The sequence below is a fragment of the Lissotriton vulgaris genome, chromosome 6 (assembly GCF_964263255.1).
Source record: "Lissotriton vulgaris chromosome 6, aLisVul1.2, whole genome shotgun sequence".
NCBI lineage: Eukaryota > Metazoa > Chordata > Amphibia > Caudata > Salamandridae > Lissotriton > Lissotriton vulgaris.
In genome coordinates, this window is record NC_141694.1 from 321065277 (window position 1) to 321353634 (window position 288358).

A 288358-nucleotide genomic window follows, 5' to 3' on the forward strand; every position below is an offset into this window, starting at 1 on the left:
GAGCACTTTTGGTTTCGTCTCTAGCCATGCATTTCTTACTCCAAGCTAGATGCTCCAGATTTCCCAATCTGTAGCATGTCAATGTACCTTGAGTTCCATCCTTACTCATATTCCTTGCATAAGAATCAACTAATTAGGATTCTTTCCCCCCTCACCTCTCTTACCCTCAGAATACTTTTAAACTGTTTTTCCTCTTCTCTTCTCATTCACTACACAAACTTCTTTACTCGCTTTAGTATCCTCCAGAGCTGCTTTAGCACATCTATTAGATATCTCTGTTCTCCTCACCACCGCCAACACATGCTTCAAGGTAGCATCCCCACTAGCCATGCCTCCTTACAACTATGTCAGTGTTAGTATGCATGATGATTTGGCCCCTTAGGAACTCCTCCTGTATATGACCAAATCTGAAAGGAATCAACAGCTTCTGAAGTGCTGATACATAATCATCTATTATTTCCCTTTGCTCCTGCTTAAAATGAAAAAACGAATAAGTATCAATTTCTATGAAATTGTAGGTGAATTATACTTTTCTAAATAATCCAATACATTTACATATACATCATCCTCATCAGCACTTCTCTGCTTCTTCTCTCTCCAGTTATACTGCCTGATGCCTACTGGACCCAAAGAGTTCAACAAAATATCTTTTTTAGTTCCAGGTGTTAGCGTTTCATTATATATATTGGAGATATACAGCCAGATTCATCATTGTAAAATCGGCTTGCAAAGGGCCAGATTCTGAGAATCTGGCCCTTTGCGAGCGCAATTTTTGCATTTGGGATTCATCACCCCAAATGCAAAAATCGTAAATTGCGAAATCGCTAAATTGCGAGGAATTGCATTTAAGGAATCTCTATTTGAGATTCCTTAAATGCAATTCATGAACCATTTTTGAATTGCGAAATTGCTATTTTTGGCCGCTATTTACCACGAAGTCTGACTTCGTGGTAAATAGCGAAAACTTAGAAAAATGCACTTTAGTGCATTTTTCTAAGTTGTATGTTACACACACACATGTCCTTTGGACATGTGTGTGCGCAACATCACCCTGACACTCTTGAAATCGCATCCTTATTTTCGATTAGCAAATTGCAAATCGCAAATAAGGAAGCTGTAGAAATTGCAAATAATATTGCGATTTCTACATGAATCCCGTTTTGCGAGTCATTAATAGCGATTCCTTAATAATCGCTATTAAGGACTCGCAAATCCGGACATTGATGAATCTGACTGATAATCCTTCCACTCCATTTTCATGCAGGATTCACCTGGTCCTGGCAAAAATGGTATTGGTGGGGTCAACTGAAGACACCATCCGCCTAATGAACTCAATCCACTCGCCAACCGACCCCTGCCCCCACCACATCTTCAACAAAGCTGACTCCATCATCGCACCCCATTTCCGTGATGTCATCAACTGCTCGTTCAACTCTGCCACCTTCCCAGAAAGATGGAAACACGCCGAACTCAACGCCCTCTTGAACAAACCCACAGCAGACCCCTCTGAACTTAAAAACTACCGACCCATATCCCTCCTCCCTTTCGGCCGCCAAAGTCATTGAGAAAGCCGTCAACAGCCAGCTCGCCGCCTTCCTTGAATCCAACAACTCCCTCGATCCATCTCAATCCGGATTTCGAGCCAAACACCGCACCGAAAGCGCCCTCATTGCAGCGACAGACGACATCCGAACACTACTGGACAACGGAGAAACAGCGGCCCTCATTCTACTCGACCTCTCCGCCGCATTCGACACAGTCTGCCACAGCACCCTTATACAACGCCTCAGCAACATCGGCATACAAGGAAAAGCCTTGGGCTGGATCATCTCGTTCCTCGCCGGAAGAACTCAAAGAGTCCGACTATCCCCATTCAACTCAGAGGCCACTGAAGTCATCTGTGGAGTACCACAAGGATCATCACTCAGTCCCACCCTCTTCAACGTTTACATGAGCCCACTCGCATCCATCGCGCGCCAACACAACCTCAACATCATCTCTTATGCCGATGACACCCAATTAATCCTTTCCCTCACCAAAGACCCTAACACCGCCAAAACCAATCTTCACGAAGGCATGAAAGAAGTAGCCGAATGGATGAAACATAGCCGCCTAAAACTCAACTCAGACAAAACGGAGGTGCTCATCCTAGGATCTTCCCCCTCTGCCTGGGACGACTCTTGGTGGCCTTCCACTCTGGGCACTGCACCCACACCCACAGACCACGCACGTAACCTTGGCTTCATCCTAGACTCCTCTCTCTCGATGTCCAGACAAGTCAACGCAGTCTCATCCTCCTGCTTCAACGTACTTTGCATTCTCAAAAAGATCTTCCGCTGGATCCCCCTCGAGACAAGAAAGACTGTCACCCACACACTGGTCACGAGTCGACTGGATTATGGTAACACACTATACGCCGGAATCACAGCAAAATTACAGAAAAAACTCCAACGCATCCAAAACGCATCAGCGAGACTCATATTGGACATCCCTCGCCAAGATCACATCATCGGACACCTAAAAGACCTCCACTGGCTTCCCGTCAACAAAAGAATTACGTTCCGTCTTCTCACCCACACACACAAGGCCCTCTACAATCTAGGACCCGAATGCCTCAACACTCGACTGTCCTTCTACAAACCCACCCGCCAACTAAGATCGTCCAATCAAGCCCTCGCCGCAGTCCCGCGCATCCGAAAATCCACCATGGGTGGCAGATCCTTCTCCTTCCTGGCTGCCAAGACCTGGAACTCACTCCCCACTCACCTCCGCCTCACTCAAAACCACATCTCCTTCAGAAAAGAACTTAAAACCTGGCTATTCGACAAATAATGAAACCCTTCCCCAAGCGCCTTGAGACCCTCTGGGTGAGTAGTGCGCTATATAAATGCCCGAACTTGAACTTGAACTTGTCAAAGTGAATGTTTGCTCTGCACACATGGCTGAAACTACAACTAACTCTTTACTTTAATAACTCCCCAAAAACATCAGCAATTTCAACAATTATGCCCAACCTAATCTCAAATCCTACTGTGGTCACTATATAATACAGAAGAAACAATACATCCATGACTATGCTGGTGGTTATAAACTCAAACAATAGAGGGGGATATTCTCAAGAAAGTGTGATAATTACCGCAAATTGAGCTTAACGGAACTCTTCACATCACAGTCTATCACGGGAAAATATTGCAATGTTAGCTACGCATTCACAACACGGAGGCACCATGCGATTGGCCCACGACAATGCATCAAATGCCCACAATAAAGTCAACGCTACCCCGCAAAAATGTGAAACACTAACACAAAATAAGTTGCGATGAGGCCAATCGTGATACAAAAAGAGCGCCAGGCATGCAAATCCCACGTGTCATGTGGGAAAATGCACTATAAAAGCAAAGAAAAACACCAAAACCAAGCCAAAGTGCTTAGCAACATGGATGCACCCGGACCGAGTGCAGAGGTTAACACGAACCCCACAAGCCCCTCAGACCACCAGCAAGGAACTTCGGGCCGGGGAAGGGCAAAGAGTAGAGGAAGAGGAAGACAGGGTGCAGTCCGCAGCAAAATCAGATCAGCGTCACGTAGGTGACAGAACACTACCATCAACTGACCCACAATTAGACTAAAGTGAATGCAGTTGGAGTGTCGAGGAGGACAATGGAGGAGGCCAAGAGGCTCTGGCACAATGTGAAAATCTAAGGCAGGAAGGCAGCAACGGCGACAGGAGTCCGGACACAGCTCGATAGAACCTGGCACAACATCAACAGGGTGAGTAATGATCAGGGACTGTGTGGAAGAGGGGATATGGGCACAATGGCACACATGCACCACGATGTGTAGCACACTGCACACCCACAATGACCGAGGATCATGTCCCTGAGCCCCGTGGCACACTGCAGCACACACACATTTCAAAAACAGCACATCCACATTGACGACAATGTGGTACAATGTGCAACCCCGACACTGCAGAACAAAGGACACAACTGTCTCCACCCATGCGCAGAAACAGGCCAACTACATCTAACAGAGTAGGAAACTGTGAGATGGAAATGTATGCGTACATCCTCACAATGTCAACATGCATCTCCACTTCACATTGCAGAGGGAGCAATAACACCTCCAGCAGAGCAGACCAGACAACTCATCAGTGATGCTGGAGAGTACCACCACACCTCTGACACCGACGCCCTACAACAGCTCATGGACATCCCATGCAATCCACCACTAGGGCCAGAGCAGCCAAGCTACATTGAGTAGAACCCATCCCCTGCACAGACCACACAGCAGGAAGCCCCCCGCCAGCACGGCTGGCCACCAAAACTTCACCCAGCCACACATCGAATTCCAATGCCAGGTGGGGTCCGAACACATGGAAGATGAACTAGATCACATATGTGGGTGCCCAATTCCCTTCAGGGACCACCTACACCCCACAAAGGAGACCCACACTGTGACAGAGACACATGCATTTGCACATTTCCAGTACAGAACCACGCCAAGAGGCACGCAATTATCATTCACACAACCACGCTGGACAGGCGTAAAACAGCCCTGTCCAATCCTCTTAAGTATTAAGTGGTTGACGACAAAGCTACATGTCCAAGGTCTAACCCGCTGCCTGCAGTGACATGTTTGCATCCGATGTATACAGCACAATGTAGCGTTGTAGGGCCCGGGACTCTCATGCATACATGATGACCACAGACACATGCAGATAGTTTGGTGAACTGGCTATGGGCATGTGCGCCCGGTCCCTTTATTGGCAGGGACACATGTACAGTAATGCCTGTGCTGGATGTGTGTGGGGTGAGTGTAAGACAGCCCTCACGGAGTGGATGGTGCTGGAAACAACTAGAACTCTGAACACTATTAGAACAGAAACAGAAATCATCAGCATTACAGAAACAACTGCAGAGCACATTGGAGGTAGCCGGAGCAAGTACAGAGGTCCCCCAATATGCAAACAGAAGTGTCCGTGAGTTGAAGTGCACTGAGTTTGGGGCACTACAGCTGAGCTCACTCATGTGAAGACAATGTCTAGGATTGTGTTCTTCTGGATATACCTGATGCAGCTGCGGTGGGGTGTGTTACACCTGCATCATCTCCCTCTTCATTGTCCCAGGTCTCCCACGCTGCCTGAGGTGGCATTGCTGCGTAACCTCTCCACAGCACAAAACTCAGTCAGCAACGGGTTGCAGTGCACTGAGTTAGTGGCCTCTGGAGTGCTGAGCAGGGTATCAGGCAGATGATGGCATCCACGACAGGTGTGAGCATATCCGTTAGTCTGCCAGTACCACTGTTCGACACTGGCTTTTGGCGGTTGGAGGTGATCCTGGTGGTGGTGGTGGCGTGTGCCTCCTGTGGTGATGCGACATCCGGGCTGGTCAGGACTTGATTTGATGTGTGAGCCATGGTGTACCTCAGTGGAGGCTGGAGGCAGCGGATAGCACAGGAACACAGACACATGGCATTGACGAGCCCAAGGCCATCGTCTCAGAGGCCATCCAATATTCAATTAGACAGGGCCCCTGACATGAGCTGCACTGTTAGTGGCCCTGGATGCACAGCAGCCGGCAGAGAAACACCACCACGGGACGGTGACTTGTGGTGCACTGAGGCAGGGCCAGGCTGACTGAGTGGGTCCTCATTGATGTCCAAGGAGCATGTGGCAGAGGGTTGCAGGGGTCAGTGGAAGTTGTCCTCCAGGGCATGATTCAGAGGGCAGAAGCCGTTCGGAAGCAACAAATGGAGGAGTAGAATGCTTCAGCCTCTTTATCACCACCAATTCGGTATCAGCCACATGAGGATGAAGACAACCCCCGCTCCATGGACTCAAACGCCACCAAAGTTCAACCAGAGAGTATCCATGAATGTCGGGGAACAGACTTAGTGGCAACGGGGCTGAGAAGGGATGCAGTCTGCAATGATGCAGGTACAATGATATATACTCGGCCATTGCCAAATCAATACTTAGTCCCAAATGTGTTGCCTACTGGACTGCAGTGTAGGCCGGAGGCAGTGGTCAGCAGTGGGCCATAGGCACGTGGCATTGGCTCGCAATGCACATAGTTAGTGACACCAGGGCAGTTGTCGGTAGTGTTCGATCACCTCCATAACAATGATCCTTTTTCCTCCTGACTGAAACGCGTCATTCTCTTACACCACTCTTTGTGTGCAATGATATGAACTCTGCCATAGACAAATCAATACTCAGTTCCAAATGTGTGACCTACTCGAGCGCAGTGTGGCCCGAGGGCAGTAGTCCGCGTGTGCCTACAAACACGTGTGGTTGGAATGCTTTGCACAGACTTGGTGGCACCGCGTTGCAGGGAGTATAGTGACATAAAATCTGCCATAAATAATGTACACTGCCATAGTGTAATCAAGACTCAGATCCAAATGTGTGACCTACTAGTCCGCTGTGTATGCCGGTGGAGTGGGTCAACGAGAAAGGAGTACTGCGACCTGTGTCGCGGAGGCCAGCGATGGTCTGAGGAGGCTGCCAGGGTCGTGGCTCTGGGGCTTTGAGCTTGCACCGACACGTGGTAGGCCCTCTTTGACACACAACGGTGTTGGCAGGTGAGCAGTGAGGCCTGGGTGCACAGGGGCGAACAAGACTGGTTCGGGGACCACCGGCCTGGGGCGCAGCAGGCGCACAGGATCGCAGTCAACACCGCTCATGGCGATGGCATCAGCCTTGTGGCGGGGTGAGAGGTGCCACCCTGGAAGAGACGTTGGGCATTCCGGAAGAAGACCATGCCCAGAGTTACGTGCCTTTTATTCACACCCCAACATTGGCCTGGCGTATGCCGGGCCAGCCCTCTCTGCTCACGCTTACAAGGGGATGTAACAAGGTACATTTCCCCGAGCTTCCTCACTGGCTGGAGTGACATGGTTGCGTCCATTGTCCACTACACTCCAAACACCAGCAGTGTATGTTGACACGGATATGTGTGTGGTCTGCACACTGCAGTCTGGCCACCACATCCATGCCACACTTGGCATTGTATACATTCTCATTCATGGGTCAGTTGCCTCCTTCATACATGCCTGGTCCCAACCTCTCCCCACCATCTGCTATTGTGTAGCTGAGGTGCCATGACATTGATGACTTATGTATGTATATGAGGGAACTCGCACAGCTAGTATAATTCAAATGGTGATGGTTTTTAAAGAGTTGTAGTGTGCAGCTGGGGAAACACTGTCTGGCCGGCCAGTGTGGTAAGTGCACACTAAGAAATAGCTCTCCCGCCTAGGGAGAGAACACCCCTGCGCACAACTCTGGGGAGACCAAGAGGTCTGATTCAATAAATCCAATGATCAACAATGGTATATGTCACACAAGTGTTATCTTCTTTCCAGATTTATTAGAATATCTTTATCTTGATATCTTCTTAAGAATAATACATCTCAGGCTTTATATCCAAAACAACGTGCATGATTGTAGGTGTGTTCATTATCACACAACCCAATGCATTTCGGGCGGAGCCCATCGTCAGGGGGATACTCTACAACGAAAACAGAATGACTGTATGTAATCAATAAGTCAAAACGGAGGTAACAAAAAGAAATGACTGCATGCAGCAGAATGATGAAGTAACAGGCTGAAAAATGCCGAAAATCGGGCGTGACCAAAAACCAAAGTAAATGTGTATGACTACAAATAGGGTAACGGTGGAAAAACGAGAAGAAAGAAGTATGGTGGATGCAAACATACAAACGCCTCCACCACGAGACACGGAAGTGAAAAATAAGGATGCACCGGGTGAAAGCCAGGCGTGTGGCTCCATGCTCGCCAAAGTATGAAAGACAATTGCCAATTACACCGCGAGTGAGCGCGAAGATAACAATCCCAATAACATGTACTTACTAGTGTGATAGATGCGTGCGGACTCCGAGGAGTTCCGAGAAAGTTAGCAACTCGGCGGGAGAAAGGGAGGTGGTCTAATAGCGGGTCATGAAAAGTGACAAGGGACTAAAAAAAGGAAATAGAGAGTCCGGAGGGACAGAGTGTAAAAAAGTGTGAGCGCCATATTGTAGCGTGCATAGGGTGTAAACCACGGATAGAACCATGGTAGATGCAAAGAGTGCAAGTGTAAACGAAAAAAGCAGACAATGTAAAGTAGAAGCAAATATGGCAACAACAAGTGTGAAAACAACAACAATGATTATAGATAACACAAAAATTCAATACGGTCATTGAGCCCCAAGGGCGCCATCGTTGACAAGAAACGGATCCAGAAGTTCTCCCTTTTGAGTAAAAGGGTCTTATTGTTCAATGTAATAGGTACTTGTTCCAATATCTGATATTTGAGTTGGGCCACTGAATGTCTGTTTTCCAAGAAATGGGTAGCTACGGTGGATTTAAGATTACCAGTGCGAATGTTACTTTTGTGCTCTAAGATCCTAGTGCGGATCTTTCTCTCTGTGTGCCCCACGTAGCATTTGCCACATGGGCATTTCAGGACATATATAACATTTTTGCTATTGCATGTAGCGTTGACTCTCAATTTTATGGCGTGGCCTTTCATGGGGTGGTTGATTTGACTCCCTTGGATGCAATTGCTGCAATTGCTGCAGTTGTGACAGGGTTTGAGTCCAGAATACGTGACCTTGGTTTTTGGTCCGCTGGGATCGCTCAGAATCTCTTTGATGTTTTTGCCCCTGGTGAATGCAAAGATAGGGGGTTCTGAGAATAATCCTTTAAAATCTGTTTCCATTGTCAAGATTGGCCAATGTTTACGGATAATTTTTTGGAATTGAGTGGATGCTTTAGAGTACTTGGAAACCACCACTATGCGTTCCGAGGGTGTCTTCTGTTTAGGTAGGAGCAAAGTGGCTCTGGTGCATTTGTCACTCCTCTGAATGGCCAAATCAAGTATAGGTGTGGGATATCCTCGAGCTCTCAAACGCTCCAAAACAGTGTGAATTTGGGCTTTGCTTTCATCCGGTTTGGAGACTATTCTTTTTACTCGTAAGATCTGGGCATAAGGTAGGTTGTTTTTTAATCCCATGCGGTGGAAGCTCTGGTAGTGTAGGGTTGAGTTTCTGTCGGTCGGTTTTCTGAAGATGGTCGTGGACCAATCTCCGGGTTCTCTCAATATTTTGACGTCCAGGTAGTGGACGCAGGTTGTGCTGTAGTCCCATGTGAATTGAATCCGTTGTGTCACTTGGTTCCAGGTGTTGAGAAAGGTGACAAGGGTTTCGGATGAGCCTCCCCATAAAAGGAAAATGTCATCTATATACCTGAGGTATAGGCGGCCGTGTTCAAGCCACTTCTCTTTGCTCAGTATGTGTGTTTCTTCAAATATTCGCATGAAAATATTGGCGTAGCAAGGAGCCGCCGAATTTCCCATGGCCGTCCCGTTGAGTTGTAAGAACCATTTGTCAAAGATGGTAAAATAACTGTGATATAATGTGAAAATAGTAAGTTCCATCAGGAATATTTTCAGATCATGGTCAATGTCTGATTGAGCCAGTGTTTTTTCGATGGCTTCAATCCCTTGATCGTGAGGGATTGAAGTGTAAAGGGAGCTAACGTCCACAGTACACATAATGAGGTTGGAGTCCTTGAGTTGATTCATGATCGGTTCCAATTTGAGTAAAAAATCGGTGGTATCTTTTACAAAGGAATCTGAGGTTGAAACAAAAGGTTGAAAGTATTTGTCCAAGAATTTCCCTACGTTTTCATGCATGCTGGTTCTTGTCGACACTATGGGTCGAAAGGGAGGATTCGTTGGATGTTTATGTAGTTTGGGTAACATGTACAATGTGGGAGGTTTCGGATTGATGGGTGTAAGATACCTCTTCGTTCTCTCATTGATTGTACCATTTTCAAAAGCTCTGTTGATGATGGTGATCAAATCTTTCGTGTACTCCCTGGTAGGATCGCACGGGAGAATGTCATAAGTATTGGTGTCTCCGATATGTTCTGTGACCTTTTGTTCATAAAAAGAGGTGTCCATGATGACCAGCCATGACTTATGTACATGGCTGGCTCAGGCTCCCACAGTAAGTTGTGCTGTTGTGTCTGGTGGGTGGACAGGTTGTTTGGCATGTTGTATGTGAGTTTGTAACTGGTGCATTCCCAGTGATGTGCGTTGCATTATTGTGGAGTTTAGGTGTGTGATGTGTTCATTTGGTACTTGCCAGCGAACAGTGCTTTTCCGTAGGTGCCATCCTGGTAACACTGGTTGATGATGAGCTGTTGGAAGATGTAGGAATCCTGCACACTGCTTGGGTGGTTGGCGTCGACGTTGTTGGAGATTCCCCGGTGGACCACTATTGCCTGCACATGGATGGAATATGTGTGCTTTCTGTTGCGGTTATTGTGTGTTGGGTCGGCAGGGGGCACAAGTAGGACTTCTGAACCCTCCCAATTCAACTTCGCACTTTACCCTTAATCACCTCTTGCCATTCTATCTTTTCATTGCCCTCATCTCTAACAGTCTCTTGCATTTATCTCATGGCCTCTCTGGCCCCGTCACCTCCCGTGCCCATCTGCACTTCTCATTCACCTCAAGTCTCTCCATTCAAATTGTTGTCTATTTGTATCTTACACCTCTCCAGTCCCCCATTCATCTTTCACATCTCTCCTTTGTTCTTCCACACCTTCTTGAACCAATGTCCCTCTCCCCTACTTCCTTAGCACCAGTGCTTAATTTTAGCAGGTGGTTTACGGTGGTCTGCACTGGCACCTAATTGTGCACACTGGCACTATGTTCGTCTGCCATATGGTGACTCTGTCTGTGTAATTTATAGATGAGCAGAACAGCAGTTCATTAATTCAATATACATTAAAAACGATAAACTCCCGACATCCATGCCATTCTTATAGCTTTGGGGACTTGAAATAGTCACACTTGTACAAGTGTTATGATTGGTAGTTGCATTGGTATTATCATTGGCCGCACAGGTAAGGCAATGGGTGGGTGGTTAAAGTTGCAGTGGCCTACTGGTGAGGTCCCTGGTACAAGTTTTCTTACAAATTAATCACTGCTCAGCACCCGTTCCAGTACTCCCACTCTTCTCCTATCGCTGCTGTCTCTCACCCATGGCGCATCAAATTACTTTTTAGGTCACAGATCATCTCTCAGTCAGCTTCTCTCACAGTTTAACAGTAGCCCACCTCTGTGCCCTCAATTTTCTTTCACACTCACGTCTTGTGTGTCTACACTTCCCTTCGGCACTTCACATTTCTACTCATCCCTTACCTCTTCAATCGAATTCTCTCACTCCCTCGCTGTACATTCTTATCCTCTCATCTCTCCTCACCAACGTGGGGACTGCCTATACTGCCGGGAAAAAAAAGTCCCTAGTGTATCACGCCACCAGTAAAGCATCCAATCCCCGCGTGCACATCTTCTGTCTTGATTGTCTCCCCGCGTGCACGCTGGAACCGTATCGATTCCAAAAATCCTCTGCATGGCAAAGCAGCACATGCACTGCTTTTGCCAGGCCGAAACCTAAAAATAAAACATGGCAGCTGTGAATTTGTCTGAAGGTGTGTTGTGAAGTAGGGCACATTCCTTGATTGGATAAAGGAGATCTACATGTGCGCAAAATATAGCTGCTAATCAGGGAAACATAGTAAAGTCACAGAATGTAAAACATTGACCACACAATGTAGAAAGTAAGGCGAGCAGCTCCCAGTTCTTGTGCTTAGCCGATTTAGAGGGGTTTGGGGGTGGGGTGATATTGACACTCACGTTTGTCTCAGGTGCCCAGCCAGAAAGGCAGTCAACCTGCTTTTAAAGCACAGGAGTGCCACGCCGTGCAGAGAAAAACAAATGGGTGCATCCCAAAGCACAGGAACAAACTACAGGAGGTTACCCGTAAACCCAGTTGAGACCTCCGTAATAAATGTGTATAACCAATAACAATGTCTCAACAGGTAATATTTGAAGTTAATTATTTAAGATCATGCATAACAGTTGCAAGACAAAAGAGGAAACAGGGAGGCAATGATGATTTATGCAATAATTGCTAAGAGTAGTTTATATTCAACAATGAATTAGGAAAGTAGCACTGTAGTACATTAAATGGGCATGCAACCTGTACAACTTGTGCACAATTGTGCTTGTGAAAAAGGTGAATAGTGCAAAGTGACAGGTGAAACCAGCGAGAAATGGCTCAAGAGAACAGTGATATCAATATTTACAAAAGAAAATTGATGATGGTCCAATTTCATTTGATAACAACTAAAAATGAGTAAATTGATTAATAAACTTAACAAAAATAGTTGCAAACAATTGTGCTAGGAAGACGACAGCATTTCGACCTGATATTATATATGGAGTGCTAGGGAGAGGCTTTCTTCAGAACCACAAGTAATTTGAGGTCAAAGGGCATCGTGAAGATCAATGATGTCACATTTTAACTGGAATGTACTGAAGTTAGATTGCAGAATTTGCATTGCATGCCTATTAGGGATTGATTAATAGGTATGCCTGCGGGAAATTCACTGGTACGGTGTATTTCACCACACACTGCACTCACTTAAGCCAAAGTCACGATAATGATGAGTAATGATGTAATTTTATGTTACAGATACAGCGTACGTGGTGAAAACAGTAAGTTACAGGTTCATCCCCTCATGGAAAGTACATCTTAGCATGTGTACTCAAATTTCACGAGGCCTTTTGATCTCAATTCACTTGTGGTCCTGAAGAAAGCTTGTCAAATTACATTCCATGAGCTGAAACATGTAGACCATCACTAGGATATCCAAGACCAATTCTGTCTTCAAAATATTGATCTTTTTCTTTTTACTCTTGTCCCAGGACCCCAGCATTAAAAGATCATTCTCCAGACTTGGAGGGGATCTTTGTGACAATTTTAATCTTTACACTTATTTCACTTCTGCCACTAAAACACCTGCTCCGTTGTAATCAGGTGTTGAAGCACAATTAGAATGCACTCAGTACCTTAGGTGGGAACCTGATGATGAAGCATTCCACCAACAAGGTTGGTGGGTGAGGGTTCTTCTAAAAACCCAATGGGTTTTCCATATACAATGGCCTGTTGATGCAGTGAAACTGAATTTCCTTCCAATGCCCGTCCTTACTGTTGCTATGTCTCTCCTGAATTAGTCAAATTAAAACTCATTGGCAAGCAGAGAGACAGTATAGAAAAACCTTTGTGGATTGGTATTATAAGTGCATACCTTTTGAAGTCCTGTGAATATAAACAAAAGATAAAAATAACCAAATTTCTATATTTTCAGCCTTTCACTTGGTCAAGGACTTTGGGCTCATTATCCCTGCTTCACGGAGCCTGCTACTTGGGAGGAACTGCTAACCCTCGGATTTACAGCCGCACGCTGCAAGGGGCCGGGACTGCGAGACCCAGGGATCACCGTGCATTACCAACGCAGCGCACCTGGTGTCTCTTCCTGCCCCCTGCTATCTTCCGGCTACTTACGGCTCGCGGCGCCCGCTTCGAGGGTGCCGCTCGCAGCCTTTCACTTGGTCAAGGACTTTGGGCTCATTATCACTGCTTCACGGAGCCTGCTACTTGGGAGGAACTGCTAACCCTCGGATTTACCGCCGCACGCTGCAAGGGGCCGGGACTGCGATACCCAGGGATCACCGCGCATTACCAACGCAGCGCACCTGGTGTCTCTTCCCGCCCCTGCTATCTTCCGGCTACTTACGGCTCGCGGCCCCCACTTCGCGGGAGCCGCTCGCAGCCTTTCACTTGGTCAAGGACTTTGGGCTCATTATCCCTGCTTCACGGAGCCTGCTACTTGGGAGGAACTGCTAACCCTCTGATTTACCGCCGCACGCTGCAAGGGGCCGGGACTGCGAGACCCAGGGATCACCGTGCATTACCAACGCAGCGCACCTGGTGTCTCTTCCCGCCCTCTGCTACACCTATATAACCACACCCACCTCCGCGATCGCGGGACGCGCGCGGGCATACGCCGGGCTAAGCCCGGGCAAAGGGCAGGCTGTTTGAGGCCGTTCGAGAACGGCCGAGACCAGGACCGGGCCACCCCCCTTGCTCCTGTTACTAACCTAGGTTTTATCACCGCGCTTCAAAAACAAACTATGGCAACCAGAGAAACCAGGAGCAAGAGCACGCTGACTGCCGGAGCAGCAAAAGGTACTTTGGATAATTATTTCGCCAAAGCTGGGTCTCTCCTGATTGACGAGATAACAATACTGGAAAGGCGTATATCCCAAGAAATAGAATGGGTTCGGAGATCTTCTATAGGGCCCATAGCGTACGCAAAGACTCCAGGAAATTGACTGGATTGTATCGTTCCAGAGAACGGGGAAAATGCGACTGGTGGGATGTTAGCATTATCTAACTTAACTAATTCTACCCTGTATAACATTGATAATGATATGAGTGTTCCTGATGAGCTTAGCCTTTTACCCCTACCCGTACCCCACACCCAAGTACAACAGACCCTCCCCTCTTCCATTGACACTATGGCTAATACGGATGTTATCACTGATAGCACAGGCTGCCTCACACAGGGGGATAGGGAAGGTACCATACCAAAAAGGAAAAGAGGGGCGCACAACAATGGAGGGCGTAAAGCGAAAATCCCCAAGCATAATGGAGCAGTGGAGGGTAGTAGACAAGGACCAAGTAAAAAGGGGCTCACTCCACCAGATAAAACCACACCTCCAACCACTGTCTCACTGCCACCGCATACACCAAGTTTGGCAATTTTATCTCCGCCTGTAACCACATATGCTCATGATCTGACCCTACCCAGGATCGAAGCACTCCTTAAGACACTACTAAGTCCCTTAGACACACGCTTATCAAAGATCGAAGCCAGGCTAGTGACGATAGAAAAAACAACGGTACAGCTTGCTGACACTCTTAAGATAAATAATATTACAGCGAAAGGTGGGATTGAGCTTAGGAGTAAGAAGGCCATACCCAAGCCCCCTCTCAAGGATGCGGGGCTAGCTCCAAAAGTACCACAAACAGAACCACCCTCAGTACACATTGCTACTACTCTGGCTACCGATCCTACTTTACAAACACTACCTCTGTCAGCACTTATTGTCACTCCTCTGGTGACTGATGGTAATTTAAGATCTAGCCGCCCACAAAAAGAAGTTGCTGCCGCACAAGATGTACATGCCACCACTAAAAAACCCAGGCCTGTGAATCTGCCGCCAGAGGCAAGCCCGTACACAGTAATTTTGGCTGGTGTACAAGAGTTGAAGCCCGATTCTAAAGAATCCGTCTTCGCTCTCAAGAACAAGGTCACCAATTGGCTTTCTACGAATAGACCCTTACCTCATGGAATTACTAGCGGGGTCCTCACGGTCAGGAGAGTCCCATGGTTGAGCCACACAGAGAAATCAATTAACGGAGATTGCGTTATAATTAATTTTAGAGATCCTAGGACTGTCTCCCATATCTGTAGTTGGCCACACTTTGAACAGGGGTCATTCATCCAGTCGCTACCCCTATCTTTTTTCTATCCACCACTGTATAATCCATACGAGGAAGAGGGCTGGCATACTATTCCCAGGAGGGGGAGAGGTTAGGTCGATAGAGCTAGGGGTGACTTTCACTATCCAGACCACACCAGCCAGACTTCTTCGCAACAATTAATAGATACAGCTGTCTGGACATGGTGGACTGACACAACCGGGGTAGGAGGTGGGAGATGGGTGACTTTCAGGGAACACACAAGGAAGGAAACATCAGTCCCCACATCACAAGCTCAGTTAGTTTTTTGAAGAACAATCACTGTGGTGAGGCTCATAATAACAATATAGTGACTTATCCAAATAACATGGGTTCCCCACCCAACCCCGAGGATCCCAGAATTGAGATATGGGAAAAACCCTCTAGTGTTCTATCACAGTTTAGCAGAACATATATAGTGACATCTACTGCTCCTGCTTCGAATTCCAGATCATCTTCACTCAAGATACTGTCCTGGAACGTGGCCGGTCTGGGGAATAAATTGAACTGTCCTGACTGGAGTTCGTTTATCGAGGGTACAGACATATGCCTGTTCCAGGAAACCTGGGCCAGAGACGTGGTCCTTCGAACAGGCTTTGCTGCTTTTTCGATCCCGGCGAAGTGGGGAGGGAAGGGGCGTCCCTCGGGAGGCCTTGTAACCTGGGTGGCCGTCGACCTGGGATGCAAGGCTTCAACCATCCCCTCAGTTTCCAATGACATCCTTGGGGTCTTGCTGGAGTGGCCAATCTAGAGTAGGCTGATTGTGGTAAATGTCTACTCCAGACCAGTAAATACCAAACAAGAGTCAGACACCATTGATCAACTCTCGGCTTTCCTCAGTGACATCCCCCAGGGCACACCATTCTTGGTGGGAGGCGACTTCAACTGTCACTTCCAGCCCCTCCCAGGTTTATTGGATGGACTATCTCAGGAGGAGGATGCGGTGTGGCTGGTACCTCCTTCGGTAGCCCCTCCACCCAGAGCCTGGACACCTCTAGCTCTTCAAATCACTGCCCTAACTCTGAAATGGGGCATGCAAGCTTGTAACTGACGTATAAGCTCAGACATCCCACCCAAATGCACTTACCATAGAGAGAGCAGGGAGTCCAGACTGGACTACATCTTGGTTCAACTCTCTATGTGGTCGCATATTACTGACTTCCAGGTAATATTTAGGGAAGACAGCGACCACAACGCACTAGAATTGGAATATGCGATTCTCGACTTAGAGGACAGAGGGGACGAGCTAGATGACGTTGCCCCAGGGCTGGCATTGACAAACAAGAGACGGCGAGTGAGGTGGGAGAAGCTAGCCTTCAACTCGGAGAACGTCTGTGAACTTTACTCCCAGCTCATACCGACCCTTGAAAAGGTCTGCATGATAATGGAGCTACCTACCCTTCAGGACATACACAAGGAGCTATGGATGGCACACGAGAATCTTATTGAGTCCGTGGCTGAGGTCCTTTTCACCACAGGAAAGAGGCGGCATCACGACCGCCCCAGCTGGTATAATCAGGCTTGCCGGAAGGCCAAATTGGATCTTCTGATATCAATTAAGGATGGTGCAGCCAGGCCTGTTATCCAGGCAAGAAGAAGGGATTACAAGTGCGTGATCACCAATGCCAAAAGTGAATGGGAACACGAAAAATGGGAAAATCTTGCTACAACATTAGCCATTAGGGACTCCGGTAAATTTTGGCGTATTCTTAACACGGGGTCCGAGGAGCTAGCCTCAGCAATTGAACCCAACATTTCAGCTAAGACCTGGCAGGACCATTTCCAGTCCCTTTACAAGGTTCCCGACGATGCCATCAATGACACTCCTCATAATATTAATGCAACAGTGGAGGGGGATCTCTTCACAGAGACGGAAGTCCGAGCAGCCATCGCTGGGCTGGCACCAGGCAAAGCGCCCAGACTCGACGGCCTGCCGGGCGATCTATTCAAGCAGGAGCCTGACGTATGGGCTCCCTACTTGGTCCTGATATTCAATGCTGTTTTAAGGGGTATGGAGGTTCCCTGTACTTGGCTGGGCGCAGAGATTGTTCCCATATTCAAGAAGGGATCACCTCTGCACCCAGCCAACTACAGGCCTATTAGCCTCATAGATGTATCCCAGAAGCTATTTGGTAGGCTGATATTAGATCGCCTCCAAAATTGGATAGAGGAATTCTCCATTCTTAGTCCCTATCAGGCGGGATTCAGAAGAGGGGTCTCCACCATGGACCAGATATTCCGCCTGAACATCCTGTATTGGAAGACTGCGGTAATCGAGGGCGGCAGCTTGCACACGGTATTCGTGGACTTGCGAGCAGCCTTCGATTTAGTACCCAGAGATAGACTTTGGACTGTACTGTCAGAGCTGGGCATCCCGGTTGGTATCCTGACTATCTTGATGAGATTGCACCAGGGAAACTTCGCACACGTCAGGTGCGGAAGAAACGGAGCACTCTCCGACAGGTTCTCCGTTGACAGGGGGGTGAGACAGGGTTGTGTACTCGCACCGACCCTGTCCTGCCTCTTTGCCAACGGGGTAATTGCCCACCTGACCAGGATCGATGACATTGATGCTCCCAAGTTGAACGGCAGCAGGGTGCCCGCTATCATGTTTGCGGACGACACCCTGCTGCTGTCCAAATCCCCAATGGGAATACAAAGAGTCCAGAATGGGTTTTCAGCGTTCTGTGTAGAGCGTGGGCTTGAGATCAATGTGTCTAAAACCAAATTTATGATTCTCAACCCCCCTCCCTCAACACGCCCCAACCCTACTATAGGTTCATCAAGACTAGAGAGGGTTTTTACCTTCGAATACCTGGGCGTAACCATCAATCAGGATATGATGTGGGACACGCACCGGACCAAGGCCAACATGAAATTGGTCCAATTAGCGGGTTGTATTTCTAGGATGACAAGCAGGTCGACCTATAAACCTTTTAGCGTCGCCCTTGAAATTTATAAAATGCAGGCTAGAGGGGCAGTTCTATATGGAGGGGAAGTGTGGGGTCACACTCCTGCTCAAAACCTCCAGACCACTGAAAATAATGTTATCAGGCAGTTGGCGTCTTCTCCCGTTGAGACTTGACCTAGGTCTAAGACCTATTTCGGATGAACTGGGATTAAGACCAATTACCTTCTGGCACCGTATCTGGAGCACGCCTGAACTTATGAACTACAGGAATGAGCTCCAAGAGATTCTCTGTCTACCCAAATCAAGACAAATCCCATGGTTAAGGTACATCAAACAAACATGTGAGAAATTAGGTAGACCAGAACTATGGCTAGATCCAGCTAATACATGCACCAGGATTCCACGCAAACTCCTAGAGATGGACTTTCATGAGCTGAAGCTAACAGTTACAATGAGGAATATACGGGAGGGGTCCCTGACAGAATTGTTCATTAAATCCAAAGACTCGTACCTACTCGAACGTGTGTTAGATGGCATTTCTCCTGTCCTTACTAGAAAAAAATGTATGCAGTGGCGCTATGGCACACTTCCCATAAGGGCTTTTACCAAACACTGGGCCCAGTCTCCATCTAGAGAGCATTGCCCGTCATGCTCACACCATCTGGAAGATGAACTGCACATTATATTTTTCTGTTAGGCTTACCGAAGACCCAGGAAATACTGGCTTGTCCCCCTTCTTAAAAATTTGGGCTTCACCCGATACCTCCCTGCTTACAGGATTCTAAAAACGGACCCTTCACCTCCCATTGTGTTTGCGGTAGCAACATTTTTAACTGCGATGTGGCACAACCGCACCCGTTTTCTGAAACTTGAGCAAGATTTGGTATAAATTAAGTGTATAGATGATTTGTAACTGTAATATATAGCAAATGCTTTTAATATTATCTTTTTTAATGTTTTTTAAATGATGCTTGGTGGATAACATCTGTATTTTAATTGAATATCTATTTGTATATCTTTTATGATCTAAAATTGATCGAAGTAAAGATCGAAATAAAAAATATATATATTAAAACTGTAACATAATGAAAGTACCCGATCTATCAATGTAGCTGTTTCATGCAATCATGGAGCTTCTGACTCCTGCTGCCATGGTCAATAATTTTCTGCCATCAGCCATCAGCAACTCTTTGTGAAGAACTAGCTATTTTCTATGCTCACAAAATTCTAAGTATAATGACTTATCGTTATTTATTAAATCCATACGAGCACCTGACTTAAATATTTTGAGAACTGTAAACAGTTCTACCTTCCCTATTTTTGCTTTTGCTCTTACAACTACAGAAGGTCTGGTTACAGTGATCATACAGAGTCGACTGTCAGGCTTCCCTTTAGATATGGGTACTAGCTGGGGACCTTAGTCTACTCCTAGCAGGTAAACTGTCAATTGTATTAAATTCTTTATTAACTTCGAGCATTGTTCTCATTAGCTGTACATTTAGTAACAATTCATCAGACATATTATATTTCCCAGAAATTACATTTGCTATTTACACCTCAAACATTTCAATGTTCGGGGTGGGAGGGGGGTGTTCTCACCGAACAGGAAGATGGCTGCTTGCTAAACAGGGCTCTGCCAGCCGACACACTATCCATCATAAATCTGAAACCAGAGGTGCCCAAAGACAAACAGGCATGTTGCCTAACTAATGCTGCACCAGATGAGCCAAAGCTGGGAGTGCAGAGACCTGCGGTGTGGCTTGCGGAGAGGCCGGTCTGCAGGGCTTTGATGCGAGACCCTAGTGGAAGACGAATGGCCCTACGCTGCAAGAAAGAACGCTAGCCCTGGCGGATGCATACGAGACAAAGGCAAAGTGAGTGGAGGCTGCCGCTGCTCTCCGGGGACGTGGTGAGTTGGACGTCCAGTTAGGTGCTATCAAGCAACTGACAGATTGCACTCCTCCCGCCGATTTCCTTTCCCACCTGCTGGGAGCCAAGGCCAGGCAGCAAGACACGCAGACCCTGAGACTAGCTGTGATCCTGCTGTGTGACCAGCGGCACCAGTTGGTGGGCCCTGCTGGGGAGGTGGATGGGGGCCGCATGCGAAGGCTTAGATCAGGGCCTAATTTGTCTGGAGAGCGCATCGACTAGTGGCTGAAATAGACTGGGCACCTCTTGGCATCACTTACTGTGGGCTGTGAGGCGCAATGGCAAGAGACCGCTTGTGCTCCTACTGCGTCAAGACAACTGCAGGGAACTGGAACTCTCCTGGGGAAGTGCTCACCGAGGCTGTTACAGATCGTGCACCTTCCGTTGTGCTCCTTCTTCACCTGCTATGGATTGCTGTCCGATTGGGCCAAGAGGTTTCCTGCCCTTGTCCTTGTGGTTGTGCAAACCCTGTGTGAAGGCCAGGCCCAGCTGGGAAAGCAGACAGGAGGCAGCACAAGCAGGAAACGAGACGCGCTCCCCCAGCGGCACACTTTTAGATGTGTGACAGAGGTTGAGAGACAGCTGAGGAGTGCTGAGACAGGATCGGAGGTCGCACAGGCTCGCAGAGCCGACTAGCAGGATGAGGACTAAAACTTGGAGATCTGTTGGACGGATGTGCTCGGACCTGGACTTGGGTGGGTCACTGAAGATCTTGCTTGAACTGGGGAACATAATACAGACTCTGAAAGTAGTGTACACTGACTAAAGCCTGTCACACCGATCTGGCAGGGAGACCGCAAGGTCGCCTAAGTTGTAGCCTGAGTGGAGCTATGCAGCTGGGTGGTCAAACCTGGAGCTGACGAGAGACAGTGGCCGGAGGCTTCATCACTGTGCATGGAACTACTCAGTGGTGGAAAGCAAATTTAGGGAGCCCTGGACACAGTATGCATCACCCATACCTAATATCTGCTATACGGTCCACTGACCAGCGAAATCTTGACTGCCTGGATAGCCCACTTGGCAGGCAACATGGGAAAATACGAGGCCAAACAAACCAAGTTATCGTTTGATAATAAAGACTCACACGCCATATGGGTGCGGAAACGGATACCGAAGCTAAGCACAGGGAGGACTCGAACAGCCATAAAGAAGGTCTTCATACCCTCCTACTCGAGGTTAAGTCAAGCCTAAAAACAATTGACAATAACATAGACATGCTCACATCATGGCTTGACCATGTCTAACAACAGGTTGATATGTGTTAACTGTATCTCCAAAGAACAATCACTAATAAGGAGAAAATACTAAACATTATCAAGGCCAAGAAGGAGGATCTCGAATCCCGATCCCGCAGAAATAGCATACGGATCACGGGTGTACGGGAAACCACAGTGATAGTCATGATGGAGTATTTTGTGGAAGAACTGATGTGGAGCTGTTTGGAATGGGATGCTTATGGTGAAGCGAGCCCATAGATCACTCAGCCCGAGAACTCTAGTGGGGGCCTCACCCAAACCAATACTGGCGCGTCTGCTCAACTATCGAGATCGGGACAAGGTACTACACTCCCCCAGAGAAAAAGGGCAAACACTCCATAAGGGCAATCACATCTGGTTCTAACCAGTAGTGCACTCCGGCTGTGCAGGCAGATAGACAGGAATTCATACCTTCCAAACGCTACCTGCAACACGCTGGAATACAGTATGCCCTTTTGTACCCCTCTAAACTGAAAATAACACATAAAAGCAACTCACATAATTTTACAGATACAAAATCGGCACCAAAAATTTGCCAAGCATGTTGGTGGACCAAAACGAACAGCTCTGTCAACTGGACGCGGGGCCGCCAAAGCTGGTTTAAGTGACAATGACTAACTCACTACTGTGCAGCATGATCATCAGGTAGGAGAAAATCCCAGATTCATGACAAGATTAAAGGCTCAGACTACATCAGACTTAAGAACAGGCACAAATGTTAAAATTGGCACAAGTGAACACTGTGCACATTGATTTCCAAACTGACTTTGATAATACATCTTGTTTCGTCACATAAATCTCGGCCACCCGGTCTCCAGACTGAGTAGTTTGCTCCCTAGGAGTACTCCCATATCCTTTGTTTTCGTTGTACTGTTGGGGTACTGTCACCTTTAGGGGGTATGTGGTAACCAATGTGCAACCTAATTGGAGGGTTGGTGTGGGAGGGGGGTTAATTCTCCAGGTTAAAGCTGCAGTTCAAGGGAGTGAGACATTTAAGCATCAAGTTATCACAGAGTGAAAGGGCAGTTACTGACACCCACTAGACATGCTACGAACATAAATGGTGACATATAAGTGTCTCACATGGAGCATTAGAGGCTTGAGTGATAACAGGAAAGCTCAACCTTTCCAGTCTTAACTGACCAGCACAAAATTGACAAATGTTTTCTTCAGGAAACACATCTCAACAGTTCATCCCCTACCAAACTACAAGACAAATACTGGGTAGACATCTACTCGGCAATATACTCAAACTATGCAAGAGGGGTTGCCATTTTGATACGCTGTGGGCTGGAGTGGAACACGACACATTCAAAACTTGCTCTGAGGGGTGATATGTAATCTTAACCGGAGCACTGGGTAACACTGAGATCACTGTGGCAGTAATTTATGGCCCAAACACAGATGAGCCAGAATTCTTTAACAACATATGGGCACACATCACACTGATAGGTTATGATACCATTTTGTGTGGGGGGGGGGGACTTTTGCTATATTAAATGGCACTTTGGACAGAGAGTAGATTTTCTCGGAAACTCCACCCTAAGGCTAGTGCAACCCTAAACACAATTATGTTGGACAATGGTCTCCTAGATATCTGGAGAACATGGAACTCTGACAACACTGAGAGTACATGTGTCACGACACAACACAATGCCTGGTCCAGACTGTACTACTGGTTGGTATCCAAAGACATAGCCACATGGACAGCAGACATCAAACTCCTACCCAGAACTTTAGCCAATCATGCTGCTTGCCTCCTTCAGTTCAAACTTCCAACGTCACCTAGTGGTGCATTCAGGTAGAGACTCCCGCAACCTAGCTCTTTTAGAGCAGGTGTTCCGGTAGGACATTAGAAATGATATAGCATTATATTTTGCACTTAATGAGTGATCCCTGGCATCTGCAGTGACGCTTTGGGAAGCCTTCAAGGCTGTTATACTTGGTAACTGCATAGCCAAACAAGCCAGTGTATTAAAAACCCATCAGACAATCGCTTCAGACTACAAAAACTCAGATTAGAGATGAAGAGATGCAATACTACAGTATGGGTGACACAAGCCACCTGGCATTACTAAGGGCTAACATTTCTGAAAATGAGGATGAAGCACAAAGAGAAGTGACATTCTTGGGGAAATATACATTAGCTAGAAGATATGGAGAGGGTGATCGTCCAGGTAAAACCCTCGCCACTATCCTTAGGATGCCATGTAACTCATCTTATATTGTATTTTAATAAAATGTAGCAAGGGATAATACAGACCTAATTTAAAAGAGGAATCCCTACCACATTTGACTTTTGGCATTGTTTTGGTCCTGTGCTCTGCTACCCACCTGCCTCCCACAAACTTCCCACATATCTGTCGTTCATTACACTCCATAGACTTCTCATGGTCCAAAGGTCCAGTTATTTTATTATGCTTCAGAGCGTACTTTCAGATACTCACCATTACTTTGATCTGGTCGCAATTGTGTGTTTGTTATGGACAAAAATATGTGAATGATATCTGAAAGAAATCTGCAGAGAAAACTTGCTAGCTTAGTGTTAACTAAAGTTATTTCTTTGTGGGATGTGTAATTGAGACAATGTTGCAAGTTTTTTATGTAATTAAGTTTTTTATGTGATCCTGCTGTGTGACCAGCGGCACCAGTTGGTGGGCCCTGCTGGGGAGGTGGATGGGGGCCGCATGCGAAGGCTTAGATCAGGGCCTAATTTGTCTGGAGAGCGCATCGACTAGTGGCTGAAATAGACTGGGCACCTCTTGGCATCACTTACTGTGAGCTGTGAGGCGCAATGGCAAGAGACCGCTTGTGCTCCTACTGCGTCAAGACAACTGCAGGGAACTGGAACTCTCCTGGGGAAGTGCTCACCGAGGCTGTTACAGATCGTGCACCTTCCGTTGTGCTCCTTCTTCACCTGCTATGGATTGCTGTCCGATTGGGCCAAGAGGTTTCCTGCCCTTGTCCTTGTGGTTGTGCAAACCCTGTGTGAAGGCCAGGCCCAGCTGGGAAAGCAGACAGGAGGCAGCACAAGCAGGAAACGAGACGCGCTCCCCCAGCGGCACACTTTTAGATGTGTGACAGAGGTTGAGAGACAGCTGAGGAGTGCTGAGACAGGATCGGAGGTCGCACAGGCTCGCAGAGCTGACTAGCAGGATGAGGACTAAAACTTGGAGATCTGTTGGACGGATGTGCTCGGACCTGGACTTGGGTGGGTCACTGAAGATCTTGCTTGAACTGGGGAACATAATACAGACTCTGAAAGTAGTGTACACTGACTAAAGCCTGTCACACCGATCTGGCAGGGAGACCGCAAGGTCGCCTAAGTTGTAGCCTGAGTGGAGCTATGCAGCTGGGTGGTCAAACCTGGAGCTGACGAGAGACAGTGGCCGGAGGCTTCATCACTGTGCATGGAACTACTCAGTGGTGGAAAGCAAATTTAAGGAGCCCTGGACACAGTATGCATCACCCATACCTAATATCCGCTATACGGTCCACTGACCAGCGAAATCTTGACTGCCTGGATAGCCCACTTGGCAGGTAACATGGGAAAATACGAGGCCAAACAAACCAAGTTATCGTTTGATAATAAAGACTCACACGCCATATGGGTGCTGAAACGGATACCGAAGCTAAGCACAGGGAGGACTCGAACAGCCATAAAGAAGGTCTTCATACCCTCCTACTCGAGGTTAAGTCAAGCCTAAAAACAATTGACAATAACATAGACATGCTCACATCATGGCTTGACCATGTCTAACAACAGGTTGATATGTGTTAACTGTATCTCCAAAGAACAATCACTAATAAGGAGAAAATACTAAACATTATCAAGGCCAAGAAGGAGGATCTCGAATCCCGATCCCGCAGAAATAGCATATGGATCACGGGTGTACAGGAAACCACAGTGATAGTCAAGATGGAGTATTTTGTGGAAGAACTGATGTGGAGCTGTTTGGAATGGGATGCTTATGGTGAAGCGAGCCCATAGATCACTCAGCCCGAGAACTCTAGTGGGGGCCTCACCCAAACCAATACTGGCGCGTCTGCTCAACTATCGAGATCGGGACAAGGTACTACACTCCCCCAGAGAAAAAGGGCAAACACTCCATAAGGGCAATCACATCTGGTTCTAACCAGTAGTGCACTCCGGCTGTGCAGGCAGATAGACAGGAATTCATACCTTCCAAACGCTACCTGCAACACGCTGGAATACAGTATGCCCTTTTGTACCCCTCTAAACTGAAAATAACACATAAAAGCAACTCACATAATTTTACAGATACAAAATTGGCACCAAAAATTTGCCAAGCATGTTGGTGGACCAAAACGAACAGCTCTGTCAACTGGACGCGGGGCCGCCAAAGCTGATTTAAGTGACAATGACTAACTCACTACTGTGCAGCATGATCATCAGGTAGGAGAAAATCCCAGATTCATGACAAGATTAAAGGCTCAGACTACATCAGACTTAAGAACAGGCACAAATGTTAAAATTGGCACAAGTGAACACTGTGCACATTGATTTCCACACTGACTTTGATAATACATCTTGTTTCGTCACATAAATCTCGGCCACCCGGTCTCCAGACTGAGTAGTTTGCTCCCTAGGAGTACTCCCATATCCTTTGTTTTCGTTGTACTGTTGGGGTACTGTCACCTTTAGGGGGTATGTGGTAACCAATGTGCAACCTAATTGGAGGGTTGGTGTGGGAGGGGCGTTAATTCTCCAGGTTAAAGCTACAGTTCAAGGGAGTGAGACATTTAAGCATCAAGTTATCACAGAGTGAAAGGGCAGTTACTGACACCCACTAGACATGCTACGAACATAAATGGTGACATATAAGTGTCTCACATGGAGCATTAGAGGCTTGAGTGATAACAGGAAAGCTCAACCTTTCCAGTCTTAACTGACCAGCACAAAATTGACAAATGTTTTCTTCAGGAAACACATCTCAACAGTTCATCCCCTACCAAACTACAAGACAAATACTGGGTAGACATCTACTCGGCAATATACTCAAACTATGCAAGAGGGGTTGCCATTTTGATACGCTGTGGGCTGGAGTGGAACACGACACATTCAAAACTTGCTCTGAGGGGTGATATGTAATCTTAACCGGAGCACTGGGTAACACTGAGATCACTGTGGCAGTAATTTATGGCCCAAACACAGATGAGCCAGAATTCTTTAACAACATATGGGCACACATCACACTGATAGGTTATGATACCATTTTGTGTGGGGGGGGGGACTTTTGCTATATTAAATGGCACTTTGGACAGAGAGTAGATTTTCTCGGAAACTCCACCCTAAGGCTAGTGCAACCCTAAACACAATTATGTTGGACAATGGTCTCCTAGATATCTGGAGAACATGGAACTCTGACAACACTGAGAGTACATGTGTCATGACACAACACAATGCCTGGTCCAGACTGTACTACTGGTTGGTATCCAAAGACATAGCCACATGTACAGCAGACATCAAACTCCTACCCAGAACTTTAGCCAATCATGCTGCTTGCCTCCTTCAGTTCAAACTTCCAACGTCACCTAGTGGTGCATTCCGGTAGAGACTCCCGCAACCTAGCTCTTTTAGAGCAGGTGTTCCAGTAGGACATTAGAAATGATATAGCATTATATTTTGCACTTAATGAGTGATCCCTGGCATCTGCAGTGACGCTTTGGGAAGCCTTCAAGGCTGTTATACTTGGTAACTGCATAGCCAAACAAGCCAGTGTATTAAAAACCCATCAGGCAATCGCTTCAGACTACAAAAACTCAGATTAGAGATGAAGAGATGCAATACTACAGTATGGGTGACACAAGCCACCTGGCATTACTAAGGGCTAACATTTCTGAAAATGAGGATGAAGCACAAAGAGAAGTGACATTCTTGGGGAAATATACATTAGCTAGAAGATATGGAGAGGGTGATCGTCCAGGTAAAACCCTCGCCACTATCCTTAGGATGCCATGTAACTCATCTTATATTGTATTTTAATAAAATGTAGCAAGGGATAATACAGACCTAATTTAAAAGAGGAATCCCTACCACATTTGACCTTTGGCATTGTTTTGGTCCTGTGCTCTGCTACCCACCTGCCTCCCACAAACTTCCCACATATCTGTTGTTCATTACACTCCATAGACTTCTCATGGTCCAAAGGTCCAGTTATTTTATTATGCTTCAGAGCGTACTTTCAGATACTCACCATTACTTTGATCTGGTCGCAATTGTGTGTTTGTTATGGACAAAAATATGTGAATGATATCTGTAAGAAATCTGCAGAGAAAACTTGCTAGCTTAGTGTTAACTAAAGTTATTTCTTTGTGGGATGTGTAATTGAGACAATGTTGCAAGTTTTTTATGTAATTATTTAAAGCACTTTTTAGTGGTACTATTTTTATCATAATTACTTTTCCTCTGGTTTGAATGGAATGTGACTTATTTAATGCTGTTTTTCTGTTAGTTTACTAAACTATTTTTATATTCAGTTAGGGTTTTCATTGGATCTACACTTTTTTTTAAGTGGGGATCTAAACTAAGCCTTTTTCTACCTTCTTCAGTGTGCGGCATGGAAGCATTGTGGAGCACTAATATGTCCTTTGTAACTACAGAATTGTAGTGACATTAGAAACTGTGAATTTCTCAATAAATCTTTAAGCATCTTTAATAGAAAAACAACAACAAAATAAATAAATGGCCTGTGGAGAAAATTGTTGGACACTTTTTCAATTCCTGTGATACTTTTTCTGAAGCCTGTTCAGAATTTGGCCCTAGCTTTCAACTCTCTAGACCTTCGTGCAGGGCAGACTTAGGCAATATACCAACTTGAGACAGAGATGCCTTTGGACTGTAACCTCCAGACCAGTTGTGCGTTACATGAGGCTGGTGAATTCTGAGCAACGGTCAGTCCTGCTAGAAATACTAAGAAATACTCCTGTAACTTGACAACTTACAGGAGTATTTCTTAGTAGGTTCAAAATCTCCTTTCACCATGAATAGACACGCTGAAGAATATATATTTAGAAATACTTCTAGAACTTTTGACTTAAAAAAACATCATATTGTAGTGCATAATGAAATAATGAGAACTACACAAAAAGAGAATGTGGCAACAATAACAGATGATACGAAGATTATGAGAAAGAATTTTAAAATTATAACTATAGTTTAGGATTCCCCTCCATTTGTTCTCCAACCGTCCTTTCTTGTTTCAAAAGTAAGCTATCTTAACTCCAAAAGGAACTTGTACAAGTTTCTTTGTTGGGTTTGCCTTTCACCTGCATAACTTAGAGGAACAACAAAAGAAGTGTTCTGTATGAAGAGAGCTGTTGTCTCTCTCTTGCTTCATGTAAAAGACATGGGGGCAAATGTACCCTATCGCCACAGAAATGTCACTTTTAGTGACGTTCCCATGTCGAAAGGGGTCTTGCCTTATTTACAAGGCAGCGTTAAGCCACTTAATGTGGCTTAACACTGCCTTGTGCATAAGGCACCCTTTCACGCTATGGTTAGCGTGAAAGGAAGGGTGTGCAATGGATGTCATGGTGGCGTTCCACCGCAACACCTATTGTATTTGACGCTGCCCCCTATGAACAAGGGAGGTGTACAAAGGAAGCAGTGCCAAAATGAAGACCAGGAAAATGCTGGTCTTAAGTTGGCGAAACGAGGAGAAATGCATTATTTCTCCTTGTTTTTGCTTTTTCCATGTGTGCTGCTTTGTGAAGCACACGTGGAACAAGCAAATGCCATGGTTTGTTTATGTACAGGAAGGTACCCCTTCTTGTACATAAACAAACCTTTTTAAAAAATGCCATTTTGCAACTTTCATGTGTGCTGCTTGATGCAGCACACATAAAAGTTACAAAGTGGCATCTTAGGATTTTTTATGTGCAGGAATGGGCACCTACCTATACATAAACATTAAACAATCCTCTCTTGCACACAGACACCTTAGCACTCTGGTACAAGGGTGCCTGCGTTTGCGCAAAGTTAATAAACTTAGTTCCATCACAGGGGGAAACGCATGGCTGCACCACATTCTTGTAAATATGTTGCAGCCTTGCGTGTCCGAAGTGGCTGAGCGTATCGTTAAGCCAAGGAGGCTAACGACACCCTCCGCCACTTCATTGTACATATCCCCCATATTGTCCAAAAAGCCAATATGTCATGTCTGGCAGTCCCAAGGTGCCTCCTCGTGGCCTTCAAAAAAGGTGGTTGCTGCTCCTGTCTCTTTAAGCCTAAACTCTCAGCTACCTGGAAGCGTGAAGATTCCTTTCTCCCCGAAACTTGTTTGCATTCAGCTTAAATATTATTTTTAGAATGTTTTGAAAGGAACAGGCCTTTTATCGAAAATTACCAAAAATAGCAATCAATAAGCACCTTTCCCTGCTGTTATTTCCATGAAGCATTATTGACGGTTTGAATAACATATATAACCATTTGCTAAAACTAACATTAAACAATATAAAATAATATTGAAAGTTTAACATGCATACATAAACAATCGATGAACTTTTAAGTCGTGCTCAGACAGGCATTAACCAAAATATGTGTGCTAACAATACTAAATACAACATGTGTTTGTAATTGAATAATATGCACTTGTATAAATTAGATAAACGAGTATATGAATTGTAATGTGTGATGCAGGAAAAATTTGAATATTTCCTCAGGTCTATCTTAGAGAAATTCTGGACAGTTTTTTTCTCTTATTGTGAAGTCACTCCTGGAAAAAAAATCCAAATTCTGTTTTTTTTTAAATATTCGGTATAGTGAACTTTAAAGAATAGACAATTAAAAGCTCACAAATGACCGTTTGAAATGGCTAGGTTAATTTAGCTGGGTTCTAGAGCCTTTCCTACCTCCCGTTATGGTAGTTTGATGATTTATGGTCAGCAAAACTCAAAATGTCAGTAGTCATAAAAGATATAGGGGCATATTTACAATTACTGGCGCATCCCTGCAAATTAGCAGGGATGCGCCAGTAATTGTGCGCTGCAGCTACGCCACTGATTTACAATGCGCCGCACCATGGGGCAAAAACGGCACAGATGCGTCACGCATCTGTGCCGTAAAGGTGGCGCATTGCTGGAGTTGCGTCGCAAGCGCGACGCAGCTCCAGAAATGTTGTGGGGGGGGGGCCTATTCTTCCAATGCTGCGTCAAGCCTTATGCCTGCTTCAAGCAGGCGCAGGGTTTTGATGCAGCATTGGCCTAAAATTGACTAAGTGAAAACTCAGCCACTTTTAGGAGGCGTTCCTGCGCTGGAACGCCTCCTTATGGCGCAGGGCTTTACAACGTGACGCATCTCCCAGGTGCATCACGTTGTATATACCCCGCACCATGGTGCATCTTTTGCGCTGCCGCTGCATCACAAAAGTGACGCAACGGCGGCGTAAAAGAAGCGCAAGGGGCTTGTAAATCTGCCCCATAATGTAGTAGAAAGCTTCAGTTTTGCAGATGATTATAGATCCGCTACTAAATAACAGCTGAAACAATTGAAATTATATAATGGAAATTGAATTCTCTGGATGTGATTACTACTGCATAAACTATTCCATATTACCATACTAATTTTCTCATGCCCTCAGAGGTTTTAGAATAACCAATACCAATTAGTTACTTCCCACATTTAGAATTTTAAATAGAAGGTTCTGCTGCGAATTCTTTCTTTTCTTTTTGTTTGTCTTCTTTTTTTTTCTTGGTGGTGGTTTTGATAACATTATTGAATCAGCAGGCTTTAATATTTTGAAAGCCGAAACACCGGCATGAAACCTGAGGACCATGGATTAAGCTTGAATCAAGACTATGGGGCAGATTTACAAGCCCCTTGCGCCTCTTTTACGCCACCGTTGCGTCACTTTTGTGACGCAGCAGTGGCGCAAAAGATGCGCAATAGTGCGGGGTATATACAACGTGACTCATCTGGGAGATGCGTCACGTTGTAAAGGCCTGCGCCATAAGGAGGCGTTCCTGCGCGGGGGGACGTTCCTGCGCAGGAACGCTTCCTAAAACTGGCTGAGTGAAATCTACAAGTTTTCACTCAGTCACTTTTAGGCCAATGCTGCGTCAAAACCCTGCGCCTGTTTGAAGCAGGCGTAAGGCTTGACGCAGCATTGGAAGAATAGGCCCCCCCCACAGCATTGCTGGAGCTGCGTCGCGCTTGAGACGCAACCCAGGCAAAGCGCCGCCTTTACGGCACAGATGCGTGACGCATCTCTGCCGTTTTTGCCCCATGGTGCGCTGCATTGTAAAATGCGGCACATCATGGGTGGCGGAGCTGCGGCGCACAACTACTGGTGCATCTCTGCTAATTTGCAGGGATGCACCAGTAATTGTAATTCTGCCCCCAAGTAACCTTGCAGCATACACGGCAACATATCTCTGAGTGACAGTTCTTGTAATAATGCTGTATGCTGGTTTAAAAAAAAGATAAACTCATTGAATGCATTACAAAAAAAGGATGATTTTATTCAATTTTTAAGAATCCTTTACCAATAATTTCACTTTGCAGGCAATACTGTACTAGTAACCAGGAGAGAGCCTGCCCTTAACAGCATTTTCTTGGGCGTTGAAAGATAGGAGTAACAAATATTAATAGTAACTGTTATATCCCCTGATGCTCAAGGCTCGCCTTTTAAGAAGCGGGCTGTACACGGTAGACTCTTTTTTGATTAAGACATATGATTTGATGTGATAAATGGCTGAACTGCTCGGAAAGTTAAAAGCAAATATCCTTTCAGCAACACTTCTTAGGTCTTATCGTCATGTAAGAAGAAACTTTGATATGGACTGATATAGCTGCAAATAAAAGCACATTTTGTGAATACTATGGGGCAGATGTATAAGCCCCCTGCGACACTTTTACACTGTTGTTGCATCACAGCGGTGGCGTAAACCATGCTGCAAGTTGCGACTTATTTACAACGTGACGCATCTAGGCAGATGCGTCACGTTGTAAAGCCCTGCGCCACATGAAACCTGCATTAGGTTTCATGTGGGCGTTCTGTCGCAGAGTGGGCGTTCCCTCACAGGAAAGCCCTTTAAAACTGACGCAGTGAAATCTACGAGATTTCACGGAGTCAGTTTTAAGACGCTGCTGCGCCAAATCCTTACGCCAGCTTGAAGCAGGCGTAAGGAGTGATGCACCACATTACGTATGGGCGGCCCCTGTGCATTGCAGGAGTTGCGTCATGCTTGCGACGCAACTCTAGCAATGCGCCGCCTGTACACCACAAGATGCGTCACTCATCTGCCCCTCCTTGCACCATGGTGCGGCGCATTGTAAATGCGACGCGTCTATGGTGGTGCAAGGGGGGAATTGCGTGACGGATCTGTTCTGGTGCATCCCTGCTGATTTGCAGAGATGCGCCTCAAGCTGTAAATCTGCCCCAGAGGATGCAACTGGGCGCGTAACTGTGTTATGGTGCAATTCCTGTAATGCATCTAGTTCTACCAGATAATAAATTCCATTAACATACTAACTCAAGTCTGCACCAGTGTAATTTCTGACGATTGTCAATAAAGTAGTTTCACTTTGAGTAAACATCTGAATGAATTCAGCAACCGTGAATCATCTAAAAAACAAGTGAATGGGGAGCGATTGATTAAATCTCAGCCACCAGTAATTACACTGGGCTGCGTTGCAGTACACCGATTTTTTGTTCACTGTGCCACTTCAAAATAGGGACAACCTTAAGCAAATGTTTATAAAGAGACACTAAAAATAAGGGGCCATATTATGAAGTAATTGTGATAAATGTCGCAAAGTGCGCTTAGCACCTTTTTGTCTATCGCTGAATTAGATTGCTGTGTTAGTGGTGTATTAGCAACTCTTTGCTAGCAGGCAATATTTAAACCAGCGATAGACGGCGATAAACATCATTAGCGTGTGAAATCAAGCGAAGATTTTACAGCGATATTGAAAAGCTTGTAAAGTTGGGAGTGTGGGGGCATATTAGCAACAACTTGCAATATTTAACGCGTTTTTTTTATTGCCAACTATCGCTGGATATTATCGCTGAGATAACACACTATTAGCAACGTTTATCTCCAATGCGATAAAATATCCAGCTATAGCGCCGAAATGTGTGAATATTGCTAGAAATCCAGTGACATTCACGCATTAACTCCATGGTGGACTTAGCCTGACAATCCACCTCCCATTGAAGAAACAAGTAAGTCATGTTTTTAGCAGGTGTTAAATTCTAGCGATAATCGCGCTTGCAGCAACTTTTTCTATCCCTTCGCCTGTGTTGCTAATAGGGGCTAGTTGTGTTAGCGACTGTTTTCAGTCGCTTTTAGTTGGGAATGCCTATCTTGCATGTAATTAGCGATAATTATCGCTGGCATGCAAGGTGACAAGAAAACTGGCCGCTATCGCCAGAAAGCTGTTGCTAATGCCTGTTAGCGACAGCTTGCTGATAGGGCGATAAAAAAATTGCAGCTTTACCAACAAAAAGTGCTGCTAAAGCGGCGATAAGGCCCTTGGTAATATGCCCCGTGGACTTAATCTGTCAATCCACCTCCCATTAAAAAAATAGCTAAATCAGGATTTTACCTGACGTTAGATTCCTGCAATAACCGCGGTTAGCCTGGTATTTTTATCGCATCGCGTATCAGGGTCTGGTTTGTCAATAGCGCAATGTTGTTTTTGTGACTATTTTGCTGTTGTTTTGTGAAGGAACGCCTACTTTGCATCTAATTAGCGAGGCGTTAGTAAAACTGCTGCTAACATGCGCTAATACATGTTAGCGGCGCATTGATGATATGGAGATCAATATATCACCGCTTTTCGGCCTAAAACGGAGATGTTGGGCTTGATAATATGTGTAAGATTTCATTGAGGGATGCTCTAAATCTGCAATCATCTAAGTATGCATAGACATGTTCGCTTATAATTAATCTCAGTAGACGTTGGAATGAACCAGAAGCAATTCTAAAGCCAGCACCACACATACTTTTTGGGCGCTGAGAAATAATGTAGCAGTGTCACTGTTTTCAGACCACAGTATCCATTGTCCATTTGCAGCCCCTTACCTTACTATTCTGCAGTGCTTACTGTTGAGGCGAGGCTGGTGCATTGGATGCCTTGATGAATTTCTTTGAATTAAAAATAGTTTCTTTTTCATTGGCATTGGCAGGATGTGATGCTACAGTCGATCAGAACGCAACACTGCATGCATGCGTTTAGTACTGGAATCAAATACTGTTGTGCTGCTTTTTCACTCCACTGCATTGTGGGCGTGGTACATGAAAACGAGGCTCACCGCTCAGAATTGAATATCCAGAGGAGCAGTATAAAAAGGCAGTGTGTGTGTGTGTGTGTGTGTGCGTGTGCACACGCATGTGTCTGCGTGTGTGTGTGTGTGTGTGTGTGTGATGCGCTGCTGTCCGACATTTCATGTTACCTAACGGATGTTACTGATAATTTTTTTTGGTATCCATTTTGGATTTTAGAACATTACTTGGTTCACCAAATAACAGTATATGACCGATAGAAATGTAACAGTGTGTACAAGGATGGATTTTACCATAAATCTCTGATGTTTCAGCTAATATATCAACAATTCTTTATTCTTTAAACAAAAAGTCTTTTATCGACAGTCTCCTCCTGTCTACTATAAAACGGAAAGTCCACACAAGCATTTTATACTGCAGATCCTCCGAAATACAAGGGGGCAGATTTACAATTATTGGCGCATCCATGCAGATTAGCAGGGATGCACCAGTAATTGTGTGCCGCAGCTCCACCACCCATGATATCTCAAGATATTATGGTAAAACAATCAGCAAGCTCTTATCCCAACCGCTGCACACCAATGTGAGTAGTTGGCCTGATATGTGATGTCCACTATTCAAGTGGGCACCCTGTATCAGTTCAAACAACCCTTTTTGCCCCATGGTGCGCCGCATTGAAATGGCAAAAACGCCACATCTGTGCCGTAAAGGTGGCGCATTGCTGGAGTTGCGACGCAGCTCCAGCAATGCTCTGGGGGGCCTATTCTTCCATAGCTGCGTCAAGCCTTACACCTGCTTCAAGCAGGCGCAGGGTTTTAAAGCAGCATTGGCCTAAAAGTGACTGAGTGAAATCTTGTAGATTTCACTCAGCCACTTTTAGGAGGTGTTCCTGCGTAGGAACGTCCCCCCTGCGCCGGAACGCCTCCTTATGGCGCAGGGCTTTACAACGTGATGCCTCTCCCAGATGCGTCACGTTGTAAATACCCCGCACCATGGCGCATCTTTTGCGCCACCGCTGCGTCACAAAAGTGACGCATTGGCAGCATAAAAGAGGCGCAAGTAGCTTGTAAATCTGCCCCTAAGGGTTCGAGGAACATTTATACCCAAGAACCTAAGAATATTTTTTGAGGAATGTGTTCTTTCTTAAAAGGAACACTTCTGGGTGCACTTTGGGTGTGAAGGACTTTGTTCGCATTCAGTTTATTTATAATTATTTTTCTCTTGAGTCACGCTGGGTTACACCGATTCTGTATAGCACTATCTAATTCTCTAAAGGCACTTTGCTTTCTTCTTCTCTCTTTTTTTCTCTCTGGGTCTTCTTCATGACGGGTGATACTGTCAAGTTTTCCTCTTACATAAGGGTATTGCTAAGATCTTGAGATTCCGCTTTCTGAAGACACATATGTGGCTTTCAGATTGTACTGATATGTTATAGCTGGTCTATGTATAGGCACTCTGTTCTAAACAATGGCATGTAACAAAAAGATATTGAGGGGCAGATTTATGTTAACTGGCGCATCCCCAGGGATGCGCCAGTTAACATGCGCCACAGTGCGCCACAGCTCCGCCAGCCATGGTGCGCCGCATTTATAATGCGGCGCATCATGGTGCAAAAACGGCACAGATGCGTGACGCATCTGTGCCGGAAATGTGGCGCATTGCTGGAGTTGCGTCGCAAGCGTGACGCAGCTCCAGAAAGGCTCGGGTGTGCCCCATTTTAACAATGCTGCGTCAAGACCTACGCCTGCTTCAAGCAGGCTAGGCTTTTGACGCAGCATTGGCTTAAAAGTGACTGAGTGAAATCTCATAGATTTCACTCAGCCACTTTTGCGAGGCGCACCTGCCCCGGAACGCCCACCCTGCGCCGGAACGCCCACAAGCGGCGCAGGGCTTTACAACATGACGCATCTGCCTAGATGCGTCACGTTGTAAATCGTTCGTAGGGATGCGCCACATTTACGGCGCCTTGCGTGACGCAACAGCGGCGTAAACGTGGCGCAAGGGCCTCATAAATCTGCCCCTTAGTTCAGTTGACACGAAGTACGTATCGTGGAAGCAGACAGCCAACACGTGTTTCGTCGTTTGATACAACTTTTTCAAAGCTGTTAAAACAATATACAATTTTGACATTCAATGTTATATATATATGCAGTTAGATTTATGCCAGTCACTTTTAAGCCAGTCACTTTTAAGCCAATGCTGCGTCAAAAGCCTGCGCCTGCTTGAAGCAGGCGTAGGTCTTGACGCAGCATTGTTAAAATGGGGCACACCCGAGCCTTGCTGGAGCTGCGTCGCGCTTGCGACGCAACTCCAGCAATGCGCCACATTTCCGGCACAGATGCGTCACGCATCTGTGCCGTTTTTGCACCATGGTGCGCCGCATTATAAATGTGGCGCACCATGGCTGGCGGAGCTGTGGCGCTCTGTGGCGCATGTTAACTGGCGCATCCCTGGGGATGCGCCAGTTAACATAAATCTGCCCCTAAGACTTTTAAGGATTTTCTACCTTGTGTTAAATTTTTATGAAGTGTGCTCTGAAGATTCACTTTGTTTTTTGGGGCCATACCTGTTGCTTCCTGCACTTAGTCCCCTGCTGCCGGTCTCCCGAGTTTCCTCCCGCCGCACCCGCATCTTCCAGCAACGTGGCGCGGTCAGAGAGGACTACAACTCCCAGGAGCACTAGCGGCAGAAGCCGCCTACGCCCACAGCGCGCCCGGAGGCGCTTAAATTTGAACAGAGCCCCGCGTTGCGGGATCGCGCTCGGGTCGCCCCGGGTTAAGCCCGGGACAAGGGCGGGACCATCTGAGACCGTCCGAGGCAAGATGAGGCTGGGCTGCGCCTCCTCCCTGATACTTTCGTCAGTACCTTTCTTATTTATTGGATTGAAGTGTTTGGTATGACTCAGAGACCCTTTTGAATCATTGTCTGCCTCTAATCGGCGTGAGAGCCTATTTGGAGCCCTAGGAGCGTGCTTGTAGCGGGAGGAATTTGCTGCCGTCCATGTAGCGCTCAATGGCTTCTGCACTTCAATAAGGCATATTGGGGCCACTCAATTACCTGACACTGGGATACAAATGCGAACTAATATTGTGGTTGATTATTGTGCCTTTAATGATTGACTGATATTGTAACCGCTCTACTAAGGCCTAATCAAGTGCTTTTTTAGCGATTCATAGCTCCTTAGATTGTAGGAAATATTTTATTTTCTTACTCCGGGAGAATTAAAAATCTCATAAGGCATGTAATATAAATCAGGGGCCATGACCAGTAAACAAAATGGGGCGGGCCAAAAAACAGGGGCTGGGGGAAGTATTGCTGGTACTTTGGATGCCTTTCTGGTTAGAGTTGGGAATATACTCCAAACGCTAACGGAGAAAAGGCTCTCATTAGGAATTTACGCTGATCCTCCATGGGCCATATTCCACTTGCTAAATCTCCTGAAATAACGGAAAAACCTTTAGTCCTTGTAAATACTTTAGATCACCCACAGGGAGCTATGGGGGGTATATCCCTAGGCCCAGTTACAGAAGTGAGGACTGGTCGTATTACTGAGGTGGTTGGCATTGTGTCTGAGGCTACTCAAGATAGGAGTATGGTACCACCTAACTTGCCCAATGTGGTCTGTTGTCCTGACCAGACTGCAACAAATGTTAAAACCCATGCCACTATTAATAAAAGGGAAATGTGCGTTACCCGATCGACCAGGCCGAAAAGGCCAGCCAGGGAATGTACCAGAGCAAGTGGTGAGTAGGGTGAGCCCTTGGCAAAATGTACAAGGGGCGGCCCAGCAACACAGTCACAAAAAAATGCAAAAGGGAAAACTAAGGCCTCTAAGGGTAAACCGTCAGCCATCTCTGATGTCTCTGATGTCGGGGAAGACTGTGAGGAGGTTGTTACCCCTGATGTTAGCGACCCAGGGGGCACCCAGGCTTTTTGGGTGCGCATGGAGTCATTGATATCATCTACCCTTGCCCCCTTTTGGTCTAAGTTGGAGGATATGGAGGACAGGCAGCCTGATTCATGAAGCAAAATTGCGCTCGCAATAGCTGCGAACATGCCATAGTGGGCGCAATTTCCCTAATCGGTATTCACCACGATAATAGCGAAATCGAAAACACAGAATTGCGAAATCGCAAAAAGATTCGCAGAATCCCGGCAGTAGACCATTTGCGATTCGGAAATAGCGAGAAATCATGGATTCTGCGGAAAAAAATGCGAAATCGCAATATCATTGCAATCGGGATTCATGAAAAATCCCAAAATCGCTTTTTGCGTGGCTCAATTTAAGGACAACCCAAAGCAGGTGGTAACCATCAAACCCATAGTAAAAAAAAAATTGAAAAACCGTTGGCCAATCAGCAACTGGTGCTGGCCTGACCAAACACACTTAAGGAGAAGCAGCATCAGCATAAGGAGTGTCACAATGCCAGGAATGTACATGGTGGTCAGGCGGCGAAGGCTACAGCGAGCAGCACGGAGGAGACGCAGAATCCAGGACAGGATATTCGCCCAGCGCAAAGTACCGCCTGAATGGGGCAATGACCATCAAGCTAATTCAGGACCTTGACCCCCTGATGCAGTACCCAACAAGGCGGACCAATGCCGTGCCAACACATGTCCAGGTATTGTGTAGCCTGCACCTCCTGGCCTCCGGGAGCTTCCAGGGGATAGTTGCGGCTGCTGGGGGGATATCCCAGCCCACCATGTCCCGCTGCCTAGGGAGTATCCTTGACCCAATGCTGACCCAGCTACACCACCACATCAAATTTCCAACAAGCCAACAGGATTTGGATGAGACCAATCTACAATTCTACAATGTCGCCCATTTCCCACACGTGATAGGATGCATTGACTGTACCCACGTCCACATCTGCCCACCAGCTGCAACGGAGTACATGTACCGCAATCGCAAGTCCTACCACTCCCTCAACATCCAGATGGTCTGCAATGCTAAGACATACATCATGGACATAGTGGCACAGTACCCAGGGAGTACACATGACTCATTCATATTCCGGCACAGCGGCCTCCACACACGACTGGCCAGGGGAGACTTCGGGGAAGGACACCTACTTGGTAAGTACACTTTGCCCACAATGTCAAACTGCGATGAAGTAGCTGCGCTGCACAGGCACTCACCCTCTGCTCCTCTCATTCAGGTGACAGTGGCTACGCCCTGCGTGAATACCTTCTCACCCCATACCTCAACCCTGCTACACCACAGCAACGGCGTTACAACGTATCACACATACGCCCAAGGAACTGCATTGAGAGGACTTTTGGGCTACTGAAGAGCAGATTCCGCATACTTCACAAGACAGGTGGGGCCATGTACTACAGTCCTGAAGTGTGCTGTCGCATTGTGGCTGTGTGCGCCATACTACACAACATTGCTACCAAGCGCCGGATACCTGTAGACATCTCTGGCAGTGAGTCGGAAGGGGACGACCGGCCACCTGCACATGTGCGCCATGCACGCGGGGAGAACCCAGCTGAAGGCCACAGACGCCGCAACCACATCACAATGAACAGTTTATAGTGCACCCACTCCCCTCACCCAACAAATCACAATTGCATGCAAATGGAAATAATGACAGGACGCCAATGTATGATGCAATAATAAATATTATTGTTGGTTTCACAATAATAGTGCAAGTTGCCATCCTTCCTATGCAAACAGTATTGCCCCATACTGCTGCGTCCAAAACCCAGGGCAGGCTTGTATTGTCAGCATGTCCCTGTTAAAGTACATGTTACTCAGGTGCGCTCCGGCGCAAAGCACCCAAGCGCCTCTCCGGCTCCTCCTCTGCCACCGCACGTGACCCTGCAGTGGGCCTGGTGCTACGTTGTAACACCGCAACCTGTGAGGCAGACAGGCTGCTCACACTGGAGGTGCCCTCCCTGCCATCGTCCCCCCCGACATTGCCTGGTATAGTGGGATGGAGTGCCATAACGGCAGTGGTGAGGTGCTCTAACACTCTGGCCACATCCTCGCAGCATTGGATTAGCTGCTGCTGCTGCGCCAGGGACCGTCCCGATAGCTGGGATGTCGCATTGCCGATCACGTAGTTGGACCTGGTATATGCGGACAGCCGTGTCAGTAGCTGCCGGTGGCGGCGCTGGGCGGTGTTACGCTGTGACATTAGCGCAGCTGTGTTGGCCTCCATGGCCGCCGTCATGCGGTCCATCCTCTCAGCGACATTTGCCACATTGCGGCCAATATTGTGTACCTGCCGCTGCGTGCATTGTTCTGCAGGCGAGCCCTGCCCTGCCTGCTCTGCTGGCTGCCCACAGTGGGTGGGCGCTGTGTCACCGCTGTCGCTGGAGCAGATGTGGAGGCTCCAGCTGCTGCGGGCCTGGCTGCAGGGGTTGGTGGTGCGCCTGATGGTGGAGGCGCTGATGCTGTGGGCCTGGCTGCAGGGGTTGGTGGCGCACCTGATGGTGGAGGCGATGATGCTGTGGGCCTGGCTGCAGGGGTTGGTGGTGCGCCTGATGGTGGAGGCGCTGATGCTGTGGGCCTGGCTGCAGGGGTAGGTGCAGCGCCTGTTGGTGCTGGTTGTGTTTGTGACTGCACCTCCTCAGCATCCTGTGGTTGCTCATCGATGAGCAGCCTGTCACTGTCACTGCTGTCTGCGCCACCTGTGAGGGGAAGTGGACGTCCATTAGTTGCATGTATCTGTCACACGTGCAGTTGCTACATGCATGCTGGATGACATTCCCTGACTGGCTGTGGCATTGCGTACTTTGGAACCTGTCTGGCTGCATTGGGGTACTTGTACATTGTGGCCAGACTAAATGTCCCACAATGCTTTAGGGCATTACCTAATGTGCACCGATGGCATGACTTTGGAACATTATGGGAGGCTATAGGGTCATGGCCATTCATAGGGGACAGGGTCGCAGTCGCATGCCACTTACCTTGGCTCTCTTGGGTGGGGTGGGATGAGTCCAATCGGGTGACCCCAATGCACGCCTCGGGCTCCAACGTGTCCTCAATGCGGTCCTCCATGGGGGTGTTTGGAGGGGCTGTAAGTCCTCCCCCTCCAGTGGCCAGGGACTCTCCCAGCCTCTCGGCAGCCTTCTCCTTGGCACGACCTCGGAGGTCGTACCACCTCTTCCTTAGTTCTTCAAGTGACCTGTCTGCCACGCCCACGGAGTTTACTGTGGCCGCTATCCCGACCCAGATTCTCCGCTTCTCCTACTCAGGCACCCTCCTTGACTCTCTCCCAAACAGTTTAGAGTAGTTATCTACCACCCCTTCGATGAGGTGCTCCAACTCCTGTTCGGAGAACTTCAGTTTTCTCTTGCGCCCAGTGTTGCTGGGCCCTGGGACAGCCTCCTCTGCCATTGCTGCAGTGAGATTGGGTGTGGTATTCCAAGTTTGCTGGTGTCCTTGCAGGAGCTGAGTCAGTTGCTGCCTCGAGGTCTGCCTCACTGTGGTGAATGGGGGTGGGAACCGGCTGCTTCCTGGTTGTGATGTCATCACTGTGCTCGAAATGCGACTTCCCGTTTTCCCGATCTCGCGATTTTGCGATCTCACATTTTGCGATCTCGCAATTAGCGATATCGCTATTTGCAATATCGCAATTCCTACACGGATGTTGCCGAAAATAGCGATTATTCTGCGATTTTCGAAAATCGCAAACGCTTTTTGCGGCCGCGTGCAAATCGCATTTTTTTCTTGCATAATTTCATGAATACCGATCTGCGATTTCTAAATTGTGATTCGCTGTTAATCGCAATTTGAAAATCGCAGATTCCGGTTTTCATGAATCAGGCTGTTGGTTGCCAGTTTTCTCAAAGTTATTGAAGTAGTGTAAATCACTCAAATGCCAGGGTAGGAAAGATACCCACCACTTTTATAGGGAACTTAAAGATAGGTGAGACCCTAGACAAGCAGGGAACCTTCACGGCCGCTAATTATATGAATGCTAGGAAAGCCGTCCCAAAACCAGTTGAGCAAGGCGGAAGTATGATTCCTTGTAGACAGACTCTGCCAGCCAGTCAATTGAAGCAAAAATCAGCCCAGCAATGTCACCTGCATCTCCCAGGGGCAGATCATTTGCAAGTTTTGAACAACCCGCCTAGGATGGTAAATGTGCCTAAAACAGGGCAAGCTTGCAGGCAGGATAGTCAAGCACATAGTAGTGGGCTGAAGCCTGCTCAAGATGTTATTGATTTATCACCTTCTGCAAGTCATCTGGTGGTAGTCTTGGCTGGTGTCCCCTACTGAGATCAGATTAAACTGAAACATGGTCTCAGTTAAAAAATAAAACGGGGGACTGGCTCACCAGGCACAAAGGCTTTATTAACATATTGATGGTGCGTCGAGTGGCATGGCTCGGAAATTCGCCTAAAAAAATAAGGGGTGACTGTGTCATTGTGAATTTTAGTAGATGTGACTTTGCCCAAACGATTTTGGAAGCGCAAGATTATTCTTCTATTACTACTTGTATAGCTGTCCTCCCATTGGGTTACTTTTATAAATCCTAAGTGAGACTACAAGGCTTTTCTGGTTAAGACGAACAAGGCTGACTGCAGGATAGGGTTGAGTCCACAATGCTTCAACCAGTTATCAGACAGATGACAGAGGGGAGGTCACCGCCCATGATGGTTGACCGTGAAATAGAGTCCACTCATCAATCTGTTCAACCAAATCCAGTTACTATAACAACTTTGGAAAAGAATGTAACAGGGCAGCCCGCAACCACGAATAAAGTAGAGATCCTTTCATGGAATATCGCTGGGTTGCGGTCAAAAAGAGGGGACACAAACTGGGAGGCTTTTCTGTCAACATGTCATATTATTGCATTGCAGGAAACCTGGGAGGCCAGAGACCCTTATCACTTGGATGGTTATCTCTCCTTTAGTAAGTTTGCTGAACCATCAACAATGGGGAGATTGAAGGGGGGGGGGTCTCTTGTTATTATTTAGCCTCAAACTATTGTATAGACTAGAATTGGTTTTGACAAATTCCCCAAACATCCTAGCTGTTAGGATGGTGGGAAATGATCTTCCAGCCTTACTAGTGGTGAATTTTTATAATTATTTCACCAGAACAGATGAACTAGATCATTTAAAAGCGCTGTCATCATTTTTGGATGACTTTGAAGCAAATAATGATACGCCTCACCATTTTTTAATTCTTGGAGATTTTAACATCCATGTTTGTCACCTAAATTGTTTGCAAAGTATTGAATATGATTTCGTCCCGCAAGGGGTTACCCATTTTGAGCACACGAGGAGCGGGACGTACCTTTTAGCCACCCATTACTTGTTTTGCCCAGCACAATCTGATATCTCATCCCCGATCCCAACCTACATAGGTCAAGGCCATGATAGTATTATTGATTACATTTTAGTATCATGTCCCTTGATGGACCACATTGGCTCTTTTGGAGTCACTCAAAATGGGTTGAGTGACCATAATCCCCTTATGATAGACATTAAAATTAAGGCCCTTAAATGTGAGATACCTCTGACCCTTATTTCAAATCCTAATATAGCTGCTAACTGTCAGGGCCGAAGGCTGAGGTGGGAGGTAATCACTCTGACTGACTTCCTTGGTAACTTGTATAATAATAACCCTGAGGATTTTAGCCTATGTACTTACACGGTCTCTGAGCCAAGGGAAATTTTAAGCGCCTTCGACCGCATTACAAAACAGATAGCGGTCAACTTGACTCAACGGGGCAAACCAAGGCCTAAGAAATTAAAAAATTGGTTTGACCAAATGTGCATTACTGCCCATAATGCCCTTCTGGGAGTGCTGAAGGAGCCTGTAAGGGATATCATTAGGGTTACTGAGGCTAGGAGGGCTTATAAAAATGCAACTAAATCAAGGAAAATCGAGCTTAAGCAAATGGCTTGGGATGAACTGAGCCAAGCTAGTATCCTAAAAAGCAGTACTCACTTCTGGAAAGTGATCAATAGCCCCGTTTTTGACGATACAACTAAGGACTACCTCATCTCTCCAGAAAGGTGGGTGGATCACTTTAGCAGACTATACTCTGAGAGTACTCATTCGTCGCCCACCCCTCATGTGAATTTAACCCAGGTAATAAAGATAATTTTCCTGGAGGAGGAAGTTATGGAGGCAATCGTGTCCACAGCTAAGGGGAAAGCACCAGGTCCGGATGGGGTCCCAATGGATTTGTATAGGGCTGATCCTAGTGTGTGGGCAAAGATTTTAACTTCTGTTTTTAATGCTGCCACTAAGGCCGGTTTCCCAACGTCTTGGGGTAAAGCAGTTTTTGTCCCAATATATAAAAAGGGCTCAAGAGAAGATCCGGCCTGTTATAGGCCCATCTCACTCTTGGACTCTGCTGTCTAGATAATGGTAAAAGTTGTTGTAGCACGTCTTACAGATTGGCTGAACAAAAATTCCATCATTTTGGACATACAATATGGCTTCAGACAGGGGAAAAGTACAGCAGACCAATGCCTTAACTTGCATTTGCTCATAGGAAAGTACACGGTCGTAAAGCAGTGAGACATCCACTTAGCCTTCATGGATTTATCCACTGCTTTTGACCTTGTAAACAGGCAAAAGCTATGGGCTTCTCTTTCTGGTATAGGGATGGAACCTGCACTAATATCCATCCTGTGTGATATCCATGAAAATAACACTTCAGCGGTCCGTTATAATGGAAATGGGAGTTTAACAGAAGCATGGTCGGTGAAGGGTGGAGTAAGGCAAGGATGTATCCTCGCACCTTTACTGTTTACGCTTTATATAAACAACCTGGGAAAGGCATTAATATCATCTTGTAAAGACATCCCAAGAGCAGGTTTAAAAAAGATGCGAGCATTACTGTATGCAGACGATGCTGTTCTAGTGGCTAGAACAGCAAGAGGGCTGCAATCTCTTTTAGATTGTTTTATTGATTTTATGGACTCTCTTGGTTTAATAACCAATTTCAAGATGTCACATTTTATGACAATAGCTGGGGGACGGGCAAAAAAGGCAACATTTGTCTGCAAAGGGCTAGAGCTCGTTAAAGTCACAACCTTCCCATATTTAGGGATACTTTTTGATGACAGAAGGACATGGACCGTGCAACGTACCCTCAAAAGGAATATCCTATTAAGGTCGACAGGGGCACTGTTAGGGTTTGCAAAACGGATAGGTTCAAAGCCACTCCCAGCCCTTAGGAAAATATATAATGCAAAGTGTGTCCCAATGGCGCTATATGAGAGCGAGGTATGGGGCTACATAGATGCTAGTGAAATTTAAGTAGCAGAAAACTTTTTTTTACGAAAGTTACTGTCGCTCCCAGCATTTGCTGCTACTTTTAATATTCACGAGGACATAGGCGTTGGCAGATTGCTGTGGCCCCATTATTAGGTTGGCTAAGAATTTGGGCACAGCAGTCACCTAACCTAAATCAACTGATAATTAATGATTGCATGTCCCTAGACAGAGCCCTCGATATTCCATGCCTACGATATGTCAAAAACCCAAATGGATATTCTGGGAAGCCCTGATTTGTTTACAAATCCAGGGCTCTAAGTAAGGTGGCCATTAAAGCCATAAAGTCCCAGGGGCAGATTTATGTTGTGTATGCGCCACGTTTGCGTCACGCAACTGTGGCGTAAACGTGGCGCATCCTTACGACCGATTTACAACGTGACGCATCTAGGTAGATGCGTCACGTTGTAAAGCCCTGCGCCGCTAGTGGGCGTTGCGGCGCAGGGTGGGCGTTCCGGGGCAGGTGCGCCTCGCAAAAGTGGCTGAGTGAAATCTATGAGATTTCACTCAGTCACTTTCAGGGCAATGCTGCGTCAAAACCCTGCGCCTGCTTGAAACAGGCGTAAGGCTTGACGCAGCATTGGTCAGATAGGGCACCCCCGAGCTTTGCTGGAGCTGCGTCGCGCTTGCGACACAACTCCAGCAATGCGTCACTTTTACGGCACAGATGCGTGACGCATCTGTGCCGTTTTTGCCCCATGGTGCGCCGCATCATAAATGTGGCGCACTGTGGCGCATGTTAACTGTCGCATCCCTCGGGATGCGCCAGTTAACATAAATCTGCCCCCCCAGTTTCTTAACAGGGCAATGTTAATGAGGGAAGGGGAATTTAGTCAAACCTTCAGTCAGGAGCTTTGTAATGCTGATCATAGGAAGAGAAATCCAGCCATACTTGACCTATATAAACAAGCCATATCATTTGTTTGTATTAATAAGGTTCAAGTATAACATGCTCCCATGGCTATTATCTTTTCCCAAAGGTTTTTCCAAGGAAGGGATTTTGGGCCCCTGCGATAACTTTTCAGAGCAGAATACTTTACACATGTTTTTTTTCTGCGATTTCTACGTTTTACCACGTAAGAAATTTATATTGCCATTGTTAAAGGGACGTAACTTTGAGCATGTTAGGCCGGCTTTGGCGTACTTGCAATGCCTGGGGTCCCCGTTGGTGTGCTTTGGGGTAGCTAGCTTCATCACGGGGGCCATTAGATGAAGAAACAAGGCCTAGAGATTGTGGTACCCACCCCCCACCTTCGTTTTTTATAGTGACCTTTTGGAAGAGGAAATTTATTGGTGTGATAATTTAACCAATAAACTATGGGATTTTATTAGGAATACTCAATGGGTGATAAAACTTTTAAATTATTTATTTAAACTCCAAGTGACGGTGCTATGCGATTAATATGGTCTTTGTATTAATTGCAATATATGTTTATCTGTAATGTGTTATTTACATTTCATAGTTGTATGTAATGTACTTTTAATTCCATGAAATTTTGTATTGTGATTTGATGGTTTTAAATTTTAACTGAATAAAGCAAATATTGACTTGACTTGACTTGAATAACTGTTTTGTATTATATATATTGTGCGAATTTGGGTGTATTGAAATCACACTGACAACAAGGTCAGTCATAATACTTTAAAGAGGTTGTGCTCTGTAAATTGTATAGAATTGTATTATATATGTTGTGCAGGCAATTTGCATGAACAGCGATACATTTATCATAAAAAGTTAAGGGGCATAGGAGAAGGCAAGCATATCTTCCATATCAAGACCACCATCAATATTCACTTACAAAGTTTTGCCAGGGACACTCTGGATCTCTCATTGTTTCAGATAAATGTTTGAAGTTGGAAATGTAATCATCTAAAAATGTATGGGTCAACCTGTAAGAAAGGATCTGCATTGTATATAGGAGCTATGGGAGTGTTACCATTATAATTAGTGCCACTTGGACCATTGGACCATTAGGAAGAAGAGCAGAGGGGTCCAGTGTTGTAAATCTCTTTCAAATTTGTCAAGAAGAGCGATGATGTTTCCCAACCACACCTTCCCTTCAGATTTTGCTATCGATATCCAGAGGTCTAGGAAGCTCCACAAGCTACACATAGGCTAGATGGCCCAGCCCACTCCAACCCACCTGATGATCTCTGCACTTGGAGAACACTGGACCTTGTCCACGTTACCTTGAATCCTACCCATTCTCCAAAATCCTTCAGTACTCTCTTTAGGCTGGAGCCAGAGCAGATAATGTCACTAATGTATACCTAGAGGTCATCAGCATATAACAATTTTTTACTGTGCCAGGCTCGATCTGAGGCCTTAAATACCCTGGACTCCTTCAGTGAATATCGCTAGTGCTTCCACTGCCAGTGGAAGGAGTGAGAGGGGACAACCCTCTCAGGTGCCATGTAGTGAAAAATTGGTTTGTTGTTCGAAGGGGGTGAGACTTTTTGTCAAACAACAGCCACAATCCCTGTCAGGGTGAACCACTAAAGTCACTAAATTAACCTGTGATTAACCCTCTGGAAGCTTGGAATGAAGGTAGTCAGTCTTAACTCAGAGGCAATGTGTAAAGTATTTTTGCAGCACACAAACAGATATAAAGTTAAAACACAACACAAGAAAAAATCCCACACCAAGTTAGAAACATAGAGTACATTTCTCTTTAATTATTTGACAACAAACTGACGAAAATCCAATTAGTAGAACCAGAGATATACCATTTTTAATGTTTAGGTGAAAATAGCGCTTAAAAGCGCAAAGCGCCAACTGTGAGTATCTGCTTGTGCTGGGCTGGCGTAAAGTCACAAGTTCAGGTTGACCAAGATGTAGTGCGGGCCTGATATATGGACCCGGACTCCGATTTAGAGAACTAGTCTGAGACAAAATCCTAAACGTACTACTTTTGGTATTCACAGAAGGCACTTACGATTTTTGGTATTCACAGAATGTACTTATGACTACTAACTTTACGTCCGCAATCGGGCCAGAATTTCTGCACTCAGGCCAGAATTTTCACACCCGGAGCGGAAATCCCAGATATGTGCCAGCATTTCCGCTCCTGGTCTGGAACTTCCACTTCCAGGCCGGAATACCCTCACTTTGGCCGTTGATCATTTTCCTCAAGGGTGACACCTGTCCAAGTGCCTACCATCCCCCACCATGCATCAGCTGACACACTTCAGCCAATCCCAGCTCTGCAGCATGTATGAATGCAGAGCAGTCACACACTCTTTCAACATGTGGCTGAATGTGTTTGTTGCTCTGCCCCTTGCCATGCAGCAAGAAGACTTGAGGAGGAGGAGGAGGGGGAGGAGAGTAGAGAGGATCTTGAGACAAAGGATCAACCTATTTGGGATGTCCAGTCAAGATGTCCGGGCCAGATACTGTTTCCCTACAGAAGTCATCTGTATGTATGTGAGTGGGAGCAAAAACTTGACTCTGTGACCTGCAGCTCCCATGCCATTCCAGCCTATCTCAAGATCCTTTCTGCTCTCCATTTCTTTGCCACTGGGTCATTCTAAAGGGTCTCCAGTGACCTTGTAGGAATTTCCCAGGCAAGCCCGTTGCAGTGCTTGCATCAGGTACTGAGATGAATCACTGCAAGAGCCCACCACCACATACGACTGCCCCATACACTGGCCATGCGACAAAGGGCAGCTAGAGATTTCTATCTCATTGTTCGCTTCCCACGTGTGCTGCGTGAAATTGATTGCACACATCTTCTGCAACAGACACCGATGACATTCCATCAATGTGCAAGCTATCTGTGATGCCAGCGGGAGATTCATTGATGTGCATCCAGTGTTTCCAGGCAGTACCCATGACAGCTTTTTATTCCGCATGTCACCTCTTGCCCGGCGATGGCTGCAGGAGAATTTGGCAACATGTGGATACTGGACCAAGTACTTAAAATGGGGGATATGTGTAATTGAAATGTCTGAATGCCACCTTACATTAACAACTATTGTACAATATGAATCATAAAGCAACATACACAGTCTCAACAGACACTGCATGTACTAAAGTATAGATCATGTCCTGTGTAAATCAAAGAGGGAAATGCAACCAATTTCCCTTTCTTCCCTCCTCAGGCGACGCGGGGTATGCACTCTCCCCATAACTCCTCACCCCTTACAGATGTGCAACCATTGTACCACAGAGTAGGTACGATAGGGCACACATACAAACTCGAGCCATGATACAGCACACTTTTGGTCTGTTGAAGTCACGATTCAGATGTCTTGACCGTACAGGGGGTGTGCTGATGTACTCCCCTGTATCCGTTCACAAGATAATATTAGCCAGTTGTGTTTTGGACAACACAGCTTTAACGCATGGCTTACACATATCTCTCGTACCTGGGCTATCTGTGAATCCGGGAAACTGGGCCATTGCACATAACCGAGATCAGGGTATGCAAGTCCATGACCAGCAGGTTGCCACGTGTTTCACATGAGCAACCTGTTGTGTCATGGGCAAAATGTAGTTTGCAGTCTGTTGTCAATGATGAAAGTTGGATAATTCTGACTCTGTCCAAATATTCCATCCTGAGACTACTTTGCAAGCCACACTAACTGCATGTAAACCACAGCTGCTGACATGAGCTAACAGATTGACCATACACCAGGTCATGTGCCCATGCCAGAGATCAGTGTTGTGGATGCCCGTAAGGAATCTATTGACGCAGAGGAAAAAAATTACGTCTTCTGAGAGACTTTTCTGGACCTTATGAGGATGGGTTTCTTAATCACTAAAAGGGCATAACTATTGCATTCTCAGAGTCTTTTAGCTCAACAGATTTAACTCCACCACAAATGATGGGCCAAGAAGGTGAGTGACGATGTTATGGGTGAATCTGGCACTATGTGTCTGGGATACACAGCACTGCCTCCCCCCAATTTTCCGTAACACAACACAAAACTCTTGTGTTGAGCACTAAAGTTGGACTACATGTACCATAATGCAAAGTAGGAGAAAACTAAACTGGGGTTTGATGTTTTGTCAGCCCCCCTTGTCCGAGCCAAAATGTCATTAAATGGTCTGTTCCCCCTTTTGTTACATGTGTATGATTTTCTCTTGCACTGTCTTTTCAGGTTTCTCCACCACAGAACAGCAGGATGGCAGTGGATTTGATCTGTTGATTGTGGATAAAAACAGAATGAATACAAAGGGCTGTCAACTACTTCCTGTGATGTATTTCCTGTTTCCCACGTCCTGTATATCATTTCCTGTATGAAATAATGATTTCCAGTTCAATTTCGGAGATTATGTCCTGAAAACGTAACTTCCGGTTCCGGAGCATGCACCGCATCTGCGGACCCGGGCCGTAATCTCCAAAATTGAACCAGAACCCATTATTTTTATACCAGAAGTGGGAGACAGTAGATACATCACAGGAAGTTTTTGACAGCCACTTTTTGTTAATTCTGAGTCATCCTCTCTCACAGATCAGATGCTCTGCCATCCTGCTGCTCTCTTTAAACTTATTTCCCCCAAAAAGGGTTATGAGGAGAAAGCACACCCTTTCACTGAAAGGGAATTAGACATTTTCACTGAGAGGATGCTGTCCAAATATATTAAGCTCTATGAGGGGCCAGAGTACCAGCTGAGCAATGCAGCCCAGGCCAGACTATTGGCCGACATTGGTGAGCACTGCAGTTCAGTGGTGTTCACACCAGGAATGCGAGGGCATGCTGAAAGTGCTGGAAGGACCTAAAACACAGGGCCTGGCACAAGGCTGAGGAGCCACTGGACCAGTCTTCCAAGCATCATGTGCATCATCCTTGCCTCTCTCCACTGTACAAGACGGGCCTGCGTGCAGCTTATCTGACCCTCCGAGCTCAGCTGGAGGAGCATGAGCAGCAGAAACCTGGTAAGTGTATTATATGCAATATGTGTCTGGAAGTACGATGTGGGTGAAGACAGAGCTGTATCATTGTGTGTCTCATGCCTCCATTCACCTATTCGGTGTCTATGCAGCAGTCATCATGAAGCAAAAGGCTCCCTGTAGCATATGGACTGTACAGGGCAGAGTGCATTCTGGGAGTTGTAGTTTCTTCATGACAACTGTGGAATTAAGCCACACACGTGTATTTGTACTGAAATTTGCACTGCCAGCACCACTAACAGTGAACCAACGGAATCATAACTGATGTGTGCATTGGATGAGGAATGGTACAGACACTTTCCAGTGTGTATATGAGAGGCCAATGGGTATTGTATGCTGTGACTTGCATTGCATTTGCTGAGTTTGGGTACTGATTGAGGCAGATCATCATGTGCCATGGAGTCAAGATAGACTGTGAGGTCCTTGCCTCACTCAAGTGTTTCCAATTTTGCCAAGTGTGTCCACAGACACACGTCTTGCCCTCAGTGGCTTGTATGCCATTGTTCATGTACATATAGCTGTAACAACGACCCACTACTGTTCACCAGTGTACAGCACTACCTTGTCAGTCACTGAAGCCAATATGTGACACTGGATTGTCCACTTGTCTGAGGGAATATCAAAAGGCTAGACTCACAACTTAGCAAACCAAATAGCCCAGACCCTATGTGGATGTGTGACCCACAATTGTCATTTGCCTTGCCCCATACAATGCTACACAGCAGATAACATTTGTCCAGACGTAAAAGTGCTGAGACTCCATATCACAGGCCCTTTTCAATACCATCTGGACTCTCTCTGATCTCCTTTTGTAGACTGGGTTTGGAACCTGTCCATGCAGCAGTGACAGGACATACAGATCACAAGAATACCAAAGTTGAGGGTTCCCCAATACAGTTGTGTAAGCCACAAAAAATCTTGTGAGATGTCCATGTCAGACACAAATCAGGAGATGACAGTGAACATATATATAATGTAAGCTAATAAACACTAACAACAGCATAGCGTGATCAGACGAAAACAAAGTCTGACCTTGGCTCATCTAGGTATGTGTCTTATCCTGACGTGTACAACCATTACATCATGATTTTTCTTACATTCAGTGGGCTTAGCTAGCCAAATGGAACAACAGCAGGACATCTTTGGTGCACCGGCAGCTACAACCTCTTTCAATAAGTGAGGAAGAAGAGGATGAGACGGGACCCTCAACATCAGGAGGCAGAGGGATTTTGCCCACCCAGACTGACCAGGAAGACACCTCTGGTGCTATGGAACAGGTGGAGACTGTGGGCATTGAAGTACGGGGGGGAGAACTGGATACCTCTAGCCAGTGGGGGGTGGAGAGCTACTCTTCCCTGGACCATTCACCAGTAAGTTTTGTCGAGGTGTCCCCACGGCAGGCCTCTACCCGACTTGGGCCTGCCATCACCCCCTCCCTAACTCTTGAGGCCCCCATTCCATTGCGGCCTCCATCTGCATCCTCTGCAACCTGTGCCCCTCATCGTAGCTGCCAGGTCAACACAAACATTGGCTCCGAACCTGAGGCACGACACCCCTCATGTTCAACCCAAACCCCTCCCTGTGTTGTTCCTTCCGTGGCTGACCCAGAGGACTTGATGTGGGTATGTTAGGGTCAGCCAGATGTGCTCTCCATGTCGTCTTCTCTTTCAGATCTTCCTTCCCACACCACTGTCAATGCCTGCCCCTGTCCGTTGCCCCATACTGTTTCCCCCGTATTCCTCATGTGTCCTGCCCCTGTGTGGTGCCTGTTTCTGCACCGGCCAGCCATGTGCCCGCATCGGACTCGGAGGATCTGGACTAACCTTGGGGAATGAACTCCGCTCTGCTACCAGAGTTTGCAGAGATTTGTTAACTACGCTTTCTAATAAACCCACAGAGAATTCAGGCAAAAACTCTGTTTCACCACATAGCAGTCAGCTACTAAACTGCACCCACAAATGCTTTGATAAAGCAACTTTACATGCTAAAAACATATAACCAATTCACAAAAGAGAACTTTGGAAAAGAAAAATATCAGGCAATGAGAGAGGTGATGATTTTGGGGTCCCCCCTAACCTAGGGGTAGGACCAAGTAGATGCCTTGAACACAAAGATCACATCTTGGTGAACGATTCTGTGGTGGTCCCATTCTCTCAGGACCACTTTAAGCACAGTTATGGGCAAAAATACAATCCCAACCAAAGGCCCTACAAAGCATTATGGGACGAGATTAGTAGTGGGCAGTGAATATTATAGTATCCAATATCAAAATATTTCTACAAAGAGCTGCAGTTCAACTAGTCGTTACTAGCTGTCCTTCACGAGTCAAATGCAAAAGCATTGAAATTATGATATCAAGCTGCAGTTCCACTAGTTGTTGATAGGTGTCCCTCACAAGTCAAATCAAAAGCATTAAAACCCTTTCATGAAGCTGTAGTTCCACTAGCAGTTACTAGGTGTCCCTCATGAGTCAAATGCAAAAGTATTGACATGCAGCTTGATGTAATAATATCAATGCGTTTACATTTGACTCGTGAGGGACACCTAGTAACAACTAGTTGAACTGCAGCTCTTTGTAGAAATATTTTGATATTGGATACTTTAACATTCACTTCCCACTGCTAATCTCGTCCCATAATGCTTTGCAGGGCCTTTGGTTAGGATTGTTTTTTTGGCCATAACTGTGCTTGGGGTGGTCCTAAGAGGATGGGGCCCCCACCGAATCGTTCAGCAAGATGTGACCTTTGTTTTTAAGGCATCTGCTTGGTTCTCTCCCTAGGTTAGGGAGGATCCTAAAATCATCACCTCTATCACTGCTTGCTAAATTTTCCTTTTCACCTTTGTGAAATGACTATATGCATTTTAGCATGGAAAGACAGAAATACTTGTTATTTTATCAAAAGTATATGAGGTTTTGGTTTTATTAATTGGGAGTCTGACAGAGCAAAGTATTAACTGAGTTTTGGTTCAACTTCGTGGAATCCCACGTAGTAGTACTCTGCCAACTAAGCCCACTCCTAATCTGGACATTGTGGTACTAGAGGATGACCAGAAGGACACTTGACATGTTAGACAGAATTTTCTTTGGGGGCAATTATTTCCTTTTCCCCTTGTAAATAGACTGGTTCCCCGGACGCTCCCTGAGGTGTTATCTTTTTGTTGCCCATCCCCAATCCAAGTTTCCTTCTCCTTCTGTATTAAGAACATAAGTTGTTTTGCTTTCTCCCTTCCAAACAGACTGTTGTTGTTTTTTAAAGCACACACTTCTATTTACATACAATATATTTTTGAATCCTACTTTCTTTAACTTGTTTAACTTCATTGTGAATGTCTTGTACAAAATATGGACATGTATTTTGTGAGTCTTCTGCTCTGCACATTATGGCTTTTGGCAATGATGGGGTTACACTTGTAAATGAGTCACACACACACATACATCCTCACATCTCTAGGCCACCAAAATTGGTAATCATCTGCCTATCAGGACATGACACGCAACAGAGTCTTGACTTGTGAAGATAATTACTTTTTATTTACACATATTCACAGTGGTCAATTCGTTTTTGGAATGCTGTCAATGGGGATCGTGCTTGCGACTTTGCAATTTCCGAGGTGAGGATCGCTGTGAGGGATCATTTCTGGCTTTTGTCGCCTACATGTAGGTAGGTGTTGTGCATTTGCCTGTAAAGGGTGAAGTTCATGTGCAGGGGCAGATGCTGTATGTATAGTTGGTGTTTGTGCATGGACATGTGGTGGGAGTGCCTGTTCAGGGTGTGGTGGTGGTTGTGTAGGTTGTGGGAGTGCCTGTTCTGGGTGCAGTTTTGGGTGTGTACCCTTGCTGTGGTCCTGTGCAGTTGGTGGTACAGGTATGCAGTTGTGATGTCTCTGATATTCTTGGCCATGTCTTGCCAAGTTCTATCCATCCTATCCAAAACATGGGTCAGTCTGTGCACCATCTGAGGAATTTATAGCATGCCCTGCAGGGCCTCAGATATGTATGACAGGGTAGCTACTATGGCCTGAAGGTCTTACCGCACATCTGCCTGCTGTTGTAAGAAGTCCGTCTCCCACAGGCCACCATAGCCAGGTGTAGGCCCTGTCTGCAGGGGTTGGCCATGGAAGAGACCAGCAGGTCCAACAGCGGGGGGATGGCAGGTTGAAGCATATGGACAGGAGAAAGGTGCCATGGGGCTACCTGCACCACAACAGGGTTGGTACTTACCCCAGCTGGTGGGGAGGATGCCTTTGGATACACTGAATAGGGAGGAGCGTGTAGGGGAACCACCATGTCTGTCCTGGATGTGAGGGCTGTGAGGGAGTGAAATCTGTGTTGGGTGTGTGTGAGATGTGGCTGGTTAGCTTCGTTCTGGGGATAGGCAATCTTTTGTTTTGGGGAGAATGAGGCACTTTCCTGGGCAGAGCGTGTGTTGTTTTGCAAACATTGGGCAACGTGGGATGATTTCTGTCCATGGCATCAGAATTGTCATCCCCGGAGAGGATGGACATAGAGTCATCATCATCTTCCAATCCTTCATCCTCCTCAGGTACCTCTTCCTACTCCTTCTCCTCTTGCGCAGTACTTGCAGCCGACATAACTGCCTGGAGGAGCAGTGGACTTTTCCCTCTGATTGACCCAACACTGGTGGAAGGTCTGTGCTCCTCATCCTCATCATCCCCTGGAACACAGAGGTTGCGACTGTATAAGTAATTGACCTAACATTGCATTAACTGTACTTTGCTTCAACAGATGACATACATGTGACCTGGTTTGGATACCCCTACAAGTGACAGGTCACACCATAGCACTGAGGTGTTAAACAGAGATGTACATTGCACAAGCAGACTCACCAGCTCCAGCCACAGCTTTCTGTCCCTTTGTGATCCCCCCTGATGTCAACTGCTGCACCATGCTCCATATAGGTTTTGTTGATAAAGCTATTCCCGATCCAGCATCTGTAGAGGGAAGTGACGCCATACTCATTGATATGCATTACTAAACAGGCACATGTGACACTTTTAATATGTATGTAACATTGTAAACAACGACTGCAGATTCTATGCGGAAAGGAATTTTGATCTTTCTTATGGTTTAGTAATCTATGGTAGGGAAACACTTGACGCCACAATTACCTGATGGACCGGTGTGAGAGGGTTTTACTGCTACAGCCAGGATATCATGCATTCCCTGGGATGGTGCTGTACGCTGCACTGGTGTCATCCTGTCAGCAGCTGTGATGAGACATACATGCCCATATTTCAGTGCACCAGATGGTAGCTATGAGTTAACATGTACATGTCATTCTCAATGACCATTGACAGGATATTCATGGCCAATGTGCAGCATGTTGACCTCATGGACTTTACATGTGGCCCCTGCTCACATGCAGCAATTGCCAGCTGTTAACTCCACACAGCACTGACATCAATGAGATGACATATTAACAGACAAGCTTGTATGAAAAGGTCACTGATATTCCAAGGAAGGGGATAAATGATCAGGACTCCTCCGCATTACATTGATTACACCTTCACCATGAAGACTAACATGTTTCATGAGAATAATGTCTATTGACAAATCAAAAGGAGTGTACATCACTAGGCTGACCATCATGGCCAGACTGGCTTCCAGGCATTTTTTGCTGGGAAGGCAGGGTGGGGGGCCAGGTGCACATCTGAGGGGCAGAGTGTGCTGCTACTGAGTGACTGGCACTCTAAATGAACAATGCAAAACAAATAGCTTTAAAGCGTACTTTTTAAAACATTTGTTTTGCATTTTTTATTAAGGAAAGCCTGGTAGCCAGTCCGGCCCTGCTGACCAGTATCACATTTGCACATCAGTTCAAACATTGCATTGCAGAGTTCATGTGTGAGATGTGCAATAGTCAGGTACATAATGTGGCTCATTTGTACTTCTTTACCCATGAAGTCACAAAGCTCTTTTTGGAATGTCTCATTTGGTATGTCCATCCTTTGAGTGTCTTCTGTTTGCATACTCTATTTCCAACATCATGGTAGTACCCGAATCTGCTAATCTAATCAGAATGCAGTGACTCAGTTGGGGGGCAACAATCAGAGAGATCTCAATTGGGGAGGCAAATGGTCCTAACAAGAGAACCAACTACACATCAAGTATCCATAGCTTCTGGCTGAGGCCTTTGCAATTTGTTTGCTCACACCCAATAGTTCACAATTTTGCATTCTTCTCCAACTACTTGGGGGGAATGAACTCTTGTACCCTAGTGAATATTGCAAAGGAGTTTCAGCAGTTTTCCATGAACAACATTATCACAGTCTTAGCGGTACACCTTTTGGTATAGGCAACCAGTTTGGGGATTGGAGTTCTACATTCCTTTGCAGTTTTAGTGAGTGAAAACTTCACCCACCTAGGCTCATGACCTTGATGGACAAATGGGGTTCCTGTAAGGTGGATATTTTTGCTTCCAATTTGACTTTTCAAATTCCATTGTTTCACATCTGGAGACCAGACCCTCTAGACCCAGCAACAGATGCCTTTCTTCAAGAATGGCCAGGGTGCAATTATTATTTCCACCCTTCGCAATATTTTCCAGAGTGACTTGGCAGATCATGAACCTAGCAGCATAGGGCATTCTAATAACTCCTTTAAGGAGAATGTAATCATGGTTCCCAATTCTCCAGGAACTATGATAGGAACCTCCCATTTGCCTTTCTCTCTTTCTAACCCTCAATAGCAGCATCGCCGTAGAATCCCCCAGAACCAACTACATTTGGTATCATGGAAAGCTTCAGGTCACATCAGCAGGGTCAGGCCTTTTGAGTCAAGCTCTCCTTCATTTACAAGGCCTAGTCAGATTCCACCCACAAGCTCTATCATTTTGAATGGTCTAGGTGCCACTTTAGTGCTCCAACAGAATCTTGATCCCATGAGGGCTGATGTGACTTTCATTATCAACCTTTTAGTGAATCAAGTGTCTGAGAGTCTTATACACAGGACAATCAACTCCTACAGATCAGCTACTGCTGAGGAGCATACACCATTGGCAGATCATCCAAAAATAAAACATCCTTTGGCTTCCATATTCCTCAGATGCATTAGGTTTGCCTGTCCTCTGACATCCAAGTATTCAGCCCAGTGGGATATTTCCATTGTTTTTGGTTTTCTCCAAGAGTGGCTTGATAGCTTCTATCAAACAATTATCAGCCAAACTCACCATGTTATTTTGTCTTGCATCTTGTTGAGAGTTCTGAGCATCAGAGCCCTGGATCTAGCAGGAAATGTGATTTTTTCATTTAAAAAAGAAGTAAAACTGCATCAAAGCAGATTTCTTACCCATCTTACTCTATAGATCCCAAACTGTGTGTTATTAGTTTCTAACACTTTTATGAGGAAGCCAAAAAAGTTCTCAGATCACCTCTAGATATCTTTTAATTTCTCTCCTCTGTTGTTACAAACAAGCTTCAGTCTTCCTAGCTAGCCAGATGGGTTAGCAGGATTTTGGAACACAATGGTATTGATGTTTCTGTTTTTGGAGCTCACTCAGTCAAGGGCCCTATGACCTATAAGTCCTTTATATTGGGAGCAAGTCTAAAAGATATTTTGTATATGGCTGGTTGGTCAACAGGGCTCACTTCAATATCCTTTTGCTATAAGCCATTTAGTGACCACTTTTTAACTGTTATGAATCAGCTTTTAACCGGCATACTCCGAAGTCTTCAGTGGTATTTTATAATTGGACATTTTCTAGCATATGTGAACAAGAATTTTCAATTCTGTTAAATACATGGAGGTGAGGATTATGCAACCCAGAATTATGAACAAATAGAATAGCTTTAATGATCATTTATTTTCTTCAGTTGCAAATCTGAAACCTTATTGAAGTTTGAACATGATTTGTCAGGGTATCCTCTTAGCAACAAAGAGTTGCAACTTCTTGTTGATGAATGCTAGAAATTATTCTTAGTTAGCAGCAGCATATGTGGAACATGAAAAGGTAAGGAAATTATGAATTCCAATCATTCTAACTTTATAAGTGTGTAATGTAAACAGACACCTTTTTGTAGCTCAAAAATTCTGGGGTCGGCCCTTCCAACATAAGTCAAGTTTATTGTGTTCAAATGTAGACCCTTAGTGATGCACAAGAAAACATTACTTGCTGAGCCTTATTCATCAAAGCAAATGAAGCCCCAGCCCTCTCTCTCTATTGTCTTTTGATGTGGTACTTTCAGAAAGACCATCACATAGGTTCCTCCAGAGAAAATTCAAGTGAACGCATGGTTTTGTCAGACATACACAAATAATAGACTTCAATATCCGGGACTGGGATCTCTTTTCGTAAGGGTGATAAGTCATTTGCTTTATTGTGCTTGCTCAAGACACTCACTCATCACAAAAGATCATTAGAAGCACTGTGCTGCTTTCACCACTTGCAGCCCCACTTAATTCACAAGGGATTTGTTCTAGAATTCCGATATGATTAGAATTGCTCTGTTGTCTGTATTGAGAAAATACCAAACCAACATGAGGGATTATTAAAAGGATTCATCTGAAGATTTTAATTTTGGAAGCTTTTATTCAACCTATAATGCTAAGGCATGAAGGTCATCCATAGAGAGAAAGTAGATTGTCACAACACAGAAAGGTAATTTCAATTGGTAAATCAGGTTTAAAATTCAATACCCTCCTCTGCCTTGGAGAATTGAAATTACATCTGGAGTAGTAATGTTAATAAAAGCACACAGGACAGAAATACATTCGAAACAAATTTGTTTTCAGAATCATTCTATAATGAGAAATCAGCTACTTGGGTTTGTTGAAATGATTTAGTCTGTGACATTATGGACAGCAGAAAGAATTTTAAAATAACACATCCGTTAATGCGATTACAAGGATTACAATGTGGGCAGGATATCAATTTCAATTTTTCAATTCAATTTCAAGAAGTCTTTATTCGATTATTCATCATAAAAGACATGCTAACATGCGATAATATAACACAATTCATACAAGGTTAGCAATATGTTAAGAAAATAATTTAGTGAAAAGTTAAAAGTTAAAAAACACGATCTAACACAGAATTAAATCACTTATATTTGACTTCATTTGTAAGAATAAAAAGGGTTAAAAAAAGTTTAAAACAGCAATCCATATACACACCCCATCGATGCGAGTGTATTTTCTTTTGGGAGTCATAGATCAAAAACATCCTGAGAGTACACAACATCAAAGTGCTCATGACAGATTAATTATTCGAGACCGTAAGGTCCATGCCCAACCAAGAAATTTAGCAACCCCACCAACAATCACAGGAGACGTATCTGATCTTAAAATTCTACTAGCTTCTGATGCTGAAAGGGTGCCCAGATTTCTACAGACCAGGCATAACCACTTAGATCTAGGAGCATCATATAGGGGGCATACAAAGAGGAAGTGACTAACACTTTCGCCTGACCCCATGCACAATGGGCATTGATCTGGTCCACCCTTGCCCCAAGTTTTAGTGAAGGCCCTCAATGGTAGTGTCCCAGTTCTCAGTTGGTGGAATAATTTCCGATCCAGTGGTTTAGAAATAAAGTCCCAATACATTTCTAGGGACGAGACATCCTTCAGCAGAACGATTGCCGATGTGAGCGAGCTGGACGCTAATTGAGAATGCCTTCTACCTATGACCCAATCCTAATATCGATCCTTCAACTCCTTTTTAGAAGGAAAGACAGCTGAAACTGGGTTAAGCCATAGTTCGTCGAGCCCCATTGCGCTAAGGGTAGATCTTATTTCTTTAAACCACCCTATTTTACCAGAGCCCAAAAGGTCCCTAACTTCAGAGCAAGCTTTAGCGTAAAGCAAAAGCTCAGGCGTTGTCCAGAGACGCCTCCAAAACGCTAGGGGGCAATATCTTGCCAGGTCCTCCACTGGTTTGCACCCTCGGTCATATAGAAGTGGGATGCGCTGTGCTGATTGCGGAAGACCCGTGGCAACCCTAAGAAATTTATTTTGAGCCACTTTGAGCGTATCAAGATTAGAATAGCCCCAAAGCTCAGCCCCATATAATACTGAGGGCAGAACCTTTGTGCCATAGATTTTAATAAGAGGTGATATGGGGCGAGTGTGGGATCTTTTATGCTCCTTGAGGAGGGCTCCCCCTGGTTGGGCGTGTTTAAGAGCCAGTAACTCAACCTGCGGTGTCCAGCTGAGATTTTCACTCAATGTGACTCCCAGGTAGGTAAATAACTTAGCCTGCTCAAGGGAGATACCACCTAGAATGACCTTGGCAGCAACAGGTGTCGATCCTCTTAATACCATAAATTTGGTTTTGGACACCTTCACCTCTAGCTCCTGCTCGCGGCAAAACAACTCAAAACGAGACAGGGCCTGCTGGAGTCCCTGCCTCGTCTTGGAAATTAACAGAGTGTCATCCGCGAACATGAGCAAAGGGATTTTCTTCCCCACCAGGGTGGGAGCATCAGTGGGATGAGATGTAAAGTAGTTAGTTACTAAGCATGGGCGAATTTTGCGAATCTGGCGTTCGCGAATTTGCGTATTTGCGAACTCGCAATCCGCAAAATCCGTGAATTCTCGCGAATTTGCAGATTTTTTTTTGTGTTCGCAAGGGTTTCTGCCAGTTTGCGAGGGTTTTGTACCAGTTCGCAATTGCGAACTTACTTGTCCGCTCGCAACGGTCGCGACTATGTTGTTTCTACGTCTAGTTCATCATCACAGGTTCCCAGCACCCTCTGTTTCACCACTGCCACCCTCTGTTTCCCCCATGCCACCCTCTGGTACATCAATGCCACCCTCTGGTTCATCATCACTGTAGATTATGGGGGGGAAAAGCAAGCACACCTGCCCCGCTTCAACTGACATTAATTAGTTTGGGGTTGATTTATTAATGTGTCACTGTTTTAAAATTTCAGCCTGGCACCTGCTTCCTTATCTGTAATTTGCTTTCTGTTGCAGTGCAGTTTTTTTTCCCAGGACCTTTGTGGCCTACTTGTAGCTATTCTATGAGCTTGCTGTGAGGGTCAGAGCAGGGTCATACAATTGTTGCAACTAGCAACTGAACTCTGGAGGGGCCCCAGTCAGGAAGCACTACAGGGAATGGTTACTAATGATGAGTTTGAACTTTTGCACCTGCTGAGTGCTTTCAGTTTTGCAAAACTCGTTTTTGTGCAATTTTGCGGGATTCGCGGGGTGCGAACGTGCGCGAGATCGAATTCAGAAGGCGCGAATTCGTGCGAATATGCGATTTGTTTTTTGCGGCGTGTTAGTTCGCAAGGTTTTGTGAGTTTTAGCGAGCCGCTTGTAGCGCAACGGCGCGAAGTTACTCTCACAGTCGTTCACGGGCGCGGCCATCTTGTTTGCATGACGTATTTCCGTTTCCGGGCGTGATGTTTAATCTCGCAAAGTGTGCGGCTCGCTAGTACAATTTCACGTGTGTTCGTGAGGAAAATCCTGCGCAAACTTACCCACGCGGTCGTGAACGGGCGCGGCCATCTTGTTTCTCATTCATTGCTTCGGTTCTGGGCATGCTTTTTCTATCCTCTCTGAATCTCTGCCATCCTTTGCTTGTTTGAAGTTTTTTTTAATCTATTTTACTTATTATCTATCCCTCTATTTTTCTAGCTCTATATTTTTGTGTTTTCTGCTACTTTTGGTTAATTTTAAACTACTTTTTTAAACTCTTTTCTTTTCTTCTTCCCTATTCTATTTTCTTTATTGTTTAGCTTCCTTTCTGCCCAGACCATGGTAAGGGGAGTCAGGAAGCATCCTGAGAAGGGGAAGGGTCCCGCACCCCGTGCCCGGCTCCCGTGCGAGCATTTGAGGGGGGAGCAGGTCGCACCCCGGGAGATCTTCAGCCCGGAGGAGGTGGCCGCACTAGTTTATTATGTTCAGCGCCGCCTCCCCAGGACCATCATGGCAGGCGGCAAGATCGCTCGTGGGTACGGGATCCAGGAGCGCCGGAAGCGGTGGGAGAAGGTGTGCCGGGCCATGTACCAACCCTCTCGGGTCCGGCGCACCTACAACCAGGCCACCCATCGTTGGACGGATCTCCTGGACCGGGAACGTGATCTGCTCGACCTGCTCGGCCTTGAGATCCCCGGGCTTGGTGAGTAGTAGTAACTATTTCTTTACTACTCTGTTTTCTCTTGCTCTGTGTGTTATTATATTGCAATTTTTTGTTTTTTACCAAGAGCATTAATGCTGCTGATAACATTGTAGGTAAATTATATTTCAAAATGTTCTGTGCATTTCAGGTGCACTGCTCTCCTTCTAAGTAGCGTTGCTACTATGCTTATTTATTTTCGATTTTGTGTTCATTTCATTGGCCTGTGAAATTATGTATGAGTGTAGTTTAAAGAACTGCATAATGCTAGACACTAAGGGTCACATTTTTAATTACCGGCGCATCCCTGCTAATTGTGCGCCACGTCACCACAACCCATGGTGCGCCGTATTTACAATGCGGCGCACCATTGCATCGCAACGATGGCGCAGCTCCAGCAATGCTCTGGGGTGCCCTATTTCCCCAATGCTGCGTCAAGCCGTACGTCTGCTTCAAGCAGGCAAAGGGTTTGAGTCACGCATCATTTTCCTCAAAGTGACTGATTGAAATCTTGTAGATTTCCCTCAGCCACTTTTAGGATGCAATCCTGCGCATGAACGCCCTCCCTTGCGCTGGAACACCCCCTGATGGCGCAGGGCTTTACAACGTGATGCATCTCCCATATGCGTCACGTTGTTAATATACGCCGCACCATGGCGCCTCTTTTGTTCTGTGGCTGCGGCTCAAAAGTCACGCAACAATGGAGCAAAAGAGCCACAAGGGGCTTCTAAATCAGCCCCTACAGACTCAAGTCCAGTCCTTCCTTTGTACACATGGCGATAAGAAGAAATAGTGGTGGTGGATTGATAGGTTGAGTATTTTAATGACTGGTTAATGTAGTAGGAAACTTTTTAGTGTTGTTGCTGATCTGCAATCACAATGGACTTTGTCTGTCACTCCGCGTGCAAATCAAGCAATACTAATAACGTAGTAGACCACATGAGATCGGTCAATAGGATGTATGACGTTAGCACGCATACATTTACCACGCATACCATTACCACGCATTTTTTACAACGCAGGACCCTTTACAACGAATGCCTTTACAACGCATTACACTACAACGCAGATACTATTACAATGCATACCATTACAACGTAAGTATAGGTAAGTATATAATATTTTAAAATAATGTAACTAATAATTATTTAAATATTTTAATTAATTATATTAATTTTTATTTAAGAATTTGTATATATATGTTAAAAATACCCCTATACCCCAAACCTAGCCCTGAACCCTAAAAATACCCCTGTACCCCATAACCCAAACCCAGCCCTGAACCCTAAAAATACCCCTGTACCCCATAACCCAAACCTAGCCCTGAACCCTAAAAATACCCCTGTACCCCATAACCCAAACCCAACCCTGAACCCTAAAAATACCCCTGTACCCCAAAACTCAGCTCTGAACCCTAAAAATACCCCTGTACCCCATAACCCAAACCCAGCCCTGAACCCTCAAAATACCCCTGTACCCCAAAACCCAAACCCAGCCCTGAACCCTAAAAATACCCATGTACCCCATAACCCAAACCCAGCCCGGAACCCTAAAAATACCCCTGTACCCCATAACCCAAACCCAACCCTGAACCCTAAAAATACCCCTGTACCCCAAAACCCAAACCCAGCCCTGAACCCTAAAAATACCCCTGTACCCCATAACCCAAACCCAGCCCTGAACCCTAAAAATACCCCTGTACCCCAAAACCCAAACCCAGCCCTGAACCCTAAAAATACCCCTGTACCCCAAAACCCAAACCCAGGCCTGAACCCTAAAAATACCCCTGTACTCCATTACCCAAACCTAGCCCTGAACCCTAAAAACCCCTGTACCCCATAACCCAAACCTAGCCCTGAACCCTAAAATACCCCTGTACCCCATAACCCAATACCCCTAAGAAATGCTTAAAAAAAAAGATAAACTTACCAATACTTACGTTGTAATGGTATGTGTGGTAATGGTATCTGCGTTGTAGTGTAATGCGTTGTAAATACATGCGTTGTAAATACACTTGCGTTGTAATAGTTTTGTTGTAACAGTATTTCGTGGTAAAAGATGCGTGAGATCGGTCAATATATCCTGTGGAATAGTTCTCTATTTGCTATTTCACCAAAATATTTTGTTATTGTTCTTTTGAAATGTTTGATTTGGTTGACAAATATCATCCATGTGTTCTGGTCTTTCTTTCTTTCATGTTGTACATCAGCTCCCCCCAGGGGCAAGAGGACACAGGAGGAGGAGGCTGCTGTTCAACAGGATGCAGGCCAGGATCGGGCAGGCGAGGGCTCCTTTGCTGGCCCCAGTAAGTTTTAATTTTAATATAGAGTACCTATTTTTTCCTAGCGTTCCTCATTCGATTTTTTCTAAATCATCTTTGATCTTCTTGTAGAGACTGTATCTAAATTCTTATCCTGCCTCAACTACGACTCCCTGTGGTATTACTAGATTATTCTTATTAGTCTGTCTGTGTAGCTAACTAAGATTGCACATTTGGCAATTCCATTGGACTCCCGTTCTAGTCAGCAATAGCTCTATGCACTGAGTGCAGTCCTCTGTGATTGTCCATAATGTCTTTTCAAGTCTTCTAAATGTTTATGCTTTGACAATTGCCAACAATAAAAAGGTGAATGACCATCAAGAAAGAATAGGATATTACTTTACTTTTGGTTTGGATAGGAGGACAATCTATTCTACTACTGTTGCAGGGACAAATCTGCACAAACAGAACTATGGACACTAAATAATGCATTGCTTAGCTTATCAATTATAATAGGCGCTGTTAGACTTTCCACATACCTCAGTGATAACAGACTTTGTAGTTGAACCCCCAATCTCCTTACTGACTAGATAGTGTGGCAGAGTCATTTAGCTCCCAAAGTCACTGATGATTGATCCCCAGTGATGATTATCCAACGCAGGACAAGAGTACGGAGTCAGAGTCAAGAAGTATCAGAGGCACGGACTCATGCTTGCAAAAATTGCAAAACCATTAGCTCAGCTACTCTAGTCTGGAGGACCAAAAACCACAGAGTCAATTTAAGTTTAAAAGCTTTATTAAAAGTAAACACATTTATTAAATTCAAGTTTGTCATAAAACTAAACGTTTAACTGAAAATAGAAAAGTGATTAGTGCTGACGATTAATTGAACACATTTCTTGTGGTCGAGCCGAGCTCTCACCTGGTTTGAACTTAATCTTGCTCGTGTTCTTAGAAGTCAAGCTTCTGTCTGTTAGGAGAAAAAGTGGTGCGTGTTAAAAATAAAAAGCAAGCATTCATCAGTTGTGCCAAAAAGTGCAGCAAGACAACAGCCTTCCCTGGAAAAAGGGAAATTTTTACTTTAGAGTAGACAGTCACAAATTATTACATTGTTTTCTGTTTCTTTCACATTTCTTTATTCCTAGACCATATATTATATAGTAGTGAGTGGTGTATTCTAACATTCATAAATGTACTTTGTAGGTGGAACATCTGGTGGCGGTGCCAGCGCGGAGGTGGTGGTGCTGGATGAGGGGAACACTTCTGGGGAGGATGCGGTGCAATTGCCGGACGACACCAATGTGCCTGTGAAGGTTTACACGGTGGTGGCGGGCAGAGGTAAGCTATATATTCCTTACTTATTGAGATTGAAGACTGCAGAGTGTGCTATCTGCACGGGTGTATTATAAATCAACCAGGTAGTAGCCTCCTCTAAATGTACTTTGACTTAGCTGTGAAGTTTTTGTCGAGAAGAATCCCAATCAGATCTGAGATGAACTTGATGGATGGGATGAACGAAAAGGGTGTAAGTAAGTGTGGAAGGACGGGAAATTTAATGATGACTGGCAAGGAAGATTTATATGTGTTTGCTTGGTCCCCGAGGTGGCTGAGAAGGAAAGAATATGGTATGGTGCATGGCTGGGTGAATGATGAAGCAAGGATGGGGGGAAGGAGAACAGCCTGGGTGGGTGAAACAGAAACTGTATGTGTGCATATACTTTGAATGGATGGATGCCTGGATCATGGTACTATCTGACTCTTAGATAGCATATGTGTATCTAGAGAGAGTAGACGGTCACTGGATGAACTAAGTGTTACTTTGAAGAGCATGTAACACCGCACCCGCACGTCCGTTCCAGTGTAGGAAAGGCAAGGAAAAGAATGTGTAATTTTGTCCAAATACTAACTTGAATAGTAGCAGTAGTTTGTATTGCAACTGCAAGCACAGCATATATCCGGTTATTACGGTGGACACTCCCTACCTCTCTTAGTAAGTTTAGTTTAGTAGTAGTATGTCATTCATGTGTGGGTGTATCACTGTTCACTCAATAAAAAGCAAAGCACCTAAAGTTATCCCATATGTAATCAAATACACCCCATGTGAAGTGATAGCTAATCAGATTTAGCTTCTTAATTTTCCTTTTCTAGTACTCATTTGCACTGTAGGGTGAAAGTTAAATTAATTAAGCAGTAGCCCTTTTAACAGAGTATTCTCAGTGCCACCCATAATAGAAAAGTAAGAGCTTCACCACCTGCATGTACTGGACCGGTACAGTAACGCAAGTCTGTCTCACTCATCATGGTGTGCGTCTGTTTTTCTCGGGTGCAAGTTCACTGCGCTGGCATTATGCCAGCTTGCATAAGATAACGTACCAATTTTCCTAAACAAGAGAGAAGAATAAGAATAAGACTGGTGTACTGTCATAGTCGACTGTAATGGAAGTCCATAGTGCTCGTAGAACTTGTTCCTTAAACTCCCACTAATGTTAGAGCAAGGATGAAGAAGTGGGAGGTTAGATAGATACTGGCCTCAATAGTTATGTACTGTGCTTTCAAGTTGCTAGTTGTACTGTGACACAACTTTCTGCTCAATCATTTTGTGTTAATCTTAAGGAGCATTAGTTACAGACTATGTCTTTCTTTCTTCATATAGTTGCTCCTTCCAAATCAACAAAACCAACAAAGAAGGAGCGGGCTCGAATGGCCCGGCAATGGAGGCTGGATGCCACTGTCGCCGAATATCGGCGGCTGGCGGCCCTGGAGGAGGAGGACACGCAATCTACTGGTACAACATCCACTGGGACAGCTGCATCCTCCTCCGTGCCCCCACGGGCTGCCAGCCAGCGCAGTGCTCCCGCAGTACGGAGCCGGGCTACCAAAGCCAACCGCCACCACCGAGCAGCAAAGACAGCAGCTGCCCCCCCACAGGCTTTGCAAGGCACGCCAGCACCGCTTATGCCTCAGAGTGTCCTACCTGGAGCAGGAGGTCCTAACATATAAGACCTTGGTGGAGGGTCTCTGCTCCGACCATGCCACCCTCCGCAAGGAGTATGATGCCCTGGCCGCTAAAGTGAACAGCATCCTGCCGTAGTGTCCCTTGCCCCTTTTTTAGAGACTTTTGGGGGGTGGGAATTGGGAGTTGGTTTGTTTTTGGGACTTTTGAAGGACAATCGTTGGGGTTAGGGAGGGTCTTGCGGGAGATTATTTTGTTAGGGCTACACAAATATACTTTTTGAAAGTTTATCTGAGCATACCTGTTTTTTACTGCTTTTGAGTCTGGTGGGTGGGGGTTTAACAGTAAGTTTGTTTTCCTGAAACTTAAATCTGTGTCATTTTCTTCCTTTAAGTGTAAATGGCTAAATGTTTTCAACACTAAGTGCCTCTCACAGAGTAAGTGAATTCAAGAGTCCTAGGACTTTAGTAGTACTACCGTCAATCTCTCGTCTCTACTATTACTCCATTATACTACCTTCCACCAAACGCTTATCTTACCTGTAATTTGTGTTTGAAATTAAGGCTAGGCCCAGGGCTGGCTCCACGGGAAATGGCGATTAAGGTTGGCAATCCTGGGCGGATGAAATGTCCTCATTAATGTGGTACTAGTGGTATGACACAGTGGCAGTTGCATGCCTATGGAAAAAAAGAAAATGAAACCTGGTTTGTCCTTACTGGAGCATTACAACGGTACGATAGAGAATATAGCAGGTGACAGTACACTAGAACAGTGCCACAATGTAGCCTAACAAAAAGTATTGAAAGTATAACTAGTACTTGCGTTGAATTTCTTTGACATTGGCTACTACTACAAGAAATAGTACTGAAGCTGAGTAAGTCTAGAATATATCCTCGGATTCCTTCACCAGCCTGTTGCTATGACCTTATCCTCCCCAGCAAGTGTGTGGAATTATTGATGTAATTTAGTCACACATCAATCAAAACCACACAGCCTGGGGGAAGAGGGTTAGGGTTTGGAAAATGGATGGGAATGGGGGTTTCTTTTTGGGTAGGTTTTGTTGAGAGAAGAAAAAAAAAGCACAGCTTGGACAAACAATAATTGAAGATAAAGAAATCTTTGGGTACAAAGCTAACCATAAATCATTTTTTTAGTGACATAACGGAAGTGCATGCACTACTGCATGCATTGTTACTGAAAAGTAAGTAGTACTTTCGACAACCGTGAATGACAGAATGCGACAGTACAGGGCTGCAGCGTTTTCACTTGACTATCTCTGCACTCAGAGAAACACTTCTTACATTAAATTAGGTTTAAAAAATAGCCGAAGTAAAACCTATAGAATGGCTGTAGGGATCAATTTAGAAGCAGAGAGAGATCCAAGAAATGCAGTCACACTCATAGAAGAAAACAATGGATGCTGTATCTGTATGTTGTTGTAGTTGTCCTGTTGAATTTGGTAAGTAAGTTGCACGCATCAAACCATTCCTCTTATTAGCGGCACTCCTCCATTCCAGCTGACGCTTCGTCCATCAATGTTGGTGACCAGAAGACACCCAGTCCACTGCCTGCCTGGTGGATGCTGAATTGGGGCTCGCTAATGTGAAGCCTGACTTCATCCTTTTTTTCCCATTGCACAGACTGAAACCCGGCCTGTAATTATTGATGGAAAAACAGGAATTGATATTAGTACACCACTGATAAATAGATATAAGGTATGTACGCTGTATAGTGCAAAAAGTCACACTTTGAGTTTCCTAATAGACAGTACAATATTTTTGAAAATGCGTACTCTGTCTGAGTCTCCTTTTGAAGGATAAATAAGTATGGGCAAATTAATTTAGCGGATCTTTCCCCTCAAGCTAGGTGTACTGTAAACTGTGTTTCTAGAACAAAATTAGACCTTCCCAGCAGTGCTCCCACCCAGACCCTTACTAAAGCCAGTCGCAAAATGTAGAAGACCCCCAATCAGATCTCAAAAAACGAGGCCTAGTAGAAAACTGGTGACAAAACGTACTTTGAAAGTAAAAGTAGGCCCAAATACCCCCTTACCCACCGTGGATTGTATTCAAACCACTTGCAAGCAAGCAAAAGTATCCATACCCAGCATCGCTCCAAGACTCGCAAACCCCCCCACAAACAGCCCCCCACCCAAACACATGCAATACAAATACTGCTAAACCTAACGAGCTCTAAGCTAAGAATAGTGGCAAACGCTTTCTTTAACTATGCCAAATCCCCCCTTTCCCACCATGGATTTTCTTCAAATCACTTGCAACCAAAATTACACATTCCCACGAGTGCTCTAAGACCCCAGAACTCAGTTGCAAAAATCTAGAACACCCCGAAACACATGTAATCCTGCTGCTAGGGCTAACCCTAACGAACCCTAAGTTACAAAAAGTGGCAATAGGCTTTTCTGTTTGGATTTTGTCCAAACCACTTCTATCCGGTATTAGACCTTCCCAGCAATGCCCCAAGACCCGCCAACCCACCCGCAAAAAAGCACAACACCCCCAAACAGCCAAGAAGGAAAATCTCATACTTACAATATTTATCGGCCTTCGGTCCAAACGCGCTGTGCAGCTAGGTCATAACTCCTGTTTTCTACCACGGATTTCCTGAAAAGCAAATGCATTCAAAATTAGACTGTCCCAGCAGTGCTCCCAGACCCCAAAACTCACCGACAAACACCCGGAACCCCTCCAAAGAGCACCTCAAAGGCAAGCAAGTCAGCAAAAACGCAAAATATTTTTCGCCTCCGATTTGGTCCAAACCACTTTTATCCGGTATTAGAGCTTCCCAGCAATGGCCCCAGAGCCGTCAACCCAGGCGAAAACTAGTAGAAGACCCCCAAACAGCCAAAAAGCAAAAGTACAAAAATGGGGACTTAGTCATTTTCATGGCAATTTCCAAAATCACTCCGCGCTCGCTCTGCAGCTAGGCCCTAACTCCCCTCTGCCACCATGGATTTCCTTCAAACCTCTTGCAATCAAAAGTATCCATAGCCAGCAGTGCTCCCGGGCCCTGAAACCCACCCACAAACACCAGGAAGCCCCCCAAACAGGCCCCCGAAGACGCTACATTGACCGAAATGTCAGAAATCGCAAAAAAAATGTCATCATGGATTTTGTCCAAACCACTTCTATCCGGTATTAGACCTTCCAAGCAATGCCCCAAGACCCGCCAACCCACCCACAAAAAAGCACAAACCCCCCAAACAGCCTAAAAGGAAAATCTCATACTTACAATATTTATCGGCCTTCGGTCCAAACGCGCTGTGCAGCTAGGTCTTAACTCCCGTTTTCCACCACGGTTTTCCTGAAAAGCAAATGCAATCAAAATTAGACTGTCCCAGCAGTGTTCCCAGACCCCAAAACTCACGCACAAACACCCGGAACCCCCCCAAAGAGCACCTCAAAGGCAAGCAAGTCAGCAAAAAAGCAAAAAAATGTTCGCCTCTGATTTGGTCCAAACCACTTTTATCCGGTATTAGAACTTCCCAGCAATGGCCCCAGAGCCGTCAACCCAGGCGAAAACTAGTAGAAGACCCCCAAACAGTCAAAAAGCAAAAGTACAAAAATGGGGACGTAGTCATTTTCATGGCAATTTCCAAAATCACTCCACGCTCGCTCTGCAGCTAGGCCCTAACTCCCCTCTGCCACCATGGATTTGCTTCAAACCTCTTGCAATCAAAAGTATCCATAGCCAGCAGTGCTCCCAGACCCCGAAACCCACACACAAACACCAGGAAGCCCCCCAAACAGGCCCCCGAAAACGCTACATTGACCGAAATGTCAGAAATAGCAAAAGAAATGTCATCATGGATTTTGTCCAAACCACTTCTATCCGGTATTAGACCTTCCCAGCAATGCCCCAAGACCTGCCAACCCACCCACAAAAAAGCACAAAACCCCCAAACAGCCTAAAAGGAAAATCTCATACTTACAATATTTATCGGCCTTCGGTCCAAACGCGCTGTGCAGCTAGGTCTTAACTCCCGTTTTCCACCACGGATTTCCTGAAAAGCAAATGCAATCAAAATTAGACTGTCCCAGCAGTGTTCCCAGACCCCAAAACTCACGCACAAACACCCGGAACCCCCCAAAGCGCACCTCAAAGGCAAGCAAGTCAGCAAAAAAGCAAAAAAATGTTTGCCTCTGATTTGGTCCAAACCACTTTTATCCGGTATTAGAACTTCCCAGCAATGGCCCCAGAGCCGTCAACCCAGGCGAAAACTAGTAGAAGACCCCCAAACAGTCAAAAAGCAAAAGTACAAAAATGGGGACTTAGTCATTTTCATGGCAATTTCCAAAATCACTCCGCGCTCGCTCTGAAGCTAAGCCCTAACTCCCCTCTGCCACCATGGATTTGCTTCAAACCTCTTGCAATCAAAAGTATCCATAGCCAGCAGCGCTCCCAGACCCCGAAACCCACCCACAAACACCAGGAAGCCCCCCAAACAGGCCCCCAAAAACGCTACATTGACCGAAATGTCAGAAATAGCAAAAGAAATGTCATCATGGATTTTGTCCAAACCACTTCTATCCGGTATTAGACCTTCCCAGCAATGCCCCAAGACCCGCCAACCCACCCGCAAAAATGCACAACACCCCCAAACAGCCAAAAAGGAAAATCTCATACTTACAATATTTATCGGCCTTTGGTCCAAACGCACTGTGCAGCTAGGTCATTACTCCCGTTTTCCACCACCGATTTCCTGAAAAGCAAATGCAAACAAAATTAGACTATCCCAGCAGTGCTCCCAGACCCCAAAACTCACCCACAAGCACCCGGAACCCCCCCAAAGAGCACCTCAAAGGCAAGCAAGTCAGCAAAAATGCAAAAAAATGTTCGCCTCCGATTTGGTCCAAACCACTTTTATCCGGTATTAGAGCTTCCCAGCAATGGCCCCAGAGCCGTCAACCCAGGCGAAAACTAGTAGAAGACCCCCAAACAGCCAAAAAGCAAAAGTACAAAAATGGGGACAGTCATTTTCATGGCAATTTCCAAAATCACTCCGCGCTCGCTCGGCAGCTAGGCCCTAACTCCCCTCTGCCACCATGGATTTGCTTCAAACCTCTTGCAATCAAAAGTATCCATAGCCAGCAGCGCTCCCAGACCCCGAAACCCATCCACAAACACCAGGAAGCCCCCCAAACAGGCCCCCGAAAACGCTACATTGACCGAAATGTCAGAAATAGCAAAAGAAATGTCATCATGGATTTTGTCCAAACCACTTCTATCAGGTATTAGACCTTCCCAGCAATGACGCAAGACCCGCCAACCCACCCGCAAAAAAGCACAACACCCCCAAACAGCCAAAAAGGAAAATATCATACTTACAATATTTTCGGCCTTTGGTCCAAACGCGCTGAGCAGCTAGGTCATAACTCCCGTTTTCCACCACGGATTTCCTGAAAAGCAAATGCAATCAAAATTAGACTGTCCAAGCAGTGCTCCCAGACCCTAAAACTCACCCACAAACACCCGGAACCCCCCCAAAGAGCACCTCAAAGGCAAGCAAGTCAGCAAAAACAAAAAAAAATTAGAGCTTCCCAGCAATGGCCCCAGAGCCGTCAACTCACCCGCAAAGAAGTAGAACCCCCCCAACAAGTGCAGAGTCTTACTTCATTGGGCGTAATCCAGCCCTCTGCTTTGAGGGAAATAGGAGTCTGGAGGAAGAGGATAGAGGAGCATGTTCTTGTGAACTTGTGAACCTGAGGAATGCAGACTGCGGCACCTTCAAATCAATAAGCAAACAAGTGAAGACAGTTCTGCTGATGGGCTTGTTTTTGTGATTAGGTGATTAAAGTTTTAATTATATTAACTGTGCAAAACAAAGAAAGACAGAAACACAGGAATAAAAGTGAATAAGGAAGAAAAAGAAATTTATTGATTCATTGTCTCATTTTCAGGGCTCGGTGTCAGGGAATAAGAATAAGGGTTCATCCTCATACTCTGCGAATTCAGGCAGGATGAGGCCAGTGTCACCTAACAGAGAAGAAATTCCCTCATCTTCGATGCTGTCCTCCTCGTCTTCATCCGGCGTGTTTTCTCGTACTTTGTAATCTGGTGGTATGAGGTGCTGATTCATCTTGATCATTGTTAACCTCTCCACATTTTTGGGGGAGAGGCGGCTCCGTTTGGAAGTTACAATGCCACCAGCAGCACTGAAAACACGTTCAGAAGACACGCTTGCGAGTGGGCAAGACAAGTAGTTTATAGCCAGGTTGGAGAGCTGTGCCCACAATTCTTTTTTCCCATGCCAATACACCAATGGGTCAGCATTAACATAGACCTCTGTTGAGTCATTCAGATAGTCCTGCACCATCGACTCAAGGTTCTCCAAGGTTCCTTCACTTTGCGTACTTTTTGCTCGGACCTTTTGAGAACCAAACCCAAGGAGTTAGCCAATCCTCTTTTTCACCCAATGTTACTGTTGTGTCTGGTGCAGATGATCCGGTTGCCGGTGCCTTTAACGGCTGAGAGGTCACTTGTGCCACAGGTGCAGAAGTGGATTCTTTTGACTGGGGGTGGCCTGCTGATGCTGATGTACTGACTTTTCCTTCAATTTGCTGCCGTTCTCTTTCAAACCTCATGGCTAACAAGGCTAGCCAACGTTTGTACTTTGTGACATCTTCATCATCAAAAGGAAAGAATGCTCAGCCTGCCAGCGCCTTTTTGTAGCGTGGATCCAGAATAGTAGCACAAATGTAATGCTGTTCCGAGTGAATCATTTTAAGACGTTCATCGCGCTCTAATAATTTCTCAGCCAAAACAAGCGCTTCTTTCTTTTCTTCATCTTTTTGAAACATAGAAGACACCGCCTTCAGTTGGTGCTCCAGCATGCGCAACAATGGGATAGTTTTTCCCAATTTACAGTCCTCCCTGCTGACTGCAACCGTGAAGACCTCAAAAGGATGAAGCATGTCTTTCAGGCTTTTTACTAGCTTCCATTGCGCCGCATCTAGCCTCAGGTCCTTCTGAGCTGTACCCAGTGTTAAGAAATAGTGATCGAGTACCGTATACTGCTCATACAGACGCTCAAGCATGTAGAAGGTTGAGTTCCAACGTGTTGTCACCTCCTGGATGAGTGCTTTCACTGGCATTTGACGTTCATGTAGCAGGCTCCTCAGATGCTTCCGGGCCTTAAAAGAATGGCTGAAATGGTTGCAATTCTTCGGCAGGTGGCCACTAACTCGCACGCTGGACTGTCTTCAAGCAAGAATTTGTTAACAACCAGGTTTATACAGTGCGCCAAACACGGCACTCTGAAATATTGACCCAGATCCATGGCCTTAACTACATTGGCGCCATTATCCGTGGAAACATAACCAATCTGGCATTTTTTAGGGGACAGCCAGTGAAAGACCTTTGTGTTAAACTCATTCAAAATGTTTTCTGCTGTATGACGTTTCTCCAAGCCAAACATGGCTAGTGTTGCATGTTTCCGAGCAGCTTTAAAAACTTGGTCTGGGTCAACACCAGCGTTTAGCTTTGCTTTAACCCCTGAAAAAGAGACCCAGTGTGCAGTGATGCACATGTAATCAGCACCTGCGCCACTGGTCCACATGTCTGTTGTCAGATGTACAGTGTGAACAGCACTCTTCTGCAAAGCTGCCCCAATCACCTCCAGCACATCTCCATGTAGTGCTGGAACCGCAACTCTGGCAAAATAGAACCGGCAAGGAACCTTCCATTTAGGGCAGAGCGCTGCCACTAATTCTAGAAAACAAACCCCTTCTACAAAAGAAAAAGGGAGAAGGTCCAGAGCTAGCATTTTAGCCAGCTTAGTGTTATACAGACGCGTCAGTGGGTGGTTGCGATCATATGGCGCCTCTGAAAACAACATGGTTCTAATGTTGCCCTGGACCATGCATTTACGGGATGATGATGACTTCTTCGACCCAGTTACGCTCGCTGATGAACTTTTTCGCATTGATGTCTGACTCTCTCCCACACTCTTAGTGTGGCTCACAGGGGTTGTGCTGCTGACAGGGGTACTGGGTGTAAGTGAAGTGTTTGACACTTTTTCCTCCTCGTCATCATCAGATGAAACATCAACGTTTTCTTGACTTGCAATTCGGGCTTCCTTGATCTCCTTTAGGTGCGCAAACCATTGGACAGCGTGCTGTCTCCTAAGATGACCTCTCTGTCCTCCGGTACCATACTTGGTACCAAACTTACCACGACTAACTGCATGCTTACAAATGCTACAAATGGCAAAGTTTTCCTTTTTTGGGCAAACACTAAAGAAGTCCCAAACTGCAGACTTGAAATGTCTGTGGGGGCCGGAGGAGGCGGCGATACTGGTGGTGGTGGTCATGCTGCTAATGCCAGATGAAGTGGAGGATGTGGATTGCCGAACTTTAGTACGTTGTGCACTTTCAGCACCACTAATTGAGGTCGAGGTGGATGGAGGTCCCTTCTGGCGAGGAAGAAATATGGAAGCAGTACATGTTGGTGTACTTGTTAACTCCAATGATTGTGGTGTTTCCATTGCCTCCTCGTCGACAACATCATCATCACGCTCAGCAGCTTCTCGGGCTAGGGTCAAAATGTCTGTTTGCTGCATGCTCGCTGGGGCTGCAGTGACCTTTATGATGACTGGGTCTTCGTCGTGAGAGTCTTCATCAGCAGGAATATCCGCCACTTCTTGTTGAGCCTCATCACACTCCATAACTATGAGACTTTCGACGACATTCCTTTTACGCTTAACTACCTTTGTCAGATCATGGTGTGCCTCACTCTCAGACCGCTGTGGTGGTTCCCAAGTTTGATCCATATCATCAGAAGGAGGTGAGCTTGAAGAAGATGTAGACACCACCCTTGATCTTTTCCTTGCTAGGGATGAAGAAGACAATGAATGATCATCAGGAGGAGTGGCTTCCTCAAATGATACCTCGGCTTGATTGTCGATTTCCTGATGTGCCCCTACTTCGGGAGGAACAACTATTCTGGGCACTTGAGACCCTCCATGCACCTCTGCTTGCGCATCTCCTTGCGCTGCCTCTCCTTCCACATGTACTTGGGCTTGTACTTGCACATGTGGTTGTTGTTGTGGCTGTAGTTGTTCAACACTCGTCAGATGAGTTACAACAACCTGTGTTGATTGAGGGACATTGCTGCTACTTTCTTGCGATGAGCCAACATCACTGGTCGATGGTGATTGAACAACTAGACTAAGTGCCTCTGCAGCACTCAAGGGCTTGGACTTAAGTTGGCGTGGTGGTGGTGGCACTGAGTCCAATGGTGCGGGGGTGCTCTCCCAGCTTGGTCCCCAGAAGATCCCCTCCTGCTGCAGGCGTACTTTTTTTTTTACTCCCAAAAAATGTGGCGGGCTGCACACCAGTCTCCTTGGTAACTTGCTTCTTCTGCTCCTTACTGGCAACTTTCTTGCTAGAGGAGCTACGGGGAACTTTTTTTGGGGCCATCTTCTTCAGAGGTCAGAAAAGCAGGCCGCAGTTGCACGAGTTGCAGAGTTGTCTGTGGCCAGACGTGACGTCGCGTGACGTTATGCTGCACACACACACCGCTGCAGGACTTCTTCCTGGCACTGGTGGTTCTCATGAGTCTTGTGCACCTAAAAGCAATGGAAGACAGAGGAACATCAGTTCAGTTATACACCCCAAAAACTCGAAAACCACATAAAAATCAGCACAATCCCATGCCATCCAAGCCCTCCATGATGTTTAAATTCAAGACACCCCACAGAAAGACTAGGTCCATGCACCACTCACTACCCCTGGGCATAATGGTTGAAAGCTAGGCAAAATGGTTTCAGACCTAAGAATACTGCTTGCATTCAAAATGGCCCCCTGCCTCCCAGCACATGGCCAGGGCCTGCCTGTACCAGCACTCAAAATGGCCCCCACATGGCCTGTCCCCATGAACACCCCAAAAAATTGAAAAACACAGAAAAATCAGTCCAATCCCATGCCATCCATGCCCTCCATGATGTTTAAATTCAAGACACCTCACAGAAAGACTAGGCCCATGCACCACTCACTACCCCTGGTCAAAAGGCAACAACAACACCCAAAAAAAAAGAAATTCACAGAAAAATCAGCACAATCCCATGCCATCCATGCACTCCATGATGTTTAAATTCAAGACACCCCACAGAAAGACTAGGCCCATGCACCACTTACTACCCCTGGGCATAATGGTTGAAAACTAGGCAAAATGGTTGCAGACCTAAGAACACTGCCTGCATTCAAAATGGCCCCCTGCCTCCCAGCACATGGCCAGGGCCTGCCTGTACCAGCACTCAAAATGGCCCCCACATGGCCTGTCCCCATGAACACCCAAAAAAATTGAAAAACACAGAAAAATCAGCACAATCCCATGCCATCAATGCCCTCCATGATGTTTAAATTCAAGACACCCCACAGAAAGACTAGGCCCATGCACCACTCACTACCCCTGGTCAAAAGGCAACAACAACAGCCCAAAAAACGAAAATCACAGTAAAATCAGCACAATCCCATGCCATACATGCCCTCCATGATGTTTAAATTCAAGACACCCCACAGAAAGACTAGGCCCATGCACCACTCACTACCCCTGGTCAAAAGGCAACAACAACAGCCCAAAAAAACAAAAATCACAGAAAAATCAGCACAATCCCATGCCATACATGCCCTCCATGATGTTTTAATTCAAGACACCCCACAGAAAGACTAGGCCCATGCACCACTCACTACCCCTGGTCAAAAGGCAACAACAACAACAGCCCAAAAAAACAAAAATCACAGAAAAATCAGCACAATCCCATGCCATACATGCCCTCCATGATGCTTAAATACAAGACACCCCACAGAAAGACTAGTCCCATGCACCACTCACTACCCCTGGTCAAAAGGCCACAACAACAGCCCAAAAAATCAAAAAACACAGAAAAATCAGCACAATCCCATGCCATCCATTATGTTTACATTAAAGAGACCCCACAGAAAGACTCAGTCCATCCACCACTGAGTACCCCTGGGCAAAAGGCCCCAACAACAGCCCAAAAATCGAAAATTCCAAAATTGTAGTTGCAGCAACTGTAATGCCCCAAACAAACTTACTTGTGAAATTTCTAATCCAAAAGTGATCCAAAGAAAGTCAAAAAGGCCTCAAATCCAAATATCCAGCAGCATCCACAAAAAGTAATCCTTCCAGGTCAAGAATTCGAATGAAAGTGACCAGCACGTGAAGAAAGCACTGGGGGGAGCCTGCTGGACAGGAACAGGAAGTTGGAGACTTTGGGGCACTTCCTTACTCCCACCTCCCCCCCAAAAATGGACTCCTTGCAAAAAAAAGTGCAGGCAAATGTCAACCTGAGGAGTTATTCTGATAAAAATCATCATTTTCAGAAGGTTTATGCTGCTTGCTGGTGGATTTCTTGTGCAGAATTTCAAATTTTGTAATTCCGCGAGTACGAGATTGAGATGGGGCAGGCACAGAGTGAGATGACTAACGCAAACAGAGAAATGACACACACAAAGAAAGAGATGGTGAAGGGACTGAGTGAGATGACACACACAAGGAGAGAGATGACACACACAAAGAGAGAGATGGTGCAGGTACTAAGTGAGATGACACACACAAGGAGAGAGATGACACACACAAAGAGAGAGATGACACACACAAAGAGAAATATGACACATACAATGAGCGAGATTGTGCATACAGAGATTGAGATGACACACGCAAACAGGGAGATGACACACACAAAGAGAGAGATGGGGCAGAAACAGAGCGAGATGACACACGCAAAGAGAGAGATGGCGCAGGCAGAGAGTGAGATGGCACACAGAAAGAGAGAGATAGTGCAGGCAGAGAGTGTGATGACACAAGGAAAGAGAGAGATGACACACACAAAGAGAGAGATGAAACACACAAAGAGAGAGATGGGGCATGCACAGAGTGAGATGACACACGCAAAGAGAGAGTTGACACAAACAAAGAGAGAGATGACACACACAAAGAGAGAGATGGGGCAGGCACAGAGTGAGATGACACACGCAAACAGAGAAATGACACACACAAAGAGAGAGATGGTGCAGGGACTGAGTGAGATGACTCACACAAGGAGAGAGATGACACACACAAAGAGAGAGATGACACACACAAAGAGAGAGATGACACACTCAAAGAGAGAGATGACACAGGCAGAGATTGAGATGACACACGCAAACAGAGAGATGACACACACAAAGAGAGAGATGGGGCAGAAACAGAGCGAGATGACACACGCAAAGAGAGAGATGGCGCAGGGAGAGAGTGAGATGACACACGCAAGGAGAAAGATGGCGCAGGCAGAGAGTGAGTTGACACACGCAAAGAGAGATGGCACAGGCAGAGAGAGAGATAACACACGCAAAGAGAGAGATGACACACACAAAGAGAGAGATGGTGCAGGCAGAGATTGAGATGACACACGCAAAGAGTGAGATGGTGCAGGCAGAGAGTAAGATTAATAATAAAACTGTATTGTACTGCCATAAACTGAGAAACAACACTCACTGCATGATTTCCTACTCTGGTGAGACACAGTTGCTGTGCTATAAACTTAGTTATGTTGTAAACTACTGTTTATATCGTTTACTTATTGTCATTGCTATGTAGTATGTTAGTAGTGGTCTATAATATGTTATTTTTTCGTTACCACCGATTGTAATCATCTATAGAAAGATAAAAGAATATTCCCACGAAGGAAAGAAGAAGAAAAAGTTATAAACATGCTTTATTGTCCAAGAAAACACAATTAGAAGATTCATCCAAAACACAATCTTCAGTGAAAAAAAGAATGCTCCTGGTAAGCAAACTAAGGACTTTTTAAGGAAATTAACGCACTGTAAAAAAACATCTGGATATTGTTTCAAAGAAAAAAAAATAATCTGTAAATACAAAGAAAAAGCAGAGCTCCCCAAAACATGTTAGACCTGTACAAGGAGATGATATTGTCTATAGTAATAGACGGAGAAATCAATTTATTGACATTCGTAGACGAATGTTTTATAACAGAATTATTTTAAATTTGTTAAAAAATTTTAAGAATTATAAAAAGAAAACTGCTATTTACAAGAAAAAAAAAGTATATTGAAGATTGTGGATCAGGCTTTTGAAGTGAAAAAAATGTATATATTTTACTAATCAATAGAATTCATGCACTAGATAAGGTAATCAATGTTTTGAAATCAAAATGTAAGTGGAAAAGAGTAATTAATCGGACTAATTTTTGTGATATTTTTCTGGAGAATGGAAGCATAGTTCAAGTTGTGAGACATTTTTTAATGAAGAGAGTTACTTTCAGGATAATGATTTGGTGCATGCAGTTGACACCAGTGGTCGAGCATATGAGGTGAAGGACGGTTGTCCGGTTGAAAAAGAAAAAAATGTGCCTAGAAATGCAGAAGAAGTTTTAGCTGATGAAGTTTTAGGGAGATGCCCTAAGGCTCCAGAGAAAACTTGGAATTGTAGTAGTATTTGTAGTATGCGACAGGATTCAATTGATTTGTGTCACAATTTCTTATGTACATATACTAAGAAAAGTCTTAAACAAAAAATGAAGATGTTGCAAGAGTTAGATCCTTGCAGAGTGAGAGAAAAAACAGCTTTGCATGGGCATTCACTGGCTTGTCTTTCAAGAAAAGTATGTCAGAGTGTTTTTCACCATTTTAGGATGTTAGCAGTGCATCATAATAAAGTGAGGAAATTAGTGAGAAGGTTGTAATATGCAAAAAGTCCAGCACTTAAGCTAAAACAGTTAAACAGTGCTCTTTTGCATGGATCTGAATTAGATGTGAAGAACATTTGTGAAGAAATTGAGTTTTGTTATTTTGGTGAAAAAGAGGACAGTGCAGAAACTGATACAGTAATAGAAGTTAATGTGGAAGAGAATGTACAGATTTCAAGTACAGAAAAATTTGGCTATGAAATTACAAAGTTTAAGGTCAATTCAAGTGAAAGGCCTAATTTTTCTTGTGTGTGTTGTCTACGAACTCATAATAAGAATCGGACTAGGTTAGATGATTTATATATAAAAAGTGAAATGGAAAATATTAATGAGTAGAAGGATTTTGCAACTTATTTGTTGGTAAAAAATTGTTTTGATTTGGGTTCTGATCAACGTACTTGTAAATATTGTTATAATAAATTAAATGAAAACAGAATGCCTGCTAGAACTGTTCATAATAATCTTAAGTTGGTAGACATTCCTTCTGAATTGATGGATTTAAATACATATGAGTCTATTCTGATTCAATGTGTGCTTCCTTTTCAGGCTATTGTTAGCATGGAGCCTAAGACAGGGAAATTGCCTCCTTCAGATTTACAGAGAGGATTAAAGGGAAGAGTTCTTTATTTACCTCTAGATTTTAAGGAAAATATTGATACAATTGGTGTAGAAAAAGTGGAAGATGAACCTCTGGTTATTCAAGTTAATGGTTTTCGGACAAAGAGTAAGAAAATCTGGCAAGAATTAGTGGATGTTAGGAAAGTCAAAAAGGCAACGTTGTACTTGGTAAAAAACAATCACTACTACAAAAATGTATATGTTGGAGAAGAGGAAACAACTGTAGAAAAGGACAGTGATTTCCCAGCTGGTCAAATTGAAAAAGTTGATATCTCTAGAAGTGAAGAAATTTATGAACATTATAGTGTTCATCCTTTGCATTCCAAAGAAGTAATGGGGAATGCTATTGACTTGTTTCAAATGAAAGAAGCAAAAGGAAGCCCCATTAGTGTATGGGAAGAAAGTTTGGAAGCTTGTTGTTTTTCTCAGTTATTTCCAACAGGTCAAGGTGGACGATATGACGACCGACCTGTTCAAATTCCTGCATCTGAATACCGGACTTTAAGATTATATGCAGAAGATCCAAGGTTTCATCAATGCATTCCATATTTGTTTCATCTCCTGTTTGAGAGTGACTTGTCTGGACTTTCTTATGCAGTGAACCAGATACTGAAAAGTGGAGTACATCTGCAAAATGTTTCGGCAAGGGACTTTATGAATAAAGTCAAACTGCAGATAGTATTTTGGAATCTCACCTAATTAATCTCATGGCATGTCAGCGTGGTAATAACGAGTATTGGTACCGTCGTCATGGGGAATTGAAATGTATGCTAAGAAACTTAGGAACTCCTACATGGTTCCTCACTCTTAGCAGTGCTGAGCATGCTTGGGAAGACTTACTTCAATTTCTACGAGAGGCAAATGCAAACATTGAAAATAGAGAATACAAGACACCTGGAGAACTGTGCTCTTTGGATCCAGTTAATGTATGCAGGTATTTCAATCATAGATTTGAAGCTATAATGTCTTTTGTTACAAACAAAAAAAATCCTCCGCTTGGAGAGGTTTTGGATTTCTTTTGGAGAAAGGAGTATCAAGCAAGAAGTGCTCCTCACATACACATGCTGCTATGGATCAAAGATGCACCCAAATTTGAAACAGATTTGGATGACACAGTGATGAGTTTCATTGAACAGTATTCTACATGTGCTGTCCCGAAAAGTACAGAAGAAAACAATTTAAGACATCAAGTTTTACGCTTTCAAACTCATCGTTGTGGAAAATACTGTCGTCGAAAGTTCAAATCCAAGGACAAGTTCTACACAAAATGTCATTTTGGATTTCCACAACCAGTAATATCTAAAGGAAGAGTGAACAATTTTATGTCTTCTCTGCGACATACTGTGACAAGAAAATCACAGAAAAATACATACAACTTAAGAAGAAATGAAGAGTCCAAATACATAAATAACTACAACCCAGTCATTTTGTCCATGTGGAATGCTAACATGGATATTCAATATGTTGCTGACAACTCTATTACTGTGGCTCAATATGTGACGTCTTACATCACAAAATCAGAAAAGACGGAACTGAAGGAAATATGGGAGGAATTTTTCACATGAAAAGAGTCTAAGTAAGAAATTGTAGTTACAGTCTGAAGATGTTGTCGCATCGAGAAATTGCAGCATATGAATGTTCTGATCGGTTATCATCAGCAAGTCTATATGCCAAATCTAGAACAATCATTTGGGTGAGTCTAGGTCTTGCTGCAACACGAAACCGAGTTTTGAAATCTGTACAAGAAATTGAGTATTTGGCGGAGAAATAACCAAAAAGTACAAGTATTTTGAAGACAAACATGTTGGATACATACTATCCAAATAGAAGTAGTCATCGTGAGAACGTTTGTCTCTATGAAGTTCTGCAAAGCTATAGTTTTAAAAGGAACATCACAGAAGATATCAATAAAGGAGTATATGCTGTAGTTGGATGTGAAGGATGTCTGGTGAAACAAAGAAAAGGACATTTGCTTAATCATCAAAAATTGAGGTGCAAATCTCCTGACAAAAGGGAATTTTACTATTTAGCTCTTTTGCAACTCTTTAAGCCATGGCGTACAGAAGAGGAACTACTTGGAGATTTTCTCAGTTATGAAGATTCTTTCAATGCAACCAAGGATACCATAGAATGTCCTGTTTTTGCGAATTATCGGCAAATGTTGAATGAGGAAATACAGCAAGAAGCTACAATTGCAGCAGAGATTGCTAGATACAGTTCTCAAGACAGTCAGAGTTCTGCTTCATTGAGTCAGGATCCACTAGGAGGACCAATTATCCAAAATGAAGCTGCCACTGCTATGGATGAAGTGGAAAGAGCCATGGAACAAGCTCAGGAGGATGTAGTTAACTTAGAAGATTTGGAAAAAGAACTAAACGTTGAGCAGAAACAAATATATGATGAAGTCACAGAACAGATTGCGCATGGATTATGTCATGAGAAAAAAGAGTGCTCATGTACGTCATTTAAGCCTGTCCAACTGTACGTGAGTGGAGAAGCAGGAACTGGAAAAAGTTTTCAGATTAAAGCAATTGCAACTTATCTGCAGAAAATAACTGAGTCATCGCTGTCTTGTTTTGTTACCGCTCCAACTGGGTTGGCAGCACATAACATTAAAAGGATTACTTTACATCGTTTATTGATGCTGCCAGTTGAGCATGATAATAAATTACAATACTACAAGCTATCTGGAGAAGCTTGCTGTGAAGTTTCCAGAGTCCTGAAGAAAATGAAACTTCTTATCATTGATGAGGTAAGCATGGTATCAAATGTAATGCTTGCTTTTGTGCATTTAAGAATGCAAGAAATTCTTAAAACAGAGTATGATGTGTTATTTGGAGGCAAACACATCATTGTTTTTGAAGATCTACTGCAGCTAACTCCAGTGAAAGGACAACCAGTGTTTAAAATGCTTACGCATGAAGATACCAGGAAGTGCCTAGAAAGCATTGGAAATGTTAATATATGGTTAAATTTCAAATATGCAGAACTGCTTCAAAATATGCGACAGGCAAAGGATGAAGATTATAAAAATATTCTACAAGATGTAAGAATTGGAAAAGTAAGTGAGCATGGCAAAGAAGCTTTACAGGCACGATTAATTTCAAATACGTTTCCAAACAAAAATATTCTCCCAGAGAATATTTTTAAGAAAATTGCTGCGAATAAATCTGTGATATGCTTGATGCCAACTCTGCAAGAATGTTTCATCTTCAACAACAAAAAGTTAGAAAATCAAGAGATTGTGAAACTGGAAGCTATTGATAAAATAGAGCATGAAGGAGCAACTATTATTTTGTCATAAAAGTTGAAATCAAAATTTGATTCTTTAGGGAAAACAATATCTAAAACTGCTGGTTTGGAAAAGACTCTGTATACATGTTTAAATTGTCGTATAATTTTACGACGGAATTTACATGTGGAAAGAGGTTTAGTAAATGGAGCAATGGGTCATGTTGTTGATTTTGTGAATTACCGAAATAGAGATGGAATTGAATTTTTAAAAATTAAATTTGATGGAATTGAAGAAGTACAAGAATTCAGTTGTTGTTCTGCTCAATTTTTGCTTGTGAAAGATTTATATGTGTGCCGAAAACAGTTTCCTGTCTCTTTGGTATATGCGGTGACTATTCATAAATCTCAAGGTTTAAGTGTAGACAGTGCTTTGGTGAATATTATAAGTTCGGTGGTCAAGGAGGGTATGGCATATGTTGCTTAATCTCGAGTCCGAACTTTATCTGGATTGTACTTGATTGATTTTGATGAGACAAGATTATTGCAGATCTAAATTGTGTAAAATAATATAATAAGTTAAGAAGAGAGTATGCTCCAAATTTACCTCAATATCCTCTATTTGAAAAGCGTGTGGTAGGCCGAAAAAGAAGAAATGAGAAAAATTGTAGTGAAGTTGTAGCAAAAAGAAAAAAGTAGATGAACCAGTAATTGTAAGCAGAAAGGAAAAGGATTCAGTTAAAGATGTTGTTGGATTTCAGTTTGAAAACAGTTCTGGTGTCAACTGGTATGCTAATGTACTGGTTAATGTTGTTTTTTTTTCTCCAAACTTTACAAGAACAGGTTGTTGAAAATCGGGATCAAAGATTTGGTTGTTTTTTAAATTCTGTGTTTGAGAAATGTAGCAGTGATAGAACAAAAATAGAAAGTGTTTCTGAAATTCGAAATGTTTTAGACATATGTTCTGGTCTACATCAATTTTCACAGAATATTCAGCAAGATTGTCAGGAATTTCTAATGTATATGCTTGTTGTATTGCAAGGTGAAGGTATAGATGTAGAAAATCTTTTTGGCCTTTCTTATAAATGGCAGCATAACTGCGACAATTGTTCCTTTTCAAGTACTACTACAATAGACACTGAAAGATTTATATATTTGACTCTACCAGACTGCAAATCAGTGTCTTTTATTAATCTAGTTAGAGAAGCAATTCAAAACATGGTCTGTACTCAATGTAAATCTGCAATGCTATCAACATTATTTATACAAAGATATGGACAGTATGTAATTTTAATGTTCCAACGATGTAGACCTGATGGAACTAAATCGACAACTTTAATAAAACATTTTGTGGCTTCTCAATTATCAATTTCAGGAAGAACCTTTGTAACTGCAGCAATTATTTTCCATGATGGTCCATTGACAACATCAGGACATTACACAGCTTATTTAACCCCTTCCATGCTGATGACGAACCCCAGCCGTCATGCACTACGGTGCTCGTGTGCTGATGACGGCTGGGGTTTGTCATGGCCCGCCCTGTTCGTTTGTTTACCGCACAGGGGCGGAAACGGGCCAGCAGTGAAGGGGTTAAAATGTCAAAAAGGCTGGACTAATTGTAATGATCCTCAATTGACTTTAAAACAACTTTTGCCTTTTGACTTACAAAATGCTTACCTAGTGTTTTTACAACTGAAATTTTTGGTAAGGTAATTGGCCTATGAAGATTGGAGCAGTTAATAAAACTTTGTCTGCTGTTCAAAATTACTTTGTGAGTGAGAGTGATCAAGATAATAAATAAATTGTAGTTGTCATAGAGGTAGTGTAAGTGTATCACATAGTGAGTGATATCAGTATTATAGGAAATGTTGATCATGAGTGAGCCAGAGGTGGAAATATAACTATTGTTACATGATCAAAAAGATGTTAGAGCTTTTCATTCAGAAAGTCGGGTAAATGGAAGTTTAAGAGTACTATTGAGTAATTTCCAATGAAAAGGACTTTCCATATACTATTTGGCCTTGTGGCAAAGTAAGTGAATCAAAAATGAGTTAAGATATGTTTTTTTTAAGTTTTACATTATTTATTGAAACGTTGTATGGGTTTTTTAAACACAATCTTTTTGATTGTGTTTTTTTTGCCCGAGTGTCATATGATGAGTAGTATTGAACTCACTGTTTTTAGTGAAATTCAATATATTCTGAGAACAGCAAAAATAAACCATATAACATATTGTACAAGTTATTTTGTATTTTGGTTTGTGAAATATATATTATACTCCCCTTGTCTCACGCTCACTCACCTTTTTCCACCCTCTATCACCCCTCTTTACTCACCCTTACTGCCCTCTCTCACTCTCCTTCACCCCATTCCCTTACTCCACTTCCCTCACTACCCCTCATTCCCCATTCCTTCACTCCCCTTTCCCTCTCTCCCCTCCACCACTTTCCAGCTCTCAGTCCCTCTGCTTCACTCCCCTGCCCCTTCTTTCCTTCCTTTGCTCCCTCAGTAATTCCCCTTCCCTCACTCACCTTACTCCACTTCACTCACTACTTCTCTCACTCCCTCTGTCCTCTCACATCATCACTCCCCTTCCCTCACTCCCTCTCTCTTACCCTCACTCCCTCCATCCCCTCACTTTGTCACTCCCTCTTCCCTCACACTCACTCCCTTTAACTCACCAACACTCCCTCATTTACCTTTCTATGCTCCCTCACTTTGTCCCCTTCTCTCACTCCTTCCTTCACTACCTCTATGTCCTCACTCCCTCTCTCCCCTTGTCTTACGCTCACTGGCCTTTATCCACCCTCTATCACCCCTCTTTCCTCAACCTCACTGCCCTTCTCTCACCCTTTCTCACCTGTTTTCTTACTCCACTTCCCTCACTTATCGTCATTCCCCATCCTTAACTCCCCTTCCCCTCACTCTCCTCCTGCACTCACCTTTTCCCAGTCTCTCTGCTTCACTCCCCTTCCCCTTCTTTCCTTCATTTGCTCCATCAGTAATTCCCCTTCCCTCACTCACCTTACTCCACTTTACTCACTCCTTCTCTCACTCCCTATGTCCTCTCACTTCCTCACTTCTCTTCCCTCACTCCCTGTTACCCTCACTCCAGATGTCCCCTCACTCTCTCACACCCCTTCACTCACCCTCACTCACCTTCCATCCCTCATTGTCATGAATGCCCCCTCAATCACTCCCCCTTCCGTCTCACTCACTCCCCTTTCCTTACTCCCCTTTCCTCATTTAGTTTTGCTAAATCACATTCATTTAGTATCTTACTCACCTTAAGTTCATTTTTCTCTCCCTCTCTTCCTCTCTGTCACTGAATCTATCCCCCTCATTATCCTCTTAGTAATTTGCTCTACCTCTATTTCTTTTTCCTCTCTCTGTCCTTCACCGTTACTTTATTTCCCTTTCTGTGTCCTTCACTCCTACTTTCCCTCTTAGTACCTTTTTATGACTTTTTAATCTCCTGCCTTGTCTCTTGTATTTTGAAATATATATTATAAAAATTATAACTTATTTTTTTTCCTCTTCCACAGATATTAAATTTAGTAAAAATATGTAATTAAGTTTACATTACTTATAAGGTAAGTTTGACGAACAAAATTTAGTTTCTCATCACTCTTTTCCTTAACCTCACTACTGTTCTCTCACCCTCCCTCACCCCATTCCCTTACTCCGCTTCCCTCACGTATTCTCATTCCCCATGTTTACTCCCCTTTCCCTCACACCCATCCCACACTCAACTTCTTTCAGTCCCCCTGCTTTACTTCCCTTCCCTTCTCTTCCCTTCCTTCGCTCCCTCACTCATTCCCCTTCCCTCACTCACCTTACTCCACTTCACTCATTCTTTCTCTCACTCCCTCTGTCCTCTCACTTCCTCACTCCCCTTCCCTCACCCCCTCTCTCTTAGCCTCACTCTGTCCGTCCCCTCACTCTCTCACTCCTCTTCCGCCACGCTCACTCCCTATAACTCACCCACACTCCCTCACTTACCTATCTGCGCTCCCTCACTCAGTCCCTTTCTGTCACTCCTTCCTTCACTCCCTCTGTCCCCTCTCTCTCTCACTCCCCTTGTCTTACCCTCACTGACTTTTATCCACTCTCTTTCACCCCTCTTTACTCACGCTCACTGCCCTTCTCTCACCCTCCCTCACCCCCGTTCCCTTACTCCGGTTCCCTCACTACCCCTCATTCCCCATCCTTCACTCCCCTTCCATTTACGTTCATCCCCTACTCACCTTCTCTCAGTACCTCTGCTTCAGTCCTCTTCCCCTCTATTCCCTTCCTTCGCTCCCTCACTCATTCCCCTTGCTTCACTCACCTTACTCCACTTCACTCACTCCTTTTCTCACTCTCTCTGTCCTCTCACATCCTCACTCTCCTTCCCTTACTCCCTCTCTCTTAGCCTCACTCCCTCCGTCCCCTCACTCTCTCAGTCCCCTTCCCTCATGCTCACTCCGTTTAACTCACCCACACTCCCTCACTTACCTTTCTATGCTCCTTCACTCAGTCCCCTTCTCTGACTCTTTCCTTCACTCCCTCTGTCTCCTCACTCCCTCACTCCCCTTGTCTCACGCTCACTTGCCTTTATCCACACTCTATCACCAGTCTTTCCTCAACCACACTGCTCTTCTGTTACCCTCCCTCACCCCGTTCCCTTACTCCTCTTCCCTCACTTATCCTCATTCCCCATGTTTACTCCCCTTCCCCTCACTCCCCTCCAACACTCACCTTCTTTCAGTCCCCCTGATTCACTTCCCTTCCCCTCTCTTCCCTTCCTTCGCTCCCTCACTCATTTTCCTTTCCTCTCTCACCATACCCCACTTCACTCACTCCTTCTCTCAGTCCCTCTGCCCTCTCACTTCCTCACTCCTCTTCCCTCACTCCCTCTATATTACCCTCACTCCCTCCATCCCCTCACTCTGTGACTCCCCCTACACTCACCTTCCATCCCTCACTGTCATCAACTCACCCTCACTCACTCCCCTTCTGTCATTGGTTCCCTCAGTCACTTTCTACCCTTCCTTCAGTCATTTTATCCATTAATTTATGCAGTGCGCATTCATTGGAAAAAAGAATAACACAATATTTAAGGAATATAGCTCTTTTTGGAGAATTGGAGGTAGTTCTAAAAAGAACTTTTTTTTTCTCCCTTTTTCGATTTTATATTTCTTTAATACTTTTTCAGAACAATTTTAAACTTTTTTGGGTTTTTGGGGGGGAGAAAAACAAAACCAGGGAATCCAAAACTGCTCAACAGGAGCAAAAAAAAAAGGGAAAAATTAGTGCTGGGTGAAGCAGCAGTGTTCCACCTTCTTGCGAACAATCAGCTCAATGCTCTGCTCCCCGGGCCGAAGACGGCTGGAATGCCAGAAACCGGTCCTCGGTAGCTTGTTTCCGGTCCAGGGAAGGCATGGCTTGGCAGTTCAGGCTGGACTGTTCCCATGACGCACAGGGTCAAACTGATTTGCATATGGCCATGTCTGAACTGGGGTGGTGTGGATTGCAAAAAAACAATGAATTTAGGCCCAGATCTCTGTACTGGGGTGAATGTATGACATTGTTCTGCATTCTGTCCATCACCTGTGGTTTTTGCATTTGTCACCCCATAGCAGAGCAGTTTGTCGCACTGCTTGCAGACGATCTTCAAGTCCCCGAAGACCGGCTGGATATTAGGAATCAAGTGAGCTGCTGCTCTCCTAGAGGGTGTTGCTCCTCCGGTGGAGTTGTTACCACCATCTCGTGGGGGATTGGGTGCGAGGTCCCCGACACTCTCCCTCGCAAAGTTATTGGGGTGCCTCCTCTTGACATGCCGGATTAAGGTGTGGTTGCCAAAGCTGTACTTTTTCGTTGGGTCACCATGTGACAAGGTGGTGCCACAGATTTTGCAGCACACCTTCACCGCATTCACCTTTTTCTCACCTTCTGGAAAGGTAAAACATTTCCAAATAAAATGTTCTTTGATTTTGCACTGAGGAGGGTTCTCAGGCAAAAACCCTTCATCAGAGTCACTGGAGGTTGACTGTCTTCCAGCAATTCTTCAGAAAACCAGAAGATGCTGCAGAAGAACCAGGGAACAGCTCTTGCTCTCTCCAAGTTCAAAGTGTTAGTGATGGAAATGGGTCGGGGCTTTCAATATTTGGGAAAAAACTGTTATGAACCAATGAAAAGTGTTGTTTTAAGGTCACATGGCTTGACGCGCTTACGTTACGCACTCCGGAGTGCTTCCGGGGGCGCTTCCGCTGTGCGTATGAATGACGTTTTACTTGATTTTCGAAAATGTGTTTAGAGTTAAAATACGGTTTTAAAAAATCAAAAATACTACTTTTATGAGTTTGCCACTGAATGGCTTGCATTATTTTTTACTTTAAATACATATTTATATTTTTTTTGCTCGCGGGAATAGTGCTCATGCTACGTGTACGGATGCGTTTAAGGGTGCGCGCACCCTGAGCGCTCCGAGGTTAAAAAATTAAAAATAAAAAGACACAAGAAAAATACAATGAAAAATTAATGTTACAAAAATATATAATAGTCAAATAATTTAAAAAAAATTATAATAATTAATAGCTATAAAAAATAGCTATTACAAAAACTTAATAATTTACTTTAAAGACCGTAGGTTTCAAACTCGTTAGAGTTAGGAATTAGCTTTTAAAAAACCTTTGAAATTCACTGAAAAAAACCCTAGGTTTAACACTCGTTATAGTTAGGAATTAGCATTTAAAAAACCTTTGAAATTCACTGAAAAAATCATAGTTTTCACACCAGTTATAGTTAGCTGAACATTTTACTCATACAAAACCATTGAAATTCCCACGTTATAGTTAGTGGGACTCACTATAACTCGCGCGCCCGCATTCCACTGCTGATGATGTCACATATTACATCATTCATGACATGGTCAGTGACACCACTATTAACATCACATGACACTGTCTGTCATATTAAAAAAAATGATATTATGTTATTATTTTACATTAAGAATATGAAATATAACTTAAAAAATAAAATAAATAAAAAAATATATAATAAAAATGTAGAAAATCAGTATCAAAACAAATAAATATAACAATTAATACATCCAAAATTTGTCATTTACAAAACTTTCGAAATTCACTGAAAAAAACAAAGGTTTCGGGCCTGATATAGTTAGGAATTAGCATTTAAAAAACCTTTGAAATTCACTGAAAAAACCATAGGTTTCAGGCCTAATATAGTTAGGAATTTGCATTTAAAAAACCTTGGAAATTTACTGAATAAACTGTAGGTTTTAGGGGTTTTATAGTTAGCTGGACATTTCACTCGTACAAAACCATTGAAATTACTCCGATATAGTAAGTTGTACTAACTATATCTCGCGCGCCCGCAATCCACTGCTAAGGATGTCACATATTACATCGAAATTGATTGGATCAGTTCCATTTCTGCCTTTGGCATATGCTAGAATAGACAAAGGCAGTTTGGGGAAAGAGTGACATCAGTTCTGCAAAGGTGTTCTTCATAAGCATTTCCAGACCTACTCCAGTCAAAGTGCCTAGGTCATTGACACCACAGTGCACAATTATGAGATTAGGGTGTTGGAGATGCAAAAAGGATTTCACCAATGGCATCAATTGGTGCCACTTTAACTCTCTCTGTCTAATCCTTTTAATGTCTACATTTGTAAAACTTAGGTCTTTGTGAAGTCCATTATTTTCTGCATACCTTTGGCTCCAGAAAATATAGCTGTGTCCCACAATCCACACACTAAGCATCTTGAAGTGAGAACTGAATACACTCAGATGGTCTCTGTAAATGAAATGGCAGTTTGAAAACTAAGATTTATCTAAAATGGTGAATAAGATGCAGTTTTGAAAAAAGAAAAGAAATGATTGGTTGTTTGACAACATTCTACGCTGAAAACAAGGGTGCATGTTTCCGTTTTTTAAAAGCATGATTCCTATTGGTTAACAAAAACTGATTGAAAGGAACATTACATAAGATAAGCTGGTATATTGAAAAGTAAAGCGCACTTGCTGTTTTAATTAGCAACATTGCGTGATGAACATTTGACCTGTGTGCTCAGTTAAGTGTGCCATGAAGAGTTTCTATGGTAACTGACAGAAGGCAGGATGGGGGTAGGGTTGAAATTCATGTAATTTGGAAAGTGTTGAAATCTGTAACCAATAGAAATGTGTGTTTGCTTTTGAATTATTGAAGGAAGTAATGTGATTTGATTTGAAGTTGTATATGTCTTCAAAATAAGAGGGAAACTGTGCCATTGTTTGGTTCTTAAAGGTGTTTAAAACAGAGATTCTGTATAAGAAAATCTGCTGTGTGACTGATCTACTTATTATTCTACAATATCATTTGAAAGGTGAGTTATTCATTTGTGAGGGGATGTATGTGGTGCATTTTGATTTTAATTAGACGAATGTCTTTTCCTGCTAAAGTGCGGGGAATACTTTTTTTTCTCTAGAAGTTTATTGTGAGTGTGTGTGGATTTAGAAAGCATTCTGAGATAAGTATTTGTGTATTTTATGTATTTGCAGACAGATAACTATGCTGTTCTCATGTTTTGGTAGAATTAGAAACCAGTTATTTTTTTATTTATTTGAAAAAATGACTTACGTTTCTACATTAAAAGGCAGTACTTATTCTAGACTATGAAATGTGTTTTGGTGAAATGCAATACATAGTGTTGTTTGTCTAGAATCACACAGTGAGTCTTGTGTGCATTTAGGAATCATTCTGATAGAAGCAGTCTATACTAATGTGTAGTAGAACATTTTGTGCAATGTGTAGAGTCACCTAAAGACTTGTAGAGTGGAAAATGTGTTTTGGTAAAATGCAAGGGATAGAGTTGCTTGAGTAGAATCAGACAGTGAGTCTGTGCATTTAGGAATCACTCTGAGAGAAGCATTTTGGTAGTTTATGTGTTTCCTGGCATGTAATTGATTAAAAATGTATTGTGTTCTCACATTTTGGTCGAATTAGAAAATTGTCATTGGTTATTTGTAGCATGAACCTGTAGAGTACATAAACACCACTGCGCTATGCTAGAACACTACTCCAGCATGACTACCCACACTACCTAAACACCATTTCACTACCTTAAAGCTCAAATCTGTCACAGCAGGACCCCTTCCACTACCAAAACCCCACTATACTACCCTACTACTGCATTTATAAGAAATATTGTTATTTGTCAAGAATACGACTGTGAATCAGTGTCTACTTGGAGAAATTCAGAGGCAATGATTTGGTTGATTTATGTGTTTGCAGACATATAAATAGATGTACTCTTGCAGTGACCCTATCCCTAGCACAGTTTCCTACACTATACAACGACCAGTGCACTACCCTAAACCCTTAATCTACCTCCAGCACGATCACCTACACTACACATTCACTATTGCAGTACCTTAAACCCTAAAACACTACTCCAGCACGATTGCCTACACTACTCAAACATCATTGCACTACCGTAAACCTTAAATGTACCCCAGCACAACCTCTTACGCTACCCAAAGACAACTGTACTTTCCTAGAACACTGTGTAAAAAACAGGGACCCCCTGATAAGGATATAGTTCCTCGGTCATTGCAAGCAATATATGGCAAATAAATAACCCAGGCAACCCACAAGTACTGGCAAGGTTCAAAAAACAAAACGAAAGAAAATATTACAGAATGACAAACTGGCTTCTGACTTTTGTGAATGATAACTTTGGCCCTTACTGCTGCCCCTGCTCCTTGCTTTCGGTTGAAGATCTGTATATCGTATATCGTGGCAGCGGCGCACTAAAACTGAATGTCTGATTTTAATTTCGTCCATTTTTCTGTCTTTATCTGCTTTTCACCTCTGATTTGACCCTGACTCACCCCTCATTTGTTGACTACGCACCAACATCAACACCTCAACACCTCTGACAAGTGATGCTCTCTCCTCTCTGAAAACGTCAATACTGCAAGCCTTTCCTCACTCTCCGTGGCTCTAAGGGCTCTAAAGGCTTCACCCGCTAACACGAGAGCAGGGGCTTTAATCTCACGCGCTCTGTGTCCCATGTGTCCTATGGTTCCTGTTACCAGGGAAACCCCCGAGAAGCGCTGCAGGCACCTGCTGCGGGAAGGCAGAGGGAGGGCTGAGGCTGGGAGAGAGGAAAAAGAGCTGTGGACCTGTAAGGCGAATGGTGCTCTTAGACAGAACAAATTTAAACAGGAGCTGCAGCCTTGAACTCCGCGCTGGTACTGGGACTGGGTCTGGAACTCTGGCCACCACAACTGTCCTATCTGGCATTGTTTTTTGTTCGTTATGGTGGATAAGAGTATCCACCCAATCGCGCACTGTTCACTTAGTGCTATCGCACCTTTTTGTTTTTACTTTTTATAAACTTTATTTAAACCAAAAGTATATCTTATTTTTTCTATAGTTTTTTTTATATTATGCTTATATTCACCATTTCATATAAGCTGTAGTTTTGTTATTCAACTGTTTCATAACAATTTACTATAAAATGCATTTTTTCAGTACATTTTCCATTTCATCATATTTTTCAACATTTTCAGTATTGTACATGACACATATAATACATTTAATCAATATTCCTTGGTTGAGCCCAATGCATTTCGGCACTTGTGAGTGCCTTCATCAAAAATTTAAAAGCTGCTGCTAAGAATACCGGTCTATCGACTACTTCCCAATCAAGAATATCTAATATATTTAGCCCTCGCCCGAAGGAATGTCCAAAGGAAAGTCTGAGCGATGCATCGACAAATGAAAAAGTACAGAGTCAACTGCAAAGCAAGAACTCTAAAGAGCTGAATGAAAAACACAAGGATGCTCAAAATATGGTCTCAGCTGAAACCAATATTGAAGGAAACAATACCACGAGGTCAGGCGAAGGCAGTATGAAACCTGACCCAAAAATAAAGAGCAACGAGACAATGTCATCCATAAAAGAGGGTACAGCGATATCTAAGCAGAGAGAGCAATCTGATCAAAAAGAGATGAATCAGAAACTTGAGCATCTACACCCCTCTTTTAACACCCAAACGCCCCCAGCTGGGAAAGAATCATATGCAGCTACTCACTCACTTTCTGATGAAGACTCCGAATCAGAATCAGAAATATATGAAACAGGGATGTCTATCTCAAGTGACCTAAGTGAATCAAGCGACTCAACTGAATCAAATCCCAGTGCGCAAACTTGTTCTGTACCCCTGGAGATTTCGGGCTCCAATGACTCAAGATTATCCAGCGAAATTAATTTCAGGAAGAAAAGGAGCGGGGGAAAAAAAGGATGAAACATAAAAAAGGGGAAAATATGACGAACGAAGAGACTACAGATCCCGGTAACCACACAGATTATGCAAAAAGTAGACCTAATTCTACTCGAAAAAGCCTAATGACTAAATCACCTGGTGAAATGTCACGACAAAGAACAAATGAGCCCTCATTGAGCGAGGTGCTAAGCTCAATAAAAAACTTCCATGAGGATGTGAAGAAAGACAGCCATGGAAATCGCATGGCTATTGAAAAATTGCAAAGTGCAGTGAAAATAGTGGGTAACATTTGTTCTGAGATGTCTGAGAGGATGGTCATGATGGAAACCCGCACTGAGAATCTTGAAACAGATATCGTCAAACTCCAAAAAAACGAAAAGGAACAAGATGGAGTAATAAAGGATCTCATGGCTAAAGTGGAAGATCATGAAAACCGATCTAGAAGAAACAATTTAAGATTCCTGGGAATCCCGGAAAACTTTGAGGGAAACGACGCTAGAGGAGCAATGATCAACATTCTTAAAACATCATTTCCGGAGTTGGAGGCCTGGGATATGGAAAGGGAGATACAACGGGCTCATCGTTTTCCCCTAATGCCATCAAAACATTCTAACAAACAAAATCAATATCCCAGGGCAATGCTAGTTTACTTCGGCAATTTCCTTCTCCGTGAAGCAATCTATGACCTTGCCAGACCGACTACTCAAAAAGAATACAAGGGATTCAAATTTTTTGCCAGACCGGATTTCGCTCACTCTACAGTTAAGCGAAGATGGAAAATGTGCCAGCTATTTGAACCCTTTGGAAAAATTGGAGCAAAAGTATTTTTGCAAAATCCTGCACGCTTGAAAATCATATTCAAGGGAACAACAAAAAATGTTAACAGCGAAGTGCAGGCTGAGAACTATTTACGAGAGATCTCAGGGACTGGGCTATGAAACTCAGGGAAACAATGCAAACTGTAGGGGGGGAAGTTAAGCTGAATTAACTACTCCATTATGTATTGTTTAGGAATTAAATTATGTAGAAGCACTGCGAACTAGTATAATGTATAAGCAGGCAGGGAAACATATTTAGACTACAAAATTAAGTTTGACATGTTTTTCATATTATCTGGGCTTCGGCCCATTAGGATTAGATAGGTATATAACACGCACTATTAAACTAGCCCAGCCCGCAGGGGACGCCTTCACGGATGTCACACCCCTGGTCCAGACAGGGTCAGGTAACCTTCAAAGATTGTGGTGGGTGGGGGGAGGGAAAGAGGGGGTATTGGAAGGGAGGGCAGGGCAGAGGGATCTCTGGGTGGGAAGGGGGTTCGGGGGACAGGTCAGACAGGAATCTTAAAAACTACAGGGAAAAGGAAAACTATAAAGTTATAGCTAACAGTCTTTTAATGGGAGAGTATCTTTCCAAGATAAGTAGCATAAACAAATGGGGGTATTGAAGATTATGTCACTTAACATCTGCGGCCTAAATGACATTAAGAAGAGACAAGCAGTTGCAGTGGGTCTACAAACTACAGGCCCCAACATAGTATGTTTGCAGGAGACGCATATTGAAGGCTCTCAATTACATCTTTTAAAAACTTTAGGGTACAAATTAGTCTGTGCTACTACCCAGGGAGCTCGTGTCAGAGGGGTGGCAATCTTAGCTAGAGGTGGTGGATTTAGTTTTAATCGATGCAAAGCAGACAAATTTGGGAGGTGGGCAATTACAGAATGCCGGCTTGATCAAACGCAGTAAGTTACCATCTGCTCAATTTATGGAAGCAACTGTGATGATCCCACCCTGATAAATGAGGTCTCTAGCAAAATAGCACATTGGCCATTACCAGTTCTTATCTGTGGGGACTTCAATATTAACTTACCCCCAGACTGGTCATCAATTGATAACTGGGTGTATCATGGGAGGAAACCTAAAGTGTTCAAGGCCCTAAAAAATCTATGTCATATGCACAGACCTCTGGATGGGTGGCGGAACTCTAACCCTCAGGATCCTGGCTACACCTTTTTCTCAAATCCACACCGGGTGCATGCTAGGCTTGACTATTTTCTCATTTCACAGTTATTAAGCTCTTCCACACAAATAGAAAAACTGCCTTGAGTACTATCCGATCACAATCCTCTAGTATGCACCCTAGAGCTAACACAAATGGGCCAGAAGCCAAGATATTGGACCTTCGAGAAATCCCTGCTCTTGAAGAAGTTTATTGTAATCATATGAGAGCATGGATACCCACCTTTTTAGAAAATAATATAGGGAGTACCTCTATAGATATAGTGTGGTATGCTTTAAAAGCTGGAATCCGAGGGGAAACTACACAATACTCAATAAGGGTTAATAAATTGGCCAGAGACCAATATAAATTGTTATCGGAAAAACTACAGGGTTCTGAAGAAGAACTCATCAGGGCAATCCATAATTCTTTAACTGTAGCTCACTAAAATTCAATATCAAGTAGCAATTGATAAGGCTGCTATTATGAATATATTTATTATCAAGGCAGTTAAAAAGGCCACCGCACATAGCAAGAAAATCTACGAAGAATATCGAGATGATCTAGAGAAGATACCAGTCCTGGAAGAAATCCTAGAGACAGTGAAAGCTTTGCCTAGAGGAAAAGAAACTGGCTTAGACTCGATCCCCCTAGAGTTCTATATCACTTTCTTAGATCAAATCAAAGGGATTCTCTTGGAATTATGTGTGCACATATTTAACAGGAAATTACCACCAAGGTCATGGTCAAAAGCGAAAATAGTAGTATTCCTGAAGAAAGATAAACCTGCTAATCAGATGGGCTCTTATCGCCCTATCACTTTAATTAATGTGGATTCAAAAATATATTCCAAATTAATAGCGAATCGTATGGCACCACTAATCCACAAACTTGTCTCACACTCCCAGCACGGGTTTATACCTTGAAGAGGAACCACAGATCATATTCATAGAGTGATCACCCTCTATGACAGCACAGAGGTGACAGGAGACCCAATGGTGCTTATTCTTTTAGACGCTGAAAAAGCCTTTGATCGGGTCTCCTGGTCATTTCTGTGGCTGGCAATGGGTCACCTGGGATTTAAACAAGGATTCATTCAGGCAGTACAAAAACTATATACCAGCCCTAAAGCAGTAGTGATGATAAATGGCAATCTATCTAAAGAATTAACAATATCAAGGGGAATTATGTGGTAAAATTAAATTACCTATACTTAATTTATGCGGTAAAGTTCAATAAGAATAACTCATGAAAATAAGAGGCAAAATCCGTGATAATTGAGGTTTTCAAAAGGGGTTTTATTCCTTAAAAAGGAATTGGGTATTTGGCTCGAGCCAAGGTGGCATACCATTCCGTCACCACGTAGGTTCGGGAAGGGACTGACAGACAATACTTTATTGACAATCATTCATATATATAGTCAATGCATTACAGTAATGACATATTGCAGAAGGCGTAACAGCTGAGAGGAGAGATAAGAATACACATACGTAATAAAAAGGGGTTACAATAGGCGTGCATGAAGGCGTGAACTAGAAACGTCATTAGAAACGTCATTAACATGATGTCACAAGTAGGTGGATCCATCTGAGAATACTGCGGTGTCAGCAGAAATACATGGCAGAGATGCGGGCGCAGCAGCATGACGTGTGATTGACGTGTAACTGGAGGGTGAAGGGGGACTTGACATTTAGCCCTACATGTGGAGACATGTGGAGACAGAAGTCTGGGATGTCAGATCAACCTAATCCCAAACTGTATCTAATATCTCATGTTTAAGGAACTATATTATCTGGAAGGAAAGGTCTCTCGGGCAGAGGCTATTCTATACTAACTGTGAGTGCGTGTATAAGCGTCTACGTGTCTGCATGAGATGCGAGGGGGCATGGGCCTACCATGGTAACAGGAGCTATGAATTATTTGCATGGAGACAGTGAGGCCGGGCCCTCTGCTCTGCAGCTGGAAGGATGTTTACTTGAACTACTAGTCAAGAATGTATTTTCGAGGAGCGGAGCAGATAATTCGAAGGCTGAATACAGTCTTGGCAGGCAACAGGCTGAGCCAAGCGCCGTTAGCCGCGCAGGGAGTAAGGCAGAGGTCACGGGTACAGATGCAGGCCCAGGCTGAGGTTTTCAGAGTCAGAAGGCAGGAAAAAGCTCGATGGCAGAATTCAGGGCCTACTTCGCCAGGGCTGAAAAACGTGTAAAGTACACCACATAAAGACGTTGGCAAGGCATACTTAGGAACGGAATATTCGACCCATTCATGGTGGATCTGGAAGAGGACATGTTAACGTTGAACGCAAATGTATTTGCGTCTTCATAGCTGGAAGTGGAGGGAACATACATGTACCTGTAGCGCGTACACGGAGTCGTTGGGGTCTAAGATAGGGGACACAATTGATCATAAAATGTATATTTCCTCATTCCCTCCTTGTCCCCTATGGACCCTTCATGATATATCGATCCTCATAAATCGATCAATCTGTTCGCGTAACATCATTTGCTCTTCTTTCTTCTTATGGCGTTTTGAATGGGAACTTGAATGAGGAATACATGATGTGGCGCACAAGCCGCAAATCGCTGGTCCACATTGTAAACACAGGCAGCAACTGAATACTATGAGAAGGGCAATGCCTAGGAAGGATAGAATCTTCCATCCCCAAGCGGTCAACGTAGTCCAGAACCAACCGGACCAAGTCCAGGTGCCTGGATTTTGATGTATCAAACTTGCAATCTTATGAAGACGTGTTATAGCTTTATATACTGTTGGCGCGTTTTCTGGAATGAAAACACAGCAACTCGACCCGATGACCTTACAGGCTCCGCCCCTATCTGCTAGGATGACGTCAATGACAAGACGATTTTGAAGAACAACAACCCGCATAGCAGATTGTTCCTCTGTTAAGTTGCCTAGAGCAGAAGTAGTTTCATTCACTACTGCTTCGAGTGTTCTAGTTAATTTGCGTATCAGTTTACTATTAAAGACAGCACCTAAATAGGGAAAGAAACCTTTATTGAAGTCTGTGTATTGCTCCCATGCCGTTTCAGTGTAATCGACAATCGGGAGATCTCTTCGAAGTCTATTGTTCACTAGATTGGTATTTCTGTGATAATCAGGAGGAGCTAGGAAAACAGGTGGCAGAAGGAATGCAATGTAACAGGTACCATCCCAATCTAAAGGTAAGCGTATGTATGCTGTATGACCACACACGAAGTAGGAGTGTCGCGTAGCTCTGAATGTAGACTTGCCTTGATCATTGAATTCGACTATGGTAGTACATTTACTATGACCTAAGTGTACTGAACCATTCTTTCTGATACATAATTCACCTTTGACTGGTAATACTGACATAGCAGGTAATACTGGTGCAGCTTCGGATTCAACAGTTAGAATCAGGAGGTTAATTGTATAGTTACCTAATCCATATACTTCGTTTTCTAGATCAGTTCCTGTCCTAGTGGGGAGTCCCTTCTTGTCAGGGTAACAGACTTTGAGCAGGACTAAGTTTAGATTTCCCCAAACCCAATTCCCGTCATAAACCACAGTATCAGAATCTAAAGAATTAATCATTCTAAACCACGCACCACATGAGCCGTTGTGAGTGAACGGGTACGGAAAGAGGGGCAGAACTCCCTTGTATTTCTGGTAGGGAGGGAGTCGGCCACATATCCAACAATTTGTAGCGTTATTGGTCAGGTGGGAGTGATGTAACATACTAATGAATGTGTTGTTGCGCAGCGCAAGTCTATAAGACAATTCATGCGGAGGTAATTCGCTAAAAGAATGTTCGGCAGTGACATTGTAAGCAGATTGTGCACGCTTGAAAATAGGGTAATATATATGCAGTAATATGCTGGCAGCAATAATCAGAAGACTTAGAAAAAACATGATCAATAATGTCACTATACAGTGACTACGAAGTGATTTACAATATGCACGTTTCTTGAGTTGTCTCTGTCTATCTCTCTCTCTATCTCGGTCTAGGGGATACATGTCAGAAACTAATTTAACCGATTCACCTAGGGGAGGACTTAAACAATTAAACTGTCTGACTTGCTAGACCGTAATTTTAGTCTATATTCTTCGGAGGCGGTTTTCTCAACCAGGGGGAGTTTTGAATCAGTCTGTGGAGGAGGGCAGGGCTTAGAGTCCAAGTCCGAAGGGAGTCCGTGAAACTTTTTAACGTGGCTCGAGTGCAGCCACCCTTTTCTGCCCTCCACTTTAACGGCGGTCCTCGTCGTCAGAAGAACCAACTTCGGAGTTTGCCAGCGGGGTTCCAGTGGACTTCTCCGGTCGAAGTTACGAACGAAGACAAAGTCGCCAGGGACCACTTCATGGGGCTTTACCTCGGTGTTGTCGGGAAAGGCTGCAGCTACCTGTGAACGACAAGATTGTAGTGCAGACATCAAGGAGGCAAGGTAATCTGTCAGCATAATACAGTCAACATCTGTGATTTTACGAGGTATAGGCGTCCCCCACATATTTGGTGGCCTACCAAAGACCTCTTCATACGGGGATAGCCCGGTTCGAGAATGTGCTACCATCCTCATATAAAAAAGGGCAACTGGCAAAGCTACTATCCAGTCAACGCCTTTCTCTCTGCATATTTTTGAAAGTCGGATTTTCAGAGTCTGATTATGGCGCTCCACGAGACCTGCTGCCTCGGGATGCCGGACACAGTGGAATTTCCACTGATAGCCTAACAAGAGTGTAATATGTTTCACAAGCTCGGATGAGAATGGCTGACCGTTATCTGAGTATACGATACGGGGCAAACCATACCGTGGGAAGAATTCGCAAACCAGCTGCTTGGCAGTGGTTGGAGCAGTGTAATCTGGGACTGGATATGCTTCTAACCATCGGGAAAGTGCACATATGACTACTAGGACATATTTGAAACCTCGACAACGTTCCATCTGGATATAATCCATCTGGAGGACTTCAAAAGGATGATCGGGAGGCTGAAATCCACCTTGCTCTACGGGAATGCTTTTGCCTGGATTGAACTGACAACAAATCATGCAAGTACGCACTTTTTGTTTGGCTGCTGCTCGTAAGTTTTTATTGAACCATATGTGTTGAATACTGTCTAGCATGGCCTTTTCTCCTAGGTGTGCTGGACTATGTACTGTGTTAATGATAACTTGAACCATGGAGTCGGGGAGAAACCATGTCGATTTTCCCTTCGTCATCCATCCTTGATCTGTTTGGATCCCTCCTAGTTCAGTCCACTTCTTGATTTCGTCTGGTGTAGCATGTGTCTGTATGTCAATTACATCATGTGCGGGATCCCTGACTGTCATGCAATGTGTTGCTGTCGGAACTATTGTCTTTGTCAAGTCAGTTACATGAATTCGATTTTGAGCAGTTTGCTTAGCTGTTCGGTCTGCCAGGTCGTTACCCTGGGAGATAGTATCGGTGACTTTTGTATGTGCCTTACACTTCATAATAGATATCGCAGTAGGTAGATGTATTGCATCTAACAGAGCTTGAATGAGGGGACCGTGTTGAATGTTGGCACCGTGAGAAGTTAAGTAACCTCTCTCTCGCCAGAGGACTCCGAAGTCGTGAACGACTCCGAATGCATAACGTGAATCAGTGTATATGTTAACTCTTTTATTTTTGGCTTGAATACAGGCTTGTGTCAGAGCGATGAGCTCTGCTGCTTGAGCTGACAGGGTGTCGATACAATTGGTTTTTATAACTTCGGTGTCTGTCGTGACTGCGTAGGCGGCCACTAATTCACCTGTACCAGTTCTCATGCATGAACCATCCACATAAAGTGTCAGGTCTGGATCTGGTAATGGAACATCTGTCAAGTCTTGTCTGGGTTTCGTCGTAATAGTAATGACTTCAATACAATCATGTTTCAATGGGTCTACACCATTTAATGGCAAAAGTGTGGCAGGATTTAATGTGCTACAGCGTCTGATTTCTATGTGTGGTTGAAACAATGTCAATTCATAACCTGTCAGTCTTGCTATGGTCAAGTGTTGGGTCTGTGTACGATTTAAAAGAACTTCCACGGAATGTGGAACTTGTACTGTCAATTGGTGTCCTAATACTATGGAATCACTTTGTCTGATTGCTAAAGCTGTCGCTGCAACTGATTTCAAGCACGCAGGCAGAGCCTGGGCTACTGGATCTAATGTGCTAGAAAAGTAAGCACACGGTTTGTGTGAACCTGCTTGTTCCTGAGTGAGTACTGACAAGGCAGTACCTTCACGTTCTGTGACAAAAAGTGTAAAAGGCTTACTATAACATGGTGTTGCTAAAACAGGTGCTTGACATAAGGCTTTCTTTAAGTCTTCAAAAGCTTGTGTATGTTCTTGAGTCCAAGGGAGGACAGACGATGTCGCTGCCTCCTGAGTTGTCAACTGAATGAGTGGTTTTGCTAGAAATGCATATTGGGGAATCCATTGTCTGCAGTACGAAGTGAGGCCTATAAAAGCCAGCACCTCCTTTTGTGTCTTTGGCGGTGACATGTTTACAATTAGCTGAATGCGATCAGGAGTGAGCTGTCTCCCCACTTTGGACAGCAAGTGACCCAGGTACACAACTTGCTGAACACAGAATTGCAGCTTCGAAGGGGATACCTTGTGCCCCTTGTCAGCCAGAAAATTTAAAACCGTCAGTGATGCTTTTTCACATTCGGGTTCGCTTCGGGCGGTGATCAGCAGATCATCGACATACTGAAGCAGAGCGGTGTTAACAGGCATGTAGATACTGTCAAGTTGTCTTTTCAGTGCTTGGCTATAGATGCTGGGGCTTTCTGTGAATCCTTGAGGTGCGCGTGCAAATTTGAAACTTCGTCCATTTAAACTGAATCCGAAAAAGTATTGGCTTTCCGGATCGATTGGGACGCTAAAGAAGGCGTTCTTAAGGTCAATTACAGTAAAGAACGTCGCTTCTGAATCAATGGCTGTCAGTAATGAAGAGATGTCTGGAACCACAGGATACTGTGGTATAATACATTTATTCAATTCGCGCAGATCAATAACTAATCGATAAACAGGTGGTGCTTTTGGATCGGTTCGTTTAAGAACTGGAATGATAGGAGAATTACATACATTGGAGTCTGTTTCCACAACCACTCATTGTGCAATGAGCTCGTCAATGATTTTCAGTAAAGCCACTACAGCATCTGGGGGTAACTTGTATTGTCGAATTCGTGGTAATACCACTCCTGCTTTGAGTGTGACTCGATATGGTGTAATGTGCATACAACCTACATCAGTGGGGCCTTGCGCCCACAAATGTGCAGGGACATTCTGTAACCGGTGATCCATGTCTCTTAATACATAGTGACCTTTAAAATCTCGTAAGAATAATCGTACTCCTTCCGGAGAACAGCATATTATAGCTCCTAGAGCTTTCAGTGTCTTTATACCTAGCAAGTTTTCTGGGCATGATTTTGTAAACAATAAATCGGTAGTCCGTGTCAAAGGACCAACTGCAAGAGGAAGAGGTTGTGATACTTCATTAATAATAGGCTTTCCTGAAAATCCAAGGGAAACATTCTGTGAGCCTGAGAGGGGTGCCCCTGGAACCTCATCGTGACTTATCGTGGTTCTGCTTGCCCCTGTGTCAATTAGAAACTTTCTGTCTTTCCCTAATACTTGACTGTGTACATAAGGACCCTCTTGATCTACAGGAACTTCAATAAGAGGCAAGCCAACCTCCCTCTCGAGGCTGTTTCATGTGTATCGCTGATAATCGGGGTAGTCATTTTGTGCATACTGGTACATCTGTTGTGTCGTGTTTTGTGTTGCGGTAATGGGCTGTTGCTGTGGTACTACTACAGTCTGTTGTGAAGCTGGCATAGGCGGAATATGTTGTATATTCTGAGGTACTTGTTGTTGGGCCTGATCTTGTCTAGGTGGACACGGTCTCTCCTTGGTTTTACCCGTGGAGATATTGTGTTTCAGAACTGCACAATCGTTTATATAATGACCTGGCTGTTTGCAATAGTTACATGTCCCTTTAACAGGAGCCGTCGAATTACTGGGCTGGGTCGCACCCTTTTTGTGACCGTCAGTAGGAACTGACTGGGCAACTAACATTTTCATTTTCGTGTCTTTCATACGTCTTTGTTCGTGTTCTTGTTCTTCTCTAATTCTATTCTGGTGATACTGTAACATTTGTAACATTTGTGAAGGGGTGTTAGCTTGCCAAGTACTTTCGACTTTCAGTACTCTATTCTTAACCTGGGGCAGGGAATTCTCGACTAATTTCGTTACAAAAAGATGTGGATATGATTCGCTACTTGCTTTCAGGCCGCTGTTAATACCAAAACATTTTTCAAATCGGGTATAAAAATCACTAGTGTCTTCATCGGGTTTCTGTTTGCAGGCTGAGATTGCACCCCAGTCTTCCTTTTTCGTACTTAATAAACGTGGCAAAACTTGTACTAACAATCCCGGTAACGCTTTAACTTTGTCCCCAAGCCCTAGGCCTGGGACTCGAGTATTTTCCTCGTTTTCTAATGCAGTCCAATCAATCTTTGCATTTCCTACTTCCCATTCTTTTTCTTTGAGTTTCTCGTAAATGCCGGCAGGCAGTAGTACTTTCAATATTTTCATAAGGTCAGGATAAGTGTAATCACCCATGAGTAACATGTCTTTTATTTCACGGTGAAAACCTGCCGGATCTTTGTCATGGCTAGGTACTAGTTTTTTCATTTCCAATAATTCTATTTTAGTTATGGGTGTGTACACAAACACACGTCTAAGCGTATTATCAGCATTCTGAACTGGGTGCACTTCTCGTAACGGATTCTGTCTGTCTATGTAATACATTTTTCTTTCCATGGAGTGTGCTGAATCAGATTGTGGACACAGGAAGGCACTATATCTGTGCCGATGTTCTAGGATTACTTTAATTAGATCGGTACCTAGACCTCTCCATTTGTTCATGAGCAGTTCTGCTAATATGTCAGGCAGAGGACCTGGATCGGAATGTTGGCTTCTATACAATAGGAGTAGGTGTTGTATCATGTATGTACCAGCTAAACGCTGTTCGCTTGGTGTCATATTCAAAAATGTGTGTGCTAACGCATCATCACTATATTTCTCAGGATTGTCAGCCCATTGTACTGCTGACCTAGCTAATTCTTGTTCATCCATAGAATCGAGTACATGGTACCCCATTCGTTCTCGAAGTCTGTTATCAGTGGCTTGGAATAAGTGTTCAGGAGTTCTCGGATTACACATGGCTTCCTGAAAAATTCTTTTACTTTCTGGACGTACTGGACGCATTGAATTATTAAAGGGTCTTCCTTTACCTACATACGCTATCGTTTCTCTAACTGGTAATTGTGCTTGTCCTGTCGCCGTTTCTGGTGGGTCTTCCTCCCCTGAGGATTCAAGCTTGTCTGATTCTATTTCAGGTTCTGACTGTCTTTTTTCATGTATTTTTATTACTGCGCTTCTGATTCTTTGATACATGTTTTTTATACAATTCTGTTTATCGTGGTTCCCGTCTGCTATATTCTGACCCCATCTATGAAGTGCTTTCATTTCCTCCGGGTCTACACCCGGCCTATCTTGTTCTCTTATTAGGCAGTTTATAAAAAACCGTAATATCTTGGCTTGAGTGTCAACCTTCTGGTGAGCCATGGCCTGGCCAATACTTTCAGGGCCTTCCCCTGTTTGAACAAAATGATATATTCTGTCTAGATGATCAATCATTCCGGGTAGTGTCAATAGAAAGTTGGTAACCCGTCTTAGGCGCACTGATGCGAGTATTAGTCTGTCGTCATTTCTACCGGGTACTGGATCATATCTGCAGTCCCCAAGACGTTCTTTATATATGTCAAAATCGGCTGCTTGAGGTGTACGTTGTAGTGCTAGGTCTCTATAAGTCCACCTATGTGTTGGTGGCGGTGTCTGGAAACCTGTCTGGAAACCTGTCGCCCCTCCGGACGTGCCTCCTGAGGCGCCGGCTCCGAAGGGATTCGTTGGGTGCAAAGTAGGAAGATTAGTTGCAGGAAGAGGTGGAAGAACGGCTGGAAGACCAGGAGGAACATTCGGGACGGGAGGAACGGGAGGAGGAGTAGCTTGTCGCGGAGGTGGGGGCTGACTATCTCGAGGTCGAGTGCCGCCAGTAGGGGGTGTACGTGGCGGTGCGGTATTAACATATTCGGGGGCTACATCGTCTAGATAGGAAGAAAGGAAAATGTCCTTTGCGGTCTTGTGATGCACTTTAGTCGGGAGCATTGGAGGTGGTAGATCTTTTGGTACTTCCGGGGTGGCCTTAGGTAAACCTTCAGTTAAAAGAGGATACATACCATTCATAAGGGTGTTTCGTTGTCTATCTACTTGTTCTATTTTTACTCTGATACCTTCCTCAACTAATACATTTTCTCGGGCCTTGTCTGAATCCTCTTTCCTTTTCTCTTCTTTTCTGTGTGCTTTTTCTGTACGCCTATGCGATTCTTTACGCCATAATTCAATGGCATCCTTCTGTGACTGTCTGGCTTTCTTTTTCCATAATGCTTCTTCTACTCTCATGATGCAATCTGCATCCCATGTCCCAGCAGCGGGCCATCTCTGATTCTCTGCTAGATCCTTGGTGTAGTCTACCCATAAATCGAGATATAAAACGGCATCTAGGCCGTGTTTGTGGTACATAAAGTACCCTGGAGTGTCCCTAGGTGGAATGGGAACAGCTTCCTCTAGTATCCCTTTTCTAGTTTTTATCTGTCTTAATTTAGAGAATAACGGCATCTTAAAATCAGGCTACTTGATCCTTACTCAGATACCAACACACTGAACACAAAAATCACAATAATAAAGATCGAACAATCACTCATACCACGACATTTTGAGAACACATTAAAACATTTTAAAACGAACAACAATGATTAGAATAAAACTAGCTAACTGCATGATACTGGATGTACTGCTAAACAGTACAGATACACCGCTAAACGGTGCAGGCAGGATATACTGCTAGAACAGTACAGATACACTGCTAAACAGTGCAGACCAGGTCTGTGTACCCAAACCCGTCTTGACCGGCACAAACTAATGCGCACGTCTAGATGCGTCCCCAGCAACGGTACTCACCGGGAAGCACGGAACAGAAGGCCTCGGAAACTCTGGACTGGACTGGACCGGACTGGATTCGGACTCGACTCGTGACGCAGATACTTCGGAACTTCGGAACCTGGTGGGCCTCCGTATACCTCGGATCTTGCTCTCTCAGCTAGGCTCTGGTCGGGATCCTCCACACTCCTCACCGCCTCGTCTGGGTGTTGATCGCAGCCTCAGTCACCTCCGTTGGCCTGAGGGAGATACAAGAAATCCTGCGGGTACGCGTAGTTGTCCGTCCGGCTGTGGCAGGGGGCCAGGCCTGCAATGCACCTCCGGCGCGTGAGGTGGGGGAGGGGTCCCTATTCGGGCGCCAATTATGTGGTAAAATTAAATTACCTATACTTAATTTATGCGGTAAAGTTCAATAAGAATAACTCATGAAAATAAGAGGCAAAATCCATGATAATTGAGGTTTTCAAAAGGGGTTTTATTCCTTAAAAAGGAATTGGGTATTTGGCTCGAGCCAAGGTGGCATACCATTCCGTCACCACGTAGGTTCGGGAAGGGACTGACAGACAATACTTTATTGACAATCATTCATATATATAGTCAATGCATTACAGTAATGACATATTGCAGAAGGCGTAACAGCTGAGAGGAGAGATAAGAATACACATACGTAATAAAAAGGCATTACAATAGGCGTGCATGAAGGCGTGAACTAGAAACGTCATTAGAAACGTCATTAACATGATGTCACAAGTAGGTGGATCCATCTGAGAATACTGCGGTGTCAGCAGAAATACATGGCAGAGATGCGCGCGCAGCAGCATGACGTGTGATTGACGTGTAACTGGAGGGTGAAGGGGGACTTGACATTTAGCCCTACATGTGGAGACATGTGGAGACAGAAGTCTGGGATGTCAGATCAACCTAATCCCAAACTGTATCTAATATCTCATGTTTAAGGAACTATATTATCTGGAAGGAAAGGTCTCTCGGGCAGAGGCTATTCTATACTAACTGTGAGTGCGTGTATAAGCGTCTACGTGTCTGCATGAGATGCGAGGGGGCATGGGCCTACCATGGTAACAGGAGCTATGAATTATTTGCACGGAGACAGTGAGGCCGGGCCCTCTGCTCTGCAGCTGGAAGGATGTTTACTTGAACTACTAGTCAAGAATGTATTTTCGAGGAGCGGAGCAGATAATTCGAAGGCTGAATACAGTCTTGGCAGGCAACAGGCTGAGCCAAGCGCCGTTAGCCGCGCAGGGAGTAAGGTAGAGGTCACGGGTACAGATGCAGGCCCAGGCTGAGGTTTTCAGAGTCAGAAGGCAGGAAAAAGCTCGATGGCAGAATTCAGGGCCTACTTCGCCAGGGCTGAAAAACGTGTAAAGTACACCACATAAAGACGTTGGCAAGGCATACTTAGGAACGGAATATTCGACCCATTCATGGTGGATCTGGAAGAGGACATGTTAACATTGGACGCAAATGTATTTGCGTCTTCATAGCTGGAAGTGGAGGGAACATACATGTACCTGTAGCGCGTACACGGAGTCGTTGGGGTCTAAGATAGGGGACACAATTGATCATAAAATTTATATTTCCTCAACTCGACGGGGATGCCCATGCTCTCCATTACTGTTTGCCATCTACATTGATCCCTTTATTCGCAGTTTGGAATCTAATGCCGGTATTATCCCTATTTGGACCCAAGGCTATATGACAAAAACTCTTGCATATGCCGATGACATAGCCATAGTAACATCAGATCCAGTATTAGCCCTACCTATAATTGAAACCGAGGCCAATAACTTTGGTAATATGGCCGGCTACATTCTCAATCAAAGTAAAACCCAAGTAGTCTTAAACGATAAATGCATCATGATAGATCCTCGAGTGACAATAAAGGCGACCTACTTAGGGGTATGTATCTCCTCCAAACTCGATAAAGTGGTTGCATTAAATTTGAGCCCTCTGCTAGATAAAATGCAGAAAGATCTTCATTGTTTAAATAACCTACACTTATCTTTGATTGGCCGTGTGAACGCCTTAAAAATGGTATACTTCCCTAAACTGCTTTATATGTTCAGAGCAATCAATCTGGAAATCTCTCAATATTGGTTCAAATTGATGGAGCGTACTTTCTCTAGTTTTATTTGGTCCTATTCACAACCACGTAGAGCCTATAAGTTCTTGACTCTTCCTAGAGAAAAAGGAGGCCTTGCCCTCGCTAACCTCAAATTATATTATTGGGCTTGTATGCTCTCATATAATCATGAACTCTTTTTTTCATTAGATAATAATGAGATAGTCTTAGGGGAAGACCTACCATCAATCCATCAGCTGGTATTAGGTAATGGGAGCAAGGGTTATCTGTGGCGATTTCTCTATGATAGCTATCACAAAAAGGTCCGTCTAAAGACCTTACTAGGAGGGTTTAAAGCGTGGAAAGCTGTGAGGAAATTATTGGGCATCGGACGACTCTCGCTCTAGTCTCCACTAAGCAATAATAACGCTCTACCTGAATTTTTTAGTGGAGCCTGCATTAAGAGATGGACCTTGACTGGAATTACACACTTTGGATGTCTTATCGTAAATGAAGGGCTACACTCGTTTGAAACCTTGAGGGAAACATATCATTTGGAATGGAGGGACTTTTTTAAATATCTACAAATTAGAGATTTTTTATCCCAAAGAATGAGAGAAAATACCTCGTTTATTAAAATACCGACAGCAGAAACGTTAATAAAAACAAAAATTTTTACGATTGGTGAGATGTATTCTCACTTGGTATCCCTTCTTCCGAACAATCTCGAGAAGGCATTACAGAAGTGGCAGGGAAAATTAACAATGACTATGGAAGAATTCAATCATGCCTATGATTTATTCCAAACCATCCTTATGTCAACCAAACTGCAAACACAATTTTATAAAACATGCTTTTTCTTGTATTATGCCCCAGATAGAATCGCTAAATGGGGAAGTGGGAGGGGTACATGCTGCATTAGATGTACATTATCTGAGGCTGATAGCATACACATATTTTCTTCCTGTGTAAATTTATCCCCCTTAAAACTGAGTATTGAACAATTTTTAACTGAGATTCTAAAAACCAGAATAATCCTCTCTAATGAAATGATTTTGCTTGGAGTAACCAATCTCAATGAATCATCACTTGGACATGAACTAATATTTATCGCCATGGCGGTTCTAAGAATATGTATCGCTTCTGCCTGGCTAGACCCTAACCTACCATCCTTTCAACAATGGTTTTCTAGATTGCTAGCTATAGTTAACTTGGAAATGGCTATATATAAAAGAACAGGCAGAAGAAGAAGGGGCCAGGGGATTGAAAATTTGGAATCCTTTGACTGAGTGGTCCCAATCTCAAAGTAATTCTCTGTAACATAAAGCCATATTCTGCGGGATTTAAATACCACAAAAACTTAAATGTTAAAGTTGCATATTATTTGAAATCTATAATTATCCAGATGTTATGTTTATCTCCTCAAAAAGAAGGGAAATGTTTTTTGGTTGTTTGATTAATCTACTTAGCCATTATTGTACAATGTACGAATTCTCTAATTTTTCTGTGTTTATATGTGAAATATTCTTTGCTGAACCTGTATGACCTGGGTGTGGGAGGGGGGGTTTATATACACTGGGAAAAACTCAATAAAGATAACTAAAAAAAAAAGAAAATATTACAGAATGATAATAATAAAGCACTAGAAAAGCATAGTAATTTCAGTTCAATAAATTCGATAAAAAATGTCATGAAAGAATACATTGATATAATGACTTAAAAACACATAATAAAAATTATTTATTTCAGTAAACATATCATTGGTATATATGGATAATGTTTCCAATGGTCTAAAAAGAGGATGGTTTCCGTCTACGCGTTTCGACACGTTAAAATGTGTCTTCCTCAGGACACAACCATCTTGTTTCTAAAATAAAAAAACAATAATATGAAAACATTCATCTATGCTTAAGCAGTGCTACATAATTGATAATTTTTTTCATTTTTTTTAACATTATGGCCAGACTTTGATAGTATATATATGATATACAGCACTATATCTGTTCTTTGTCTTTTGTTTCCCTCCCTCCCCTTCAAACAATACACTCTTGACAGCAAATAATGCATTTTCAAACATTTACGCAAACATTATTTACAAAACATAGTACAGTTTAAGACATACATTTAACATTCATGTGTAAACATATTAGTTGAAAAAAGAAATGCATAGAGATATCAGAACAGAAACTTGCTTTTGTGCATAGTAACACAGTAGAGAAATAGAAAATTAATTAGTTACGCTCCAATCGATAGTCTAAATATCTATTTATTGTAAAAAACAGAGTCTCTATTTTAACCTATTTAAATTGATTATTCCTAAAAAAGGGGTAAAAAAGGGAATTGAGGGGTTGAGTCACAACTATGAGTAACAGCAATCCATTATTGAGCATATCATGTCCCTGCATGGTCCGTGAAAAACAATTTGTTTGATGACTAACAGATATATTGATGATAGTTGGAAATAGTTATTATATGTATAGTTACTTCGGCATGTATTTGGACATATGGCTCGAATGTGATTTATAGACAGATAGATCTAAATCTGCATCTTACTATGTCGTGTCATTTATACTGGTTAGGGACTAGTTGGCAGTGAAAAAACAGCAATAGTTTAGCAAGACATACCTGAGTTATTATTGGTGAAGAATCCAGCCACTCTTTGAGTTAAAAGTTTGATATCGGCGTTATGACACTAGATCGATGAGGATAAACACGTCTGAATTAACTGTAAAGAACATGGATGCACATCATTAAAACAGATTTTTTCTTTTACAAGTCCGGTATAAACATCGTCAAATATAAGAGACCCATAACTCTAGTACCTGTGGTCTTAAGGTAATCCTTTTATTAATTCATAAGATGTGCATTCTGTAATTTAAGGTAGTCTCATGCGCCTTATACTTTGGCAGAAGTGCATATAAAACCACGTCCACGAGGCTGCAAATAAATGAGAATCTAATATGACTCAGTGCATAATTGTATGAAATTAGGTTACAGTATCCTAGCCTATTTTGAAACATATATGAAGATGTTGCCGTTTACCTCAGTATGTTTCGTGAGAAGTGCAACTGTTTAAAAGATGTTCGTATTGTAGGGTGCTGTGATTGTTAAAACGTCATCTCAAAAAGAGAGAAGGATCAATTATCTGAAGGTAAAAAACAAAGCATTGCATGAAACGTGGCAGCAGGAACCGTGCTACAAATTACTTTAGAGTTTGTCAAGATAAACTTATTCTTTAATTCGGTGTGTCAGAATATTTTTATTACTAAGTTCGGTATGTCGAACATTCCACGTGGCAACAAATAATCGTGCAATGCCTGAGTTTAAACTTATTCGAATCCGGAAATATATGACAGAATACCGGCTTTCTGAAATGCGGAATCAGATTAAGTTCTAAATAGGTGTGCCGAGTTCTTGTAATCGATTTCTTAAACTAAGTCTGAGATTGAGACCTAGAGTTACATAGCCGTTACCTTGATATAAATGCGCGGTATCGACAAGGGTGGCGTATCATGTTTTGTCAATGTCGGTAAAGACTGGTAGTTTGCTCGGGTCTGTGCTAATCCAGTTGTACACAAGAATGATAAAATACCAGCTTTCTGAAAATAAGAAGAGCAAACAAGGCCTGAATTATTGCACTGACCCTGTGTTGGCAGTCTCTTAGGCTAAACTCCCTGAAAGTAAGTTACGCTGCCATTACCTGAATAAGAAGTGCACGTCGCGGACTGAAGTGGCGTTCTGTGTTTGGTAGGTAGAAATCAAATTTGTTAGCACGTCAGTGATTCGTTTAAATACCCCGCGTGGGTATGCAGGGCTGAGGTGGTCATTGCCGCCTCCTAAAGATATATACACATACTGCCTATCAATGAAAGGCAGGGAGATATATAATGATGTCTAATGTGTTAACAAAAAAGATGGATAACATGATGCGTTTACCTTCCGTATAAGGGGTAGGAATGTGGCGGGAAAATTCCATGAAACTTAATAAAAGTGGAAAGAATGTTAAAAGTTATATGATAAGAATAACGGACAAAGAGAAACTCTTGTAGGGATTTATAAACGAATATACATATGTAAACTGTGCGAGTAAAACATGAATTTTGTATATTAAATGTATCAAATGTAAAACTCAGGTTTAAAGATAAGGGTATCGTTATGTAATAGACAGTCTGATTTTATATAATAGCATTTTCCCAGGGTAATTCGTTGTTTAACCCAAGGGTAAAAGTGCCTAGAGAAAAAATCCAGAAAACTTCTTTCTTTTTCCTGATTTTGTCTCCTCCGTTACCATTCAGAATGTGGATTTTCTCCAAAATCCGCCATTTGATGTCTGAAGGGGAGTGTTTGAATTCAATGAAGTGGCTGACTAATGGGGCTGCATATTTCAGCATTTTAATGGCAGACCTATGTTCGGTCAGTCTTGTTTTCATTGCTTGGGAAGTTTCCCCTACATAGCCCAAATTGCATGGGCATAAAATCAGATATACCATACCATTCAGAATGTGGATTTTCTCCAAAATCCACCATTTGATGTCTGAAGGGGAGTGTTTGAATTCAATGAACTGGCTGACTAATGGGGCAGCATATTTCAGCATTTTAATGGCAGACCTATGTTTGGTCAGTCTTGTTTTCATTGCTTGGGAAGTTTCCCCTACATAGCCCAAATTTCATGGGCATAAAATCAGATATACTATATTGCGCGTATTGCATGTCCATAATTCTTTGGCCTGAATATTAAAGTTGTTGAAAACAAATGATTCTCCTGTGAGAATACTGTCACAGGACTGACAAGATCCGCACCAAGAGGTGCCTCTCACACAGTTAGTCCCGTCAATTGAGTTCTGTATGAAGGGAGGGTCATTGGTCAGTTCTGTATAGCGCGATATCACTATCAGATCCTTCAGATTTTTGTTGCGGCAGTCTGCAAACATAGGTTTTTCCAGCTTCTTTTGCATTTGATCCACATTTAACAGGTGTCAATTTGCATTGATGACTTGTCTTACAGAGTATTCCTCACTGTAGGTTTGGTGAAAAGATCCACCTCAAGCTCACCAGAATTATGTCTGATGTAGATATCTAGGAACTCTACCTGTGATGAATTGGTGTGGGCCGTAAAACGGAGGTTGGTATCTGTGAGGTTAAGCCAAATAAGAAATTCTTGTAGGGTCTGTTCCCCATTGGTCTAGACAAAAAAGATGTCATCAATATAACGGTACAAATGGGAAACAGAATCAAAGAAAGGTGCAATTTCATTGTGGATTCATTTGGATTCAAAGAGCGCCATATAGATATTCGCAATCGACTGAGCCATGGCTACCCCCATGCTTACACCCATGCTTACACCCTTCGTTTGTTGGTACATATGGCCACCAAACTCGAAGACGTTCTTCCTGAGAACTAGTGAAAGACATTCATGAATGAAGGATTTAGAGCAAGGTATAGAGTATTCATCGATGAACCATATAGTTGCATCTATGGCTTCTGATTGAGGGATGTTGCTGTACAAAGATTCAATGTCTAAAGTGACTAAAATTTCACTGTATTGATTGAAAGGAAGATGTTCGACCTTGGTGATTATGTCCCTGGTATCCTTAATATGACCTTGGTGATTATGTCCCCGGTATCCTTAGTATAGGATGGTGTTAGGCGGATATAGGGCCTCAGGATGTTATCTAGGTATTTAAAAATGACTTTCCTAGAACACTACCCTATCATGATCTCCTACACTACACAAACAGCACTGTACTATCTTAAACACTAAAACACTATCCCTATGCACAACCCCGTGTACGAGATAAACACCACTGCACTATGGTAGACCAGTACCCCAGCATGACCCACTACACTACCTAAAAACCATTTCAGTACCCTAAAGTTTAAATCTGTCACAGCAGGGCCCCTTACACTACCCCAACACCACTATACTACCCTACTACTGCATTTATAAGAAATATTGTTGTTTGTCTTGAATCACACTGTGAGTCAGTGTGCATTTGAGGAAATTGAGAGACAATGATTTGGTTGCTTTATGTGTTTGCAGACATATAAATACATGTACTCTTGCAGTGATACTATGCCTAGCACGGTTCCCTACACTACAGAAAAAACAGTGCACTACCCTAATCCCTTAATGTACCTCCACCACGATCATCTACACTACCCATTCACTACTGCAGTACCCTAAATCCTGAAACAGTACTTCAGCACGACTGCCTACACTACTCAAACACCATTGCACTACCCTAAACCTTAAATCTATGCCAGCACAACCTGCTACGCTTCGAAACACTACTGTACTTTTCTAGAACACCACCCTTCCACCACGCCTACACTACACAAACACCACTACTCTATCTTAAACCCTAAAACACTATCTCTAGCATGATCCTATACAGTACATAAACACCACTGCACTATGCTAGAACACTACCTCAGCATGATTGTGTACATTACCTTAACACCATTTCACTACCGTAAAGCTTAAATCTATCACAGCAGGACCCCTTACACTACTCAAACACCATGAACTATCCTACTACTGCATTAATAAGAAATATTGTTATTTGTCTAGAATTACACTGTGAGTCAGTGTCCATTTGGTGGAAATTCAGAGACAATGATTTGGTTGGTTTATGCGTTTGCAGACATATAAATACATGTACTCTTGCAGTGACCCTATCCCTAGCATGATTCCCTACACTACACAAAGACCAGTGCATTACCCTAAACCCTTAATCTACCTCCAGCATGATCACCTACACTACCCATTCACTACGGCAGTACCTTAAACCCTAAAACACTACTGCAGCACAACTGCCTACACTACTCAAACAACATTGCACTACCCTAAACCTTAAATGTACCCCAGTACGACCTCCTACACTACTCAAACACCACTGCAGTACTAGAACAGTAGTCCACAACGATCCCCTACACTATAAGACACCACTGCCGTACTGTAAACTGTAAATCTGTACTTTTGATAAACGATAGTGACTGTTTATGTACCATGTAGTAATCTATTTACTAAAGTGAAAGTGAAGCAGTTATGAATTCACTCAGTGTCTCTCCCTATAGAATTGTGATCATTTTCTTAGTATGCATGTACACATAAGCTGGTTCTATGGAGTTCTTCAAGGTGGTATGTACTATGTATGTACTTCTGTTTCCGACTTCACAGGTGTGCTTCAGGCCTAAAATGTCTTAGTTAGAATTTGTATGGAATGTGTTTGTTTAGTAATAAATAATTATAATTTTAAAGTTATTAATAAATATTTATTTATGAATATTTTTTACAGATACTGATTATCATCATTAAAAAAATTTATCATGCCAGAGAAAAAAAGAAGAAAAAAAGCTCAAAAGAAGCATATTTACTTGAAAAAGAGTCAACTACAAGTATTGGAAGACCAACATATTGTATCTAATAAGAGAAAAATTTCTGGTAAGACCACAAAGGATTTAATAAAAAATATTACAAGATTGAGGAAAACAAATGCAAATGTTGAAAGCAGTGAAAATGTTCCAAACACAGAAAAAAGTGCAAAGATTAGGAAAGGAAGAAAGGCAATGTCCATACAAAGGATACTACTAGAAAAAGGAGAGAAAATCAATATAAAGAAATGCGCAAAAAAATATTTTATAACAGAGTAGTCCATAATTTACTGAAATATACAAAGAAATGTAGAAAGAGAACACTATTTTATAAAAAGAAGAATCATATTGAATCCATTGTTGAAAAGGCTTTTGAAGTAAAGAGGAGATTATTCATTTTAGTATTAAACGGAATTCGATCACTAGATAAACCAATCGATTTAATGAAGGTCAAAACTAAGAGGAAAAGAGTAATTAGCAAAAGCAATTTTTGTGATTTTTTTTAGGGCAATGGAAACATAGTTCAAGTTCTGAGCCTTTTTTTAATGAAGAGAGTTATTTATAATTGCAATAATTTGTTGAATGCAGTTGACACCAGTGGTCGAGCTTATGAGGTTAGAAATGGTTGTCCAATTGAGAAAGAGCAAATGGTTCCTAGTAATGCGGTTAAAGTAATAGCTGATGAAGTTCTAGGCAGATGTCCTAAAGCCCCGGTGTACACTTGGATTGTAATAGTATTTGTAGTGTACGACAAGAATCTATTGATAAATTACGCAATTTCTTACAAGTATATTGTAAAAAAAGTGTTAACAAATGATGAAGCTGTTGCAAGGACTAGACCCTTGCAGAGTGAGAAAACATACTGGTTTGCAAGGTCATTCTCTGGCTTGTCTTTCTAGTAAAGTCTGTCAAAGTGTTTTTCACCATTTCAGGATGTTGGCAGTACATCATACTCAAATGCGGAAGTTAGTGAGAAGATTGTATCATGCAAAAAGTCCAGCACTAAAGTTAAATGAGTTGAACAATGCTCTTTTGCGAGGCTCAGTATCAGATGTGAAAAAAGGTTTGTGATGATATTGAGTTTTGTTACTTTGGTCCTGAAGCAGAGAGGGAAGAAACTTGGACAATAATAGAAGAAAATGTTGGAGAGAATGTTGAACATAGTTGTACAAAAAATTTTGAAAATGAAATTACAAAGTTTAAGGTGATTTCAGGTAAAAGGCCACATTTTTCTTGTATTTGTTGTCGCCGAACTCACTACAAAAATCAGACTAGGAGTGTTGATCTGTATTTAAAAAGTGAAAAAGAAAATAATGATATGTGGAAAGAATTTGCAACTTATTTATTGGTAGAGAATTGTTTTGATTTGGGTTCTGATCAACGTATTTGTAAATATTGTTTTAACAAATTAGATGAGAATAAAAGGCCTACTAGAGCTGTTCATAATAAGAGTTGGTTGCTATTCCTCCAGAATTGAGAGATTTAAAAGCCTATGAGTCTATTCTTATTGAATGTGTGCACCCGATTCAGGCTATTGTTCGTATGGAGCCTAAAACAGGTAAGTTGCCTCCTTCAGATTTACAAAGAGGATTAAAAGGAAGAGTTGTGTGTTTACCGTTAGATTTAAAGAAAAATATTGAAACTATTGGTGTAGAGAGTGTAGAAAGTGAACCACTAGTTATTCTTGTTAATGGTGTGCCGACTAATAATAAGGAAATCTGGCAGGAGTTAGTGGATGTTAGGAAAGTGCAAAAGGCTACATTGTTTTTGATAAAAAACAATACATACTATAAGGATGTTTATATGGGAGAAGAAAAAATAGTTTTAGCAGAAGATACTGAAACGTTGAGTGGACAATTTGAAAAAGTGGATATGTTAATATGTGAAGAAATCTATGAACACTGCAGTGTGCATCCACTTCTTTGAAAAGAAGTAATGGGGAACACTATTGATGTGTTCCAAATGAAAAAAGCAAAAGGAATTCCTATGAGTGTATGGGAAGAGAGCTTGGAAGCTCATTGTTTTCCGCAGTTGTTCCCAACTGGAAAAGGAGGATGATATGATGAACGTCCTGTGCAGATTCCTGCATCTGAATATCGAACAACAAGATTATATTTTCAGAAGATCCAAGATTTTGACAATGCATCCCTTACATATTTCATCTTTTGTTTGAAAGTGACTTGTCTGGACATTCATATGCAGTGAATCATATTCGAAACTGGAATACATCTGCAAAATGTATCTGCAAAAGATTTTATGGATACAGTGTACCAGAGAGATGATCATCTAGAATCTCAGCTCATTCATTTAATGGCATGTCAGCATGGGACTAATGAGTATTGGTACCGTTGTCATGGACAAATTAAATATATGCTCCGGAACTTAGGAACTCTTACATGGTTTCTTACCCTAACCTGTGCTGAGTGCACTTGATTTGCTAGAATTTCTTCGAGAGGCAAATTTCAATATAGGAAATATTGAATACAAGACACCTTGCAGGTATTTAAATCATAGATTTTAGGCTATGATGTCTTTTATCTACAATACAAAAAATCCTTCGCTTGGAGAAGTTGTGGATTTCTTTTGGAGAAAGGAGTATCAAGCAAGAGGTGCTCCTCATATTCATATGCTGTTATGGATTAAGGATGCTCCCAAATTTGGAACAGATTCAGATGGTACTGTTTTGAGTTTTATTGAACAATATGCAACATGTGATGTACCCAAAAGCACAGAAGAAAACAACTTAAGAGCACAAGTGTTACGATTCCAAAGCCACCAATGTGGAAAATACTGTCGACGAAAGTACAAATCTGTGAACAAGTCCCACACCAAATGTCGTTTTGCATTTCCACGTCCTGTAATGTCCAAAGGAAGAGTGAACAGTTTTATGTCATCTTTGCGACATACTATTACAAGAAAGTCCCCAAAAAATACCTACAACTTAAGAAGAAATGAAGAATCAAAATGCATAAATGACTACAACCCAGTCATTTTGTCCATGTGGAATGCTAACATGGATATTCAATATGTTGCAGACAATTCCATTGCTATTGCTCAATATGTAACATCGTATATTACAAAATCAGAAAAGACGGAATTGAAAGAAATGTGGGAAGAGATTTCTCATGAGAAGACTCTCAGTAAGAAATTATGCAGTTTCAGTTGAAAGATGTTATCCCATCGAGAAATTGGAGAATATGAATGCTCAGATTGATTATCATCTGCAAGTCTATACTCAAATCTAGAAGAATACTTTATGTGAGTCTAGGTCTTGCAGCAATGCGAAATCGAGTACTGAAATCGGTACAAGAAATTGAATATTTAGCAGCAAAAGATCCAGAAAGTACAGATATTTTGAAAACAAATATGTTGGAAACATACTACCCAAACAGAAGTCATCATCTTGATAACATGTGTCTCTATGAAGTGCTGCAAAACTACACTTTTAAACGGAATACTACAGAGAACATCAATGATGGAAAATATGGAGTAATTGATTCTGAAGGATGTTTGGTGAAACAAACTAAAGGAAATTTGATTAATCACAGGAAGCTTAGTTGCGACACGGCTGATAAAAGGGAATTTTACTATATAGCCCTTTTACAACTATTCAAACCATGGCGTTTAGAACTGGAATTACTTGGAGATTTCCAGGGCTATGAAGATTCCTTTAATGCTTGTAAAGGTAGCATACAATGCAGTGCTTTTGCAAATTATGTGAAAATGTTGAACAATTAAATTGATCAAGAAGCTACAATTGCAGCTGAGATTGCTAGAGACAGTTCTCAAGACAGTCAAAGTTCTGCTGCGCTGAGTCAAGTTCCACTAGGACAACCAATTGTTGAAAACGAAGCAGCAATCGCCATGAATGAGGTGGAAACAGCAATGTATCAAGCTCAAGAAAATGTAACAAACTTAGAAAACTTGGAAGAACAACTAAATGCTGAGTAAAAACAAATATATGAGCAAGTGAGACAACAGATTGACCATGGATTACTTCATGAAAAGAAAGAGTGCTCATGCACGTCATTTCAACCTATCCGAATGTACGTTAGTGGACAAGCTGGAACAGGAAAAAGATTTTTAATTAAAGTAATTACAAGTTATCTACAGAAAACAACTGAGTCACATTCATCTTGTGTTGTCACTGCTCCAACTGGGTTGGCAGCACACAATATTAAAGGAATTACTTTACATCATTTACTAATTCTACCATTAGAGCATGAAAACAAATTGGAATACCACAAGCTATCTGGAGAAACTTGTTGTGAAGTTTCAAGAGTCTTGAAGAAAATGAAACTTCTCATTATTGATGAGGTAAGCATGGTATCAAACCTAATGCTTGCCTTTGTGAATTTAAGAATGCAGCAAATTCTTAAAACAGATTAGAACATTGGAATGTTGGGAGCTCCATTGAAAACAATGGAGTGCTCTGGGCTTATAATGGCTGGTATAAGCCTGGAGCTCCAACATTCCAATGTTTCTTTGTTCACAGCTCTGGCTGTGAACAGAGGCTTCGGGGAGCCTGAGGGGATTCCAACCCTCTCACGCTTCCAAAAGGCTTTGTTTTTTTGTTAGTAAATTCTGTCATCTAGTGACAGAATGTTCTAATAGCCTTATTGCCCTTCGTATATGGGCTATACCGCTATTAAAGTCCCTCTCCCTTGTTAAAGGCCCTCGCCTTCGGCTCGGGGCCTTTAACGCTGGAGAGGGCCTTTAATAGCCGGTATAGCCCTCTACGGCGGGCTATAAGGCTATAGTAAGACGTGTTATTTGGAGGAAAACACATCATAGTTTTTGGAGATCTACTGCAACTGACTCATGTAAAAGGACAACCAGTATTTAAAACACTTGCGCATGAAGACACCAGAAAGTCTCTGGGTAGTGTTGGAAACGTGAACATTTGGTCATATTTTGAATACAAAGAACTCATTACAAATATGCAACAGGCAAATGATTTTGATTATGGAACTATTCTCCAAGATATAAGAATTTAACTACTGACTGAACATGTCAAACAAGCTTTGCAGACTCGATTACTTTCCAATTTGTTTCCAAACGAAAACGTAGTTCCTTAGAAAATATACATGGAAATTGCAGATAAGAAATCTGTAATCTGCTTAATGCCAACACTGCGTGAGTGTTCAATATTCAATGAACAACTTTTGAAACTGGAAAATGAAGAAATAATAAAAACGGAAGCCATCGATAAAATAGAACATGAAGGAATCACTATTATTTTGACCGAAAAATTGAAGACAAAATTGGATTATTTAGGAAAATCAACATCTAAAACTGCTGATTTAGAAAAGAATCTATATGCATGTAGGAACTGTCGGATAATTTTAAGGCATAATTTGGATGTAGAAAAAGGTTTAGTTAATGGAGCAATGGGCAAAGTTGTGGATTTTGTTAATTATCAAAATAAAGATGGTATTGAATTCTTAAAGATTAAATTTGATCAGATTGAAGAAATGAAACAAATTGGTCGTTGTTCTGTTCGTTTTTTGCCTGTTAAAGATTTATATGTCCGTAGAAAACAGTTTCCATTTTCTCTGGCATATGCTGTGACTATTCATAAATCTCAAGGTTTAAGTGTTGACAGTGCTTTGGTGAACATTGAAAATACTGTGTTTAAAGAGGGTATGGCATATGTCTTTGTCGCGAGTCAGAACATTATCTGGTTTGTTTTTGATGGATTTTACTTATACTAAGATTACTGCAGATGTCAAATGTGTCAAAGAGTACAATAGGTTATGAAGAACATATGCTCTTAATTAAGGTCAATGGGCCGCATTTATGAGAAATGACGCATCGCTGCATGAAAGCAGCGATGCGTCACTTCTCAGTGCGCACTCCTTGCGACATTCCTGATGCGTCATATTTACAGTATGATGCATCATGTCGCAAGGAGTTACAGATACATCAGTATTTCTGACGTATCTGTAAGCGCAAAAGTGACGCATTGCTGGAGTGTGTCACAAAAGTGACGCAACTCCAGCAATGCGTCCTTTCACATGGGGGAAGCCCCATGTGAAAAGGCCTGCGTCAGTCTTACGCCTGCTGGGAGGCAGGCGCAAGATTTTGACGCAACTAAGTCCTACAAGTGACGCAGTGAAATCTCAGAGATTTCACTGCGTCACTTCTACTAAGTTTTTTGCGGGGGAATGCCCCCCTGCATACATTATACCTGACGCAGGTATAATGGAGCGCAGGGGTTTACAAAGTGACGCATCTGCTTAGATGCGTCACTTTGTAAATAGTGAGCAACAGGAGGCATGTTTTACGCCTCCGATGCGTCACAAAAAGTGACGCATCAGAAGCACAAAACTGACGCAAGGCCTCATAAATGAGGCCCAATATATTTGAAAAGCGTGTGGTTGGTCGAAATAGAAGTTTTGAGAGTATCTGCACTGAAGGTGTAGAGAATGGAAAAAAAATATTGTTGTGATTGCAAGCAAAAAGAAAAAGGACACTGTTGAAGAAATTGTTGGTTTTCAGTTTAAAAAAAGTTATGGTGTCAACTGCGATGCTAATGTAGTGGTCAATGTTGTTTTTTTTCCTGAAGGTTTGCAACAGCAAATCCTGGAGAATCTGGAAAAAAGATTTAGGGGCATATTACCAAGCAATAGCGATAATTATCGCTATTGCTTGGTTAGAGACAAAAATTTACCGCAGCGCTGCGGCGACTTTTACCGCAAATAAACCTTGGTATTACCAAGGTTTAACGCAAATGCGGTAAAAATCGCCGCAAAGCATGAATATCTCTGAAAAGTCAGCGATATTCATGCATTAGCAAGCTAATGCTCTTAGCCATGTTATCCACCTCCCATTGGATAACATGGCTAAGAACTGCTCAGGGCAGGTGTTAGCTTTTGGAGATATTCCCGCTTAGCGCGAATATCTCCAAAAGTTGGTAATAGGAGATAGCGATGTTAGCGACTGTTTTCAGTCGCTAACATCTTGGCACGCCCACTTTGCATGTCATTAGTGATAAATATCACTGACATGCAAAGTGGGGCCCAAGATGGTCGCTATCTCCTACTAGCTCTCTCCAGCTCCCACTCCAAGCTATTGATTCTGGGAGATTTTAACCTGTGGGCAGGCGGCTCACTGGACAATGCACTCTCTTCCCTTAGTCAAGCCTTAATGGACATCAATCTGGAACAGCTGGTGAATGCCACCACGCATCGGAAGGGTCATATCCTGGACTTAATATTTGCGGATCCAATATGGGTATCAATAGATGATTAAGTGCCAGTTCTGGACAGACCACTTCCTGATTACGTTCTCTCTCTGCTCAGAGGATCACACCTCGCGGGAGGCTGGACTATCCCAAGCCAAGTTAGAGAGACCTTGGTCTCGAATACTCAAAACCTCTCCACTTCCGAATATCTTAGGAAAGGACTTTAAGCTTGGCAGTACAGCTGAAGAGAGCTACACTCTCTTCCGCCAGTCCATCTCGAGCTCGCTGGATAAGTTGGCACCCCTCCGGAAGTCACGAGGGAGGGTGAATCGAGCTAGCCCTTGGTATACGAGCGAATTACGCCAGCTTAAACTTGACTGTAAACGCGCAGAAAGAGCGTGGAGGAAACAGTACTCAGACTCGGAGAAAACTGTGTTCCGGACCGCTTTACAAAAATACAAGGCTCAGATCAAGATGGCTAAAGCGACCTATCTTGAATCCACCTTGAATCAGGCCCCAAACAAGGCACAGGCTCTCTTTAAGATCGTTAGGGACCTTGCCCACCCTACGTGTGTGGCCAATACCGTCCCCACATCGCAAGCTCTTTCAGATTCACTTGCTGATGCCTTTGAGGAGAAAATCTGCAAAATCCTGGAGGGTTTGCAGGATCCAGTCAATTCCACCACTGGTTTGGGAGCTCCGGAGGCGATGGCCAGTCGACCCCTGCAGAGGGTTTCTCACCTCTGTTTGGAAGCTCCGGCCTTGCCTTCCAGTCGACCCCGACCAGAGGACCAGGCCCTCAGTCTGGGAGCTCCGGCGATTGAGGCCAGTCGACCCCAGCTGAGTAGTTTTCCCCTCCCCTCCTTGGAGGAGTTTGGCAGCCTGGCTCTTACGATCTCATCTGGCTCGCCTCTTGATCCTCTCCCTCCAAAACTTTGGAGGGTGTTTCAGGAGGAACTCTTCCAGCCTTTGCACTCCATCTGCTGCCAGTCGTTTGAAACAGGGACTGTACCGGGCTGCTGGAAGAAGGCAGTGGTATCTCCGCTCTTAAAAAAATCTACGCTTGACCCCGCTTGCCTCTCCAACTACCAGCCAATTTCCCTGCTTCCTTTTCCAGTCAAGATCATGGAAAAATTGGTCACCCACACTCTGTCTGGCTTCTTAGAAGAGAACACCTAGTTGGATGAGACGCAATTCGGTTTTCGCCCAGCTCATGGGACGGAATCCGTGTTAGTGACCGTGTTAGACAATCTGCGGGCGCGAGTCGACAGTGGTCGGGCAGCCTTCCTGGTGCTGCTCGACATGTCGGCCGCGTTCGACACGGTCAGCCATCCTACCTTGATCAGGAGGCTGGAAGAGTGCGGGGTCAAAGATAAGGCCAGGGACTGGCTGATTTCTTATCTGGACAACCGTCAGCAACGGGTATCGCTCCCTCCCTTCAGCTCAGAGGAGCGGAGAGTAGGACAAGGAGTACCCCAGGGCTCAGCGATCAGCCCTATACTCTTTAATATTTACCTCCGCCCTCTAGTCCAGCTTATTAAATCATTTGGGATCTCCGCATTTAATTATGCGGACGATACCCAGCTGGTCTTTTTACTGGAGGGACAGGATGCAGTCTCATTGGACACCTTCCACCGGTGCATGCAGGCTACAGCGGAATGGCTCCGACTGAACTCGTTGCAGTTTAATGGAACTAAGACAGAGGTCCTGTATTGTTCCAACGACCGAGTTCCCCGAGATCTCCCAGACGACTTCTGGCCCTCGTCATTCTCAGAGACGGTGTCAGCTGCACAATCGGCGCGCAATTTGGGTGTCATTTTTGGGCCCAACTTACAGCTAGATCTGCACGTAAATAAGACCACCTCAACGTGCATGATGCTGATCCGCATGCTGCGTTAAGTTTTGCCCCTCCTCCCTGAGCAAGCCAGACCCGAAGTAGTGCGGAGCACCATCCTAAGTCGACTCGACTATTGTAACGCACTACTTCTGGGGGCCCCGGTAACACTACTGGGCAAGCTCCAAAGAGTGCAAAACATAGCGGTCAAGCTTGTTCTCTCCCGCCCCTACCACAGCTCATCTACGGCAGCGCTACAAGAACTCCATTGGCTGCCGGTCCATCTACGCGTTTGCTACAAAGCAGCGTGCATTGTGTTCAGGGCTATCCATGGCTTGGGTCCGGTCCCCTTGCGGAAAATGTTTGCCTGGTACCTTCCATCCCGAGCTTTACGCTCCTCTTCATCCAGGCTACTTGTAGTACCGCGTTTCCAGAGAGTGAGGATGGGTGGCGATCGTTCAGAGTAGCGGCGGCCAAACTCTGGAACTCCCTGCCGATATCCCTAAGGAGTCTTGAGGATTTCTTAGCCTTCAGAAAGGCGTTAAAAACCTACCTTTTCCCCAGGACAGGTTAAGTCGCTGAATTTGCTGGTTCATTGTTCAAAGCGCCAGGATGCCCTTGGTGGTGACAGGTTTGCGCTATACAAGTATACCACAATACAATACAAGCTGTCGCTAACTGGTGTTAGCGGCACCTGGGTAATAGGGAGATAATTTTATCTCCACTTTCTTGGCTTTTAAAGCCAAAAAAGCGGAGATAAACCCCCTTGATAATATGCCCCCAAGTTCCTTGTTACATTCTGTTCATGAAAAATTGAGAACAGATAAAAGTAAAATTCAATGCGTTTCTGATGTTCGTAATCTTTTGGATGTATGTTCTGGTTCTACACAATTTACACAAAATATCCAACAAGATGCTTGGGAGTTTCTAATGCATATGCTTTCAGTATTGGAAAATGAAGGTGTAGACCCAGAGAATATTGTTGGCCTTTGTTATAAATGGGAGCATCAATGTGAAAATTATATGTATACATGTAGCACTAATGTTGACACTGAAAGATTTTTATATTTGACATTACCGGACTATAAATCAGTGTCTTTCAGTAAATTAGTTAACGCTGCAAACCAAAACATGGAGTGTCGGCAATGCAAATCAGTAATATTTTCAACATTATTTATACAAAGATATGGAAAATATATAATTTTAATGATGCAACGTTGTACAGGTGACGGAAGAAAATTTGTCACTTTAATAAAACATTTTGTAGCTACACAACTATCAATATCAGGAAGGACTTTTGTAGCAGTAGCAATAATTTTCCACGATGGTCCTTCAATAACATCTGGACATTACACTGCCTATCTCAAAAGTGAGAAAGGCTAAAGTCTTTGTAATGATGCTGAGTTGTTTTTTTTATACAACATTTGCCTTTAGAATTACCAAATTCCGACCTAATATTTTTCAATCCAAAGTTTTAGGAAGATTATTCAGCCTCTCAGGAATTTATTGTTATCATTTCATAGGATTACCATTGGACAATTTACATAAAAATGACTGTAAAAATATAATTTGGCCTCAAGGAAATGTATTTCTTTGAATCAAGGAATTTTTGTTGCACATTGTCTTGGTGTATAATTTTAACTGGCATCATTTATAGTGTTTATAAGTTTAAGTTAGAAGATTTTCTTAGTAGTAATCATTTTATATATATGTGATTTGTATTATCTAGTATTTTACTATAGATGTATTATTTTTTTTTTTTAAACAATCTAATTGATTGGTTTTTTTTGCCCGCTGTTATGTGATGCGTACAATTGAAATCACTATTTCTAGTGAAATTCAATATATTCTGAGAACAGCAAAAAAGGCAAAGAAATTTTGTAAAGTGTTAAAATTATGCTGCGCTGTTAAAAATGTATTATTACATGTTATAACTATTTTTTCTTTTTTTTTTACAGATCTTTATTTTAAGATATCAAATTTGGCACCATTTACATTATAAAAAACAAGTGAATAAAATGTGTAGAAAAGGAACATGGATGGACTAGATTTGTGCCAGAAAATTGCAATGCAGACAGGTATAAAATAGGGGACAGATTCAGAACACCTGTCTGCAAGATACATGGTATAGTACAGAATAGACTGATATGGTTGTTTTGCAGGTCTTGGTAATTTCAGAATTAAAAGAAATGTGTTTTTGCACATGTCATATTAGGTCGCATCCCTTCCCTTCAGTAATATATAAACATGTCCTATCAGTTCCCTAAAACGTAAGTAGTTGTAAATGTATCTTGTTCTCTGTTATCAGTACAGAAAGTTACTCCTATAATAACAATTGGCCTAGCCATTAATTCTCTTTCTTATTTATAAGGTGAGGAAAAGGCATTCTGTAAACCTTTTCTTTTCATGTAAATATAATCTCATCATACACAGTACTTTGTGTTGGAAAGGTGTTCTATAAGTTTTGCTGTGTGTGTTTGCACAGAACACTCATAGAACAAGACACATCTCCAGATTTATCAGAAATCATAAATCTGAACATGTTTGTGAATTCTGCAACTTCATCCTATTGGTGTAGCAAAGCACATCGAGGAAAATTGTTTTCATTTCTCATTTTATCACTTTCAATATATGCTGCAATGCACATCATATATTGAAGGAGAAAATGCCTTTACTGATTGTTTTTGTGCAGGAAGGTCTCACTAGTATGCTAGTGTGTGAAAGTTTAGATGAATGTATGTGTAGTACATAATTGACTGTAAAAATAGATTTGTGATGTGTGTTGAATGCATAAGTGCAGAATTAAAAGGAAGTACTGCAGCATGACACTGTAAACTGTTTGAGTACAGCGTGCTGTGGTACTTCCGAAGCACAGGGATGTAACTTATGTACATAAATATGTTGCAACTCTGGGCTTCCCTCTGCACAGCTACTGTGCTAGCTGTGCAGAGGGAAGCACAGAGTTGCAACATATTTATGTACATAAGTTACATCCCTGTGCTTCGGAAGTACCACAGCACGCTGTACTCAAACAGTTTACAGTGTCATGCTGCAGTACTTCCTTTTAATTCTGCACTTATGCATTCAACACACATCACAAATCTATTTTTACAGTCAATTATGTACCACACATACATTCATCTAAACTTTCACACACTAGCATACTAGTTTAGATCTTTCTTTAACCAGAGTAGTTAGTTCTGAAAATAACTTTTTGTTGTTTTGTATTTTTTTTTGGAACAATTTTGTACTTTTTTTAAACAGGGGAAAAAATGTGAACTGGGAAAAGAGAACTAAAAACTGGGAGGAGAGGAGAAAAGAAAACTAACAATGGTGGTGGTCAACAGCTCGACATACCAGATCCACTGACTGCTCCCCATACGCAATCAAGCGTCCGCATTTTATACATGACATTCTTAGTTTCCCAAATTGGGGACGAATATCAGTTTGTGATGTAGAGCTTGCTGGTGTTGCTCCACTGGTACTCGGGCCTTCTGTTGAAGCAGGAGGAACCTCTCTAAATCTCCTTAACTCCTCCTTTGCAAAGTTGACCATATGCTTGGATTGCAAGTGCTTGTACATACTTGCAGTTCCGTAGGAGTACTTTTTGTTGGGGTCTCCCCTTGAAAGCACTTCCTTGCATATGCGGCAAGTAACTTTTGTTGCATTCACCTTTTTTAAGCCTGGTGGAAAGGTGAAAAATTTCCAGACAATGCTGGAATAATTTTCCTTTCGTGGAGGTTCAGGAACAAATTCTTGCTCTGATGAGTTCTCTGAATCTGATGATGGTGGGTTAGCAGCCATGGTATCTTTAAGTGAATCTCTTCTTCTTCAAAAAAAAGAGCAGCAGATCTTCTCATGAGGTCTTTCCCTAAGAAAAGCTCTAAGAAGAGTGATTGAAATGGGTGGGGTCCTTCAATAGTTTCAATAGGAAGTGTAATGAACCAATCAAATCTCATTTTTTGAGGTCACATGGGGTGCACCTAGGATGCACGTGTGATGCGTGCCGTCAGCACGTACCCTGCTCACACCCAGCGTGACTTCGCTCATTAAAAAGTGATGTACTTGTCCAGAAAATTAAAAATATTATTTTTATAATAACCTCAGATAATCTCTTGTCTTAATATTTATAATAAATATGTATTTCAACATTAAAAAAATTGTGGGAGTTGCGCATCTACCACAACTGATATACATATGACATCACGCGCTACCACATGTCCGCCACGTCGCGTAGTACGTACATCTTGCGTATGCGCCAGAAGTCGTGCACAAGTCGCTTAGCAACCGCGTTGGGAAAATTGTACCCGTTGCACACCCTACACGGATTCTAGACAACCCTAAAAAGGCGGACCCGTTTCGCGAAGGGTGCGTGACTCCCCAAAAAAGGAAAAAAATAATGAAAATATTTAAGTATATTATAAACAATATAAAACAATAAAAATAATACATTTTTTTGTAAAAAAAATAATAAAATATGTGAAATGTAATTTAAAATAGAACATATCTAAAAATAAAAATATTTTAAAAATGTAGTTAAAAAAGATTTAAAAAAACAACAAGAAATATATTTAAAAATTATCATTTAAAAATCCTTTCAAATTCACTAAAAAAACATAGGTTTGAGATATGTTATAGTTAGGAATTAGCATCTAAAAAACCTTTGAAATTCACTGAAAAAAATATAGGTTTCCTGGGTGTTATAGTTAGCTAGACACTGACCAAGGCATGAACGATGTAATATGTGAAATCATCGGTAATGGATTGCACGCGCAAGTTATAGTTAGTACAACTAACTATAACAGGGGAATTTCAATGGTTTTATACGGGTGAAATGTCTAGCCAACTATAACACCCCTGAAACCTATGGTTTTTCCAGTGAATATATATACATATATATATATTTTTATGTTTATTTTTACACACACACACATATATATATATACACATTCAATTATAACCTATTAATGGAGTTTAACACAGACTGCCATAGAGTGCATGATATAGTTTTAAACCACTCTGCTTTGATTACTGTAAAACAGCCATAGTGACTTGTTTCGGCTGACACACCAGCCTTTCTCACACATAATGACTGCCATACTGAATTCACCATTTATGTTATTAAAGAAAGCATGTGATGTATAAACATAAAAGAACACTGCTAATGCAGCTATCCTCTGTTCCAATACGTAAATATTAAAAATGTGTATACAGACCCTAAAGTATTACCGTTTTACAACTGTTACATCATATACGTGCAATTAGACCAGTGACTGCACATTCGATGTTTTAAACAGAGAAGACATCCTGTTAAATTCCATGGACAAGTGCCGGATCTTCACAGTAAAACCCCAATGTATGCATAACAAGTAGGCAGTACAAATAAATGATGCAAAAATCACAAAAACTGGTCAAACCTCATGCCTGTTAAACACAGACTGTTCATAATGAACTGCCCAGTTCACAGTTCAAAGAACAGAGTAATGCAAACATTTAAACTGCTTAATTAGCATTCGTCCGTGCTCATTTAAAGAGCTGTGATTCATGGATGCAATCTGGGAAAACCTCATTCTCCCCTCCAGGTGCTGCCCTGACTGAGTAAAAAGAATTCTTTTATACGATATACTGGCTGAAATCTCTACTTACTCTTGACAGTACATGGGTGTGCATTAATCCAGATTAACTGGTCCTGGTATATTACCAACTACTGCACTAATCATGTTCATGCTCATGAGAGTGGCAGCTTTACCTGCTCTTCTCTGTTGCCACTGTACTCCCAGACCGCACACAAATAAAAAGTGTAATTTTAATACGCCCCATACCTCAGAACTTGTATATGTCTACTCTCCACAAATGTCATTGACCACGTAACGTTCCTCCTACAACAGAGCTAAGTCAGCACACAATCTTTGATGTGGCAATTCCTTTCACTATTGTAGATTGGCCACCAAAATACTGGAAAATCGGTTGGTGGTGCAGGTGCTGTATATAATTTAAATTAACATAATGTTAGCCCTCGCCAGGACTACGCATGCGCAGACTCCTGCGCATGCGCAGTTTCCAGATGAAGCCAGGATGGGCAAGGATGCGGCCACAGTAAGGTAAGTTTTATTTAATTTTAATTTTAGGCTTTTACATATAATTTAAAAAGGCGGGTAGGAGGCGGGCAGGAGGGCGGCCAACTTCCGTTCCGCCCTCGAATGTGCGGAGATTTGCCGCAAATTGCCGACTTCTTTGCGCAAGGGCAAATCTCTGCAAATTCTGTGGGCGGAGCGGAGATGTCCGCCCACCCCGACTTCTGACATCTTCAATCATATAATCAAGACCCTGTTTCACTGTTCAGACCTGCTGTACCATGGTGTAGTCCAGCGACTACAGTCAACCAAGCCCAATATTCATATGCAGCAGTTAACTACGGACGCACAGAGCCTGATGCATCTCAACAGAGACAGTTCAGTGAAAACCAAGCAGCAGGTAATATCGGACACCGTCCATTGTGGGATCAAGACACCCGTCCACTGTTGGGACCTAGAGTTGGTAGCACCTGGTCGAAGGGAGTACCTTTATCTCCACTCTCAGATGCAGTTCTAACATTGTCCATTGTGGGATCAAGACACCGTTCCGCTGTTGATACCTGTTCGACTACTGTGTTAGTAGTATACAGAGCCCTCCACGGTGCTGGGCCTCAGACTGGGTGCTGTGTCCCTGTGTCACGTTAGCCAGCATTGATCTCAGGAGCCTTCCGAGCTTCAAACGGAAACAACCTCACACGATACCTACTCTCACGCTACAAGCAGGTAAACACTGCCCATGACAACTGGTTTTCTCCCCGGTCACTGGGAACAGACCCGTTACAGTATTTCTTTTATCTCTTAGGCACCGTTCACAATACAGAGCACTGAGATCCTGAAAAAACGTGGCTAAACGAGACTGTGCCGCTGCAAGGTTGGTCTTGCATTCTTTCCCCCCACCCCCAACATGTTCGCTTCACTCAGCACTATTAAGTCCCCTATTTGCTTCTTTCACTGCACCGTTTCTCATTCACAGATTACCGCAGCCATATAGTCAAACGATCACCTAAAACACACTCGTTAGTAGAGGGGCAGGGATAGAAATGTCGACTTTTCTTATACAGCGTCGCAAATTGTACTATTATTAATATATTGCAGTCACTGTCGTTTTTAGCTTGTAGTACTATGTATAAAGATGCAAGCCATGTTATGCTCCAAAAAGTTATTGCCTGACTCTTTACCCTTTCTTTCAATTTTTCTTTCCCTCACACTGGATACAGGACTGTGCCCTCTTGATTCATGTTTGTTCTACTTTTTATAAATTCTCCTACATTCACGAAATAAACATTCCATGCCCGGCTGGACATTGGAATCAAACTTATAGTACTCATTGTGGTCTATAAATGAATTTGTTTACACTGTTTCCTAAACTGAGAACCACTGTGCTTTGAAATAAGTTTCTTGGTACCAGCACGCTGGGAGCATCATTCACGCAGCTAATTTTGCGCACGGGGTCAACCTCATGGCGGTGTTAGCTGTGCAGAGCTGGCAGACACGTTTGGCAGTCCGGAAGAGAACCACACCTAGAGAAATGTGCCTTTTATTCATACCTTGCTTACACCGAGTCAGCCCAATATGCTAAAGATTTGGGGGGGAGGGGGCACGTACATGCTACACTTCCGTAATCTTCCCTATTGACTGTACTATAATGGTTGCGTCCACTGTCTACTTCACTCAATAGACGATCAGTAAATGTCTACTTCACTCAATAGACCATCAGTAAATGTTGACATGTACTTGTCTGTGCTCTGCATACTCAAGTCTGTCTCAACACTTTCCATTGTATACTTTTATAATCGACAATCACTTGCCACCTTCGCCCATACTTTGCTCCCATCTCTCCCTGCATTCTGCATTGTGTAACAGAGGTGCTATGCCTTGTTTAGTTTGTGTACATGGGTAGCCACGGTTCCCACAGTACATAGTGTCTATGTGTCTGCTAGGTGTACATGTTGTTTGTCATGTTGTATGCGATTACACAAGGTAGAACGTTTATTCACGAGCAGTGATTTTGGAAAGGGGCGACCACTCGGTCCCCCCGAACGTATGGCAGAGTACCTCGATCCCCCCGGGAAGCCATTTTGGGCGGGAGGCGCGTCTCGGCTGGTATGCCCGAAGCGGCGTAGCCGGGGCGCGCTCTTTCCCGCCCTAGAGTGGGCTGGCCTAGACACTGACGCGGCTGGCCACGCCCTCGGGGCAGGCAGGGGCGGGTTTACGCCCGCCCTGAAGACGGATAAAAAGGGACGCAAGACCAGAAGACATCCTCTTGTTCCTGTGCTCTGAAGCTGCACCCCCTCGCTGCACGTGAGCTCGAGACGGAACGAAGAGCCAATTTTGAGCGTTGTAATCTTTCTTTTGTCTTACAGATACTCTGTCGGAGAAATGCCCAAGAAAGGCGGGAAGAGAATGACGACCGAACAGATGGTTCGGGTTCTCATGAAGGAGATGACTGAGCTGAAGAAACGGGTGGCGGAGAGAGACGGGGAAGGGGGGCCGGAGCGTCCGTCGGCTGGAGCAGCTCCAGGAGGAAGAGCCAAGAGGCCGAGGAGGGGACCAGCTGGGGGAGGCGCCCCGGTTCCCTGTACCCCGCTCGAAGCGCCAACCCCAGTACCGGCGGAGGGGAATCCAATTCCTGTAGTGGTCACCCCGGTGTCCAAGGAGGATATGCCGCCCGAGCTGGCAGCACAACTTGCAGCGTGGTTGGGCGACAGTAGTGGGGGCGCCACGGCTGCCGAGGCCCAGGCGCTGATGAAGCAATTGCGCGAGAAACGGGATGCAGCCAAGGTGTCCGCGCCGGCTGCAGTAGTCGACAAGCCACAAGGGATGGTTGCGACCGCAGTTGCAGCGTCCGGTGCAGGTAAGCGGCCATTGCCGATTGCGAGGGATGAGTCAGCACCCTCTCGTAGAGAAAGGTTGGGTCAACATGTGCCTTTGGCAATTAAGGAGAAGATTTGGGCGGGGGAATATGTCAACATCTTCTCGTTGCTTGTTGATCATTATGAGGTGGAACATGTTAAGGGTCAGAAAGATCTTATGCATCCGAGTGTTTGGCGGGCAAAAATGGCCGCCTTTAAAGTAAATGAGACTATCGGCAATTGGGGCAATGCATGGGGAATTTTTACGTCGATCTTGGGGGAACGTAGGCCCGAGTTGCTTTCCGAGTTGCCGACCTATCAGTCACGAATCATGGGGTACTCGACATCACACCAGGGTAACCATTGGTTCTGCTACGATAATCTTTTTAGAAAGGCAAAAGAGCATAATAAAAGCTTAACCTGGGATTGTTATGATTCTTTGACATGGGATAAAATGAAGGAGACAGGTATGTTGAAAATGTCATTGGTAGGAAGTAATGTTGGCGAATCCTCCCGCCAATATGGGGGGACGCCCTTTCGGTCAGGTACGAGTACCGACGATTACTCGAGACCTGCCTGCAATACAGGAAAAAGGGGGTTTTGCTTCAATTTCAACAGAGGTAAATGTACCAGGCCCCAGGGGTCGTGTAAATTTAAACATGAATGTAGTGGGTGCGGGTCGTCCCATCCTGAGTCCACGTGCAGAGCCAAAACGGGTGATAACGGGGGGAGAGGAGGCGCCAAACAGGTCTAACGTAGTCCGAGGGGCGCCTTTACCTACCCCGATTGATACCTTGGCAATGATTCCCTGGCTCAGTGAATACCCGGATCGTACTTCTGCTGGGGTGCTGCGGAACGGATTTTCATATGGTTTCCGCATCCCGGTAGGAGACTTTCAGGGTGTGGAGAAGTGTAAAAATCAACTTTCCGTCCTGCAGCATACGACCGTGGTTCAGGGTAAGATCCGGAAAGAGGTTACTCGAGGTCGGGTCGCCGGCCCGTTTAGTGTACCCCCGGTACAGAATTTTGTTTGTTCTCCTTTAGGGGTGGTCCCCAAGAAGGACCCAGGTGAGTTCCGACTGATTCTTAATTTGTCAGCTCCACGTGGTCTTTCTGTAAACGATGCAATAGATCCGGAAGTGTGTTCGGTGCGGTACGCATCCTTCGATGAGGCCGTAGCCATTTTGAATCGCCTGGGGCCCGGGGCGCTGATGGCGAAGTCAGATATCGAGTCAGCGTTTCGGTTGCTCCCGGTACACCCAGATGACCAGCGTCTCCTAGGTTTCATGTTTCAGGGTTATTATTACATGGATAGGTGTATGCCGATGGGGTGCTCTATATCTTGTGCCTATTTCGAGAAATTCAGTAGTTTTCTACAATGGGTCTTCACAAAGAAGACGGGTTTCCAACATGTGATGCATTACCTTGATGATTTTCTGTTCCTTGGGGCAGCCGGGGATCTCGAATGTGGCCGGGCCTTGGCCGAATTTTGTATATTAATGAAGCAGTTTGGTGTGCCATTGGCACCAGGTAAGACGGTGGGTCCTGCGACTTGCCTCGAGTTTCTGGGGATCGAGTTAGACTCCAGAGAGGGTTGTTTTCGTTTGCCAAATGACAAAGTGTGGAAGTTCAGGGCAGCCCTGCAAGTGTGTCTAAATGGATCTAAAGTTACCCTGCATCAATTACAGCAGTTGGTGGGACAGTTGAATTTTGCCCTGAGAGTTATACCGATGGCCCGCCCCTTTTCTCGTTCAATTGCCCAAGCTATGGTCGGCCTAAAGGAGGGCCATCATCGCACGAGATTATCGGCTGAGGTCCGCCAGGACGTGCGTATTTGGTTAGCATTTCTGGCGGACTTTAATGGTCGAGTCATCTGGAACAAACCAGCCGTGTCCTCTGAAGAGCTGGGGCTATGGACAGATTCAGCAGGTAGTATAGGTTTTGGTGCCATCTTCGGCACAAAATGGTCGGCACAAAGGTGGCCGACATGGTGGCATGACAATGGTCTAACAAGTAATATTGCGTTCCTGGAACTTTTTCCCATTTTGGTGGCCCTGAGAACCTGGCCAGAAGGGTTAAAAGATCACTCTGTGATATTTTGGTCTGACAATATGACCGTGGTCGAGTGCATCAATAGTCAGGCAGCGCGATGTAAACTGATTTTAAGATTGCTCAAAGAAATTGTTTTACTGTGTATGCAACTGAATGTGCTATTCAGAGCAAAACATGTCCCAGGGGTAATGAACCAGGCGGCTGATGCACTGTCTCGTTTTCATATGCAGGCTTTCTCGGGTTTCCTTCCCTCAGCGGACCCAGAGCCGGCACCCTTTCCCGAGGCTCTCTGGTCTCTCGGTGCCCCGAACTTCGTCACCTCGTGGGAGAGAGTCTAGCACCAAGGACGAGGAAGGCATATGAAGGGGCGTTTCGGTCCTATTTAGCCTTTTTGGGGACTGATAGAGAGGGGCTTTGGGGCCATGAGGATTGGGTAGTGAATTTTCTGATGTCCTTACGTAGGGCTGGGAAATCGGTGGCTACGGCCCAGAGGCATCGTGCTGCTATTTCCTTTGTTGCCAGGGCCCATAGTATCCAGGACCCGACAGCGTCTTTCGTTGTACAGAAAGCGCTGCGTGGGTGGCAACGCCTTGAGGGTCGCAGAATAGATGAGAGGCGCCCGATAGGTTTGGATAGGTTGGCCCAGTTGTTGGCTACACTCCCTGTCACATGTTCATCTCAGTTCGAGGCGGTGTTGTTCCGAGCCGCTTTTATGTTAGCATTTCACGGGGCGATGCGGGTAAGCGAACTGGTGGCAAGGAACAAACAGGATGTGGCGGGGGGTTTGTGCCGAGAACACGTTCAGATCGGAGGAGAGGCAATGACTGTTTCCTTTGTCAGGTCCAAGACCGACCAAGACGGGATGGGTGACTGCATAATCATACGCAGGATTCCCGGGTCCTCCATGTGTCCGGTAAAGTGTTTAGAAGATTACCTAGCACGAAGGGTGGCATTATGGGGGGGACCTTGTTGAGACACGCGGACGCCACCCCACTGACGAAATTTCAGTTTCAGCGGGTGCTTGCGATGTCAATTGCCGCTGCGGGCTTGAACCCGGGCGAGTTTGGGACTCATTCCTTTCGGATAGGGGCTGCTACGGAAGCTACAGCCAGGGGTCTTAATGTTGAACAAGTGAAACGAGTGGGGCGTTGGTCCTCCAATTGTTATAAGAGGTATGTGCGGTTGCACATGTTGTAAAGCTGTAATGATGTACTCACGCCTCTTGTTTTTGTTTGGTTTTCAGTTGCGCAAGCCTACGAGGCGGGGCGGACTATGCAGTCGACCCAACACCGGGCCAGCGGTCAGACATCACCGGCTGTGGAAAAGGAGGTGTGGGTCGTGGGCCACTCATACGTGAGGCGTGCCGCGGACGTATTCAAAGCAGGTGACATGATTCACGTAGCTGGGGAATACGGGTACAGGGTGTCCTTCTACGGAAGAGGCGGTCTCTGTATTGACCAGTTTCAAGCATATTTTGAGGATTTGTTAGGGCGGACGAGGTCACCGCCGTCTATAGTCATAGTACATTTAGGGGGCAATGATTTGGTCACCATCGGTAGACGACTTCTCCTGGAGGCAATGCTTTCCACTGTAAGTTGGTTGGCGAGGAGAGTTCCGGGGTGCACAATTGCGTGGTCCCATATGATCCCACGAAAGGTGTGGCGGGGGGCTATTTCTATTCCTGCTTTGAATCATTCCGTTAGAAAGCTTAATAACAAAGTGAGTAGGTTGTTCCGTTCCGGGACATTGCATTCTATTCCGCATGGCTGTATTAATGATGACAGTATGTATTTGGGGGATGGTGTGCATTTGTCTCGGGTGGGGAATGAGTTACTCATAGGAGACTTCTTAGCATGGTTAAAAACGTTAAAGCATGACCTTTAGGTAGGAGCTTTTTGGGGGGTCCGGATAGCCGGTCAACTATCCGGCCTGTGGCGGTAAGGTCATGATCAGTGAGCAGTAATTGGAAGATCCCTATGAGTGGGCATCACCCAACACGGATGGGAGCGCTCGGGAGAGGTGGCCTTTGGCCCCTCAACGGGGAGGCGGTCCCTTCTAAGGATGGGCCGCCGGAAGGAAAGGAAAGGCGGTCAAGGCCCCTTCCTGTGTAGGAGGGGTTACAGCCCACTCCAGGGGAATTTCCCGGGGCCAGTGACGTCTGCGACGGCAGATGTGGTAAGTTGTGTGGGGTTTGGGGGGAGGTCTACGCTACCTTCTAGATACTCACACGAGTCCTCGAACGACCTTTAAGTGGCGTCGAGTTTATTGGGGCCCCCGTCAAGTCAAGGGAAATTGGTAGTTGCACTTGAGGTACGCCTCAGTGCTGTCGCCCCTCCCAAGTGGGGGGGGGTATTTCTGGTTAGGGATCTTGACACCGGTTACGACCTTGCCGTTGGCCCTTAAACGTTAGGATGTACAATTTCAATATTTCAAGAAAATGTTTTGTAGGTTGTTAGTTCGGCTAGGAGAACCTCTGTATTAGAGAATCTGTTAAGGTTAGCCAAACATCGCAATGTGGTAATGAAATTGTACATTAATATGAAACCGTTTAATGTTTTAATTTTGTTTTAATAAATACGGCCGGGGAGGGTCACTCCCTCCCTCTTCCAAAAACTTCAAGAACTGTTTCCGGTTTCCCTCCTTTGGGGATTGTGTTGAGAGGGGGTGGCGGGTATCTCAGCCATATGGAAAGGGGCGACCACTCGGTCCCCCCGAACGTATGGCAGAGTACCTCGATCCCCCCGGGAAGCCATTTTGGGCGGGAGGCGCGTCTCGGCTGGTATGCCCGAAGCGGCGTAGCCGGGGCGCGCTCTTTCCCGCCCTAGAGTGGGCTGGCCTAGACACTGACGCGGCTGGCCACGCCCTCGGGGCAGGCAGGGGCGGGTTTACGCCCGCCCTGAAGACGGATAAAAAGGGACGCAAGACCAGAAGACATCCTCTTGTTCCTGTGCTCTGAAGCTGCACCCCCTCGCTGCACGTGAGCTCGAGACGGAACGAAGAGCCAATTTTGAGCGTTGTAATCTTTCTTTTGTCTTACAGATACTCTGTCGGAGAAATGCCCAAGAAAGGCGGGAAGAGAATGACGACCGAACAGATGGTTCGGGTTCTCATGAAGGAGATGACTGAGCTGAAGAAACGGGTGGCGGAGAGAGACGGGGAAGGGGGGCCGGAGCGTCCGTCGGCTGGAGCAGCTCCAGGAGGAAGAGCCAAGAGGCCGAGGAGGGGACCAGCTGGGGGAGGCGCCCCGGTTCCCTGTACCCCGCTCGAAGCGCCAACCCCAGTACCGGCGGAGGGGAATCCAATTCCTGTAGTGGTCACCCCGGTGTCCAAGGAGGATATGCCGCCCGAGCTGGCAGCACAACTTGCAGCGTGGTTGGGCGACAGTAGTGGGGGCGCCACGGCTGCCGAGGCCCAGGCGCTGATGAAGCAATTGCGCGAGAAACGGGATGCAGCCAAGGTGTCCGCGCCGGCTGCAGTAGTCGACAAGCCACAAGGGATGGTTGCGACCGCAGATGCAGCGTCCGGTGCAGGTAAGCGGCCATTGCCGATTGCGAGGGATGAGTCAGCACCCTCTCGTAGAGAAAGGTTGGGTCAACATGTGCCTTTGGCAATTAAGGAGAAGATTTGGGCGGGGGAATATGTCAACATCTTCTCGTTGCTTGTTGATCATTATGAGGTGGAACATGTTAAGGGTCAGAAAGATCTTATGCATCCGAGTGTTTGGCGGGCAAAAATGGCCGCCTTTAAAGTAAATGAGACTATCGGCAATTGGGGCAATGCATGGGGAATTTTTACGTCGATCTTGGGGGAACGTAGGCCCGAGTTGCTTTCCGAGTTGCCGACCTATCAGTCACGAATCATGGGGTACTCGACATCACACCAGGGTAACCATTGGTTCTGCTACGATAATCTTTTTAGAAAGGCAAAAGAGCATAATAAAAGCTTAACCTGGGATTGTTATGATTCTTTGACATGGGATAAAATGAAGGAGACAGGTATGTTGAAAATGTCATTGGTAGGAAGTAATGTTGGCGAATCCTCCCGCCAATATGGGGGGACGCCCTTTCGGTCAGGTACGAGTACCGACGATTACTCGAGACCTGCCTGCAATACAGGAAAAAGGGGGTTTTGCTTCAATTTCAACAGAGGTAAATGTACCAGGCCCCAGGGGTCGTGTAAATTTAAACATGAATGTAGTGGGTGCGGGTCGTCCCATCCTGAGTCCACGTGCAGAGCCAAAACGGGTGATAACGGGGGGAGAGGAGGCGCCAAACAGGTCTAACGTAGTCCGAGGGGCGCCTTTACCTACCCCGATTGATACCTTGGCAATGATTCCCTGGCTCAGTGAATACCCGGATCGTACTTCTGCTGGGGTGCTGCGGAACGGATTTTCATATGGTTTCCGCATCCCGGTAGGAGACTTTCAGGGTGTGGAGAAGTGTAAAAATCAACTTTCCGTCCTGCAGCATACGACCGTGGTTCAGGGTAAGATCCGGAAAGAGGTTACTCGAGGTCGGGTCGCCGGCCCGTTTAGTGTACCCCCGGTACAGAATTTTGTTTGTTCTCCTTTAGGGGTGGTCCCCAAGAAGGACCCAGGTAAGTTCCGACTGATTCTTAATTTGTCAGCTCCACGTGGTCTTTCTGTAAACGATGCAATAGATCCGGAAGTGTGTTCGGTGCGGTACGCATCCTTCGATGAGGCCGTAGCCATTTTGAATCGCCTGGGGCCCGGGGCGCTGATGGCGAAGTCAGATATCGAGTCAGCGTTTCGGTTGCTCCCGGTACACCCAGATGACCAGCGTCTCCTAGGTTTCATGTTTCAGGGTTATTATTACATGGATAGGTGTATGCCGATGGGGTGCTCTATATCTTGTGCCTATTTCGAGAAATTCAGTAGTTTTCTACAATGGGTCTTCACAAAGAAGACGGGTTTCCAACATGTGATGCATTACCTTGATGATTTTCTGTTCCTTGGGGCAGCCGGGGATCTCGAATGTGGCCGGGCCTTGGCCGAATTTTGTATATTAATGAAGCAGTTTGGTGTGCCATTGGCACCAGGTAAGACGGTGGGTCCTGCGACTTGCCTCGAGTTTCTGGGGATCGAGTTAGACTCCAGAGAGGGTTGTTTTCGTTTGCCAAATGACAAAGTGTGGAAGTTCAGGGCAGCCCTGCAAGTGTGTCTAAATGGATCTAAAGTTACCCTGCATCAATTACAGCAGTTGGTGGGACAGTTGAATTTTGCCCTGAGAGTTATACCGATGGCCCGCCCCTTTTCTCGTTCAATTGCCCAAGCTATGGTCGGCCTAAAGGAGGGCCATCATCGCACGAGATTATCGGCTGAGGTCCGCCAGGACGTGCGTATTTGGTTAGCATTTCTGGCGGACTTTAATGGTCGAGTCATCTGGAACAAACCAGCCGTGTCCTCTGAAGAGCTGGGGCTATGGACAGATTCAGCAGGTAGTATAGGTTTTGGTGCCATCTTCGGCACAAAATGGTCGGCACAAAGGTGGCCGACATGGTGGCATGACAATGGTCTAACAAGTAATATTGCGTTCCTGGAACTTTTTCCCATTTTGGTGGCCCTGAGAACCTGGCCAGAAGGGTTAAAAGATCACTCTGTGATATTTTGGTCTGACAATATGACCGTGGTCGAGTGCATCAATAGTCAGGCAGCGCGATGTAAACTGATTTTAAGATTGCTCAAAGAAATTGTTTTACTGTGTATGCAACTGAATGTGCTATTCAGAGCAAAACATGTCCCAGGGGTAATGAACCAGGCGGCTGATGCACTGTCTCGTTTTCATATGCAGGCTTTCTCGGGTTTCCTTCCCTCAGCGGACCCAGAGCCGGCACCCTTTCCCGAGGCTCTCTGGTCTCTCGGTGCCCCGAACTTCGTCACCTCGTGGGAGAGAGTCTAGCACCAAGGACGAGGAAGGCATATGAAGGGGCGTTTCGGTCCTATTTAGCCTTTTTGGGGACTGATAGAGAGGGGCTTTGGGGCCATGAGGATTGGGTAGTGAATTTTCTGATGTCCTTACGTAGGGCTGGGAAATCGGTGGCTACGGCCCAGAGGCATCGTGCTGCTATTTCCTTTGTTGCCAGGGCCCATAGTATCCAGGACCCGACAGCGTCTTTCATTGTACAGAAAGCGCTGCGTGGGTGGCAACGCCTTGAGGGTCGCAGAATAGATGAGAGGCGCCCGATAGGTTTGGATAGGTTGGCCCAGTTGTTGGCTACACTCCCTGTCACATGTTCATCTCAGTTCGAGGCGGTGTTGTTCCGAGCCGCTTTTATGTTAGCATTTCACGGGGCGATGCGGGTAAGCGAACTGGTGGCAAGGAACAAACAGGATGTGGCGGGGGGTTTGTGCCGAGAACACGTTCAGATCGGAGGAGAGGCAATGACTGTTTCCTTTGTCAGGTCCAAGACCGACCAAGACGGGATGGGTGACTGCATAATCATACGCAGGATTCCCGGGTCCTCCATGTGTCCGGTAAAGTGTTTAGAAGATTACCTAGCACGAAGGGTGGCATTATGGGGGGGACCTTGTTGAGACACGCGGACGCCACCCCACTGACGAAATTTCAGTTTCAGCGGGTGCTTGCGATGTCAATTGCCGCTGCGGGCTTGAACCCGGGCGAGTTTGGGACTCATTCCTTTCGGATAGGGGCTGCTACGGAAGCTACAGCCAGGGGTCTTAATGTTGAACAAGTGAAACAAGTGGGGCGTTGGTCCTCCAATTGTTATAAGAGGTATGTGCGGTTGCACATGTTGTAAAGCTGTAATGATGTACTCACGCCTCTTGTTTTTGTTTGGTTTTCAGTTGCGCAAGCCTACGAGGCGGGGCGGACTATGCAGTCGACCCAACACCGGGCCAGCGGTCAGACATCACCGGCTGTGGAAAAGGAGGTGTGGGTCGTGGGCCACTCATACGTGAGGCGTGCCGCGGACGTATTCAAAGCAGGTGACATGATTCACGTAGCTGGGGAATACGGGTACAGGGTGTCCTTCTACGGAAGAGGCGGTCTCTGTATTGACCAGTTTCAAGCATATTTTGAGGATTTGTTAGGGCGGACGAGGTCACCGCCGTCTATAGTCATAGTACATTTAGGGGGCAATGATTTGGTCACCATCGGTAGACGACTTCTCCTGGAGGCAATGCTTTCCACTGTAAGTTGGTTGGCGAGGAGAGTTCCGGGGTGCACAATTGCGTGGTCCCATATGATCCCACGAAAGGTGTGGCGGGGGGCTATTTCTATTCCTGCTTTGAATCATTCGGTTAGAAAGCTTAATAACAAAGTGAGTAGGTTGTTCCGTTCCGGGACATTGCATTCTATTCCGCATGGCTGTATTAATGATGACAGTATGTATTTGGGGGATGGTGTGCATTTGTCTCGGGTGGGGAATGAGTTACTCATAGGAGACTTCTTAGCATGGTTAAAAACGTTAAAGCATGACCTTTAGGTAGGAGCTTTTTGGGGGGTCCGGATAGCCGGTCAACTATCCGGCCTGTGGCGGTAAGGTCATGATCGGTGAGCAGTAATTGGAAGATCCCTATGAGTGGGCGTCACCCAACACGGATGGGAGCGCTCGGGAGAGGTGGCCTTTGGCCCCTCAACGGGGAGGCGGTCCCTTCTAAGGATGGGCCGCCGGAAGGAAAGGAAAGGCGGTCAAGGCCCCTTCCTGTGTAGGAGGGGTTACAGCCCCCTCCTGGGGAATTTCCCGGGGCCAGTGACGTCTGCGACGGCAGATGTGGTAAGTTGTGTGGGGTTTGGGGGGAGGTCTACGCTACCTTCTAGATACTCACACGAGTCCTCGAACGACCTTTAAGTGGCGTCGAGTTTATTGGGGCCCCCGTCAAGTCAAGGGAAATTGGTAGTTGCACTTGAGGTACGCCTCAGTGCTGTCGCCCCTCCCAAGTGGGGGGGGGGGTATTTCTGGTTAGGGATCTTGACACCGGTTACGACCTTGCCGTTGGCCCTTAAACGTTAGGATGTACAATTTCAATATTTCAAGAAAATGTTTTGTAGGTTGTTAGTTCGGCTAGGAGAACCTCTGTATTAGAGAATCTGTTAAGGTTAGCCAAACATCGCAATGTGGTAATGAAATTGTACATTAATATGAAACCGTTTAATGTTTTAATTTTGTTTTAATAAATACGGCCGGGGAGGGTCACTCCCTCCCTCTTCCAAAAACTTCAAGAACTGTTTCCGGTTTCCCTCCTTTGGGGATTGTGTTGAGAGGGGGTGGCGGGTATCTCAGCCATATGGAAAGGGGCGACCACTCGGTCCCCCCGAACGTATGGCAGAGTACCTCGATCCCCCCGGGAAGCCATTTTGGGCGGGAGGCGCGTCTCGGCTGGTATGCCCGAAGCGGCGTAGCCGGGGCGCGCTCTTTCCCGCCCTAGAGTGGGCTGGCCTAGACACTGACGCGGCTGGCCACGCCCTCGGGGCAGGCAGGGGCGGGTTTACGCCCGCCCTGAAGACGGATAAAAAGGGACGCAAGACCAGAAGACATCCTCTTGTTCCTGTGCTCTGAAGCTGCACCCCCTCGCTGCACGTGAGCTCGAGACGGAACGAAGAGCCAATTTTGACCCACCCACCAGCCCCTGAAGACAGTCAGTTGTTTGTAATAAAATGGATCAATAATTCTATTTCGTTTACAGGTTGTGGTATTATCGTGTTGATATTGAGTGTGTAATAAAGTTGGTCGATTTTATGTATGTTTTGTGATTAAAGATATTCGGTTTTAGTGTCCATTTATAAGCATGCTTATTTTGGTCATAGTGGCCAATGTATTGTTGGTTTAGTTAGCATTGTCGTATTTATTTTGGTCGGGCGGTAAGGTCATGATCGGTGAGCAGTAATTGGAAGATCCCTATGAGTGGGCGTCACCCAACACGGATGGGAGCGCTCGGGAGAGGTGGCCTTTGGCCCCTCAACGGGGAGGCGGTCCCTTCTAAGGATGGGCCGCCGGAAGGAAAGGAAAGGCGGTCAAGGCCCCTTCCTGTGTAGGAGGGGTTACAGCCCCCTCCTGGGGAATTTCCCGGGGCCAGTGACGTCTGCGACGGCAGATGTGGTATGTTGTGTGGGGTTTGGGGGGAGGTCTACGCTACCTTCTAGATACTCACACGAGTCCTCGAACGACCTTTAAGTGGCGTCGAGTTTATTGGGGCCCCCGTCAAGTCAAGGGAAATTGGTAGTTGCACTTGAGGTACGCCTCAGTGCTGTCGCCCCTCCCAAGTGGGGGGGGGTATTTCTGGTTAGGGATCTTGACACCGGTTACGACCTTGCCGTTGGCCCTTAAACGTTAGGATGTACAATTTCAATATTTCAAGAAAATGTTTTGTAGGTTGTTAGTTCGGCTAGGAGAACCTCTGTATTAGAGAATCTGTTAAGGTTAGCCAAACATCGCAATGTGGTAATGAAATTGTACATTAATTTGAAACCGTTTAATGTTTTAATTTTGTTTTAATAAATACGGCCGGGGAGGGTCACTCCCTCCCTCTTCCAAAAACTTCAAGAACTGTTTCCGGTTTCCCTCCTTTGGGGATTGTGTTGAGAGGGGGTGGCGGGTATCTCAGCCATACTCCCATTTACATATCGCTGTCTTAAAGAGCATACAGACATTTTTCTCACAGGTGAAAAGTGCGACAACAATGGCAGTCATTCATTACTATGCAAGAATGTCCAACTGCACAATGCTTCTAAGCTTACATCCCCCAATCTTGCGTGCTTTCTTGATAAACACTCCAACTCCCACAATCAGACCAACATTCACACAGCTTTCTAACTGCAGTTATCTGCTTCTCAATAACATGCACTCCTACGGAATGTGAGCTGGCATACCGTATGTCATTACTGTTTCAAACAGAGTAACTTCCTGTGGCAATGTCTTTTCCAACCCACACAAAGTAACTCCCAAACTTCAACTTGGCTTTCAATCCCTACTTTGAAAACAGATTTAATTAAACTAACCAAACTAAAGCGCTATTGTTCAGTACAGAAGTGTCCCTCACTTCTGCAAAAGAAATTTATCGACTGCAGATAGCACGAACTTCAAGTAAAATACAGTCCCTTTTAAATTCAAACCTCCCATTATACTTTGTGAAGTGTTACACAATTTTCAACACATCTCCACTCAATGTCTGGCATACTTTTTTAACATGATCTCCTCCGGTCTTCTCACAGCCTTTCAAACTGTTTTTGGTATAATGCCAGACTTCATTCATTCGATCATCTCTGGAAGAACAGGAACAGTGCCCAAAGGTCTCGCTCTCTTTGCAGCCATTCTACTACTACTTTTGCTTGTAAAAGATGACTGCGCTCTCTATGATAACAAGCATGTCCGACAGAATATGCCTCTAAGCGAAGCTACATCAATACCGTGAAAAAATTTAACTACTTTTCGGCCTCTATCTATTATCGGAGCAAGCTACAACATGACATTTATTTACACATATACAATCTGCGTTCAACCATCTTTTTATTGCAAAACGTTCCCATTCGACTGGCGAATGGATGTATGCTTTGCCAACATCCTAACAATTGCTCCCGATATCCAGCAGATAATGCAGTATCTTGAAAACCATGAATTTGATTGTTCACGCAGTGGAACAATGGTGGATGCAACGCAAAAAGGTATTGTGGCGGAATTGGATTTCTGCGCAGCTGCAATAGATCTCCTGCAACATGCAACCTTTTACAACATCGCAGATTGCCTGCCAATTCAAATTGCCGCTCCAACATTCGAGGAACATTACTATCCCTTCGAGGATATGAATTGGATTGCTTCGCTTTTCTGACACGATGGCAACAATGACCTCTTGGAACATTACACATCTGAAGTCACTGAAGAACGTCTGCACTGCAATCTCCAAGACTTCTAAGAAACTCATTTTATTCTTGGATTTAATTTTTTCCATCTTTTTTTACTATTTCCTTTATACAATTTTAATGCACATCAATTGTACTACATTCATATAAGAACTTTCTAAGTATGCCCAGGCATTTGAAGTCTGTTTTCATTATTGCCCCTTACGTCTCCACTCTAACCAGAGATCGGTGATGTATGGCCTATACAAATATGCTATTTACTTGCTAAATTAGCCTAAATCCGACAACCATTTTAAGACCATATCTATTCTTTGTGCATATGTCGCTCTGCCTGCCTGTTATCCACAAAGCCCTTTCATACAAATTTACTCATCCTCAGCCTCTGCTCACAAGCTGGCGATCAAGATAAAAAAACACAACATTGTTTAGGAGCTGGTTGGCACAATGTGGTAATCGTATCCTACCTTTATTTTCATCATGGCATTTAGTCATTCATGTCTAATAGCTATTGTTTATGTCACATGAAAATGTAACATGTAATGTGGAATTCACCAATGCAGGAGCTTCAGTTTGAATACAGCAGAAGAGGTTGGAGTTTGCCTCAGCTCGATGCCTTAGCTCTCTGCACAAGGATGTTTTTTTGAAACCGCTAAAGACAATAATGTATGGTTTGACAAGAAGGGTACCGAATGTGCTTCTTAGAAGCGCTATGTTTGGGTTCCTCCTCAAAGTTCTGATGTAGTTAGAACTGTTACCAATTCTGACCCGCACCAGATTGAATCTACTGTACAAGAGATTGCTAACTGTTGCACTGTTTATAATTTTGTGTTACAAAAAAGGAGTATCAGGGTACCTAAGAAGTTTGATGATTACATTTTGCAAATTTTTTTGTTGTTTGTTTTCTTAAAGGATACATGTGGTAATGGTATCCTACCTTTATTGTCATTATAGAATTTTGAATCGTTCACGTGTAATAGGTATTCTTTATGTCACATGGAACTGTAACATGTAATCTGGAATTCACTAATACAGGAGTTTACGTTTGAATACAGCAGAAAGGGGTTGGAGTTTGCCTCAGCTGGATGCCTTAGCTCTTGCGCCAGTGGGTCCATTTATGGCACTTAAATAAAGACACTTTTATATATCTTTCAAACTCCATCCCTTTATTACACACAGCCACTTTCTTAGACACACCTGATTTCACCATTTGTCTTCTGTGACATTGCAACATTCCCACTCCCTGTACCAGTGAGTAGTTTGCTTCCCAATCCTGCTATACTCTAAACTTAAACTAACACCACCTGCACAGCTATGCTACAGCAGCCTGTATGCTACAGCGCCCAGAGCACATCAGTTTACAGCACTCAGCTCACGCTTTGGGCGCACGGTTTCATCCCCGAGTGTAACGGCACCTCACCTCAGCACCATCTCACTGTGCGCAAAACAGCACTTTCACATTTTAGGGGTAAATACTTCGCTTCGGTCAGTATGCTACAGCGCCCAGAGCACATCAGTTTACAGCACTCAGCTCACGCTTTAGGCGCACGCTTTCATCCCTGAGTGTATTGGCACCTCACCTTACCACCATCTCACTGTGGGCAAAACAGCACTTTCTCACCGGTAGGGGTAAATACTTCACTTCACACACCCTCTATAGCACACCCTAACCACCCCACAGAGCTCACAGCACTCCTACCCTCCTCTTTCCATTTTTTTGCCCTTTTTTTCCCTTACTCGCTTAAACGTTAACACAAAATGGCTGTCAACACTTCCTATTTGCAACTGTTTGCAGCCAATAAGCAGCAAGCTTGTGCGCGTAATGCCTTAGACAATCAGATGGCAGAATTCCCGAATATCGATATCTGTAAATTCTGATATTTCTCAAAAACTACTGAACGGATTTACACCAAATAAACAAAGGCATGCTTTCTAGACCAAGACCCTTCTCCCTGCCAAATTGTGGGTAATTCCGTTCACCCGTTCGACCTGTAGCCTTGTCTAAAGTTTCCTATTGAAATTAACATGGAGAAAAGACGGTTTGGGACCCCCTTTTTTCTCAGCCCCCCTTGATGAATCACCCCCAACATTGGAGCTGATATGAACAAAGAATTTGTTTAGAAAATTTCATGAAGATTCATGAAAGGGCGCCAAAGTTATAAGCAAAACACAAAATGCTCTTCCTATTGAAACTTGGTCCTAATTATAACTACCTACTGGTGATTGTCAGTAGGTAATGTATATATATATATATATCAGGAACACTCCAAACTTCAGCATGCAAGTAAGGCACTGACTCCGTGAAATTGTTGATCCCAAATAAGTTTTATTCACTCATTTAGGCTGCTTGACGCGTTTCGGCGGTAAGCACCCGCCTTGTTCACAACATCTTAACAGACTGTGGTTACATTTATACCCCTCTGTCATTGCATTACATCATGCATGTTTCACTCTTGTTTTTAGGCACATTCTAGCTTGTTTTACATTACTTCGACATGGTCCCCATAGCAACCTCGGGTGACGCCCAAATAAGTTTGACATAGAAAAGTTACTTTCACTTTTAACATCCCAAATTACGTCACCCTCCCTTTCACGTTGTCTTGTTACTATAGTAACCTTCCGGCAACCTCAGCCCAGTGATTTCCTCCCTTATGCTTCGCGTGCTGTGCGCTGCCCCCGTGTTGCTGACAGAAGTTTTGCGCGCTCCTGCCCTCATATTGTTCTCAGTGCCGGTGAGTGTTTAATAAGTGTAGCCCGTGGGTAACTATATTTACTGTGCCGGGTACTTTGTGTTAATAGTGGCGTTTTAAGCATATTGCTTGAGGCTCGGTTTGTAACCGCTCGCTCAGACAGACTGAATATTATCTCGTGTGTGCCGGGTGCGGGGGGACTAAACACGCTTTGCACTTTGGTGGTTTCGGGTTTCTTCATGCAATAATTGCGCTTTGTGATACGCGTTCATGCTTGGTTTATGACCGCTCGCTTTGAGGCATTATGGCTGAGATACCCGCCACCCCCTCTCAACACAATCCCCAAGAATTGGGAAACCGGAAACAGTTCTTGAACTTTTGGAAGGCGGGAAGGGAGTTACCCTTCCCGGCCGTATTTATTAAAATATGAAACAAAATAAAACATTAAAATAACAGTTTCATATTATGTACAATTTCATTTCCACATTACGATGTTTGGCTAACCTTAACAGATCTCTAATACAAAGGTTCTCCTAGCCGAACTAACATCCTACAAAAATTTGACTTGAAATTGTACATCCTAACGTTAAGGGCCAACGGCAAGGTCGTAACCGGTGTCAGATCCCTAAACCAGAAATACCCCCCTCACTTGTGAGAGGAGCGACCGCACAGAGGCGTACCTCAAGTGCATCTACCAATTTCCCTTTGTACTTGACGGGGGCCCCAATAAACTCGACGCCATTTAACGGTCGTTCGAGGACTCGTGTGAGGTGTCTAAAAGGTAGCGTAAACCCCCTCCCGCACCCCACACAACTTACCCATCTGCCGTCGCAGATGTCCTGGCCCCGGGAAATTCCCCAGGAGGGGCAGTAGCCCCTCCTATCCAGGAAGGGGCCATGACCACCTTTCCTTTCCTTCCGGCGGCCTCTCCTTAGACAGGACCGCCTCCCCGTTGAGGGGCCAATTGGCCACCTCCCCCGAGCGCTCCCATCCGTAATGGGTGACGCCCCCTCATAGGGATCTTCGAATTACTGCTCACCGATCATGACCTTACCGCCCGACCAAAATAAATACGACAATTCTGCCTAAGTTACTAAGATTACAAAGCAAACATCACTTATTACCAAGCGTAAATACTGATCAATCCTTGTTCCAAATTACTTTATTTGCAAAACAATACTGAAAATAACCCATCTTTATTGCATCTTAAGAAATTTCACGACAATCATCACAACCTGTAAGAAAACAGAGAAAACAAAAAAGATACTATATCAACTGTATTCACAACGAATCGCTGTCCTCAGGGGCTGGTGGGTGGGTCAAAATTGGCTCTTCGTTCCGTCTCGAGCTCACGTGCAGCAGGGAGGTGCAGCTTCAGAGCACAGGAACAAGAGGATGCTTTCTTGGCTTCCGCTCCTTTTATCCGTCTTCAGGGTGGGCGTAAACCCGCCCCGCCTGCCTCCGAGGGCGTGGCCGGCCGCGTCGGTGTCTAGGCCAGCCCACTCTAGGGCGGGAAAAAGGCGCGCCCCGGCTACGCCGCTTCGGGCATACCAGCCGGGACTCGCCTCCCGCCCAAGATGGCTTCCCGGGGGGATCGTGGTACTCCACCATACGTTCGGGGGGACCGAATGGTCGCCCCTTTCCATATGGCTGAGATAACCGCCACCCCCTCTCAACACAATCCCCAAGAATTGGGAAACCGGAAACAGTTCTTGAACTTTTGGAAGGCGGGAAGGGAGTTACCCTTCCCGGCCGTATTTATTAAAATATGAAACAAAATAAAACATTAAAATAACAGTTTCATATTATGTACAATTTCATTTCCACATTACGATGTTTGGCTAACCTTAACAGATCTCTAATACAAAGGTTCTCCTAGCCGAACTAACATCCTACAAAACATTTGACTTGAAATTGTACATCCTAACGTTAAGGGCCAACGGCAAGGTCGTAACCGGTGTCAGATCCCTAAACCAGAAATACCCCCCTCACTTGTGAGAGGAGCGACCGCACAGAGGCGTACCTCAAGTGCATCTACCAATTTCCCTTTGTACTTGACGGGGGCCCCAATAAACTCGACGCCATTTAACGGTCGTTCGAGGACTCGTGTGAGGTGTCTAAAAGGTAGCGTAAACCCCCTCCCGCACCCCACACAACTTACCCATCTGCCGTCGCAGATGTCCTGGCCCCGGGAAATTCCCCAGGAGGGGCAGTAGCCCCTCCTATCCAGGAAGGGGCCTTGACCACCTTTCCTTTCCTTCCGGCGGCCTCTCCTTAGACAGGACCGCCTCCCCGTTGAGGGGCCAATTGGCCACCTCCCCCGAGCGCTCCCATCCGTAATGGGTGACGCCCCCTCATAGGGATCTTCGAATTACTGCTCACCGATCATGACCTTACCGCCACAGGCCGGATAGTTGACCGGCTATCCGGACCCCCCACAAAACACTCCTACCTAAAGGTCATGCTGTAAACCCCTTAACCAGGCTATGAAGTCTCCTATGAGTAACTCGTTCCCCACCCGGGACAAATGAACACCGTCCCCCAAATACATACTGTCCCCTTTGATACAACCATGCGAAACAGAATGCAGTGTATTTGAACGAAACAATCTACTCACTTTGTTATTTATCTTTCTTACTGAATGATTCAGTGCAGTAACCGAAATAGCACCCCGCCACACTTTCCGTGGGATCATATGGGACCATGCAATTGTGCACCCTGGAACTCTTCTTGCCAACCAACTTACTGTGGAAAGCATTGCCTCAAGAAGAAGTCATCTACCAGTGGCCACCAGATCGTTACCCCCAAGATGGACTATGATTATAGACGGCGGTGACCTCGTCCGCTCTAACAAACCCTCAAAAAAGAATTGAAACTGGTCAATACAGAGCCCGCCCTTTCCGCAGAAGGACACCCTGTACCCGTATTCCCCAGCCATGTGACTCATATCACCTGCTTTGAATACGTCCCCGGCACGCCTCACATATGAGTGGCCCACGACCCACACCTCCTTATTCGCAGACGGTGATTTCTGACCGCTGGTCCCCAGGTGTCGGGTCGACTGTACAGTCCGCCCCGCTTCGTAAGCTTGCGTAACTGAAAATCAAACAGAGACAAGAAGCGTGAGTATATCATTACAGCTTCACAACATGTGCAACCGCACATACCTTTTATAACAATTAGAGGACCAACGACCCACACGTTTTACTTGCTCCACACTCAGACCCCTGGCTGTAGCCTCAGTAGCAGCCCCTATCCGAAAGGAATGGGTCCCGAACTCGCCGGGGTTCAAGCCCGCGGCCGAAATAGACATCGCAAGCACCCTCCGGAACTGAAACCTCGTCAGTGGGGTGGCGTCAGCGTGTCTCAACAAGATCCCCCCCCATGCTGCCACCCTCTGCGCTAAATATTCCTCTACGCACACAACAGGGCACATGGAAGACCCGGGGATCCTCTGAATGATTACGCAGTCCCCGATTGCACCCTGATCGGATTTGGACCTAACAAACGAGACCGTCATCGTCTCCTCCCTGACCTGAATGTGTTCCCGGCACAGTCCCCCCATCGTATCTCGCTTGTTCTTCGCCACTAATTCGCTTACCCGCATAGCCTCATGGAATGCTAGTGCAAATGCGGCTCGGAACAACACTGCTTCGTACTGGGATGAACACGTTGCCGGTAGTACGGACAATAACAGGGTCAACCTATCCAGACCTATCGGGTGCCTATCGTCTACTCTGCGACCCTCAAGGCGTTGCCACCCACGTAGCGCTTTCTGCACAACGAAAGACGCTGTCGGGTCCTGGATCCCATGAGCCTTTGCCATAAATGAAATGGCGGCCCGATGCCTCTGGGCCATAGCTACTGATTTGCCTGCCTGATGTAAAGAGAGCAGGAATCTCACAACAAACTCTTCCTGACCCCAAAGCTCCCCCCCGGCAGTACCCAAAAAGGCCCAATAGGAACGGAACGCCCCTTCATATGCCTTCCTCGTCCTGGGTGCTAAACTCTCTCCCACGAGGTTTTGTAGTTCGGGGCACCGAGAGACCAGAGAGCTTCGGGAAAGGGTGCCGCCACCGGGTCCGCTGTGGGCAGGAAACCCCAGAAGGCCTGCATACGGAAACGAGAAAGCGCATCAGCCGCTTGGTTCATCACCCCCGGCACGTGTCGCGCCCTAAACAGTACATTCAGTTGCATGCATAACAACACAATTTCCTTGAGCAGTCTCAGAATCAATTTGCATCGTGCTGCCTGACTATTGACACACTCAACCACTGTCATGTTATCAGACCAGAACACCACAGAGTGATCCCTAAACCCTTCAGGCCATGTTTTCAAAGCCACCAGAATAGGGAACAGTTCGAGAAAAGCAATGTTACTCGTCAACCCGCACTCATGCCACCATGACGGCCATTTTTGAGCCGACCATTGTGTACCCAATATGGCGCCAAAACCCATACTCCCCGCCGAATCTGTCCAAAGCCCCAACTCCTCGGAAGACACCGCTGGTTTGTTCCAGACAATTCGACCATTGAAATCCGCCAGAAATGCAATCCAAATGCGCATGTCCTGGCGAACCTCTGCCGAGAGTCTCGTGCGGTGATGTCCTTCCCTCAAGCCGACCATGGATTGTGCAATCGAGCGGGAAAAGGGGCGCGCCATCGGTATTACTCTTAGGGCAAAATTCAACTGACCCACCACCTGTTGCAATTGATGCAGGTTTACTTTCGTTGCACGAATACATGTCTCAAGGGATAACCTGAATTTTAACACTTTTTCCTTGGGTAATCGACAACAACCTTCCACCGAGTCGAGCTCGATCCCCAGAAACTCGATCAAGGTTGAGGGACCCACAGTCTTACCTGGCGCCAATGGCACACCGAATTGATTCATTAGGACACAAAATTCATGTAAAGCCTGTCCACACTCAGAATCCCCGGCTGCCCCCAAAAACAGAAAGTCATCGAGATAGTGCATAACATGTTGAAAACCTGTCTTCCTTGTGAATACCCACTGCAGAAAACAACTGAACTTCTCGAAATAGGCACATGAAATCGAGCATCCCATTGGCATACATCTATCCATGTAATAGCGACCCTGAAACTGAAAACCAAGGAGACGCTGATCGTCTGGGTGTACCGGGAGCAACCGGAACGCTGACTCGATGTCCGATTTTGCCATCAGCGTCCCGGGCCCCAGGCGATTCAACATGGCAACGGCCTCATCGAAAGATGCGTACCGCACCGAACATATGGCCGAGATACCCGCCACCCCCTCTCAACACAATCAATCCCCAAAAGGAGGGAAACCGGAAACAGTTCTTGAAGTTTTTTGGAAGTGGGATGGAGTGACCATCCCGGCCGTATTTATTAAAACAAAATTAAAACATTAAACGTTTCATGTTATGTACAATTTCATTACCATATTACGATGTTTGGCTAACCTTAACAGATTCTCTAATACAGAGGTTCTCCTAGCCGAACTAGCATCCTACAAAACATTTCTTGACATATTGAAATTGTACAACCTAACGTTTAAGGGCCAACGGCAAGATCATAACCGGTGTCAAGATCCCTAACCAGACTTACCCCTCCCACTTGGGCTGGGCGACAGCACGGAGGCGTACCTCAAGTGCAACTATTCCCAATTTCCCTTGACTTGACGGGGGCACCTAAAGACTCGACGCCAGTTAAAGGTCGTTCGAATACTCGTGTGAGGTATCTAGCAGGTACCGTAGACCTTATCCCAACCCCACACTACTTACCGCATCTGCCGTCGCAGATGTCACTGGCCCCGGGAAATTCCCCAGGAGGGGGCTGTAACCCCTCCTACAAAGGAAGGGGCCTTGACCGCCTTTCCTTTACTTCCGGCGACCCATCCTTAGAAGGGACCGCCTCCCCATTGAGGGGCCAATGGCCACCTCTCCCGAGCGCTCCCATCCGTGTTGGGTGACGCCCACTCATAGGGATCTACTAATTAGTGCTCACCGATCATGACCTTACCGCCTACCAAAATAAATACGACAGTGCAGATTAACCTACGAACACATTGGCCACTATGACCGAAAGAGCATGCATTACATTTCAACATTAAACTGAATATCTTTAATGGCAAACATACTCAAAACAACCATTCTTTATTAACTCATCAACATGGCACTACGACTTGTATATGAAAACCGAAGCAAAAATTAATCAACTTTATTATACACAACTGGCTGTCTTCAGGGGCTGGTGGGTGGGTCAAAATTGGCTCTTCGTTCTGTCCCGAGCTCACGTGCAGCGAGGAGGTGCAGCTTCAGAGCACAAGAACAAGAGGATGTCTTCTGGTCTTGCGTCCCTTTTTATCCATCTTCAGGGCGGGCGTATACCCGCCCCTGCCTGCCCCGAGGGCGTGGCTGGCTGCGTCGGGGTCTAGGCCAGCCCACTCTAGGGCGGGAACGAGCGCGCCCCAGCTACGCCGCTTCGGGCATACCAGCTGAGGCGCGCCTCCCGCCCCAAAAATGGCTTCCCGGGGGGATCGAGGCACTCGACCATACGTTCGGGGGGACCGAGTTGGTCGCCCCTTTCCATATGGCCGAGATACCCGCCACCCCCTCTCAACACAATCAATCCCCAAAAGGAGGGAAACCGGAAACAGTTCTTGAAGTTTTTTGGAAGTGGGATGGAGTGACCATCCCGGCCGTATTTATTAAAACAAAATTAAAACATTAAACGTTTCATGTTATGTACAATTTCATTACCATATTACGATGTTTGGCTAACCTTAACAGATTCTCTAATACAGAGGTTCTCCTAGCCGAACTAGCATCCTACAAAACATTTCTTGACATATTGAAATTGTACAACCTAACGTTTAAGGGCCAACGGCAAGATCATAACCGGTGTCAAGATCCCTAACCAGACTTACCCCTCCCACTTGGGCTGGGCGACAGCACGGAGGCGTACCTCAAGTGCAACTATTCCCAATTTCCCTTGACTTGACGGGGGCACCTAAAGACTCGACGCCAGTTAAAGGTCGTTCGAATACTCGTGTGAGGTATCTAGCAGGTACCGTAGACCTTATCCCAACCCCACACTACTTACTGCATCTGCCGTCGCAGATGTCACTGGCCCCGGGAAATTCCCCAGGAGGGGGCTGTAACCCCTCCTACAAAGGAAGGGGCCTTGACCGCCTTTCCTTTACTTCCGGCGACCCATCCTTAGAAGGGACCGCCTCCCCATTGAGGGGCCAATGGCCACCTCTCCCGAGCGCTCCCATCCGTGTTGGGTGACGCCCACTCATAGGGATCTACTAATTAGTGCTCACCGATCATGACCTTACCGCCACAGGCCCGGATAGTTGACCGGCTATCCGGGCCCCCCACAAAACTCCTAGCTAAAGGTCATGTGCCAACGTTTTTAACCATGCTAAGAAGTCTCCTATGAGTAACTCATTTCCCACCCGAGACAAATGCACACCATCCCCTAGATACATACTGTCATCATTAATACAACCGTGCGAGATAGAATGCAATGTCCTGGAACGAAACAACCTACTCACTTTGTTATTAAGCTTTCTAACAGAATGGTTCAAAGCAGGGATCGAAATAGCCCCCCGCCACACTTTTCGTGGGATCATATGAGACCACGCAATTATGCACCCCGGAACTTTCCTCGCCAACCAACTTACAGTGGAAAGCATTGCCTCCAGGAGAAGTCGTCTACCGGTGGTGACCAAATCATTGCCCCCTAAATGTACTATGACTATAGACGGCGGTGACCTCGTCCGCCCTAACAAACCCTCAAAGAATGCTTGAAACTGGTCAATACAGAGACCGCCCTTTCCGTAGAAGGACATTCTGTACCCGTATTCCCCAGCTACGTGAATCATGTCACCTGCTTCGAATACGTCAGCGGCACGCCTCACGTATGAGTGGCCCACGACCCACACCTCCTTTCTCACAGCCGGTGATGTCTGACCGCTGGCCTGGTGTTGGGTCGACTGCATAGTCCGCCCCGCCTCGAAGGCTTGCGTAACTGAAAACCAAACAAAAACAGGAAGCGTGAGTACATTATTACAGCTTCACAACATGTGCAACCGCACATACCTCTTATAACAATTGGAGGACCAACGCCCCACTCGTTTTACTTGTTCCACATTAAGACCCCTGGCTGCAGCTTCAGTGGCAGCCCCTATCCGAAAGGAATGGGTCCCAAACTCACCCGGGTCCAAGCCCGCTGCGGTAATTGACATCGCGAGCACCCGCTGAAACTGAAACGACGTCAGTGGGGTGGCGTCCGCGTGTCTCAACAATGTCCCCCCCCATGATGCCACCCTTTGTGCTAGGTAATCTTCTAAACACTTCACCGGACACATGGGAGACCCTGAAATCCTGCGAATGACTATGCAGTCACCCACCCCACCTTGATCGGTTTTTGACTTGACAAATGATACAGTCATCGTCTCACCCCGGATCTGAACGTGTTCCCGGCACAAACCCCCCACCACATCCCGCTTGTTCCTTTCTACCAGCTCACTTATCCTCATTGCCCCGTGAAATGCAAGCGTAAAAGCAGCTCGGAACAAACAGGCCTCGAACTGAGACGAGCATGTGGCGGGGAGTGTGGCCAGCAACTGGGACAACCTATCCAGACCTATCGGGCGCCTCTCATCTACTTTGCGACCCTCAAGGCGTTGCCACCCACGCAGCGCTTTCTGTACCACAAAAGACGCTGTCGGGTCCTGGATATTATGCGCCCTGGCGACAAAGGAAATGGCAGCACGATGCCTCTGGGCTGTAGCCACCGACTTCCCAGCCTTACGCAAGGACATCAGAAAATGTACTACCCAATCCTCATGCCCCCAAAGCCCCCCTCTCTCAGTCCCCAAAAAGGCTAAATAGGCCCGAAACGCCCCTTCGTATGCCTTCCTCGTCCTTGGTGCTAGACTCTCTCCCACGAGGTAACGAAGTTCGGGGCACCGAGAGACCAGAGAGCTTCGGGAAAGGGTGCTGGCTCTGGGTCCGCTGATGGAAGGAAACCCAAGAAAGCCTGCATTTGAAAACGAGACAGTGCATCAGCAGCCTGATTCATCACCCCTGGGACATGTTTTGCTCTGAATACCACGTTCAGTTGCATACACAGTAAGACAATTTCTTTAAGCAGCCTTAAAATCATTTTGCAACGTGCTGCCTGACTATTGATGCATTCTACAACGGTCATATTGTCAGACCAAAATATGACAGAGTGATTTTTGAATCCATCGGGCCAGGTTCTGAGGGCCACCAACATGGGAAACAGTTCAAGGAAAGCAATATTGCTCGTCAGCCCCTCTTCATGCCACCATGTTGGCCACCTTTGTGCCGACCATTTTGTGCCGAAGATGGCGCCGAAACCCATGCTTCCCGCTGAATCTGTCCATAGACCAAGCTCTTCAGAGGACAAGGCCGGTTTGTTCCAGACGACGCGACCATTGAAATCCGCCAAAAATGCTAACCAAATACGCATGTCTTGGCGGACCTCTGCCGATAATCTCGTGCGATGATGACCCTCTCTTAGGCCAACCATCGCCTGGGCAATTGAACGAGAGAAGGGGCGGGCCATCGGGATCACCCTTAGGGCAAAATTCAACTTCCCCACCAATTGCTGCAATTGATGCAGCGTAACTTTAGATGCAATAATACACATTTGCAGGGCTGCCCTGAATTTCGACACTTTGGCAGCTGGTAAACGAAAACAACCCTCACTAGAGTCCAACTCGATCCCGAGAAACTCGAGGCAAGTCGTGGGACCCACCGTTTTACCTGGTGCCAATGGCACGCCAAATTGATTCATTAAAACACAAAATTCAGTCAAGGCCCGGGCACATTCATCATCCCCAGCAGCCCCAAGGAACAGAAAGTCATCGAGGTAATGCATCACATTGCGAAAACCCGTTTTCTTCGTGTAAACCCATTGTAGAAAACTACTGAATTTCTCGAAATATGCACAAGATATAGAGCACCCCATCGGCATACATCTATCCATGTAATACGAACCTTGAAACATGAATCCCAAAAGACGTTGGTCTTCCGGGTATACCGGGAGCAAACGGAACGCTGACTCGATATCTGATTTCGCCATCAGCGTCCCGGGCCCCAGGCGATTCAAAATGGCTACGGCCTCATCGAATGATGCGTACCGCACCGAACATATCTCTGGATCAATTGCGTCGTTTACAGAAAGGCCATGAGGCGCTGATAAATTGTGAATCAATCGAAACTCACCTGGGTCCTTCTTGGGGACCACCCCTAAAGGAGAACAAACAAAATTCTGTACCGGGGGAACACTAAACGGGCCGGCAACCCGACCTCGGGTAACCTCTTTCCGGATCTTATCCTGTAATACAGTCGTATGCTGCAAGACGGAAAGTTGGTTTTTGCACGTCCCGATACCCTGAAAGTCCCCCACCGGGATGCGGAAACCGTATGAAAAACCGTTTCGTAGCACCCCAGCGGAAGTACGATCCGGGTATTCGCTGAGCCAGGGAATCATTGCCAGGGTATCAATCGGGGTTGGTAAAGGCGCCCCTCGGACTATATTAGACCTGTTTGGCGCCTCCTCTCCCACCATTTTCACCCGATTTGGCTCTGCACGAGGACTCAGGATGGGGTGCCCCACAACCACTACATTCATGTTTGAATTTACAAGATCCCGGGGGCCTAGTACATTTACTTCTGTTGAAATTGAAACAGAAACCCCTCTTCCCTGTACCTCCGGCGGGTCTCGGATAATCGTCTGTACCCGTACCCGACCGAAAGGGCGTCCCCCCATTTTGGCGGGAGGACTCACCGACAGAACTCCCCACCAACGGCACCTTCAACATCCCTGACTCTTTCATTTTATTCCATGTCAAAGAATCGTAACAGTCCCAGGTTAAACTTTTGTTATGCTCCATCGCTTTCCTGAAAAGGTTGTCATAACAGAACCATTGGTTACCTTGGTGCGATGTCGAGTACCCCATAATCCGTGACTGATATACTGGAAATTCAGGGAGCAATTCAGGCCTACGTTCCCCCAAAATTGACGTAAAAATTCCCCAAGCATTACCCCAGTTGCCAATATTCTCATTCACTTTAAAGGAGGCCATTTTTGCGCGCCAAACACTTGGGTGCATCAGATCCTTTTGGCCCTTAACAGTTTCCACCTCATAATGATCAACGAGCAAGGAGAAAATGTTTACGTATTCCCCCGCCCAAATCTTTTCCTTTATTGCCAAAGGAACATGTTGCCCCAACTTTTCTCTACGAGAGGGTGTTGACTCATCCCTTGCGATCGGCAATGGCCGCTTACCTGCACCGGACGCTGCCTCCGCCACTCGTGGCTTGTCTATCACCGCATCCGACGCGGGCACCTTGGCTGTATCACGCTTCTCGCGCAACTGTTTAATGAGTGCTTGCGCTTCGGCAGCCGTGGCGCCCTCGCTGCTGTCCCCCAACCACGCCGCTAACTGTGCCGCCAACTCGGGAGGCATATCTTCAGTGGATGTCGGGGTGACTACTACGGGGATCGGATTCCCCTCCGTCGGTACCGGGACCGGTACCGGGGCTGGCGCCTCGAGCGGGGAACAGGGAACCGGGACGTCTCCCCCGACCGGCCCCCTTCTCGGCCTCTTTGGCTTCCCTCCGGCCGGTGGACGTCCCGATCCCTCCTCCCCGTCTCGCTCCGCCAACCGTTTCTTAATTTCGGACATGTCCTTCATGAGTGCCCGAACCAACTGGTCAGTCGACATTCTCTTCGCGCCTTTCTTGGGCATTTTCCCAGACGAAGTATCTAGAAGACAAAAAGAGGGATTAAAACGCTCAAAATTGGCTCTTCGTTCTGTCCCGAGCTCACGTGCAGCGAGGAGGTGCAGCTTCAGAGCACAAGAACAAGAGGATGTCTTCTGGTCTTGCGTCCCTTTTTATCCATCTTCAGGGCGGGCGTATACCCGCCCCTGCCTACCCCGAGGGCGTGGCTGGCTGCGTCGGTGTCTAGGCCAGCCCACTCTAGGGCGGGAACGAGCGCGCCCCAGCTACGCCGCTTCGGGCATACCAGCTGAGGCGCGCCTCCCGCCCCAAAAATGGCTTCCCGGGGGGATCGAGGCACTCGACCATACGTTCGGGGGGACCGAGTTGGTCGCCCCTTTCCACACTTCCGGGTCTATCGCGTCATTCACGGAAAGACCACGTGGGGCTGACAAATTATGTATCAGCCGAAACTCACCCGGGTCCTTCTTGGGGACCACCCCTAGAGAAGAACAAACAAAGTTAGCAACCGGTGGCAAATCGAATTGACCGGCGACACGACCTCGAGTCACCTCTTTCCCAATCTTTACCTGCACCACCGCCGTGTGCTGCAAGACCGACAGTTGGTTCTTACAGTTTGGTACACCCTGAAAATCCCCTACTGGGATGCGGAAACCATATGAAAACCCGTTTCGTAACACCCCAGCGGAAGCATGATCCGGGTATTCGCTGAGCCAAGGAATCATTGCCATGGTATCAATCGGGGTAGGTAAAGGCGCCCCTCGGACTGTATTAGACCTGTTTGGCGCCTCCCTTACCACTGTTATCACCCGTTTTGGCTCTGCATATGGACTCAGGATGGGATGGCTGCCCACACCCTCAACACTCATGTCTGAATTTGCATGACCCCTGGGGCCTCGTACATTTCCCTCTGTTAAAATTCCAACAGATCCCCCTTTTACCTGTGTTGCCACTCGGCTTCGATTGGTACTCGTTACCTGCACCCGTCCGAAAGGGTGTCCCAGAGTTTTGGCGGGAAGATTCCCCCCGTTACTCCCTACCAATGGTACCTTCAACATTCCTGTACTCTCCATTTTTTGCCATGACACGGAGTCGTAACAATCCCAAGTCAACAATGGGTTGTGTTCTTTAGCTTTTCTAAACAGATTGTCATAGCAGAACCACTGATTGCCCCCATATGCCACAGAATACTCCATAATACGCGACTGATAAATGGGTAACTCGGTCAACAACTCGGGCCTGCGCTCGCCCATGATGGAGGTAAAAATGCCCCACGCTCTGCCCCAAGTACCAATGGTCTCGTTGACCTTAAAGGCGGCCATTTTCGCGCGCCAAACACTCGGATGCATGAGTTCCTTTTGACTCTTCACATGCTCTATCTCGTAATGGTCGGTAAGCAATGAAAACATGTTTACATATTTATCCGCCCAAATCAATTCCTTAATTTCTTGTGGGACGTGCTGGGCAATCTTCTCCCTTCGAGAAGGTACAGACCCCTCCCCCGCAATCGGCAATGGCCGCTTACCTGAAGTAGACCCCGCGCTTGTCGCCGAACTTGGGCCTGCTGTACTTCCAGCCGCCGGAACCTGTGGGGGAACAGAAGATGTTGCCTTCGCAGCCTTCCTAGATTCACGTAGTTGCCTCATTACTGCCCGGGCGTCGTCAGCCGTGGCGCCCTCGCTATCGTTTCCCAACCACGCTGCCAATTGTGCCGCTAACTCGGGGGGCATATCCTCCCTGTTCACGGGGGTGACCACCACAGGGATTGGATTCCCCTCTTTCGGCACCGGGATTGGCTCCTCACGTGGGGTTTCGGGAACCGGGGTGTCTCCCCCAAGCGCTCCCCTTCTGGGCCTCTTGCTTTTTCCACCGGGGACTGTTCCCTGCAAAGGCCGTTTCGGTCCTCCCTCCGCGTCCTTAGCCTCCACCTTTTTCTTCAGATCGGCTATCTCCTTCATGAGCATGCGGAGCATCTGCTCGGTACCGACCCGCTTTACGACTTTCTTGGGCATTCTCAGACGGGATATCTGTAAGACAAAAGAAAGATTACAACGCTCAAAATTGGCTCTTCGTTCCGTCTCGAGCTCACGTGCAGCGGGGAGGTGCAGCTTCAGAGCACAGGAACAAGAGGATGCTTTCTTGGCTTCCGCTCCTTTTATCCGTCTTCAGGGTGGGCGTAAACCCGCCCCCGCCTGCCTCCGAGGGCGTGGCCGGCCGCGTCGGTGTCTAGGCCAGCCCACTCTAGGGCGGGAAAAAGGCGCGCCCCGGCTACGCCGCTTCGGGCATACCAGCCGGGACTCGCCTCCCGCCCAAGATGGCTTCCCGGGGGGATCGTGGTACTCCACCATACGTTCGGGGGGACCGAATGGTCGCCCCTTTCCATTAGATATTGCCTCGTGCGTGCCGGGTGCGGAAGGGACTACGTTAATTTTGCATTCTGGTGGTTACGGTAGACTCAACGCATTATTTGCGCTTCGTGATACGTGTCTGCTAGGGGAATTATGAGGAAAGATCACTAGTTTCTAAGCATATCTACGTTTGTGGTGAGCCCCCGCCGGCGCGCTTAGTAACATGTCTAGGTCTGGTAAAAATTACATTACATTAATTCATGTCAGCAAAGCTGTGTATGTTCCTCAAACCCCGGTTGCCTTAGACTACTTTAGTCGTCTCCTAGTGGACAGGCATTCTGATATGTTTTAATATTGCGCTCAGCGTAGCTCATATCCTTTAAAGGGCATGCATTTATGTACATTGTAATTGCAGATAACATTTATAGTCATACTCATCCCACATGCAAAATTATTCATATCATACATGCACAATCTGAATAGTGGTACTTCCTCTCATGTCGTTATGTGTGTAACAGATGATTCTACTTAGATTGCTGCCTATCAAGCTGAAACTGCTTTTGGGGTAATCATTGTGCTCTTATATACAGTGATAAGTGAATTAAAACTGAACAAAAGATGTTATTCTGGAAGGGAGAGAGTTCTATTATAGAAAAGGTCTGACTTCATCTATTCAAGACTAGGCCCAGGTCTCATACTTAAAGGTGTACACTTAGGGCTTCGTCAGAGTTGAGGCCATTGGGTATTTTAGAATTAAGTAAGATGATGTACCTGGATTCTAATCTTCTCAAACTCTGGAGGCGATTGCCCCCTCTGATATTCTTAGGAACATTGTCTATGACAAAGTATGTTAGTACTCCTATATCACCTGCATGGGCCGTATTGATGTGCCTGGCCACAGGGTAGGCCGGGTCATCATTAGTGACCGCGCGAAGATGCTGGAGGACTCTTACATGTACAGGGTGAATGGTACTCCCCACATATCGTTTACCACAGATGCAAGTTAGCACATAAACTGCGTAATCAATTTTGCAGTTGTATTTATCTCGGATCTTGTATGGTTTCTTTCTAAAGGGCACCTCTACCTTGGTAGTGTTTGCACCGTGTTTACATGCTTTACACTTGGTACATTTGCTGAACCCCTTAATCTTAGACAACCAATCGCCAGTTTTTTTGATTGAGGGTGCATTGCAGACAAGGTGATCCCTCATGGATTTTGCCTTCCTGAATGCTATCATTGGCCTGTTACCACATAGTTCTCCTATTATAGGGTCTTTCTTTACTAATGGCCAATGTTTCGTTAGTATATTCCTGACCTGGTTGTGATATGCATTAAATCCTGTTATTAGTCTAGGGGGTTCTCTTCTAGGGGTTTGTCCTGTTTGATCCTGCCTCTGAGTAAACAGGAGATCTTTCCTGTTGGTCTTACTACATTTTGTGTCTGCTTTACTGCACGTTTTCGGGCTGTACCCTCTCTGTTTTAGTCTCATGAACAGGTTCTCTTTTGCCTCATCTAGCCCTGTTTTAGTGCTGCAATTTCTCGTCATCCGTAGGCACTCCGCATAAGGAATTGATTCCTTAAGGTTTTGCGGATGGAAGCTTTGTGCATGAAGCACTGAGTTTCCAGCAGTTTGCTTTCGATATGTTCTTGTTTGGATTTTCCCATGTTCTATGTAGAGTTCTACATCTAGGAATTGTATCGAGGTGGTGTCAGTGGTACATGTAAATCTCAAGTTTAGTGCATTTTCGTTTAATTCTAATGCAAACAATTCTGCTTCTTCTTTCGGGCCTTTCCACAGTATAAAAATATCATCTATGTACCGCTTGTACATGACCACATTATTAGATAATGTGGTCTGGTGTTTAGCAGTTAGTACCTGTTCCTCCCACCAGCCCATGTGAAGGTTCGCATAGCTGGGGGAGAGACAGGTCCCCATCGCTGATCCTTGTAACTGCCTGTAGTGAAGTCTGTTAAAAATGAAGGTATTATTGGTTAGACACCATTCTGTCATCTCTAACAGCATTTTTGTGTGATTATACAGTGTGATTGGTCTCTGCCCTAAAAAGTGGCTTAATGCTCGAAGCCCATCGTGGTGTCTAATGCTTGTATATAATGATTGAACATCAAGTGTCATAAATACAAAGTCATCTTCCCATTTCACATCATATATTTTTCGTAAGTAATCTCCGGTGTCTTTTATATATGCCGGGTGTTTTTTGACAAATGGTTGCAGGAAATGATCAACAAATATGCTGGTTCTTTCAAAGAGGCTCCCTATGGCAGCAATTATTGGTCTGCCTGGTGGCTTTTTTTCGTTTTTATGTATCTTAGGAATAAGATAGAGTTGTGGGCATACTGGATAGTCAGTTTTCAAGTACTCAAACTCATCTTTGCTCAGAAGTCCTGTACTCTTCCATTTATACAATTCATTTGTGTACTTTTCTTGAATCCCCACAATGTGTGTGGGGGTTATCCTGGCATAGCATTCCTGGTCTTGCAATTGTGACATTGCCTCGTTGTTGTACATTTCTAAAGGCCATAGCACAATGTTTCCCCCTTTATCTGAACACCTGATTACAATATCAGATCTTGCTTTAATCTTTTCCATAAGTTTTTCATATGTTGCATTCCTGTTATGATGTTTTTTGTAGAACTCATCTGAGCTTTGTAGGGACAGATCTTTCAGATCCTTAATCACATAATCTGTATATAAGTCTAGACCATCCTTTGGCATGACCGGCATGAACACTGACTTTGGCTTAAAGTTAGTTTTATCCGTTTTGTAGATATCTATGTCTGCCATTTCTGCAGCCGTACCTGATGATACCAAATCGTTAATGTTGTCATGTTCTATGTCGATATATATATATATATGTATATACATTACCTACTGGCGGTCGCCAGTAGGTAGTTATAGTTAGGATTTTTTTCAATGTTAAATCTCAAAATTCTATTGTGAATAACTTTGGCTTTGGCGTCGGTTGACGAATCTGCCTGAAAATTTCCTCAAAATGGCCTCTTCGAGCTCCGGTCCTTCCCTGAAAGTTTGGGGGGGATACGTCAAGCGGGGGCCGAGATAAAAGGGGGTCTCAAAATGCGTTTTCCCCATGTTAATTTCCATAGGGCGGTCGATTTCACTTTTAGCCCAAACGGCTGAATGGATTTCAACCAAATTTGGCAAAATTGTAGGGACTGGTAGCCCGATGTGCCTTTGCTATGTCTCAAGATGTCTCAAGATATGTGCTCCAGTGGATTTTGAGTAATTTAGGTTAAAAAAAATATATATATCTATAGGCGCGCCCCGGTACGCGGACCGGGGCGCGCACCGGACGCGCCACGCGACTTGCGCACGGAAAGCTGATTGGCTCTCGGTTGTCTGTAAACATTCGAAACAGTCCGGAGCCGCCGCCATCTTGTCTCTTGGTAAAATCGAGTCACAAGAGGTGGCAAAAACAAAGGGGGGAATTGACCATAAGGGGGCAGGGTAGGGACCCCCGATCCCCTAGGTTTGATATGGGGGCCATAAAAGGGTTCGGTTTTTCGCGGGGGAGCGCCCAGTACGCGCACCGGGGAGCGCACCGGGGAGCGTACTATGGGGGAAAAAGAATCACTTTTAAAAATTGTATGTTTATTAATTGTTCTTTTTGTTGTTTTTCTTTTTTATTTAAGTACCAACATGTAGGTACCAATGCAGAGTCTATAATTTAATATACACCGTTTCCTTTGTAGATATCTTGCATGTTGTTACAGAAGTTATTGTGGTATATGGAATTCATAGCGTAGTCTGTCTGGAAAGCAGAAACAACATGGAGGCAGGAGATGATAAAGAGATGTTAAATACACATTGGAGATAATATAGTGGGAGAAAGGAAGTAACTATGAGAAAACTTTCTATGTAACACAAAAAAGTTGCACAGTATACTATAAGTCTCACTTTATATTTTAAAAATGTTTGATCTACTTGATGAATTACATATAAAAATGAATAATGGCTCGAACAATTTTTGATTATTAAATATAAATGTATTCTTCTGATTCTTTTTCATAATTTAATAAAACATCTAATAATATATTGTCTGGAATGTCCTCGTTTACAATCTGTGTTTCCATTGATTCCACACACTCAAGTAGTTCAAGGTCCAGAGACTCATCCATAAAGTCAATGTTATCATTTTCAGCATTTTTTCCATCATGGTTGTTGTCCAAAACAATTTCAAAAGAAATATTCTTTTCTCCTTCCATTTTGTTGCTGTAAATTGCATAAAAAATAATTATATCAGTAGAGATAGGGCACTGTTGGGTTTAAGTTCAGACATGTAGTTTGGATTTTTTAACAGTGAAGTTATCTTTGGGCAGTGTATGGTATCAGGCTGGAATTAGAAATATAAAAAAGTGTATGTGATAAAGCCTAAGTACATTTATAATTATATAAGTGAAGTGTAACTTAATCTAGTGAAGTAGTGTGGCTCACTGGTTAGAGGCGGCAGACCCGAGAGCAGAGGACGGCCCGGGACCAGGGTTCGATTCCCGACGCGGCAGGTTTCTGGACCAGGGTCAGCGGACTCGATAATTCTCTCGCCTCGGTGCCCACTTTGATCAGCGATCACACTCGGCAACTCTGGGCATTAGCTTGCCTCATCTTCACTAACGGCCCCACCAGACCGCCGGGGATGCCTGGTCTCACCCTGGAGATACCCACTAAGGGACCATCTCTCAGGGAAGCCAGGAAGGGTTTCGCAGCGGTCGAAGCGCGGAGATACTCCTCCAGGAGTCGATCCTAGCGCTATATAAACCTGAAATTAATCTATAACTATTACAGAGATGCCTATCTTAATCTCAAACTATTACAGTGGGATAGTATATAACTAACAGAATATTTTTTCTCAAATTAACTTAAAGTGCACAACATACTTCACTTTCCAAAATAACAACTTACCTTTGAGAAAGCAGTTGAAGTTGTCAGTGTAATTTCTTTTCAAATCGACTTCAGGAAGTAGTAGTCAAAAAGGCTGTGTTTCCTTCTCTTTTTTTTATTTATTCATGTACATAACCAATCAAATGTCAGGAAATAATCGTAAAAAATGAAAGAAACTTTTTAATTGGTTGTAAATTCTAACACTTCATATGTGTTTTGGTCATGTAATTTACCTCAGGATATTTAGACATGGCCTGTAGCCTAAATGTCTCAATGGAATTCCACCAAATTTGGGAAAATGGTAGGGACTGCTATGTAGTAGGGCCTATTCTATATTGGATGAAAGTGTCTCCAGTAGTTTTTCTGTAAATAACTTTCCCACCTTTTTTTAGGGAGCGCTTACCGGTGCGCGCTCCGGTACGCGCACCGGCAGCGTTACGGGAGTCCTCCATTTTGTGTTTCGGTACAATCGAGACACAAGATGGAGGACAAACAACGTTGGGAATGGGTAGAAGGGGGCACTGTAGTCACTTCCTGACCCTCTAGGTTTTCTGAGGGGGGCTTAGGACGCTCATATAGGTGAAAAAATAAAAAAAATTGTAAAATTTTGCGGGGGGAGCGCTCGGTACGCTCACCGGGAAACGTACCGGGAGCGTACCCTGGTGAAAAATAGTGAAAAAAGTTAGAAAAAGATAATCGTTTTGAGTGATCAGAGGTAGGGTAGCTCTGAAAAGAGCTTTTGGGTTCTGTGGCTGATTTAGGTACCTACAAGTAGGTTCCAATGCACAGTCTTAAATTCAGGAGGAAAATTCTATTCCCCTCATCTGAGAAGTGCACACCATCTCCTCTGTAGATATCTTGCATGTTGTAACGCAAGTTATTATTGTATATTGAACCCATTCCACAGTCTCTCATGTAAGCAGAAACAGATTTATTCACATGTTTCCGTGCTTTCTCAAATTGTGGACAAAATTGGTTGGACCAGCTCCATTTCTGTCTTTGGCATATATTGGAATATACCAAGGCAGTTTGTGGAAAAAGTGTCATCAATTGATCAAAGGTGTCCTTTAAAAGCATTTCCAGACCAACCCCAGTCATAGTGCCCAAATCATTTCCTCCACAGTGCACTATTAAGAGGTCAGGGTTTGGCAGATGCAAAAAGGTTTTCACCATTGGTGACATCTCAATCCTCTCTGGCCAATCCATTTGATTTCCACATTTGATAAATCAAGGTTGTGAAAATCTCTGCTAGCTGCATACCTTTGAGCCCAGTGGATGTTGCTATGTGTAATAATCCATACAGAATACATGATGTGAGAAGGTTCTGGTGCAGTCAGATGAAATGTGGGACTGAAATGGCAGTTGGAACAGTAGGAGTTTACGAAAAAATAATTGTGGAGTTTCCCTGCTGTTGAATCACAAGCAATGATTGGTGGATTCAGTTAGTTGAAAACAGAAAGTTAGGGTGCATGGTTGTGTTGTGTGTAAGAAGCAATTTGAATGGTTAAGAAAAAGTCACTAAAAGCAATAATGCCCTGGATAAGCTGGTGTATTGAGAGGTCAAACATCCTTGCTGACTTAATTTGCAACATTGTAGAATAAACTTTTGAACCTGAGAGTTCAGTTAGGAGGGAGTTGCTATGGTAACAGATAGAACGATCTGAGAGGGGGAAGGGTGTTGGTTTGAAAATAGTGAGGGAAGACTTTTGATTGGTTGAAATAAGGCATATGTGTGCAAAGTTAGAGATTTTCTATGCCAGTCTTGGTTTCAGTGTATTGAGTGCACACCTTTTGCTCTGCTAAAGAAAAATTGGTGTGTGTGTCTGACACTGTTTTCAATCTCCCAAAGCATTTGTAAAGGTAAGTAATGATTTATTTAATTTAGATAGAGACTTGTTTGCTCTATGGAGAATATTTGGAAGCAGATAGTTAAGTTTCAGTAGTGAAATTGAATGCCTGTACATAGGTTCTGCACAGTGTTTCTTAAATGTTATTCAAAAAACGATTTGGGGTGCAAATCAATGGGATTTTCATTTGGCCCTTATTTATGATTGCCTTGTGCAGCCGGTGCATCACTTTAAACATGGGAAATAAATGACGCTCTTGTGGTGCAAGGCCTTCATAAATAAGACCCTGAGTTTGTTTGCTGTTGGTTTGTTTTTTGATTTTGATAATGCTTGATATCAACATTTGCAAGATAGAGGATTTGTATTTTGGGAAACAGTGAGGTTTCAAAAGTGATATTGAGTGGTTGTACATAGGTTCTGCGCAGTGTTTCTAAAATGTTATTCAAAAAATGATTTTGGGTGCAAATGAATGGTATTTTCATTTGGCCCTTATTTATGATTGCCTTGTGCAGCCGGTGCATCACTTTAAACATGGGAAATAAGTGACGCTCTTGTGGCGCAAGGCCTTCATAAATAAGGCCCTGAGTTTGTTGGCTGTTGATTTGTTTTTTGCTTTTTGATAATACTTATTATGAACATTTGCAAGATAGTGGATTTGTATTTTGGGACACAGTGATGTTTCAAAAGTGATATTGAGTGGTTGTACATAGGTTCTGCGCAGTGTTTCTTAAATGTTATTCAAAAAACGATTTTGGATGCAATTCAATGGTATTTTCATTTGGCCTTTATTTATGATTGCCTTGTGCAGCCGGTGCATCACTTTAAACATGGGAAATAAGTGATGCTCTTGTGGCGCAAGGCCTTCATAAATAAGGCCCTGAGTTTATTTGCTGTTGGTTTGTTTTTTGCTTTTTGTTAATGCTTGATATCAACATTTGCAAGATAGAGGATTTGTATTTTGGGAAACAGTGATGTTTCAAAAGTAAAATTCTGTGCTTTTACATAGGTTCTGCGCAGTGTTTCTTAAATGTTATTCCAAAAACGATTTTGGGTGCAAATCAATGGTATTTTCATTTGGCCCTTATTTATGATTGCCTTGTGCCGCGGGTGCGTCACTTTTAACATGGGAAATAAATGACGCTCTTGTGGCGCAAGGCCTTCATAAATAAGGCCTTGAGTTTCTTTGCTCTTGGTTCGTGTTCGGCTTTTTGATAATGGTCTATATCAACATTTGCAAGGTAGAGGATTTGTATTTTGGGAAACAGTGAAGTTTCAAAAGTGATATTGAGTGCTTATACATAGGTTCTGTGCAGTGTTTTTTAAATGTTATTCAAAAAACGATTTTGGGTGCAAATGAATGGTATTTTCATTTGGCCCTTATTTATGATTGCCTTGTGCAGCCGGTGCATCACTTTAAACATGGGATATAAGTGACACTCTTGTGGCGCAAGGCCTTCATAAATAAGGCCCTGAGTTTGTTGGCTGTTGATTTGTTTTTTGCTTTTTGATAATACTTATTATGAACATTTGCAAGATAGTGGATTTGTATTTTGGGACACAGTGATGTTTCAAAAGTGATATTGAGTGGTTGTACATAGGTTCTGCTCAGTGTTTCTTAACTGTTATTCAAAAAACGATTTTGGGTGCAATTCAATGGTATTTTCATTTGGCCCTTATTTATGATTGCCTTGTGCAGCCGGTGCATCACTTTAAACATGGGAAATAAGTGATGCTCTTGTGGCGCAAGGCCTTCATAAATAAGGCCCTGAGTTTATTTGCTGTTGGTTTGTTTTTTGCTTTTTGATAATGCTTGATATCAACATTTGCAAGATAGAGGATTTGTATTTTGGGAAACAGTGACGTTTCAAAAGTGATATTGAGTGGTTGTACATAGGTTCTGCGCAGTGTTTCTAAAATGTTATTCTAAAAATGATTTTGGGGGCAAATCAATGGTATTTTCATTTGGCCCTTATTTATGATTGCCTTGTGCAGCCGGTGCATCACTTTATACATGGGAAATAAGTGACGCTCTTCTGGCGCAAGGCCTTCATAAAGAAGGCCTTGAGTTTCTTTGCTCTTGGTTTGTGTTCTGCTTTTTGATAATGCTTGATATCAACATTTGCAAGATAGAGGATTTGTATTTTGGGAAACAGTGACGTTTCAAAAGTGATATTGAGTGGTTGTACATAGGTTCTGTGCAGTGTTTCTTAAATGTTATTCAAAAAACGATTTTGGGTGCAATTCAATGGTATTTTCATTTGGCCCTTATTTATGATTGCCTTGTGCAGCCGGTGCATCACTTTAAACATGGGAAATAAGTGATGCTCTTGTGGCACAAGGCCTTCTAAATAAGGCCCTGAGTTTCTTTGCTCTTGGTTTGTGTTCTGCTTTTTGATAATGCTTGCTATCAACATTTGCAAGGTAGAGGATTTGTATTTTGGGAAACATTGAGGTTTCAAAAGTGAAATTCAGTGCTTGTACATAGGTTCTGCCCTGTGTTTTTTAAATGTTATTCAAAAAACGATTTCTGGTGCAAATCAATGGTATTTATATTTGGGTCTTATTTATGATTGTCTTGTGGCGCCGGTATGTCTCTTTTAACATGGGATGCACTGGTGGCGCAAAGCCTTCATAAATAAGGCCCTGAGTTGCTGTTGTATAAACCTAAATATGTTGCAATTTATTGTTTATATTGTTTGCTTTTTGTCATTACTTTGTTGTTTGCTAATAGTGGTCTTTAATGTGTTTTTTTTCGGAACAACAGATTCAAATCAACTTTTTAAAAGCAAGCAAAAGTGCCTTCAAGGCAAAGAAGTATCAAAAATACCATACGTAAAAGGAGAACATCAGCAACAGAATTTATGGAATCCTCTACAACAACTACTTCAAAAAACACCAGAAAAGCTCCTGGTAAGACAATTAGCCGCCTGATTCATCATTCTCCCGTTTTGCGAGCCCCTAATAGCGATTCATAACGAATCGCTATTAAGGACTTGCAAACGGGATTCATGTAGGAATTGCAATAATTATTGCGATTCCTACATGTTCCTTATTTGCGATTAGCTAATTGCTAATCGCTAATAAGGAATAACTCCCCATGCATTCCTATGGGCCTACAGGCCCATAGGAATGCATGGGGAGTTATTCCTTATTTGCGATTAGCAATTAGCTAATCGCAAATAAGGATGCGATTTCAAGGGTGCAGGGGTGTCATAGCGCCCCTGAAATGTAATCTACATTGGTGTTGCGCACACACATGTCCAAAGGACATGTGTGTGTGTAACATGCAACTTAGAAAAATGCATTTAAATGCATTTTTCTAAGCTATTTACCGAGAGGTCTGACCTCTCGGTAAATAGCGGCCCAAAATTGCCATTTCGCAATTTTAAAATGCTTCATGAATTGCATTTAAGGAATCTCAAATAGAGATTCCTTAAATTCAATTCTTTGCAAATGTGCGAATTCTTAAATAGCGAAATTTGCATTTGGGATGATGAATCCCAAGTGCAAAAATTGCACTCGCAAAAAGCAAGATTCTGAGAATCTTGCCCTTTGCGAGTGCAATTTAGCTTGATGAATCAGGCGGTAAGTCTTTTCTTCGCAACATATGTCGTACAAAAAGAAATGATATTGATAATGTGAATATTCAGAAGGAGACAGCAAATCTAAAAAGGAAGGGGAGGGCCACAAAAAATGTCTCGATTGGAGTAGGAGAGAAGAGAATGGATAGCAATAGAAGGGTAAATCAATTTAGGGACATTCGTAGGCGAATGTTTCGTAATAGGGTAGTTTTAAATTTGCTAAAAAATGATAAGAAAGGTAAACAGAGAACTGTTTTTTATAAGAAAAAGAAAAGTGTAGAGAAGATTGTTGATCAGGCTTTTGAAGTTAAGAAAAAATTATTTATTTTAGTAATCAATAGAATTAGGAAACTTAATAAGGCAATTGATGTTTTCAAATCGAACAGTAGATGGAAAAGAATTATTAATCGGACTCATTTTTGTGAAGTATTTTCTGGCGAATGGTTCAAGTTCTGAGCCATTTTTCAATGAGGAGAGTTACTTTCAGGAAAATGATTTGGTGCATGCAGTTGACACCAGTGGTCGAGCATATGAGGTGAAAGATGGTTGTGTGATGGAAAAAGAGAAACTTGTGTCTAGAGATGCAGAAGAGGTGTTAGCTGATTAAGTTTTAGAGAGACGTACTAAGGGTCCAGTGTATACATGGAAATGCAGTAGTATATGTAGTGTGCGACAGGATTCAATTGATTTGCTTCGAAATTTCTTACGTACATATAGTAAGAAAAGTCTCAAACAAAAAATGAAGATCTTGCAAGATTTAGATCCTTGCAGAGTTAGAGAAAGCACAGGTTTGCATGGGTATTCACTGGCTTGTCTTTGTAGAAAAGTATGTCAGAGTGTTTTTCATCATTTTAGGATGTTAGCAGTGCATCTTAATAAGGTGAGGAAATTTGTGAGAAAGTTGTATTATGCAAAAAGTCCAGCACTTAAGCTTAAACATTTAAACAGTGCTCTTTTGCATGGATCTGAAGTGGATGTGAAGACTATTTGTGAAGAAATTGAGTTTTGTTATTTTGGGAACAAAGAGGACAGTGTAGAAATGGATATAGTAATGGATGGTAATGTGGAAGACAATGGACAGATTGCAAGTACAGAAAAGTTTGACAAGGAAATTACCAAGTTTAAGGTGAAATCAAGTGAAAGGCCTAATTGAACTTGTGTGTGTTGTCGACGGACTCATTATAAGATTCAGACTAGGTTAGTTGATTTATATGCAAAATGTGAATTGGAAAATAATAGTGAATGGAAGGATTTTGTAAGTTATTTGTTGGTGGATAATTCTTTTGATTTGAGTTTTGATCAGCGTATTTGTAATTATTGTTTGAAAAAATTAAATGAAAATAGAATGCCTGCTAGAGCAGTTCATAATAATCTTCAGTTGATAGATATTCCTTCTGAATTGATGGATTTAAATACTTATGAATCAATTTTGATTCAATGTATTGTTCGCATGGAGCCTAAGACAGGGAAATTGCCTCCTTCAGATTTACAAAGAGGATTAAAGGGAAGGGTTGTTTATTTGCCTCTAGATGTCAAGAAAAATATTGATACAATTGGTGTAGAAAGAGTAGAAGAGGATCCTCTAGTTATTCTAGTTAATGGAGTTCCGACAAAGAGTAAGAAAATCTGGCAAGATTTAGTGGATGTTAGGAAAGTCAAAAAGGCAACGTTGTATTTGGTCAAAAACAATGAGTACTATAAAGATGTAAGTGTTGGAGCAGGGGAAACAGCTACAGAAGAAGACCGTGATTGTTCAGTTGGCCAAATTGAAAAAGTTGATGTGTCTAGAAGTGAAGAAATATATGAACATTATACTGTTCATCCTTTGCATTCCAAATAAAAAATGGGGAATGCAATTGACTTGTTTAAATGAAAGCAGCAAAAGGAAGTCCCTTTAGTGTATGGGAAGAAAGTTTGGAAGCTCGTTGTTTTCCACAGTTATTTCCAACAGGTCGTGGAGGACTATATGATGATCGACCAGTTCAAATTCCTGCAGCTGAATACCAGACTTTTAGATTATATGCTGAAGATCCAAGGTTTCGGCAATGCATTCTGTATTTGTTTCATCTACTGTTTGAAAGTGATTTGTCTGGGCTTTCTTATGCAGTAAATCATATATTGAAAAGTGGAGCTCATCTGCAAAATGTTTCAGAAAGGGACTTTATGGAGAAAGTCAATCTGCAAGACAGTATTTTGCAATCTCAGCTAATCAATCTCATGGCATGTCAGCGTGGAACAAACGAGTATTGGTTCCGTCATCATGGGGAATTAAAATGTATGCTAAGAAACTTAGGAACTCCTACATGGTTCCTCACTCTTAGCTGTACTGAGTATGCATGGGACGACTTACTTCAATTTCTACGGGAGGCAAATGGAAACATACAAAATATAGAATTGAAAACACCTGGAGAATTGTGTTCTTTGGATCCAGTGAATGTTTGCAGATATTTTAATCATAGATTTGCAGCTATGATGTCTTTCATTACGAACAAAAAAAATCCTCCCCTTGGAGAGGTTTTGGATTTCTTTTGGAGGAAGGAATATCAAGCGAGAGGTGCTCCTCATATACATATGCTGTTATGGATTAAAGATGCACCCAAATTTGGTTTACATTCGGATGAAACAGTGATGAGTTTCATTGAACAGTATTCAACATGTGCTGTTCCAAAAACTACTGAAGAAAACAGTTTAAGGCAACAAGTTTTACGTTTTCAATCTCATTGTTGTGGAAAGTACTGTCGTCGAAAATTCAAAAACAAGGAAAAGTACTACACGAAATGTCGTTTTGCGTTTCCACGACCAGTGATTTCTAAGGGAAGAGTAAATAATTTGATGTCATCTCTACGACATACTGTGACGAGGAAATCTCCCAAAAATACATATAATTTAAAAAGAAACGAAGAGTCCAAGTACATCAACGACTACAACCCAGTGATTTTGTCCATGTGGAATGCTAACATGGATATTCAGTTCGTTGCTGACAACTCTATTGCTGTGGCTCAATATGTGAAGAAAAGACAGAACTGAAGGAAATGTGGGAGGACATTTCACATGAAAGGAGTCTAAGCAAGAAATTATACAGTTTCAGTCTGAAGATGTTGTCGCATCGAGAAATTGGAGCATATGAATGTTATGATCGGTTATTATCAGCAAGTCTCTATGCCAAATCTAGAACAATCATTTGGGTGAGTCTAGGTCTAGCTGCAACGCAAAACGGAGTTTTGAAATCTGTACAAGAAATTGAATATTTGGCGGAGAAAGAACCAAACAGTACAGAAATTTTGAAGACAAACATGTTGGATACATACTATCCAAATAGTAGTACTCACCTTGAGAACACTTGTTTGTATGAAGTTCTGCAAAACTATAGTTATAAGAGGAACATCACAGAAGATATCAATAATGGAAAATATGCTGTCATTGGGTATGAAGGATGTCTAGTGAAGCAAAGAAAAGGCCATTTGAATAATCATCGAAAATTGAGTTGCGAAGCTCCAGACAAAAGAGAATTTTACTATTTAGCTCTTTTGCAACTCTTTAAACCATGGCGTACAGAAGAGGAACTACTTGGAGATTTTCTGTGTTATGAAGACTATTTTTATGCAACTAAGGATACCATAGAATGTCCTGTTTTTCCAAATTATCTGCAAATGTTGAACGAAGAAATAGAGCAAGAAACCACAATTGCTGAAGAGATTGCTAGAGACACTTCTCAAGACAGTCAGAGTTCTACTTCATTGAGCACGGATCCACTAGGAGGACCAATTATCCAAAATGAAGCTGCCACTGCCATGGGTGAGGTGGAAAGAACTATGGAACAAGCTCAAGAGGATGGAGTTAACTTAGAAGATTTGATAAAGCAACTAAACGTTGAGCAGAAAAAGATATATGACGAAGTCACAGAACAGATTGAGCATGGATTCAAACATGAGAAAAAAGAGTGTCATGTACATCATTTGAGCCAGTCCGACTGTACGTAAGTGGAGAAGCGGGAACAGGAAAAAGTTTTCTGATTAAAGTCATTTCAACTTATCTGCAGAAAAGGACTGATTCACCGCTGTCTTGTGTTGTAACTGCTCCAACTGGACTGGCAGCACATAACATTAAAGGGATTACTCTACATCGTTTACTGATGCTGCCAGTTGAGCATGATAATAAATTGCATTACAACAAGTTATCTGGAGATGCGAGTTCTGAAGTTTCCAGAGTCTTGAAGAAAATGAAACTTCTTATCATTGATGAAGTAAGCATGGTCTCAAATCTAATGCTTGCTTTTGTGCATTTGAGAATGCAAGACATTCTTAGAACAGAGTATGATGTGTTATTTGGAGGAAAACACATTATTGTTTTTGGAGATCTATTGCAGTTGACTCCAGTAAAAGGACAACCAGTGTTTAAAATGCTAACGCATGAAGATACCAGGAAGTCCCTTGGAAGCATTGGAAATGTTAATATATGGTTAAATTTTAAATATGCTGAACTGCTTCAAAATATGCGACAGGCAAAGGATGAAGATTATAAAAATATTCTACAAGATGTAAGAATTGGAGAAGTAAGTGAGCATGGCAAAGAAGCTTTACAGGCATGATTAATTTCAAATTTGTATCCAAATGAAAACATTCTTCCAGAGAATATTTTTTTAAAAATGACTGAGAAGAAATCTGGGATATGTTTGATGCCAACTCTGCAAGAATGTTCCATCTTCAACAACAAAATGTTAAAGTTAGAAAATGAAGAGATTGTGAAACTGGAAACAATAGATAAAATAGAGCATATGGGTGCAACAATTGTTTTGTCAGAAAATTTGAAAACAAAATTGAATTCATTAGAGAAAAGTATTTCTAAAACAGCTGGTTTTGAAAAGACTCTGAATGTGTGTTTAAATTGTCGTATCATTTTGAGAAGGAATTTGAATGTTGAAAGAGGTCTGGTAAATGAAGCAATGGGTTATGTTGTTGATTTTGTGAATTACAGAACTAGAGATGGAATTGAATTTTTAAAAACAAAATTTGATGGTATTGAGCAAGTACAACAAATCAGTCGTTATTCTGCTAGATTTTTACTTGTAAAAGACTTATATGTTCGCCGAAAACAGTTTCCTGTTTGTTTGGCATATGCAGTAACAATTCATAAATCTCAAGGTTTAAGTGTAGATAGTGCTTTGGTGAACATTGGAAGATCTGTGTTTAAAGAGGGTATGGCATATGTGGCATTATCCCGAGTCAGAACTTTATCAGGATTGTACTTGATTGAGTGTGATGAGACAAAGATTTGTGCAGATCTAGATTGTGTTAAAGAATACAATAGGTTAAGAAGAGAATATGCTCCACATTTGCCACAATATCCTCTGTTTGAAAAACGTGTGGTAGGCCGAAAAAGAAGAAATGAGGATAATTGCAGTGAGGTAGTAGCAAAAAGACAAAAAGTAGATGAAACTGTAATTCAAAACAGAAAGAAAAAGGATTGTGATGAAAATGTTGTTGGATTTCAGTTTGAAAATAGTTCTGGTGTCAACTGCTATGCTAATGTAGTGGTTAATATTGTTTTTTTCTTCAAACTTTACAAGAACAGATTGTTGAAAATCGGGATCAAAGATTGTGCGGTTTATTGAATTCTGTGTTTGAGAAATGTAGCAGTGATAGAGCAAAAATAGAAAGTGTAACAGAAATTCGAAATATTTTAGATATGTGTTCTGGTCAAGATAAATTTTCACAGAACATTCAGCAGGATTGTCAGGAATTTTTAATGTATATGTTTGGTGTTTTGGAAGATGAAGGTGTGGATGTAGATAATCTTTTTAGCCTTTCTTATCAATGGCAGCATGACTGCCACAATTGTAGTTCATCAAGTAATACTAGAATAGACACTGAAAGATATATATATTTGACTTTACCAGACTGTAAATCAGTGTTATTTAAAAATCTAGTTAAAGCAGCAGATCATAATATGGTGTGTACCCAATGTAAATGTCCAATGCTATCCACATTATTTATACAAAGTTATGGTCAGTATATCATTTTAGTTTTCCAACGATGTAGACCTGATGGAACTAAATTGACAACTTCTATCAAAAATTTTGTGGCTTCTCAGTTATCAATTTCAGGAATAACCTTTACAACTGAAGCTATTATTTATCATGACGGTCCTTCAACAACATCAGGACATTATACATGCTACTTAAAATGTAAAAAAGGTTGGACTTACTGCAATGATTCTCATTTGACTTATAAACAACGTTTGCCTTATGACTTTAAAAATTCTTACCTAGTGTTTTTAAAACCAAAGTTTTAGTAAAGGGAATTGGCCTTTGAAGACGTGTGCATTTAATAAAAGTTAGTTAGTTAGTTAATCTAATGTTTAAAATTATTTATCTCATATAGGTACTGTAAGTGGATTTCATAGTAAAAAATACTGATATATCTGACACAAATTGGCCCTGAGGAAAGTGTAAGGTATGATGTTCTTAGATCTTTTTTCATAGGAAGTCGATGAAATGGAAGTTATAGAGCACAGCAGACTTTTTTTCCACCAAAAGGACCTTCACTATCTTCTATTTGGCCTCACGGAAAAGTAAGTGAATCAAAGATTAGTGTACATATATGAGATGTAAGTTTGAATGTTTTTTTTTAAACACAATCTTTTAGATTGTGTTTTTTTTCCCGCTGTTATATGATGAAGACTTTGAACTCACTAATTTAAGTGATATTCAATATATTCTGAGAACAGCAAAAAGAAACAATATAACATATTGTAGAAGTTATTCTATAGTTTGCATTGTGTAATTTATATTGTATTCACATTGTCTCACACTCATTTTCCTTTTTCACCCTTATTTACCTCTCTTTACTCATTTACACTGCCTTTTTTTAACTTTGTTTCATCGCTGTTCCTTTACTGCACTTCATTCACAACTTCTCAATCCAATTTGAACTGTCTGCATTTCCTCTCTTCCTTCCACCACTTTTTATCTTTTTCACATTCTCTCAGTACCACTGCTTTAGTTTTCTTCCCCTCTCTTTCTTTCTTTTTCTCCTTTTTTTTTTCTTTCGCACTCATTGTACTGTAGTTCACTCAGTCCTTCCCTTTGTTTTTCTGTGTACTTACTCTCTCACTCCTTTTTCCTCCATCGTTCTATATTAACCTCATTCCCTTCATCCCTTTACTCTGTGACTCCCCTTCACTCACTCTCAGTCATCTTCTATTCCTCTTTTTTATTAATAGTTCTTCATTTAGACTCCTCTCCTTTTCACTCATTTTACTTTTACTTTCTTATCTTTCCTGATTTCGTTTTGGTATCTCACATTCTTTTAGTATCTTACTTACCTTCAGTAATTTGTTCTCTTTCTATTTCTTTTTCCTTCTTTTTTCTCTTTCTACATTACTTTATTTCTGTTTTTGTATCCTTCACTATTGCTTTATTTCTTAGTAAACTTTTTTAGATTTTTTACCTCTTGAACTGTTTCTTCTATTTTAATATATATTTTTTACTAATTATAACGTGTTTTTTCTTTTGTCTTTCACAGATACAAGTAAGTTTTCATTAATTATATGGTAAGTGTGTTTACAAAATGTAGTTTGTTATCAACCTTTGCTTTAACCTCACTACTTTTCTCTCACCCTACCTCACCCCTGTTTCCTTACTTTGCTTCCCTCACTTATTCTTATCCTCCATGTTTACTTCCTACCACATTCAACTTCTTTCAGTACCTCTGCTTATCCACACTCCTTCACTTACCTTTTTTACTGGTTCACTTAGTCCCTTTCTGACACTCCTTCCTTTACTCTCTCTCCTTCCTTTTCTTTCTCTCTGTCACTCCCCATGTCTTACCCTTATTCACTTATATCCACCCTCTTTCACTCCTCTTTACTTACACTCACTGCTATTTTCTTTCCCTCCGTCACTACTGTTTTTTTTCTCTGGTTCCGTCACTATCTATCATTCCCCATACTTAAGTCTCCTTCCTTTTACTTTCATCACCCATTCACATTTTCCCAGAACCTCTGCTTTAGTCTTCTTCCTCTTTCTTCTCTTATTTTGCTCCCTTATTCATTTTCTTTTTCTCAGTTACTTCCTCTTACACCTTTTCTCTGTCTTACTATCTATTACACAGCCCCTCTGTGTTCCTCCCTCTAGCTCTCTTTCTCTTAACACCACTCTCTCTGTCCCCATTCCTCATGCTCACTCCTTCATTATTTTTTTCTTTTTTTTGTTGGTGCGCTGACGGGACGCGCACCTGTACACGCACCGGGGCGTTCACCGGTACGCGCACTGGGAGCGCACCAGAGTGAAATATAAAAAAAACAAAAATATTATCTTAATATACAATATAAGGTTCATTTTTAGAAAAACATACCTTTCTCAGCTAAAGACATTTGCGAAAAAATAACCTTAGAAATTCACTAAAAAGTACATAGGTATGAAGCCCTATTAAAAGTTAAAAAATAGCAGTTAAAAAACCTATTAAATTCACAAAAAAAACCAAAGGTTTCACACCAGTTATAGTTAGGAATTAGCATTAAAAAAAACAATGAAAACCTATGAAATTCACTGAAAAAATCAGAGGTTTCACACCAGTTATAGTTAGGAATAAGCATTTAAAAAGCCTAAGAAATTCACTGAAAAAACCATAGGTTTCACACCAGTTATAGTTAGCTGGAAATTTTACTGACATAATGTCATGAGTGATGTCACTGACCATGTCATGAGTGATGTAATATGTGATGTCATCAGCAGTGCATTACACGCGCAAGTTATAGTGAGTCCAACTAACGTTGGGGGCGTTGTTTCTACTCAAGGTTCAAGTTACACACTCATCCTACGAACTACAAATACCATCATTCTTGATGGACAAAGCTAAAGAAGCCACGCCCACTAAGGGAGGCACCCAGTCAAATCGAACCAAGATTGATTGAAGAAGGATGAGCTGCCTTTGCTTGCTTTACTTCCCAAGATCCCATGAAGAAGAGGCGTATCAGCCTCGAAACGCGTCGGGCGCATGACACACAACAGTTGAAAACAGAGGCGCGGATCTACGAGAGGCTGACAGAGCTGGATGGCAGGAGGATAGAGTGGGACTTTCGAAAGCGCAGGAGCGAATTGCTCGATTTGAATACTATACACGGCTGCCCCTGGCCGTGCGAAATGGCACCTTTTCCGGTTGTGAGGAAAAGCAGAAACAACACGGAGAGGCCGCAGCAACGAACACGGCATTGCTTGAGACCCGATGCTCCACGATAAAAGACAGCTCCGCTCCCTGCCTATCACCCCTACTCAAGGGACTAATACAGATGTCCAATGAAGAAAAACAGGCAGCCTACTCAAGGTTCAAGTTACACACTCATCCTACGAACTACAAATACCATCATTCTTGATGGACAAAGCTAAAGAAGCCACGCCCACTAAGGGAGGCACCCAGTCAAATCAAACCAAGATTGATTGAAGAAGGATGAGCTGCCTTTGCTTGCTTTACTACCCAAGACCCCATGAAGAAGAGGCGTATCAGCCTCGAAACGCGTCGGGCGCATGACGCACAACAGTTAAGAACAGAGGCGCGGAGCTACGAGAGGCTGACAGAGCTGGATGGCAGGAGGATCGAGTGTGACTTTCGAAAGCGCAGGAGCGCATTGCTCGATTTGAATATTATACACGGCTGCCCCAGGCCGTGCGAAAGGGCACCTTTTCCGGTTGTGAGGAAAAGCAGAAACAACGCGGAGAGGCTGCAGAAACGCACACGGCATTGCTTGAGGCCCGATGCTCCACGATAAAAGACAGCTCCTCTCCCTGCCTATCACCCCTACGCAAGGGACTAATACAGATGTCCAATGAAGAAAACAGGCAGCCTACTCAAGGTTCAAGTTACACACTCATCCTACGAACTACAAATACCATCATTCTTGATGGACAAAGCTAAAGAAGCCACGCCCACTAAGGGAGGCACCCAGTCAAATCGAACCAAGATTGATTGAAGAAGGATGAGCTGCCTTTGCTTGCTTTACTTCCCAAGACCCCATGAAGAAGAGGCGTATCAGCCTCGAAACGCGTCGGGCGCATGACACACAACAGTTGAGAACAGAGGCGCGGAGCTACGAGAGGCTGACAGAGCTGGATGGCAGGAGGATCGAGTGAGACTTTCGAAAGAGCAGGAGCGCATTGCTCGATTTGAATATTATACACGGCTGCCCCTGGCCGTGCGAAAGGGCACCTTTTCCGGTTGTGAGGAAAAGCAGAAACAGCGCGGAGAGGCCGCAGCAACGCACACGGCATTGCTTGAGGCCCGATGCTCCACGATAAAAGACAGCTCTGCTCCCTGCCTATCACCCCTACTCAAGGGACTAATACAGATGTCCAATGAAGAAAACAGGCAGCCTACTCAAGGTTCAAGTTACTCACTCATCCTACGAACTACAAATACCATCATTCTTGATGGACAAAGCTAAAGAAGCCATGCCCACTAAGGGAGGCACCCAGTCAAATCGAACCAAGATTGATTGAAGAAGGATGAGCTGCCTTTGCTTGCTTTACTTCCCAAGACCCCATGATGAAGAGGCGTATCAGCCTCAAAACGCGTCGGGCGCATGACACACAACAGTTGAGAACAGAGGCGCGGAGCTACGAGAGGCTGACAGAGCTGGATGGCAGGAGGATCGAGTGTGACTTTCGAAAGCGCAGGAGCGCATTGCTCGAATTGAATATTATACACGACTGCCCCTGGCCGTGCGAAAGGGCACCTTTTCCGGTTGTGAGAAAAAGCAGAAACAACGCGGAGAGGCCGCAGCAACGCACACGGCATTGCTTGAGGCCCGATGCTCCACGATAAAAGACAGCTCCGCTCCCTGCCTATCACCCCTACTCAAGGGACTAATACAGATGTCCAATGAAGAAAACAGGCAGCCTACTCAAGGTTCAAGTTACACACTCATCCTACGAACTACAAATACCATCATTCTTGATGGACAAAGCTAAAGAAGCCACGCCCACTAAGGGAGGCACCCAGTCAAATCGAACCATGATTGATTGAAGAAGGATGAGCTGCCTTTGCTTGCTTTACTTCCCAAGACCCCATGAAGAAGAGGCGTATCAGCCTCGAAACGCGTCGGGCGCATGACACACAACAGTTGAGAACAGAGGCGCGGAGCTACGAGAGGCTGACAGAGCTGGATGGCAGGAGGATCGAGTGTGACTTTCGAAAGAGCAGGAGCGCATTGCTCGATTTGAATATTATACACGGCTGCCCCTGGCCGTGCGAAAGGGCACCTTTTCCGGTTGTGAGGAAAAGCAGAAACAACGCGGAGAGGCCGCAGCAACGCACACGGCATTGCTTGAGGCCCGATGCTCCACGATAAAAGACAGCTCCGCTCCCTGCCTATCACCCCTACTCAAGGGACTAATACAGATGTCCAATGAAGAAAACAGGCAGCCTACTCAAGGTTCAAGTTACACACTCATCCTACGAACTACAATACCATCATTTTTGATGGACAACGCTAAAGAAGCCACGCCCACTAAGGGAGGCACCCAGTCAAATCAAACCAAGATTGATTGAAGAAGGATGAGCTGTCTTTGCTTGCTTTACTTCCCAAGACCCCATGAAGAAGAGGCGTATCAGCCTCCTAACACGTCGGGCGCATGACACACAACAGTTGAGAACAGAGGCGCGGAGCTACGAGAGGCTGACAGAGCTGGATGGCAGGAGGATCGAGTGTGACTTTCGAAAGCGCAGGAGCGCATTGCTTGGTTTGAATATATATATATATATATATATGTGATAAAAACAAAAAAATAACTAATTTACATAATTAATACCCTATTCTCCTACAAATCTAGCAGCCCACACCTAAAATATAACTTAAATACATGTATTCCATAATTTACATTTTTTTAATCAATTAAATAATTGTTTAACAATTAGGGACATTTTTAAATGTAGGTAGTGGTGATTTATTTAGGAATCTAGACAGTACCTACAAGCAGAACCACAAATGGGTAAAAGAACACTTTTTAAGAAGGAGGCAGGTGGATAGGGAGGGGGACGCTCTAACGAAGACCAGTGTTCGTCTATATGTCCTCTTGAAAACTGTGCTCTCTACCAAGCCTTACCTCTTGTGTGTTAAAAGTAGGTACGACTGGGGAGTGGTTTGCGCGCCAGTCAAGAAGGCTGCCTGACAGGGGAGCTCCATTACACGGGGACACTTCTGAAGCTGCTGGTGCATTTTCTCACACCTTTTTTCATTGGTCATTCAGTCTACAGCAACCGGAACATGTGTGATTGTGGTGAGCTGCTTTGCAACATGTAACTCGTCACTCAACTCTTCCTTTTTACTGCTGACGAGATCTCCTCAGTGCGCCCACCATTTTCTATGGCTATGCCGTCATCTTCTGTGCAAGTATAAAGTACAAAAAATTGCCTAAACCACACTTACTTAAACGAAAAAAAGTTTTTAGGTTAGAAAAATGTTTATTACATTCCAACCAGGCATGCTAACGGTCGTAGGGGGCGCGCGGCTCACCTGCGTGGGTGACAGAACCGTTCCGTCACGGCTAGCGGGTGAGCTGTGTTTGTGACGGAACGGTTCCGTCACGGCCCCGCCCGCTTAATGAAACGCACCGCACAGGCGCGGCGAGCTGGCCGTGACAGAACCGTTCCGTCATGAGCACAGCCCACCCGAGGGGCGTTACGGAACGGTTCCGTCAATAGCGTCGAAGTGGTTATATATTATTTTGACATTGTTTCTTTCTATGTGTATCAAACCAATTGTACAGTGATGCAAATATTGAATGTACAGTCCATTTCATTTCTGCCTATCAATGTTAAAAAGATACTTTAAAAGTTAAAACAATTAGCATTCAATAAGCATGCCTGGTTGGAATGTAATAAATATTTTTCTAACCTAAAAACGTTTTTTCGTTTAAGTAAGTGTGGTTTAGGCAATTTTTGTGCTTTATACTTAAAAAGGGTCTAGCCATTATCACGTTTTCATAGATCTATCTCCTTTGGGTGTCATCTTCTGTGCAGCGAGAAAACGGCTCATTACCACTTCTGCACTTTCCAGCAATTGATAAATAATCATGGATTATTCCATCGGCAGTGCACCGTGACAATATGCTGCTTACCTGTAACTCCATAGTGCAACATTTTGTATATTTATCTGCCATCTCGCTCGCCTCCAAGCGCTCGCCATTTTGTCTGCAGTACTCTGCCAGCTAGTTTTTTGAAACGTGAGTTAAAAAGCATTTGTCTTGAGGTTCACGACTGGTGTTTCTATCTGCAACGCTTTCAGCGACCTCAATTGGATGTTCTATATTGCTTCCCTTGAGAGACATTTGGATATCACAGTTACTCTGTAGCCTACCTTTGAAGTTTTTCTTGACCAACGAACGCGGTTCTACTTGGTTGGCTCTCGCTTATGAGAATATTACGCACTCCCACATTTGTCTTTGTTCCTAAGGGGCCCACCTCATCGAACATTCCACCTTCTTCTCCAGCATCAAATCCATCTCTTGTCGCTGAGGCAATGGCTGGAGTTGCTTCCGCTCGCAATTCTTCATTACCACCTACAGCAAATAAATCCTCTTCACCTTCTTTGGCTTCTAAACGATTGAAGCATGACCCCCCTCTCCTGACAAGGTGACGTCTTCCATTTCCTTGGAATTACTGTTGGAGGAAATTCACGCTTTACGTCCGTTTGTGGAGGAAACAAACAGTAAAATGCAATTCCTAAAGGAAAAGTGGTCTACCATGGAAAGTAGAATCTCCACAGTGGAACAGCAGCTTACGGAGGTCTAAGGTGATTCTCAGAGACTTTCCTCTCTAAAAAAAGAGGTTCGCAGACTTCAGCAACATACTGACGATTTGGAAAATCAAAACAGGAGGAATAATCTACGTATTCATGGACTGCCTGAAGCTTTGGAAGGTGACAAACCTGTCTCCTTTTTTACCTCCTTTTTGCTGAAGCTCTTGGAAATGTCTCTTTCAACGTCTCTCAACATTCAGAAAGCTCACAGGATCGGTCCTCGACCTTCACTTTCTACACCTCTGGTTAGGCAAAGAGGAGTGATTATTCTATTCCCGAAATTTACTGGCTTACTCTCAGTTCTTTCTGCAGCTAGAGCCAAACGACAAAAAAATTCTTGGCTTGGTCGGGGGTGTTCCTTTCTCAAGATGTCTCCAATATTACCGCAGCTAGATGAAAGGAGTTCCTTAATCTCTGAGCGCCACTCCGCTCTCTTGGAACTTGATGTGGTCTTTTTCATCCTTGCATCTTGAAGGTGAATTTTCAAAACCGGACTTGGTCTTTTGAGGATCCTGCGGAACTTAAGAAATTCATTCACTCTCATACTACAGGTGCCATGGACACTGCTGGTTCTTCCTCTAATGGTTGATATGTAATATGACTGTAATGAGTTTCAATTGCATAATTAATTCCTATTTATTTCCCATTTCAGATGTTTGTTTAGTGCTGCAATTTTTGAAATTTTGTCTAGCTATAACGTAGACTTTTGTTGTCCACTTATTGTTACCTTTTCTCTTTATTGTTGGTTTACGGTTTATTTGTGTAGTTCGTATTTATCTTTTTATATCTCTTACATTGTTTAGCGTGTAACTCTTAAATTATATATGATATTTGTTTTTATCTTTTTCTCTTATCCCTACAGGTTTTACATGTCATTGTTAACTCGTTCAATTTGTCTTCACATTCCGTCCTGTCCTGGTGTGGTCCGGTCTTCCCAGACTCGGGTGTTTCATCTTTTCATGTGCCATCATTTTCCCAGTGTACTTCTGTTTATGTCCGCCTCAGGTATGTTTTTTCAGTCATCCTTTTTGGATATGTACTGTCTCTTTTTGGCTCTATTTTTTCCTTCCTTTTTCCTTCTTTCCCTTCTTCTTTACTGTCTTCTAGCGGATATATTGTCTCCTTTTCTTCTAATTGACCTTCTATTTTCCTTTGTTTGTTTTCTTTCCCTTAGTACTATTTGTCTTGTGTTACATTTTTTTGACATTGCATATCTTGTTCATTATGTTCTCTTTCCTTTTTGCCGCTTGATGATTATGCATTTCTCTTTACTTCCCTCCCTCTTCGATATTTTATTCTTCACTTCTATTTTCTGTACCCTATGGATTCTCTCTATTATTCCCCTCAGTTACTGTTCTATCTGCTCATTTTTGATTTTAGGCTCATTTGCTTTTTTAATTTATGCTGCTGTATATATAATGTTATTCTTTTCCATTCAGAGTTATTACATGGAATGTAAAGGGTTTTAATATTCCTATAAAGAGTCAGAGAATTCTCTCACATCTGGCCTCCTATCAACCCGATTTAATTTTACTACAAGAAACTCATTTGTCTGAGGCTGAAGCTCTTAAACATAAGCGAAATTAAGTTGGCTCAGTATTTTATTTTATGGTATAAAAAAATTGAAATGCTCTGTAGTAACACAAGATATAGATTCTGATGGTAGGTGGATTTTGGTCAAACTACTAATTAACAATATCCCTCTTACTGTATTTAATCTTTATGGCCCAACTCAACTTGATCTCAGTTTTTGGCCTACCGTCAAAGGCAAGTTATTTCAATATAAAGATGATTTTTTTATACTTGGAGGTGATTGCAATCAAGTTATGGATCCTTTTCTTGATCGCAAATCCCAGATACGCTTTATTCCCCATAAAACTCACAAACAATTTCTCAGCACTATAACACAGACTCATCTTGTTGATGCGTGGAGACTATGTAATCCAGACCAATCAGAATTTTCTTTTTTTCCCCTCCACATGGATCCCTCTCTCAGAATGATTATATTTTCCTTTCTAAATCCGTTTGCCCAGAACCTTGTTTCCTCCTCGATCGAGCCCATTTTGATTGAATCTTCCAGGTGGAGATTTAATGATTATCTTTTACAGGATCCAAGTTTTTCCTTGTCCTTCACCTCTTTTATTGAAGAATTATTTTCTAATAATGAAGAACCATCTCATCCCCTGTTTCGGTGTGGGATAGTTTTAAAGCCACTGCTCAAGGTTTTATTATAGATTTTGTCTCTAAGAAAAAGAATCAGATCTCCAATAAACAAAAAGGGGCAGATTTATGTTAACTGGCGCATCCCGAGGGATGCGCCAGTTAACATGCGCCACAGTGCGCCACAGCTACGCCACCCATGGTGCGCCGCATTTATGATGCGGCGCACCATGGGACAAAAACGGCACAGATGCGTGACGCATCTGTGCCGTAAATGTGGCGCATTGCTGGAGTTGCGTCGCAAGCGCGACGCAGCTCCAGCAATGCTCTGGGGGGGCCTATTCTTTCAATGCTGCCTCAAGCCTTACGCCTGCTTCAAGCAGGCGCAGGGTTTTGACGCAGCATTGCCCTGAAAGTGACTGAGTGAAATCTCATAGATTTCACTCAGCCACTTTCAAGAGGCGTTCCTGCGCAGGAACGCCCCCCCCCTGCACAGGAACGCCTCCTCATGGCGCAGTGCTGTACAACGTGACGCATCTCATAGATGCGTCACGTTGTAAATAGGGCGCAGGGATGCGCCACGTTTCTGCGCCGTTGCGTCACGCAACGGCGGCGTAAACGTGGCGCAAGCCCTTCATAAATCTGCCCCAAAGTTTTATTGTCCTCCATCGAACACTTATAACATCAGTTTTATACCTCCTCATCGGATTCCAATTTGCAGGAACTTATTTATGCTAAGATTGAGTTTAATAAAACTTCTACTGATAATGCATCATTCACATTTTTCCGTAGTAGTGCCAGATATTATGGGAGTAGAAAAAAAGATGGCTCACTCCTTGCTAATTATTTAAAATCTAGAAAGGAGAGAACACTAATTGACTCAATTCAATCAACAGAGGCTAAACACCTTTTCAAAAGTCAAGATACATTAGACAAGTTTATTAAATTTTATAGTGATTTATACACTGCTGAGTCACCTCCATCTGCCTCGCTCATTGATGATTATCGTAGTACTATTCATCCTCCTTCCTCTTTGGATCTTGATTTCGCCTCTTTAGACATAGATCTTTCACTCCATTTGGCTCTTACTAAAACTCTTTACACTTTATCCACATTTTTGTTCCACAGGCGCAGCAAGTGGTACTTTTCTAGAGGCTTCTGTCTTATTCATAAAGATGGCAAAGATCCCAAATTTTGCAACAATTACAGCTCTATCTCATTGATAAATGTTGATTATAAGATTATTACAAAATGATTATCATTACGACTTCTTTTCTCCCTCATTTAATAGGCCCAGAACAATGTGGATTTGTCAAGGGTCAGCTAACCTCTGATAACTCTTGTCTATTTTTTAATCTTTTAAATAAGGCTTCTACTTGATCATATCCTCTTGTGGCGATTTCCATTGACACAGAAAAAGTCTTTTATAGGGTGGACTGGTCCTTTTTGTTTAAATCTCTTCAATGGCATGGTTTTGGAGCTAAATTCATCTCCCTTTGTTCCTCCTTTATTCTGCTCCCTCCGCTTCTACCATTGTTAATGGTCAAGTCTTAAAGCATTTTTCACTTTATCGAGGTGTTCAGCAGTGTTGTCCATTATCTTCCCTTTTATTTGTTGTATCTCTTGAGCCTTTTTTTTCTCGTCTTCGTCAAAACTCCTCTATGTCTGGATTCCCATATGGAGACCATCACCTGAAACTATCTGATTATACCGATGACATTTTACTTTTCCTCTCCAATCCAGACTCCTCTATCCCTTCATTATTACAAGTAATCTCAGATTTCTCAGTGGTGTCAGGTTATAAAATTACCTCTGGTAAGACACAAGTTTACCAATTACCAAATTTTGTTTTAAACACCAATTTAAGTCTACTGAATTTAATTGGAATAATTCTAAAATAAAGTATCTTGGTATTTGGTTTTCCAACTCTATCACGGAATCGGTTAATATAAACATGAATGCTGCTCTAAATCGTATTTCCAAACTTTTCTCTTCCTGGAACCCTCTTTTTCTCTCTTGGTGGAGTAGTCTTGACTCCATTAAGATGATGATTACTCCAATCCTACTATATTACATATCAATGATTCTGGTCTGTATTCCAGTCACCTTTTAAAAAAAAATAGACTCTCTTCTTTCCAAATTTTTATGGAAAAACAAAAGATCTCAAATGTCTTTATTCCATCTCAGGAAATTGCGATTCTGCTATTGACATGACCAAAGAATCTGGATTTCATTAAAGACACGGAGGCTAACAATATGCATTAATCTTTTAATGCGGTCACAAGCAAAGCCGCTCTTACATCATAAAAGAAAGATCTAGAATGCAGTGACAAAATATGTTCAATAAAAGGCATGAGCAACATCAGAGCTGCCTCTTTTAAATGAAACAAAGCAAAAAGAGAGTGTGTAAGGTTGAGGAGCAACTTGGAGAGCGAAGAAACAATGGCATTCCAAAGGAGAAAATGAAGAGAAGGAAGGTCCATGAGAGGAGGGCAATGCATTAGGTTGAGTTACCTGAAAAGAAGAATGAAAAAATTAAAGGGTTGAAAGACCTTGCATCAAAGACAGAATGCATACTGTAAAAGTAAAGCAACAAGTGCAATAATAAACCTCATAAAAATGCATTTAATCAAGACGTATAATTAGACTCTCTTCTTTCCAAATGTGTATGGAAAAACAGAAGATCTCAAGTTTCTTTATTTCATCTCAGGAAATCGTGACTCGTTGGTGGAGTAAATTTTCCAGCTTTTCAGATATATCATAAGGCTTTTTGCTAAAAAAAGCTTCTCATTGGCTACATATGGAATCCTCTCCTTTTGCTCCTTTATGGGTCAATATAGAACGCTGTCTATTTACCGCTTTTTCGACTAAGGAAATTCTCTCTTTTACTGCCAAGATTGCCCTCACATCCATTCCACTTTTTAAACACACCTGCTCACTGTTAAGACCCTATTTTCAACCAAAGATAATCTCCAGAAATACATTTATACATTCCCCTCTTTAGCATAATCATATTATCACCATTAACAATAGACCTCTGTACTGGTCTTCATGGAGAACAAGGGGTATTATCTGGGTCAAGGACTTGTTCGATGGTACTTCTCTCTGTTCCTTTCTGGTTTTTCAAGCTACATTCAACTGTCCCCGCTCATTTTTCTATAAATTTTCCATACTTATGGAAACAATTCTAAATATTTTCTATTCCCTTCCTTCTGATGAATCTTCAACTACTCAGGCCCCACTTCTTAAAATCTTGGTTTCATTTCTAAATGCTTTCCTAATTTATAAATTCTTCTATTCCACGACTCCAGAACGCATTAAAACTAAGGTGGAACTCGCTTGGGAATCAGACTTGGATTTTAAATGGAGCACTGATATGTGGAATAAGATTTGGGCTTCTTATTCTTTCCTCTTCATTCTCTCTTTCTCCTTCTTTTACTATTTGGCGGAGTATTACTTAGTAGTTGACCTGTTTGTTATAGATTACGGTTTCTTGAGCATACTATTACTATTTATTCACTGTTTGTAAAATATATATTTTCTACCCCTTCTTTCCCACCCTTCCTTCGCCTTTCCCATATTATCCCTAAAATGTAAACAGCTTTCTACTCTGCTTTTGTTGCCTACTTTATTGTGCTAACAAGTTATCCTTTACATTGTTATACTTTAGGCCTATGTTGTGTTATATTGATATTTTATAACTTAATAAAGCTTATTAAACATAAAAAAGGTAGGTACGACTGCTTTTTACTCACTAGGTTCTGGCAGGACCTAACGCCCTTCTTCTTAGCTTACCCGTGATGTGATAATAGGGGAATTAATCTTACATCCTGCGGCTGCGACTGTAAGTCTACGCTGGACATGCTACATTGTATGATGTTTTGTAGCTTCTATAAAGTACCCAGGAAAACATTATATTCTCCCCGTACTGAAAAAGGCAAATTTTACCCAGGTTTGCCGCGCACTCATATACTTGCAAATGCTTTCAGGAGATATTATTCTTAATGTTCTTAACTTTTTTAAAGTTGCTATTAGGTTAAGAAACAGTTGTGATTAAACCCCCTTGGAATATAGGACATTCATCATCGTTTTATCTTTGTAGGACCTTTTTAACTATGTATTTCTTCAATGTATTTTTAAATTGTTAATATCGAGGATGATTTAGAAGTGGCTTCCTTTACTTTTATATTTTTTATTTCAAAGACGGAATAAAGTTTAAATTGATATTGATTGACTGAATATTTAACAATTAATAATTAATTGGTAATACATTATTACTTAAATAATTTCCCAGTCTAGACCCTGCAAACCTAGCAGTTTGCAACTAAAATATAATTCAAATAATGTATTCTATAATTTAAATATTTAAAATGTAATTTAATAATTATTTAATAACAAATAGCATTTAATAAGTAAATATTACCTAATTAACTCCTACCTTATGACCCTACGAACGTATCATCCCACAACTATAAGTATTCCATATTTTACATAATTAAAAAATAATAGAATAATTCATTACAAATGCTTAATAAATTGTGAATTAATTATTACTTAGTAACGTCCTACCCTAGGAACCTACAAACCCAGCATCCTACAACTAAAATAAATACGTATTCAATAAACTACACAAATAAAATCAATTAAATAATGAATTATTAATTAAATGTTAATTAACTATTACCTTCTTACCTTCCCACCCTCTGCTCCTACAAACCTAACATCCTGCAAATAACATATAATGAAAACAAATCCATATTACATAATTCATATAATAAATATCAATCATAAAATTAAATGTAATGTATTAAACAGATCATAATCATTATGAAAGAATTCGCTTCCCACCCTATCCCCCTATAAACACAACAACCTGTTTCATCCCTATAAATTATTATAAACAAATTAAATAAAAATTCTGAAACACTTAAAATTATAAGCTATGTTTAAAAAAGAATAACCTTTATATAAACAATAGTAACACATAAAGTTAACATAGCCACAAAAACACATTTAAGTAATTGTAAAATTATATTTGTAACCACTATATTATTGAAAACTATATTGAAAACATCAATGCTATTTAAAATTATATTACTTACCTCAAAATTTGAAATTCTAATCAACAATATTTGTGCATCACTATACTTATGGGCCACAATATTTATTATCAGATATTTCTTTTTCCAGATGTTTTTACATCGATATTTTGGCCAAAAGCCATCAGTTACCTGCTTCTCTCCATCATTGCCTAGTATGCACACTTTTACACAGCGCGGCCTATTACGATGGTGGTCAGTCGGACAACCGACTGCCATCGCAGTGGTAATGGGACCACCCGACAAGGAGTCCGATGTTCCACCTGCCAAATTACAATGGGACCTCCAACACGGCAGTCGTAAAAGTGCTCAATAACACTGAGGCTTGTGTTGGGGGCCTGGAAAAGGGCTGCAGCACAAGCTGCAGTGTTATTGAGCACTTTGTGCACACAGTGCAAGAATGTGCCTGACATTTCAATGGCCCAAGGGGGCCCATCTTTGGACCACCAAAGTGCCTTATCGAAAACCTTTCCATGGCGATGGGACCGCCATGAAAAGGCTGCCCGAAAAGGACATTGTAATCCCTTCAGCTGTGCCTGCACAGGCACTGCCTACATTGTTGGGATTACAGTCCAACTGATGCCCCAACTTGCTCATTGAATGTGATAAAGGTGTGTTTATGTTGCGCTATACTGGCAAAAGGACATTGTGTTACAAATGTCATCTTCTTATCTTCACAAGCACTGTTGTCATGATGAACGTGAGTTTATTGAGACAAATGCAGGAGACCATGTGCCCGCATGTCCCGCCTCCAAGGAATCCAAGCTGTAAGTGGTTTAACTGCAGCTGGATACTATGGAGAAGGAATGCAGAGCATGAACCAGCATGAAAGAAAACAAGTCCACATATAGGCAACAAAGTGAGGCAACACCCTTAACAGAGATGTTGTAACTAAAATGTGAAATTAACATAAAAGAGGGACAAAGTGTAACACTACAACTGTGTCTAATGATTTTTCTTCGATTGATGTAGTGAGCCATCCGCAATCCTGACATGACCCCTGCCACAACAGATGATGTCAAATCCAACCATGCAGTCTACACGGCTACATTTTACAAAATAAGGGACTGGGTCCACTCGTGGCCCATCCCAGATATCACTACATGGCCCATCCCAGATACCACTACAGTGTGTCCTTGTGTTTTCATTTTCCACTGCTTTGCTGCCTAGAGCTCTGACATGTTGATCTGCCAGTCTAGCACTGCATATTGCACTGGTGATGAGGGTGGCTTTCCACTCTGATCTCCGGCTTCACCAATCACCACCACAGTGGCCGCAAGGAGACCATGACAATACCCTGCTGCTCTCACTCCATCAGAGAAGACATGGCTTTGAGTGCCATGGGGGAGGGGACAGACATGCCACAAAGCCTGCCAGTGAGCATCACCAGCTTCCTGGGGCTTCTTCTCTATGCTCCTCAGTGCTGTCCAGACACATGGCTAAGCAGAGCTCAGTCCGTGAGGCAAGAAGGCTGCAGCCCACTGCTGCCACCTCCAGATCCAGGTCCAAGTATCTTCAGTCTGAAACCCATCGAGGAAGGAGAGTGGGAACAAACGCGAAGGAGAGCCCGGCCAAGGATCCCAGTCTCTCTAAGGCATACATGTGGCCCCACCTGCCATCCAATCTCTGCCAAGGTCTAGACAATGTATGTATTGTATTGTATTGGCATTTATATAGCGCACTACTTACCCATAGGGTCCCAAGGCGCTTCGACCGCTGCGAAACCCTTCCTGGCTTCCCTGAGAGATGGTCCCTTAATGGGTATCTCCAGGGTGAGACCAGGCATCCCCGGCAGTCTGGTGGGGCCGTTAGTGAAGATGAGGCAAGCTAATGCCCAGAGTTGCCGAGTGTGATCGCTGATCAGAGTGGGCACCGAGGCGAGAGAATTATCGAGTCTGCTGACCCTGGTCCAGAAACCTGCCGCGCTGGGAATCGAACCCTGGTCCCGGGCCGTCCTCTGCTCTCGGGTCTGCCGCCTCTAACCAGTGAGCCACACTACTTAGAGTCCTCGTCAACAGCTTGTCAACAGCTGCCTACGGCCCGAGTGGGTATCCACAGTAAGTAAACTCTAAAGACCTGATGGCACCTGAAACAAGCACAGCTGGGTGCACCACTGATAATGGTCACATCCCCTAAATGTGAGCCCCACCCTAGTGAGTCACCGTAGGCGCAACCTCACCACCCTCACTACCATAACAGACTCAGAGCTGAGCTGTACAACTCCAGTCCATGGCAGACAATGCCAGTGCTGTAGGAGGAGGTGCCAACATTCCGGTGCCGGACCCTCACCACTTGGGTGTGGCACGAGCTCATAATCCACTTATGGCACTGTTATTATTATTATTATTATTATTATTATTGCATTTCTTATATAGCGCCAGAATCGACCCCCGAAGGGGTATCTCCGCGCTTGCCTTGGGAACCCGTCCTGGCTTTTCCCTCTGAGATAGCCCCTACAGGGCATCCCCAAGGTGAAAGCCAGGCATCCCGCCGCGGGGGGGCCGTTGTGGAGATTAAGCAAGCTTAATGCCCAGAGTTGCAGAGTGTGAACCAATGATTAGGTCAGGCACCGAAGCGAGAATTATCGAGTCCATGGACATTTGAGCTCAAGACCCTGCCGCGTCGGGAATCGAACCCTGGTCCTGGGTCCGACCTCTGCTTCAGGGTCTGCCTGCTCTAACCAGTGAGCCACACTTCTCACTTCTGCAATCTTTTAGCGAGCTAGTGGACCTTTCCACTGCCGCCCTATGCTGGAAAACATGGATCAGTCGCCTAAACAACAGGGTAACGCAGGAAACTGATGGTACAATTGAGAAATCCCATTTGCTCCACCATGCAGGGGAAGAAATATACAAGCTCTTTGAACACCCCCCTTCATCAGAGCTGATGACGGATATGATGCAGTGGTCAGGGCCCTCAATGCAGATTTCAACCTTCCACTCAACCTGGGCTGCGTTAAGATATGACTGAATTGTCGTATACCAGTTCTAATCAGTGACCTCGGAGGAAATCAGTTGCTGCATTTACCCATGAGGAGTTTCATATCCTTCTTTTTTATCTGGAGGTCATGCAAACATATATTCAAAAACAGAAGTTGAAGCATCTGTTAGAACTGGGGGTCTCTAGTTGGCAATGGTAAACACCTTAGTCTAAATAGGGACCCTTGCTTCTCAGTCAGGATAAGGGGATTACACTACGGGATAACCCCTTGTTCCCCCCCTTGGTAGCTTGGCACGAGCAGGTAGGTTTATCTCAGAGGCAGTGTGTTAAGCATTTGTGAATATACACAGTAATACAGTGAAAACACTACAGATGGACACCACACAGGTTTTATAAAAATAAGTATTCTTTACACAGACTTAACACAAGAGCACAAACGACAAAAAAATCCACAATACTGTACTTAAAGTTGACTTAAAGATGGTAAACTACTTAGTTCAAGTTGGTGATAATGCGACACATTCTGACAAAAGTATGTGGAGGCGTAACGCAAAACAAACAAAAGGCTCGCTTAGTGGGAGATGCGTCGGTTCCGTGCTTCGAGGGAGATGATGCGCTGAGCCTCAATGCTTGCGCAGAGTAGGGGATGCATCTTGATCCTTACCAGAGCGGAGGTAATGCGTAGGTTGTCATCCTCCGGCTTGGTTGCGATGAGCAAGATGGCGCCTCGATGCGACACTCCGGGTGTGATGTGAGAAGATGGCTCCTTGGTAGCAACAACGGGAAGACGATGCGTGCATGCCCGGCAGCCGTGCGGCGAACTCTGTAGTTTGGAGCCGCCACAGTCCCTACGACACGCTTCTCTGGTGATGCGACGGCGACCTTGCGCAGCGACACGCTTCTCCGGTGATTCATCGGGTATCAGCTTTGATGAAGTCATGCTTCTTTGGCGATGCAGAGGCAACCTCTGCGGCGGCGACACGCTTCTCTGGCGAATCAATGGCAACAGCTGCGAAGGTGACACGCTATTCTCGACGGGTCATGCTTCCAGCTCCCAATGGAACGCAGGCTTTTGTAGACAGAATTCCCTGCCAGGAAACTCTGAGGGGAGCCGGAGGTGAAGTCTTTTGTCCCTGAGACTTCAGCAGGAGGCAAGCACAAGTTCAAGTACTTGGAGTAATATTCTGCAAGATGATGAAAGTTCTGTAAAAAGTTCCTTCTCCTTTCCTTGGCAATAAAGAAACCACTGCAGGCCAACCCAGCAAACAGCACACTGGCAGAGGGGCAGTCCACACTCCTGCAGCTTCTTTGGTTCTTCTCCTTAGCAAAAGGTTTGTCTTGTTCCCAGAAGTGATCTGAAGTTCTTGGGTCGGGGTCCCAATATTTATATGCCAAAATCTTTTGTCCTCTGAGGGCAGAGGGGCCTTTGCCTAGTCCAAGCCAGTTCTGGAGCACACTGTTTACATGACTTCTTCTTTCTTTTCACAGTGCAGGGCGGAGACATCAAGCAAACCACAGGGGGCGGAGCCAGCATTGTGAATGGAAAGCACAGACCTATTCAGGTGCCAGGTGTAACTCCTCCCTCCCATCTAGATGCAGATCTCTCTATTCACCACTGGGCTGACTCATCCTGTCTCCTGGGATCCCCCAGCCCTGTCACTCAAGCTCCAGACAAGGAATACACAATTTAGCAGAGGCAGGCTTGGAAGAGTTAAACAAGAAAATACCTACTTTCTAAAAGTGGCATTTTCAAACACAGAATGTCAAAACCAACTTTAATAAAAGATGTATTTTATCATTCAGAGTTTAGGCATACTAAATTCGAGCTTCTACCATGTCCCCTGAGTCAGTTAGGCCTATAAGAGGTAATATTCAAACTGTTCATTCTGGCCTATGGAGAACAGGTAGCCTTGCAATAGTGAAAAACGAAAATGGCTGTAAATCACTATTAGGACATGCCACACACACGCATGTCCTACCTTATCTTTACAATGCACCCGGCCCTTGGGGGACCATAGGGGTGTCTGATATGAAGAAATGGGAAGGTTTAGGGACTGGCAAGTGGGTGCACTTGCCAGGTCGACATGGCAGTCACAGTTTGCACACAGGCCTTGCAATGGCAGGTCTGAGACACACTTTACAAGCTCCTTCTGTGAGTGGCTCAACCAGTGCTGCAAGCCCACAAGCAGCATTTGATTTACAAGCCCTGGACACACATGGTGCACTGTACTAGGGGCTAACAAGTAAATCCAATAACCCAATCATGGAGTCACTAATCAGTACATCAATTTAACATAGGGAGCACTTGCACTGTGGCACTGAATAGCAGTGGCACAGTGCCCAAAGCATATAACCAGCAAAACATATCAAAAACAGAGGAGGCAATCCGACAAAAATGGAAGGGAGACTTACGCCAATGATGCCAGGTCTAACAGCATCCTTTAAGGTCCTAGTTCAAACTGTTATTTCAGCAAATCAGCACTCTAAATTAAACATTTTCTTGGAAACCTGATTTGTTCCTAAATTGCCTAAATCTTCCAGAAAGATTCAACCAGTCTGTTTTGGCTCACTGCAGCAAATCGTGCGATCTTTTCTTGTTAGAAATTCGAGATTCTTCATCAGACCTTGCGGGAAGACTCTACCATACCTAATGGTATAATCAAAATATTATAGCCGTTTGTCGACCATCTCGTGAACTAAGGACAAACAGTGGGTAGATAAGCATCTTTAATTAGAGTCAATGGAAACATCTATGTTGCTGTCGCTCTTATCTTTGTGGCTGTACCAACGCCAGGCTCTGTAATTATAATTTCAAGCCACACAATATGTGCAGCCTGTCACTGCAGAATGAATGTTCCTTATGTTTGTTTTGTTTATTTATACAGGTCTCATGCTACACCAGTGAATATTTCCAGGCTTCAATAGTTATATGGTTGCTGTTTCTAATTCTAGTTCTTCTTATCTGCAGGGTTCTTCTAAAGGTTGCTTGTTGAATAAAGCCAAGGTCATTCACTGGAATTACATGTTTGCCCAGCTTTTATTAGATCCATATTTTAGAAGTGCTGTGCCGCGCTTATCTTTGTTATTGAGGGAATTGCTAGCTACCATGCCCCGAGTCCGATGACGGTGAAAATGTGGTGGTCTCTGTGATTCTGTTGCTCCAGCAGTTGTGCGTGTTCTCCACTATCCTAATGCCAGACGCATTATCATAGCTGCATTACGTTTGAAAGTTTTTCCAACTATTGTTTCTGAGTGGCAGTTTACACTACGATATCTACAGTCTCTAGTTCCTAAATCATAAGAAGAAAAATAGGAGACTGATAAAGATTTTGTAATTTCATCCGTACAGGTGTCAAAGAAAATACAATACCTTCGTTATATAGCTTTTATTTTTTTGAATTTATTGTGCCTCGTTTTGTTGTAGCTTTCATCTGACATGTGTTCCCCATTTCATTTTAAGTCTCTAGTACCTGAAACTTCAGTTGGCTGATGTAATGTCTGTTTTCTTGGACGTGTTGAACCACGGTGGATTTTGGATTGCCTGTCCGGGTATTGCTCTTATGTTTGTTAATTCTACTTTTTATTTTACATTCAGTTTTTTCTCCCAATATATGAGTCTATACGGACATTTCGGCATGTATGTACAGCTGATTGAGTCACATGCACTTTCCACGGAAATACTTCATTACCTGTGGTGAATTGTCTACAATGTCCATAATTGTGACATGGATATATACTTTTTTTGTACTACTGGTACTTTCTGTTTAGATTACCATTTCCTTTTGATTTTTGGACCACTGATAGGCAAGCAATGGAAGTTAGTCGAATAGACCTTGAAAGTCAGATTCAACTTGTAGCATATTCCAGTATTGCAGAATTGTTCTCTTTGTTTTTGCTCTTTGTGGAGCATTTGGATATAAGGTCTTATAATTACCATACATTGGGTTATGTCATGGCCCACATTAGTGGCTGTGTCTATTAGCCATGATGGTTCATTAGAATGTTGATATTCAAGGGGTTGCCTCAGTTACTTGGATTCTGTGAAAACACGTGTTGTAACCTGCATTACAATGTGTTGTTTTCAGTATTATTTTGTAGTCAATGTTTATCTTAGCCCTGTATTTTTACCGTGTGGCATCTGTTTTTCTTACTCTTGACCTCTTAGAATGTTACTAGCCAAAGTTTTAAGACGGATAGTTGTAAAGACGGCTTGAGATGGTGATGGGTGTACTTAGGGGCGCAACTAAACTCGACCTTCGAGGGGGGCTAGAACTAAACAGAGCTGGTGGGGCCACCATTTCACACATTGGAGGCTGGGAGAGTATTAGATGACATGTTTGGAAGACCAATAGGTTCTGGTTTAATGTGGTAATGCATGGAAAAGCATATGTCCATGCCTATTGTCTCCTGTAGTGGCACATTAAAACCAGGGGGCATATCAGCAAGGGCCTGCGATGATTATCGCTCAGCGCTTTTAGCGAGAGGATAATTATCGCAGGCTAACGCTGGATTCTATTGCGCAGATAGGGTGCTATCAGCTACGCTTATCTCCCAAGTGATACGAATCCATGCGTTAGCTGGAAAACAGTGTGATTATTGCTGGAAATCCAGTGATAACAGCACTGCGACCAGCGATACCTTGCTGATAAGGCAGGGTGGTGGTCTTAGCCATGTAATCCACCTCCCAGTGGATTACATGGCTAAGTCAGATTACAAGCAGGCATAAGGAAAGTAGCGATAACTGTGGTTAGCGCTACTTTTCTTATCGCTCTGCTTGTTTGCGTGCAGCTTGATAATTGGAGAAATGTCGGTTAGCGACATTTCTCCAGTTATTTTGGCACGGAACGCCCACTTTGCATCTCAATAGCATGTCTTTGCTGATAAGGTGATGAAATTATCGCCGCTTTGCGCCTGAAAAGATCGCAAAAGCAGCAATAATTTCATAGCGCCACCTTGCTGATATGCTCCTATGTCTTTTCTCTTCGCCAATGCATTCTCCTGAGAGGCTGAGCACTTCTGGTGCTCAAAGAGTGTCCACCAGACCTGCGAGCATTGGATGTCTGCAAAATGGTTGGTACCAAGCGAGTTCTGTGCATGTCAGAAATTAAAGCACTGAAGGCTTCCTGGAAAAGTGTCTTTTCTGATTAAAAGTAGCATGAACAGCATAGCTTTCAGGGAACAAGAAGATGCGTGTGGAGGAATCTCACAATGTGCCAAATAAAGTGCTCCCACAGATATTAAGAAATAGACAAGAGGTGTGAAGAATAAACCAGGGTAAAGAAAATTGTGGGAGCTTCTATCTGGTTGTCTCAAAATGAGGTGGGCTCACCAACAGCTAAAAAAAGGAGTATCCACAGAGAATAATAAGCTGGGTACATGTTCACAATGTAAAAGCATTCACATGCTGGTATTTCTATAGCATGGACCTTATTAGAGAGCAACAGAATGTTACATATTATGGGAGGTGAAGGAAAATAATGCAAGATTGTATAAATCGAGTTTTGGTTTATATATTTTTGTTACACACACTTACACAAGTATCTCACACAATTGAAATTCTAGGCACATTGTGGTCAAGTGATTTCCCATGACTGCACAATTTTCAGTTAATGCCAAGCTGGATTGAAATCAAGATCCTCAGATTGACAACTTAGCCACTAGAGATCTCCTTTCTTAGTTGATCTACTAGAACTTTCAATAAGCTTCAAATATTCAATTTCACCAATGATTGTGAACACTCATGGTCTGTTTATGTTTTTACATAGCCTTTAGACCACATTCCTCATGTTGTCTAGTATGTGGACCGAATGCATATTATTTTGGTATTTATTCTTTTGTACATGGGTAGCATCCAAATGAGCTGTCTCTTCTTTAAGGTTGATTTTTTGCTATTTGCATATACACAATGGCGTAAAGGTAAGTACCTGCAGAGCATGCATAATAGGTAACTGTGGGGCATATTGCCAAGCAATAGCGATAATTATCGCTATTGCTTGGTTAAAGACAAAAATTTACTGCAGAGCTGCGGCGATTTTTATCGCAGATAAACCTTGGTATTACCAAGGCTTATCGCAAATGTGATAAAAATCGGCCGCAATGCATGAATATCACTGAAAAGTCAGCAATATTCATGCATTACCGAGCTAATGCTCTTAGCCATGTTATCCACCTCCCATTGGATAACATGGCTAAGAACTGCTCAGGGCAGGTGTTAGCTTTTGGAGATATTCGCGCTTAGCGTGAATATCTCTAAAAGTTGGTAATAGGAGATAGCAATGTTAGCGACTGTTTCCAGTCGCTAACATCTTGGTACGCCCACTTTGCATGTCATTAGTGATAAATATCACTGACATGCAAAGTGGGGCCCAAGATGGTCGCTATCTCCTACTAGCTGTCGCTAACTGGTGTTAGCGACAGCTAGGTAATAGGGAGATAATTTTATCTCCGCTTTCTTGGCCTTTAAAGCCAAAAAAGCGGAGATAAACCCCCTTGATAATATGCCCCTGTGTATTTTGTTCCAATATTGAGGAGATATCTTTGCCCCTGTGGTTTTTAAATGTCACCCGAAGTCTGAGATGGCAATGACAAGGGACTCATTATGTGTTTTTTTTATTTTAGAAGCTGTTTTATTTAAAGTTCAGCTAACAATGGGTATTGACTGGAATACAAATGTTGAGGTTTTATTTACCTGTCACAAATAAATCCTTGATAAAACAATAGGCAATGGGGAGATTAGTGGATTTCTGTGACTTTGTGCCGCAGTTTACAGCATGATTATGGATTTACTGAATGTGTCACCTAATTTCCAAAATATGCAGATTTCACCAAAAGTGCTGTTTCCTGCGCAAACGGTTGAAAATACCACCTGACAAAGTGCCACATAATTTGCATTTTTTGTTGGATAGTTTCGATAGCATTGGTCCTCTAAACTGCATAATCCTAGTGTCATGGGCAATGTAAAACCTTTGCACAGGTGGGTCAAAATCTGTATTTCATGCATTAATGTGAAATAGTTTTCTTATTTTTCAGTTTCTTACAAACATGTGCATTTAATTCCCCTGCTTTTAGTGCGATAAAAGCACCAAAACATGCAATACATGCATTTTTACTTGATGACGTAATGACTTCTCAATAATTTCCATTTTACCCATCAGTGTAAAGCAGACATGTGATGCTGATGAGTATTTTTTATTAATGCGGTATTTTTTGTCATCTATCGTAGTGTTCAAATGGTTGATTAATCTTTCTTTAGTTTTTGGCCCTGCAAAACTTCCATAAAATGGCTAAACACCTCTGTAAGAGAAATGAGGCAATATAAAAAATTACTATTATACAGCCAGTTTCCAGTTTTTAGCTCTAATTTAGCTCTAAATTAATTTTCTTATAAAAATACACACTTACACTCAAGTCAAACATGCACTCGGTCACTGTTTCTTTCTCTCCAAATGAAAGAAGGTTAGACAAAGATGCACAGATTTTCATCATGGGAAGTGGTGTTGGCAGCCATATTAATGAATGAGCTGAAGCCATGTCAAAATACTTTTGTTCTTGTTATGCAGAGCATCAACAGCATATGACACTTCTGCTTGATTCAACAGATATAGCCAGAATGAGACCTGTGAGTAGACCCATGAATCTGGAAAAGTGTGTGCCCATCACCCTACTGCACTGATCTCAAAAGGCTCCTGTAGTTGCAGCCAGTGCAGAGCTCATGTTGCTTCACCTGAATAGATGCACTTCACAAATACCCTTAACATAACAGTTCTGTTCATTATGCTTTATTCGACAACTTTATGTTTAAAGTATTTTATTCATCGTGACACACCAAGACAAATACACATCATCGTGGAGCAACCTACGCAGCCAGAGAGTCCCAATGGTTGCAGAAAGCTATCAGGCATAGGCCACATATGGTAATCCAGCATGGCAATAGAGAAAGTGCATAGACCTGGTGCGACACAACATTTCAATACAAACACCTCCCCCCGCCCCAACCCCCAATCGCCCCAACCCAACTCCCCCCCACCCACCCCACCCGTTGTCCAGTGCACTATCGTCATCTAATATATACTTCAAGGCCATAGGTGACCAGGAGGGAGGATCTCGTACCCAATCACCGGTCTGATGCCGGCGGGCTATCTGGGACAAGTGAGCTCTCTGAACTCTGTGAGCAGTAAAGAATGAAACGGTTGCCAGAGTTCATTAAATTGTGCTATGTCCCCAGCCACCATGAGAGACAGTTTTTCCATACCCAGCACATGCCACAATCTGTGGAGCCAGCCTGTGATGGTGGGTTGTGTAACAGTGCGCCAGTGTAACAAAATATTCTGGACCGCAGAGCCTAGGGCGATGGCGATCTGCCTACCTCTTCTGGACCTGAGGGGATACATTAGGTCATTTGGGAGTCCTAATAGGGTATATGCCGGGAAGCGCGGGAGCTCAATACCAAAGTTAGAGTCTATTTCATCCAGCACTTCCTTCCAGTAAGTGGCCAAAAGAGGGCAGTCCCATAGAATGTGCGTAAGCGTACCCCGATGTCCGCACACTCGCCAGCATGTGTCTGCCTTACTATGGTCGAACTCGTGGATCCGCTCAGGCGTGTAGTACCAATAGGTGGAAACTTTAGTGAATGTATCAGTGAGGCCCATATGGTATGCCGAGTGGCGCGCCCTATAGGAGATGTGATCCCACTCCTTGGGACTCAATGTTCTCCCGAGCTCCCGCTCCCATCTCACCCTCCCGGGGTTGTGAAAGTGTGTTGAGGGTAGTTGCAAAAACCTATACAAATCTGAGATTAGTTTCGAGTCTGACGTACGTGACAACAGCCACCTCTCACACGGTGAGAAAAGTCTATCCGCCATTTCTCTCACTTGTGGCTGAAGAGCCCAATGTCGGGCCTGCATGTAGCGGTGCCTCTCGGTCTCAGGGAGAGAGAATTCCTGACAGAACTGTGTGAATGGGATGACCCCCTCAGTGCCATACAGATGGCATAAAGCTCTACAACCTGCTTGCCGCCAGTGCGTGAAGGCTCCCTTCTCCATTCCAGGAGTAAAAGCTGGGTTGTCTACCAACGGCGAGAGCGGCGACGGAAACGAGGTAAGGTCATACTTAAGGCAAGTAGCGTCCCAGACCCGCAAAGGCACCCTAGTGATAAAGGAGGCGTAGAGATTCTTAGGCCGATGGGACTGGTGCAAGAACGGTATCTCTTGCAGAGGCCGACCCGCCACTGCCTGGTCCTGGAAAAACCAATGCTTATCCGACTCCCATCTGCACCATTCTACAAAATACTGCAGTTGCGTCGCTTGAAAGTATTTACGGAAGTCGGGAATGCCCAGACCTCCTGCTTCAGGAGACAAAAGGGAGAGGGCCCTGCGCAACCTGGGCTTTTTCCCTTGCCAAATGAAGCGTGCCACATCTGACTGCAGCTGTGGGATCCACCCGGCCTGGGGCTGAAGCGGCAAGGCCCTGAACAAATAGAGAACCTGCGGCAAGATCGTCATTTTAATGGCAGCAACCCTTCCCAACCAGGAGAGGATGCCGCGGTTCCAGCAGCCCAGTTCCTCTCTGATCTTAACCCCCAGGGCCAAGTAGTTAGCCGAGACCATAGCCGGTAACGTGGGCGCTGTCTGAATCCCCAGATACGGTATCGCCTCTGAGGACCAAAGCAAGGGGAATCTGTTCTGTAGATACGCCCTGGTGGCCAGTTCTAGGGAGACATCCAAAGCCACCGACTTCCCCACATTCATCTTAAAGCATGAGACTGCACCGAATGCGGCCGGCATCTCCCATACAAGCCGGCAGTGCTATCCGGGGTGTAGCCAACGTGAAGATGACATCGTCAGCGTAGAGGCTGATCGCATGGGTAAAGCCACCCATCTGTATCCCTTTCACAGCCCGGTTAACCCATACCCATTGGGCAAACGGCTCCATGTATAAAGCAAAGAGCAAGGATGAGAGTGGGCAACCTTGCCTAGTGCCTCTCTCAATGTTGAAGGCCGCGGAAGTGTATCCGTTCACCCGGACCACGGCTGTTGGCTCTTTATAGAAGACCTTTGCATCCCAGACCTTTGCATCCCACCCACCCCTCCTCTATGCTGGTACTCGTGTAGTGTTTGCAGCGGTCCTTTGTACTCTCTACCACCCCTATATTACCCCTAGAGTGTTTCCAGTCACATCCCTCCTGTCAAGATAGAAGATAACTCTAATGACTAGTATACTATTTGATTTTTAGATTGTGTCCATGTGTATCCCCTCCCTGTGTTAGAATTATAGCTTTTACGACTAATCGCCTGTGGAACTGGTGGAATATAGCCAGGTGTACCCCTTCCCCCGTGTGAAGAGATAACCCTATCCACTAGAGCAAAAAGAAAGATGTTCCTGAAATGTGTAACGTAACTGATTTTATGTAAAGTGCCTTGTAAAGGGGCAGCTGAAATTCCAGGAGCCTAGTCCCGACAGCTCGACGACCTCGGAGGGCTGGAAGTGGTCCCCCGCTACACGGCGGAGGAGGGCACTGGACATCGAATGCTGTCTTATGTAAAGCGCTCTGATAACCTAATCGGTTCTAGATCCTGAAATGTGCAACGTAACTGATTCTATGTAAACTGCTGTGATAACATGTAACGGAACTGGTGCTATGTAAAGCGCTCTGATAACCTAATCGGTTCAAGTTCGCGCTATAGAAAACTCTAAAAATAAATAAAAAATAAATAAATGGAGCGGAACTTCTCTCCAATGCCCGCCTTCACCAGCACCTGTTCCAAGAAGGGCCAATGTACTCGGTCGAACGCCTTCTCCGCGTCTACCGCCAGCATCATCCTCTCACCAGGAATCCGAGAAGCTTTTTCCAACAGGTGGACCACCCGCTTTGTGTTGTCAACCTGAGGAAAATGAAATTTTACATGACCAATGTGTCCCCTGCGTGTACCCCAACGTTTAGTGTATGTGCATGTCACCCATGCATTTTCTCTCTATGGCCTGCAAAAAGATGCCTCTGCATTTGCGTCCCACATTGGGATGTCATTTACCAGTCTCCCATAAAAAAAAACGTTAATTTCGCATTGAGGCCCTGAGGTCCATATGTTTGCATTGTGCACTTTTAATATATCACGAAGAACCCATTTTCGAACCCATTTTGTGGCTCAGCCTGAGTCAGTCTCCGAATTAGGGTTTTCATGCCTCCAGACACTCTGAGGGCTGCAGCTACGTATCCCTGACCTCTCACATACTTTTGGCTAAGCAGAGAGGGGCCCTGCCCGGGGTGCCAAGGCAGTATTTTGCACACAGTTATCTGCTTGCTCTACAGAATCACATTCCTGCCTGGTGAAGAAGGTAAACAGAACCCGTCTGCAGAGATAGGGCCTAGCCTTTTTGTCTCCGTTTAAGTGATTTACAGAGCTCGCATCCATAGAAAGCCCAAGGCCCCCACACAATGAACGAAGAAATATATGCCCACACCGGCTCTTGGTTATGAGCGACCTTTGCTTCAGATAATACATCCCCGGACATAAGATATCAGATAATACCAGACGTGCTGGTCGTCCTGACACTGAAGGCCTCCCTACTAGACCGAAAGTCAGCTCCCCCCAGTCCCCCCAGTTACACATCAATTGCGCGTCATGACCAAGTGCGCACACAAGTAGGGTAAGGTTCAAGCTGGCCATGCAACCCCCCTTCATGTATCCACCCACCTATGACTCACCTATGACTCCTCAAGTTAACGCCCACATGTGCGCCCTCTTGCACACCCACATGCTCTTATCTCTCTCTTTCTCTTGCTCTGCCTAGAGCGCTCCTCCTTCTAAGTACGAGATTGAATGTATAAATATTGTACTCTGTGAATAAAGTTTAGAAGACCCTTCCTGAACCTTAGTGGTGATGGAACCGATTCTCCGCTAACTCGAGTTATTGAAATAAAGCCCTTTTGAATCGGACACCACGGACTCTGCCTCTCATTTAATGCATGACCCATTGTTTAACTATAGAAATTATGACAGGGTAATACTTTATTTACCACAAACCGTCTGCCTTCCTGGGACAAAGCCTGCCTGATCCGGGTCAATTAGACCGGGCAGGTGGGGCGCCAGGCGACTGGCCAGGATCCCGGTATAAAGTTTCAAATCTACGTTCAAGAGGGATATCGGTCTATAGGACCCACACTATTTCGGATCCTTCCCTGGCATAGGGATGACCATAATGGAGGCCCTCAGGAGATCAGACGGGATGGCTCCAGGTTCCGCGAAAGAGTTAAAAAGGCGAGTGAGGACTGGAGCTAACGATGTGCAAAACGTCTTATAAAAGAGGGCAGAGTAGCCGTCCGGGCCCGGCGCTTTGCCATGTTTGAGTTTGGCAATGGCCGACACCACCTCCTCTATTCCAATATCCCTATTCAGGTGGTCCGCCTGTAGAGGTTACAAGGACGGCAAGGTGACCGAATCCAAATAAGAGGCCGTGGCTGATATGTCCGGCGGGTCACCGGCGTAGAGGTTCCCGTAGAACCCTCGGAACACGGCTGAGATACAAGCATCCTCAGTCTCCATACTTCCCGTTGGGTCGGAGATTTCCTTTACCATCTGGCTCTGCCTTGCAACCCGGAGTCTATTGGCCAGCAGCTTACCACAGCGATCTCCCCCCGTATAGAAGGCGTGCCGCAGCCGGAGGGCTGCGTATTCTGCCCGGTCCATATCCAAGTCTGCCAGAAGCTTTCTTGCCTCTTTGAGCTGCCGCCAAATCCTTGGCGCCCCCGTCCTACAATGAATCAACTCAAGCTCTCGAACCCTATCAGTAAGCTCATCCCTCTTGGCCCTACGCTCTTTATTTTCCGCCGCGGAGATTGACAAAAATTCCCCCCTGAGGACAGCCTTCAAAGCTGCCCACTGTGTGGCCCGGGTGGTATCGGTATTATCATTGTGAGCCAAATAGTCACGGAGCACCTTTTCAATACGGTCAACCACCACCTTCCTATGTAGCAGAGTATCCCGGAGGCGCCAAGTCCTCGATGGGTGAGTGGCAGGGGGCAGGCAGAACAAGGCCTCAACCGGAGTGTGGTCCGATAAGGATAATACTCCCATGTCTACCGAGGAGACCAGCGCCTGCACCGGTGAAGTGACCAAAAGATGATCAAGCCTCGCATAGGTCTTGTGCGCATGGGAATAATACGAGTAGTCCCTGTCTGTGGGGTGCATATGACGCCAGAGGTCCAGGAGATCTACCTCCGCAAGTCGTGCCTTACAGCAGGCCGAGAATTCCCCGACCTGCGGGGAGCGCTGCGCCGATCTATCTACAGCAGAATCGAAAACCATATTAAAATCCCCCCCGAGGATAATATGTCTGTCCGGCGAGGCAGTGATATCTTCCACTGCTGACTGCAAGAAACGTTCCTGCTTGTCGTTTGAACTATAGAGGGAGCCGATCGTGAATGTAAATCCCCCCACTCTGAACCTGTGTGCCAGCAACCTGCCCTTCAGCTCAGTGAACTTGTGGAGATGCTCCCCCCTAAAGTGTCTGGCCACCAGAATCGCCACCCCTGCTGTCTTGGTGGCGGAAGAGGAGAAGAACTGTATCGGAAATATGTGGGAGCGCAGCCTATGCGTGTCTTGTGGCAACAGGTGCGTTTCTTGAAGGAGGCATATGTCTGCGTGGGCATTCTCCAACATGGAGAGTACTGCCCGATGCTTGACGGGGTTGTTCAGACCACGGACATTCAATATCACGACTTTAAAGGTGTAAGGAGGCATAGTGGATAGTGTATGTGAAAGCGTGGGCATTCTGTGCTGAGGTCATGGAAGGTGTGTGTACCCCCCCCAGCTCAAGTAACAAAACGGCGGGCAAAAAAAAAGCACATGAACCCACATCCCTCTACGCTAGGCAACCCGCTGCAAGCTACGAACCCCAGTGCGTCCGTGGGCTGCCTCATGCACCGTCCAGCCCCTCCCTTCATTTCTGCATGCACTCCCCATCCCCCTCTAGTCAAAACAAGGTGAAGAAAGACAGCTAAAACAATAGATACCTGTATTGTGCACTGGACAACCCCTTCTCCCACACCCAACTCCCGCTTCCCACCCCAACACCCCCACACCCCAACGAGACCCTCCCCACACCCCAAACCCCATTCCCACCTCCCCACAAACTGAGTCAAAGGAACCATTGTCCAAGTCCGGCCTGTAACGGGCAGTCTATGGAAAGTCACAAAAGTGGACGTTCAGCCACCACGCATCCCCCGCTCCCCCCCCCACTCCCCCAAGCCCCCAAACCTGCAGTTCCAAGAAAGTGATGTCGATCCCCCCCGGAGTACTTCTTAGGCGGTCAATGCAACTTCACCAGTCGCCGTTTCTCTAGCAACTCCTCTCACTGCACTATCGGCCAGGGACTGATTGCCAGCAATCTCTGGTGACATGACGACGGCGTGGAGTGGGTGCGTCCTCGTCGGTTGCTGTGATGCCCAGTACCGCACAGGTGTCTTGAAGGGAGCGCAGCTGATGCAATGTACCGTTCCAGCGGAAGATGATACGGAAAGGGTGACCCCAAGAATACTGAGTGCCATGCTCCCGCAGGAAGTCAGTCGCGATTTTAAAGGACTTGCGTTTCTGTAGAGTGACCACAGAAAGATCTTGAAAGAGGGTCACACTATGGCCCCTAAACTCCAGAGAAGACTTGGTGCGGGCCACTCGGAGGATTCTTATTTTCAAGGGGTAATCCGGCAGGTAGGCCAAGAGGTCGGGAGGGGGCGCCGGGGACCTACGCCGCGGGCCTACTCTATGCGTCCTGTCGATTCTGACAAGAAAGTCGGTTGGCTCATCCAAGATGTCCCTTAACAGGTCCTGCAGATAACCCGCCGAGTCCTCCCCCTCCTCTCCGAGAGGAACACCCCAGACCCGGATGTTGTTCCTCCAGGAACGGTTCTCAAGGTCCTCCATGTGCGATTGAAGATCGATCTGTTGGTCTCGAAGCCTAATCACCTCCTGCTGAAGCTGGGTGAGTTCCTCATCACGAGCATGTCCAGACTCCTCTACGGAGGTCACCCTCTCCCACAGGCCATCAACCTCCCTCCGTACCTCTCGCACCTCTCCCGCCACCTCCTGTTTTAGTGCCTGGAAGTCCTCTCGGAGGGAGCTGAAGAGCGATTCGAGAAAGGACCTGGTGACTGGCGGCTCCCCTCCACTCGCCCCCTGGGAGCTGCTTGACTGTCCCGGGGAGTGTTGTCCGCGGACTTGCCGTGCGGTGCCCCTATTTAGCATATCCGGCAGAGTGCGGTCACCTTTCTTATTCCCTTTGTTACCGGCCATTTTGGGCAATGGATGGTGTTCCCCAGGCACCACCAGTGAGAGCTGCGTCCGCTGCACCACCAAGCCACCAGCCGGCCGACCTGCCCTGGTATCCTGAGTCTTCTGCGTGCTTACGCCGTCAACCACCGTCTGCACACTCCTGATCCAAATGTCCCCTGGGGGTCCAGCCGTGCGCACCAGTCCTGGCCCAACCTCGGGCAGCGAGGGCGAGACGGGCCACCCGGAGCAAGGTACCACTCTCCCAGTACGTCAAGCTACCTTCTTGCACACCGACCACTTCCAGGGCCACACCAGTGTCTTTCACCCCTACTCAGACCGGCCGGGAGCAAGACCTTGCTTTTCGCGATCAGATGTGTCCCGAGGTCAAGCGAGGCCTACTGCAGGCTCACCGTGTCGCAGCGTCACCAGTAGGTCTGGCGTAATCCTCCAGCAGTCCGGGCCCACAGGCCTTCAGTCTCTCCCAGGTAATGCTGAGGGGGGATCGGACGGAGTTGTCTCCACCCCTGCCGCCAGGCCCTAATCTATACTGATAGCACTGGGCCCACAGGCCGCGGCTGCGGCGTCGTGCAGAGTCCCCCGCCGCCAGGCCACTCAACCCTCTGCCGCCCAGCTAAGCATCACTCCCGCCTCTCTGACGGTATCGGGTCAGGGGGATGGGGTCCGGTTCCCCTTCTATGGCCGCTCACTGCTGCTGACGGGTCCACGAGCCTCCGGCCTCACCAGCCACCTAGGCGTTCACCGGGCAGCCGCCTCCTTCGTTGTTGTCCTCCGTGGGGCAGGGGCTCTCACCTAGACGGCCCCCGCTCCGTGCCTCCAGAGCCTCCAGGCCGGATCCAGTCGCCGGCCCCCGGTGCAGTACCCCCGACCACAGGTGAGCTAGCGCCGATTCACTGCGCGGGAGGCTCACGTCCAATTCGTCCCTGGCCCTCCGTGGGGGAAGCTGGGGCCCTGCAGGGATCGGCCGCGTCGACGGCAGCCAGGGACGCAGTCAGCCTCGAGTGGACCCACCCCGCTAGGCACAAGTGCTCGTCTCTGCTAGGCCGTCGGGGGGACCGTCTCCGCACCCTGCCCGGGTCCAATCAGGCCTGGGGCCTCTCTCGGCACCACTCAAGTCCTCCCTGCGGCCGCGTCTCGGCCTCGTTCCGCCTCAGGACCCAGCCATATGGGCTGCGCCGTACACCTCCGACTCCGTGCAGAAACCAGCCGGGTCCCGCAGTAACAACAGCCAGACCCGACCAAGGCTTAGCACCGCTCCGGGCAGTTTCGGGGGCCGCAGCGCGGCACCCCAGGCTCAGTCAGCTCCACAAGGCGGGCTCAGCCCCACTTCCGGCCGGAGCCCTAGCCCGCGCCGATCCCGGCCCGGCGGTCAGAGTTCGCCGATGACGCCCTCAGGCTCTCCGATGATTCTCGGGATGAGGCCCTCAAGTCCCCCACCCCTTCCGCCGCCGCCAGTTAGCAACGGGGGGGGGGGATCCGCGATAAAAAGGCCGTTTAGGGGCCCAGGTCGGAGGAGATCGCAGGCGGTGCGTCCACTCACTCCGCCATCTTGCCACGCCCCCTATTCGACAACTTTGGTCATAAATTCAATGAGTAAAACAGTACAAAAACTGTAATAAAACAAACATACCCAAAGAGAAGACATTTTACATAAAAACAATACCAACAGGTATGACGGGCAATGCATCGCAGCATAACAGAAAAGCGTAATGATAGAATTTGTAGAGTTAGTCTGAAACAAAGGTACATAAAGCAAGCATAAAAAGAATAGAAAAGAATCTCTGTGACCCAAATCCAGGATTTAGTCTGAGTTGTACATTGGCTGACAGTCAAATTGTAAAAATAGCAAACATAACATAACCTAACATTATGTTTGCCTTAGCATTATTGTTGTGATGTTGTTCATACATCTCTCACTCTGGTGTTTCCTGTATCACACTCTGTCTCTGTCTTTTCCATTTCATTCACACACTCCTTATTTCTTTCTTACCTTTCTGTCCATATTCACACACATTCTTAATACTCTTTCACTGTTATCTACCTTGCCTTTCTCTCTGTCTCTCGTCAATCACCTTTCTCGAACCCTTCTCTCTCACTGTCATTCTCCCTCCATCCCATCTTCTCCTTCTCCTCCTCACTCCCTTTCAGGATGATGAACCTGTTTGAGAGATGTGTGACACTCCCAATAGAATATTAGTTGGTACTTGTTTCTCAGTTCATACAGAACCTCGGGTTTTACATCATGGCAATGAATGCTGAAAGTGCTCCATTCTGGCTGTGAACTGACCCCTTTGTTTTATGTCTGCGCAGTGGGTCGCCACTGCCAGCATATTTGGAAGAGCTCAACTCTCTCTGCCCAGGGCTGCAGTGCTATGTATGTCGGAACTTATCTCAGGCTCAATTAAAGAAATTGCCTATGAGTACACGGTCTGTGCTCTATCTGTGCATGGGTTCAACACTATGTATGCAGGGACTTGGATTCATCTGTGCTGGAGCTTAGCTCTATCTGCAGAGTGACTTTAGCTCAAACAGATAATAAGGTATGTTTGTGGCAGAGCCTCACTCTTTCTCTATGCACAAAAACCATCTCTGTGGAATTTATGACTGTCTTCATCCTATCTCCAGAAGAACAACCAACTTCTTCCCCTTAATAAAAAAAGCCACTGAAAATTGTCATATGTCCCGTGCGGCCCATTGTCATTTTCCCTCTGTTAACATAAGCAAGTTGCAGACTGCCTTCTGCTTTGTGTACATTACTATACAAAGTATTTTGCTTTTGCCACACTGTACTTTCATGCAGATCCTGCTGGTTCTTTTTGCGTTCTGTTCTTTCCTGGGATTTAGTCTGAATATTGTAGAAAAGATCAAACAAAAATGCCCCTTGTTATTCTGTTCTGGTCATGCCCTAGTACCTAGACAAAACCCACAAATGCAGATGTTGTTTGGTAACACATAATTTTGTCACATAGGTATGCATGAACAGGTAACAGCCACTTTGAGAGAGATATTTCCAGGGAAGAGATTGTGACAGCATCTGGGATGAAGAACTTTCATCTGTGCATGCTAAGGTACGGGGTATGCTGCCAAAACCCAGAGATCTTCTAATATATGATCACTTTGCTTCTGTAGAAGGGGAGAGGTTTAGGCTACCTTGTCATATACAGTGACAGCTCTTTTACACTTTATGGATTACTTACTATGCTGACCGTATTTCTGTAACTCATTGTGGCGTGTATACTGCATACAAGAGCACAATAGTTAAAATAAACCTTTAAAACTTTTCTCGTGTCTCTGTCAGATTTTATTGTGGAATAATACTAGTGCAAGAGTGAAAGGGTGTGTCCTGCAATTGCGATTCCTGAGAGGGTTGGGAGTTTTTTATGCTGGGGTGTCTAATCACTTGTTCCTCTGTGAGTGAGTAGGAGGGTAAGTGAGACACTAAAGCTAGTCGGTCTGGTGCTCATCGGTACTCAGGTGGTAGGATGACTCAATCCCTGCCTACTAAAGTTCTAGGATCCCAAGCATAGTTCTGTGACTCTGCAGAATCCCTGCAAAATCGCGCCATCATCGTTTGGTCTGGTATTTATTCACAGGACCCCTGAATAGCACTTGTGCTTGTCCACAATACACTTGCACATTTCCCAGAGACAACCGTGGTGGGAGGGCTTTGCCTCCTCAGTTTGTAGGAATCATCTATTGCTGTAGGTTTTTAAAGCTTGAATTTTGAAAGGTTTTTGACCCAAACCTTACTTTGGCTTAATAGCTCAACCGGTTGCGATTTGTTTCATTGTCGCGTGGAGGTTACTCGACATTTGTTGCAGCATGGGGTCCCAAATGCAGGGTCTCCTATTTTGTTGTAGTCAAGGTGGATCCTGCATACATATATGAAGTGTTTTACTCCTAGATTACGTTTCCCGCTGTGGATGCCAATGATAACTCTTTTCATCTTATACTGCTGCTGCAGTTCCCTTAGCTTATCGCCCTTATGCAGTGGTTGAAATTCCTCTCACAGCCTGGGAACACCAGATTTGGTTTAAGGGCCCCCTACCCCATCCTATTATACTGTTCGAATAGGTCCCTTAAGTATTGACGAGGCCACTTGGCCTGTGTTGGCTGGATAGACCTTACCCAGGACGTGATCCATTGTGGTCAGCCTGAAAAGGTGCCAATGGCCTGGTTACCTATGTCCCCTAACCAAAATTGACTTTTGCATTGATCATTGGTTTCTCAGGACATTTGTGCTTTTATTTTGACCAATCTCCTGCTCCCTTTAAGAAGTGTTGTCATCTAGGTGTAGTTTTTATAATAAAGTATATTTCTTTTTGCTATACTGATAAACCCTGGGCGGTGAACTCCACTCCGCTTGCGAAGTTTGTGGATATTTCCCGCACTCCGCGTTACATGGAGCTCGTGGAGTTCCGAAAAACTCCGCTTTGCGCAGCGGAGGTGAGTTTTTTCTCCTCGCTCGCATTCATCAACGTCAAGATGGTAAGCGCGAGTGAGGAAAATCCACCTCTCAGCAAAATTTTTCTTCGTTCGCGATCACCAACATCAAGTTGACGAGCGCGAGTGTGGAAAGTTAACCTTCCGGCAAGATTTCTCAACGCGGAGGGGTCAGGTTTCTCATTGCGAGTGGTCACATATGCCCGCGACCGCTCGCGTTGAAAAACTGCCCGTTTGCGTTATGAAAGCTGCAGATCAAGTAAAAAATCTACTTGAGCGGCAGAAAAGGTAGGTTTTCTTTTGCATGGTGCTGTTTGCAGTGATTACACAGTACGGACAAGGATCCAGCACTGTGCAATCACCGGTAACAGTATTTGTCTACCGGACTCCGCCACTTGCGGAACTTCATGTAGTGCGGCAAAGTTTTTTATGCACTTCGAGTAGTCTTGCGTTGTGCAACTCCACGAACTCCGCCCAGGGTTAATAATGATTTGGAAGAAGGATGTGCTTTAATTTTAACTCTGATGTGTTTGTGGTGCTAGAAAAACTTTGTACAACTATTTATATGTATTTGCTGTGTGAGAAGCCTTTTGCTTTGAGCCACTACTACCAGGATTTTAGTACTAGGGGATGCATTACACTAAGAGTGAAGTGTTCCTGTTTGTGCCATGGCATGCTTCTAACTAGGTGCATCAAGTGCAAACAGGGACAGTGGACCCTGTTACTTATAATGCACTGTCTCCAGTGCAGCAGTGAACTTGTGCTGCCCCTAAGGCAATACATCAGTGAAAAATGGCCCAGCAGATTGAACCTGCTGCTCTGCCTTTCAGGACAGAAATCCCCCTGCTGGTGGGTGTGGTGAGTGACTGCACCCACCTGCAGCTGCATATCGTAGGGTACTACAAAACTTGTTTACATCCTCCAGAGTAGAGTTGTGGAGGACACACTGAATGTGTGCCACCTATTTGGACCCAGATCCTTAATAAAGAGGGGCTCAGAGGTGCAATGTTTCCCTCATTTGCATGGGGCCACGCCCCTTTACATATTAGATCTGGGCGGTAAATTCCACTCCACAGGTGGAGTTCACTGAGTTTTGCTTACTCAACCCTCCACTTGGAAAGCAAAGTTTGGCAAAAACTCGGTTGATGCCTCATGGTGGAGTTTACCAGTGCTCTGTGCTGCTCCCCGCTAGCTGTGACATGCTGGATTTTTTGTAACCATTATCGGCTTAGTCATTCCCTCCCATTGGAGCTCGTTGGTGACATTACCATGGATTTTTCGGGTGCCTGGCTTTAGGTTTTTGCAAAGTGGTCAGGCCCATAACCACATTTTAGGGGCCTAGTATTATTGCCAGGTCGGAACAGACTTCCGCATGGAGCACAAAGTTTCATGTTGTTTGTGACTGCAATTACATAATTATCCTGAAAGGGAGAGTGCCAGAAACCTTGAGTCCTGTGTATACACTGTGATGTGCAGAGGAGCTGTAACCCAACTCACATTCTCACAGTACAGAGGAAACACACTGAACCAGGCTCTTCCGTCACTCGCCTTCACGCATGGCGCACTCTGCTGATGGTCCATGCCCTTGGATTAGCGAGGAGCTTTCCTTAATAACATCTTAAAACACGGCTTCTACCCCATTGTTTTATTACTGCATCTGCAAAATAGCAAACTATTGGAAAACTCCACAGAAGAATATGAGAAAAAGCTCACTTGTGGCGCAGCTTAACTGAGACGGGAGCTGACTGAACTCTGCAATTCATGCCTCCTAGTGGAGGGTCATGATTGCCTCACATGCCTTAGTTTAATTGGGAACTTATAGATTGCTTCCAGCTACCACAGCAATGCCCCTGACTGAGTGTGCAGCAGTGTGGCTCTCATGGCAGTTTAGAAACCTGGCAAAACCTTTTTAAACATACTGTGGGTTTTTTATGTATTTCCTAGCAGGGTCCGATTTCTGGAAGTTAGAAGCATGTACTATGCGCAATTGGGTGGACCCGGCGTGGGACGCATGCTCATTAATCGAAAGGGGCAATGGGGGAACTGGGCAGCTGAATGCGGCAGCCCCGGGCCTAGGAGCAGGAGGCTACTTGCTGGTGTAGGGTGAGAAAAGCAATACGAAAGGGGATGATGGACGGAGCGTTGGAGCAAATCAAACACTCACTCCTAGTCAACCGATCTGGGTTTAATGCATCATCATTCTTTAACTCACTCCACCACCCCAGTTCAGACATGACCATATGCAAATCAGTTTGACACTGTGCCTCATGGGAACAGTCCAGCCCAAACTGCCAAGCCATGTCTTCCCTGGACCGGAAACAAGCATCCTGGGACTCGTTTCTGGCTAATCAGCCGTCATCAGCCAGGCTAGCTTGAATCCAGTGGCAAAGTGAGTAAGGGACCCACGTCTGGGCATGCCCTGCCAACGTAGGGCGAATAAAGCAATACGAATGGGGATGATGGACACAGCGTTGGAGAAAATCAAACACTCACCCCCAGTCAACTGATCTGGGTTTAATCCATCATCATTCTTTAACTTACTCCACCACAACAGTTCAGACATGGCCATATGCAAATCAGTCTGACCCTGTGCCTCATGGGAACGGAATGTCACACAACAACAAGTTAAAAGACCACATACATATATACAATGGGGGGGGATATATTTCCTTGGGTATGTCGACGACGTTTCGATCTATATTATTTTAGATCATCATCAGGACTGGGGAGCTTCCTGAAATCTGTAGTTAGTATAGTCCTATAGGCTCACAAACTAATTCAGAATAGGTAAGACATCAGCCGGTTGACAAGCGTAATTTTAATTTCAAAGGTGTATCAGACAGCAAAGTCTGGACAGATCAGCAGAATAGTTTAAGGAGGGATCTTTCTTGTGCTAAGTGATTTATTTCTACGCTGCATTAGGGGTCCATTTAGTGATCTGAGAAACGTAACAACATCAATTGGCCAACTGCTTGCCAGGAGTTAATCTGGACATGTCGGCTGTTGCAAAGGGGGTCCGACTGCTTGTCAATTAGTGAGTGATCCCAGAAGCGAGGTACTCGGAACCCCTGCACAGCAGGCTACAAGCCTTGATTAACTCCTGGCGAGTAATTGACAAGCAGTCGGACCCCCTTTGCAACAGCCGACATGTCCAGATTAACTCCTGGCAAGCAGTTGGCCAATTGATTTTGTTACGTTTCTCAGATCACTAAATGGACCCCTAATGCAGCGTAGAATTAAATCACTTAGCACAAGAAAGATCCCTCCTTAATCTATTCTGCTGATCTGTCCAGACTTTGCTGTCTGATACACCTTTGAAATTAAAATTACGCTTGTTAACCGGCTGATGTCTTACCCATTCTGAATTATTTTGTGAGCCTATAGGACTATACTAACTACAGATTTCAGGAAGCTCCCCAGTCCTGATGATCTAAAATAATATAGATCAAAACGTCGTCGACCTACCCAAGGAAATATATCCCACCATTGTATATATGTATGTGGTTGTTTACCTTGTTGTTGTGTGACATTCCGTTTTCACTATTTTCACTTGTGTCACGTTATGCACCTTGTCACTCATATGAGCAACTGAAACTTTTCTTATAAATGTTGAAAGAGAAAATAAATAATTCTATATGTACCTACATATTTAGCTCCCTAGCGTGAATTATTCCTACGCTATACTTTCGCACAGGACCTTATTAGGCCACCCTTGAACAACTGTTCTTTCAAAAAATCACTACTACCCCAGGTTCGCCTTACGGGGTACCCTTGTTCTTAAGAATTATCTTTCACTGTTGTCCTGTTGTTTCACCATGGATATATGTGCTTTACTTGTCCTCCAATATCTGTAGATCATATCTCAATGGCATCAATACATATGATGTGCTCACCACTGATGAGGCGACTGTGGGGCATATTACCAACGAGCAGCGATATTTCTTGCTAACTAGGCTTTGCAACGATTTTTTTATCGCTAAGCATCGCCGGAAATTATCGCTAACTTGCTATTAGCAACGTTTATCTCCAAAGCAATAATTTTCCGGCGATAGCGTGAATATCGCTGAGAATACAGCGATATTTACGCATTAGCGACAAAATGCTCTTAGCCATGTTATCCACCTCCCATTGGATAACATGGCTAAGAACTGGTCTGAGCAGGCGTTAGTTTTTGGCGATAGCGGGAATATTTCCATTGCTACGCCCGCCTTGCTAATAGGCGATAGCAACGTTAGCGACTGCTTTCAGTCGCTAACAGTTTGGGTACGCCCACTTTGCATGTCATTAGCGATAAATATCTCTGACATGCAAAGCGGGCCCCAAACCGCTCGCTATCACCTAAAAGCTGTCGCTAACATCAGTTTAGCGACAGCTTTCTAATAGAGCGATAGAGTTATTGCTGCTTTACTGCCGAAAACAGCCGCTAAACCGGCGATAATTGCCTATCGCCCCCTTGGTAATATGCCCCTGTATGATCGAGCGGCGGTACTCCGCCACACACATAACTCCGTGGAATTTCACTGAGTTTTTAGATAACTCCATGTAATTCGGCAGAGTTGAATTCAACAAGAGTCGCGCGAGCGCGTCGACCAATATGGCCGCCGCCACCAGAGCTCTGTGAGTTTCCCGGCTTAATTAGCCGATTTACGATGATTTCCCTGTCAGGATTATTCATTTTTTAGCAGCGCTTGCTTGGGTTAACTATTTCTTACCTTGAGGCGGATTTTCGGGCGATTCTGCTGTGGGGAAGTGCTCCAACTGGCTCCTTGGTTCCTAACCCCTGCCTCTGCTTCGGCTTCTGCCGGTTTGCTCTGCTTAGGGGGTGGAGTGCCTACAAAGAGAGGGCCTGGCTTGGGCCTGGCCACACCCACGACATAGTTTAGCTGCTGCACCAGCCCTTTTGAAGAGCTTTTGGGGAATTTTACGTCCTTTTTCCCTCACATTTATTAAATTTTCAAGTGTATTTTCATTTTTGGTACTTAGTTGACGTAAAAGGTTATTTTTTCACCTCAAGATGGAAAATAAAAGTTTGGCAGCTAATAAAAGGAAAAAGCAGATATCGCTTACACCATCTAAATCTAATGTTGTTGACTCTTCTGATCAGTCACTTGCTCTAATTTTGGAGGAAATTCAAGCGCTGCGCATGAATACAGATACTATTGTGACTGAAGTAAAAAATATTCGCAAAGATATGGCTTCTATGTCCATGAAAGTATCTGATAATGCTATCAAAATTCAGGACAATAAAAATAAATTGGATTCTTTTACGCCCTTGGTGAGTCAAATAGTACCAATGCGTACTCAATTGCTGGAATTGGAAAACCGTAATAGACAATACAATCTCCGTATTTTCAACCTGCCTGAAGAGATGGAGGGATCTGATTGTCGCTTATATCTAGAGTCTTTACTACCTGGCTTCCTGAATATCAAATTCCCCGAAAAATTTGAAGTTGATAAGGCTCACAGAATTCTATTGCATAGAAATCCTGATTTTTAAGGTTTTGCGACATCATCACTTGGTCCTTATCAGGAAAGCAGCAAGAGACATTCCCTTGCTCTTAGTAAATGGTTGTAAAATCTTCATACATCAAGACTTTGCTAAGGAAACGGTAGCTATTTGCAAGGAATTTTCCTCTTACCGTCCACAACTGAGAAGCCTTGGTTTTAAGTATGGTCTATTTGATCCCTCTAGGATGAGAGTCTGGAAACACACCTTCTCTAAATCTTTTCAACGTCCTGAAGATCTACGTCTTTTTCTGGAACAACAAGCTTCACCGTCAATGGACACTCATGATCCTGTTACTTGAAAGCTTATAATCTGATTTTTTCCTGACATTTAAATATTTCTCTCTTCACGGGCTCCAAAGGTTTTTTGGCCATGCTTGAGGAACGGGTGTGCGTCTCTGTATTCTTCTTTATGTCTCTGTTTCTTGTTTGTCCTTTTTCCTTCCTTTTGTGTTTCTTCCTATTGTGTCTTTCCTTTTCTTACTCTCTGCATAGAGTCACTCTTTTTCCATGGCTGTTTTCCTTTCTTCTTCTTCTGATTCATTCTTCTATCCTCCTCCTCCTAATTCCTAATGGCTAATATTCATAATGTTAAAATTGTTTCACTTAATGTTAAGGGTTTAAGGCATCCAGTAAAGCGCACAAAAATTTTGGATTACCTGGGTGCGTGCAAAGCTGACATTTGTTTTATCCAAGAAACGCATGTTGATGATAAAATTTTGCAATGTTTAAGGAAAAAGTGGGTAGATAATATTGTCTCCTCCCCTGCGCAGGGAAAGTAAAATGGTGTTGCAATTCTCTTTGCAAAAAGGCTACACTGTCAGATTCTTAGTAAGTTAACGGACACAAAAGGTAGATATATAGTGGTTAAGGTTAAAGTTCACGACTCAATCTTCTTTTTGCTTAATATTTATGGTCCTACGGCTGACGACCCTTCTTTTTGGCCTGCCTTAACTTCTGAAGTTCTGAAATTGGGGCAGGTTCCTTTGATTGTTGGGGGGGATTTCAATGTGATTATTGATCCGTTACTAGATAGACTTTCCACTACAAAATTCCGTTCTCCTAAAGTTTTTCATGCCTTTAAATCTTTCCTTCACACAACCAAGTTGGCTGATATTTGGAGGCTACACTTTCCTACTGAAAAATGGTTTTCCTTTTTCTCTAATCCCCATAATTCTCATTCAAGGATTGATTCTTTTTTGCTTTCGCCTTCACTACTTCAATCAGCCACCAACCCTGCTGTAGGTAATATTGATATTTCGGACCATGCCTTAATTTCCTTTGTATTAAATATTTCCTCTACTTTTACCAAGCAAAATCGATGGCGTATGAACACGAATATAGTACTTAATGATAAGCATAAGTCTAAACTTTTGCAAGCTATTCCAGACTATTTTTTATTCAACCCAGAAGGTTCAACTTCAATTGTGAATAGATGGGATGCCTTTAAGGCCTACATTAGAGGTTCCACTATTTCTATTATGGCGCATGAAAATAAACAATTTAACTCTAATGTTAAACATTTGGAAAAACAAATTGCTAAATATGAATGTTTATTTATTTCCTCTAATGACCCTCAACATAAATTTAAATTACAGAAGCTTCGTTATGAATTTAATGCTATACTTAGTACTAGAGCAGGAATCCAACTCACAAAATCTAATGCTAAATTTCGCTTTAATACCAATAGATCTGGAAAACTTCTTGCAAATTATTTACGAATCAAGAGGGATAAAACTCAAATAACATCCATACGTGGTCCTAATGATCAAGTTGCTATTTCCCATAATTATATTGTCCAAGAATTTTAATATTTTTATTCTAACCTATATATAAAACAGTCCCTTGTGATGATTCTTTAATTGATTCCTTTTTAAATAAGTGCAATTTTCCTCAAGTTTCTCCCTCAGACAGAATAGGTTTAGATTCTCCAATTACTTGTGATGAGATTTTACTTGCTATTAAATCACTTCCCAAGAACAAATCCCCAGGCCCAGATGGTATCCCAGCTGAATTTTATAAAGAGTTTCAGTCCTATCTTTTACCTTATTTAAGTACACTTTTTTCCCATTTTGGTTCCTCTGGCACTATTTCAGGTTCCTTTACGGACGCTCTAATCATTGTTCTGCCCAAGCCTGATAAAGACCCTACCCTGGTTGCTAATTATCGTCCCATCTCCCTAATAAACCAAGACTGTAAGCTATATGCTAAAATCCTTGCCACTAGATTAGCTCATATCCTTCACTCCATCATTCATCCAGATCAATCTGGTTTTATGAAAAATAGGTATTCGGCTAACAATACTAGATCGCTCTTACACGTTATTGAACAGAGTCTTGCTTCCTCTGCGGGAGTGATGGCTTTGGATGCAGAAAAAAGCTTTTGACAAAATTCATTGGCAATTTTTATTTAAAACTTTATTATCTTTTAATTTCGGTGCCCATTTTATTCGTATGATTTCTGCTTTATATTTTGCCCCTACTGCTCGTTTGTTTATTAATGGACAAATTTCCACTCAATTTTCCCTCTTTAGAGGTACTAGGCAGGGCTGTCCCCTTTCCCCACTGTTATTTTTAACAGGAATTGAGCCTTTTCTTAATTATATCCGATGCAGTGCTAATATTCAGGGTATTGCGATAAATGATGTCATGGTTAAAACTTTAGCCTATGCTGATGATGTTTTATTGTTTATTAGTAATCCGCTCTCCTCTGTTCCCTCCTTATTAGACATAATTGACAAATATTCTGTGGTTTCAGGTTATAAGTTAAATGTAAGTAAAACAGATTTTTTTTCCTTGAATGCTTTTTGTACCCCGGATATGCTACCAAACACAGATATTCTTTGGCAGAACAGTAAGCTGAAATAGTTAGGTATCCTATTTGCCTCCTTGTTGCCTGCTACATTAAAACTAAATGGTGATTTTATCCTTGACTATATCAAAAACAAAACGTCCAAATGGTCTTCCCTTTTCCTCACCTGGTGGGGTAGAATGGAGGCTATAAAAATGAATATTGCACCAAAAATCTTCTACTCATTAGCCATGATTCCCACTCAATTTCCTCTCAAATTATATAAAGATATTGACAAATTGTTATCTAAATTCCTCTGGTCTAACAAGGTTCCTCGTATTGCTGACAAGAAATTAAAACTCCCTTAGTCCCAGGCTGGATTTGCCCTTCCAGACTTTTAGCTCTACCATAAAGCTTTTCACTTAAAGCAAAGCTCCGTATGGTTCACAACCTCACATGTGGTCAAACCTCCAATTTGGCTTGATATAGAATCTTCAATTGTACGTCCCTTTTCACTGCCTTCTTTGATGTCGATGTCGTCTGCATCCAAGGTTGTTCATCAGTCATCTATCATCAAATCCTCTAGATTAATATTTAATGATTTGGATTCTAATTTTGAATTACCCTTACTCTCTACAGTCCACTTGTCTTTATGGCATAGTTCTTTACTTAAAGTAAACAGAAATATCAATTTCTGGTCCTCATGGATTTCTAAAGGAATTTTTTATCTCAAAGATGTATTTTGCGGAACTGCCTTTATCCCTTTTGAGCAACTACAGTTAAAGTTTGATATCCAAGCTTCTGATTTCTCAAAATACCAATCTTTATGCAATTCAATTTTGGACTCTTTTCCCAATGGTATTCCTTCTTCCACCACTAATGACCTATTAATTTACCTTACAGCTGTTACGTCTTCCCCCAAAGCTGTGTCTGTTTTTTATAAAAAATTTACTTCCTCCCAGGGCTCCAATGTTGGTGCAATATCATCTTTTTGGAATACTGAACTGTCCATTTCCCTATCAGATGACACATGGTCATCAATATGGCTCAACTGTATCTCTGGTTGGCTTCCGGTGTCTCTTTATCAAACTAATGCTTTTATTTTATTTAATGCCTTATGGACCCCATCTCCATTATGCCATGCGAAATTATTACCATCTGATGTTTGTTGGCATTGCACTTCAAATTCTGGATCACTTCGTCTTATGTTATATGAATGCCCAGTCATTTTTTAAATTTTGGTCGGATGTTTGGAATGTCATTTCGAAAATGTTGCCTTTACATGATGATATTTCTTATGCTATGTTAATATGTAAATCAGTTGCCCTTTCCCATCCTCTTAGTGAGTCAGAAGCAAAGCTATTTAATTTTTTAATTACAGCTGCTTTAAAATCCATTACTTTTTGTTGGAAAGATGCTTTTTCTCTTTCAGTTCATGCTTGGTGGTCGTGGATTATCTTTACAAGAAGAGAAGCTCAGCTGTCCCTTAAAGGAGTTGTTCACAATTCACAGTCATGTCAATCTTTTTGGACTCCTATTGATTCGTATGTTATGCAATGATTCGTATGTTATGCAATGATATACATTAATGTTCTCTTCTGTATTTTGATGATTAATTTCCCCTTATTTACCATCCTTTGTATTCAATTTAATTGGGACTCTATATTGTTTTATTTTCTGATTCTATGATATGTTCACTCCCCCGCCCCTCCCCTCCTTTCTCCCTTTCTCTTCATTTTTGGTCTATTGCATTTAATACTCGTAATTTCATCATTTATGCACATATTCTTTTGTTTACAAAATACTTCAATAAAATCATTTTGAACTTAAAAAAAAGAGTTGAATTCAACGAAATTCACCGACCCCTTATAAGAATAATGTAACGCCCTTTTAATACAGATCTGGTGTTAAATGCACTTCTGCACTATACATTTTACAGAAGAGGCTGCGCCAACACCTGTGACCTTCTGTGAAACAACCTTGCCCTGTGGGTGTAGAAAATAGGAGGACACGCATTTTTGGGCCCAAATTCATTAACTTGTTTTTTCCCTCCATTTATGAACACTCCAGTTTCTTTCAGTGATGGTAAATGAGACAAAAATAAGCTAAAGTAACTTAAGTAGTTTTATGGTATATACTCAAGGACATGTTGGCAGCATCAGTTGAAGCACCAATTGGGAAAAGGAATGCAAGGACTTAAGGGTTAATTCACAGCAGCATTAATGGGTGCCTCATTTGACAGGGTATAGACGAACAGAGGGGCTTATTACCAACAAGTAGCGATATTTATCGCTAAATAGGCTTAGCGACAATTTTTTTATCGCTGCCTATCGCTGGATATGTTAGCGGAGAAAACATGCTATTAGCAACGTTTTTCTCCATTGTGCTAAAATATCCAGCGATAGCGGCGAAATGCGTGAATATCGCTGAGAATACAGCGATATTCACGCATTAGCGACGAAATGCTCTTAGCCATGTTATTCACCTCTCATTGGATAACATGGCTAAGAATAACCCTGGGCGGAGTGGGCGTAGTAGGGCTTCGCGGAGCTACGCGAAGTGGGCGAGAAACTACGCCCACCCCCGCACTCCGCGTAGCCCCACTACGCACCACAGGCCTCCCTCCCGCCCTCCCTAAATACGTTAAATTAAAAGTATTAAATAATTAAAAAGGCACTTACCTTGCCCGCCGCTGCCCGCCGCGTCCCCGGGGCTCGATATCTTCTTTGTTGCCGTCTTGTTTAATAATGCGCATGCGCGGGCGGCCGCGCATGCGCATTTCTCACGAGAAAATGCGCATGCGCGGCCGCCCGCGCATGCGCATTATTAAACAAGACGGCAACAAAGAAGATATCGAGCCCCGGGGACGCGGCGGGCAGCGGCGGGCAAGGTAAGTGCCTTTTTAATTATTTAATACTTTTAATTTAACGTATTTAGGGAGGGCGGGAGGGAGGCGGGTGGCGGCCAGCTACGCTCCGTCTGCGGAGCTTGCGTAGTGCCGCCTGGCTACGCCCGCTACGCAAAATGCGGAGTAGGCGGCACTACGCAAACTCCGTGCACGGAGCGTAGCTGGCCGCCCACTCTTAGCTAAGAACTGGTCTGGGCAGGTGTTAGTATTTGGAGATATTTGCGCTTAGCGCAAATATTTCCAATGCTACGCCTGCCTTGCTAATAGGCGATAGCGACGTTAGCCACTGCTTTCAGTCGCTAACTGGTTGGGTACTCCCACTTTGCATGTCATTAGCGATAAACATCGCTGACATGCAAAGCGGGCCCCAAAACGCTCGCTATCTCCTAAAAGGTGTGGCTAACATCACTTAGCACAGCTTGCTAAAAGGGCGATAGAATTATCGCCGCTTAGCGGATGAAAACGGCAGCTAAATCGGCGATGATTGCCTATCGCCCCCCTTGGTAATATGCCCCAGAGAGTGATGAATACTAGAGGTGGCATTCATTACAACCCTTACACCATAAGTCACATTAGTAGTCACATTAGTACCGGTAGGACACAAGATGTCAATAGGTTTCACAAAGCAGAAAACTATTTATAAATGGAATTGTTAGCTATTAAAAAAGATTAAATAATAATTATTTCAAAACTATGTGAGCTTATGTACAAGGGGCTGATCAATGGGAAGAAATCCACACAATGGAAGACATGAATATTTGGTTGAATGTCTAGGAAGAGTGAACGATCTTCCCCCTAGGGTGCAATGTCGGAAACATGCCTGAGGTAAACCTGGAAGTTAGTTATAGCAAAATGCAGTAAATGGATCATTCAGTCCCACATATATTCTTGTCACTGTTATCAGATACCTGCATGAATGTCTCTATTCTGGAGTATAAAGGACCTTACAGGCGCAAGGTGGATAACCTGAGCATTCCTCTGTCTTTCAACACGTATACCTTTTGAATAGAAGAATTATTTGCATCATGTCACAAAGTGATTAAAACTTTGAACATTCAAATAACTTTGGATACATTTGCTTTCTTCAACACACAGGAGTGCTCAGGTTATCCACCTTGTGCCTGTAAGGTCCTTTATGTTCTATATCTTCTGCCCCTCCAGGAAAGTAGGGGCTTTACCCTGATCGCCCTAAAAGATCGAACTTTCTCCGAGTACCAATCAGAGTATCTCATTTACCCTTGGAGTGCAGCGGACCTCCGTGTCTCATTATTCTATTCTGGAGTAAGCATAAGCTATGTAAGAAAATGAATGTACATTCATAAAGCCTCCAGCCACCCCTTGAGGTTCCTTGAATTTTGTGAATCAGGAAGTATGGAGCCGTCTCCTGGCACTAGACCTAAGGTCGTTCCTAGAAATAAGAAGAAAGAAAATAACTATAGGGCATATTATCATGACAGGCGATAAAATTATCGCTGCTTTAGCGGCAGAAAACTGCAGCTAAAACAGCGATAATGGGCTTGATAGTATGCTCTATGGAATTCCAATTGAAGCCCATGTTAGATGTCCTTCACATTTAACATGGACTTCAATTGGAATTCCATAAAGCATATTATCAAGCCCATTATCGCCGTTTTAGTGGCAGTTTTCTGCCGCCTAAAGCGGCGATAATTGTATCCCCTGTCTTGATAATATGCCCCTATGAGTTTACTTTTGCACATAGAAGTTCTCTGATTATGAAACTGTGACATACTGCCTGATTATTAGCCTTGTGGACCAAAACTACAAAATGGCTTTTTAATATGCACTAAACCGATTTTGCAATTCAGTGAAGCCTTTCTGACTCCCCTTCCAGCAATAATTCACTTACAGTCACATGGGATTATCATCATCTGCCCAATAAAATCATGTGCTTTGTCCCCTTCCTCGCAGGCCATAGACAATGCTTTGGTATCATGGAATCCCTTGCTACACATGAGAAAAGGATTTTAGTTGGAAACTGAAATTTCAATTCTGCTTTACATTCCTTTTATTCCAATATAAAAAGACAAAGGTATTTTGTGGAAAAAATGAAGGAAAAGTCTTTCATGCTGTATATGTGTACAAAAAATACTCTATTAGACACTACACAGTGACCTCACTTTTTTCCATCACAGGTGTGAGTAGCTGATGCATTGCATTCTGGTACTTGTAGTCCTGTCTATTATGGGAAAAGCAAAATAACAAGAAACATTCTGGACAAAAAGATACATCTGGCAAGAGACAGGGTTGAGATCTCGGCTTTATAATACTGCAACTTAAAATGGTTATTTAAATATTTAATTTACTGATTCATTTTATATTACACAAAGGTAAACTGCTTTGTACTACTTTGGTTCAAAATAAATAAACAAAGCTTTTGGAAATATGTATGTAAAGCTGATCACTTTTGTTTTTCAATGTTGTGCTTTTATTGGTATATATTTGTCAGTTATTCTTAAAATATAAGTATTGCATGTTGCTTTTAACTTTTGCCTGACACTTTATTCAAAGCATGCCCGAGGGAAACAAGAACTCTGGGGTTCTATCCAGATCCTTTACTAGAAACATTGGGGAATCACTAGCAATGTTTAGGATTTAATGTACCAGCTGGTATTTTTCCCCCTTATCATTATATGTCTTTAACGTTACTCTAAGAAGAAAACACTCTAAAATGTGTTTTCAGCTGCCCTAATGGCCCCTGATAACTTAAGTAAACAAAGACAGAATGGCAATGTTAAATTGAATACAGATTATTTCATACAATGTTCTACTTAAGAATCATATGCATGCCTTTGCAGCCTTTGAAAACATGAAGAGAGCGAGATGGGAAAGGTGGCAACCCTACCTCTGCTCCAGTCATTTCTGTGCTGCCACTTCTGCTCTAAGAGGAGCGATGCACTGTAGAGGATGCTCTCCTTCAGTAGGCCCCACCCTCTCATGTAAGGTGCCTGGCAGACTCTGAGTCAAGAGAAACAAATAAGTTATTTTGGGGCATATTATCTAGATGTGCGTTATATAACGCACATCGCACATTTCCATATTGCCGGATTTTTTCGCTGTGTTATCGCGTAATTATCAACACGTAGGCAAAATTTAATCCGGCGATAGTCGGCGATATGGAACATTAGCGCATGAAAACAAACGTTGTTTTCACACGCTAATGTGTGCCTTGATAATATGGGGGGGTGGATTCAGCATTATGATCCACACCCCCATGTTATCAATGCCTTAACACCTGGTCAGAGCAGGCGTTGGGAGACCTACGATAAACGAGTTTATCGCAGGTCTTCTTCTCCAAACGCCTGCCTTGGTAATAGGGTGTTCCCACCTCCAACCAAATTTAACATGTGGTTGGACGTGGGAACGCCCATTTTGCATGTCATTAGCGATGTTTCTCGCTGACATGCAAAGTGGGCTTCAGGCCGGCGTTAGCATGCCCTTGTTAATAGGGCCCTGGAAGTATTGCCGCTTTCTCGGCACAATTCGCCGAAAAAGCGGCGATACTTCAGCTTGCTAATATGCCCCTTTGTTTCTTTTCAGTCCTGGGCCTGCATGGTGTCACCTCAGGGCAGGCTGCACACTGCTGCTGCTTCATAGAGACACGCGGCACAGACATGCTGAGAATACCCCCCCTTCATGTAGAGAAGACAGCCCCCTCACACCGCCGATGCTGTGCGGGTGTCCGTTACGCCTCTGCCGGCCTATGTCCCATTCATTGATAGAGCCATACATGCAAAAATATATTTTTGATTTCTTAAAGTCAACATTTTTGCAAAGATGTTGGCAGTAGACAATGTCTTTGTTTGGTGGAAAATATCTGTAGAAGTCCTTCTAGTGTCAACTGAACGGAAATGATAAGAAAAGACAGAACTTTGGTAAATGTAATTGTCTCCGTTTGACGGGTCTCTGGCCTGCTGCTGTCCATCAGGCCCCTTTCTTTGAACTGCATTCAAGCAGAAGCAGAGCTTTCATCAGTGATTAGTCTGTGGGAGGGCTTTAAATGGATATCTTTGTTTTCAGCCCTTACCTTTAGGCTTGTGTATAACAGACCCGGTTTCTGTTTCCTGTTCTGCTTTGGAAATCTAAACAATACTGTTCCTTTTTTAGCAACAACCTTTATTTAAAGCGAGGAACCCAACCCCCTTCTAAACATCCATATTGCAGATGGAAAGATTCAGTTCAAATAGATTTGCAATTGTTTTGCTCTGTGTTGGTGTTTACTTCTCTGTATGTTTAAAGAAAAATAGATAATTACTTTTGAAATAATGCAGTTATCTAAACCTGGTTTGAGATTTCCGGTTCAAATACAGCCATCTATCTATTTGCATCATATTCAAGCATTGTGTTTGTGTTGCACAAATGACATTTTATTAGACGTCGGGTTTAGCATTGCAATTTTATTAAAAAAGAACACTAAGAACTTGAGCATCGTGTGTTTTTGTTGGAAATAACTGTTGTATGTGAAAGTTGTAAGCGCAAGCACAACCGCACCGCTCCCCTTTTCAGTCCAGACTATAGTTAGGCAAGAGATTAAAGGACAAATAAGAATATTATTTTGAAATAACATTGAAACACGTTTATAGCAGTTGTTTCAACTGATATTTATACCAAGCGAAGGTGCTTAATAAAACCACAAATATAGAGAAAGCAGCAACAGAATGCAATATATTGACATTTTACTAAAACAATTTCACTTTACTATTAATTCCTTTGCAAGCCTGTCAGTGAAATGGCAAACAATGAAACAACTGTGAATTGGATGTGACATGTGTACTAAAAAGACAGAGTTGATATTTTTACTTCCTAAAACAAAAGGAAAGTGGTAAAAAATAAACAAATTTTAACAAAGCCAATAGACCTGGGGGCTTATTTACAAACCCCTTGCGCCACTGGTACGTCACTTTTTCCCCTGTTAAAAGTGGCGCACCAGCGGCGCAAGGGGCTTGTAAATAAGCCCCCTGGCTTTTTCAGAAAATTGGTTACCGATGAATACGTGAAAAGAGTAGAATTAGGTATCTGAATTTTTGTACGACAATTTAAACGTATTTGCTTTTCATGATTTTGTTCTCGCTGCAGTGTCAAGTAAGTAGGTTGTTCTGATCCTGTACGAAAAAAGCTTAGGGGCATATTATCAAGCGGCAGCGATAATTATCGCTGGCTGCTCTTAGAGAGAAATTATTTTACACCGGCTATCGCTAGCAATTATCGCCTTGCTATCGCTGTATTAACAACGCTTAGCACAATGCTGATAATTTTCCAGCAATAGTGGTTTTCCATGAAACATCGCTGGTTTTCCAGCGATGTTCCATGGAAAACGGCGATAACCTTGCTGATACGACCCTGTGGTCGTATCAGCATAATCCACCCCCATTGTTAGGTATAGGTAGGTCAGCATTTTAGCAGAAGTTATTTTTTTCTGAAAACCGCGGATTTTCGCCAAAATGTAACATCTGCTAAAATGCGTGGGCCACCTTGTAAATATTGCTATGTCCATGTAGCAATATTTTACAAGGTAGTCCGTCAGGAGTGCACCCAGTGACGCCCACTTTGCATCTCATTAGAGATGCAAAGCGAGGCGTCGGGAAAACGGGTGCTAATGCATGTTATCACCACCTTGTAAATAGGGCGATGAAAATATTGCTGCTTTAGTGGCAAAAAGTTCCACTAATGCGGCGATACTGCCCTTGTTGATATGCTCCCAAGTTGGCATTAATCAGTTGTTACAAAGGCAGTCTATGCAGCAGTCTCCAGTATGGACCACTATACGAGCTTACCAGACTTTGCTGTGGAGTTATCAGAGGGCCAGAATGTAAATTATCGACTGGTATCTCTACAGCAAAGTCTGGCCATCACAATTTTTTTCCCCCTGAAATGGGGAGTAAGCGCTCAGACCATTTGTACCAGCTTGTTATGGACTTGGATTGGGAGCACCTTCCTGCACACAAATAAACTTCCCCTGCAGCACAGACACCCTTGCACTATGGTGCAAGGGTGCCTGCATTGGAGCTAGGAGCTAAATTAGTGCCAGTGCAGGGGGAAATGCAGGGCTGCACCATATTGTTGTAAATTTGGTGCAGCTCTGGATTTCAGAAGTGGTCGGAGAGTGGCATTAAGCCAAGGAGACTAAAGCCGCACTCCACCACTTCCTTTTAAATATGCCCCAATGTGTTTTAAGTTTGTATGATGTTTTTGTTGTTCTCTGCCAAGCAATGCATCCTGGCAGCTTCATTGCGCATTCTGCAACAAATTAACTAGGATGTGTTATTTTGGAGCCAAATTGTGTCACAAAAGCTACTGATTGATTGACATCCAAATATGCAACCCTCATAGATCCTTTAATTGTACATTAAGCTGCTTATTTACACTGGTCATAGCTCACAAATGTTTTAAACATTTTTTGTCTCATGAGTAATGTTAGACCTGGAATCCTTGATGTGTTTTGCCCTTTTTTTTGCCTTCTGACCTTCTGACCTCCTACTATTCTGACTTCCTTTTTGCTACCTTTCAGATTCTGGGCACTTTACTATTTGCTAACCAGTGCTGAAGTGCATGTGCTCTATACTCTAAACATGATAACAATGGCGTAACCTCAATTGGCATATTTAGTTTAATTATAAATCCCATGTAAGGTACCTTACAAGTGCCCATGATTTGTAAATAAAATCCTATGAAAGGGACTGCAGTACTGATTGTGCTATCCACTTCAGTAGCCTTTTATGCATGTGTCAGGCATGCCACTGAAGAGCCTGTGTGGATAGTTTAAACTGCCACCTCAACCTGGTAACTTAACCAGTGTGGCAGTCCCAAAACATCCTTTTAATGCATATAAGTGACCCCTAAGGTAGGCTCTAGGCAGCCCTAAGAGCAGGGTGCTGTGTAGTTAAAAAGTACTTTTAATTTTCTTATGCCCTGGTAGTGAACTACTCTTAAATTTGTTTTCCCAGGGGCGGCAACTCAGTGAGGGCGGACAAGCGTCCCCCCACTGCTTTCTTGCAGTGCGAGAAGCAGAAACATAAAATGGTATTTTAAATATCCTTTTTATGTTTTTGCTTCTCGCACTGCGAGAAAGCAGAAGGTAGGGTTTGGTTGGGGGTGGTCGTGTCTGTTGGGGAGCAGGGAAGGAGCGTTTGCCCACTGTTGCTGACTGTTTGGTCGGCCCCATGGCTGACCAAATCAGTCATACGCACTCTGCCTTTTCTCTATGTTGGCTGCATGCAGCTTATATAGAGAAAATGGCCTCCTCATAGACACCTGTGGGGAATGCGTCCCAGCCAATCACAATGCTGCCATTGCAGCATTGTGATTGGCTTAGGGGAGGGATTGGAGGCTGCCTGCTGCTCCTTCCTGTTGTAGGGAGATGGAGACCAAATACACGTGACGGGCCAGCAAAGGTAAGTTAATTTAACTTTTTTTAATATTAATTAAACCTCCCCGCGCGATCCCCTCCCTGTGCGCCCTTCTACCCGCGAGTCATACCAGTTGCAACTGCGTTTTTCACTACTGCAAGGCCTATCTCTCCCATAGGTTAACATGGGGACTGGCTTATAACATTTTATGTGTCTCTGTATTCACAATTTAAAAACACACCTTATGCTGAAGTTGATTTTTAAATTGCAGTTCTGAAAATGCCACTTTTCGAAAGTTGCAATTTTCTTACTTGAACCATTAAGTGCCTTCTGTCTGACTCTGGAATACACGTCTGAGGTGGGTGAGAGCTGGCTTCCGGCTTACCCTCTAGACAGCCCCAGACAAAGGCAGAGTAGATGTGACTGAGCAGCCATCCTCATGTTGATGGGGTATCCTCAGGCAGGATGACAGGGATGAGCTGACACTTGCACCTCAATAGGGATGTGATTGTCCCTGGAAAAAGGATTACATACCCGCTAGTAGTGAGGCTGGGGCCAGGCCAGGATAGGCAGGCTGTGTGCACTTCAAAGCATCTCTTTGAAGTATTCCTTCTTCAAAGGCTAAATTGAGTATAACCCCTTAACTGCTGCCGACGGCCAACGGTCGTCACGAGCACTACCTCCCCAGTGCAGCGCACGACCGTTGGCCGTCGAGCCAGCATTCGTTCTTCGAACGTTCAGCACTGGGCGCTGAACGTTCGAAGCTCTGATGAGGATAAGTGCTGCATCTCTGACACCATGATTTGAGAAAACTTCTGGATCGAAGGACATTCTGTGGGAAGAAGAGCTGCTGAGTAGCAGGAGGGACTGCCACTATACTGACTGCTTTGCTGTGTTGGCCTGCTGCCTGCTGCTTCTTTCCTGGGAGTGAGAAGGACCGGTCTTTCTATCTACATCATTGAACCGAAGTTTCTCCAAGTGCTTGTTGGCTTGCCTACTGTTTTGATGTCCCAGGGCCAGCAAAGACTTCCTTTAACTCTGCTTCAGCTGCAGGACTATGGCATCTGTGAGTCCTGCCCTGCCAAGAGGAGCCAATCCAGTTGTGGGTCTTGAAAGTGTGTTCTGCATCTGTTTTACTACAAGAATTGAAGGAGTGCTGACTTTGCACCAATCAGAACAAATGTAGTGCCCTTCGACGATGACGCAGAGTAGATTCAAGGATATCCCTGAATGGCTCGACGATGAAGAGGGAGGTTCAGCACCTACATTGTAAGCAGTTCAGAATGGGACCCAGCTGTGAGTTTCAATGACTAAGTATCACTTGCATCGTGAGGAGTTTGACGACGATGCAGGACCCGACTGGGAGGTTCGACCCCGATGCATCTACCTCACTTGCTGAATCGGAGCCAACGCATTGAGTCTTCGATGCTGATACTTGCTCTGTCCAAGGTACTTTTTCCACGGGCTCTGCATGCCCTCCATTATAGTCAGGCTGAACTTTGGATCTACCGCAGTCAGGTATGACCTCAAGTAACACCTAAGTGCTATTGACTTTTAGGCACTAATTTGGAGTATATTATTTAAATATCTCAAGTTCTACTTATTGGATTTTTGTCGTTTTGGTCTAGTTTTACTCAGATAAATATTCTCTATTCCTCTAAACTGGAAGAATCTTTTTATGGTGATTTCCCTGTGTCACTGTAATTAAAGTGTTTCACAAATACTTCACCCATTGCTTCTTAAGATAAGCCTGACTGCTCTGTTGCAAGCTACCATAGGGTGAGCACAGGTTAATTTAGGTTTTATATCTGAATTACCCTAAGACTATGGTCCCCGTGTGGACAGGTTGTTAACCTCTACCAACTAAAGACCCAGGGGCATATTCTCAAGAAGTTATCACAGAATTAGCTGCACTTTATCGCAGCCAAAGTGGCGCTAAATGTATCGCCCTGGTCACAAGCTGGTGCTAACAGCCCATAGCACCAGTTTACCTGCGATAGCAGCCACAAAAAACATTGCCACGGATGACCCCTATAACTATTGCTAATGAGGTGCAGAGTAGGCATTCCCTGAGGGTGCTAGGTGGCGCACAACCAAGATGGCCGCACACCAGTGAGGCTCTGGCTGCTTGGCAGCATAATTCTCCATTAATCCTGCTTATCGCCTGCTGTATCAGCGCTCTCTTCATGCAAGCTGTTCTTTAACTCACCCTACCTCTCCGGTGTGAGTTTCAAGGGCTGGCGTCCTTCGCTGCTGCTATCTGTGCCATCCACAGGCCGGAGTTGGGCGGCTGTATGTCATGGCCTGGAAACCTGCCCAACAGAGAGTGAGACTCGAGCTCCCTGGCAACCAGGGTGTGATAGGCCCTGTTGGCTGGTGAGCATTGAGCGGGAGCAGCGGACACTATCCTGCTGGGCGTATTGAGGCCGCTTGACTGCCTGCGGTAGAGGGCCTCCCCGGGGAGAAAACACCAGGAATATTGTGAGTGCTGCGGTTGAGTAACACGTACGAGTGACCGGAGCGGATGAAGACCGCTGCAAGAGCTGGGCCCCTGAAGCTGTGCTGGAGCTGGGTGGTCTTGTACTGCTATCTCCGTGGCCAAGATGCTGTGCGCTGTGACACCCCGGGCTGTGCTGGCGCCGTGATTATAGCAGCGAAGCGCTGCTGGGGTGGTGCAAGATTGCACAGTGAACATCCTGCCTCATATCTTGCATCCTGCTGTGTCGGAGAGTGTGTCCGATGCTGGCCGGCTGCTGTGGGGCCCCAGATAATCCTGTGCCTCTGGAGACGCCCTATGGATGCACCCGCTTTGAAGGATATCCCTGCCTCTTGGAAGCTGTCTGCTTGAGGCTTGCTGAGACTGGGCCCTGGCTGGCTGGCTGTTAAGGAAAACAGAACAGGGTGGCTGGACAGGATAATTATCAACAACACCTTTCAGCCATGTAGTCAAAGATATACCACGCGACCTCTGGGAAAGAATCCCAAATCAAATTTATTTTCTAATGAGACTCAAATTTTAAGGAATCTAAGACATGAACGCAAACAAAACAACTGTTATGACAGTGGATAAATGATGGCAATATCTACAAATTTACAGAATTTACAAATATACAATACATACAAAAGTGAATGAAGCCACATTAGTGAACGAGACACACCAAAAACAATACAAAATTCAGTGAACAATATTAATTGCAATTATATACAGTGCAAAACTTTGAAGTGTAAAGCAAATGTGGACCAGTCCTACAGACTATGAAACCATGGGACAGGCGGGGAGGTGGAATGGAATGCCTGCCTGTCAACCAAGCCTGTGGTTAGTTTTTTGAAGCGGGTTGCACAACTAGGGTCCAACGGAATCGGTGTAATTATGTCCTAGTGGCACCCTTGGAGGTTTACCACAGGGTGGAGGTGTCGACGCGTTTCGAACCGGGGTTGTTCCAGGTTCTCTTCAGGACAGGGACTGGGGATAATGATTCTGCTCAATGGCGTAAGAATAGCCGTGGTACCGGTTACACTCGACCGGGCAGGATTTCTGTGCTTCAACCAGCTATTGGGCTGGAATTGGGGTGCCCACGAAGCGGTGCACAAACGGTGCTCACATGTTCCAACGTCTGAGGGTGGGAATTGAAATCCCAGCCAAAGATAAAAAAAATGTTGGTAGTTTCTTGTCAGGTCCGTGTCAGCAAGGGGTTAATGGTTCGCGCTGACTTTCAATTCGGAATCAATCCGGCGTTTTCGAGCAGCAACACAGACTCGAAGTCCCTGTCTCGTTCACTAATGTGGCTTCATTCACTTTTGTATGTATTGTATATTTGTAAATTCTGTAAATTTGTAGATATTGCCATCATTTATCCACTGTCATAACAGTTGTTTTGTTTGCGTTCATGTCTTAGATTCCTTAAAATTTGAGTCTCATTAGAAAATAAATTTGATTTGGGATTCTTTCCCAGAGGTCGCGTGGTATATCTTTGACTACGTGGCTGAAAGGTGTTGTTGATAATTATCCTGTCCAGCCACCCTGTTCTGTTTTCCTTATTGCTGAGATCCGGGCTGGGCAGACGTAGGATCCAAAACCTTCACTGTTCTACTGGCTGGCTGTTAGGCGCTACTTTGCTGGCTGCTATGACCCCCCACTCTGGAGGATCTGACACTGTCTGATAAACACCTGTAGGACTGTACCTGGGCCGTGGCTGGCGGAGCGGACTGGGCTGCGAGATGCGGGACCCTGGCCCTTGCATTGATTGCATTCCTCATATGCAGTGGAGGGAGGGTTTATAGACTGACGCTGTGTGCTTAATTGATGTCACCGCCTTTCCCACTGCTGTCGAGTGAGAAGGTTACCGTCTCTGCATTACTCTGCACCCCCCCGGACATTGCGGCCCACGCCTCTGTTCCGCTCTCCGAGGCCGGGAGAGATCCCCTGGAGGGTGCTCTGAGACTAGCGGAGATACCTATTACACTCATCCTCCTACTCACTGGCCGGGATGGGGAAACCAGACAACTGTCATCCCAAGCAGATATTTGAATCAAAAAGGGTGGCCACACACTCAGCTTCAGAAGAATCGATGCAGTCAGCTGGTGAATCATCGCAGGCGCAATCTTCAGCCACCGAAGATGAGGTGAAGACGTTGCCTCTTACCATGCAGCACAGCCTAGCTGATCTTTCGGGCAAGATGGACACCATAAACAGCCGCTTAGACAAACGTGATGGGCAGATAAAAGAGGCAGAGTGGCGCATATCCGACAATGAAGATGCCACTTAGCAGCGTCTGGTATCGCAGATGGACAAACTGCTCAAGGTCATCGCAGCCAAGAATCAGGACCTCGAGGCTTGCAGCCACTGGAACAACATCTAAATCATCGGAATCCCGGAGAGCACCAACACGGGGCGCATGTAAGACTATGTTGAGCGTTTGTTGAGGGGGGCCTGTGAGGAGGACCCCTTCTCGTCACAACTTATTGTGGAACGGGCGCATTTCTCTTTGGGGGCCCGAACCCCCCATGGTGGAACTCCTCGTTCCATTGTAGCCTGTCTCTTCAATTATCGTGACCGGGATGCCGCACTGAAACTTTCCCATAAACACAAGACGCTACGATATGTAGGCGTGGAATTCACAATTTTTCAAGACTTTACTGTTGCTGTGCAGGAAGCAAGTGGAAAATTCCTTGGAGTCAAACAGAAACTTCGCAAGGCGCAGATCTAATATGCTCTCCTGTATCCCGCATACCTGCGAGTTGTATACCAAGGGAAGCAATCCATCTTCACTAACCCGCATCAGGTTGAAGAGTTCCTTAAATTCGTTCAGCGTCGCTCCCCGAGGGGCGCCTTCGAGAACCACGTAACCAGGTCATCTTCTCCTTGCAATGAGTGAATTGCTTGCATGACTGTGGCATAGGTGGATGTCTTCTGTCGATTGGGACAACATCTTGTGGGCTTGTAGATAAGCTATGTTATATGCCAATTGTAAACTGTAGAGATGACTAATTCAATAGAGAGTACTCGAACACATTTTGATACGCCGTGCTGCCACCCGGTAATATGAACGGAGCACTACACAATTGGCATGCAAACTCTGAGCTTCAAGGTGGTACTATTCATCTAAGGCAGGTGGTTTGCTACTGGACTAGGTCAAGCACCCTTCCTCCTTCTCACCCCAATTACCTTGGGGAACACTGAGACACTTTCTTGGCTGTTTTGGGAAAGGGAGGTTTCTGTAGTGCCCTGGCGATCCCCCCAACATGAGAGATTCCCTCTATCGTCTATACTTGTTCTTTGAAATGCACCATGAGAATACTTTGAAATGGAATACTCAGATATGGTGTTTACGGGGATTTTGAGAGGGCATGTTCCCGCCATGATTTCGGGTGCTGTTGTGAGAGGTTGGGGGACAGGGACTGTTATAGCCTTTTGCTGAGTCAAATGTTGTTTTCACCGGCAACTCACAATCCAGCACATTTTGCAGTACATATACACAGACATCTATATCTGAACATCATTAGCTATCTCCCACCTTCAGGGAAATGTCCCAGTCTGCTGACCCGCTTCACATAAAACTCCTCACATGGAATGTCAGAGGCCTTGTGGACCCCCATAAATGCTGCCAAATGCTCTCCTACCTTGACAGACATCAGGTAAACATAGTTGTACTCCAAGAGACACATACTGATCCTCGTAGACCTCCTTTTTTGGAGGTAAATGACCATCACAACGCGTTTTTGCATCTTACTCTACGTATTCACGGGGCACCTTGATACTGGTTAGGAAAGGCGCACCCTTTCAGCTGGGAGGCTCCCTTAGTGATCAATCTGGCCGACATTGTTTATTGTGGGGCACACTAGGCACTGCTATGTGCTGAACACTGATGACTGAGGTTATTTTCTTGCATTGTGGGGACAAATACTAAAAATAGACAGCACTCATTTCATTTGGGGGGAGATTTCAACACTGTTCTATGTTTGTCACTTGACCAATCACACCTTCAACCACATCACTACACCCAGACTCGAGAGGTACTCTCACAAATGCTCCATGAACACGGGGTCCTTGATGCATGGCGCCGTGTGCATCCCGTGGAGAGAGAGGAAATTCACTACACTGCTGCGTGAACCTCCTGGTCCAGCCTTGACTATTGGATTGTATTGCGTGGGGTTGCACCGTGGATAATTTTGGTGCAGCATATGGCCAGAACCCTCTCCGACCATGCCCCGTCAGCCTCATGATTGCGCCCGCCAACTCAATCGCTACCCCGCGGTGCTGGAGGCTTGTTCCCGAAGCATTGCTAAATACCGTCTTTCAGGCAGAATTGGGGGAGGAAATTGCCAACTTTTTTTATCGTAACCGAGGCTCGGTCAAGCACATGAGAACACTGTGGGAGGTTTTTAAAGATTCTATGCAGGGCTTCTGCAATGCAAAAAGCTTTGGAGTCCTTAGCCTGGGACATCCGACGTAGCCTGCATCGCCTTGAATGTGAACTGAAACAGCTGGAGGCCAATATGTGGTGGGAGGGGTTGGGACCACAGGGGGCCTTTCTGTGGGACAAACTCACTGAATATACTGAAACGGCAGAGCAGGAGGTCCGGTTTCGTAGCAAACACTACATCACTCAGCTACATCACTCAGTGATATGGGGAAGGGGAGTGACTCGGAAGAGCGCTAGCGTAGGATATTCAACAGCTGCGCTTCTCCAATTACATCATGGACATATTCGACGCCTCAGAGGAACAACACAGGGACAGTCAGGCTATCTGACGTACATTTGCTGCCTTCTACAAAGACCTATATCGCACACGTAAAATTGCGCCCCCTGACTTCACTCAATTTCTCAAAGATATAGCCCTAGGGTGGTTGGGTGATCATCAACCGGAATTCCTTGCTGCGTCATTTGAGGATGACGATTTTCCGGAGGCGATTATGCAAATGAAATCTGGGAAAGCACCAGACTCCGACGGGCTTCCCATTGACTTTTACAAGTCATATAAAGACCTGCTGATCCCGGTTTTGAAGGAGGTGTACCTTGAGGCTCAAGAAGTGCAGATGCTTCCAGGAACTATGCGAGTAGCACTTATGATATCACTCCTGAAGCCTGGCAGACCTCCGGATCACTGCGACTAGTACCTGCCCCCCCTTCCTTATTAACACTGACACAAAAATACTGGCGAAGCTGCTGGCCAATCACCTCAGCCTCTTATTGGAAAACTTATTGTTACCAGACCAGGCAGGTTTTATCCCTGGGAGAGCAACTTGCCACAATGTTCACGCCCTATTCTCGATCTTACATAACGTAGACCAGGGCCGGCGCTAGGCATGGGCAGCATGGGCGGCTGCCCAGGGCCCCGAGCTGGCCCATCAACAGGGGGCCTCGCAAAAGTGTTTCCCCACCGGCCGCCGCGAGGCCCAGGGAAGGGCTGCCTCTCCCCTGGGCTTCGCAGGCATCTGTAGGAAATGGGGAAGAGGCCCCCCTCCCCTGTGCCTCGCAGCACTGGGAAATGGCTGTTAACCCACAGGGAGGGGGCCCTTTTCCCCTGGGCCGTGCAGCCCACATGTTAGCGCGAGGGCCGTCTGCATTTGTAATTCGGGATGCCGTCCACTTCCCACTCCAGTGCCAATTAGCACGTATTTTGGGGCCTGACAGTGGTAAAAAAAATTCTGAAGACAAGCAACTCTCCCTCTTTCAGATGCTGATAAGCTGCGAAAGAGATGCTGGTCCGTGGCTGAATGGAAGGTGTTGTAGCACACGAGGGGGGCACGCACCATGCAGAGTCAGGAGCACCTTCCGTAATTTAGATGTAAATAGCTTTCAATCTCTGTGCTCCAAAGAGCTCTCTAAGTCCAGGGGCTGTGTGCCAGGTCAGTTAAAAATGTTAAGTGTTTTGCAAATGTTTGGCAGGCTCTACTGGTGAAGAGTTCATAGTGTTCTACTCCTCATTTCAGTCGTGCATGAATGTTACGCGTCCCCAAAGCTTTGAGGGGAAAAAGTGTTACATTTTAATTAGTAGTTATGAAACAAATCTATGGAGAGAAAAACTCTTTAAACATCGAATGCAAATATATAAAATAAAAATGTTGCCTAACCCAAGGTATTCGTTTGAGTGTATGCCCATTTTTAATTGGCCTATTTGAAATGTTTACAAAGGGAAGATTTTACAAAAAGTTTGTAACCTAACCTCTGCTATTCCAGTACAAAATCTTAGGCTAGAGCTTGGACTCCATCACCCATGTTCAAGCACTGGCTAATGTGATAATGTGATTTGTTGGGGGGTACAATGTCCTTAACTTCCTTTGCTGCTAGGCCTTTTTCCACCGTGCTATGCCTTTTTTTGGCCATTTGTTGTAGTTTGCGTTTAGGCCCATAACTTTGCGCATGCAAGTGGATGGAACCACCCTCCCCTGGGCCTTACAGCTCGGCTCATGGTGGGGGGGGTCCACATCTTGAAGCCATGGTGTAGCACTGAAAGGCCTTGCAGAGGGCCCCTCTCCCTGGGCCTCATAGCCATGGTTCAGTGCTGATAGGCCTATGGGTCTATCCTAATCCTATCAATGCTACACCATGGTTGAGAGGCACAGGAGATGGGCGTGCATTGTGTGGGCCCCCACCCCTGGGTCCATTAAAATTTTTCTCACAATGCTGGACCGTGGCCCTGTGCATGTGTCTCTAACAGAGGAATAGCAATCGGTAGTGCAGCAGGTGGTGTGGCACCAGGCTCAGGCATAATAAGAGCTCAATCTTTGCATATTATGGCTTTACTGTACTGTGCAGCCAGTGGACGAGGGTGAGAGATGCTTTCACTTTGCACCATGGCACCACTGGTGTGCTACAGCCTCACAGCCATTTTAAAGACCTGTGAGGCCTGCAAGAGGCCCTCCCTCCCATGGGCATCACAGCCATGGTTGGACACTCACAATAGGAGGCACCCCCCTATGAGATAAGCAGCACTGGGACATGGCTATCAGTCCCATGGGTCCTCTCTCAGGGGGTGTAGTTAACAATAGTGCACCAGGTGCAGTGGCACCACGGCTCTTTCTTGCATCACAGTCCATGGCAACATTACTATGTCACAGGTTCCTTCTCCCTTGCACCGCACAGCCATGATCCAGTACTGCGGTACAGCTCACGGAAGGCCCACCCTCCCCTAGGCCTCACTGTCATCGTCCAATGCTGAGAGGCAGCACAGATTCATGAATTCCATGCTTAGGGCAAGAGGCGACATCTGAAGGGCATAGCTATCAATAGTGTAGAAAGTGCAATGGGACCATGGTCTTTTGGGGTTATCTGTCCAATGCACCCAAATTATGGATGTATTTTACTGCTCAGTCAGTGACCAGAGGGTAGTGGGAGTCACAATTTGCCTTGCTTGCACGACGGCAGGCCTGCTCTCCTACACCTTGCAGCCATGATCCTGTTCTGTGATGTCCAAATGTCATTCTCTCCCTTGGGCCTTATGTTTTTTATTATATGTGTTGTGTTTTACACCTAACATAATTCTGGCCAGTAAAGAGCCTACACACAAAAAAGATTGTCCTACGTCTCTTAGCATGTGTGTGTGAGATACTGGTGAGAGAGAGGATTTATGTTAAAACAAATTACAAAGTATTAATGTCATCCTAAGGTAGCACAATAATGGCACAGAAAGATAAGGGAGTCTTTTGAAATTTAAAATTATATCCATGGTGTGAGGTTTTCTCTTGTGTCATTTTATACTTTGAATGAACCCGCCCCTCATTATTATTATTAATTAATTCTTGTTAAGCGCATGGCTACCCTCAGGCATACCAGCGCTATCATTACCTCACAGGATCTCCCCCTGTTATGAGGCAGAACTGGAAATTGTATCATGCACTCATCTGGAAACAACCAGTTAACGAGGAGTAAATGTTATACATCTTTGTGAGACCTGCACCTAGCTTTTCCATCCAATGTGACAAATGTCATCCATTTAATACAGTTTTAAAATATATGGACTTATTTCATTTGTATATTTATCTTTTTGTCCATGTTACTGATATCGATGTTAGGTCTCTTCAGGGTTGCCAAACAAGATCAATAGCCCTTCGATGTCACTTTCTGTGATGTCACTTCTTGTTATGTTACCAAGGGCGGCTCCTCCACTACGGCGGAGGTGCGTTGCCCCACTGCTTTCTCGCAGTGCGAGAAGCTGAAACACAAAATGCTAAAACTACCATTTTATGTTTCTGCTACTCGCACTGCGAGAAAGCAGAAGGGTTTGGTTGGGGGCGGGCGGGTCTGTTTTAGGGCAGGGGAGGATTGCCTTTCCCCCTGATAAAGGCCCTGACTGTTGGTCGGCCCTCCGGGACCGACCAAACAGTCATGCACACTCTGGCCTTCCTCGATGTAGGCACCAATGCACCCTACATGGAGAAAATGTCCTCCCCATAGGCGCCTGGCTGGTCGGCGGCCCAACCAATCACAATGCTGCCATTGCAGCATTGTGATTGGCTTAGGAGAGGGAGGCTGCCTGCTTCCTGTTCCTGTCAGAGGCAGCAAAGAAAGAGAGCAGGTCAGGAGCAGAGATGACGCGAGACCTGGGAAGGTAAGTTTATTTTATTTTTAAATTACCCTCCGCGCGAACCCCTGCAAGACCTCCCACCCGCGAGTCATGCTGGCCGCGACTGGATTTTAGATGAAAATTAGAGGGGCCTCACATCTTCCCGTTCGCCCGGGGCCGCAGAAGTTCTAGGACCGGCCCTGACGTAGACCCACAGGTACCACTCATGGCAGTTTTTTTAGATGGCATGAAGGCCCTTGATTCCTTGGAATGGGACTATCTCTTTGCCATTCTCTGATGTATGGGCCTCCCAATTGGATTTTTGTCATGGATACACCTCCTATACTCCTCTCCGACAGCAAGGGTGATGATTAATGGGCACACATCCTCCACTATCCCGCTCACTCGGGATACACGCCAAGGCTGCCCCCTCTCTCCCTTACTATTTGCCCTGGCAATGGAACCCCTGGTGGCGAAACTCAGGCAGCATCATCAGGAAAAGGCACTTTGCTGCTTCCTTCGTCCCAATCCTGATTTCTCTTTATGCGGACGATGTCACCTCGTCTGTCAAAGATCCGATTCCCAACCTCAACCCACCCCTTCGGGCGTTTGTCAGATTTGACAGACTATCGGGTATACAAATCAAGTGGGTCATGTCTCAATTATTCCTACTCACCCTATCGGTGACGCTATTTTCCACTGACTATCCCATAGAGTGGTGTGTGGACGAAGTGAAATACTTAGGGGTGCAAGTCACTACTGATCTCGAAGAACTACTAGGACTGAACTATGGGCGCATACTGGAACATAAAAGGAGTAATGTCACACGATGGCTCACCCTCCCACTCACCATAGCAGGGTCATCTCCCTTATTAAGATGGTTGTCATTCCCAAACTCTTATATCTGTTTTTAAATATCCCGCTTTGTCCGGGTAGAATTTTTTTTCTCCATGCTCCGATCTGAGTTATTTAAATTGGTGTGGGGTCGCAATCAATGGGAAACACTCACACGTCCTTATTCACAGAGTGGCTTTGATGTCCCCAATTTTGAGCTGTATTACTTATTGACCCAAGCACACTACGCACACTATTGGGTTCACCTACCCTGGTACACGCCACATGTAGCGACAGAACATCGGCTGGCGTACCCTATCCCACTGGATGGCGTTGTACTAACTGCTCCCGCTTCTCAAAAGGCACACCTGACGTCTGTGGACTGCAAGGTTAGAGCATGGCATCGACTTGCCCGATCTCTCCAGGCTACCATGCTTTACTCCCCACTGCTCCCCTTGACACATCCCCCACAGATGCCTCTGCTCCGGGAAGGAGTGTTCAGAAAGACCAAAGCTAAGTTTAACATAACTTGCTGGGGTGACCTCTATTTGAATGGCAAATTTTGCTCCATGCAACAACCCCCATGGATGTCTTCCTGTATATATGCCTGAAACAGGGTATCAAGGAGCACACTCCATCATATCTGTTACAACCCCCATTAGTTGCAACGTTACATCAGATGTTGAGATCCACCACGGCTTCCCATTTAGTATCCACATTGTACCTTTATACTGAAATACAATATCCTTCCTGCGCTGCACATGTTAAATGAAGCGAAGAGCTGGTTATGACATTACTGATCAGCAATGGGAATACTGCTGCAAACAGACGGAGCTGGTCTTGGCTAGTAGTACACTGCGCATCACTCATTACAAGTTCCTTCACAGTCTACATTACACTCAGTTTACACAAATATGGTCTTCGAGACACAAATCGCTGTGACAGGTGCAAGGCAGAGAATGTGGACTTCCTCCACCTCACTTGGGACTGTGGGACCGTGAGTACATATTGGCAACAGTTGCTCGTAGCACTAGATCTGATGACACACTTAAATGTTGCATGTTCCCCTCTATTGACACTCCTTGGCTATGCAGAGGAGATACCAGTGGCGCAGCACAATTTCGTCACATTCAGTATACTGCTTGCTAGGCGGTGGGTGGCTTGTTGTTGGGGCAGAGGTCGAGCGCCAAAGTTCAAGGAATGGATTGGAGATATGATACTTTGGCAAGAACAAGCAGCTATCTACGATGAACCTCTTCCACTCTCGTCCCTGCCTAGGGACATATGGGATCCTCTCAAAATATATCGCATAGATCATCCACTCGCTCCCAATGGCAACGCAGGTGTGCAATCTTCATGATGTGACATATGCCCTGTTTCTCTGGAGATGTGTTTGTTGGATTCTGATGTGATAATATTGAATCCCACTATATTATATATATACTATGTTAACATGGGAGATTTTGAGGATGTTAGACGAGGGAAGAATGTGATAAATGTCTAAGTGACACTGAAACTCTAACCCTGAGATGTAACCAAAGAGGGGGCAGTCATCATTGTTGTGTATGACTGCTATTCAATATCTTTTCTGAGATCAGAACTATATGTAACTGCATTACTGTGTTTATGAAAAAATGCATAAAAAAGAAGAAAAAAAAGAGTAGGCGTTCCCGTGCCAAAAGCCACGACAACACCACTCCGCAACATTCTCAACGACGAGCCAGATCGGCGATACGACCACAAAGCATGCCATAAGGCTCGTTAGCAGCAGGAAATTAACACCTGCTCAGACCTGGTGTAAAGTTGGACGGCAGCCAGTACTAGAAAAGGGAGCCCAGCCCCGAGCCTTACCTGTAGAATAACAGATGCCATGGAGCTACTGATCATGCAGCTCGGACACCCAAGAGGGCCACCACAGAGGCAGCACAGACACAGACCGCAGACCTTCAGAAAATGCACCAGCCTCACAGACCTAACACAAGAGAATGCCATTGCCCACTACAGGCTCAAAAAGACAACCATCTTCCGCATCCTGAACATCATTGCCCACAGGCTGACGGTACCAACACAGAGGACAACCAACATCCCACCTCAGACAAAGTTGCTGGCTTTGCTGCACCTGTTGGCCTCTGGTACCTTCCAACCAACAACCACCAGTGTCGGAGGAGTCTCACAGCCAGCACTGTCAAAGTTCCTCAAACCTGTCCTGGATGCCATCAACAGCTTGCTACCCCAGTACCCATACTTCCTCCACACTGCACAGGAACAGCTGGAGACCAAGCAAGGCTTCTACGCCATAGCTGGATTCCTGCAAGTGTTGGAGGCAATTGACTGCACACATGTCCTACTTGTGCCCCCTGCCGATACTGCACACAATTACCACAACAGAAAGCACACAAATTCCATCAATGTGCAGGCATAGTGGACCACCGGGGACTCTTCACCAGTGTTGTCAACTACCCAGGCAGTGTGAATGATTCATACATCTTCCTGAAGTCCATCATCAACCGGCGCTTCCAGGATGGCACCCAACGGATATGAGCTGTTCGTTGGTAAGTACCAAATGAACACACCACATACCTAATCTTCAGAACCATGCAACCCACAACTCTGGGAATGCACACATTACAAACTTACATACAACATGACAAACAACATGCCCACCTACCAAACACAACAGCAGAACTTACTGTGGTAACCTGGGCTAGCCAAGTACACAAGCCATCAAGGGCATGGCACCCCAGCCACACAATAGCAGATTGTGGGAAGAGGTGGGAACCAGGCATGTGCGAAGGAGGCAAGTGACCCATGAATAAGCATGTACACAATGCCAAGAGTGGCGTGGATTTGATGGCCAGACTGCAGTATGCAGACCACACACTTATCCATGTCGACACACACCGCTGGTGTCTGGAGTGTAGTGGACAGTGGACGCAACCATGTCACCCCAGCCAGTGGGTGAGATCAAGGAAATGTAGCTTATCACGTCCCCCCGTAAGCGTGAGCAGAGTGGGCAGGTCCGGCGTACACCAGGCCAGCGTAGGGGTGTGAATAAAAGGCACGTAACTTGGTGTGTGGTCCTCTTCCGGAATACCCAATGTCTCTGCCAGGGCGGCGCCTCTCACCCCGCCATAAGGCCGGCTCCCTGAGCAGTTTTGCCTGCGATCCTGTGGGTCTGATGCACCCACGGGATGCTGGTCCCCTGAACCAGCATCTGCTCACCCAGGCTTCAATGGCCAACTGCCGACACCGGCGTGTGTCAAAGAGGGCCCACCACATGCCAGTGCAAGCTCCAGCCCCAAAGCCCACGACCTTGGCAGCCTCCTCGGACCATCACGGCCTCCGCGACACATGCCTGCTGAACTCCATTCTCATTGACGTTCTCCACCGGCATACACAGCGGACTGGTAGGTCACACATTTGGAACTGAATCTTGATTACACCATGGCAGAGTACATTATTTAAGGCTGAGGTTATGTGATTATACTCCCTTCAATGTGGTGCCACCAAGGCTGTGCATAGGACTCGCAACAAACATGTCTGTGGGCACTTGCTGTCTGCGGCCTCAGACTACACTGCGGTCTTGCAGGCCTCACAACAATCCAATGCAGTCAGTCACAGGCAGTACACGGCATCGCCGCTAGCTAAACACACACTCAGCTCAGGTGCTACCACCTATGTCACCCACAAATCTAATACAAATGCCATTCCAACGTTGTGTGTTAGAGATCCAGGAGGAGATGGCTGGACAGCGGTTAACCTGCACTGACTGCAGCCTCCGTCCGACACTGCTGCCAACTAGGTCGCATTTTTGGAACTGAGTCTTGATTTCTTCATAGCAGTGTACATGTCACAGTATTCAAGGAGAGGAGTAAGGGGAAGACACGCTTCAGTCCAGGGGAGAAAGGCTCACATTTACGGAGGTAATGGGATACTGCCAACAACTGCACTGGTGCCACTGACTCTGTGTAGTGCATGCTTACCACACATTGCTGTGGGCCCCTGATGACCACTATCTCTGGCACACACTGCGTTGGAGTAGGTCACACATTTTGAATTGAGTCTTACCCTCTACATGGCAGAGTCCATGTCATTGTACAGGCCTCATCACAGACTGCATCCCCTTCCAACTCTGTTGCCCCTGAGTGTATGTCCTGAAAGTCATGGTCGATCTCTGTTTGTACGTCGGTGGCGTCTGGGCCCTGGGTTGGAGGTTGTGTTCCTCTACATGTAGCTGATACTGACAAAGTGGAAAAGTGGAGTATGTAGCATTCAACTCAGCAATTTGCCTGTTCCTGCTTGCTTCTGCCCTCTGCGTCATGCCCTGGTGGGACACCTTCCACTGTCCCTGCAACTCTCCGCGACATTCCCCTGGACATTGACAAGCCCACCTCAGCTCACGTGGCCCTACCTCAGTGCCCCGCAAGTCACCATCCCGTGGCGGTGTGCCTGTGCCGGCTGCTGTGCATCCGTGGCCACAAACGGTGCAGCTCAAGTCAGGGACCCATGATTTCCGTACCTTGTACCTCTGATTGTCTGCTCACTATTGTGGTTTTTGCCAGCACCAACCAACAACTGAGTGGTGGCTTACACTACCCAACACCCATCCAGCGCAGGCGTCACTGGAGATGTGAACCTGCCAATAAAAGGGGCCGGGTGCACATGCCGATAGCCAGTCCCACAAACTCACTCAGTGTGTCCGTGTAGTCATTATGTATGCATGTGGGACTTGGGCCATTCAGCATTACATTGTGCTGTGTACATCGTGCGCAACCATGTCACCGCAGGCAGTGGTGTAGATGTGGGACATGTAACCGTGTTGAATCTTCATGTGAGCATAAGTGGAGTATACAGGCGCATGACAGTACTGCGTAGGGGTGTGGCTCCTTCACACATGGATCTGGGCTAGCTTCAGTGTGGGTCTTGCCAAGGATGTGGCTGATGCGTGTGTCTCTGTTGTAATGTCTGCGCCACCCGTCACGCAATCTACATTGTTGCTATGTGGCATGTACCCGGTGTGCGTGGTCAGCCGAAGGGGTACATGGGGGAGGGCATGCCTGCTCGGGGTCAGGGATCACACATGCCAACTGTTGTGTGTGTTGCTATTAGCGCAGCATGAGCCAAAGATGTACCCTCAACTGCATGTTGAGTTCAGCCAGGCAGGTGCTCTACATCTGTGTCAGCCCTGTCCTTGCAATGGGCCTACACACACATGGCCAATCAAATTCTGCGCAGCATCATCACTGTGTCGTACTTAGGCTTGTAGATATGCGCAGACAGGCATGTCAATGGTGTGCCGTAGGGGTGCATGTGATGTAATCGTGCTGCGCACACTAGCGAATATGCTCGGGGGAGGTGCAGCAGTGAGGCTACGAAGTACACAGTGATGCAACTCATGTGCAACAAGCAGTACATGTCATACAGAAATCACTAAGTCACACATATCATACACCAATGAACCAGTGAGCCTGCCAACACATCATACAGTACATAGTCAGGACTCATGTCTCTCTGCACTGTCACAGGTGACCAAGGATGTGCAGTCTGTGCTTGGATGATGACACCCCTTCGAGCCCTGAACACACAAGCCCAGAGCCAGTACAATGTGGCCCACAAATGCACCAGGGGCATCGCGGAGCGCACATTTGGCGAGTTGAAGTCATGTGTCAGGTGCCTGGACGTCTTAGGTAGTAAGCTCCTGTAACTCGTGAGCAAGATGATCGTTGCATGTTGTGTGTTGCTCAACATATGTGTACGCAGCAAATCCCCATGGATACGAGTGCCAGATGCACCAATGATGATGATGAAGAGAAGGCAGGTGGACCAAACCCCACTGCAGCCGCAGCAGGAATAGCCCGTAAGGACTACGTCATTGACAACTTCTTCTCTGGTTGACGTCACATTGTGTGGGTCCTTAGCAGCAATGGCACAGTACTTTGACTGACCACAGGCACTGCATGTGCTAATAAAAGCATTCTGATACACATTCCATGCATGCATTTCATTCATCTGTACAGGCACTTCACTCAGATAAGTGTGTGTGCAACATGTTGTGCTGTCAATTGAGGGATTTTTTTAATGGATGGTGGGTGTGTCACCTCTTTGCAGTGAGACTGTTTATGGTGTCACGTATTCGAACTGCCAGTTCTGTGTGTCACATTTGTTACTTTATCCCACTCTTTGGCGTTTCACAAGTGGCCCAATTCATTCCATTTTGGCTGTCATTTGTGTCCTACAAGTAACAACAGGGATTTTTTTGTGCTCTGATATGTGCCGTCATGATGCAGGGATGCACCCTGAGACTCAAGCCCCACAACATGGGCAACATGTACGTAAGGGAAGTCACTGCCCGTACATTACTCCATACTTTCATTCTTGTTGATGATGTACATGGCACGTCGGTGTGCAGGGGGTGTTGTTTGTCCCTCTGCAATGTGCGGGGGGAGATGCAGTTTCACATTGTGTACTATGTTTGTTTCCGCATTAGTGCAGGTTACATACTGAATGCACGTCAATGTACGTTGAGGCTGTTTGTGGGGAAATGCCTATCTGATTTAGACTATGGTCATTTGTTCTGCATTACAGCTGTGGGGTTGTGTTCGCACATCGTCATCTCACCGTTTATTTACTTTGCTTCTATGGTGTATTTTGCCGTCAGACGCGTGGGATTTGCAAGCCGGTCACTGGTTTTCGGTGCTTTTTGTATCGCGATTGGCCTTACAGTAAGATTTTTTGCGTTACCGTTTTGCATTTTTTTAATGTTAAGGCGGACATTTGATGCATTTTCTGGAGACTATCGCATGGTACCGCCGTGTTGAGAATGCTTCGTTAACATGGCGTAATTTTCCCACAATAGACTGCGATGTTGGAAGTTGCGTTAAGTTACTTTTGTGATGGTTATCATATGTTCTTGAGAATATGCCCCCCAATTTCTAACAATGTTGAGCAGCAATGAGAATAGGACTTGTGTTTGTGTAGTACCTTACAGTAATTTGGTGTACGCTACTATCCATATCCAAGACCAATTTGAATCAATTGTCTCTGATCCCCATTTGGTATTTTATTTCTGCTCTTTAAATTGGAATTTAAAAATGTTCCATTCCACCTCATTGCTGTTTTTGCTTTTTTCTAAATTATGTCTCTGTTTGGAGGTCCCAAAACTGTACCTGCACCTGCAAACATGGATTGTGAGTTGACGAAGTTGGAGTAATACACAGTGCAACAAGTCAGGGAGTTTTGAAAAGGGTTTAAAGTTTCTACTGAAGACTTCCCCAAGAAGATGGAGTTGCAGAGGGCTCTGAGGGCCTGGTTGGAATCCAGGGATGCAGCACATGCAACCCGAGAGGATGATGGTGATAAGGAAAAAGAGGATGATGAAGAGTTCGACCAGAATTCAGTGGATAATCTGGCAATGCCTGTAGGACATGGGGCAACTATTTTGCAAGGAGACATGGTCTTCTCCGGGCCAGGAAGCAGTGTGAACTATAAAGGCCTGTCCCCAGAGGAGTTGGAGGTCAGAAGGTAGGATGGGAAACTAAAGTTACAACTTGCCAAACTAAAGCTAGAGGCAGAGCAAAATAAACAGGCCATAGAGGAGAAAAGCTAACCACGGATATAGAGGAAAGCAAAAACAAGACTGGCTAAAGAGGGAAGGCAAATTATGTTGACTCAGGAACAGAGATTGAAAGAGCTGGATATAAAGCCAGGAGGGCTGAGTTCAGCCAAGTTGTTGGCAGCATTTCTACAGTGCCCTCTGACAGGAGGGTCAACATACCAAGGTTCTGGTCTCTGACTTTATAGTGGGAGAGGACATGGACAGATGGTCAAGGGCTTACAAAATTGACCTATATTTGCACAAGGTTCAATCATTCAATCAATCAATCAAGGAGTTGTAAGCGCGCTACTCACCGGTGAGGGTTTCAAGGAGCTGAGGGGGAGGGGTCCGCAGATCTGTTTAGCCGAAGAGCCAGGTCTTGAGGGTCTTTCTGAAGGTGTTCAGGGAGAGGGCGCGTCTGATGTCTGCCAGTAGCTCGTTTCAGGTCTTGGCTGCAATGTGAGAGAAGGGTCTTCTGCCTGCTCTGGCTCTGTGGATGCGCGGGGTTTCGGCCAGTGCGAGGTTGGAAGATCGAAGGGTTTTTTATGGGTACGTGGAAGTTGATTCTGTCATTGAGGTATTTGGGTCCGTTGTTGTGTAGGCATTAGTAGGTGTGAGTGAGGATTTTGAAAGTGACTCATTTCGCCACTGGGAGCCAGTGGAGACTTCGTAGGTGTTTGCTGGTGTGTTCATGTTGGGGATGCCAAGAACGAGTCTGACAGCGGTGTTCTGCATTGTCTGGAGTTTGTTGAGTAGGGACTTATTGATGCCGGCATCTAGTGTGTTTCCATAGTCCAGTCTGCTTGTGATGAGTAAGTGGGTGACTGTCTTCCTTGTCTCAGGGGGATCCACTTGAAGGTCTTGCGGAGGATGTGGAGGTTGTTGAAGAAGCTGGAGGTGACGGCGTTGAAATGTCGGTTCATGGTGAGTAATGAGTCTAGTACAATGCCGAAGTTCTTGGCGTGGTCTGAGGGGGTAGGTGGGCTTTCGAGGGCAGTCGGCCACCAGGTGCTGTCCCTTGCAGAAGAGATGGTACCAAGGATGAGGACTTCTGTCTTCTGGCATTCAGCTTCAGGCAGCTGTTGGTCACCCAGACTGCAACATCTTGCATTCCTTTCTGGAAGCTGAGTTTGGCAGTGGTGGGGTCTTTGGTGAGGGAGAGGATGAGCTGGGTGTCATAGGCTTAGAATACGATGTTGAGGCTGTGTTGTCGGACGATGGCTGCGAGGGGGGCCATGTAGATGTTGAAGAGGGTGGGGCTCAATGATGAACCCCGTGGGACTCTGCAGGTGATTTACGTGGGATCAGAGAGAAAAAGTGGGAGTCTGATCCTTTCGCTTCTTCCGGTGATGAATGATCAGATCCAGTCCAGAGCTGATCCTTGTATGCCTGCGTTGTGTAGTCTGGCAATGAGTGTGCGGCGAGAGACGGTGTTGAAGGCCACTGATAGGTTAAGTAGGATGAGGGCTGCAGAGTGGTCTTGGTCCAGGAGGGTGCGGATGTGGTCTGTGGCAGTGAGTAGGGTGGTCTCTGTGCTGTGGTTGATTCGGAACCCAGATTGGGAGGGGTCGGTGACGGCGTTCTCTTCAATGAATCATTTCAGTTTTCTGTTGACTGATTTCTCTGTAACTTTGGCTGCTAAGGGGAGAAGCGAGATGGGCCGATAGTTCTTGAGGTCGATGGGGTCAGCTGTGGGTTTCTTGAGCAGGGGTCTGACTTTTGTGCGCTTCCAGCCATCTGGGAAGGTGCCTGTTTTGAAGGTGGTGTTGATGGTGCATTGAAGTTAGGGTGCGATGGGAGCCGCAGCTGTCTGTTTGATGTGAGGGAGCGGGGTCAGTGGGGGCCCCCGAGTGGATGCTTTTCATGGTCGAGGTGGTGTCTTTGGCCATGATCGGTGTCCAGTTGGAGATGCTGGGCTGGCTGGTGTTTCTGGGTGCGGGGCCGTTTGTGGCGCCTGGTGGATGGTTGATGAAGTTGTTGTAGAGGTTTTTGATCTTGAGGTGGAAATAGGTTCCAAGCTTGTCGTAGAGGTCTTGGGAAGGGGTGGTGTCTGTGGCTTCACTGCATGGGTCTGTGAATTCTTGAATGACACTGAAAAAGTTCCTTGGTGTTGGTGGAGTTGGTCAGGATTTTGTTGTGAATTATGTTCCTCTTGGTTACTCTGACCTGTTTGTGGTAGTCTGTCATGGAGTCCTTGTAGGTGGTGTGGTTTTCGGTTGTCTTGGTGTCTTGGTGTTTCTCCAGTTCTTCTCCAGGTGTCTGCAGGTGGGTCTCGCTTCTTGGAGAGCGGTGGAGAACCAAGCGGCTTTCCTAGAGTGTTGTTTGTCGGGGTTGCGTAGTGGGGCAAGCTCGTCTGCGCAGTTGGAAATCTAGTTGTGCAGTTATCTGGCTGTGTCGTTTGCGTTGAGTGCCCAGGTGTAGTTGTCTCTGGTGAGGGTGGAGTTAAGTTGCTCGTCGGTAACCTTGCTCCAGTTCCTTCGTGGTGGGCATGGTGTTGGGTTGGGTGCCTTGGGTTTGTTGATGATGAAGTGTACCCAGTGGTGCTCAGTCCATGGCGGCTGCGTTGTGTGGCTAAACTGGATGTTGTTTCCTACCGCAAAGATGGGGTCGAGGGTGTGGCCTGCTCTGTGGGTCGGTCTGTTGACGAGTTGTTTAAGTCCAATGCTGGCGTGGTTGTCACGAAGGATTGTGGAGCTGGGGTCGCTGAGGTTGTCAAGGTGGAAGTTCAGGTCTCCAATGAATATGTAGTTTGTTGAGGCGATGGTGTGAGGTGTGATGAAGTCAGTGATGATGGTGGAGAATGGTGTTCGGGGGCCAGGGGGTCTGTAGACGAGGGTTACTTGGAGTGTGGCTTTGGAGGGGGTCTGCATCTGGAAGTGCAGGTGTTCGGCAGAGGGGAAGGTTTTGCTAGAGGTGGTGCTCTTGTGGACAATGGCGAGACCTCCTCCTGGGTGGTTGGGGTGATCTTTCCTCTGGATCTTGTTTCAGTCTGGAATGGCTGTGCTGATGTCGGGGCGGAGGATGTGTTGGTCCAGGTCTCTGTAAAGAAAGCAATGTCGGGCGAGAGAGAGTCGAGTAGATTTCCATGGTGAGTTTGTGTACGAAGAGTACATCGAGGAGGATTCCTTTTAGGGTGTTGCTGGTGTTGGAGTTGGTGGTGTTGGAGGCCGGGGTCGCTTTGAGGGTCTGGCGGCAGTGGAGGCATAAGACCTGGCCATAGGTTGTGTTCGGCGAGGCCTGTTTGCATTTTCAAAGTCTTCCAGGGTTGAGTGCGAGGAGGGTGGTAGTGTTGTAGCGATGGGTAGTGGGAGGTCCAGGGTTCCTGGCACTGGCCGCGGTCGGGTTGTGGAAGGGTGCAGAGGGGCTTGCCTTTGGCGCACCTTCTGCACGCCTGCTGCACATGACTGTCATTAATTAGGGGAGGTGGGAGGGAGAAGAGGCCGGGAGGTGGGTGCGGGGAAATTCCAGGGGGAATTCAAGGAGAGAGGGGCTGCAGGGGCAGCAGCAGTGGCGAAAGGCACAAGGAACAGGCAGGCACGAGAAAATAAAAACAGTGGTGGAATTAGAGCAAGACACAAATGGGCACAATAACAGGCACAACAGAGTAATAAATTAAGAAAAAAAACTGCTGAGAAAGGTTACATTGGTTGCAGGCAATCTGGTCCCAGGAGAAGGCAGCAGGCGCAGGAGCGGGCAGCAGCTTTGAACATCCCAAGGAGGAGGTCAGGGTCTGGAGGCAAGAGACGGCGCAGCAGAGCTGCGGGGAGAGTGTGGACCTAGACCACTAGGTCAGTAGGCCACTAGCCAGTACGCCACTGAGGTCTTCTTAAGGTAGAGGTGATCCATCCATGCCTGTATATTGCCTGCTTTGCACTGACGTGAAGCATACCACCTGAAAGGATGTGGCAGTCAGGTCACGCTTGCCGATGATGGGGTTGCCTGAGTGGGTGTACTTGATCACACGATACCTGGAAGCCCAACAGGATGGTCAAGAGGACCAGGAGCCTGGAAGAATGGCCCAGGTACCTGCCAAAAAGGAAGGACAAGGGGTGCTGGAAGCCCTCTCCTAAGGGATGCCATCTGTTCCTTAACAGATTTTACCTTATTAGCTATACGCAATCTTCAAGATACAGTACAAGATTAGTACATCGCTAATGTTGAAAATGTCAATGTCATACCGAATCTTTTCAATGGGTCTATACGGGTCCATACCCTAAAATGTTGCTGATTATTATTAATCAGTTCCGCTGGCTCTAACAAACACATATAGAGTACCATGTACCATTTTAAGGATATTCAATTTCTAGCCTAATTGCGGATGAGCTTCTGCCTTCTATAGGCCACACACCAAGTGACTTTAAGCCTTGATGTCCACAAGATTCATTTTAGACATTATGAAAGCTTTTTTAGTCCCGAAGAAGGTTAATAAGTCAAGTCCTCACCTCTGCGTCAACTGTTTTTAAAGTTTTCTTAAATATTCTTAACATACATCTAGACTGTAACTTCTCTCTCTGGAGAGAGAGGATATGGTTTTTTATCTTCTGTGATTTGTTATGATGCAATGTTTTATTATTCTTACAAAATAAATGTTGTTGAATTTTTAAATGTTGTGGAATGTTCCTGATTTGTCCTTAACATTTTGTGTATAACGTAATGTTTATTGAAGTGTACATTTTTGCTATTCTCTGTATTTTTGCTCAACATGTTGATCCATACTGAGGCATTTGTAATTTGATTATTTTTGCGCGTTACTTATCGCTGTAAAAAGGAGCATACATCACAGGTCTAGCCTAAAAGACATGACACCCACTCCTCATCAATAGGTCAACATGGTCAGCTAAACATTAATAAAGCTAAGACCATAACAAGCATAAAATCATTTATAACTAAGACACTAAAAAACATTTCTTAAAAGCCTGTAAAAATGTCCATTAAAGAAAAACAATTTTCCCTAAGAGTGTTCAAAAGGTCCTCTATACTTGTATATGCAGTTAATATTACACTGAGCACCTTGAAAGCCAGCATGCTTAGTTAGAGCAAAAAAGGAAAAAATAATACAAAGTCAGTTTCGACCTTCAATTTGGTAAACGTTTAAAAAATTGCCGAATAGTTCCCAGCACAGGGAAGGCCAAATTTGTATGAATACCTTGCTGAAGGCTCAACATCACCGAACATGGCAATCCCTCTAGCACTTCCAATATCATGTTGAGTGAGCAAAGATGGTCATCGCTGGTTCCCACAGCAGACGCCAGGGAGGAATTAGATGCCTCCATGCCTGGAACTGGATGCATGTACCTCTGGAGCAGAGCCGATTTCCCTTCCAACAGGAGCGGAAGCATCCCTTGGAGGCTCTAAAAATGCTGTCATCAACATGGAAATACGCTGTGGACAACTATACACGTGGGCCTGCAAAGGCTCCAGGAGCACCTCTATGACCGGTGGCACAACCAATGGAAGTGCCAGACAGAGGTCCAACAGGCATCCAAATCCGCAGAAGAGGCAGCGGAACACAGGCAGGACACAGTCTAGCCAGACTGGTCTAAAAGACAGGAACCAATGCTCACTCAGTTCTTGAAGCAGAGGCGTACCCAGGTAGAACACTATACGCTCCCAACAACATTGCACTAGCAGTGTTCTCTCCATGTCTTGAGGGATTGAGACGTCCATTGCAAATCAATAGGATTAAAATCAGGATGCCCGCCACTGATAGCAGGACCAGAGGAAGCCCTCCAAAAACACTTTCAAGTCCGGACTGTATGAAAGCTGGAATTACTCCAAAGATGGTCTGAAAGGTGGTTAATAGGCCTGATCCAATATGCTTTAATAAGTGTACAACCTCCTTCATATCACACATGTTAAAGATACGATGAACCATTTCTCCGAAATGGAGCTGAAGCTGAGAGTTCATATGGACCAGAGCCTGTATCTCTGCCCAAGGCCTTGCAACCTAGAGATCAAAAGTCTCTCGAGCTGGAGTTAAGGCCACATTTTGTTGAAATAACATGGCCTTCATTTTACTCAGCAAATCAAACCTTATACTGGAAACATTCAATGAACGCCACAGTGGTGGCTCCCTAACTAAGCGAGCTGGGGGAAACAATACACTCTGGAGTTTACTGTGACTAGATAAGCGATGCCTGGCGCCATCTCTCAAGAGCCTTGATCATTCAGCATTAAAAAACTCTCATTCATGAGTAACTTGAAAACTGGAAGAGTCACAGCAGTGGGGGTGCCTTTCAAGTAGCAAGATAAGTTTGCTATTGAAGCATTACACACTCCTTGCACACTAAAGACCCATTTAAAGCCTTCTCACAGTCTGTTCCACTTAGGAAAACTTCACTGTCCTTATTTCTACACCTATATCTGTATGGTAACTCCCAGGTTTCCTGCATCTACCCTTCACCCAACACTTTATACCTTCCTACCTGATGGTATATAAGGCAGTATTGGTACTGGAATGTCGTGAATGGCAGTGTGATATAGCCATGAATTTGTCATTCCCTAGACGGTGACTCTGCTACTGTAAATGGTAACTTCTCTAATTGTTCAATGAGTAGCATGGTGTACTTTGCATCTCTGCATGCCATGGTGAATTGTCTGTACAAAAGGAGGTCCATCACCACCCCCTTTTGTACCGCTTTTGGCCGCCATAAGTGTGGCAGGGTATGCTCAGACGTGAGTCCCTTGCTCACTTTGCCGCTGGATTCAAGCAAGCCGGGCTGAAGACGGCTGGAATGCCAGAAACCGGTCCTCGGAAGCTTGTTTCCGGTCCAGGGAAGACATGGCTTGACAGTTCGGGCTGGACTGTTCCCATGAGGCACCGGGTCAGACTGATTTGCATATAGCCATGTCTGAACTGGGGTGGCAGAATGGGCTAAAGAACAGTGATAGATTTAACCCAGATCTTTTGACTGGGTGTGAGTGTTTGATTGATTCAGATGCTCCGTCCATCACCACCCCCTTTTGTACCGCTTTTGGCCGCCATAAGTGTGGCAGGGTATGCTCAGACGTGAGTCCCTTACTCACTTTGCCACTGGATTCAAGCAAGCCGGGCTGAAGACGGCTGGAATGCCAGAAACCGGTCCTCGGAAGCTTGTTTTCGGTCCAGGGATGACATGGCTTGGCAGTTCGGGCTGGACTGTTCCCATGAGGCACAGGGTCAGACTGATTTGCATATAGCCATGTCTGAACTGGGGTGGCAGAGTGGGCTACAGAACGGTGATGGATTAAACCCAGATCTTTTGACTGGGTGTGAGTGTTTGATTGATTCAGATGCTCCGTCCATCACCATCCCCCTTTTGTACCGCTTATGGTCAATTGTCTATCAGTCAGATTTGTGCTGTTAATGTACCGCCATGGCAGTGGCCAGAACATAATGATTGTAGCGTCCAGCTTAATAGCATAATGGAGTGTAATAGAGATTGTCTATGTTGTAGAATAGACAACTCTTGTTCCATTCTGTCAATTGCTGAGGACACAATGTTGCCTAGTGAATAAATACGTGTAGAAAGGGTGGTCATTCCATTGTCTAACACAGCTAAGGCCTTTTCTAGGTTAAATCTATCAATCTCACTTAATCTCTCAGCAGCTTCCTGTTGGTAGACTTTCCACAGTTCATTGTAGATGGCATATAAGAAGCGTTTTTTACGTGGTTTCTGGGGACCTAGAAAAAATTCCTAAGATTCATGTTATCAGACAGAAGGGACAAGTGTTGTCTCACCTGTAATAGTGTTGAGGTTTTTAGCCTTTCTAGGCATAACTTCACAATATTATAAGAAGTCACAACCCCTGGGTCATCTGTGTGTACATAGCGTGGGTCAGGCCTATGAATTTTAAACCCTCCGGTGGTACCCCTGAATCTTGATTGACACCTATTTGTGTTGATCGGCCAAACTAACCATCCCTTCCAAATGGGAGCTGATGAATTGTATGTGCCATTCTCTATCATTGTACCCAGTACCTCCTCACTTATCAGTGTATCACTCGATATCCCTTCAACAGGTGTGGGCGAGGGGATACATGGTGTTGTCAGGTCTTTTATTTTTGTAAACCCTTAGCAGAAAGTCGGTTGCACTGTTCTGTTCAGGAATACAGCAAACACAAGGAGATGATGGACGGAGTGCTAAAACTTTTCAGACACTCACACTCACTCCGAGTCACAGATCTGGGTTGAATCCACAATCATTCTTAGGCTCAATTCGCCACCCCAGTTTAGACCCAGCCATATGCAAATTAGTCTTGCACCTGTAGCCCATGGGAACAGTCCAACCCGAACTGCCGGGCCAGGTCCTCCCTGTACCGCAAACAACCATCCTGGGACCGGTTTTGAGGTAATACCCCTCATCATCCAGGCTAGCTTGAATCTGATGAAGACTGATTTGCATATGGCTGGGTCTGAACTGGGTTGGCAAAGTGAGCCTAAGAACAATGATGGATTCAACCCAGATCCATGACTAGGGGTGAGTGTCTGAAAATGTCAGCACTCAGTCCATCATCTCCTTGTGTTTGCTTATTTCGCACTAAGTTGGCAGGGTATGTCCAGACGTGGTTCCCTTGCTCACTTTGCCACTGGATTCAAACTAGCCTTGGTAATGAGGGGTGTTACCCCGAAACTAGTCCCAGGATGCTGTTTCCAGTCCAGGGAAGACGTGGCTTGGCAGTTCTGGCTGCAATGTTCCCATGAGGCACAGGGTCAAGACTGATTTGCATATAGCTGTGTCTGACCTGGAGTGGCAAAGTGAGCTAAAGAATGATGATGGATTTTACCCAGATCTATGACTCAGGGTGTGTGTCTGAAAAGTTTCAGCACTCCATCCATCATCTCCTTGTGTTTGCTTTGTTCACCCTAAGTTGTCAGGGTATGCTCAGACGTGGGTCCCGTGCTCATTTTACCACTGGATTCAAATTAGCATGTCTGGTGAGGGGTGTTACTCTGAAACCGGTCCCAGGATGCTTGTTTCAGGTCCAGGGAAGACCTGGCTTGGCAGTTCGGGCTGGACTATTCCCATGATGCACAGGGTCAAGACTGATTTACATGTAGCTGGGTCTAAACTGGGCTGGCAAATTGATCTAAAGGACGATGATGGATTCATCCCAGATCTATGACTGGAGATGAGTGTCTTTCAGCGCTCTATCAATCACCTCCCTTTGTTTGCTCTGTCCAGAAATACTATATGTAATGGTATGAGGCAAGCTCTAAAAAATGCCTCTGTTCCCTGAACCGGCCAATCTTTCATCCCCCAGATGTATTTTGTGTTTTTTTTGTGTCCCTCCAATAGTCAAAACTTTGTATAAACAGTCGGGAGATAAAAAGGTGCTGAATATATAAGCTTGGTGTTTGTGATCATCATTTTCTTCACAGTTGCATTCGTTTGTGCAAGCCTATAGTCGTGTGACATTGGGTCTGATGTATTGAACCCTGAAAAGTATGCAAATTTCTGTGCGGATGTGGCAGAATTATCATTTGGTGGTGAAGGGCAATGTTCCCTGATGGTAAGTGTTAACACTGGGTGGGACACTTGGTTTATGCAAAAAGTGATGACCGTAATGGTGGTATCAATACATAGTATTGACGTCAGGTGTATCTTCACACAATTCCCTGTAAGAAAATGTTCATGTTAATGTAAAGTGGCATTTGTATAGCGCATAATCACCAATGGTCTCTCAGCCCTTATGAGAGAATTACAAAACCATACCAGCCGTTACTTATCACAGAGCGAACCCGGTCAGAGCTCATCTTGTCCCCAGGCCTGTGTGAACAAGAAGGTACTTAGGGGCATATTATCAAGCCTGTGCGCTAACATTATCGCCGCTTTATCGGCCGAAAACGGCCGATAAAGCGGCGATAATGGACTTGATAATATGCTCTATGGAATTCCAATCGAAGCACATGTTAGATGTGAAGACATCTAACATGGGCTTCGATTGGAATTCCACAGAGCATATTATCAAGCCCATAATCGCCGCTTTATCGGCCGTTTTCGGCCGATAAAGCGGCGATAATTTTTGCGCACAGGCTTGATAATATGCCCCTTAGTCTTTTCCTAAATGGCTGGAGAATGGATTCCCTATGAAGACTCTGCTGCAACTTATTCCAAATAACCCTGGGTGGAGTTCGCGTAGTCGCGCTATGCAGAGTTCAGCAAAGTGGTAAAAAAAACTCAGCGAGCTATGCATATTCCGCAAGCTCTTCGATTACTTGTTCGGCCCGTTCCCAATGCCTTTTTCCGGTTCTGGAACGCGTATTGCTTGTTTTTCACTTGTCCTGCCTGTTTGCGATGAGTATTTCCTGTTCCGGAATGCGTATTGTGTGTTTCGCCCATTCACAATGCATATTTTCTGCTCGGGAATGCATATTTCGTGTTCACAACGCTTTTTGCGTGCTCGGGGGGAAATATCACACAAACTTTCCCATGGGGTCGCAATGGGCGCTGCAATCTTGTTTTTCACTTTTTTGCTATGGTTCTGGGCCTGCTTTTCTATCATCCCTCTATCTATTCAATCCTTTGTTTCTGGAAACTTGTTTTTGATCTTTTTTATTTATTATCTATCTCTCTGTTTTCCTGATTCTATATTTTGAGTTTTTTCTACTTTTTGTGAGTTTTTCACTACTTTTTCACTCTTTTTCTATAACTTGCTTTTGCATTTCTTTAACTTACTGTTTTCAATTCCTACCTTTTCTTTGCCGCCCCTGAGTACCAGAACCATGGCAAAGGCAAGGCTCGTAGCTGCAGCCAGAGCCGCAGCCGCCTTCCTTGGGTAAGGTGGCGTCTAAAAGGGGTGCAGGCACAGGTCTTATTATGAGAGGCAAAGGTGGCCGCACTTATTTGTTTGTGCAGCGCCCCCTCCTCTTAACCCTAGCAGCAGGCGGCAGGCCTGGGTACGAGCTCTGGGAGCATCACCAGCTGTGGGGAAGGGTGCGCCGGGCAGTGTTTTGCTGCTCTGGGGTCTGGCGCACCCATAACCAGCTTACGCACTGGTGGTCCGATATCCTGGACCGGAAGCAGGACCTGCTGGACCTGCTAGGAGTTGAGGTCCCGGGGCTTGGTGAGTTGCTATTTAATATTATTTTTTTGTGTTCTTCTGCTCTGTAATATATATTGTGAATATCATTGTTTTTCCAAATAGCAAGAATGCTGCTGCTTACATTGCAGGTAAATTATGTTTTTAAAATCTTCTGTGATTGTTATGCATCAGGTGCTTGGCGCTACTAATCTTACTTGTTTGTAACTTTGCGCTCGCTTGGGCTGATTATGTAAGAGTTTACTTTAGAGAACTTAAGTTAGGTAATGCTAGAGAGACTCTAGTCCTTCCTTTGTCCTCCTGTCACTTAAAGACAGTGGTGGATTGATAGGTTTAGTTACTTATTAGTATTAGTTGGTAATTTTTTAGCGGTCTGCGTGATGCATCCTCTGTTACATCACGTGCTGCTAAGTGCTGCTTACCCCAGTCCTTAGTAGAACCTTTTGTAATTTGTTTAGTGAGTGGTAATAGGCATTGCACTAGTAGAACATCAGCAGCAACCAACCAACAATTTTGTGTATGCAAAAATGTATGCAGTTTTGAGGACTAAAATGGAAAATGGAAATGCAGACTTAGTGAACAATTTGCCCGTCTGGAATAGGTGGGCTAGGTAAAGTGGTACTTAGGCTTAGTTAGTATTAGTTAGTATTCTGGAAACAGAATGGAACACTGGATTAGTGTTCATAAATAATAACTAGACGGTCAGCGAATCCCGCAATACTACTAGTCGACCAGATTAGATAGGTCAATTTTATTGAAATTGTTGTTTCCATAAATGTTTTTTTTGAGCGTTTTTTTAAATATTTGATTTGTTTCACACCAATTATCAACTTTTGTCTCTTTCTTTCTTATATCTTTCATGATCAGTACCCAGGGGCAAGAAGACGGGGTTGTTGGAGTCGGTGACAGCAGCTGCAGAAGATGCCAGCCAGGACCGCTCCTCTACTGAGGGCTCTCCTGATGGTCCAAGTGAGTCCTCCTGTTGTTAATATTAATAATTATACTTCCCTAACTTTTACTGCACCTTATTTTTCTGAACTAATATTTCTGTTTCCTAATTCTATTTTTTACCAATTCTTCTTCGATCAAGACTATCTGTTGCTAAATTCTTGTTATCCTTTCCTCTAACTGCATCTGCTATGACTCTCTGTACTACTAATATTAGTCTGTCTGTAGTTAAGCTTGCCCAGTTGGCCACTCTTTAGTTAAAAGGTGTTAAAAATCAGATTCACCAATAGCTCTAGCCACTGAGTCCAGTCCTTTGGGTTGTCCTCTTCTAGTCTTCTTAATCTTGAGGCTTTTCGACAATTCCCACCAACAAAATGCCCAACCAGATATTTTACTATTTTTATAGGCTAGGACATACTAATACTAGTCTACTCTACTCTAGTACCCAATTTGTACTAGCGATGTATGTTGTATATGTATGTATTAACTTTTTTTTCAAATTGCTAGTGAAAAAGAATAAACAGGGGGAGGTGTATATGGCAATGTGTAATGTTTGTTCTAGGCGAACCGACTACGAGTGCCGGGGCCAGCGACGAAGGTGGCACGGCCACTAAGGAGGGAGATGAAGATACAGCAGCTGCAGCTGCAGGAGGTGATCCAGCAGCAGTGGCGGGTGGTGGTAAGTTATATTCCTTACTTATTGACATTACACTCGCTGCAAGGGTGTGCAATGTACTGTTGAGAGAGACTAAGTTGTTGTGAATAATGGTTGAGGAAATCACCCTTTACTTAGCATTAGCAATATCATTAGCGGCAGGAGTTGAGTGACTTATGGCCTCTTCTATCTGAATTCAACTCAGCTGTCAAAGTTTTATGGAGAAGACTACGAGTCAGATCAGATTACCTTGATGGATGGGTTGAACGAAAAGGGAAAGAAGGGTGGAAGGACAAAGAACAGGAGAGAAAAACTTTTTATGACTGGCAGAGAAGGATACGCAGGAAGTATGCATAGGTGGTTGATATGAATCAGATGCATGGGTGGTTGTAGGATGGGTGGAAGATGAAAGAAAAGATGCCTGCCTGGGTGGGTGAAACTGTATGGGTGGATAGCAAGAATCCTCCGGGGTGTTTCATGGGTCAAACTCAAAGCCAAGGCAAGCAAGGAAGGAAGGACGCATGGGTGGTGGTTTGAAAAAAAGGAATAAATGTTTGTTGTTGGTGTTACAAAGTAAGCTTTGCTGAGAGATTAAGAAGAATGATAGACATGTTTACTTTGAATGGATCGATGCCTGGATGGCATTCATCACAGACAGCATAGGTGGAGACTGCCACTGGATGAAGAGTCTTAGGGGCGGATTAGGATGGCGGACGGATCGCCACCGCCATGCAGGGGGTGGCGATCCATCCACCATCCGTTGCCCTCCGCCGCTGTCCGCCAGCCATCCATCATGGTATACTGTGGCGGAAAAGGTCTAATGTGGTGGCGGTGTCTATCAGACACCGGCAGCCATATTAGGATGGGCTTCGGGGTAAGCCTTTCTGTGGCGGCAATGCCGCCATGGAAAGGCATGTGGTCTTTGCTTTGGGGGCGCGTTGCGGGCCCCCATGGTGAAGGGGGGTGGGGGGTGCACATGGGGGGTACCTATGGTACCCCCCAGCATTTCAATGTACAACATGACAGGCATCGCGCGGTGCCTGTCATGTTTTGCATTGAAATGTACAACATGCATTTTTAGCATTGCGGTGGGCGGTGCTGAGAGCACCGCCCGCCACAATGTAAAAAATGCAGGATGCGCCCGCCACTGTGGCGGGCGCAACATAATTGCTATGGCGGGACCGCGGCACACATGGCGGACAGTCCCCTTTCTACCGGGATGGCGGACGGACAAAGTCCGTCCACCATCCTAATGGACCCCTTAGTTTGAAGAGAATGTAAAAGAAACCGCACCAGAGTAGCAAAGCCAAGGAAAATAGAAGTTGTATTTTCAGAATACATCCTTGACTCACAGAAGATTGCAAGCACAGCATATATATTGTGTATGTATGTTGTTATCAAGCGCCTCCCTCCAACTCCGAAGCCCACTCCCTACCTATGTTCATTTATTTTTTACTGTGTCAGCCCGCCATGGGTGGCCTATCGGCTGCATGTTTATTGTTTACACCATCAATCAAAACAAAGTACCTCATGTCGTCCCATATAAGCAATGATCATTTGGATCAGATATCATCTGCCTTTTTGTAGTAACTAGGGCAGGGTTAAAGTGAAATTGAGCAGTGGCCCTTGATGTAACGGAGTATGGCCCGTGCCACCCATAATAGAAAAATACGAAGATTGTGTAGTCAGCTTCCACATCTGCAAACAGTAGTAAATTAAACTAAAGTGAGTCTGCGTCACAAGTATGTTTGTCTTGGGCCCAAGCTGACTGAGCTGGCATGCCGGCTGCAACAAGGTTACGTAATTTCGTTAAACAAGAGAGAAGAAGAAGACTGGTGACCTGTGTACTCAAGTCCATAGTGCGGGTATAATGCCTGAAACTCCCACAAATGTTAGAGGCAGAGGAAGTGGGAGGATAGATACATACCACAAATGTTATGACTGTACTTTCTAGTGCTACTGTGCTACTATGTGTAGAATTAATTTGTCTTACTGTTTTGCTGAGAGTATATTGTTACAATAGTCTTGTATTTCTTCTTGATATTGCTACTCCTTCCAAAGGAAAATTAAAACTGGACAGGAAGGAGTTGGCAGCCATAGCCCAGCACCGGAAGCTGGAGGCCATCCAAACTGAATACCGGCGGCTGGTGGTTCTGGCGGAGAAGGAAGAGGATGTGGTGCAGCTGCAGCCTCCTCCAATGCCCCGGGCCCCAGCCAGGCCCAGACCCCTCCAGGTGTATGGTGCCGCGGTCAGGCAGCCACCCGCCGCCAAACTTCTTCATCCAACACTGCTGCCCCCCATTGTGGATGCAATTGTAGGGCATTGAAGCGCCACATGCTCCTCCGAATGGCACGCCTAGAGGAGCGTTAAAGGTCCTGGTGGACAAGCGACTCAGAGCCCGCCTATAAGAAAGACCCGGTTGTATTGCCCCCTTTTTATTCCTTTTTTTGGTGGGTGGGAATTGGGCTTTGGGGTTTTATTAGCCGGACATTGGTTGGACTTTTCCTTGTTGGACATTGGTTGGGATTAGGGAGAGGGCTGGGTCAGGTGTTGTGAAATTTGTGCATAGTTCATTTTTGTTAGAGGATTAAATTATATTTATACTTAAGCTTTACATACAATGTTAATGTATTGTGGTGGGTTACTGTTTTACATCACACTGTTACCTTACTGCTATAGGGATGCAGCCAGTGTTTGATTTAAATAATCTGCTGATTTTGTAACACACAAACAGATAGATGCGGTACCTTTCACTGAATGACTTGTCCTACTAGTACTGTCAGTCTCTCCTTCTAGTCTATGTATTCTGCAACAGGAGGACTCAAGGGGTGTGTGAATTCATTATTTAATTTCCATTATTAAATATACCTCTTCCAAACTTCTTCTCCTACCTGTGATTGATGTTTAACTTAGGCACAGTGATGGCTGCATGGCGATGATGGTTTGGTTTCCCATTATGCCATGGTTGTGGTGGTAGTATTAGACACTGGCAGTAGCATTTGCAAAAAAAAGTCAGTCACCTGAGAGAGACTCTGGGAGGAGTATTAGAACGAAGTACAGTACAGTACACAAAAAGACTGCCAAACAATAATAATAATGCTGATTAGAAATGTTAAAGTAAAATAAAACATAATGGTGGCAGGGATAGCCTAGTACAACAAGTTACAAACTGTAGTTGTGTTGAGTCACTCTACACAAGCGTAAACTTTAGTGCTGTGTAGGAGGATGATGAATCCAATCAATGCCGGCAATTAATTATGATGGATTAGGGTCCTTTGGAAAAAACAATTGACTTGCAAATATACTGAGCATGTGTGGGCAACCAGAAGATGATCCTCGCACTGCCTTGAAATTGCATAAATATTGCTTTCACCACATCCGCCCCAGCAGGCGTGTGATCAAATATTGGTGTACATTTAATTAAGTCACACCTCAATATAAATCACACAGCCCGGGGACAGAGGGTTAGGGTTTGATGAATGGTTGGGAAGGGGACTTTGGAGAAAAGTTTGACAAAGAAAAACACTACGCTTGGACAACCAACAAAATACAATCTTGGCAGACAACCATCATCATATCCATAAATATGTTAAGGGAAAAAAAGGAAATGCATACATGATGAGGATGACTTGATGGTTAATGATAATTAGTACTTACTAACTAGACTAGTAGACAGTACAGGCCAGCAATATAATATTAATTATTATGAAATTTGCCATGCCTGTCTGCCCTCAGAGTGACCCAAATTACATAAATTTTTACTTCTGTTCTACCGGGCTTACTTTTTAAAGCTAACAAAGAAAATTTAAAAATAGCTGTAGGGATCAAATATAAGCAGAGAGCAAACAACAACCACACTCAGTCGTAATGATTAAAGTGAAAAAAATGATCAAAATCTTTCAGAGATGATAAATGTTGATACTAAAGTGTTGTTAGGGCAGTAGTCCCCCTACTGCACTAACAAACAGCTCCGCTCCACTCACGCCTTCTTGGCCACAGTCCCTCGCGTCAGGAGATCTAGGGAAGGAGGCAGGTCATTTTCCTATAAAGCAGCTAAGCTGTGGAATTCACTCCCTCTCCATTTAAGATCTAATCCTAATCTACCCTCCTTTCGTAAGCAGCTCAAAACTTGTCTTTTTAATAAACAAGACTAACTCACTAAGCTGACTGTATCATGAGGTACCTTCACTGTTCTTCAGCGCCTGGACGCCCCAGGGCAGCAGCCGCGCTTAATAAAACTCCTTTTCATTTCATTTCATTTCATTTCATTTCATTACTGTATGTTATCCTGGTCAAATTGGGGCGTTGCATCTCAGTATTTTTCTTGGTCCTCCCTTCCATGGAAGCTGCGTCCGCCAATCTTGGGTGCCACTGCCTGCCTTGCAGATGCAGATTGGTAGGTGAGTTGTTTCCCTGTTTAGCACAGAGTACTGGTCTCCCTGTAAGTGTAGATGGAAAAACAAAAGGGATATTTAAAAATCAAGGAGAAAAAAAAGCATAAATTACAGACGAGTGAAAACACTTTCAGAGCGGTATGACTAAATCATGTCTACTCTTTTTTCTGTTTGCAGCATTACCTACAACAGCAACTGGGCAGAGCAGGGCCAAGGCGCCCCCCAACCTCCACTTAGCTTAGATTTTGACTGAGCCAGACAGAGCACACATGTCACATATACAGCAACATATCATTTTCCAAAGTAAGTAACTAAATCAATGGCATGCACAGCTGTCAGTCATACCACTACTACTACACTTGTGACTCGACTCCACCACTACATAGACATGTAGTTATGCTGTGGTTGTTGTTGACTTGTTTACCTTTTGTGCAAATCATGAAACGCCCTGAGGTATTCCATCAATCATTTCCGATCTTGCTGACTGACTGCGAAGATATTATGTCACTGTGGTCATCATCAGGGTGTTGTCCAACTCAGTCTTCAGTGTAGCAAGTGAGTCCAGATTCCATATTCAAAAATGCAAGGGATCGGCCTGCAGTAGAAGTGCAGTTTAAACATCAAGAAACGAAACATTGACTTCAGTCACTTTTAGTGTTTAGATTAAATAATAGTACACCATGAATTCACTTCATGCACAACAAACAACAACAACACAAACACCAATCACTCAGAGTCAGCATCCAATGTATGCCATCATTACCTGTTCCTTCTCATTTTAAGTTAAGGGGCAATCTCTCTCGGTTCGGAAAGAAGGAATGCTATAGTAGTCCTCATGTTCCACTTCATTTTGAAGGGACTCGACGAGGCAACAAACTTATACTATTCTCCATCCATTCATCATCTGGTGTTGTGTGACGTTTAGAGCTCCGAGTGAATTTCCCGATTCATGCCCTTATATAGGTACAATTCACATTGTCCTTATACAGGCATAGAAATCAATCCCTTATTTAGGCATAGTCCATGCAACCCAAATACAGGCATGGCTACTTCCTACCGTACCAAATGTCACAACGATTTCTTGGAAAATCAGCTTAAGCAGTTAGGGAACTTACCCTTGCTTGAATATTGATTTGTCCAAGATCTCATGAACTTTGCAAAGAACAACTATAACCTGGGAGTCTCTATTGACGTTCATATGCCTGACTTTACATCAAACTGTGGCATTCCTAATTACCTTCAAGGTATAAATATACCTTCACTTGCTATGGTAAACTACAGTGGTTCGGAGCAGTTCAACTATCTACGTGCCCAACGCAGCTCGCTACAGCAAGTGCCGAAGGAAGCCGACTCTCCAGGTGACGCACTGATCAAGAGCCTGCCCTTCTCTCGCCGAGAATCCAGCTCCAGTGTTTCCAAGCTCCTTTTGGGAAATCGAGTTCCGAGAGTCCCGAGAATGAGATACCAGACCTCCTCCATTCTAACTAAGGTATGGAACTGATTAGAACCTAGAGAAATCTTGGGTAGATTCTTGGCAAAAACAACTAAACCTATGCTACACAATACTTACTTCTTCACGCGTACTAGATTTAGGTTAGGTACATTGGGGTAGGCATATTTAGAAGCCCCAGTTGAGTATTTTTAGTCAATGTTATTTATGAATGTATTTTTTATATGGCTTAGAAACCATACAATGCTTTTACAGTATTATTTCATAATACTATTCTCGCTGTAAACATTATACTTTGGAGTCTGCTTAACTATTGTAGCAGTTTACTTCTCTTGTATGAGAAAGAAGATTGTTCAATAAACCTTTTTATTGAAAACGTCTGTCTCTCTATTTCTTTACAACTCTGTTGAAATGAACCATGCACGATTGACTGAGTGAAATACGTATCTATTGTTCCTATGACTCTGAGAGATATATTTCTTATTCTTGGGAAACAAAGTTGTCATGTTTATATTCTTGTCAGAAACTAATCCCTTCTTGTGAATTGGAGAAAGTTTCTAGTGACCTCTGAGCTACTGGCACTCACTATTAAGTTTAGTATATTCGATAGCGGCCTAGTTGCCCTCAGTCCTACGTCTAATCTACAGGATATATTATTCCAATGTGCAGAGCCTGTTGGGAATATAGGAACTACACTACATGGCGCCCAACATTTGGCAAGGCACTCATTTAACGCTAGATACTAAAGTAACTCAGTCGTGCTTTTCTCAGAGACCCCTTTTCCCTTAAAATACTCCAACAGTGGGTAAAGGGATAATATCCCCCATATCTGAGTAGGACGAAAATCCTATGTATTAGTTTTTGTATTTTCAACGTTGAAGGATACAGTATTCCAAAATATTGTGCACCTTATCTTTGTTTCCTTGAAACTTGCTCTGCAACCTTCCATTAAACAAAAATGCCGGATAGTCACACTGAGAACGGTGAAGCTAAAGGCGGCAATACCGTACAAGCTTTACACTTTACAGGTTTCCAAGAGACCAACGTGGACGCTATAAGCATTCCAGAAACTTTGAAGAAAGCCATCACTATGAAACTTATAAGAAATGGCCTATCAGCAAGAGGTGGTAGGGTAGTTTTTGTGATTGAGGCACATGAATATCATCAGACAGAGGTGTTCTAAGCATGCATAGTCTTCCCTGAAGCAAATCCAAGAACAAAAGTCTTTCACTTCTACAAAGAAGATGAAGCTCCGGAGGAATACATTCCTTGCGAGGATGTTGAAATTCCACTAACATGCCAAGAACATGCGCTTTGGTTTAAAGGCGCCCTAAAACATACACATCACATTACCAGGCTCGGTCCACCAGGTAGACCAGGAGCAACATGGCCGGTATTAGCCATCTATACACCACATCCTGCCATTGAAAATATGACAGATGCGGAACTATTAATTCAAATAAAAGAGATAATTAAAATCCACAGACAATTGGTTTAATAGTTACGTCATGCAAACCTCTACTGTCCAACCTAGCAATAAGGATTCCACAACACACCCCTTACCAGGGGAACACAAATAAAATTACACCACAGACTATACAATCAGTCATTGGCAAATTATCCGCAAAACAGGAACAAATTCCATTCTGAATAGCTCAAAAATGACTCAAATCAAGGCAATATTTCCTGATACTACCCCTCATGAGAAACATAGGATTCTAACAATCTGTTTACCAATGGAGATCGCACCACACCTGGAGGACTGCGTCACTTGGGGTACAGTCTTTGCTGAGATCTATACCAAAACACATGGTGTTCCGTCTATGGCAGTAATACCAGACGTCCTGAAACAGATTCAAAATGAATACGGGGCAGAACCTGCTTTAAATCTGGGTATGAAACTACTGAAAGATTTCAAACAGGTCTCAACAATAATATTAGCTAATATTAAAGGTGAAGCAGCATCCGTGGCAATCCGCCAAAAGTTACGATAATTTGATGTAACTGAGCAACCATATAAACTGGCCAGAATAATTGAAAAATCCTATGAAGAACTAAGTAGAGACTGTTTGGGTGGTAAACCAGTGAAACCCCAGCTGGCTGAAAGTCCTGAAAAGGTCTTTATTAAAAACACTCCTACTCCTCCCAAAAAGAAGTGGGAGAACACTAAACAAACTTCTAAAGAAAAGCATTCTCAATCCTGAGGTAAAGCCCTCTGAAAGGAGGTATAATCCTCTGGAATAGGGATAATTTGAGATAACCTGATAGATATTCAGATACTGATACACTTTCCTCTCGTACCTTTCAGAAATCCTCACAGAAATCTGAAAGAGGAGGAAGATCAGAACAAAAGGAAGAACGCGTGAAGTCCAAAGATGATCAACACGTTCCAAAAAATAAGAAAACTCAATTTACCAAAAACAAGGTAGCAGGTTTAAAAATCAGGCATGCCGAGGATCTTGAGGACACAATTCAAGAATGGGGAATAGGCTCAGACGATGTTGGACAGCACAGCAGAAGTCACCATAGCTCGCAAGAACTTGAAGGATCATCTGGAGAGAGTGGACTTGAAAGAGTACATCCAAGTTGAAACTGCAGATACCAGGGTTAGTGTCCCACATAAGTTATATGAAGTAACACTCTGGATGAAGGGGGACATAACTAGAAAAATAAGAGCACTCTTTTGGGGGAAGCTCTCTCAGGGTTATGACATTCTTCTAGCTGAACAAGACTGGCCTCCTGAATTTGTCAGAGAGTGCCAACATGGCGAAGACATCATTAAAAAAATGACATCATTATGCCAGCTTTCTCCAATCATATTCCAATTCATAAAAAATATACCTATGCCAGGAAATGGGCAGTATCCCAGGCTCCTGTGTTATATAAAAATCATGTAGGATGGGATGAGGATTCTCTTCAACATAAAATCCAGTTAAAAAATCAACCAACTGCACAAAGGCAGTACCCAGTTAAGCAAGAAGCTAAATATTAGATCAACTTGAATACCAAGGGGTGATTGAAACATGCACCTCGTCAATGAATATTCCTTTGTTTCCTGTCTCCAAACCAGACAATACATATTGTCTAGTTTTGGACTACAGACACCTAAACTCCTGCTGTAAAACTTTTGCAGTACAAAACTCACACAGTGCAGCACTAATGAATAATATCGTTTGCAAAAAATATAAAGCGTCATTAGATATTTCAAATTGTTTCTCCTGTCAAAACATAGCACCTGAAAGCAGATATTTGACCGCTATATCTCCAGGAGGGGACCCAAAAACAATTTTGTCGTCTCCCACAGGGATTCCAGAACAGCCCAGGATTATTTTCAGCCAGGGTAACGAAGTTACTACAAATGTATGATGATGAGGAATTATCTTATGTCAATGACATCTGTCTTACAGACGATGACCTAGAGACTCACTTGAAAAGAGTGAACACCATCATACTTGGGTTCGCATCTGAAGGGTACAAATTCAACTTTAAAAAATCACGAATTGCCCATCTAACTGTCCTATTTTTAGGATATGAATTATCATGTGAAGGCAAAAGCCTAGCAGACAACTTCTTAGAGAAGTGTGCAGTACTCCAAGCTCCAAAAACGCTGAAAAACTTACAATCAATTCTAGGTTTCCTGAATTTCGGAAGGACATACATTCTAAATTATGCAGAGAGGGTTAAACCTCTCTACGAACTAAGAAAACCTGATTTTAAACCAATTAATTGGACTCAAAAACACACAAAAATCTTACGATCATTACAAACAGACATGTTAACTAAAACAAAACTGCAAACACGCGCAAACGAACGCAACCTTGTAATCCGAGTCATCCCAGGAAGATGCGGATTCACATACCTAATGAAGGAGAAACGGTACCAATAGCTTACAAATCACACTTGTACACACAAGCTGAAATGAAATTCAGTTCTACTTAAAAAATTCTAACTGCGGTTCAAACTGCTGTAGAAAAAGAAAGAGACCTAGCCCAAGGGAAGAGGATATCTGTTTTTACAGCAGTATCAGCCCTTGAGGCAGTAACAAGACCAGGCATTCTAAATGCTATAGCTCTAGATACAAAATGGATACAATGGGAAAATTCTCTTGCTACAGAAGGCATGAAACACGCTTTTGATCCGAAAATGAAAAAACGAGAAGATCTGGAATACGAACATGAATGCCCTCTGTCAATCAAAATTCTGCCTCTCAAACAGTACACCTGTGTAATCTACACGGACAGATTTGCACAACACTACGTTGTGGAAAAACAAATTTACAATGCTGTGTGCGCAATTGTTAAAGGTCTCTGGCGCTTAGGTAAATTCAGACCGATGGTCACTAAAACTGAATCACTCAGAAACTGTACAGCTCAGCGAGCTGAAATAAGATCTCTAAAGATGGCGCTTGAAAATGCCGATCGCGAATTCCCCACACTAATAGTGAGTGATTCGCATTACTGCATCCGGTCTTACAATAATTCCATGCAGACCTGGATAAAAAACGGTTACAAAGATGAGACAGGTGCCACAATAAAGCATGAAAAACTATCGGAACAAGTAGTTCTTTTGAAGAAAGAACTACGAAAGACTCACGTGATACATACGCAGTCTTCAAAGTGATGGCATTCACGTTGCAGGGAATTCATTGGCTGACAGAGCCACAGTGGCAGCTGATCACTCGGCTTCCGTAGCTACAAAAAAGCGTATGAAAAAACAAATAGATGGCGAAACGCTGCATGCAATAAAAGCCTCAATGGAAGGCAATTATGCGGCGTTACCTCTAAATTATCCACTCGGAAATACATACAGAATTGATGCGAACTCCGTTCCGTTTGCTCAAATCCTGGAGTGGGGGATAGAGTAATTCCAAACACGAACCGGAGAGTCTTCTTGATTGAAGAAGCACACATGGGATTGGGTCTGAGGCACCAAGAGATCCTGAAATCTCTAATAGAATTACAATCAAAATACTGGTGGCCGGGGATGAGCGTGCAAATTTATAACTTTGCAATGAATTGTCAGGACTGCAATAGAGATCACAGTTGTGAACCGGACCAGACACCTGCCCAGACACCTTTATTAGACAGCATCAGGCTATTTATACGCAGACATCCAGACGGAGAAATGCGATCCCATAATTATTAAGACGAGGTTCATTTGGATGTGGCCCCAGCGCTAGGCTGACGTCAGAACTGTTATAAAAGATTTGCGAGTCTTTATCGGCATATACGCAATTGGCATGCTACATTCTGACCAGGGTCCTGCGTTTAGCTCTCGGGCTTACAAGGAGGCCATGGCCAGCATGAGCATTGCATTGTGGTATTCTAGTCCATTCCATCCCGAGGGAAATGCGGTAGTGGAGAGAAAAAACCGTGACATAAAGCAATCTATAATGGCAAGGGTATTAGGTTCGGGTGACGGGTGGGTCAAACATCTAATAAGTGTCCAACGTAGTCTTGATAACATCCCAAGAAATTCTCTAGGAGGTATCAGTCCGTACGAACTTTTGTTTGGTACTAGAATAATCATCCAGGATCTGGATTGTCAGACTTCAGTGGTGAAACAAAAAACCTTTGATATCAAAGATCATTTGGCTGTTTTACAGGTCTTGAATGAAACAAGAAAAAGTCTAAGTAACGAAAAGCTAAAGCCAACGACCACTGAAGAAAAACCACCTGTCCCAGCAAGACCTGCCTGGATTCCAAAGATTGGGGAGCAGTACCTGTCTTAGCTGTCAGCGGAACAAGATCAGTTGTACTACCGCCCCTTGCTGGTAAAAAGGAGAACCGAGTTGTATCAATTGACCTGGTGAAACCACAACCATGTGGCCAATAATAAGTAGTAGGCCCAGTGGACTCCCAAGAAATAGCAGAAGACCATGGGGCATATTACCAACAACTAGCGATAATTTTTGTCTCTAACTTGTTTAGAGACAAAAATTATCGCCGCACATCGGCGATTTTTATCGCAGATAAACCTTGCTATTAGCAAGGTTTATCGCAAATGCGATAAAAAACGGCCGCAATGCATGAATATCGCTGAAAAGTCAGCGATATTCATTCATAATCGAGCAAATGCTCTTAGCCATGTTATCCACCTCCCATTGGATAACATGGCTAAGAACTGCTCAGGGCAGGTGTTAGCTTTTGGAGATATCCGCGCTTAGCGCGAATATCTCCAAAAGTTGGTAATAGGAGATAGCGATGTTAGGGACTGTTTGCAGTAGCTAACATCTTGGCACGCCCACTTTGCATGTCATTAGTGATAAATATCACTGACATGCAAAGCGGGGACCAAGATGGTCGCTATCTCCTATTAGCTGTCACTAACTGGTGTTAGCGACAGCTTGGTAATAGGGAGATAATTTTATCTCCGCTTTCTTGGCTTTTAAAGCCAAAAAAGCGGAGATAAGCCCCCTTGATAATATGCCCCCAAATCTTGCTACAATCCAAGAGGTTCAAACTGAGAGACTAATCACATTTGATAAACCTGCAGTGATTAAAAAAGGACTATGCAACAAAGCCATGGAACTTGTGCCTCTTGAAACCCAAATTGCTACAGTTCGTCAAGAAACACCTGTCTACAACGATGTAGCCTCTGACTATACAAATGTAACAAAAGAAAATCAAAAGATCAATGGAAATCCGGAAGCAATTCCACCAATTGACAGAACTGCATCTGGCTACTTTATCAACTTTGATGACTTTTCCGATGATCCAAGTGAACATGGAGACAAGCCAGCAACAAACACTTTCAAAGAAAAAATTACAGAGCTCTTTCATCAACTGAGAGAAACATATCTAATTTCACCATGGATTAAATTATGGATTGTGTTAGGTGTACTTTTCCTCCATCTGTGGCTCATCTTTGTTTTAAGTTTGGGTAGATTTATTGATTGAAAATATAGTACAATGGACCCAGCAAGTCAGAACATCAACTTGGTCCTGAAACCACACAGTCAGTCAGTCAAACAAAACTTTATTTGATTTGTTAAAACCTTAAAAGTACATTCCACATTCCGTGATAAGAGAAAGGACAACAGCAAAACATGGTAATATTCAACAAGAAAAAGAGCAGCAGCATAACAGGATAATATTAAAACCACAATTACACCTCAAGATACATGAAAATTAACTTCTCTTGTTCCTTTTAAAATGGAGTATTATAACATTTATTTGTTAAAATCGCTAAAATTTCCTATATATACCTTCTTCAGAATGCAATTTTTACTACTATTGTCTCTTAGTATCTCTACCTTTATTCAGGGATAAGGCCTACACTATACATGTTCTTCTGCGCATTTGAGGAACAACCTAACTTTATTCATATATTTCCCCAACGCGCAGGCTATATCTAAAGTCTCCATTTCCACCAAAAGAGTGGCAGCTTGCATTCTGTGCGTAATCTTATATACAATCTAATAAAATATGTGACATATCACAGGTGGTTCCTAAAGTGCAAGTGAATTTCCCATTACTTCCTATCATTAAATTTCGAACCCCGTTATTTGCATAGCCTGGGTTTATGCCAATTCGCATTTTCAGGACTTCTCGCCTCAGACTATGGCTGGGTACCGACACCACACAGATCTTCTCACATCAAAAAAAGAGAACTATCATCAGTGAACATCACAGCCATCCCTATACCTGGTGGTATAGCATGGGACAAAACTGACTATGAAATCTATGGACCGGTTGAGCTCTTGAAATATCCACACCAATTTAAGATCTCCTTAAGTGACTTTGTATCACCTAGTACTTTCTCTGATGATTGAGACTTTGAAAATATTAATAATATGATGTCAGATTTAGAAATGTCAGCAAAATTTACAGAACATGATTATTTACAGGGTTCATCGAATTATGAGGAATTTATTGCTTCAATCACTTTGGGCATCATTATCTGCATAAATCTGCTAATCCTAGAAATGTTTTCAGTTATAATCAGTGGGAACATTGTCCAACTCCGTCAAAAGGCAGTTCAAAAATATTTTATGAAAAATTTCCATACTTCTCAGGGTTTAATTACACTAAACCAGAAATGTTTTATTTTAAAATTATGAATAAGACAGTAGTGAAAAACATGTTGACAAATACTAAACTGATTTACTCTGAAACATTTTATGAAAAAATGTCTACAGTTGGTTTTGAATTTTGGAAAAAGAACATTGAGACAAAAACCATCTGGGGTACAAAAGAGTGGCAGGTACAAGGTTTAGAATCATTATTTAGAGCCTGCATGATCCCAGAACAAATAATGTTCCTGAATGACACCACTCAACAAACGACCTGTCTTGGCCTAGCCAGGATAAAAGACTTAATCAAATCGTCTATACCAAAACCCATACATGATAGTAATAGCACTACAGAAGTGGAGATAGACGTATCCCTTATTTTAAAACATAACAGAACACTTCCTAATTGGAACAAATGGTTGATCTAGCCCACAGAGACTAATAACTGTCAAAATAGATTCCTAAACAAAATACAGGGGTTCAAACAGAATAGGCCAGACCCAAGATATTCCCAGAGACAACATCCAGGGATAGTTACAACATATAGTGTAGGAAAACTATGCCTCGATTGGCTACAGAGATCCACACTTCCCGAAATTTAGCAACACTTAACTTTACTTAAAGAAGGTGCTGACTTGCGAGATGTCATAATGGGGCCTCGCAAACAGCGTCAAAAACGTTTCATATACGCCGGTATATACGCAATTTACAATGTAGCTTGGAAAGTAACACGAATTGAAACTAGGAGACTGAACGGATCAGTACTCTGCCTCCCTCCCCTTGATTTTGTGTGTATCTCTTAACTGTGTCAGCCAGGGTCACTTGCTGTATGCAAGTATTGTTTCCAAAAACCAAGACAGACAGGGAGTCGCTGTTATGGCCTTCACTTAACATCTCTTCAATACAAATGAATACTTTGAGCAGAATGAAAGCCATTCTTTTACCGAAAACTGTGCCATTGACCTCAGCCAAAGAGACCTAGGATCTGCAAGTCGCAAGGACTCCTGCAGAGATACACACCCTATTACCTACAAACTGCCTTGTACATTCCTCAGTAATGTTAGGTCATATCTTAAACATGTCTGATACGAGTGGTATTGTACATGTATTTAAGACGATTTTTTCGGGACTGTTAGTACCTTTTGAAGCAGCCCTAGGAATATTTCCAAACTTCGTGCACTGTTTTTGGCGGATTGCCCCTTGTTTTGGGACTCGCAGCAGGGATACCATTTTTGCTCCTACTGCTTCGATATGGCAAGCCAATCCACAGTGGACACCCAGACACCGTGGAAAATACTCTACTGACGATGAAGTGCCGTGAGCGCATAGTCCACTTTTTGTGATTAACTTGTTTAAGAGAATTAAATACCACATGGTTTAAGGCATTCAGACTAATCTCGCAAGATTGCATCTTACCTGTTCTACGATGCCTGATATGTGGAGAAGAATGTGTGCTAGACATCTGTCTGACATTCCCATCAGCCATGCCAATGGATGTTGATGCTTTACTGGACCCGGTAAAGGCCCATGCGCAATGTTGTCCCCAGCGGCTATCAATACTGATGACGACATTTATTGAGATC